At 46.5% G+C, this 233,485-nt stretch overlaps 2 protein-coding genes across 5 annotated transcripts; one reads left to right on the forward strand and one right to left on the reverse strand.

Annotated features, from left to right (window-relative positions):
• Positions 1 to 101,509: 101,509 nt before the first annotated feature.
• On the reverse strand, positions 101,510 to 227,594 carry CTPS2 (CTP synthase 2). Of its 4 annotated transcripts, none has more exons than XM_047764730.1 (19): positions 227,334 to 227,594; positions 220,267 to 220,471; positions 212,644 to 212,814; positions 208,523 to 208,623; positions 199,841 to 199,957; positions 199,612 to 199,695; positions 198,046 to 198,126; positions 193,857 to 194,008; positions 189,931 to 190,063; positions 187,208 to 187,296; positions 186,178 to 186,272; positions 183,957 to 184,019; positions 183,809 to 183,852; positions 148,679 to 148,775; positions 131,076 to 131,131; positions 125,893 to 125,989; positions 120,306 to 120,450; positions 102,671 to 102,781; positions 101,510 to 101,728 (listed from the first exon to the last, which is right to left on the reverse strand). In XM_047764730.1, the coding sequence occupies exons 2-18, from the start codon at positions 220,430 to 220,432 to the stop codon at positions 102,712 to 102,714; spliced, it is 1,761 nt and encodes a 586-aa protein (XP_047620686.1). In that variant the 5' UTR covers positions 220,433 to 220,471; positions 227,334 to 227,594; the 3' UTR covers positions 101,510 to 101,728; positions 102,671 to 102,711. The 4 variants fall into 4 exon arrangements, with proteins under 4 accessions (XP_047620686.1, XP_047620687.1, XP_047620684.1 ...); XM_047764731.1 differs by having other exon boundaries at positions 227,187 to 227,594; XM_047764728.1 differs by having other exon boundaries at positions 227,119 to 227,594.
• S100G (S100 calcium binding protein G) lies at positions 159,305 to 165,916 on the forward strand. The gene is made up of 3 exons (XM_047764733.1): positions 159,305 to 159,383; positions 160,419 to 160,562; positions 165,665 to 165,916. Exons 2-3 carry the CDS (start codon positions 160,428 to 160,430, stop codon positions 165,767 to 165,769), a joined length of 240 nt encoding a protein of 79 aa, XP_047620689.1. The 5' UTR covers positions 159,305 to 159,383; positions 160,419 to 160,427; the 3' UTR covers positions 165,770 to 165,916.
• Positions 227,595 to 233,485: the final 5,891 nt, after the last annotated feature.

Raw genomic sequence — 233,485 nt, forward strand, 5'->3', positions numbered from 1 at the left:
GCAATGAGGCTCCTTCTTCCTCTTCTGGTCAAGCCACTCATCGCATCATGAGGGCCCCACCCCATGATCTAATCTAACCCCAATCACCTCACAAAGACCACATGTCTAAGTATCATCACTTTGGGGCGTAGGGCTTCAACACAGGAATTTTGAGGAGACACATTGAATTCACAAGAGGAGACACTAAGTCAGCAGCGGCTGTTGTTACGACTACATCGCAATTAATAAAGCCGGTCTGCAGACTCAGGAAACAGCCGCAAGGACATGGCCTGGTCTAAGACAGAAGAAGTCTGTCAGGAGCACCCACTCACCGGAACTGATACTGACAGTCTCAGTCTCGCAGTGCTGGAGCACTGCCAACTTATTTGTCCTTGCTCAATCTTTTTTTTTTTTTTTTTTTTTTTGCCATTTCTAGGGCCACATCTGCAGCGTATGGACATTCCCAGGCTAGGGGTTGAATCGGAGCTGTAGCCGCCGTCCCACACCAGAGCCACAGCAACACGGGATCCGAGCCGCGTCTGCAACCCACACCACAGCTCACGGCAACACTGGATCCTTAACCCACTGAGCAAGGGCAGGGACCGAACCCGCAACCTCATGGTTCCTAGTCGGATTTGCTAACCACCGAGCCACGACGGGAACCCCTCCTTGCTGAATCTTAAGGCTTCTGGTAAGCAATGGTCCCTCATCACTGGTGGAGGACCACTGATCTCAACCACAGGGCACTGATCTGGGAAGCCTACAGCTGTGCCTATGAACCACGATCATTTCCACCAGCCTCAGGGCATTCTCTGTGGTCCTCCTGCATCTCAAGTGCTACATTCCTACAGCTCTGCTCTCTCTGTTGTACAACCTGCATTCCTCGTTGTTTTTCCTTATTCTGAGGATCCACAGCACCCAGGGTCAAGATTCTCCCCTCTTGCTGTATCTCCAAAACATACAAACAGCTCATACAATTCAACATCAGAACCACAAATAACTGAATCCAAAAATGCACGGAAGTTCTAAATCAACATCACTCCAGAGAAGACAAACAGACGACCAACCGGCACGTGAAAACATGCTCAGTATCGCTAATGACTGGAGACATGCAAATCAAAACCACAGCGAGGTGTCACCTCACACCCGACAGAATGGCCATCAGCAAAACTCTACAAATAACAAATGCTGGAGAGGGTGTGGAGAAAAGGGAACCCTCCTACACTGTTGGTGCGAGTGTAAACTGGTGCAGCCACTATGGAGAACCGTATGGAGGTTCCTTAAAAAAATAAATTTAGAATTACCATATGATCCAGCAATACCACTCCTGGGCATTTACCCAGAGAAAACAATAATTTAAAAAGACATATGCACCCCAATGGTCATAGAAGCACTATTTACAATAGTGAAGACATGGAAATAACCTAAGTGTCCATCGATCAATCAAGAAGATGTGGTACTTACATACAACGGAGTATTACTCGGCCATAAACAAGAATGAAATATTGCCATTTGCAGCAACATGGATGGACCTAGAGATTATCATAGTAAGTGAAGGAAGTCAAAGACAAATATTATATGATATCACTTTTATGTGGCATCTAAAAAATAATACAAATGAATCTATTTACAAACAGAAACAGATTTATAGGCAGAAAACAAACTTATGGTTACCAAAAGGAAAAGGTGAAATATTAAGTTTCTCCCTCTCCCTTCCCCCCCCCCACCTCTTCATTACACCCTTTACCTCCCCAAATTCAAACAGAATGTTTGATGAAAAGAACATCAAGCGAGGTCTCAAGAGATCGGAGCTCCAGACCAAATCCAGTCTCCATGGGGGTTTCCGCTTCCTCATTTCTAAGGTTTCTTTCATCGGGAGCTTTCTGCATTGCTTTACAAAACAAGATCTTGGAGTCTCTAGTGGTTATAACACTTAAACATGGCATTCTGTTCTACAGCGAGCCCCCTTTCCAAAGGTCCACTGTACTTCAAAGAACAGAGAGAAACTAACCCCTTGGCCCAGCAAACGCTGATAAGAGTGTCAACAGAAATCCTGAGAGGTTCAAATATCTCAAAATTCCTTGAGCACCCTCAACCAAGCTTATGTGAAATACACTCCTTTTTTTTTACAATCCCATCCCTAGGCATCAATCTTCTCCTATTGAATCACAGTGGAAAAGGGATAAAACTTCAACAAAGACTGAAGTTTACTTTTGTTTTGTCTTTTTGTCTTTTCAGGGTCGAACCCACAGCCTATGAAGGCTCCCAGGCTAGGGGTCCAATGAGAGCAGTAGCCGCCAGTCTACACCACAGCAGCTCAGGATCCAAGCTGCGACCTACACCACAGCTCACAGCAACTCCAGTTCCTTAACCCGCTGGGTGAGGCCAGGGATCGAACCCCAATCTTCACGGATGCTAGTCAGGTTCTGTAACCACTGAGCCACAACAAGAACTCCTAAAGTTTATTTTCTTTGAGGCAAATATTGCCCCCTCTTTTATCACCCAAACATAATACTGAATCTTTGGGTTGAAAAGGGAAAATGGGACACAAGTGAAGGCTATGTTTCTGAAATGTGACTGTACATTGTGACACAAGGTAAAGCAGAAGATGGCATCTGGCACGAGTCCTGTAATCCCTCTCCTACCTGAACAAGAACCTGGCAATGAGGTACCACCTCACACAGTCAGAATGGCCATCTTTAAGAAGTCCACAAGTAACAAATGCTGGAGAGGGTGTGGAGAAAAGGGTACCCTCCTACACTGCTGGTAGGAATGTAAATTGGTACAACCTCTATGGAAAACTGTATGGAGGTACCTAGGAAACTAAACAGAGAACTACCATATGACACAGCAATCCCACTCCTGGGCATATATCTGGACAAAACTTTGTTTGAAAAAGATACATGCACCCGTATGTTCATTGCAGCACTACTCACAATAGCCAAGACATGGAAACACCCCAAATGTCCATTGCCAGATGACTGGATTAAGAAGATGTGGTATATATATATACACATGGAATACTCAGCCTTAAAAAAGAACAAAATAACGCCATTTGCAGCAACATGGATGGAACTAGAGACTCTCATCCTAAGTGAAGTAAATCAGAAAGAGAAAGACAAATATCATACGATATCACTTACATCTAGAATCTAATATACAGCACAAATAAACCTTTCCACAGAAAACCATCCCATAGACTTGGAGAACAGACTTGTGGTTGCCAAGGCGGAGGGCTGGGGAGTGGGATGGACGGGGAGTCTGAGGTAAATAGATGCACACTATTGCCTTTGGAGTGGATAAGCAATGAGAGCCTGCTGTCTAGCACTGGGAACTGTATCCAGTCACTTTTGATGGAACAGGATGGAGGATAATGTGAGAAAAAGAATGTGTGACTGGGTCACTTTGCTGTACAGCAGAAAATTGACAAAGCACTGTAAACCAGCTACAATGGGAAAAATGTTTAAATTCAATAAATATGTATGTGTGTGTGTATGTGTATGTGTGTGTGTATATAAGTATTCCCAAACCGGTTGCCCAAATCCAGTCACACATTCCCCACTGCACGGTTTTCCTGTAAGTTTATCCTAACTTTGGGTGAATGTTCAAAGGATTGGGACCCAAATTACAACTGATTCCGGGGATGTTTTCAACCCTAGCTATGCAGCACAACCCCCAGGGCCCCTCCAGGCCAATGAATCCAAGACTTCTGGGAGTGGGTTGGACATTAGTTTTCAGAGTCTCGTGTGTGGCCAGGGTTGGGAGCCTCTGCATTCGAGGGGCTGCTTCTTGCTCTCTCAGCAGAAATGGGGGCACCCTTAGGTCAGGTGGAGGGGTTCAGAGGCCATGTCAGCACAGCGGCTCTGGCAAAGACTGGCAAGGGCAAAGAAGAGTGCCAGCTTCGGAGTACCCAGGCACCACGCTGAGGTGGACTCACACCCAAGAGGACCGGGACACCCGCCCCCACGAGGCGGACACCCTGTCTACACATGCTGCTGCCCTGAGGAAGCAGCCGCCTTTCTACAGTGAACCAGACATGCAGAATCTTTCTGGTCTCAGGAGAAACACGGAGCAGTAAGGAGAATTAGTCCAACTTTCCTGCAACACTCTTGCTTCCAGACAAAAATAATCTATACGATCTGTAATTCAGCTGAGAAAGCCCGTTGTCCTGTGACTTAATTGAAGCCCCTATTGAAGCGCTTTTTCTCAATTGATTTGGAAGACAGAAAAGACATCGCTGATTGGCCATGCTTCCACACTGATTTCAGAACCAACCACTCCTGACTTTGGGGCCAAGCTTCCAGACTGAATTTTCAGGGAGCTGCAGAGTTAAGATCAATGAACAAACACAACCTCGAACGGTAAAATTGAAACGATTTGTCAGGCTTGCTTGAGCTTGATACCAGAGGTGACACAGAAAGCAAGAGACCAGAGACGACACAGCTCTGGTAATTAACAGCAGCTGCAATCTCCCGAAAACATTCTATTTTCATCCTGATCTGGTAACTGCCACTTTTTACATTTCATTTGTACAGCTTCCAGATCGTCCCAAAACTTGAATCCAGTGGTCAACAAAGTAAGACAGAGACCTGGCGTTCTGGAGGGAACGTGAAGCCTCCAAGTTGCCGGTGGCGCGCAGGCCACCATCCCTTCCATAAAATAAAATAAAAGCCGACCGGGTGAGTATGCCTCCTGGGCCCCATGACTAAGAGAGAAAACCCAAACCTTGTGGGCCTCCTTGTCCCTCACATCCGAGGTCCCAAGACCCTCCATCTCTTCTTTCAGTCACATTCCTCAAACTGCAGCCCCAACACCCATCGCGCTAGCCTGTCCCCTCCCGTGAGCCTGGAGTCCAGCCCGGAGCCAAGCCCGCTTTCCATGCCCGCCCCTGGTCTCCGGCCCTCAAATGCAACTCCATTTTCCCCACATGCTGAAACATTCCTGCTCTATCCTTAGGAGGTCAGTCCTGGGCATTTGAAATAGGGGTGCCCCCCCCCCCGTGGGACCACTATGTCACCTCCACCCTCACTCTTGAACGCCAGCTGCAGCACAGATGCTGAGGTATATGTATACATACACATGAATGTGTGCGTGTGTGTATCTCTACCCGCGGGTGTGTCTCTGTGTATCACTGTGACCAGGGAAAGAAAACAGAGATTCCCCTCGCCAGCGTCCCTGTCATCTTGACCCATTGCTAGTGTGCAGCTGTGACAAAGAGCAACAAGGAATAAGCACATGGGCGCAAACAAAACAGGACACCTCGTTGCCTTACCTGGACCAGCCTACAGTTTCAAGAACCAAGACATCTAACGCAAACTCTTCCAACCCGAAACACTAGGTCAACTTCTCACTGCATGGAGTGTGCATGAGAGGAGTCCCAGAAACAGAAAAAGGAGTTCCCGTCGTGGCGCAGTGGTTAACGAATCCGACTAGGAACCATGAGGTTGCGGGTTTGGTCCCTGCCCTTGCTCAGTGGGTTAACGGTCCGGCGTTGCCGTGAGCTGTGGTGTAGGTCACAGACGTGGCTCAGATCCCGAGTTGCCGTGGCTCTGGCATAGGCCGGTGGCTACAGCTCTGATTCGACCCCTAGCCTGGGAACCTCCATATGCTGTGGGAAGCGGCCCTAGAAAAGGCACAAAGACAAAAAAAAAGAAAAGAAAAAAGAAACAGAAAAAGCAGGAGAGCCCCTCCCAGCCTCCACTGGCCTTGTCATGCGTGAGATGCACCCTTCGTCCACAGCTTTGTTCACGCTCTGTGACACTCCTGCTTAGAATCTCAGCCTTTCCAGAGCCGGCTGTAAACTTCTGAGCCCATTACCTTGGAAAGGAATAGTGGGATTAAGAGAGTAATGGGGAAGAGAGGAAGGGGAGTTCCTGTTGTGGCTCAGCAGCTTAAGGACCTGACACTGTCTCTGTGAGATGTGGGTTCGATCCCTGGTCTCACTCACTGGGTTAAGGATCTGACATCGCCACAAGCTGCAACATAGGTCACAGATGCGGCTTGGATCTGGCTTGGCTGTGGCCATGGCTCAGACCGGCAGCTGCGGTGTTGATTCAACTCCTAGCCTGGGAACTTCCAAATGCTGCAGGTGTGGCCATAAAAAATATATCAATAAAAAAGAAAAAAAAATTAATATATGTAAAAGAAGGAGAGAAGGAAGGAAGTTACTATCCTAGATTTGCGAAACTTAGGGCTGAGGCTCTCAGAGATTTGCGGCTCTAACGACCTCAAATACCTGGCTCCTATTTATGATCAATGTCTTCTGAAGAAGCCCATTTTATTTTCTGTCTTAATTATCACACCCATTCAAGTAAGTGTCAAGACTGGAAGCTCTGCAGAGCATGGATCTTAGCCTGTGTTCACTGATAAGTACGCCGCCAGTGATCAAACAGTACCTGGCCCAGGGCCGTCAACTTACAAAGTATTTGTTAAATGAATGAGTGCCTCTCGGTGGCTTCCCATGCTGATTCTATTTCTACCCTGGAAAATTCAAAAGAAGTCTGTTTTTCTTCACTATGATAGCCCATTTGATAGTATAAGACAACTATCGTGTTTACCCCCCACCATGAGTTTTTTCTTTTTTTTTTTTGTCTTTTCTGAGGCCGCACCCACGGCATATGGAGGTTCCCAGGCTGGTGTAGACTGGAGCTACAGCTGCCAGTCTACATCACAGTCACAGCAACGCAGGATCTGAGCCGCTTCTGCGTCCTACACCACAGCCCATGCCAATGCTGGGTCCTTGACCCACTGATCGAGACCAGGGATCGAACCCACAACCTCATAGTTCCTAGTCAGATTCGTTAACCCCTGAGCCACAATAGGAATGCCAAGTTTTTTCTTTTCCAAGTTTAACCACTCTCGTTTGCTGAAACATTTCTTACAGGGCAGATCACCAGTCCCCCAGTAAAGACTGGATGCCTGCTGCACAGTCACCACTAGAGAGAGGGGCGACCCTCAAAGGATTCTGGGTGTTATTGCCTCCATTCATCAGAACCCGGCTCTCCCATCCACCCACGCCGCTCTCATTTGTCCATGAGAACAATAATGAAAGCCTTTGGCCAATAGCAAGCGTAAATCCAGGCGACCTATGGCCGCTATTCTGGGCCCAAGAAGTCTGTTTGGCCACCTCATCCAACAGGAGAAGGAACAGGAAGACAAGGCAGAAGAGGAGGAAGAAAGGCGGTGAGCCCAGCCCTACTTTATGGCTTCACCCGGTGGTGTGCAAACTTGGCATCACTTGGGGCACCTCCATGAGGATGGACTCCTGGGACCCAATCTCAGTGAGCCTGCTTTCATCAGTCTGGGATGGAGCTCGGGCACCAGAATTTTTCAAAGCTCCCCCACGGGATTGTGTAACCAGGGCTGAAGACTGTTTATGCAAACTCCTGGGGATCAACACTTCTCTTTTAAAGTGCTCACCATCTTTTTTTAGAAAACTCATTGTAAGAGTCATTTGGCTCTCCACCCTTTTTTTTTTTTTTTTCTTTTTGCAACAGCATGCAGCAGCTTGATGTGGGATCTCAGGTCCCAGACCAGGGATTGAATCTGGGCCACAACACTAAAACTGCCAAATCCTAACCACTAGACCACCAGGGAACTCCCTCCACCCATTTTTTAAAAATAACGTTTAGTCGGACCACAACCATGCTTCTTCATGCACCCATTGTCTGGGGCTGCTTTTGCCCTTCAACAGTGGAGTAGTTATGATGGAGCCCACGTGGCTGGTAAAACCTAAAATATTTACTCTCTGATGCTTTTGAGAAAAAGGTTGCTGGCCTCCAGCTTAAAATCAGTATCAAAGTCACCAGTCTATAGTATGTGAGATCTATGGCTTTCCTCTTAAAAAAATCAAGGCCATCATTGTTTGTTTGTTTTTAATGTTTAGTCCTTCCCACCGATTACTCTCTTGGACCCTCTACTACTTTCCACAATTACTTGAGAAAAAATGGTCCTATTTTGGCAATATCACCAGCACAATTCTAAAGATTAGTAGTAAGAGATTTTATTCTGTTGTATGAATGTATGTAGCTAATAGAAAACCTTTAAGACCGCCTGTGATTGGAGTTCCCGTCGTGGTGCAGTGGTTAACGCATCTGACTAGGAACCACGAAGTTGCGGGTTCGATCCCTGGCCTTGCTCAGTGGGTTAAGGATCCGGTGTTGCCATGAGCTGTGGTGTAGGTCGCAGACGCGGCTCGGATCCCGCGTTGCTGTGGCTCTGGCGTAGGCTGGCGGCTACAGCTCTGATTCGACCCCTAGCCTGGGAACCTCCATATGCCGCGAGAGCGGCCCTAGAAAGAAAGGCAAAAAAAAAAAAAAAAAAAAGATCACCTATGATTGCACTGAATGACTATTATAAACACGAGGTCATTGACCAGAATGGGTGTGCATTTTCTAAGGGCTTGCAGATTTTCTCTCTGAGCACACTGGGTGCAGCCAAGCTTCCTCCTCCATTCTCTGAACCTGCTATTGAAGCCTAAATTTCTAGGAGTTGCCACTATGGCACAGTGGGTTAAGGATCCTGCACTGTCTCTGCGGTGGCATGAGTTTGATCCCCAGCCTGGCACAGGAGGTTAAGGATCCGGCATCGCCACAGTTGTAGCGGAGGTCACAGCTGCAGCTCAGATTCCATCCCTGGCCTAGGAACTTCCATATGGTCCGGGTACAGCCATTTAGGGGGAAAAAAAAAAAGCCTAAGTTGATTAGATATATAACACATTATATATATTTAGTCAGTGCCAGCGAGTACTTACTAGGCAAGCGATATCTGCGAGGCAGACAGCCCTGCTGAACCCGGTCTCTTGTATGGCTTTGGATCCCACCATGCCAGTGTTTCTAAAGTTTATGCTCCATGATCTATGGGAAATAAGCCCTAAAACGAACGAGTTTCGCTGACTCTTAAGGCATGAAGAATATGCGGCGGGAAGACATTTATAAAAATATTCACCCCACCCAACTTTCCCTATTTCCATCCTGCACAACAATCTGAATTGCTGCTATCACTCAGCATGAGCTGCTGGTGGCGTGTCCCGAGCATCTATACTTAAGAGGAATTATGACACGTGTGCTCCCGCCCCATGTGTATTCGAGTGAGAGAGCTTTTTCTCCCTCGCCTGCACTCTCCGTGGGACAGTGATAAATCCTAGCAATGGGCAGAGCCAGAGAAACTGCATTCAGCCCTGTATCGGCCTCTCTCCCAGACCTAGTCTGGTCCTGAGAGCTTGCAGTGGCAGAGGACACAGTGCTGAGCTGGGCTGCGGCAGCGCTCAGAAGTTAAGCGTGTGATCACGCCTCCTGTGTGACGGTCACTCTCATTTCAGTCAATAAGCCCATGAAGAAAATGGAATCATTAACCAGAATAGGAAAATCTGAGAAAGCGTTTTAACGCATTTACTATAGGAAATGCTTGTGCCACTAGGAAGCCCATCCATGGAAGGGGAGAAAAATGCTGAGAATTTACAAATCCTGTATGATTCTTTTTTTCTTTTTTTTTTTTTTTCGTCTTTTTGTTATTTCTTGGGCCGCTCCCGCGGCATATGGAGGTTCCCAGGCTAGGGGTCCAATCGGAGCTGTAGCCACCAGCCTACGCCAGAGCCACAGCAACGCTGGATCCGAGCCGCGTCTGCAACCTACACCACAGCTCACGGCAATGCCGGATCCTTAACCCACTGAGCAAGGGCAGGGACCGAACCCGCACCCTCATGGTTCCTAGTCGGATTCATTAACCACTGTGCCATGACGGGAACTCCAAAGCCTGTATGATTCTTGAGAGCTGCTCCTAAACATTATGCAAGTTAGAACTGAGTCACATGTAATGAATGGCTATACAGCGTGCACACACATACACAATTTATTAACGTGTATACTGACTAGATATAGGAACCCATGTTGATCCCCTTCAAGTCACAAATATCCAAGCTACCCGATGGCACACGTGCCTGGTCTGGGAGTGGCCGAGAAAACTGTCTCCACATCAGCAGAACTGTCACCGCATTCATCAGCGATGGCTGGTCCTGCTTCCTGGTCCTCCCTCTTGTAACCACCTACATCATTGCAGGTTTCTGAAAATCCACTTCCAAGGCTCGCCAAGAGCTGTTGTTGTACTTTCAGTGTTGAGTGTGTGCTTTTTTGTCAAATAACTCTTTTCTAAAGCAACCTATCCGTGGTGGACCTGTGGTCGATTTTTCTCAGCCAGAATATTGACTGAACCAGAGGGCCCCGTTCTGTTGTTGCAAGGAGCGTAACAGCATCGAGCACAGGAAGTCACAGAAAAATAATCTTTCTGATTCCAGCCCTTGGCAGGGAAGACCATTCTTTCTTCTCTCCCCCATAGAGTGTCCCCCACCTCAGCCAACAATAGTAGAGAAAGGACTTGAGCCCAATCCAACACTTCTGTGTGTTCTTCCTCTCAGAGTGTCCCACGTCCCCGGTGAAAATGCTTCAGATTACGTTTTAAGTGTGCCAAGGCTGCTTACTAATGAAAATGAGGCTGGAATAAATCTTTTCCTAAGTCCATGTGTCACTTGATACTCTCTCTGTAGGTCAAATCCGAAGTTAAACAGTCACTGTATGACCCAGCAATTTCACCCCTAGGTAGACACCCAAGAGAAGTGAAAACCTAAGTTCAGACAAAAACTTGGCCCATGAATGTTCTTTCCAGCATCATTCCTAACAGCCAAACAGTGGAAACAACCCAAATGCCCACCAACAGATGAATGGATAAACAAAATGTTCCATTTCCATACACATGGAATATTATCCAGCCATAAAAAGGAAGGAAATTCTGATACATGCTACAACGTGGATGAACCGCAAAAAGAGTTGGCTAAGTGAGAGAAGCCAGACACCAAAGACCGCATACCTCTATTTATATGAAATTTCCAGAAACGCAAGTCTATAGAGACACAAAGTAGATTAGGATCAGGGCAGGGGGCAGCGACCACTAATCAGTATCAGCTGTCTTTGGGGTGATGAAATTATCTGGATTAGATAGTGATGACAGTATATTCACAGAGTGAAGCAACTAAGAATCACTGAACTAGGGAGTTCCCGTCGTGGCGCAGTGGTTAACGAACCCGACTAGGAACCATGAGGTTGCGGGTTCGGTCCCTGCCCTTGCTCAGTGGGTTAGGGATCCGGCGTTGCCGTGAGCTGTGGTGTAGGTTGCAGACACGGCTCGGATCCCGCGTTGCTGTGGCTCTGGCGTAGGCCGGTGGCTACAGCTCCGATTGGACCCCTAGCCTGGGAACCTCCATATGCCGCGGGAGCGGCCCAAGAAATAGCAAAAAAATAGACCAAAAAAAAAAAAAAAGGATCACTGAACTATAAAACTCGAAAAGGTGAATTTCATGGCATGTGAATTATATATCCAATGAGACGGGGGAGGGAGGGAACCCCAGGACTAAGATTGAACACCAAGTAAGGAACAAACCTGGAATAGGGTTGCAAGAGGGCTCCGCAAGGGAGAGAGCGTGGGTGCAGCCCAATGGGTGGCAGAGAAGTTTGCCTAGTTGCCCTTGGGCCAGAGCTGGTCTGTGAAACAAGCCAAGAGCCACGGGTGGGAGCTGTGGGCCAGGGCTGGTGAGCTGCAAGTGCCGCCACCGGGGGCCAGCGGCGCGAGGTGCTGGGAAGCAAAGTGCTGATGAAATTCACTGGAAGCTGCCTTTGGGGGTGCTGGCGAATTTCTACGAAGCTGGCAAGGGGACCGGCTGGACTTTCCAGAAAGCCACAAAGGTGCCACCTACAGGAAGTGCCGCTCAACTCATGAGGGAGCCAGCCGAGGTACCGAGCCCCCACCGCGGCTGGGGCACCTGCACGATTTGCCCCGCTGCTGCCTGCAGGGGTGCCTCTGAGCGTCGCTGGGCTGAGCTACACCGAGTGTCTCACATGTCTGCCCAGTACCCCAGGAACCAGCAGCCGCAAAGTACACGGAAGCCAGGAAGAGAAGCCCCATCAGCCTCCAGGGGCTCCCTAGCACCTTCTACCAACGAGGCTTAACCTTGTGCCCACTGGCAATGGAGCAACAGCCCAGGGCCACCGTCATCAGGGCAACAGAGCATGGATTTGAACCTGAGAGGCAAGAGACTGATAACAGGATACCAACAGCTGTTTCTTCAAAGAAAAAGGTCACATTCACGTGAATTTGGAAAACACTCTTCTACATACCACCCTCAAAATGCAGAGTATAGTGTTTTAGCAGCAGTGAGACATCCTAAGGGGAAGAACCCTCTAGAACTTTCCCACGGGGCATTTCTGAAACTCATTTGACCACAGAGCCCCGTTTGTCCAGCTAACTAACAGCCTGCAGAATTGTGGCTGGGAAGCTGCTGTGGGCGTGGAGTGGGGAGACAGGCCTGCAATATCCGGATTAGGAGCGAAGCTGCACTACTGGGGAGCCCATCTGTTTCAGGGGCTCCTCTGGAACACAACGCACACACATGGAGTCATCTGGCTGGGCTCCTTCGTGGCATTTCCATTGCTTTATTTACTGCACAGAAACCACAAGCTCTGCCGACACCATGGAAATACACTTTATTTAGGTAACTAAAAATAGCCCCGAGTGGCACTTGGCCATGGCTGCCCTTCCCAATACCTCCTGCTTGCCCAGTGTTGCCTCTAAATTACCCCTCGATGGTACAACGGAGAGGGGACAGGACTTAAAAGCCAGAATGGATGATATTAGGGTCAGAAGCCTTGGAATGCCGTAATCCTGCATGGCCACTCATCCCATTTGACCTTTTGGGCTTTCTGAGGGAATGAGAAACATGCAAAAGAATGAGTATGAATCACAGCAGAGTTTATTACCTAGAAGGGGCAGAAAAAGGCAGCGAGAGAAAAGCTGAGCAGAGTTGGGCCATGTGGGGAGAGAGCCCCTACGACAGTCAATCTTGGAATCAAAACCCAGTCCCATCCCACTTCTCAGCTGTACAGGGGAGGAAAAAATGGATTTTCCCTCTACCCTTTTGGGTCCTCTTCTGGGGCTCTAGTGACCAATGACAGATTAGCAGGAGAAAACACGTGTGTAACTATACCTCCTGGGTACACGGGAGAGACGTGGGGAAAATGGGTAACTCACAGAGCTGGCCTAGAACTCAGGCTTACATACCATCTCCAGCTAAAGACAAAAGAGAGAAGGGTAGGAGGCGAAGCCAGTAGTGGGTAAGTAACAGGTAAAACACAGTGAACAGGAATAAGGGTTGCTCTGCAGACTCAAGCTTGTGTCTCCTTATCAAAGGGGACATAGTGGCATTCCAAGCTACCGGAAAGATTCAGTACAGAATCTTACAAAGAGTGTGCAGGCTTTGAGCCCTCTCGTGGATGACTTGCTCTGGGAAGAGCCAGCTGCCATGCTGTAAGCTAGCCTATGGAAAGGCTGATGTGGTCAGGAACTGAGGGAGGCTTCTGACCAATAGCCATGAGTACCTGAGACCTCCGGACAACGGCCACTTGAGTGCGCCCTCGTGGAAGCAAATCCTCCAGCCTCAGTCAACTCATCAAGGGACTGAGTCTGGCTACAACCTGGTGAGAGGCCCTGAGCCAGAACCAGGAGCCAAACCACTTCCAAAACTAAGTGGGAATACATTTTTGTTGCTTTAAGTTACTAAATTTGGGGGTAATGTGTTACACAGCAGTAGATAACTAAGATCCTCCACATGAGGTTCTAAGTGATTCCGAACTCTGGGAGTCATCTCATTTCTACACACACACCCACACACAGCCTTGGATAAAATTCTCTGGTCATCTTCCAACACTGTGGGTGGGAACGTAAATTACGCAGCCACTACGTAAAACAGTATAGAGGTTCCAAAAAAAAAAAAAAAAAGGACTTGCCATATGATCCAGCAACCCCACTCCTCAGCATATAGCTGGAGAAAACCATAATTCAAAAGGATACATGCACCCCAATGTTGAAAGCAGCACTATTTATAACGGCCAGGACACGGAAGCAAACTAATGTCCATCAACAGAGGAGTGGATAAAGATGTGGTGTGTGTGTGTGTGTGTGTATGCATATACACACATATACATACGCACATATATGTACATATATACACACACATACACACAATGGAATATTACTCAGCTATAAAAAAGAAAGAAATAATGCCATTTGCAGCAACATGGATGGACCTCGAGATTAGTATTATTACACGAAGTGAAATACATAAAAACGCACACTGTATGATGGCTTATATGTGGAATATAAAATATGAAGCAAATGAACCTATCTACAAAACCGAAACAGACCCATGAACAAAGAGACAGGGCATGGAGGAGGGATGGATTGGGAGTCTGGGATTAGCAGATGCAAACTAGTATACATAGGCTATATATACTAGGTCCTACTGTATAGCAAGGGAACTATATTCAATATCCTATGATAAACCATCATGGAAAAGCATATGAAAAAGAAGGCATACATACGTATGTGTAACGGAATTGCTGCTGTACCGCAGAAATCAACACAACATTGTAAGTTAACTATACTTCAGTAAAATAAAAATTTTTTACAAAGTCTCTGGTCATGATACATGGTGAAACCAGGATTAAGAGTTCCAAATTCCATTATATCATGACTACATTCCTAACATGTATTCCCACGTTCATTCATTCAGCAGACATTATCAGGCCCTGACTATGTGCCAGGCAATGTTCTAGATGCTGAGGATAAAATGGTCAGCAAGACCAGCAAAAATCTCTGCCCTCGCGGAACTTACATACTCATGAAGGAGAAATAAACAACAATATATAGAATATTAGGTAGTCATAAGCCCTATGGAGGTAGAACAAAGCAGTGAGTTCAATCAATCAGACTTCACTTCCTGCTCTCAAAACCATCCAGGGCAGTTTCCTGCCACGTGGCAATTCAGAGACGGGCTCCTTTCACCTTCTGGCTCCCCCTTCACGAGGTCTCGGAGTCCTCTGAAGATGCCCAGCCGGTGAGCCCAGGGAGGAGAAAGTAGACTCGTTTCTCAATGGCCTCCAAGCAAACGTGGCCACATCCTTTCCACCCACAAACCAGAGGAGTTCCGTGTCACACGGCCCCACCAAGATGCACAGCCGCCTTGGAAGTGTAGCCCCAACAAAAGCCTATACCACCTAGGGGAGCAGACTCTATGGCAGGAAGCCTATTTTTCTCCACTAGAGTCTCATCGACCTGCTCCAGCTCTGCCTGGTCCACCTACGGAGCCAGACTTAAGCCCAGGCCCCAAGGGGGGAAAATGTCTCCCACCCTGATCTTGAAATTCCCACCACAGAAAATTCAGTTCTTGTGCACAGTCAGTGCCCTATTGTTCAATGCCTTGCCAAAATGCAGTCCCCTGGACCGGGGACACACGGAGTTCTCAGTCCTTAGAGAAGCCTGTCGGAATTCCTTTTTCATTCCTAGAGATAAGCTTAGCTGGGAACTCCATGAGTTGTAAGGAGGGAAGAGAAGGGAGGCAGAGTGGGCACACAGCTGCGCTAGGACTGAGTGCTTGGGTTCACTGCTGCTGCAGACTTGGAAATACTCCTGGCATCATGTTAATGGCTTATCCACAGCTACTCTCCCGAGTCTAAGGAACACTTGACAAATGCATATGAGCTGCATTTAGTGCTTCTCAAAGAGAAAACAAGGGGAGTTCCTGTCGTGGCGCAGTGGTGAACGAATCCGACTAGGAACCATGAGATTGCGGGTTCGGTCCCTACCCTTGCTCAGTGGGTTAACGATCCGGCGTTGCTGTGAGCTGTGGTGTAGGTTGCAGACACAGCTCGGATGCCACGTTGCTGCGGCTCTGGCATAGGCTGGTGGCTACGGCTCTGATTAGACCCCTAGCCTGGGAACCTCCACATGCCGCAGGAGCAGCTCAAGAAGTGGCAAAAAGACAAAACACACACACACACACACACAAATAAAAAAAGAAAAAAAAAAAAGAAAGGCCCAGTTAATTGCACAAGCAGCCAACTGTCGGGAGTCATCCCTGAACAGAAATGGAGAGCAGCTCATCAAAGCAGAGGAGAGAGGAGTCCATTTAAAAGGTAAATGGGGCTCTAAAAGGCAGGCCCTGAAAAGAGCCATTTTCAGGCTGATTTTATTTTAATGCAAAGATCCATTCTTGGCTCTCCTTCCCTGTGATTATTTCATAGAAATTGCATGCCATCAGTCCTTTGGGAAATACAGGTGTAAGCTTTACTTCCCCTTCCTGGGATTGAAAATGACTTTGGAGAGGCTGAATTGGATTTTTTTTTTTTTTAAACATTCTTTAAACCTTCCTGTGTTCTGGATGTAACAGGTGCAGATACAGGGATGCAATGCCTTAGGTGATGGTCTCAACGTCGTCCTTACCTCCAACCCGTCACTCTCGGATGCCAGAGAAATTTGCTCACCCCAAACCACCTACCGACCTCCCCCCCTGGAAAGGCAAATCATCAGCATATTTCTCTAAAAGTCAATGCATTTGTTAACCCACAAGAATTTTTAAAAACTGCACACTGGGTTTTTATTAGCAATCACATCTGTTGTTGCCCTTCTGGCTCAGACAGCGAATGTATAAAACATCACGCCCAGACAGAACACTGCAGTCCTTTGAACCCAGGAGACACTAGAATGTGTGCTGGTCTCAGTGTTTCTGTCTGTGACTTTTTTTTTTTTTTTGGTCTTTTTTGCTATTTCTTGGTCTTGGGCCACTCCCGCGGCATATGGAGATCCCCAGGCTAGGGGTCGAATCGGAGCTGTAGCCACCGGCCTACGCCAGAGCCACAGCAACACGGGATCCGAGCTGCGTCTGCAACCTACACCACAGCTCACGGCAACGCCGGATCGTTAACCCACTGAGCAAGGGCAGGGATCGAACCCACAACCTTATGGTTCCTAGTCGAATTCGTTAACCACTGCACCACGACGGGAACTCCTGTCTGTGACTTTAGAATCAAGACACTCTACTCTGTGAGGACAATACTCTGCATCCCAAAGATGTGTTTTCAAGCCACGGGAGGGCTTTTCCCGGGAAACGAGCTGGCAACTTGGTCAGGACTGTGTTTCCGTGGACAAGGACGCCAAGCGGGCATTTCTCTAAAGAACGAAGCTTGTTTTCTTTCCGTGGCTTCGAAACCGTCTTTGAAGAGCTATGTGGTTTCTAGACCTTCTGCAACCAAGTACCCCAAGCGCGGTGGCTTTGAACAGTGGAAATGTCTCCTCCTCCAGGTCTGGTGGCTAGATATCCAAAGTCAAGATGATAGCGAGGCCAGGCTCCCTCCGCAATCTGCACTGGCTTCTTCCACTTTCCAGCGGCCTCAGACGTTCCCTGGCTTCTGACAGCAGTGACAGCCTCACTGCCGTCTCTGCCTCCGTCTTCGGCTGGCTGTTTTCCCCTTCCTGTGCGGGACACCAGTCCTAATGGGTGAGGGCCTGCCCTCAGGACCTCACCTTAACTTCATTACATCTGCAGAGACTCCATCGCCCCTCATTCCAAACCCTGCTTCCTCACTCTCGCAGGTACCACAGCTGAGGACTTCCAGCTATCTTGTTGGGGGGACACAATGCAACTCATAACACAAGGGACTCCAGAGAAGGGATTCAAAGCCGTACGCAAAGGTCATAAAGCCCTCTCCAAGCTACGCCAAGGACTTGGTGGAATAACGTGTGCAGAGTCTGGAAGCGAGAATACGAATGGAGGCCCCCCTCCCCTGATCCTAAAGAAACAGGACGGACAAACTAGAGCCACAGCCTGGCCCACGTCCCCCCGCGCCCACCCCACAGCCTGGGGGGCCACTGTGGCCTCAGATAGGCTGAGAGAGGCTTTCTTCACCGTCAGCCCTGCTGAGTCTAGACGACAGAATGGTTCTCATGGGGTAGAGCCAGGCCCCTAATGAACCAGGTCAAGCTCCCCGAGGAGCCGGGGGGGGCAGTTCTAGACACTTCCCAAAACATCACCATCTGAGCAGAAAGGAAGCAGCGAATGTTGTTACCAAGAAAACCCTGTGAGCCTAAGGAGCCGCATGGACTGATTGCGAATGGTCACCTCGACATGAATCAGGAGCTCCCACTGTGGCTCAGCAGGTTAAGAACCGGACATAGTTGTCTGTGAGGATGCAGGTTTGATCCCTGGCCTTGTTCAGTGGTTTAAGGATCCGGCCTTGTCGCAAGGTGTGGCATAGGCTGCAGATGCGGCTCACATCTGGCATGGCTGTGGCTGTGGTGTAGGCCGGCAGCTGCAGCTGCGATTTGATCTCTAGCCAGGGGAACCTCCCTATGCCATAAAACAAAAAAGAAAAGAAAGCAGCCACTGTCTCTTCCTCGGGTTTCCTGAGGCAGAGGCGGAGCTTCCCAATAATAAGCCCCACATACTTACAGGCCTACCATTCTGTGGCCCGGGTTTGGGGGTGGGGACCTTTCGGTCGGAAGGGCCTGGGTCAGCCAGTCCATCTCTCTCATAATTCCCAGTAACTTAAAACAGTTTGCCATACTTCCCAAAATGTTAAAACTGTCAAATACATAAAACTTTTTTCTTTTTAGGGCCACGCCCATGGCATATGGAGGTTCCCAGGCTAGGGGTCTCCTCAGAACTGTGGCCGCCGGCCCACACCACAGCCACAGCAACGCGGGATCCGAGCCACGTCTGCAACCTACACCACAGCTCACAGCATCGCTGGATCCTTAACCCACTGAGAGGGGCCAGGGATCGAACATGCATCCTCCTGGATGCTAGTCAGATTCATTAACCGCTGAGCCACGACAGGAACGCCCATAAAAATTTTTAAACTTTCAAATTTTCTGAGTTCAAAATATCCCAAAATTTAGCACCCTTCATTGGGGAGGCAACACTGATACCCAGGTGTTATGCACTTGTTTGAAAGAAGAATCCTCATTCTTTTAGGAGCCCCAGAGGGGGTACAATTGGGGCAAGACCCCCCACTTTGGGGGAAAGGCAGCCCACGTGCATCTCACCACTAGGGGGCGAGGTGGTTACTGAGGCAAGTCTGACCCGCGGGACTCAGCCGCCACCAGCCAACCCAGCCAGGTTCCTCCCCGCATCTAAAAGCAAGACACCTGTTCCCCTTGATTCCCGGGACAGGGAACCCTTGTTCCAACCCAGGGGGAAACACTTTAGATGAGGCAGGACCGTTCAGACTGGGTCAGGTCACGAGGTTGTGAAACCGGAGCTTGATAGGAATTCTCTTTGACGGGAATTTCAGTTTTCCTTTGGTTTTTCTTTCCACCAGCCCTGCCAGACTGCTTTCTCCTCCTCAGCATTTCTCCTCCCCCAGCTCCCACTCATTCCTGGGCCCAGAGGCCTTTTGGGCTTGTCACTTCCCGGCAGGCAAGGACACTGTCCGATACACACATTTGAACCGACATGTTAGTAAATGCAGACATTCTTCTTCTCAAGTGTATTGGCTTTTAAAGAGGAACATGGGAAGAGGGGCAACGCTTAAGCCAAAGGGAAAATGCTGGCAACTGAATGGCAGACATCGGAAGACGTCTTATCTGTAGACTGGGAAGTTTCCCAGCACTTCTCCTTTAGAGCGCATGTATCATTACGTACCCACTGAAGCTAAAGCCTGTCTTTGTTTTCTATTAGGTCAGCATTTATATCAAATATTAACTCATCGATTCTATTATTATCATCGACGCTTGAATGTATTAGGCTCAGAGGGTAAGCCATTCTAAAACTCCAACCCCTTTGATGAAGTTGTATCTCTTTAATGACAGCTACAACATGTGACCCAACAAACACCATAGATGGTGGAAGAGCAGCAACAATATATAGTAAACACAGAGTCAAACGCGCCTTTCTGCTTGACACTTGGCCATCTGATCCTGGGGGCCGACTTGTGTACGCTACCTGGAGAGTGAGTCTGTGAGTCCCATTTTGCAGAAGAGGAAAAGTGAGGCTGAGGGAACTTGAGCGCCTCACCCAAGTCCCTAGAGCTGAGTGAGGGGAAGAGGTGGGGTAGGGCTCAAATCGGTTTTTTCACTTCGAGCCTGGGCGCTACAGACGAGCATCCAGATAAGACGGGAGAAACGAGAAGATACGATGTAGAGGTAACTCCTCAACAGCAGGCGTCACACTGTGAACACGGTCGATCGGATTTTCAGAGGGCTAAGAATACCGCCCAGAGGAATTGAGGGATCCTCTTGAACTTGATGGGAAAGGAAAGGCTTTCCAGTTATGATAAACTTACTAACTAGAAGAGCCCAGAAAGTTCTCCAGCTTCGTCAGTGAAAATAGATCTGTCTTGAAGGAGCACGGGGCCTGTCCTCGTCTCGCAACTCTTAAGCACTCTGGGACGATCCGAAAAAGATGTGCTCTCTGATGACTTTTTTAAAAAAGAGAGAAAATCATAGAGAAATGCGGAGTCCTTTACAGAATAGTTCCTCTTAGAGATGGGAAATAAGAAAGTCACTGTTATTTGACGCACGTGATCTTAGACCGGGCACCAGTGAAACTCTGGCTCCTTCGGAAAGGGGTGTATCACCTGGAGTGCCCTCAGCCACGTGACTTGAGTCAGCGGGAGAGTGATTGCACCAATTCTCCACCTGTCCCTGTCACCACAGCTTCGGGCATGTGACTCAGTAGTTCATCTAACGACACAGCATCTGTCTCCTCACCCTCTTCAGTCTGAGGTCACCCAAGGGCTTTGACCAACAAATGAGGCCTAGGCCACAGGAGGCCTTGCATGTCCCCACCTGCTTGGAAACTGCCAGGAGAACATGCCCAGGAGAGCTGCTGGAGGATGAAAGATCCACGGAACACAGCCACAGTCAACCTGGCTGAGGTCAGCCTCAATCAGCCCACAGCCAGGGGACCCCCCAACAAGAGAGCGAGGCCCCAGAGCTCCGACACGTGAGTGCGCCAAGATCAGCCAAGCCCAGCCTAGAGGAACCTACGCCCCAGGAAGCCCCAGATGTGTGAGTGAGCCCAGCCGAGTGAGGCAGAGCCACCCACTTAACCACCCCAGACGTGCAAGCACAAGATCTTGGTGTTGCTTCAAGACTCATGTTTGGAGGTTGTCACGCAGCATTACTGGAGAAAGAGATGACGGATACAGAGCCCTGGCTTTCTGGCTCCAGTCTTCTCAGAGGAGTGTCAAGAAAGCCAAAGGTAGCTTCATGATGCCCGCGCACTCGACAGTTTCATGGGGCGGCCAACCAATCCACTTCTTACAGCATCCGCCCTTTGTCCCTGAAAGGATGCGCTCATGTGGCCAACTCCGTAGGTAACTTCCCTCGGTATCTTCCATTAGTAGACCGGCCCCGACCACACGAATCACGTAGATACACAAGAATGGGCAAGGTCTATGCCCGTTCGAGACACCTGGTGGTAGGACCACATCGTTTCATTCATGTAAAAAATAATATACACACAGGTGAACAGCAAAGGACCGCACATACTGAGGCTCCTGAAAGGTTTTCTCTTAGGAGGTCAGGTGGGATTACAGGTTAAGACTCTTCTTTTGCTTGTGTGCAGTATTTAATTTTCCTGAAATGAGCATGAATCTGTTTATAATTTTTTTTTTCTTTTGACAGCCGCACCTGAAGCATAGGTAAGTTCTCGGGCCAAGGGTCGAATTGGAGCTGCATCTGAGAGCAATGTCACAGTCACGGCAACGCCAGATCTGAGCCGCATCTGAGACCCGTGCTGCAGCTTGCAGCTTGCAGCGGGATCCTTAACCCACTGAGCGAGGCCATGGATCAAACCCACATCCTCACGGACACTCTGTCAGGTTCTTAACCCACTGAGCCATAAGAGAAACTCCTGTTTATACTTTTAACAAAGAGAAACACAAAACCGTGAAAGAGACAATAAAACTTTAAAAGAAAAAGAACAAATACTTAAACTTATTTTCATCTGTCATCTGGAGTTAAGGTCAATTATGTGGAACTGCCGGATGAAAGTTGATTAGCTGGGTCTTAAAAGCAGAATCACAGGGAAATTCTGAACAACAGACAAAATGACTTGCAGACGTATAAATAGTGCCAGGTGTGCCCAAATTAGCAGTGCTTTAAAAAACAGGAGATGGGTATAAGTCTTTTCCAATTAATTTCTGCTTAGAGCGAAGGTGAGCAAACGTTTTCTGTAAAGGGCCTATGAGTGAGTATTTGAGGCTTTGTGGGTCAGAATGGCTGTTACAACTACTCTGCCACTGCTCCACGAAAGTGGCCACAGATACTCTGTGAAGGAAAGGGCGTGAATGCGTCCCAGTGAAACTTTTATTTATAAAAGCAGGTGGCAGGCCCCACCAGTTTGCCTGCCCTCGGCCTAGACACACTCCTGCCAGGACAGTGCTAGTCAATGATCGTATTGGCAGTAACTTATTATGCCATAGTGAGGAAGCGCTCCCTGCACCCGGCAGGCCCTGTCTACCTCTGCCTGCTGCCAAATCCTTTTCCTTCTCTATGTCTGAGCATCCTCTTCAAGAGGCCTGAGACGGCTTCTCATCAAAGAATGTTCTCATCAGCCATGTGCCTGTCCCGTTCCTCCATCAGACTAAGACAAGATTATGTCTGAATCACGTTGACAGCCCCAGGGCCTTGCGGAGAACCTGGACCGGGAGAAGCTCAGTGACTGAATGTGAAGCGAAGGATTCAGCAAAACAAGAGTCATGGCAAGAGAATGAAAAGACGAGCCGCAGACTGGGAGAAATGGGTTGCAAAAGACATCTCTGATAAAGCCTGCTATCCAAAATATACCAAGAACCCTGAAAAGCCAACAATAAGAAAAAGAACAACCGAATTTAAAAAGTGGGTGAGGAGTTCCCATCGTGGCGCCGTGGTTAAGGAATCCGACTAGGAACCATGAGGTTGCGGGTTCGATCCCTGGCCTCGCTCAATGCGTTAAGGATCCAATGTTGCCGTGAGCTGTGGTGTAGGTTGCAAACACGGCTCGGATCCCGCGTTGCTGTGGCTCTGGTGTAGGCCGGCAGCTACAGCTCCAATTCGACCATATGCTGCGGGAGCAGCCCAAGAAATGGCAAAAGGACAAAAAAAAAAAAAAGTGGGTGAAAGATCTGAACAGACACTTGGCCAAAGAAAATATCCAGATGGCAAATAAGCCTATGAAAAGACACTCCACATCTCCTGTCTTGAGGGAACTGCAAGTTCCAACCACCATGAGCTACCACGACACACCTATTAGAATGGCCAAAATCCAGAACCCACACCAAATGCTGGTGAGGAAGTGAAGAAAAGAGAAACTCCTACTTATTGCTGTGGATGTGCAAAATGGTACAGCCGCTACGGAAAACAGTTGCGCAATTTCTTACAAAACGAAACATATTCTCCAAACAATCCCACGGTATTCCTTGGTATTTACCCACAGTATCTGAAAACGTACACCTACACAGAAACCTGCATGCAGATGTTTCTAGCAGCTTTATTCCTATCTGCCAAAACCCGGAAGCAACCAAGATTTCTTTTGGTAGGTGAACGAATAAACTGTGGACCATCCAAACGATGCAGTATTATTCAGCACTCAAATAAGCTGAGAGTAACAAATACACATTACTGTATGTAAAAATAAATCATCGACAAGGACCTTCCCTATAGCACAGGGAACCCGACTCAATATTCTGGAATAACCTATATGGGAAAAGAGTCTCACAAAGAATGGATATATGTATGTATAACTGAGTCACTGTGCTATGCCCTTGAAACTAGCCCACTGTAAATAAACTGCATTCCAATGTAAAATAAAATTTTTTTAAAAAAGAAATGAGTTATCAAGCCATGAAAAGATATGCAAGAACCTTAAATGCATGTTACCAAGTATACTGTGTGATTCCAACTACAGGATGCGCTGAAAAAGGAGGCAGTGAAAAGACCAAGCGTAGCCGGGGGTGGGGGGAGGGGAAGAGATGAGTAAGTGGAGAACCGAGATTTGCCAGGGCAGTGGAATGACTCTGGGTGATGCTATAATGATGGATACGTGTCATCATACATTTGTCAAAATCCATCGACTATACGACAGCGAGAGTGAACTCTGATGCAAACTATGGACTTTGGGTGATGACGACGTGTCAGTGCAGGTTCACTGATTGTACCAAACGTACCACTCTGGGGGGGCCATGGTGATAGTCGGGGAGGCTGGGCATGTGTGGGGCAAGGGCCGGATGGGAACTCTCTACACTTTCCACCCAATTTTGCTGTGAATGTGAAACTGCTCTAAAAAAAAGTAAAAGCTGCTTTAAAAACACAGTCACATCATTATCGCAAGTGCTTTCTCAGCCTCTTCTATGTCCTTTAGGAGATATTAAAAGCTAATTACCTCTAAGCAATGGTTTCTTAGATCTACCACCAGAAGCACAAATAACAAAAGAACACAATAGGCAAACAGGACTTCAGTAACATTAAAAACTTTTGTGCTGGAGTTCCCGTCGTGGCGCAGTGGTTAACGAATCCGACTAGGAACCATGAGGTTGCGGGTTCGGTCCCTGCCCTTGCTCAGTGGGTTAACGATCCGGCGTTGCCGTGAGCTGTGGTGTAGGTTGCAGACGCGGCTCGGATCCCGCATTGCTGTGGCTCTAGCATAGGCCGGGGGCTACAGCTCCGAATGGACCCCTAGCCTGGGAACCTCCATATGCCGCCGGAGCGGCCCAAGAAATAGCAACAACAACAACAACAAAAAAAGACAAAAAGACAAAAAAAATGCATTTTAAAGGACAGCAAGAAAACACCCAAAAATGGCCCTTGGATAACTAGATTATTATGTGGTAGAGTGATCCTGCCTCTTTGAAGTTTGTTATGTCTTTCATTTTTTTTCAATAATCATGTGATATTTTCACAATTGAAAAAAAAAAAACTGTTTATAATGTGGAAAAAAAGTTGCACTTATGTGATGGCTCCAGAAATTCTAAAATGAGCTTAAACAAACACTCGAGTATGACCACTCGAGTATGACCTCCTGAGGTTTTAAAAGCTCAATCAAGAGCCTAGGGCTTTTCATATCACGTATTTCAGAATGAAGGGCAACTAGACTGAGGCACTGCAGAGCAAGCTTTCCTCTATTTTCCATGAATTTGGTCTTGCAACTGCGACAAGAGTCAAGTTTGGCTCGCGTTCATCAGTGGCCGTCTAGGGCTGCTATTGCTTTTGGAAGAGCAGCTTGCCACAGGTGACCGCCTCATTGGTAAGTAAGGTTCACGGTGAATGGTTGTGACAGGGCTAATTGAATGGCCCGTGGTTGTTCACTTGATCATTCCTCGTCTGCTGGCCACACAACTGATGGGAGTTGTAAACCCGGCCTTCAATCTTTCACCTTTGACTTTATGATTTAGCTCGTAGAGCAAACTACTGTCATATTTTCCATTCAACTTGACCAAGCAGCGCTTGAAGACTCATTGGATCATTTACTTTCACTTTGCCCACCTTCCCTCCAGGAGTCATTAAGTATGGCTTATCCTTATTTGTCTTTGATATTTCTTAATTATTATTAACCAACACCCTTTTCTCTTTCATGCTCTCATTTCTGACTCTACCTACTCAGCCATTTCTTGTCCTTCTTTCATATTCTCTTGCTTCAGCCCAGGAGTTTCAAGTTGACTTCTTGATATACACCTGGCACATTTTCAAAATGTTAGGACACTTAGTAGACTCATAATGAGATGGCTGTTTAAGTGTGATAACTCCTTATCAATCAGTAAAGTTAGCAATTTTCACTGATCAACCACTGTATTTATTGCTTTATGGAGCTATAGCGACTTTTTTTAAAAAAGCAAATGTGGCCCTGAAGAAGTCCTGAATCGCTTGTTTGTACTCATGGAGTCAAGCAGAGCAAAGCAAGAACCATAGAAAAGAGCATTCAAATACACATGAGTTCAGTATAGTGCTCTTTATGCTAAGGAAAACGCTGCAAACAACCTAATTATCCAATAGGGGAAGGGTGGAGGAAATTATAAAATCAAAACAGCAAACTATGCAATTATTTGAATACTGACTATGATACCATTTGAGTAAAGAATTACTAAGAAGAGCCTTTTAACATGACTTTTTTTTTCTTTTTCCTTTTTTTATTTTTTATGTTCTCTTTATGGCCACACCTGCGGCATGTAGAAATTCTCAGGCTAGGGGTCGAGTTGGAGCTGCAGCTGCAGGTCTGCACCACAGCCATGGTGACACAGCATCTGAGCCACTACACGACAGCTCATGACAATGCCAGATCCTTGAACAACTGAGAAAGGCCAGCAATCGAACCCACATCCTCAAGGAACTGTGTCAGGTTCTTAACCTGCTGAGTCACAAGGGGAACTGCAACATGACTTCCTTTTAGATATATGATCCCACTCACTTCCCTGTCTCTGGGTCTTTAATGACCCTCTGTCTCTCCAACGAGAATGCCTTCTCTCTCCCCTCCCTGCCAATCCCCACGTCTCCCAAACCCAGTGCTACGCCTCTGTCAACTACCATGTACTGTGCACCCTGCCAATTGGCACTGCTCTCCTGGGGCTCGTGGTCAAGTAACCACACAAATAAGTGTGTGATTACAAGTGGAATTGAGTGCTGTGAAATAAAGCAGTGGTTGTAAAAGACGACAATCCAGAGCAGTCCTCCCTGGGAAGTGACACTTGAGCTGGGATCTAAAGAACAAGCAAGATGCATAAATCTTGAATCTTGAAGCAGTGGAAGGGAGGAAGAGGGCAACGTGTGCAGCGACCCTGTTTGAGAAAATGCATGGTGTTTTCAGAGCACTGAAAAAAGGCCACTGTGGTTGCAACCCAGGGAATGATAAGTGCTTTGAGATGAAGTGGAAAGGTAGGCAAGGCTGCAAGTAGATATGGCTACGGGGTATTGAACAGAGCAATGGGAAGTTACTGAAGCCCTTCAAGGTTGAGATGTGAAAGGTGGATGTCAGTGAACTTACACTTTGAGAAGATCATACTGGCTTCAGTGCAGAGACTGGACTGGAAAGGGACCTGTGCAGACATGAGGAGACCACTTAGGAGTCTAGCATATTGATCTGGGTGAGAGTTCTAGCATGATCTAGGGAGCTGGCTATGGAGATAGAAAAAAAAGGACAGATCTGAGAGGTATTATTTAGAGGTGACGGTTAGCAGTTCTCAGTAAGAGACGTGAACAGAGAATGAAGGAGAGAAGTGGCCAGGATGACTCTTGTGCAACTGGATGGACAGGGGTGTCACTCATTAGAAGACGAGGTTCAGGATGATGATCAGGAGAGTTGTGTTAAGTTTGGTCCTCTCTTCGTGGGTCTGTAGATAACTACTGAAGCCATGGGCATGGATGAGGCTGTCTAGGAGGAAAGAATAGAGTGAGAAGAGAAGAGGGTCTGAACTGAGCCTTAAGAAACTCCACCAGTGGATGGAAGACGTAACTCCGGGGTGGGGGGGGGGTGGGGGGGCAGAGAAAAGATCATCAGAGGGGGAGCAGCAAAATCACACAAGAGTGGTGTCTCAAAACCAAGAAAGTCTGTGTCCAAAGTCTTCCCTTACCCTCCCAAACAATGGTGAGTTGTCAGTATCCAAGCTTGAGTTAGGCATTTCTCATAGCACCTTTTCCTTTTTCCTTTACTTTCCACGTATTTATTATGACTGTCCGCACATATCTGATTATCCCCACTATTGTGTAGGGTCCTTAAAAGCAGAGATTCTGCCTCATTTAGCTTTGTGTCTACAACAAATAGTGCAGAGTACTAATGATGTGGTGTGCTCAATAATTGTTGAATGAAGGATGAATGAATGAATGATGGGATGGTAACCCATTCAAAATTTAGTCAAAGAACTCTTGCAATGAAATGCAAATCAAAACTACACCGAGGTACCACCTCACACCAGTCAGAATGGCCATCATTAACAAGTCTACAAATAGCAAATGCTGGAGAGGCTGTGGAGAAAGGGAACCCTCCTACACTGTTGGTAGGAATGTAAAACTGGTACAACCACTATGGAAAACAGGATGGAGGTACCTCAGGAAACTAAATACAGAACTACCATATGACCCAGCAATCCCACTCCTAGGCACATATCTGGACAAATCTTTCATTCAGAAAGATACACACACCCTTATGTTCATTGCCAGCACTATTCACAATAGCCAAGCCATGGCAACAACCTAAATGTCCATTGACAGATGAATGGATTAAGAAGATGTGGTACGTGTGCACAATGGAATACTACGTGGCCATAAAAAAGAATAAAAGAAGGTCATTTGCAGTAACATGGATGGAACTAGAGATTCTCATGCTAAGTGAAGTCAGAAAGAAAAAGACAAATACCATATGATATCACTTACATGTACAATCTAAAATATGCCACAAATGAACCGATCTACAAAACAGAAATAGACTCACAGACATGGAGAACAGATTTGTGATTGGCAAGGGGGAAGGAGTGGGATGGACTGGAAGTTTGGGGTTAGTAGATGCAAACTATTGCATATGGAATGGACCAGCAATGACGTCCTGCTGTAACGCACAGGGAACCATATATAAAACACTTATGATGGAACATGATCAAAGATAATATGAGAAAAAGAATGTATATATATATATATGTCTAACTGGGTCACTATGCTGTACAGAAGAAATTGATAGAACATTGTAAATCAACTGTAATTTTCTTTTTTAAATGTTAAAAAGAACTCTTTCAGCATTCAGTGATGCTAACGACCCCCTTAGACGTGAAGTGCTGGAGAGTTCCCTATTGCACCCTATCGAAAGGCTCTAGGATGCCTTTGGATGTGTGATATTTTCAACAATGCTCATCCAAGCCAGAGAAGTGAAAGGAAAGCCCAATCTATAGTCTACCTATACAGTAGTCTGCTAACATTTTTTGAAATGCACTTTTCCAGGGTTGCTGGGACCAACAATAATTTACAAGTTTGCAGTGATAAGACACAGTGAAAACTGGTTGCAGTCACCATGTGGTCAATTTCCCTAACAAGCTCTTCATTAAGAAACTTCAAAACTGGAGTTCCCATCGTGGCGCAGTGGTTAACGAATCCGACTAGGAACCATGAGGTTGCAGGTTCGATCCCTGGCCTTGCTCAGTGGGTTAAGGATCCAGCGTTGCTGAGAGCTGTGGTGTAGGTTGCAGACGCAGCTCAGATCCCACGCTGCTGTGGCTCTGGCGTAGGCTACAGCTCCAATTAGACCCCTAGTCTTGGAATCTCCATATGCCACAGGTGCAGCCCTAGAAAAGACAAAAAAAGAAAAAGAAACTTCAAAACTTTTGGTGGGAGGGGATTGCAGAAGCTGTTGCGGGGGGGGGAAATTGTTCACATTACTGAGAATCTACGTCCAAAGCATTCATGCCCTTAGATGAACTAACCATACAAATTTATCAACAAGTCTTCTTATAAATAATCCATTTTTTCTCTGCATTCACAGCCTTCTCACCCCACTGCTGGCTCCACTTAACTCCCATTCAGAACCAAGGTCCAACCCACGAGCGTGGTGGAACATTTACAGGGGGCGCCATGAAATAAGAAGGACCTGAGCGGGGCCTTGAACAGGAAAACCTTCGGTAGGTGGCATATGAAGAAGACTCGAGCACATATTGCTGAGCAAGGACGCTGAGAAGGAGTGAGTGTGCAGGGGCTGGAGTCCAGGGGACCGTGACCTGGTCCCAGGCCTGAGTGCCGCTGAGAGGCAGTGCCAGGTATAAAGTGGGAGCCACATGAAGAAGGGTCATAAATGCTGGATGCTTGAGTCTATTTCTTTTTTTATTTTTGGCTTCTCTTTTTAGGGCCACAGGTATGCCATGTGGAAGTTCCCAGGCTGGGGGTCGAATTGAAGTCACGGCCACAGCCACAGCCACGGCAGATCCTTAACCCACTGAGCGAGGCCAGGGATCGAACCTGCAGCCTCATGGATACTAGTCGAGTTTGTTTCCACTGAGCCCCAATGGGAACTCGCTGATGCTTGAGTTTACATGGTATTCCGAGCTGGTGGAGTATCCGTGGTGAGAGTAGCTACGCGGTGGGCATGGGGAGAAGGGCATATCATCACCACACATGGCACTCTTTCAAACCACACATGGTCCCCCCCTGCCACAGCTACAAACCACTGCTCTAACAAAACACAGATAAAGTCCTCAGAGCCCAGACAAACTCCTGCTGTGCTGAGAATTAACCCTCTCAGCCCCGAGCCTTGTACTCACCTGTCTGTTCCCTCATTCTGATGGCCACTGTACCTTCCCCCCAGGGTCCCCATCTCCCTCATGCCCTTTCGCTGACAAACAACTCAGAGAAAGCCTTTTTCTTTGTATTTCCGTGGCAGAGTGGAGACAGGTTGACATTTTCCAAAAGGACACTAGGCACCGCCAAGAGAAAGAAAACAAAAAAGTAAGAATAACAAGAGTCCATTTTCCCAAGGCAGGATTTGGGCTCTCAAATCCCCCAAGTAGGTAATGTCACTGCAGCCCTGAGCCTGAAGCGAACACCTGCTAAAGCAGCAGCCCCCCCAAACTGGAACCCCAAGCTCTACATAAGGGAGTTCAAGTCCCCAAGTCTTATTAAAAGCCTCTCTACTCGCCAGTTTTCAGGCCTCCCCAGCTTCTCAGGAGCTTCTCCTATCGAACCTGAGAGGTCGCCCTCATCCATGCTGTCCAGTCCCACCAGCCTGCTCCCTGGACTACTTCCCTTTCCCACAAACTGTCCCGTATGTCACCACCCCCACCCCACCACCCCACCTGCCCCAGTATCACCAAGTCGGTGCTACAGACTCTGGTGCAGGCAGGGTAAGACCAAAGGCTGTGAACGCCCCAAGGAGCCACCCTTCCCAATTCCTCGTCGGACAGACCCTAAGTCCTGTGGTCGCCAAGCTCTCCCTGACGCTGAGCCCCCAGGAAAAATGCCAAAGCTCACAAACGCAACCGTAGTCTTTTTTAATGTTATTTTTATTAGAGTTGAATTGCAGTGTCGCAACAAAGGAATATGGAGGTTCCCAGGCTAGGGGTCGAACTGGAGCTGCAGCTGCCGGCCAACACGACAGCCACAGCCACGCCAGATCCGAGCCACGTCTGCAACCCACACCACAGCTCAAGGCAACGCCGGATCCTTAACCCACTGAGCGAGGCCAGGAATCGAACCCGCAACCTCATGGTTCCTAGTCGGATTCGTTAACCACTGAGCCATGACAGGACCTCCAAGAACTCCTTTCTTATACTGTCTTCCAGCGCGGTCTATCCCAGGAAATTGAATATAGTTTCCTGTGCTGCACAGCAGGACCTCGGTGCTTACCCATCCTAAATGTAATAGTTTGTATCTACCACCCCCCAACTCCCCGTCCATCCCACTCCCTCCCCTGTCCCCTCGGCAACCACAAGTCTCTTCTCCGTGAGTCTGTGTCTGTTTTAACCTCACCCCTTGTCAAAGCCCCCTTATCTGCTGAGACTTGATGCTAAGCTCCGGATTCCTGACAGAGGGACACACTTCCTTGACGCCCCAAGAAGGGCAGTGGTAACCAGCACCCTTGAACACCCTGTAAACGCTACAGATCATGTCCCCAACACTACCTGGTCTGTCACCCATGAAAACAACTCTCTCCATCTCTACTCCCAGCCCCTAAGCCTCCTAGCATGTCCCCAGAAATCACGGATTTTCACGGTATAATAATTTCTTCACTTGCTGAGCAGATGAAGACAGATCCTGAAAGCAAGCTGGTGAACATTAAGAGGAAGGAAAAGGAGAGAGGAATTGAGGGAACAACTAGTGGCCCTCCACCTGTTTAGGAACTTCCCTTTCAGTAGACTTGTTCAGCAAAATACATTCCGAGTACCCGCCCAGTTCCCTCAGGGGTTCTGCCCTGAGGGGTTCTTCCACGTGGAAGTGAGAGCCAAGCAGCGCATCTGGCTCAGAATGTCCTGCAGGAGGAGACTGTGCAACGTGGAGTCAAGGGGGAAAGAGACACCAACTCTCGGAGTGAGCGCATCCTTTCAAAAGATGGCGCCTCTGAGCCCCTCCCATCCCTGTGCACACACAACGCTCCTCCCACAACAAGCCACACCCATTTTTCCCTGGACTGTCTCCTAACTTGCTTTGGGCAAGAGAATGAGGCACAAGTGACATTCTAGCACTCAAATTCACTACAAGAACGTTAAGGCCTTATAAAGAATGGCCGTTCTGGAGTTCCAATCGTGGCACAGTGGTTAACGAATCCAACTAGGAACCATGAGGTTGTGGGTTTGATCCCTGGCCTTGGTCAGTGGGTTAAGGATCTGGCATTGCCATGAGCTGTGGTGTGGGTTCCAGACGCACCTCGGTCCCCACGTTGCTGTGGCTCTGGCGTAGGCCGGTGGCTACAGCTCCAATTCAACCCCTAGCCTGGGAACCTCCATATGCCGCGAGAGCGGCCCAAGAGAAATGGCAAAAAGACAAAAAAAAAAAAAAAAAGGAGAGAGAAAGAATGGTAGTTCTGCTTTGGCCTTTTAGGTAATCAGCTGACAGGTTCCAAAGCTCAGGCTACGCTACTCAAGGAGAAGAAAGAGGCCCAGCTTAGCCCTCAGCCATTCCAGCTCAGGCCAGACCATGTTTGGGATACCGTCTTGCACCTTCCAGCCCCAGCCTGAGCTCCCTGCTGAATACAGCAACACCACGTCTAGCAGAAGAATTAGCCAGCGGAGCCCAGCCAACTCAGAGAATCCCTGAGAAATAATTGTCTGAAGCCACCACATTTGGAAAGCATTTGTAATAGTGCCAGAGAAAGCTGAGGTCTGTTTATCAATCCAACCCATGCCAGCCAAGGATCTCAACAAATCTGGATCTCAGATAACCTCTTGGTTCTCCTAGTTTGGGTCTGAACAGCTCTTTTGTTACTCGGGTGTTCTCACTTGATCTCAACCACGCATTCCAGGCAGTTTCGATTTCAAACATTATGCCCCACTGTTCCCGTAAGAAGAGTCCAAGTTACTAGAGCTTACTTTGAGTTCAGAAACTCTGACCATTTTATCTCTATTATTCCCTTAGTAGAGTTAATGCTTTAACTTCCTCTTTTGATTCTGAAGGTACTTTGGATTTTATTGACCTGAATTTTAAGTGTTACTATCAAAATGCCCTGTGTCTCTATTTGCTGTGATAATTTCCTCTTGAATGGGTTTTGCAAGTGTATTCATGCCTTTCAAATGTAAATTCAACGATGTGAGAGCAATGTGTATTCAGACAATCGCATTCATTAGATGTCACCGCTGAAATGGAAGGCGTCTCCAAGGACTCAACCCTAATCCTCTCTTCCTTACTCTATAGAATGTCAGTGTGGCTTTATCCATGTCAATGAGCACGTGTCAAATTACAAAGCACAAATCTCTACGTGCCACTTGGACTGATCTCCTTAGATTCAGATATGGTTCCAACTGCCCACCAGGTATCTCTACTTGAATGCTCTACAGGCTGCACAAATCCCCCATCCCCAAAACAGAACTCATTGTCCCCCACACTTTTTCCTCCCTTAATCCTTCACAGTCAATGAATGATAGCAGCATTCTTCTAGAAATCTTGTGCCGGGAAGGAAAAAAATGTTCCTCTACGCTTCTAGGTTCTTCTGGCTGGTCTAAGAACGAAATTGGCATGTGCTGGATTAACAGGAGAAAACCAAACAGAAGTTTAACAGCAAGTATGCATGGGAGAGACCCAGGAAAACTGAGCAACTTGCCAAAATGGCACAAATGCTCACCTTACATACCATCTTCAGCTCAAAACAAAAAGAGGATGGTGGGGGCAGTGGTTCGGGACCTCCGAGGGGAGGAAGGACATGAAAATGAACAACAAATGTTTAGTGAACAAATGTTTGTTGGGCCCCACAGGGACTATGGGACAGAGAGAGGCATTTTAACAAACAGACTTTGCTGGGCTCCTCCTTGTCCACAACCTACTTCATACTACAGTTATCTAGGATGATAGCTCCTTTCCTGAAATATTCTTTCTCCAACAACTCCATCTATATTCTTTGGACAGCTGGGGGAAAGTCGAGTTTATTCCTGAGGCTTTGGGCCTTGATTGTTTTCAGCTCAAAATGATCTGCATGCCAAGGAGACATGTGGTGGTGGCAAGCTTTGGTCCTACACTTGGCATGTGGGTTTCCCCATCAGACCAGCAGCCCTAGGTCTCATTCTGCATTCTATCTCCAAATCCTAGCATAAGACCTAGTATATTGTAGCGCCCACTAAGTGTTTTTTCAATTAGTAAGTGAATGAACAATGTTTCACTCTGGCTCCGCTAATGCTAATAAGAAATATCACTCATGTCTAAACCAGCTATGTGTGTGTGCCAATACTTTCACCACCATCTAGTCATATGCCCACGTATGACCTCGAGCAGAACCTTGTCATGACCAGCAGGAATAGTAGGAACCAAACAAAGCCACCAGAGAGGCCACATACGCTTGGGGAAATCTTGGCCTCCATACGTCCATGATGTAGAGCCTCGCTCAGCAGGACTGATAGAATTCATCTGAACAGGTTGCATGATGGACCCATTGCCTCAGTTCCTGAGCCACTGCTGAACCCAAGCTCCATTCCAAGCAAAACGCATCGCTTTCCCAATTACAGGAATGAGGCTTCTTCCCGGTCATTCATACCGCCATGTTGCCACAGTATCCTCCAACCTCACAGCTGGGCGATATCAAATGGCTCTACCTTTTGGCAAACAAGCTTTTGACCTTTTTTACTTATTTCTTTTTTTCTGATTACAAAAGTCCAGCCAGTTCTAAGTGGTTTGTTTTGTTCTGTGTTTTGCTTTTTAGGGCCACCCCCACAGCATATGGAGGGTCCCAGGCTAGGGGTCGAATTGGAGCTGAAGGTAATGGCCTACGCCACAGCCACATCAGATCCAAGCTGTGTCTGCAACCTACACCATAGCTCACAGCAATGCCGGATCCTTAACCCACTGAGCGAGGCCAGGGATCAAACCTGCATCCTCATGGATGCTAGTCAGATTCGTTTCCGCTGAGTCACGATGGGAACTCTAGTTCCAAGTAGTTTCATGTCAAGTCTATGGTTTCCTGAACATACCATGTTGCAGACTTTGAATCCTCCTTACTGGTGGGTCCCGTATACCAGCTCATGTCCTGCCTGGTTCTTTCTGGCCCCCTCCCGTCTCTGTGCAGCCTGCTTCACATCCAAACCAGTCTGGGTCACAGGCATTTTGAGTTTGTCTTTGCAGCCTCAATGCCTTTCGTTCTCATAGTAGAATCATGACTGACAGTTTTGTGAACAATACTTTAAGACTCATGTCCGCAATAATTGCTTTTATATCCCAGATTAATGTACAGCACCTTAAATAATATATTACTTGCTCTGGCACTTTCTTTATGAAATCAAGCACAATCTCAGAAATACGTGAGACATCCTCCGGGTTTATCATTCTAGACTCTTCAAAGTAACTCTGCTTTTTATCATTCAAATACATGTGCTTGCCTGTTTTCTGGGGTGATTTTAATGGGCTCATTCAAAATACTCTTTATTAAAACAGCCCTTCCCAATTTCATAACATCTGAATAAAAAGGCAATTTAATTTCCCTGAAAGTTTTTGGCATTAAAATTCATTATATCCATTTACATAATGATGGGGAGAGCGCAGTGAAAAAATTACCAATCTCTAATATCTTGTGCTGGATGAAACACATTAGAACCTGAGTATACAGTCAAAAGACAGGTTCTTTCATTATCAGAGTGTGTTACGCTACTTCTTTAACAAACCTGATTGCCTTCTACCCACCCTTTGCCTTTCTGTACCTCGTCTATAAAGCTATGCTATTAGAAGTTGAACTAACACACTTGTGAAACACGGATTATAAATGAACCCATGCCAATGTGCCATCAGCGAAGGTGTTAACAGGTCTGCTTTCCTTAATAAAGTAAAATAAACATACTAACAGTTTACAGGAGAATGGCTAACGCTCAAAAATACCAGGAAAAAAAAAAATCAACTTGGCACATCTTTTCCGTTAAGCCTGAAAGTAATCTCTGGCTCTATAAACTCAATACAATCCCTATCAAAATTCCAGCTGCCTTTTTTTTTTTTTTTCTTGCAGAAATTGAGAAATTGATCCTCACAACAATGGGAGGAAAAAGTATGTATACACGTATGTGTAACTTGGTCCCCACGCTGTACAGTGGAAAAAATAAAACAATAAATAATAAATAAAATAAATATTCATTTTGGATAATAAAAAAAAAGTGATCCTCATATTCATATGAAAATGCAAGGGACCCATAACAGCCAAAACAATCTGAAAAAGGATAAAGTTGGAGAATTCACATTTCTCGATTTCAAAACTTAATGCAAAGTTACAGTCATCAGGACAGTGTTGTACTGGCATAAAGGCAGATATATAGGTTAACGGAATAGAATGTAGAGTCTGGAAATATGCCCTGCCTGTCTGGTCAAGTGATTTTGACAAGGACGCCAAGACAATTCAACAGAGGAAAGACAATCTTTTCAACAAATGGTGCTGACACAATATGCCAAAGAATGAAGTTGGACCCCTACCTCACAGGATAGAGAGAAATTAACTTAAAATGGATGGTAGACCTAAATCTAAGAGCTAAAACTATACAAATAAAAAATAAACCACTTAGAGGAAATCATAGGAGTACATCTTTATGACTTTGGGTTAGGAATGATTTCTCAGATCTGACACCAAAACCACCAAAGACAAAAGAAAAAAGTTAATAAACTGGACATTACCAAGATTTAAAATGTTGTGCTTCAAAGGACACCATCAAGAAAATGAAACAAGTCCCTGCTGTGGTGCAACAGGATCTGTGGCATCTTGGGAATGTTCAGATGCTGGTTCCAACCGGCCCGGCACAATGGTTAAAAATCTGGTGTTGCCACAGCTATGGCTTAGGTTGCAACTGCGGCTCAAATCTGATCCCTGGCCTCGAAACTCTGTGTGCCGCGAATCAGCCAAAAAAGAAAAAAATAAATAAAACAAGAAGTTCCCTTGCGGCACAGTAGGTTAAGGATCCAGCGTTGTCACTGCAGTGGCTCAGGTCACTGCTGTGACGCAGTTTCTATCCCTGGCGGGGGAACTTCCACATGCTGCAGGTGTAGCCAAAAAATAAAAAAAAACAAAAACTATTTTTAAAAAAAGAAACTGAAATGATAACCCACAAAATAGGAAAAAAACATTTGCGAGTCACATCTCTGGTATCTAGAATATGTACAAAAATTCGTACTACTCAATAATAAAAAGACTATTAACTCATCTAAATAATCAAAATAGGCTTTGAATAGATCTTTCTCCAAACATGACATGCAAATGACCAAGAAGTACACAACAAGATGTTCAACATCATGAGTCATCAGGAAAATGCCAATCAAAAGTGTCGCTTCCAACCCACTAGGATAGTTCTAATGTGACATTAAGAGCTGTAGAAGATGTAGAAAAATCATACAGTGCTGGTAGCAATACCAAAGGGTACAACAGCTCTGGAAACCAGTTTGGCAGTTCTTCAACAAGTTAACACGGTGTGACCATAGGACTCAGCGATTTCACTCTTGGCTATATACCCAAGGAAAACGAAAACATACATCCCCATAAAAACTTGTACCCAAACGTTCCTAGCAGCCCTCTATCAAAATAACCAAAAAGTGGAAACCACCTACAGGTCCATCAGCTGATGAATGGTTCAAGATTTGGTACATCCACTCTCTTGGCGTTCTTGGACCCAATCCCAGCATGGGTGTTTGGGTGGACTTCCCACGCACAACCCCAAGGAATCCTTGGACCTCAGCAATGGCTTTGAGAATGTGACTCAATTCTGACCCCATCTACACAGAGACAGCCTCAGAATTCACCGTTTGGAGGTTTGGTCCTATAAGAATGTCCCTACCCCCCACTTTAGACACCGTTTGCAAGCCCTGGTTATCTGTGCTTCTGATCCACCGGCTATGAATCAGAGGTCTCTCTGACCTCCACCCCCCCAACCCCTCGGGTTCAATTAATTTGCTAGAGCGGCACACAGAACTCAGAGAAATACTTACCAGATGCCCAGTTTATTATAAAAGGTTCTAACTCAGGAACAGCCAGAGGGAAGAGATGCAGAGGGTGAGGTACGGGGGAGGTCACGGGGCTTCCTCGTCCTCTCCAAGCGCCTCACTCTCCCCAAATCTCCACGTGTTCACCAACCCAGAAGCTCTCTGAACCTCATCCTTTTGGAGTTTTAAGGAAGATCCATTATGTAGGCGTGAAATCATTAACTAAATGACTTCTCTAAATCAGTGGCCATTGACACATGATTCAACGTCCAGCACAGCTTCCTTCCCAAGAGGTCTGAGGCGGGACTCAGTTCCAACCCTTCAAGCACAAGGTTGGCTCCACTGGCACCAGCCCCTTCCTTAAGTGCTTTCCAAAAGTCACCTCACTTACCTAACAGAGACACCTTTGTTGCTCTCATCACTCAGGAAATGTCAAGGTTTTTAGAGCTGTGCCAGAAACCAAAGACAACATGTATAGTTCTTATTATAAATCATGATATCCTACACTGTTGTTAGGAATGTAAACTGGTGCAGCAGTATGGAGCGGCCTTAAAAAACTAACAGTAGAGTCACTGTATGATTCGGTAATTCCACTCTTGGGCATCTATCTAGAGAAAACTAATTGGAAAAGATTACGTGCACCCCCATGTTCCCATCAGCACTCTTCACCATAGCCAAGACACAGAAGCAACCTAAATGTCCATCAGCAGAGAAGTGGATAAAGAAGATGAGATACATAGATACAATAGAATATTACTCAGCCATAAAAAAGAATGAAATAAGGAGTTCCCATCATGGCTCAGCAGTTAACGAACCTGACTAGCATCCGAGAGGATGCGGGTTCAATCCCTGGCCTCGCTCAGTAGGTTGAGGATCTGGTCTTGCCATGAGCTGTGGTGTAGCTCACAGATGTGGCTCGGATCCCACATTGCTGTGGCTGTGGTGTAGGCCTATGGCTATAGCTCTGCTTGGACCCCCAGCCTGGGAACCTCCATATGCCGTGGGTGCGGCCCTAAAAAGACAAAAAGGAAATAATGCCATTATCTGCAACATGGATGGACTTAGTAGCATACTAAGTGAAGCAAATCAGACAAAGACAAATATCATATGGTATCACTTATACAAGAACTCTAAAAAAAGGATACAAGTGAACTTATTTTCAAAACAGAAATAGACTCAACAGACATAGAAAACAAATTTACTGTTAACAATGGGAAAATGAGGGAGAGGGATAAATGAGGAGTTTGGGATTAACATTTATATACACTACTATATACATAAACTAGATACCAACAAGGACCTACTGCACAGCACGGGGAACCATATCCTCAGTATCTTTTAATAATAATGGAAAAGAATCTGGGAAAGAATATACATATAATCTTAATAACTTTGCTGGATATACCAGAAAATAACACATTGTCAATCAACTATACCGCAATAAAAACTTTTTTAAAAAAATCTTGATGTCACATCATGCAATAGAATATTGTTGGCCAAACATGAATGAAGTGCTGATGGGTGAACCTGAGAACATTATGCCAAGCGCTAATGAAAAATCCAGCCCCAAAGCACTACGTGCTACATGGGTCCATTTATACAAAATGTCCAGAATAAGCAAACTTATAGAGATAGAAAGTTAGGGATTCTTAGTGCTGGGAAAGACAGAGCAGGATGGGGAGTAGGAAGTGACTACCAGTATTGGCCCCAGGTTTCTTGGAGGAGAAATAAAACCTGGACGGTGATTTTAACGGCACATCCTGTGAATATAACACACAAAAAATGAATTCTACATTTTAAAACAGGTGCAATGCGGGGTATATGAATTCTATTTCAAAACGGCTGTTTAAAAAAATAAAATTTTCATCCCACTTCATGTCAAAATTCATTGTGAAATCGGAATTATGAAACGTAAATGAAGAAAGTTTTACAAACTTCCTTTTTTACCCACAATAGCTTTGATCTGTAGCTGAACATTTTGTAATTGAAGTGTCTGCGAAATTGACCTGCTTCCTCTTCCCAGTGCCAATTTCATCAAATTTCCCTTCAATTGTTCCTCCACTATTGAGATCCCTACTCTCGTACTTCAAAGACGCAATCCCAAACGACTCTTCATGTATCTCTTGGGTAGCAAGCAGTGTTGCCACAAGAAACCACTTTTCTTTTGGAGTTCCCGTCGTGGCACAGTGGTTAATGAATCCGACTAGGAACCATGAGGTTGCAGGTTCGGTCCCTGGTCTCGCTCAGTGGGTTAAAGGATCCAGTGTTGCTGTGGGCTGTGGTGTAGGTTGCAGACACGGCTCGGATCCAGCGTTGCTGTGGCTCTGGCGTAGGCTGGCAGCTACAGCTCCGATTAGACCCCTAGCCTGGGAACCTCCATATGCCGTGGGAGCAGCCCAAGAAATGGCAAAAAGACCAAAAAGAAAAAAAAAAAAACACTTTTCTTTTGATTCAGACAGTTTGGCCAGTCTGCTTGCTAATAGAAGGCTCAGAGAACATTTCTTTCCTTCTATCAGGAAAACTTGTACAAGACTTAGAAAAGGACCACAAAAAGGGATTTTCTGCACATCCCAACTGGCGCGATTTTCCAGGTGCCCTGATTCCGCAGGAGCTTATTCCTTTCAGTGTCTTCCAGCTATTTCACAACTATGCGACAGGAAGTTACAGAGCCCTTGGACTAACAAGGAGGGACCAAGGTGCCTCTCCCCTTCCTCAAATGCACCCAAGCAGCACGGCCCGCTAGAAATATAATGTGTACCACACATCAAACCACATACGGAATTTAACCTTTCTTGTTACTATGTTTGAAAAACTAAAAAGAAAAACAGAATTACCACATAACCCAGCAATCCCACTCCTGGGTATATAATTGGCCAAGACTATAATTCAAAAAGATACACGCACCCCCATGTTCAAAGCAGCACTATTCACAATAGCCAAGACGGGGAAGCAACCCAAATGTCCATCGACAGATGAACGGATTAAGAAGATGTGGTCCAAAGACACAACTGAATGCTACTCAGCCATAAAAAAGAACGAAATAACGCCATTCATAGCAACGCGGATGTAACGAGAGATTCTCGTACTAAGTGAAGTCGGAAAAAGACAAATACACTGTGACATCACTTATGGGGGGAACCTAAAATACGGCAAAAACGAACCTATCTAGGAAACAGAAACAGACTCACAGACATAAAGAACAAGGGAGGTGGGTTGGGGAAGGATGGACTGGGAGCTTGGAGTTAGTAGATGCAGGTACATATGGAAGGAATAAACAACAGAGAACTATCTGTTCAACATCCTGAGATAAATGATAATGGAAAAGGATATAAAAAAGAAGATGTATAAAAAGATACATATAACTGAATCACTGTGCTGTACAACAGAAAATGGCACACACACTGTAAATCTCCTCTACTTCAACTTTAAAAAATATAAAGAAAAAGTTAAATTAATTTTAGGAGTGCCCGTCGTGGCGCAGTGGTGAACGAATCCAACTAGGAACCATGGGGTTGTGGGTTTGGTCCCTGGCCTTGCTCAGTGGGTTAAGGAGCGGGCGTTGCCGTGAGCTGTGGTGTAGGTCCAGATGTGGCTCGGATCCCGCGTTGCTGTGGCTGTGGTGTAGGCCAGTGGCTACAGCTCCGATTCGACCCCTAGCCTGGGAACCTCCATATGCTGCAGGAGCAGCCCTAGAAAAGGCAAAAAGACCCCCAAAAAAATTTTAATTTTAATAATGTTTCATTTAAATAATGCCTCTGAAATTTTATTTCAACATGTAATTAATAGAAAAATTATTCATGAGTTTTTGGGGTGTGTTTTTGTTTGTTTGTTTTTGTCTTTTTGCTATTTCTTGGGCTGCTCCCCCGGCATATGGAGGTTCCCAGGCCAGGGGTCGAATCGGAGCTGTAGCCACCGGCCTACCCCAGACCCACAGCAACGAGGGATCCGAGCCGCATCTGCGACCTACACCACAGCTCATGGCAACGCCGGACCCTTAACCCACTGAGCAAGGGCAGGGACCGAACCCGCAACCTCATGGTTCCTAGTCGGATTCGTTAACCACTGCGCCACGACGGGAACTTCTGGGGTGTGTTTTTTTTTCCTTTGCTTTTTAGGACCACATCTGCCGCATATGGAAGTTCCCCAGGCTAGGGGTCAAATTGGAGCTGCCGCTGCCGGCCACAGCCACGGCCACCCACGCGAGATCTGAGCCACACCTGTGACCTTCACAGCATATGGCAATGATGGATGCTTAACCCACTGAGTGAGGCCAGGGATCAAACCCGAATCCTCATGGATACCAATCGGGTTCGTAACCCACTGAGCCACAACGGAAACACCCTCTTCTCTCTCTCTTGCAACTAAGTCAGTGACACCCTGTGTGTATTTTGCACTTACAGCACATTTCAACCCAGACTAGCTGCAGGTCAAGTGCTCAAGGGCCATGTGTAGCTCATGGCTACAGAATGGATGGCACTGGCCTCAGGGAAGGGGACCCTGAAAGGTAACAGGCCCTTAGATGATATGCACTCTGCTTCCTGTAGCAGCTCAAGTGGGGCTCTCTGTAGCAATCAGAGACCCAGGCGAGCAGGACTGAGCCATGAACGAAGAACAAGGAATGAGCCGGAAGCCAGCCCGCCTCGGAAAAATAATTGTGGGGGAGGGAGGGAGCCCCACTGTTTGGGCCACATCTGCTGTGTCAAAACCCAATTTGGATTCTTCCTCCTGTGTCAGGTACAACTTGTACTTCCTAATGTCTTTATTTCCCCTATTACTTTTTATAAATTTCTTTTAAAATAAGGGAAAAAAAAAAAAAAAAAAAGCCTGGCTCCTTCTGCTGGCTGTGAGCAAAGAAAGCCCTTGTCTCTGATTTGGGGGTGGGGGTGGGGGGGTCTTAGGCCCCTTCTCAGCATCCGCCAAACTGTGGCAGGCTAACTTGGTAGCTTCCAAAAAGGGTAACATCTCAGACCCTCTCTCCATCTTGGCATTATCATCCCATCCTTCAATGTCTAACCGAGGTTAACATGACTTGACTTACCACTCTGGGCTCTCAATGCTTCTTGTTTCTACTTTAGCATTTGCCATAGAGAAGGCGGCTCTCATTTTGCCTCTGTCTCTAGTTTAACATCTCCAATTGCCCCTCAGACAGTGCTCAACGCACAGTCCTCCTTTAGATGTATGCTTGTTGAGCCCCTGATTCTTGTCCCATCAATGTGAAGCATCAGAGAGCTTTTCTTATTATTAGAGTTGATCTACAATGTTGTGCCAATTTCTGCTGTACAGCAGAGCGACCCAGTCAGACACGTATATACGTTCTTTTTCTTCTATCATCCCCCACCACACTCTGTCCCAAGAGACTGGATGGAATTCTCTGTGCCGTGGACCTCAATCCGCATCCATTTGAAAGGGAATTGTTTGCATGACTAACCCCAGACTCCCCGTCCAACCCACTCCCTCCCCCTCGGCAAACACAAGTCTGTTCTCCATGTCTGAGTCTGTTTCTTTTCTGTCCATGGGTTCATCTGTGCCATCTTTTAGATTCCACATGTAAGTGCTAACATATGGTATTCAGCTTCCTCTTACCATCAGAGCGCTTCTGCACCATGTGAAGGTGCAACGAGGACCTCCTATATAGCACAGGGGACTCTTCTCAATATTCTGCAATAACCTACATGGGAAAAGAATCTGGAAAAGAATGCATAGATCTGGAAAACTGCATCCTTTGCTATACACCTGAAACTAAAACTACATTATAAATCAACTATACTTCAATAAAAATTTTTTAAAATTTTAGAAAGAAGAGATGGGGCTTTTATTCCTCTACAGGGAGGATTAGCAAACCCTGGGCAGATGCCCAAAGATGCCCTTCAGTGGGGAAGCTCTGAAAGAGACAGGGCTTGAGGGTGGGAGACTCACACAACAACAGGACGTTGACATTCACACACTCCAAGGGCTTGGACCGTGACGACGTTGCCCCTACGTCTAACCCAAAGGACCAAGGAAGCCTTTGGTCACAGCACTTGAACTCAATCCCTTCCCTTCTCCTATCAATCCCAACTCTCTACGTTGGGATCCTCTCCTGAACCAGAGGGTAAAGAACTGCTAGCATCCCCATGGGGGTGCTTTGAGTGTTTATTTCACGGAAGACAGGAGACACCCAGAGTGACCAGATGACGACAACCACACTCCACCATCATCTGAGCACCAGCTCACCATCACCATGAGCCATCTCGACCTGCCAACTTAGATGGACCTAAGACTATCTCCCCAACCCCTCCCCTCTCAAGGGGGTAGCTAGACACCCACCCCGAAGAAAAGAAAGGTGCACCAGAATCACTGCCATCGTGCCCAGCCAATCCCCAGCCAGGCGAGAGTGTGTCCGTAGGGGTGAGCATAGGGCTTACGCAGCCTGACCTCACTTGTGGCTGACATTTGCTGTTTTTTGACTGCCGCAGCTTCCAAATACCCTTCCTTCTGTGGGGATCCCTCTGATGGCGGGTCCAAGCCCCCACCATGGAGTCTAGGGAGGTGCTGCTCTGTTCAGCAGCACACTGCGTAGTGAAGCTGACACTTCATCATCAGAAAAGGATCACGTACAGCACTTTGTAGTTCGCATGGTGCGTTACCGTGCATCCTGATAACTCTTACAAACGCCCCATGAGGCGGTCGAGCTTGGACACCCATTCGTCTCCATTGCGCAGATGACGAAGCCAGGCTCATGGTGACCCAAGACCTTTCTTCAAACTGCCAAGGCCAAGACTGCTTCAAATTTCAGTACGTGCACCCGGCCCCACACCTGCCTCTAAAAAGCGTGAAGACCTTCGCATCAACCCCGCCAGGCAGAGCCTTGCTTCTCTGAACCACAGATGGCCTGACGCCACTGCCTGGAGACACGATCCTCTTTTAATCCGAGTCTCCATCTCTGCACCGTTGCTTCCTCCAGAGGATTAGTGCAAAACTTCTTAATAGATCCTTTTTTTCCAGCGCATGTTATGGGCTAGTTATGAAGATTAAATTTTTCAATGTCGGCAAAAGGACTGTGTAATCATGTGCAGCACGAGTCCATCCAGGAAAGCATCATTACAATAATTACCAGTTACTCTGAAGCCAAGGAGAGCAGGTTTCCTTCTTCCTCCCTGCCCTCCCCTCCTTCCCTCCCTTCTCCCTCTCCCTCCCTGCATCCTCAAGAATTCCGACCAAAACACAGGAATTCATCCAATCAACAGCCAACACAGACACGGCAGGACACACCATGTCAAGAATAGCAATGTCTCTGGGAGTTCCCGTCGTGGCGCAGTGGTTAACGAATCCGACTAGGAACCATGAGGTTGCGGGTTCGGTCCCTGCCCTTGCTCAGTGGGTTAACCATCCGGCGTTGCCGTGAGCTGTGGTGTAGGTTGCAGACGCGGCTCGGATCCCGCATTGCTGTGGCTCTGACGTAGGCCGGTGGCTACAGCTCCGATTTGACCCCTAGCCTGGGAACCTCCATATGCCACGGGAGCGGCCCAAGAAATAGCAACAACAACAACAACAAAAAAAAAAAAAAAAAAAAAAAGAATAGCAATGTCTCTGACACTGGCCCAAGTTCAGGGCAGAGCCAGGGCTGTGACGGCACAATCAATGCAGTATGTTGTCCACTGTTCCTCCGAATATCACATTTTAATGCGATCAAATTAACTCAGATAAAATATACAAATAATAGGATACTTTTCCTTGAGAGGACAAGCCCAGCCTTCATGTACACATCTCAGCCTTCGAAGGTCCCAGAAAGAGAAGGTCCCCAAATACTGGCCTTGCCAAGGGGAAAATGACCATGACCATAGAAAAAGAACAAGCTCTTCTTGAGCACAGCTTATAGCGTGTGCTCTTCCGCAGGTTAATTCATTCCTCAGTAACGACAGACCCTGGAGAGAGGGCAGGTTCAGTGCCCAACAACCACAACACACCAAGTCCATGAATCTTTGCTGGTTTCCCAGTGCATATAAAACTTATGTTTATGGCAGGTCCCGTCGTGGCACAGTGGTTAACAAATCCCACTAGAAACCATGAGGTTGCGGGTTCGATCCCCGGCCTTGCTCAGTGGGTTGAGGATCCGGCGTTCCTGTGAGCTGTGGTGTAGGTCGCAGACGAGGCTCGGATCCCGCGTTGCTGTGGCTGTGGCGTAGGCTGGTGGCTACAGCTCCGATTCGACCCCTAGCCTGGGAATCTCCATATGCCGTGGGAGCAGCCCTAGAAAATGGCAAAAAGACCAAAAAAAAAAACAAACCAAAAAAAACACTTATGTTTATAGCATACTTTAGTCTATTAAGTGTGCAGTAAGTAGCATTGTCTTTAAAAAGTAGGCATTCCCATAGTGGCTCAGTATAAACTAATTCAACGAGTAACCATGAGGTTGAGGGTTCAAGCCCTGGCCTGGCAGAGTGGGTTAAGGATCCGGTGTTGCCATGAGCTGTGGTGTAGGTCAAAGACACCGCTTGGGATCTCGTATGGCTGTGGCTGTAGTGTAGACTGGCAGCTACAGCTCCGATTCGACCCCTAGCCTGGGAACCTCCACATGCCGCGGATGCAGCCCTAAAAAGAAAAAAAAATTAAATTAAATTAGTAAAAAATAAAAAAGTACACACCTCCATTAAAAAAATTCTTTATTGCTAGATATGCCAACCATCATCTGAGCCTTCAGCCAATTGTAATCTTTTTGCTGGTGGAGGGTCTTGCCTCAATGTCCATGGCTGCTGACTGCTAAAGGCTGGGGTGGATATGGTAGTTTCATAAAATAAGACAACAGTGAAGTCTGCCACCAAGACTGGCTCATCCTTTCACAAACGATGTCTCTGTTTGCCATCCTATATGGGTACGGATCATGGCACCAAAACAATTCCAATGGTAACACCCAAGATCACTGATCACAGATCACCCTAACAAATGCAATAATAAAGTTTGACTATTGTGAAAATTAACAAAATGTGATGCAGACGCAGGAAGTGAGTAAATGCTATGGAAAAAAACTCAACAGGGGTGCCAGGAAACTTCAATTTGTAAAAAATGCATTATTTGCAAAGCACAATAAAGCAAAGCCCATAAAACAAGGCATGCGCGGACAAGTACTAAAAATCTATTATTCTTACCTTAGACATTAGAAAAAGTGAGGCCCAGAAAGGAAACTAACTTTCCACTCGCCTCTGATGACAAAGCCAAATGGTGATCAACAGAGTGGAAATCAAAGAGAATGAAAGTGAGAAGCAGCAGTAGAAGTTTTCAGGTTTGCCAGCAGAAAAATCCATTACATAACCAAAACAACGTCAAACAGCAGAACAAACAAGCTCAAAGACCTTCCATACCATAGGGGTAGCAGATGCTGTCTGCAACCCACCCAATAGCCCCACACGCACCTTATCTCCAGGCACACCGACCTGGCTTCCAGGGCCAGCACGCACAAGTCTCTTTCCACACTTTCTTTGGCTGCCAGAGAAGCTCCCTCTACTGCAGGTGCTGGGGGAATAGCATGGCCCTGGGAATAACAAGATAAACACCCCAGCTCTCATACCTCTCAGGAGAGCCGACTCCGTGGTGTGTGTTCCCCATCCTTTCCCAGGGTATCCCCAGCAATACACTGGTTACCCACAGTAGGAACTGGCTTGAGGGCCTACCCTTTATGCTACCTTCTTTTCCCCACCTCGATTTCCCACTCCCTACGGGTGTTTCTTGAAATGGATTCACCAATGAACTGTTTGCATAGAATCTTGGCCGCAAGGTCTCCTCTTGGAGGGGACCCATGCTAAGAAAACAGCCTATCCTATGCATGTAGAACAGTGACAAACTCGGAGTCATCAAAGTCCCATAAATTCATGCCACAGAATTCATTCAAGAAGCGTCTGTACGAGCTGAGTTTCTACACCATCCATCTCCCGGGCTGGACTGACCAGCGGGTAACCTGCACAACATAAGCCACATCTCACCCCTCATTTCATCCTTAACCCCAGGCCCCCCTGAACATGCCTGATGTGTGCTGCCCACAAACCAGCCACGTCCCTGCCACTTGAGCTGACTTTGCCCTGTGCCCTCAGGAAGGGGCATCATCCCTTGCCCGGGATTCTTACCACAATTAAGTCACGCTGAGCTCTGTAGGAAGGGGGAAGAAGGTTCTCTTCCCTGCCTTGGTCAGACTTTGTCCCTTGTGCTCCCAAGTCAAACCCTTGAAAAAGCCCCTCTGGCATCTGCTGCCTGCAGCCCTTGCAACCACAATCAGGATCCCACGGGGCTATTTGGGAGAGCGTCTCCAAGCCAGGACCATGCTGCCCTCCCCAGAGTCATTTCCCATAACCATCCCTGAGCTCTTTTTTTTTGGCCAATGTGCATCTTATGGAGTTCCCTAGCCAGGGATCAGATCTAAGCCACAGCCAAGGCAACACCGGATCCTTGAACCCATTGTGCCAGGCTGGGGATCTAACCCACGTCCTGGCACTGCAGAGATACCACCAATCCTATGGTGACACAGTGGGAGCTGCTAGCTCCCTTGTTCTTTTTCCTCCCCTAACTCCTCCACCCCTAGACCCTGGATGCTGCATTAATGATCTGCTCACAGCTTGGGCCTCAGCAGGAATCCACATGTCACTTACTCTCTAAACACACACAACACACACACACACACACACATCAGCCACACTCTATCTTTATTCAGTCGACCTCAAAGATCAAAGCTAAAATGACTGAAGACCTGCAATCAATTGGATACAGTGATAAACTGGTCTGTTAATTCCCATCGTAAAACCAACTCTGTAACATGTGGTCAGGGATTCAGTGACTTGCATTCTGTTCTGTCTGAAACCTTCTAACCTTTTCTAAAGAACATAGTGTACCTTTATGTTGCCCTGGAAATTTTGCAAAGGCTGGTAGTCCAAAGTCATAAAGCTCTGACCTGCTAAGACTCGAGTAGCCGATGGGAGAAATCAGAGGTCCAGAGGTGCTGAAGGATTTCAAGTGGAGTATAATTGAAATGTTAAGAAAAGATCAAGATGTGAAGAGTTGAACACAGGGAGTTCCCCTCGTGGCGCAGCGGAAACAAATCCGACTAGGAACCATGAGGTTGTGGGTTCGATCCCTGGCCTCCCTCAGTGGGTGAAGGATCCGGTGTTGCCGTGAGCTGTGGTATAGATCGCAGACACGGCTCAGATCCAGCGTTGCTGTGGTTGTGCCTCTGGTGTAGGACGGTGACTACAGCTCCAATTAGACCCCTAGCCTGGGAACCTCCATATGCAGCAGGAGCGGCCCTAGAAAAGACCCCCAAAAATTAAAATTAAAAAAAAGTAAAAAAATAAAGAGTCGAACACATGAAACCAGAAAGATTAAGCCCAAATGCCACATCCTCTTTAAATCTCATTCTCTTCTCTGCTTACAACACACACACACACACACAAACACATGCACGCACGCACACACGTGGAATTATTTGCTCACTTGAAGAGGCATACAGCACTTAGCTTAGCACAGGTGGACGCTGAAACTGGACTCTGAGAGACTGCATCAAATTGAATGGGTCCCACGTCTCACAATTTCCAAAATCAGGACTCACAGATGCTGACAGAAAGGTGCCTTTAAGCAGAATGATGCCAAGATCAAATCTCAGATCTGCCACGTACTGTTCCTGTGATGTGGATGAATTACTCGACATCTCTATGCCTCAGTTTCCTCATATGAACATGAAGATAATAATTGTCTCAACTCTTAATGAATTTTTTCTTTTTTCTTTTTTTTTTATTATAGCCACAACTGCAGCATATGGAAGTTCCCGGGCTAGCAATCAAATCAGAGCCACAGCTGAGGCCTATGCCACAGCCCTGGCAACACCACATCTGCGACCTACAACAGATCCTCAACCCACTGAAGGAGGCCAGGGATCGAACCCACATCCTCACAGAGACAACATCAGGTCCTTATCCTGCTGTGCCACAACAGGAAATCGCTAATGAATTATTTTTAATGTGGTTCAAGAGTGACTCAGAGGGAGCTCCTTTGTGGCACAGTGGGTTAAAGATCTGGCATTGTCACTGCAGCAGCCTGGGTTGCTGCTGTGGCGTGGTTTCGAGCCCTGGTCCGGGAACTTCTGAATACCACGGGCACCACCCAAAAAAAGAAAAAGGGACTCAGAGAGTAAGCAGTCTATATAATGGTATTGCCTTTGCTATCTTGTTTCATTTTAGTCATCTGAGCATTCTGTCTTAACCTTTCTACTAAATTTTAGATGCCAAAGGATAGAAATCACATCCTCACACCCACATTTCTCCTGCATTTGCACAATGCTTGATAATAAATGCTACAGAATCAGATATGATATTGAGTCCACGAAAAGTGAAGCCTCTTCCAGCCCCATAGGGAATACTTCTACCATGGCCTGATGCCTCAACGATGAAACTAGTTCAGTGTAACAAAGGGAGACTGAAGAGAGGTTTCAACTATGCAAATGGACAACTAAAATAAGGGATCTACCAATACTAAACATGAGGAATGCTAGGGACCAGGTCTGTTGCTGAAAAGATTCCCAAATATTCCCAAAGCCTGCTGGAGGAGGTCCTGTTGCCTTGTATTTCTCACAAGCCAGAATCTTCAAACTGAATGTTCATTCCTAAACCAAAGAAAAAAAGAACCTAAAAATCCATTAAAGCACAAGAAATGCAGCGTTCTCATTGTGGCTCAGTCGTAACGAACCCAACTGGTATCCTTGAGGATTCAAGTTCGATCCCTGGCCTCCCTCAGTGGATTAACGATCCAGCATTGCTGTAGGTCACAGATGAGGCTTGGATCCCAAGTCGCTGTGGCTGTGGTGTAGGCCGGTAGCTGCTGCTCCAATTCAACCCCTAGCCTGGAAACCTCCATGTGCTACGCGTGCAGCCATTAAAGGGGGAGACTAAAGCACAAGAGATGCATCTATTTGCCACTTACCAGAGAGAATGGGCTCATCCAAATTTATCCAAAGTCCCTCATACAGTGGAATGAATGAAATATGTTCACTGCTTCCTGGTACAAAAATAACAGCTACCATTTATAGTGTACCTATTCCAGGCCAAGCACTTTAAATATGTAATGGCTTTTCTAGGGCCGCTCCCACGGCATATGGAAGTTCCCAGGCTAGGGGTCGAATCGGAGCTGTAGCCACCGGCCTACACCAGAGGCACAGCCACAGCCACAGCCACAGCAGATCCGAGCTGCGTCTGCGACCTACACCACAGCTCACGGCAACACTGGGTCCTTAACCCACTGAGCGAGGCCAGGAATCAAATCCACAACCTCATGGTTCCTAGTCAGACTGGTTAACCACTGAGCCATAATGGGAACTCCAGTACACATTTCATTTTAATCCTTCCCCCAAACCACACTAAACCTATCAAAAAAGGATTTTTTTTTTTTTACATTAGGGGGAAAAGAGAAGAGAAAAAACAATTATTTTATTTTTTTTAGGACCGCACCCACGGCATATGGAGGTTCCCAGGCTAGGGATCTAATCGGAGCTACAGCCACCGGCCTACGCCAGAGCCACAGCAACGCTGGATCTGAGCCTTATCTTCGACCTACACCACAGCTCACGGCAATGCCAGATCTTTAACCCACTGAGCGAGGCCAGGGACCGAACCCGCAACCTCATGGTTCCTAGTCGGATTCATTTCTGCTGAGCCACGACGGGAACTCCTCCATTTCTAGTTTCATGTGCAGTGAAATGATCTATGGCATGGGAAAAAGTTTTCAATGCTTGAACAGAAAAGTAATATTTAATGGCTTATCAGGAAATGTTAATTATGAGTGAAAGTAATTATCAGTCAGCATGAACACATCGTTTCACTATCTTCAGATATCTGTGAATCACAGAGGCAAGGTTCACAGCTTAGGGAACAGTTTGGGAAATGTCCTTCGCCAAGGACCTAACCTACTCTGTCCAGCAAGTTTAAACGATCATGAAGATTAGACTGTAACCCCCAAATGTATTTGCCAAGAAGGAGATTTTTTTTTATCTTCCAGTTTTATTAAGATATAATTGACACGTAACATTGTATGTTTCTATAGCGTGACGTTCTGACATCATGAAGTGATCATTGCCGTCAGTTTAGTTAAGATCCATCAGAAAAAAAAAATCTTGGCCATACCTACAGCATGTGGAAGTTTCTGGGCCAGGGATTGAACCTGAGCTGAGCAGTGACAATGCCAGATCCTTAACCCACTATGCCACAAAGGAACCCTAGAAATACAGTTTTTAAATAGCCTAAGTTTTCTGATCCCCCTATGTTTAAAATCCATACATGGCTATGGCCACCGAAATCTGAGAAACACATTATGTATGAAATTAACTTCACCAGGTTTTCGAGTGGCAGGGAATTTTCTTTCTCTCCCATGGATAAATTTGTAAAAAGCAGTTTATCGTCTAGAAAATCAGGCGATCTGCTTATAAATCTATGTCTGCGTTCTCAGTCGCTAACTCATTCGTCCTGGGTAAGCTGTCTACATCCAAGACTTTGAGAGAGAAGAGGAACAGAAGGTCCCACCCCAAAATATCCCTCTTTAGCCTAAGAATGAAGCCTCGAGGTTATTGTTAAGCAACAGCAGCAGAAGTAGCTCTGAAGACTGAGGAGAAGTTATCACTGTGTAAGAGACATTTGCGGCTGTAAGGGCAAACCTCCAACAAGAGTTCCCTGGTGGCTCGGTGGGTGAAGAGCCCGGCCTTGTCACTGCTGTGGTGCGGGCTCCATCCCTGCCCCCAGAACTTCCACATGCCCTGGGTGCAGGCAAAAAGACAAAGGAACTCTCCATTGGTAAGGATGTCTCCCTCTCTGTACCAGGAAGAGAAGGTGACTGCACATCTCTAGAAACTCTCATCCATGGAGAAGGCTTGGAGTTAAATCTGTGTAACAACCTCATCCTTGCTTGGACGGTGCTTTGCCTGATCACCTCCCATAACCGGCTCCTTCCCCCCAACACCTTTTGTCTTTAGCTGGAGATGGTATCAAAGGTGATGCCTTGGGCCACTAAGTAACTAAGGGAGTCCTTTTGTTCCTCCGGGTCCCTCCCATGTACACAGCAGGTGTCCATGTTATTAACCGTGTGTTTTTTCTGCTGTTAGTCTATCTTTTATTACAGAGGCGTCGAAGGCCAGGACCTAGAAGCACTGAGGGAAAACGACTTTCCCCCCACAAGACAGTATTGATGAAATAGACATGTGTTGTGTCAGTAAGGACATTGCTCATTCCAAGTGATAATACAATAGCTCCAGCTCATGTGTATTAAAAAGGGAAATTATCGGTCTGGGTAACTGAAAAGCAGACAGAAGGAATTCTAGTTTCAGACACAGTTCTATCAAGCGATGCCATCAGGACACCCTGTAAACCAGGCCTTGACTTCCTAACATCTCTAGTCACCTTTCTTTCCATACATCATTTTCCAAATGTATCGTTCCAGAGTTCCCGTCATGGCTCAGCAGAAACATATTTGAGTAGCATCCGTGAGGACACAGGTTCAACCCCTGGCTTCGCTCAGTGGGTTAAGGGTCCGGCATTGCTGCGAGCTGTGGTGTGGGTCGCAGGCACAGCTCGGATCCAGCATTGCTGGGGCCAGCAGGTGCAGCTCCAATTCAACTTCTAGCCTAGGAAACGCCATATGCGTCAAGTGCGGCCCTAAAAAGACAAAAAATAAATAAGAAATTTTTAAAAATGTATCCTTCCAACATTAGGCAACTATTCGATGACCCACCAAAATCACACTCATCCCCTTCCCAAAAGGATATGGCCCAATGTTAAGTCTCATTAAGTTATTACACTCAAGCTATCTGGTGCCATCTCCCAGTCTACATGTAGCTCCTTATTGTCTCTAAGACTATGGATAAAATATTTATCATCCCAACAGACCCAGTATACAAAGGCTGAGGGTGGGGAAAAAAGAGTGGAAAACAAGACCACTGTTAGAAAACTCCCGTTTTTAAAAAAAGGGATAGGGAGTTCCCTGGCGGCCTAGTGGTTACTAGGATCTGGTATTGTCGCTGCTGTGGCTCAGGCCACTGCTGTGGTGTGGATTCGATCTCTGGTCTGGGAACTTCTGCATGTCTCAGGCATGGCCAATAAATAATTTTGTTAACGAAAAAATTTGAGAAAGACAAATACCCTATCAGTTATATCTGGAATCGAATATACAGCACCAATGAACCTTTCCACAGAAAAGAAACTCACGGACTTGGAGAACAGACTTGTGGCTGCCAAGAGGGAGGGGGAGGGAGTGGGATGGACTGGGAATTTGGGGTTACTAGATGCAAACTACTGCCTTTGGAATGGATAAGCAATGGAATCCTGCTGTGTAGCACTGGGAACTAATGACATCTAGTCCTTTGTGATGGAGCATGATGGACGTTAACGTGAGAAAAAGACTGTAAATGTGTGTGTGTGGGTGGGTGGGTGTGTGACTGAGCCACTTTGCTCTACGGTAGAAAATTGACTAAACACTGTAAACCAACTATACTGGAAAAAAAAATCATTTTAAAAATTTTTTCAGAAAGGAGTAGGAGATGGAATTCCCTTCGCAGCTCAGCAGTTAACAAACCCAACTAGGATCCATGAGGACGCAGGTTTGATCCCTGGCCTCACTCAGGGGGTTAACGACGCAGTGTTGCTGTGGCCGTGGTGTAGGCCGGTGGCTACAGCTCCGATTCGACCCCTAGCCGGGGAACCTCCATATGCCACGGGTGCGGCCATAAAAAGGGAGGGGGGGCGGATAGGAGGAAAAAGCACAAGGATCCTGAGCAATATATCCTACTTGAGAGGGAGCTCAACAATTCTCTGCCATAGAAAACCAGCTGCCCTGGGTTTCCATCTCTGGGAAAAGCACCCCCCCCCCCCCGCCTTTTTTTTTTTTTTGTATTTTTGCCATTTCTTGGGCTGCTCTCACGGCATATGGAGGTTCCCAGGCTAGGGGTCGAATCGGAGCCGTAGCCGCCGGCCTACGCCAGAGCCACAGCAACACAGGATCCAAGCCGTGTCTGCAACCTACACCACAGCTCACGGCAACGCCGGATCCTTAACCCACTGAGCAAGGCCAGGGATCGAACCCGCAACCTCATGGTTCCTCATCGGATTTGTTAACCCCTGTGCCACAACGGGACCTCCCAAAAATCCCTTTTATTCACCGTCCCCCATATACGCATCCGACACAGATATCATCAGGAGGCTCCTCTGAGGGGCTGCACCTTTCAGCAGCTTGATCCCCACTGTTGCAGGTCTGGGTTCTGAACCTAGGCTTTCAGGTTACACAGGAGGTCACGGACGCTTGGTTATGGAACAAGGGTTTCTCCGGCAATACAACTTTCTTAAAAGCTTGACTGAAGATTCGCTTACATGCATTGCCTCAATTTTCGGAGCTGAGAACCTAAGCCAGAGACCCTGTCCAGTCTGAGCCCATGAATTTAACCCTAACCCTAAGAATTCCTGTCTGTCGGTAACACATGCCAGGGCTCTGTCCAGCCTCCAGCCTTGGGCTTCACGGCCTCCATCGCGACATCTGATTCAGAAAAACAGGCAAGGGTGGCAGGATTAGGAAGGCACAGGTGCTCTGTACACCCAGGCTGTATGTTCTAAACCACCACCAGGCAGGAAACGCACCGCACAAGATGCCCCAGAGGGGCAGCAATGTGGCGTGTTTCCCAAGCGCCAATGTCATCACCTCCTTGGATTCCTGCCGCTCTCTGCTCTGTTTTTATTTTAGCCTCAACAAGAGAATTTACCTTTTCCAATCCTGCACAGAGCATGATGCAGCGACTCTCAGACAACACGAATTGCTGGCTGCAGGCAGAAAGACCGCCAAGAATTCAGTTCTGAAACAAGCCCCAGGTGAGATGCTTTTCTCTTTCTTGAAAGCAAGCAGAGACCACAGCCAGCGGCACCCGTCAGCCCCGCGACGCGTTCCCCTCCAAACGCTTCCAAAGTTTCAGCCTCGGTCCACAGACGTGTTGAGTCCCAAGATGCCACAAAGCAACAATGTGGCCACCTTCTTTGCTGAATAACCACAACAAAGAAAGGGCCAACTTCCCGGCCAGAGATAGAGAATCCCCATGGCCCACACTCATCCGGATCACCCAGTTCCACGGGGAGGCTGTCACTCAACACTCCCCATTTACTGGGGACTCTGGGTAAGGTGCCCAGCATGGGGAATGGGGCTCCTCAGAAACCTCTTGACATGCTAATTCCCCACAAACTGGTTCTCTTTTCATTCAACCCTCCCCCTGCCCCATTTTCCCATTTCTAAGAAATTTGGAGATGCCCCAAGAGCCCTGTTTGGGAGCAGGTTCATGAAGCTGGGAACTGAAGTTGGGCACTTGCCATCCGCAGTGAGGCCCCTCTGTGCGCTGGGAAAACTGGAAGAACCAGTCTTCAGAGAGTCAGATGTTTTAGCAGAAGATTTGATGAGCCCAAATCTTGCATCTCCTCCTATCTAGAAAAACACTAAAATCCTTGCTGGTGATGTCGGCGCCTTGTGACCTGTAGTAACCTTCAGGAGCCCAGCAACAAACTTGCGTAAAATGTGTGCGTGCTGCAGGCACAAACACACACACACACCCCACACACACACACACCCCTTTATCACATCCTGCTAGTCCCCTTTTTCCTCCTTGGGTGGTATTTCAGCTCAGTCGGAAGTCAAGGATAAAACAAAGAATGGCACGGTCATCTGAATGCAGTCCCCTCCAGGGGGGAGAGCCGGTCAGTCTTGCAGGCTGAGAAAACCCAGGATCCCGGCCCTGAGAGCGGAGGTGCCTGTCAAAGGAAGGACTTCGGGGAGCCCAGGCCTCTTTTGTTCCTGCTCCCAGACTCCTTCGTGGCAAAAACTCCTACACATCCTACCTCCGCCCTCCCCACGTTGGCGTTGGAGCGGTGTCTACCCGAGATGTTGCCTCCCCGGCTTAAATCCTAATTTCGCCCCAAATAAAACAGAACTCCCAACGATCAGGTTGTGCCTTTTTTTAAGTCGACAAAGCTCAACTGACTTTCTCCTTGCAAGGCTCCTCCCGACTCTCTCCTGCTCGTATCCCTCCCACCACTCTGCTGGGGACACGAGGCTCTTTCCTTCTGCAGAAGGGCGACGGGTCCTCAAAAAGCACCTATTTATCCCTAACGCAGGTGACATACCTGTTCCCCTTCCCATGGGTCAGGTCAGGGCGCACATTCTCCCTGGTTGGCTACCTCGAAACACATTGTTACTGGGACAAGAGGGAAACAGGAAGGGGGTCGCAGGGGCGTTTTGGTCGCAACTGGAGCGAAATGGAGTCGCCAAGATTTCCTTTGATAGAAGACATGATGTACCTTCCACCATCCCACCAGAGGTCTTCTGCTTGTTCGGTCCCTCCTTGAGGCCTCTGGGCACCAATCACAGAGCTCCCCTCCCCCTGCACGCCACACACATACACAGTCAAACCACATTTCAGTCCCAGTATGTAATGGCCCATTAATTTGCCTTAATTGGCTTCCTGCTCTCATACATAAATAGATATCTAATGTGATCGGTCCAAAGTCAAAAACCTAGGCAAGTTCTTTTAAATCAATCCAATAAAAAGAGGCTGCTATTTTTTAATTATTAATAGGTAGCTGCCATGTCCCCGGATCTAATCAACTTCTCGGCATCCCTTCTCAGATATGAATAAACAGAGAGATAAACAGAGAAGGGCTAAATATATGCCAGAAGAGCAGTGCTCCTCATAGGTCGTGGAATGAAATTTTGATATTCTTCTTTCTGCTCTTCTCTCTCTTCTCGATTATCTGCAATGATTTTGTATGCTTTTTGCACCAAGAGAAAAAAGGTACGAACATCTGTCAATAGTTCGGTCAGGCCAGGAGATCTTTAGGGCGGGGGTCCGGGGAATGTTGCGCAATTGGGTTGTGGTGATGGGGTACCCAACTCTGTACATTTACTCACAATCAATGACTTGTACACTTAAAATGGATGAGTTTTATGGTCTGTCCATTATACTTCAATCAAGCTGTTGACCAAGAGAGAACTTCCATTTAGCTACATTTCAGGGGCAGTCATCCCATCAGAATGGCCATGTAACAACCTCACACAGGGGCGGGAGAAAAGAACAAGAAAATTTAACAAGAGGGCAGATAAGAAAGTGACAGGGACAAAGGAAGGCAGAAAGGCAGGAAGAAAAGGAGAAGGGGAGGAAGGGAGGGAAGGAGGTGGGAGGGAGAAAACTGCTCAGAAATGAAATAGGAGATACCCCACTCGAGCACAGCTCCAGCATCCGCATCCTATGGGACGTGCAACATCGACCTCTTGGGAAATGAACTTTTCTTCTTCCAACACAGCTGCACAAGGCTGGTACTTGAAAGATGTTGATCTCATTTTGGAAATGCTACCACCAAGGCTGTCAGGTTGTCCCACATATAGCAATGCTGTCATCATGTCTTGGAAGGGTAGATTGTATGCGACCAGGACAATGCTCTCATGGGGTTGGTGTACATTACCTGGACACCTAGGACTCGAAGGGTTTGGTGCGCCTAAATGAAGCAGCACTATCTTCATGTAATTTAATGCCACATGATTTTTTTCTTTTCTTTTTAGGGCCGCATCTGCGACATACCGAAGTTCCCAGGCTAGGGGTTAAATTGGAGTTACAGCTGCTGACCTACACCACAACCTACACAGCAAAGGGGGATCTGAGCCACACATGCGACCTACACCACAGCTCATGGGAACACCAGATCCTTAACCACTGAGCAAGGCCGGGGATCAAACCCACATCCTCATGGATACTAGTCGGGCTCATTACTGCTGAGCCACAAGGGGAACTCCCTAACTCAACATTTGTTGAACATCTGATGGATACGAGGACACCTGCTTCCTATTTTGAGGGACGTAGAGATGGACAAGGAATGGTTCTTGTCCTCTAGGAATTTACAAAGTAGATACATCCTATTTTAGGGGAGCTGCCACACTTTACCAAGGAGGCAAGGCTGGAATTTTGAAGAGAATTTGAAGAGAGAGAGTTCAGAGAGCATCTTCAAGCCTGGGAACATCGTCCTTAAAGGTACCAAGAAGGGGAGATTGGGGCTATGATCAGGAAATGGTCAATCATTTGGTTGAACAGCATGCAGAAGTCATAGCGAGTGGTGGAAAATATCTATTAGGGCCAGATGATGGGGGATCTAGGGAGTCTGATGGAACGTGGAGGTGAAAATATTCAGAACCAAGATGTCTTGAGGAGTCCTCTGACTGTTAAAAGACTTAGCATTGTCGCTTCTGTGGCTCAGGTGTGAGCCCTGGTCCAGGAACTTCCACATGCCCCAAGTACAGCCAAATAAAAAACTTGTTAATTAAATTTTTTTCGAAATGATATGTCTCGAGATTTCAGTTTCTGTAAAGTGGTGTGGTAGTTTAAAGATATATCCACACCCATAAATTCTTTGATAAGAATGTTGTCTCTGGAGTTCCCGTCGTGGCGCAGTGGTGAACGAATCCGACTAGGAACCATGAGGTTGCGGGTTCGGTCCCTGCCCTTGCTCAGTGGGTTAAGGATCCGGCGTTGCCGTGAGCTGTGGTGTAGGTTGCAGACGCGGCTCGGATCCCACGTTGCTGTGGCTCTGGCATAGGCCGGTGGCTACAGCTCCGATTCGACCCCTAGCCTGGGGACCTCCATATGCCGCGGGAGCGGCCCAAGAAATAGCAAAAAGACAAAAAAAAAAAAAAAGAATGTTGTCTCTAACACCACACACAAAAATAAACTGAAAATGGATTAAAGACCTAAACCGAAGACTGGATACTCTAAAACCCTTAGAGGAAAACAGGCAGAACACTCTTTGACATAAATTGCAGCAGTATCTTTTTGGAGCCACCTCCTAGAGTAATGAAAATAAAAACAAACCAACAAAAAATGGGACCTAATTAAACTTGAAAGCTTTTGCACAGCAAAGGAAACCATAAACAAAACAAAAAGACAACCCACAGAATGGGAGAAAATGTTTGCAAATGAAGTGACTGACAAGGGATTAATCCCCAAAATATGCAATTATCTCATATAGCTTTATACCAAAAAACACAGCAAAACAACTAAGAAATGGTCAAAAGATTTCAACAGACATTTCTCCAAGGAAGACAGACAGTCAAAAAGTTTATGAAAAGATGCTCAACATCACTAATTATCAGAGAAATGCAAATCAAAACTACAATGAGGTATCACCTCACACCAATCAGAATGGCCATCATTAATCAGTCCGCAAGTAACAAATGCTGGAGAGGATGTGGAGAAAAGGGAGCCCTCCTACGCTGTTGGTGGGAATGGAAATTGGTACAACCACTATGGAAAACAGGATGGAGTTTCCTTAAAAAACTAAAAATAGAGTTACCGTGTCCATCAGTAATTCCACTCTTGGGCATGTATCTAGAGAAAACTGGTTGGAAAAGATACATGTGCCCCAGTGTTCCCATTGTCACGCTTTACAATAGCCAAGACATAGAAGCAACCTAAAGGTCCATCAAGAGAGGAATGGGTAAAGAAGATGTGGTATAATACACAATGGAACATTCCTCAGCCATCCAAAGAAGGAAATAAGGCTACTTGTAGTGACATGGATGGACCTAGAAATTAATCAGACTAAGTGAGGTAAGTCAGAGAAAGACAGTATCATGAGATCACTAATATTTGGAATCTATTTTTAAAATGATACAAAAGAACATGCAAAATAGAAACAGACTCAAAGATTTTGAAACCAAACTTATGACTACCAAAATGGAAACATGGGGGGGGGGGTATAAACTAGGGGGCTGGGTTGACATAGACACACTACTATACATAAAATAACTAACAAGGACCTCCTGTATAGCACAGGGAAATCTACTCAACACTGTGTAATAACCTTTATGGGAAAAGAATCTGAAAAGGAATGCCTATATGTATATGTATAAAACACATTCACTTTGCTGTACACCTGAAACTAACACAACTCTGTAAGTTAACTATATGCCAACTAAATTTTTATTTTTAAGAAAGGACCTTAGATTAAAAACTGAAGCGTTCACAGGCTATCTGAATAAAGAATGAGGTTTAGGAGTTCCCGTCGTGGCGCAGTGGTTAATGAATCCGACTAGGAACCGTGAGGTGGCAGGTTCGGTCCCCGCCCTTGCTCAGTGGGTTAACGATCCGGCGTTGCCGTGAGCTGTGGTGTAGGTTGCAGACGCGGCTCAGATCCCGCGTTGCTGTGGCTCTGGCGTAGGCCGGTGGCTACAGCTCCGATTCGACCCCTAGCCTGGGAACCTCCATATGCCGCGGGAGCGGCCCAAAGAAATAGCAAAAAAAGACAAAAAAAAAAAGAATCTTGCATGTGGGAGGAAGATAAAGAATTTGTGGCCATAGGACAATTTGTGATGGCTTTAAAGATACATCCACAAATTCTCCAATACTCCTCTCCTCAAGACATGGCACTTAATTCCCTCCCCTGGACAGTGGGCTGTGCTTGGTGACTCTCTTCTGACCAATAACATACAGCAAAAGGGATGGACCTCGCTTTCAATGCTAGGTTATAAAAAGACTGCAGCTCCCATCTGGGGAGAGGGCTCACTCTCCAATCGCTCTCTGCAGAAGAAGCCAGCGCCCATGAGCTCTGTGCCGAGCAGCCCAGTGGAGAGGCCCATGTGGTGAGAAACTGAGGCCCATGAAAAGTCCTGTGAGTGAACTTGAACACAAGATAGATCTTTCCCCAGCCAGGCCTCAGATGACTGCAGCCCTGGAAAGCACCTCCATCTCAGCCTCCTGAGTGCTCTCCTGATCCAGAGACCCCCCAGTGAAGTTGCTTCTGGGCTTCTGACCCATAGCAACTGGGAATTTTAAGCTCAGCTGGGGCTAATGTGTTATACAGCAATAGATGCTACAAATGGCCTACATAAAATAGAGACTGGAGCAGGCAAAGATTCACGTTAGGAGAAATGGCACTGGGGAAAGCAGAGACAATGAAACTGTCCATCAGAACAGTAATGAGGAGTAGACAAGAAGGGATCTGTACCCAGGGCTTGATGCACACGTACCAGAGGATTGAGAGGTTCATCACATCGGAACAGGGCGAGTAGTACTGAGAGAGATGTTATAATGCATGTTCCATGTCTAGGGGAGATGACCAGGAAAATCGTCACATCATTAAAACCAGACCACAGGAGTTCCCGTCGTGGCGCAGCGGTTAACGAATCCGACTAGGAACCGTGAGTTTGCGGGTTCGATCCCTGCCCTTGCTCAGTGGGTTAACGATCCGGCATTGCCGTGAGCTGTGGTGTAGGTTGCAGACGCGGCTCGGATCCCGCGTTGCTGTGGCTCTGGCGTAGGCCGGTGGCTCCAGCTCCAATTGGACCCCTAGCCTGGGAACCTCCATGTGCCACGGGAGCGGCCCAAGAAATGGCAAAAAGACAAAAAAAAAAGAAAGAAAGGTTCGGGGGGTCTGGTGCAGAGAATTGGGAAGGTCAAAGACAGAGTAAAATTCAAGCATAGAAGAGGATCCTTTGCCACTGGGATAGTTAGGGCTAGAACAATCCTTCCTGTGCCTCTATCAACAAGGGTCTTTTCCTAATCTGTTTGTATGTGATATAGGCAATGAAGAAAGTAAGAAAAGGAAAGCTTCAGGAGCTTTAGTCTCACTAACTAAGAAGGAAGTGGTATAAAATAAGTGATGTAACGATAATGTCATCGAGAAGCCAGCCCTCAGAGAGGCAATGGAAATGCATGACTTTCCTATGGCACCTTACAGCCTGAACAGCTTCCTTGCATGAAAATAGGCATCTGTATATTAAATAGGATACATCTAGGCAGGCAATTTATCCACTTACATAAAATAACCACCTGTGATGCTTTAAGCCAATATTTGAAAACCTATCAGAGACTCAAAGTTAATACAGAGGACTTCCAGGCAAGAATTAAAAGCCTCAGGGAAAACCATGCTGCCAAAAACCAGACCCATAATAAGCTGAAATTTCAAATTTTGGTCTTGCCCTTGTTAAAACATTCGGGCAAAAAACATTGCTTACAATGAATGTCTTTGCATGTGTCTAAGAGCCACTTGTCTTTCTCAGCCTCTGCCCATTGCCCAGTGACAAGTCTCTCTGGTTCCCTTCTTAGGTCAAGAAACCCTACAAGTTCACCTTCTTGGTAGAAGGACCTTCGTCTCTCTGCTCGCTGTGCGGCCGGAAGTGCTCCCATGCACCTGGACATCTGGCGCATGAGACCATTTCCGCTTCACCAGCTGAGTCCCTCAGCAGCCGGTGCCAGTTCCAGGGAACTGGGTCATTATGCATATTCTCCACACTAAAAGCTACAGTGGAATGGACATTTTTAAGAGGAAATGGCTGTTGATCTCGGCTACCAAACTTCAACTGTGCAAGAAAGGCCCCATTTCTTTGTCCTGAGGTTAACCTACATTGGACTCTGAGCCCCAGTTCCTCGTGGCTGGCAAGAAATCCAATCTTAATCATTTGAGTCCCCCTCCCTTCCCTTCTCCCTAGGTCGTAAAATGTCCCAACCCCAAATCAGTCATCAATCATTAGTCTGCAGAGGTTATAATGAAAAAAACCCAGGGATCCATGAGTTACAATTATTTCCTGCCTCCTGGGATGCAGGCATTTATCAATGAGTAGTAAGTTCTAGAGAAAACTCCCTTTGCACCTCGAAGCTGCCTCAATGACACCATAATCCCGTTCTCACTATGTTACATCTCAGCCCTTTTGCCAGCCCTGATTTCCATGCTTGCATCTAGGAAAATATCCGGATTCCTATGCCCTTGTTGCCATATCATGAGGAATGTAGACAACCCTTGCCTAGCTGACGCCAGCCAGAGTATCAAGGACAGGAGGCAAGGAACCAGCTAAACCGATACCAGGGCACAGAAGTTTATAGTCAAGCTGTAGGCAGAGTCTTGAGTTAAATGAACCATTCAGGGGTAGGTGCCAGAAGACTGCAAAGAGTCCAGTGGGTTTAGCAGTTAAGAAGGTCATTTGATCACTTTGACAAAAGCCATTTCAGAAGCGTCATAGCAAGGGAAATCTGATGGAAATAGGCTTATGAGTCTCCAAGAAGTAGAAAATGGATACAGCGAGTTTAATCTGTTCTTTTGAAAATGTGAGAGCTAGAAGTGATTCGGGGGGCGGGGGGGGGGGGGTCTACCAAGGCTTGTTATAGTCTTTTTTAAGCCTGTAACAACGTGGGCATCTTTAAAAAGCTATAGAGAAGGAGCTGGGTTGAACATATAAGACAAGCAAAAAATCAGAGGAAGCCCTATTTTTATTCTAGTAGAGATAGGAGGGAAGAGACACAGAAGAACAGAGGAAGGGGTTTATTCGTAAAGGGAGATGAGAAAAGGATGCCCCCTTATGCATTCAGGAAAGGAGGAAAGGTTGGAGGCTGACTTAGGCAAGACTGAGGTCACGAGATGGGGAAGTAGCAGGAGTTCATACCTCAGTGCCCCCTTTCCTCTGTGAAGTCCGAAACGAGGTCACCTCCTGAGGCATGGGGTGGACAGTGGGTTTGAAGCATGAGGCCAAGATTGTAGTTTATTTACATTTGGTTTTTTTTTTTTTTCATATAAATAAACAGGACCTCCTACTGCACAGCACAGGGAACAACATCCAGCCTCTTGGGACAAAACATGATGAAAGATAATTGAAGAAAAGTAATGTACATATAGGTACGACTTGGTCACTTTGCTAAATTGCACCGATAGCAGACACTGGTCTAACATTTTAAGACAGGTGTAATAAAAATTTTTCAAGTAGGAGTTCCCGTCGTGGCGCAGTGGTTAACGAATCCGACTAGGAACCATGAGGTTGCGGGTTCAGTCCCTGCCCCTGCTCAGTGGGTTAACGATCCGGCGTTGCCGTGAGCTGTGGTGTAGGTTGCAGACGCGGCTCGGATCCCGCGTTGCTGTGGCTCTGGCGTAGGCTGGTGGCTACAGCTCCGATTGGACCCCTAGCCTGGGAACCTCCATATGCCGCGGGAGCGGCCCAAGAAAAATGGCAAAAAGACAAAAAAAAAAAAATTTTTTTCAAGTAAAAATATACAGGACCTCACAAAATCTACTTATTAATTTAGCAACTTGAGGATTCTTTTAGATTTTCTAGTTACACAATCATTGAAACTACAAGTAATGAGTTTTGTTTCTTTATCAAAGTTTCACCTCTTATTTCTTTTACTTGCCGTATAGCATTGGCTACAGCTGGACTTTTATTAATTCTTTGGCCAGGGATTTCCATACACGTAAAGACTATAAATTCAGCCTCCACACCTGGTACAATGCAGGTTTGGGGTTTTAGTTTCACACCCAAGATTTATTTTTTCCTCACTCCAAAGCCCAACGGGGGCAAGATTCTTCCTCTCCTAGACCCATGGGCAGAGGTTTCTAGTTACCCTTCCACACAGGGGCACCCTTTCCTGGGACGAGGGGGGTGGGGGAGCAGTTTTAGTCTGGAATTCCCACTCCCCACTTCAACACAGACCCAAGGAAACCTCTCTGTGTGGAAGACAGGCTTCCTGCAGTCCTGGCTTGGGTTGGTGACATTCCTTGGGATGGCAACAAGAATGTAGAAATCTGGGTATTTTTCTAGGTTCTGGATCTTCAACTTTAGCCCCTTTATCCAAGGTTTACATCCAGTCCTTTGGACCATCAGAGCCCCCGCCTCCCTCTGGTCTTTCAGACTCTTGAGTCAACCATTCCCAGTCCTCAGAGTCCCCCCTGCAAATGTGCTTTAAGCCACTGGTTACCAAGTGCGGTCCAGGAGCCTGTGAAAGCAGTGTTGCCTAGAAGTCCAGAATGTGAGCCTGGGAGTCAGACAACCTGAGATCGCATCCTTCCCCGACAGGTGTGCCTGGGACAAGTTTTTCACAACACTTCTGAGCCTTAGATTCCTCATTTCTAAAATGGGGGTGTTAGTGGGTGTCCCAATTGTGGCTCAGTGGTAACGAACCTGACTAGGATCCCTGAGGATGTGGGTTCGGTTCCTGGCCTTGCTCAGTGAGTTAAGGATCTGGAATTGCCATGAGCTGTGGTAGGTCATAGACATGGCTCGGATCTGACATGGCTGTGGCTGTGATTTAGGCCAGCAGCTGCAGATCCGATTTGACCCCTAGCCTGGGAACCTCCATATGCTGTACCTGCGGCCCTAAAAAGACAAACAAGGAAAATAAAATAAAGTGGGGGGATTGGTGATGTCTGCCTCACAGGGTAGCTAGGAGGAGTGTATGAGGCAATAGGCACAAAATGGTTGTTCCTGGAGTTCCCGTCGTGGTTCAGCGGAAACAAATCCGACTAGGAACCGTGAGGTTGAGGGTTCCATCCCTGGCCTCACTCAGTGGTTAAGGATCCGGCGTTGCCCTGAGCTGTGGGGTGTATAGCAGACACAGCTCAGATCCCTCGTTGCTGTGGCTGTGGTGTAGGCCAGCAGCTGTAGCTTCGATTGCAGCCCTAGCCTGGGACCTTCCATATGCTGTGGGTACGGCCCTAAAACGACATAAAGAGCAAAAAACTTAAAAAAAAAAATAAAATAAAATGGTTGTTCCTGAGCCTGACACATACAAAATACTCAGAGGAAGAGTCAACTCCTACTGTTGGAGATGAGGAAAGCACCACGGCAGAAATGCCATCGCTTCTCGGTTCTTAAAGAGTGGCTGCGAAGACTTCATTCTTTCATTTAAATCAAAGGTATTTGGTTGCTGGTGACTTTAATAAGGTCCCTATATCTCCTGTTCATACCCTCACATCTACCCTTTGTCTGAGCTTTGTGGGGATGTGAGATGTCGCCTGTGTCGGCCTGGACCCCACCGCCAGGAACATGGCGAATTCTTCCTACACAGGTGCACATGTTCGAGCCATTCCCCCAGTTCAGAGCAAGGAAAAATGCACGGTGTTGGGTGCCTCATCACCGTTTCTTAAGGTTGGTGAGATTTTCTTTCTGCTACCCTTTTTGCTTTTGAGTTAGAAATTGCTGTTTATTTCTTTTTTTTTTTTAATCCTCATGGATACTTTTTTTAATCCTCATGGATACTTGTCGGGAACATTACCACTGAGCCATGACAGGAACTCCTAAGGGGTATAATTTCTTTCTTTTTTTTTTTTTTAATACTTTTTTTTTTTTTTTTGCTATTTCTTGGGCTGCTCCTGCGGCATATGGAGGTTCCCAGGCTAGGGGTCTAATCAGAGCTGTAGCCACCGGCCTACGCCACAGCCACAGCAATGCGGGATCCGAGCCACATCTGCAACCTACACCACAGCTCACGGCAACGCCGGATCGTTAACCCGCTGAGCAAGGGCAGGGACCAAACCCGCAACCTCATGGTTCCTAGTCGGATTCGTTAACCACTGCGCCACGACGGGAACTCCTAGAAATTGCTGTTTAGATGTGTCAACAACAATTTCTTTGTTGGGCTACCTCTGCAGTGGGAGGTGAAACATTTTGCAGCCACAGCATTAGGGACCCAAAGATGTTCCAATATATGGACACTTAACCGCATAGCCACTGAATTTTCTGATTTCTTACTACTGTCCCCGTATCTCTGCAGATATTGAAAGGAAATGGTCATTTGACAAAACTGGTGTGTTTGAGACACGCTAATCCCCCCCCACCGCATTGATACAGAAGAACTCGTGTGGCCCTTGGCGATTTTATACATCAAATATTTTGCAGACTTTTCAATCTGGCAATCCTGTGCTAAATCAATCACGAAAGCCCAGGCAGCTTAAGAGAACACGTGTACCAGGACTACGAGGTCACTTTGATTCTTATTGAAACACAAAGACTGCAGGTACCCACCATTACCTGGTGGCTGAGCTGGGCCTCGAGGTCAAGGTTGTGGCTTTCAGTCTAGGGCCCTTGGGTGTGGCATGAATCTTGGAACTGTGATGACTTACCAATATAAGTAACTGCTTAACCAGAAGAAACCTCAGACAATTCCACATCCCCCCCCCCAAAAAAAAAAGACTTGCAAAGCTCAGATCCAAATGCTTTCTACCACATCCATTAGCTGAGTTCACAGTGTAAGAGAAAAAGAAAAAGCACTGCTTGGCCCGTCTAGGAACCCTTTCCCAGGAGCACATGTTCTTAGGGGCAAAATACCTTTCTTCTGAGCACTCACAGAATCATGATGTCATTTTCCCAAGTGTTACCTCTAAAAACATCATCAGCGGAAAGACATTCCTCTCTTCCCATCACTTAATTCTGTGGACCATTTTTCATCAACACCTACCTTGAAGGCTAACACTAAATGCCATACGCTGACACTGGCAACTACACTTTGTCTTGGTTAGTGGGTAATTGGGTTTTCTGGGAGGGAATTTTAATCTTCTGTAGGAACAAAGCAACCTGGGAATGAGGAGGTATGTCAAACTGTCCACGCAGAAAAGAAATGAAAAGAACCAAAGAAACCCGTGTGAAATAATTCCAAGGACGTTAAGGACTCGGAGAAGCTCAGGACTAGGTTATCACCTGCTACTACTAACTGCTGAGCTCTAGTCCCGGGATTAACTCTCTGCCTTATCCCCTGGCCTCTAATTCTCTTGCCTTTCTATTTATCAATTTGCTCGCTGATGTAGGGGTTACCCCCAGCAGGAATCTGGAATGCTACCCCCCAACCAGTTTTACCCGGTCGATCTCAAAACCAGGTGGTTCAATTCACAAGTGCTCCCATGCCAACAGGCCAAGAGCTGCTGCCCCAAACTCCTGGTGTCCTCCCTCCCACCCTGACAGGACGGCCCCAGGTCTCGGGAGCCCTAAGTGGATGCCCCTGGCCTTCCAGCTAGCATACCCCAAGTCCCACACACCAGCACCCAGCTTTAGGTGTCTTCCCAGCCAGACAGGGCTCGGTCCTCAGCTGGGAAGACGCCTCCCCCCAGGGCAGCATCAGCCTGAAGGGGACAAATGCCTTGTGCCTCTCTAGTCCCCGAGGCTGTGGCCCATCCTCATTTGGCCCCATCATATTCATCTGGTCCAACTATACCTTCAGGTCTTCTAGTGATTTTTTACTCGGCATATAAAATACGAAAATACTGTAGCTTCTTAACACTCAATGAACTACTTAGCAGAGTTTAGCAATATATTAGTAGTAGCAATGTAACTACTTTTTTTTTTTTTTAAAGCATGCAAAAGTTCCCCCGCCAAGGATCCAAACTGTGCCACAGCAGTGACAGTGCTGGATGCTTAACCTGCTGAACCACCAGGAAACTCCTAGTGTAACTACCTTTGAAAAGATAACACCAACTTTATCGCTGAGCAGTTTTTATATAGTACAACTCCCAGGCTATTGTTTCGCCCAGACAGTAATTTCACAGGGACTTTGATTTTGTTCTTTGCCTGCAATCAATAGGCAGAACCGTGTTTCAGAAATGGAGTTCACGGTTGCAATCACTGCCCAGACATGCAGTAAGTTCCTGGCATTGCACTTGTACGCATGGTAGGCAGACCTAAGAGAGACTGCAGGTTCCTTTCTGGACCACCATAACAAAATGAGTATTGCAAAAAATTAAGTCACACAAATGCCTTGGTTTCCCAGTACACAGACGATACTGCAGTCTCGTAACTGTGCAATAGAATGATGTCTAAACAAACAATGTACATACCCTAATTTTAAAATACTCTATTGCCACAGATGTACCTAGAGGTTATCATACTAAGTGATGTAAGACAAATGTCCTATGATATCATTAGTAGATGGAATCTAAAAAACGACACGAACGAACTTATATACAAAACAGAAATAGACTCACAGATGTAGAAAACCACCTTACAGTTACCAAAGGGGAAAGAGAAGGCAGAGAGGGCTAAATTAAGAGCTTGGGATTAATAGATACGCACTACTGTATACAAACCAGATAAACAAGGACCTACTATAAAACACAGGAAGCTATATTTGATACCTTGTAATAAACTATAATGGAAAAGAAGCTGAAAAAACACATCTATTTGTATGTACAACTGAATCATTTTGCTGTATCCCTCAAACTAACAAAAAATGATCAATCAACACTACATTAAATAAGAAGAAAGTAAAACTGAAGTATAGTGGATTTACAATGTTTCGTCAGGTTCTGTGGTACAACAAAGTGACCCAATCACACACATTTCCCTGGGCTGTGCAGTCGGATGCCATTGCCCATCCTTTTCACATTTAAGAGTCTGCATCTACAAAACCCCCCAAATGCCCATCCATCCCACTCCCTCCCCTTTCCCCCTTAGGAACCCCAAGTCTGCTCTTCTTGGTCATGATCTGTTTCTGGTTTTTGTTATTCATTTTTAGACAGGCTCATCTGTTCCGTATTTTAGATTCCGCAAATAAGTGATATCATGTGGTATTGGTCTTTTTCTTTCTGACTTACCTCACTTAGTATGAGAGCCTCTAGATCCATTCATGTTGCTGCAAAGGCCATTAGTTTGTCTTTCTTTATGGCTGAGTAGTACTCCATTGTGTGTATATACCACATCTTCTTAATCCATTCATCTGTCGATGGACATTTAAGTTGTTTCCATGTCTTGGCTACTGTGAATAGTGCTGGTGTGAACATAGGGCTGCATGTAACTTTTTCAAGGAAAGTTTTGTTTGGACATATGCCCAGCAGTGGGATTGCTGGGTCATATGGAAGTTCTATGTTTAGTTTTCTGAGGAAACTCCATACTGTTCTCCACAGTGGTTGCACCAATTTCCACTCCCACCAACAGTGTAGGAGGGTTCCCTTTTCTCCACACCCTCTCTAGCATTTGTTATTTGTGGACTTTTTTTTTTTTTTTTTTTTTTTTTGCTATTTCTTGGGCCGCTCCCGAGGCATATGGAGGTTCTCAGGCTAGGGGTCGAATCGGAGCTGTAGCCACCAGCCTACGCCAGAGCCACAGCAACGCAGGATCTGAGCCGCATCTGCAACCTACACCACAGCTCACGGCAACATGGGATCCTTAACCCACTGAGCAAGGCCAGGGATCGAACCCACAACCTCATGGTTCCTCATCGGATTTGTTAACCCCTGCGCCACGACAGGAACTCCTATTTGTGGACTTCTTAATGATGGCCATTCTGACTGTGTGAGGTGGTACCTCATTGCAGTTTTGATTTGCATTTCTCTAATAATCAGGGATACTGAACATTTTTTCATATGCCTGTTGCCCATCTGTACGTCTTCTTTTGAGAACTATCTGTTTAGGTCTTCTGCCCATTTTTTAATTGGTTTTTTTTTTTTTTTTTGGTGTTGATTTGCCTGAGTTGTCTGTATATTTTAGAGATCTATACTTCAATTTTAAAAGATAATTTACTGCTAAAAAATGCTAACCATCATCTGAGTCTCCAGTGAGTCATAGTAGTACCATCGAAAATCACTGATCAGGAGTTCCCATCGTGGCTCAGTGATAATGAATCTGACTAGTATCCATGAGGACACGGGTTTGATCCCTCGCCCCGCTCAGTGGGTTAAGGATGTAGCACTGCTGTGAGCTGTGGTCTAGGTTTCAGATGTGGCTCAGATCTGACGTGGCTGTGGCTGTGGGGTAGGCTGGCAGTTGCAGCTCCAATTCAAACCCTGGCCTGGGAACTTCCATATGCCATGGGTGCAGCCATAAAAAGACCAAAAAAAAAAAAGAAAAGAAAAAAATCACTGATCACTCATCATCATAAAAACATAGTAATTTAAAAGTTTGAAGTATTGTGAGAATTAACAAAATATGACACAGAGACACAAACTGAGCAAATGCTGTTGGGAAAATGGCACTGCTGGATCTGCTCGATGCAGAGTTGCCACAAAACTTCAATTTATAGAAAACATCAATCTGTACAGTGTAATAAAGCAACATGCAATAAAGCAAGGCATGCCCCATAGGAAATCAAGAAAGCTAAAGAGCTCTGACCCTGGGAACATAGGTAGTATTAACATAAGCAGAAATAATGATAACCAGGAGTTTCCGTCATGGCTCAGTGGTTAATGAACCCAACTAGAATCCATGAGGATAGGGGTTCGATCCCTGGCCTTGTTCAGTGGGTTAAGGATCTGGTGTTGCCGTGAGCTGTGGTGTACGTCGCAGATGTGGCTCGGATCTGATGTTGCTGTGGCTGTGGCGTAGGCTGGAAGCTGCAGCTCCGATTCAACCCCTAGCCTGGGAACCTCCATGTGCCATAGGTGCAGGCCTAAAAAGACAACAAATTAAAAAAAAGAAATATTGATAACCAAAAAAAAAAAAAAATCCTCTTATACACTGAGCTACAAACTATTTTGCTGAAGTATTATTCCCATCCATATATATATATATAAAGTGGGTGGAATTTGGGGTGAATTTTCACTGCCTTTGCAGAAGATTTGAAGGGTCATGGTTTCCAAGCTCTACACACAGAGACAAGACTGACAGACTCAAATGATGTTCAGACAGTTGGGATTCTTTCTTCTTTCCTCAAAATAGTAACAGTATTTTTTTAATACATCTCTGTTGTTTTATTGTTTTTAATTAATTTAATTATTTGATTGTGCCCATAGCATGCAGAAGTGCCCAGGCCAGGGATTGAACCTGAGCCACAACAGCAAGAATGCCAGATCCGTTTAACCAACAGAACCACCAGGGAACTCCCATCAGCAGTTTCTTTTTTTTTTTTTTTTTTGCGCTTTTTAGGGCTGCACCTGCAGCACGTGGAGGTTCCCAGGAGGGGGGTCAAATCAGAGCTACAGCTGACAGCCTACACCACAGCCACAGCGAGACAGGATCCAAGCCACATCTGCGACCTACGCCACAGCTCACGGCAATGCTGGATCCTTAACCCACCGAGCGAGACCAGGGATCAAACCCGCAACCTCATGGTTCCTGGTCAGATTCATTTCCACGGCATCACAACGGGAACTCCAACAGGACTTCTTAATAAGCACCCTCTCTTAGGCAAAGATGATGTGACAGGTCTAATGCCTCATTAGATGTGTCGCCTCATTTAATTCTCACACAAGCCTGTGCTTACATGTCATTTCCTTCACACAGTGAGGAAAGAAGATCAGAAAGCTTAACTCACTTGTCCAATCACTATCCTGCCTTGGGTTTGTCTGACTCGTAACTATTCTGTCCCTATTCCGACATCTGACACCAAGGCCAAAAGGAACAGAGGCTCTAAACAAGGGTTGAAATTTGACCTTGATGAGGCTACCAGAAAAAAAAAAAAAGACTCAATCTTGTTCTCAAAATGATGATTTCCTTGCAAATGAAAGCTTTCAGGGCCTCCACAAATTTTCACTGAATACCTATTGTGTGCCTGCTGGTCTTCTGGGAGCTGATTATTAAAGTAAAATTGAAATGGATGCTACTCACTAGGTAACTATACTCTACTAAGGATGATGAAAAAGAGGGAGGGAAAGTAATTTAGACTATTCTCCTTAAGTATAGCGAAGAACACAGCTTGAATCTAAATTTTGTTCCCCAGAGCAATCAGCTTATACATAGGAGCTTAGGAGGTAGGGTCCGCGATCCTTGGGCATTTAAGGAAATGTGCCATTTAAGAAAACTCATTCTTAGGGAGGAGAACTGTAAGAACAATTTGGGCACCAGGACAGGGCACAAGATCAAAGAAGATGAACCCCTAGATGCTCTGGATTGATGATGCCGTCCCAGAATCAGGGCCCCAAAGCACAGGAGGGAGCCAAGCCCACAAGAGCTGAACCACCAGGTGCCAACCGTGGCAGCCCCATCAGTGGGCAACAGGACCCACCACCCAGGGCTCTTACAGCAAAAGAAGATTGTGCCCTGTAACCTGACATGGGTGCCCTCGGCATGGGCAGCTTCAGGACCAACATCGGCTCGAGCCTCACCTTTGGAAACCACCCCCAGTGCATGAACCAGCTGCTACCTTGGGCATTAGCCCTGGGAACAGACATGCCCATAGAGGTCTGGCACAGGAGAGGGGAGAAACGTGGGTGCCAATGGAGCCTTCATGAGCTACCTTCCCAAGGAGTTTCTGTGGTGGCTCAGCGAAAATGAACCTGACTAGTATCCATGAAGAGGCGGGTTCCATCTCTGGTCCCATTCAGTGGGTTAAGGCCCTGATGCCTAGCCTGGGAACTTCTGCATGCCACCAGTGTGGCCCTAAAAAGCAAAAAAAAAAAAAAAAAAGGGGGGGGGGTGGGGACACCTTCCAAGACCTCTGGCAAGAATTCAAGGGTCCAGAGTTCCAACAGAGTGCTGGAGTTAGAGGCTGAGCGTGGCAATTTAAGCGTATGCTCCTTTTTCTGCCAATTTGTATTAAGCAGATTTGTAATACTCCAGTGTGAGAAGATAAATGACGTCTGGCTTGATATGTAACATGTGAAGCAACTCATCCATAATTTTTAAAACTCAAGGATCTCCTAATTCCCAAGCTGCATGACCAAGTGAATCGCCTTTTGGGTTTATCCTATTGTCCCCAGGCACAGCCGCTTTTGCTATTCAACTGAAATAATGTTCTTCTTAGAATATGTATGCATCTGAATTACATGGGTTTTGAGTAATCCAGGGGAAGCAGCTTTGTCACTCTGGTGCTGACCTATTCAAGCTCCAGGCTGGTGTGGCTGAGACGCTCGGGTTATAGAAACAGCTGAGACAAAGAGGAGGGTGGATCAGATACAGTCATTCCCATCAAGGAAAAAGTGTCTTTGTCCTTTCATTCCCATAAGTTAATATCCACTTTGCTACAACATGGCATTTGCTCAGACGGCTCCGGAAACTGAATTAAGCAGGAGTTGCATTTTTAACTCAGCTCCCGCAGACGGCTCACCTAAGTCATCATTATACGGACGTGGCTGTTAATACTCGTATTTTTCAATTCCTCGGTGATTACCTCCATCCATTTTTCATCTCTCTGTGGGCTTAATTCTGTCCGCCTACTCAGAAGCCACCCATGGCCATAAGCAGTTCCTGAGCCTCTCTTAAAGACCGCCTCCTGAAATCAAGACGCTACATGGGCAATCATGGATTTCTGGTTTTGCTTTTGTACGGCAAAGATAAATGCAGTCACTGAGATGAGCAGACTCTGAGGGCAAGTTCTGCTTGGTGTTTTTCTAAAAGTCTTTGGAATGATTTTAGTCATCACAGAGCACAGCAAGCAAGACGTGCATTGTCTGCTATGGAAGCCATTCACTACATACGGCCATTGAGTATTTTACCTGGTGGCGAGACTGGGTAGAGATGGGTTTGAAATGTGAAAAAGGGAGTTCCCGTCATGGATCAGTGGTTAACGAATCCGACTAGGAACGATGAGGTTGCAGGTTCGATCCCTGGTCCCACTCAGTGGGCTAAGGATCCGGCATAGCCGTGAGCTGTGGTGTAGGTCGCAGACACGGCTCAGATCCCGAGTTGCTGTGGCTGTGGTGTAGGCCAGCGGCTACAGCTCCGATTCGACCCCTAGCCTGGGAACCTCCACATGCCGCAAGAGTGGTCCTAGAAAAGGCAGAAAGACCAAAAAAAAAAAAAAAGCAAAATAGTCACTGGATGGCAAAGATTTCATATGCAAAAAAATGGAAAATATTCTCTAATAAAATTTTAAGTTCATGAAACATTGAAATGTTTGGATATAGTGGTTAAATAAAATATGGTACTAAAATTGATTTCACCTGATTCTTTTTCCTTTTTAATGCAAATAATAGCAAATTTAAAAATATCGAGCTCACATTCTGTTTCTCTTCGACAGTGCTGAGTTAGATGCTGCCATCCCTTCGCCACCGTCATTTTGTCTCCATCTACATATGGAGGACATGCTGGGACCAGGGAATTCATCATTTGTCCATCGGTGGAGGCCCAGTTGTCTCCAGATTATTCTCAGGACTATCTTTCTGTACTGGCTGTCACTCTCAACTGCCTTCAGGCTTCTGCACCCTCAGAATTGAGCATTTTTTCCCATCTTCCCCCAACCCTAGTTTCAGCCCCCTAAGAACTCGTTTCTTTCTTTTTTTTTTTTTTTTGTCTTTTTAGGGCCACACTGGCAGCCTATGGAGGTTCCCAGGCTAGGAGTCGAATTGGAGCTGTAGCCGCCAGCCTATGCCACAGCCACAGCCATAGCCGCACGGGATCTGAGCCGCATCTGTGACCTACACCACAGCTCACGGCTACGCCGGATCCTTAACCCACTGAGCAAGGCCAGGGATCGAACCTGCAACCTCATGGTTCCTAGTCGAATTCGTTTCCACTGCGCCATGACGGGAACGCCCTAAGGGGACAGACTTCTAAGGGGTGATTGAGTTCCCCATTATCTCAACCATTCTCACCTGACTCAGCTCTAGGCCTTTATTTGCATAACCAAAAAGCCTCTCCAAATGTTTTCCCAAACAAGAGTCGTCTTTCCCCAAGATAAATTCTGCACCTAGGCCCACAGAATGTGAAAAAGCCAACGTAGCCCATGCTCAACCAGATCCCAGCACGCCTCGCTTCTCCCACCACGGAAGCTTGGGAACACCTCACGGAGCAGGGTCCAAAGCCAGTGAGGAGTGTTGTAAGAGCTGTGTGGTTACCAGGGTTGCTTCACTGGGTTCCAGCCTTCTCACTGACTGTTTTCCAAGGTTAATAGGAGGGGTCTACTGGACACAGAAGGTAGCTCCTACCGTCCAAAGTCATAAAAATTGGAAAATTAAGAATAATGGACTCTGGTTCCACTCAAGATGGAGGAAGGACACTCCACACCACCTAAGACAGGAAAACAAGAGTGCAGCCATCTTGGAAAAGGACAAGAGAACAGCCTTGCAAGCTAAAGAACAAAGGCCTTTGGGGGGGCCTAAGTCCCAAAGACAGAAACCAGAAATAAAAGATTAACTTTATCTCTGTTACACTGGTGAGAATACCAAGTTGCCACAAGACAGGAAGCTCAACTGTAAACTTTAACCTTATTTGTTCTCTGTTTTCTTGTGGAAAATTCCCATGCCTTCCTTTCCCCTCGCAGAAGCCATCCCTCTTCTGATAGACACCATGGAGCCATCTGCTGATGATCTGAGACGTTTGACGAGTTCTGGAAATTATCTGTGATCATGAGACAGACCCTCCCTTTGGTTACAAATGAAACTAAACTAAGCCCTTCTACCCCGGCCCCTGCCCCCGCCTTGTATACAAGCTGTCTCTTTTAATACAAAAAGCTCTGCTTGCTTAAGAGTCTTGTGAAAGCCATATTCATTGCTACGGACTGATTTTCTAGAAACTGGAAAGGACCCAGTGACAACTCACCCTCTGACTGTAACAAAAAACCCAGACAAGATCCATAAAACAACGACTAGAATACTGTGAAACCTGGGTGAATTCATTTTCCTTTGCTGCTCTAACAACTTAGCACAAAGGTAGTAGTGAAAACAACGCAAATTGATTACCTTGGGGTCGGAGAGGTCAGAAACCCAAACAGGGTGTGCGGTGCTGTGTTCCTTCCCAAAGCTCTAGAGAAAAATCTATTTCCTCCATAACAAGTTCCAGAAACCGCCCGCAACTCCAGCTTCTTTATCCCATGGCCTCTGGCTGACGTCACCGCTGCCTGCTTAGAAATAAGGACCCCTGTGATTTCATTGGCCCACCCAGATAACCCAGTTAATCTCATTAACTTAATTAGGTCGGCCAAGGCTCCTTTGCCACAGGTTTCAGGAATTTGAACACAGACCTCTTTTGGTTAGGGAGGAGGGGATGGGGGAGGTGTTATTTTGCCAGCCACAGTGGCTAAAAAGCAGAGGCCCTGGGTAAGGGACCCGAGATCTTAAATGAGGACCCAGAAGCGAGTTCCTAGGTTTTTTTCCCCTTCTATATATCGAAGGTCAAGCTCTGGGGTAGCCCACAACTCAGGATGGAGAGAGGGCACAGCGGGAGCTCTCAGAAAAGCCTGCTCTCTCCATCCATGGGGTGGGGGGGGAGATAGCCGGGGAGGGTGACCATCCTGCAGGATGGAACACTTAGACTTTCCCTACTCTATGTTAGGGGAGAACCAGCAATAAAAGCATCAGGAAAACTCCAAATTTCGGAACAGAAAGGAGTTCAGAATCAAACCAAACAAAAACAATACCAACAGATAAGAGAACACAGCTGAATCCCATAGCAAAGGGCTTAGGGCACCAACATAAGTTGATGGGCTATTAGGGTGGAGAAAATTTGAGTTCTAAGAAGGTTCACGAGAAATTAAAAACCAGAAAGCAAAGGAAAGACTCTTGAGGCTGAAAACAAGGATCAATCATGGAAAATGCAGAACAATACAACTCTGGAATTTCAGATACAGGCAGAAAATGAATATTTAACAATTATACCGAAGATAAAATAGCATTAGGCAGTTGCTGGCTGAGATGCTGAAAACAGAAGCCCCTAGTCAGCTAAAATCTTGCCCATTTCCTTAGAATTTTTCAAGAAAATCTTTCAAATAACCAGCAAGTGCACAATTTCAGGCTCCTTTCACCAAGTCATAAATCAAACCCAAGAACATTCCAAAGACCATTTAAACCAATTATCCGTTCCAGGAAGAAGTAACACCTGACTCAACAGGAACGTTGAAAGGCATTTTGGAGGAACTCCTGTCTCCTCCTTGGTTTCCCCTTCTGATGCTCAACCCATCTCAGAGATGCCAGTTGCGGCTCCCTGGCACCTAGGAGGCCAGAGAGACTGCGGCACAGATCCCAACCCATGTCACAGCCTGGCCAGTCCTAGACTGTGCCATGACTCCTGCTTATTCCCAGAGCGGTGCTCCTGAAGTCAGGCAGCTGTTGACAGCTCTGATCTGACCCCGGTCCCCCCAGATACAAAGATGAGTTCCGTCACCACACCCCACAAGGCACCCCCTCACCCTGGGCACTCTGAGATTTAACACAGCGTTTTCAAGGTTGAAGAGCTTCCAGGAAGGGAACCTCCCTGAGGGTGCAAGGGCCTCTCCCATCCCCCACTCCCTCCTTTCTTGCCTTGGCGCCCCCATTGCCTCCCATTCAGCCTAAATGAATGAACCAGCTGCAAATTTGTACTCATTTGTGTAGAAAAGCGTCTCCCAGGAATCACTATCAAAACAGGCAAGACTTCCAAATAACTATAGTCCACCTATTAAGAGGAGTTTGGATGCCTAAAACAATCTCTACTTCAACCCATCGATCTAAGCAGGATCTTTTTTGAATTTGAAGCAAAGGTTCACGACTACTAGTCTCACAACCTTCCGCTGACTCCCTTGAGAGGAGTAAGTTATGCAAAGCACCAGCTGGTTTCTGCAGGCTCGAGTCCAGGTGCTTCCACTGAAATGTTTTGGATCTTCTTCAGTTTTTTCTTTTTCTTCTTCTTCTTTTTTTTTTTTTTTTTTTTTTTTTTTTTTGCTTTTTAGGGCCACACCTAAGGCATATGGAAGTTCCCAGGCTAGGGGTTGAATCGGAGCTGTAGCCACCGGCCTACGCCAGAGCCACAGCAACGCGGGATTCGAGCCTCGTCTGCGACCTACACCACAGCTCACGGCAACGCCGGATCCTTAACCCACGGAGCGAGGCCAGGGATCGAACCCATATCCTCATGGAGACTATGTTGGGTTCTTAACCCACTGAGCCACAACAGGAACTCCCTTCTTCAGTTATCTACTACTTTTCTTGCCTATGCCTCAGTTCGGGGGGGTCCCCCAGAAGGAGGTAGTGAGACCAGGATTTGAGTATAAGTAGCTAATTTGATAGGTGATCCTGATACCGGAATCCGGGTTCTTGTTCACGGCAGAATGAACCCTGTGAACACGCAGGCAGCAAGCAAGCAAAGTCTTTATTAAAGAAAAGCAAATAGCTCCCAGGGCTGCTGTGGGGTCGGGGCGGGGAAGAGCCCCCTTCCCTATTGCCCTATAGGGATTTTTATCTCTTAAAGATGGGGGGGTATCAACGTGGGGTCCAGAAAGATGTGGTTTTTCTCGCATTGGCCTTGCCCAATTGCCTGTATCGATCCTTGTCCAATAGGGGTTTCAGGGTTGGAAATGTCCTGTAAGTTTTATGGTTTCTTTGTCCTTTTCTTTCCTTAGATTAAGCCACCCCTCCTCTCATTCCTTTTCTATCCGTCGAGGAGTGGGCTAGAGATTCGCATTTCCTACAGTAAACAAAGCCGGTGGGAGTGTGGGTTTCCTAGAATAAAACAACGCCTGTGGAGGTGTTACTCCCTGGAGCCCTTAAACCACAAAGGTGAATCAATATCCATATCAAAGGAATGTATCAGAGCCCCTGTTCCTACACTGAGGCACTGTTCTGTCTCAGTCCCAGCGGGTTGTGGTAGAGTAGCAGGAATGTGCGAGAAAAAGGAAGCAAGCCAATATGGAGGGCATCCATGAGCTGGTTATTTCTATGACCAAATGGGGCTTAATCCTGCTGAGGATCTCAGAGACAAGGTGTTTTTTGGGTTTTTGTTGTTGGTTTTTTTTTTTGTCTTTTTGCCTTTTCTAGGGCCGCTCCCACGGCATATGGAGGTTCCCAGGCTAGGGGTCCAATCGGAGCTGTAGCCGCCGGCCAGTTCCGACCTGCGTCTGCCACCTACACCACAGCTCACGGCTATGCCGGATCCTTAACCCACTGAGCAAGGCCAGGGACCGAACCCGCAACCTCATGGTTCCTCGTCGGATTCATTTCCACTGTACCACGACTGGAGCTCCAGGACATGGTGTTGAACAGGCCCCTCAAGAGACAGGGAGGCTGAGGTATTTATCCATCGACCCCATTGGTCACTGGTTGAGGGTAGCTCCCAGGGACCTGTAGTCCCTGCCACTTCCGGCCTGCCCTGCCCAGGGCAGAAGCACAAGCCCGCTCCCCTGTGGCAGCCAAAGAAAACCCGCAGGCAGGCCTCAAGTGCATTTGGTAAGAAGCCATTGGCACAGGTAGCTATGGGAATGGCAAGGGCCTTGGGGTGAAAGGTGGGGAGGGTAGGCGGTGCATTAATTTCATCTGGTCTGATGAATAACCTAGACCTGTTCAGCCTCGACTCTTCTGCACCCACCCCGGCGGGCTCCTAGATAACATCCAACCAGCCGAAGTCAACTTACTTGCACCCTAATCCCCCAGCAAGGTTGACTTGGCTTCTTCTGTTCTCTGGGCACCATTTCAGAAGGAGCCTTATAACCTGGTGAACATAAGCAATGAAATAAAAGAATAAATTTATCAGTGAAATGCACTGTTATCACTACGTGCTGAAATGGTGGCTGACATTTAATTCGAATGATTATTCCCACCAATTTTTTTTGGCCACACTTGTGGCATGTGGAAGTTCCCAGGCCAGAGATCGAACCCACACCACGGCAGTAATCCAAGCCACAGCAGTGACAACACTGGATCCTTCACCTGCTGCACCACCAGGGAACTCATCTTCTCCCCACACCATTTTGACACCTTCCTTAACCTAGACTTTATCACTTATAATCTGGGCTTACTGATTCCTACCGATTAGCAAAAGTAAAGAAAAAATCTATTATGACGAAAAGAAATGTCTATAAAAGTGGTATTGGGTCCAGTTACCTTGGCTTTGGGCAAAGTCAAAGCTATAATCCCAACTGATACACCATCTTGTCTTTTTTTCTTTTAATTTAACCCAACTTCTCCTAGGAGAGAAGGACCGATATATTATGCAGGCATATTCCCAGGTTGAAGAGTTAATTTTATCACAGTTGTCAGTACCCCAGTGTTATCCAGATGGCTTTTTTTGTTGTTGTTGCCATTTCTTGGGCCGCTCCTGAGGCATATGGAGGTTCCCAGGCTAGGGGTCTAATCGGAGCTGTAGCTGCCAGCCTATGCCACAGCCACAGCAACGTGGGATCCGAGCTGCGTCTGCGACCTACACCACAGCTCATGGCAACACCGGATCCTTAACCCACTGAGCAAGGCCAGGGATCGAACCCGCAACCTCATGGTTCCTAGTCGGATTTGTTAACCACTGAGCCATGACGTGAACTCCCAGATGGCTTTTTAACACTCTTCTTTCTTGTTATTTCATTATGATCCTTGATACCTGGGTAATTGGAGCATCAGAGGAAAGTGAAGAGAATATAGCCAACGTAATAACTTGATCATTAAAAAATAAAAATAAAGAGTAATCAGATGTATGGGTTTCATCCTGGCTTTACTTGTAGATGATTAAGCAGGACTTTTTCAAAGTTGGGGAAAATGAGAGCCCTACAAGGTACTGGAAACATCAGCAATGCCCTGTACACTATGAAGGAACAAGTGCATGAGCAATTGAATGAATCCCAGAAGGCTTAATGACCCTCGTATTATAACCTGAAGGCTGAAATATAACTTGAAGAAATTGTAGCTTGAAGGCTGAGATAAGACCCAGAGATATTTTCGGGAAGCCACTAACATGGTCATAAATGTTTTAGGAAGGAAAGAAGACCCCAAATGACTCTTTTTTTGAGATTTTGTTTTATGGGAATCACCAGCTCAGCAATTAGGGAACCCGACTAGCATCCATGAGGATGTGGGTTCGATCCCTGGCCTCACTCCGTGGATTAAGGATGGGGCGTTGCCATGAGCTGTGGTGTAGGTTACAGACGTGGCTCAGACCTGGAGTGGCTGTGGCGTAGGCCAGCGGCTTCAGCTCCTATTTGACCCCTAGCCTGGGAACCTCCATATGCCATGGGCGCAGCCCTAAAAAACAAAACAAAACAAAACAAAAAGTAACAAATCCCAAACCCCATCCCCTAGGTCTTTGCGACATGATGACATCAAAAGCTGGAAAGGGGCATCTGCTGAAATGAGACAATGGTACATAACATATTCAAAGGTTATATAAAATTGATTAATCTAATGTTAATACTTTTCCTTCTTTTCAACCTAATCATGAATCGGAGGTTTTCAGTAGTTCTTAGAGCAAGAAGAATGTCCACACTCAAAATGACATACTTGAAATGTTGGAAAGGTTTCGACCGTCAAGTGATGAAATGAGCACTATTTGCTTGTTAAATGGCATAACGTAAAACGAATATTACTTTCGAACATGCAAATAAAAGATGTAAAATACTGAACATAATTGCAGGCAACTTCTGGTTATCTGTACTCATGGAAGAGGTGACCTGAATAAATGGAAAGTTAGAACACGTTTCTGGATGGGAAGACAGGTGTCGCTTCTTCTAAACATAATACACAAATGCCATTTGAATCAGCATGAACATAGGACTCTTTCAAAGGGGGAAATGACTTTAAAGCTTATATAGAAAAATCAATATAAGAAAATAAAACCAAGGAAAAATCATGAGAGGAGTAATTTCTCTCTCCAGATATTAAACCTTACTGTAAAACCTGCTCTAAAGTGTTCCTGTTGTGGCTCAGTGGGTTGAGAACCTGACTAGCATTCCTGAGGATGCAGGTTCGATCCCTGGCCTCGCTCAGTGGGTTAAGGGTCTGGTGTTGCTGTGGTTGTGGTGTAGGCTGGCAGCTGCAGCTCTGATTCGACCCACGGAGCCTATGAACTTCCATGTGCCACGGGTGCGGGCCTAAAAAGAAAAAAAAAAAAAAAACCTGCTATAAAGTGTCTGTATAGGAAGAGACAAATTGATGGTAGAACAAAGAATGCAGAATTTAGAAACAGGTTCACATAAATATGGACATTTAATTTACAACAAAAGCGGTATTTCAATTTATTTTTAAATGAGTTCGGTTAGGTTAAATGGTTTTCCATCTGAAAAAAAAAAATTCTTGCCTTATTTCATACTACATTTTTTAAAATTCCAGATGAAAACTACATGGGTGTTTTTGGTTTTTTTTTTCCCCCACTTTTTTGTTTAGGGCCACACCTGCAGCATATGGAAGTTCCCAGGCTAGGGGTCAAATAGGAGCTGTAGCCACCAGCCTACACCACAGCCACAGCAACACCGGATCTGAGTCGTGTCTGTGACCTACACCACAGCTCAAGGCAACACCAGATCCTTAAGCCACTGAGTGAGGCCAGGGATCGAACCTGTGTCCTCATGGCTCCTACTGGGATTCATTTCTGCTAAGTCACGACGAGAACTCCTTTTTTTTTTTTTTCTTTTTTCTAAAGACTCCAGTTTTGAGTGTAAAAATAAGGAATAAAAATGTTAGAAGAAAAGATAGTAAATGGATACCCTTAGAAGGTGAGTGTCCTCCCTAAGACTCTAGCCCCAGTAAAAGCTACCATCACACCTTACCTGCATTACAGCCATCAACTTTTACCTACTCTGCTTGCATCTACTCAAGTTCCTCTATAAAATCAATAAGGAAGAAAAATAAATGAATATGGGCCAAAAAAGGCCAAAAAAAAACCCCAAACAAGTAAAAATCCACAAGGTCCTGGTGGCTCAGCAGGTTAAGAATCCCGTGTTGTCACTGATGCAGCTCGGGTTACTCCAGTGGCAGGAGTTTGATCCCTGGCCCGGGAACTTCTGCATGCGGTGGGTGGGGCCAAAAAATGAAAAACAGAAACAAATGAATACGGGCAAAAGAAGAGCAACTGCCACAACATGGTCAATCAAGTATAATTTTAAAAAACAATAGTTACAAATTAAAAGTCAAAAAAAAAAATACGGGCAAGACATGAAAGGAAAAATAAATTGGGTAATAATCATATGAAAAGAGGTTCAACCCCACTAGTAATCAGACCATGCAAATGGGATACCATTTTGTACCTGTCAGATTGGCAAAAATTAAGACGTGTTTGCTGAGGATATGGAACAACAAAACTAATACACTCGCAAATGGGGGTGACCCTGAGAACAACAATTTTGGAACATAATATGGTATTACCTTGTAAAAGTGAAGAGAATCCATGTCACCAAGTCTTCTTCCTCCCAGTATCTACCCTACAGAATCTCCAGCACGTATGCACATAGAAATTGCATAGCATGGAATTCCCGTCGTGGCGCAGTGGTTAACAAATCCGACTAGGAACCATGAGGTTGCGGGTTCGATCCCTGGCCTTGCTCAGTGGGTTAACGATCCGGCGTTGCTGTGAGCTGTGGTGTAGGTTGCAGATGCTGCTCAGATCCCCCGTTGCTGTGGCTCTGGTGTAGGCCGGCGGCTACAGCTCCAATGAGACCCCTAGCCTGGGAACCTCCATATGCCGCGGGAGCGGCCCAAGAAAATGGCAGAAAGACAAAGAAAAAAGAAAGAAAGAAATTGCATAGCAAAGAGTTCCCATTGTGGCGCAACAGAATCTGTGATGCCTCTGCAGCACCAGGACGCAGGTTAGATCCCTGGCCTGACACAGCAGGTTAAAGGATCCAGCGTTGCCAAAGCTGTGGCGTAGGTCACAACTGCAGCTCGGCTTTGATCCCCGGCTCAGGAAATCCATATGCTACAGGGAAGCCAAAAAAAAGAAAAGAAAAGTGGGGGGAGATTAAAAAACTTTTTTTTTAATTTTTAAAAAGGTGCATAACAGTACTATAAAAAGGTAGAAAAGACAAATACCCATTGACAGTAAAATAAACAAATTATAGCATATACACACAATGGAACAATATATAGCAGCAAAAATTTAATATACATCAACTTGGATGAATCACGAAATTATCATGTTAAGTGTGAAAACTGATTCTCAGAAGTGTACATGCGAGCTGCATAAATACATTTGAAACCACATAAATGTCAGAATCATACAAAGTTTGACAATATATTGTTTAGGAATCATATTATTCATAAATATTATAATGAAATTATTACCACAGAAGAATGATAATAAAGTTTAAAATAACAGTTACATCTATTCTATGAAAGACTATTTCACAGTAAAAACTTCTAATATTATGCAGCCATCAAAGTGATGTTTTTGGAACACTTTGAAATATCATGGAAATTACCAAGATCACCATACATGCTTGTGTATGCATAGTGCATTGCTGGAAGGATATATAAGAAAGTGGTAACAGGAGTTCCCATTGTGGCTCAGCGGGTTAAGGATCCAACTAGTATCCATGAGGATGCAGGTTCGATTCAGGGCTCACTCAGTGCATTAAAGGATCCAGCGTTGCCGTGCAGCTGCAGCTCTGATTCAACCCCTAGCCCGGGAACTTCCATATACCGCAGGTGCGGGCCTAAAAAGAAAAGGAAAAAAAAAAAAAAAAGGAGTTCCTGTTTTGGCGCAGTGGAAAGGAATCCGACTAGCATCCATGAGGACACAGCTTCTATCTTTGGCCTCGCTCAGTGGGTCGGGATCCAGCGTTGTCGTGAGCCGTGGTGTAGGTCACAGACGCAGCTTGGATCCCGCATTTCTGTGGCTGTGGCGTAGGCAGCAGCTGCAGCTCTGATTCAACCCCCAGCCTGGGAACTTCCACATGCTGCCGGTGTGGCTCTGAAAAGCAAAACAAAAAAAAACCCAAAAAAACAAAAAAGAAAGTGGTAACAATAGTAATATAAACATTATCTAGAAAGGCTCCATGAGCCCCTCCAGCCCCACATTTTTTTTTTTTTTGGTCTTTTTGCCTTTTCTAGGGCCGCTCCCGCGGCACATGGAGGTTCCCAGTCTAGGGGTCTAATCAGAGCTGTAGCCACCGGCCTATACCACAGCCACAGCAATGCAGGATCCGAGCCACGTCTGCAACCTACACCACAGCTCACAGCAATGCCGGATCCTTAACCCACTGAGCAAGGCCAGGGATCGAACCCGAAACCTCATGGTTCCTAGTTGGATTCATTAACCACTGCGCCATGATGGGAACTCCCCAGCCTCACCTTTCATCTTTCTCCATCCTGCTCTCTATCTCAGACTCTTTAAAACCACCTCAACTGGCTTCCCTGCTCTATAATTTCCAGGTGAGTTCCGCCAATTGGAGGGACCAGGGGGCAAGGTAATATTTAAGTACTGATTCCTTCAGCTCCTTCCATGCCTATTGGCCAGGACCGTGTCTCTGACCCTCTAAAAAGGCCACAGCATCTGTTGCCTTGCCCACAGGCAGTCCTAAAGAGACAACAACAACAAAAAGAAGGACTTTGATGCCCCATCTCTCTCCCTCCCTGGCCTTCGGGTCTGAATTTGCAAGTGAAACCAAGGGCCAGAGGAAATCTCAAATGCTAACACCTCAACAGCACTTAGTGTCCATGGCACCTGACCTGGCATCTTTGAACTCGGTCTGGCCCCGTCATCTCCTCTAGGACACAGCTGGCCACTGACAGGCAGTCTAACACAACGTTTAAAATTCAGAGTGTGAAACGGAGAATAATGAAGCCATCTGGTCCATATTATGTTGGCCAACAATTATAAGTAATGTGAGCTATAAATACAACAAGCAAAAGGAAGCAAACAAGAGACCATTAATCAATACAGACAATTTGCACAAGAGATGATGACTCAAGTGTATTTACACAAACACAGAAAAACTCTTTTTCAGGAGGATCTTTACAAAGGGTGCCCTAAAGCAGGTCTAGATTGAAAAATACGGTCGGCTAATGCTCTTCAGTCCTATAACTTCTCTGAAGTAGGAATTTCACACGCAGAACCTTGATGTGGACGTTTCATAACTCGGAGTTAAATATGAAAGGTAGCAGGACCAGTCTTGGTTCAGAATCCAGAATAACTCCACCAGAGTGACATCAGCAGGACGACTCAGTGGCCAAGACTCTAAAAACCTATAACACTTGTCATCAGCCCCACTCATAAAATCTGTTGGCACTTGAGTGAAAAAATAAACAACCAAAATAGTTTGGCTCTGGATCTGCAGAACCAACCAGCAGCCTCCTCATCGCGCTGACTACCCCATGGTCACCTCGAACTCAGTATACGAACAAACGCTCCTCCCGGCCCAATCTGGACCTTCTCTGACAGTCTAGGCTTCTAACGTGAGCAACTGAACGGATGATGACGTAACGTGCAGAGAGACAAAACACACTTAAATCACACGGTCAATTTCTCTAAAGAAGAGGGCGGCTAGTAGAATGGATTATTTGTCCTCAATTCTTCCCCCTGCCCTTCCCTTACCAGGGTTAACTGGGGGCAGAGAAGAAATCCCCACTGACGTGGCCAATGGCATTCAAGCAGAGGCTTTGAAGTTGTGCTCGCAGGGTGTGAATTGGCCTCTTTGGCACTGGTGCCCTTGGCCATGAGAACAGACCTTGAAGAGCCACAGGGGATGTATGGACCAGACCCGAAACCAACCTGCAGCTGGAAGCCAAGTGCTGCAAAGCCAAAAGCACTTGCAGACCCATAATTAACAAATAAGCGGAGTTCCCATTGTGGTGCAGCAGAAACAAATCCGAGGAGGAACCATGAGGTTGCAGGTTTGATCCCTGGCCTCGCTCAGTGGGTTAAGGATCCGGTGTTGCCATGAGCTGTAGTGTAGGCCAGCAGCTGCAGCTCCCATTTCAACCCCTAGCCTGGGAACTTCCATATGCCCGTCCTAAAAAGCAAAAAAAAAAAAAAAGAAAGAAAGAAGTGCTTGCTTTTGTAAGCCATTGAGACTTGGGGGGGAGGAGGTTAGTTGTTACATAGCATTATCACAGCATAAACCTGACTAGTTTTCTTCCCTGGAAAAACAAAATAACAAGTATATATACCACAGTCTACCCTTGGAAGTTTGTTGTGTACACACACACACACACACACACACACACACACACACCCCTTTATTTTTATGCATACTTATTAACAGCTACCACAGTTATGGCATAGGTTACAACGGTGGCTCAGGTCTGATCTCTGGCCCAGGAACTCCATATGCTGTGGGGTGGCCAAAAAAAAGATAAATAAATAAATAAATAAAATAAAGCAAATTAAAAGAAGGAAAAAATTCCCCTATATTTCCCACCACCCAATGTTTTCTCAAAGAACTAATTTTTTTTTTTTAATTTCAGAGAGATATATTTTGTCTTTTCTTTTTTTTTTTTTAAGAGGGCCACACCACAGCATACGGAGGTTCCCAGGCAAGGAGTCAAATCAGAGCTACAGCTGCCAGCCTTATCCACAGCCACAGCAACGCCAGATCCGAGCCATGTCTGCAACCGAGGCCAGGTATCGAAACTTCATCCTCGAAGATACTAGTCAGGTTCATTACTGCTGAGCCACAACGGGACCTCTCAGATAGATATATTTTGTAATTTTATTGAAGTATAGTTGATTGACAATGTTGTGTAATTTCTGCTGTATAGCATAGTGAGATATACAGACATATCATTCTTTTTCATGTATTTTCCACTATGGTTTATCATAGGATATTGTATATAGTTTGCTGTGCTGTACAAAAGGACCTTGTTGTTTACGCATCATATACATACTATTTTGCCTCTGCTAATCCCAAACTCCCAATCCTTCACTCCCTTATCCTCTTTTCCACTTGGCAACCACAAGTCTGTTCTCTATGAGTCTGTTTCTATTTCATAGATATGTTCATTTTTGTGTCATATTTTAGATTCCACATATAAGTGACAGGGTATTTGTCTTTCTCTCACTTAGTATGATAATCTCTAGGTCCATCCATATTGCTGTAACTGGCATTATTTCACTCTTTTTCATGGTTGAGTAATAGCCCACTGTGTATATAAACCACTTCTTTTTTTTTTTTTTCTTATTCAGCTGCACCCGCAGAAATGGAAGTTCCCAGGCCAGAGATCAAATTTGAGCTGCAGCTGCAACCTACTCCACAGCTGCAGCAACTTCGGATTCTTGCCTTGGGAGCCTGACCCAAGACAACACTGGCATGAGACGTTCCCTCGTGAGGTAGCAAGTTAAGGATCCAGCATTGTCACCACTGTGGCCTGAGTCTCTGCTGTGGTGCAGGTTTGATCCCTGGCCCAGGAACTTCTGTGTGCCCAAAAAACCCCAAAAAAACAAAAAACATTGGTATGATTTATGTCAGAGGATGTTCTACCTATGTTGTCTTCTAGAAGTTTTATGGTGTCATGTCTTATGGCTAAGTCTTTACACCATGTTTAGTTTCTTTTCCCCTCAGAGGGTGAGGGTGTGTTCTGACTTCACGGATTTACATGCAGCTGTCCAGCTTCTCCAACTTAACTTGCTGAAGAGACTGTCTTTTCCCCATTTTCTCTTCTTGCCTCCTTTGTCAAAGAATTATTATCCATAGGTGCGTGGGTTTATTTCTGGGCTCGCTATTCTGTTCCATCAATCCATATGTCTGCTTTTGTGCCGATACCATGCTGTTTTGACCGTAGTAGCTTTGTAGTATTGTCTGACGTCTGGGTGGGTTATGCCTCCTGCTTTGTTCTTTTTCCTCAGAATCACAGAATTTCATTTTTAAAAGCTATTGCATACCGCTATTTCACATATGAGCATATTATACTTTGCCTACTTTTCATGGAGTTCTATTACACTTAAGAGATTGATAATGCTATCAATTTGTCTTTGATTACTATCATAAAACAGGATTTCTTAGGGTTAAGTAAGGTATGGCAAAAGAGCTTTAAAAGTTTTCAGCAGCCAGATTTGCCCCTCTGAATAATAAGCTCACTTCTATGTATGATCCTTAGGGGAAAAAAAGAGATGCCTCGTGAAAAAAAAAAAAAAGACATTTTCAGTTACATGATAAGTATATGCCACCATATCAACCTACTTCACTATTTTCTTTGCACATCAACTGATTTATAATGAAAGAAGGAATTCCCATCGTGGCACAGTGGAAATGAATCCAACTAGGAACCAGGAGGTTTCGGGTTCGATCCCTGGCCTTGCTCACTGGGTTAAGGATCGGGTGTTGCCGTGAGCTGTGGTATGGGTCGCAGATGCGGCTCTGATCCCACGTTGCTGTGGCTGTGGCATAGACTGGTGTTTACAGCTCCGATTTGATTCGACCCCTAGTCTGGGAACCTCCATATGCCGAGGGAGTGGCCCTAGAAAAGGCAAAATGACAAAAAAATAAAAATAAAATAAAATAAATAAGAGAGTTTACTTGACATATATTTCCAGGTGGTATTCTAGGTTACATGTTACTTTCCCATTTATGATCTTTCTGAATCCTTTCTGCCTGGGACCAGAATTGAGCTTAAGCTGGGCTTTTCTATAAGACCAGAAAGACCAGAACGGTATCAAGAGCAAATAACTAACACTTCAAAACTAGCCGATCCATATTATATGGCTCCTGACTAAACAGAGAAAAAAAATGGATGTAGAAAAATCCTGCCGCATCCAGGAGTTCCCTGGTGGCTCAGCAGGTTAAGGATCCAGCGCTGTCTCTGCAGTGGCTTGGGTTGCTGCTGTGGCACAAGTTCTATCCCTAGCCCGGGAACTTCCACATGCCATGAGCATAGCCAAAAAGAAAAAAATGGAAAAAAATAATCCTACCACACCCTGATTAAGAGGTAGTTTTCCAGAGATACCACCTTAGCCAAGCACTGTACCCTCTTCTGTGCGAGAATTCCGTCCCATTCCACTTAAAGAGAAAAGCATCACTTTGCCATGAAGGGGCTTTGGCTCTTTGAGTCACGGCTTTGCATGATACAAACTGGAATTTCAGGTTAGAATTACCCTCCATTTCCTCATAAAGACAGAAGTAACATGATACACTTTTATGAAGGATTATTCTGGACACCAAGCTTCCTATGTCGGTGTGGCCAGCCACAGAGTCTGGCACACCACGGAGGACCACTTCTGAGTACCTGAAATGTGGCTCGTGTGCATTGAGATGTGCTGTTGAAATCCACAGACCCAGACCCATTGAGATGTGCTGTTGAAATCCACAGACCCAGACTAAGCGCTAAATTTAAAATAAAGCCCAATAAACATTAAATCTTACTTCTAAATTAAGAGAGACATCATTTAAGTACCCACCTGAAGGATTTTCTAGTCCACAATCATAGTTTTCCTTTGTTCACTGCCATTTTAAAACAACTTCGATTGGGCCATTATTGTTAGGGGCTCCCCTCTCGCTACCGGCTTCCTAGGTTGCCTTCACTCCGTTTTAGATTAGACAAGAACTAGAGTAATATGCAGTTATTTCTTATCAAGCCAGAAACAGCCAGGAGTCAGGAGAGCCATGGAAAGGGATTTTCGTGCAATGTGTCAATTTAATAAATTCCCAACTGCATAGCATGACTGCATTTCCAACTGTTGGTCATTCAACAGCTGAAAGTCCCATTGTTATTATAAAATTTCTTCATAGAACATGTCACAATTCCATAAATTTACCCAACTCTGTGCTAGGTCGGAGGAGATCATTCTTGTGCATGTTCGCATGTATGTACAGCTTCTCTCAGTAAAGTAGAAAGTCTCACCCACATGTCATCACCTCCCACGTAAGATGCCATGGCATGATTCTATCCCTCTATCAAAGAACTCCTGAAAGGCTCAGATGTTACTTACGTGTGAATCTCATTCTGTCTTACCTAACATCAGACTCAATTATCTGAACACAGGGCTTGAAGCCTACTGTCTAGCACCCAACTGGCAAAGTTGACTCCAAAAAATGTTTGATGAGGAGCTCCCGCTATGGTGCAGTGAGTTAAGAATCCTACTGTAGTGGTTTTGGTCTCTGCAGAGGCGCAGGTTTGATCCCCAGCCCCGTGCAGTGGGTTAAAGGACCTGGCATTGCCACAGCTGCATCTTAGGTTACAGCTGTGGTTCAGATTCAACCCCTGGCCTAGGACATTCCACATGCCTGGCCATCAAAAAAAAAAAAAAAAAAAAAAAAAATTCCCATTGTGGCACAGCAGAAATGAATCCACTATCCTTAAGGATGTGGGTTCCATTCCTGGCCTCACTCAGTGGGTTGAGGATCCAGTGACACCATGTAGGTCGCAGCTGGGATCCCGAGTTGCTGTGGCTGTTGTATAGGCTGGCAGCTGTAGCTCTGATTCGACCCCTAGCCTGGGAACTTCCATATGCCAAGGATGCAGGTTAAAAAGCAAAAAAAAAAAAAAAAAAAAGCTTGTATTGTTTTGGTTTTTGGGGGGTTTTTTTAGTAATGATTTTTATTTTTTCCAATATAGCTGGTTTACAGTGTTCTGTCAATTTTCTACTGTATAGCAAGGTGACCCAGTCACACATACATGTATACATTTTTTTTCACACATTATCATGCTCCATCACAAGTGACCATAGTTCCCAGGGCTATAGAGCAGGATCCCATTGCTTATCCATTACAAAGGCAATAGTTTGCATCTATTAACCCCAAGCTCCCAATCCATCCCACTCCCTCTCCCTCCCCCTTGGCAACCATAAGTCTCTTCTCTAAGTCCATGATTTTCTTTTCTGTGAAAAGGTCCATTTGTGCCTTATATTAGATTCCAGATATGAGTGATACAATATGGTATTTGCCTTTCTCTTTCTGACTTACTTCACTTAGTATGAGAGTCTCTAGTTCCATCCATGTTACTTCAAATGGCATTATTTTATTCTTTTTTAAGGCTGAGTAGTATTCCATTGTGTATATATACCACATCTTAATCCATTCATCCGTCGATGGACATTTGGGTTGTTTCCATGTCTTGGCTATTGCGACTAGTGCTGCAGTGAACATGCAGGTGCATGTGTCTTTTTCAAGGAAAGTTTTGTCTGGATATTAAAAAAAAAAAAGATGGGGAGAGTTCCCATTGGGGTGCAGTGGAAACGAATCGAACTAGGAACCATGAGGTTGGAGGTTTGATCCCCGGCCTTGCTCAGTGGGTTAAGGATCCAGCATTGCCATGAACTGTGGTGTAGGTCACAGACACAGCTGGGATCCTGTGTTGCTGTAGCTGTGGCGTAGTCGGGCAGTTGTAGCTCCGATTCGACGCCTAGCCTGGGAACCTCCATATGCCGCAGGTACGGCCCTAAAAAAAGAGCAAAAAAAAAAAAAAAAGTTTTTGACTTGAATTATCCATGTGTCTCAACCTTTCTTTCTTTCTTAAGAAGTTCTATTTTCTTCTGTCTTAACGATTAGAGGGGCCAAATCTCCTGATCAACATTAGCTTCCATCTGAAGTTCTGACTGGGGATTTGGCTATTTTCTAAACTATACCCAAATCAAGGGCAAAGTGTAGAAGTAAAACACTGGCAATTAGTAGATTTTGCTGTAAATGTTTATTTTCCTTTGAATGCAGAAAATACTCATTACTTGTAAATGTTCTTCAGGGGACTCTCAAAGAATTAGCCAAATAAATTTCCCCTATGATGGTCCTGGTTAGAGAGAGGGAAAAACTAGAAAAGCAATACCAACTAATCTGTGTCTTTCCTCTCTGTAAGAACACTATTGTAAGGAGTTCCCTGGTGACTCAGCAGGTTAAGGATGTGGCATTGTCACTGCCGTCGCATGGGTTTGATCCCTGGCCCAGGAATTTCTGCATGCCATGGGCATGGCCAAAAAAAAAAAAAAAGAATAACAACACTCTTGTATCTGGAGAGCTCTGAGGAAGAGGGAAGAGCAAGCACTTTCTCAAAAAAAAACAGAGGCAGGGGTAGGGTTTGGGTACCTGGGGAGCCACCAGAAGAAACCAGCCAGACAACAGATTGCCAAACCCAATAGCAAGCCTCACACACACACACTATACTGGTTTCTCTCCAAACACAAAAATAGGCATAACCAAATGCAAGATGCTTTATGACTTTAATATGCATACTTATGCTCTCTCATTTATATCCAGGGATTCTAACATGATCAAGCAGTGGATGTGCATGTCTCCTTTATACAGAATGTAGAGCTGTGCTGTCCGCTACCACAGCAACTCCCACATGCACCAACTGAGCACTTGAAACGTGGCTGGCCTGAATTAGATGTGCTCATAGGGGACTTCCAGTAGTGGCTCAGTGGTTAAAGAACCCAACTAGTATCCATGAGGACGTGGGTTCGATCCCTAGCCTCGCTCAGTGGGCTAAGGAACTGGCATTGCCATGAGCTGTGGTGTAGGTTGTAGATGCAGCTCGGCTCCTGCGTTGCTGTGGCGGTGGTGTAGGCGGGCAGCTGTAGCTCTGATTCGACTCCTAGCCTGGGAACCTCCATATGCCACGGGTGGAGCCCTAAAAAGACAAAAAGACCAAAGGAAAAAAAAAAAAAGATGTGCTTGTAGATGTAAATCTGCACCAAATTTCAACCATTTAATATAACAAAAAGAATATAAAATTTTTTCAACTATTTTATACTGATTACACATTGAAATTATTATATTTTACATATACAGTAGTAAAATACATTAATAAAATTAATTTCACCTGGTTCTTTTTACTTTTTAATATGGCTGCCAGACAATTTCAAATACTACATGTGGCTCACATTTTATTTTCTGTACTGCACTGATGAATATTTGCTTTATGTATTTAGGTGCTCCTATGTTGGGTGCACATATATTTACAATTGTTAATATCTTGTTGCTGGATTGATCCTTTCATCATTATGAAATGTCCTTCTTTGCATCCTATTACAGTCTTTGTTTTATTTTTATTATTTTTTTCTTTTTACAGCCACACTATGGCATTCAGACGTTCCCGGGCCAGGAACTATGCTAGGAATATTATAACAAAATAAAGACAATGGGGAATAGAAGAAAAATATCTAATTTATAAAACCGCAGTTGTAATACTCACTCTGAAAAGCAACAGCGTTTCAAAAGCCATGAGTCATTCTCATCCTATCGGAAATCTTCTGGGTAAGAATCAATGGTGGCAACAGAAAAGTCACATCTGGGTTGAAAATGACTTCTGAATCTTCATGCTTCTCAAGCTGGACATTAAAACAATACACACTTGTGCAAATAAAGTCAGAAATTGCTACTCCAGAAATGTAGATAATCTAAATTACTAAATCTTGATTGCTTACCATCAAATTCTCTACGGAAGTAACCATTATCACAAGCAGTCTCATCCTCCTGGTCTGTGGCACTTGATGAGGTTTCTTTAATTCAGAGGATCCCTCCCTCGCTTTTTCTTTTTAGGGCTGCACCTGCGGCATATGAAGTTCCCAGGCTAAGGGTTGAATCAGAGCAGCAGTTGCTGGCCTATGCCACAGCCACGGTAACGCCCAGGGCCGAGTCTCATCTGCAACCTACCCTTCAGCTTACGGCAACCCAGGGTCCTTAACCCACTGAGTGGGGCCAGGGATCAAACCCGCATGCTCACAGACACAATGTTGGGCTCTTAACCCGCTGAGCCACGATGGGAGCACCTCAGAGGAGCCCCTCGATTCAGTGTGGAAACATTTAGTTTACTGGAACACTAGCCCCCAGGTTCTAGGCTTTTACCTTACTCTATCGAATACTCCCAGCATACCTACTGAAAGCATACTCTCCCCAGAAAAAGGAAAAAAAATCAAAGCAATATTCTATTTTAAAAAATTTTCTTGTTTTGGAGTTCCCATCATGGTGCAGTGGTTAATGAATCCGACTAGGAACCATGAGGTTGCAGGTTCGATCCCTGGCCTCGATCAGTGGGTTAAGGATCCAGTGTTGCCGTGAGCTGTGGGGTAGGTCACAGATGCGGCTTGGATCTGGCGTTGCTGTGGCTCTGGTGTAGACTGGTGGCTACAGCTCCAATTCGACCCCTAGCCTGGGAACCTCCATATGCCGTGGGTACGGCCCTAAAAGGACAAAAGACAAAAAAAAAGTCTTGTTTAAAAAAATGATGTGAAGTTTAAAATTTCATAGTAAGGCTAAAAATGAACTATGTAATCAAACAGTGCCAACTGGATTCTCCAGCTTGACGCTGCTATTCTTCTCAGAGGAAGCAAGTAGCACCAAAGAAGCTGCAGGGGTGGAAAGCGGGCCCCACAGAATTTGTCACCATCGTTTAGAGATAATCGTGGAAACAGACCTGCAAGACCGAAAGGTACACAGCAAAGAAGCAGCTCAGTAAGTTCAATTTGTATTTCCATCAGAGCCTGGCATGTCCCACACGGAAAATCCATGGTGAAAGAGGGTAAGATGTCCACTAGACCAGTGAAAAATCTGGATGTTTAGCAAAACCCAAAGAAAAATGGAAATCCAATTGCTTCGTTCAAGGGCAGGGTGGGTCACAATAGAGTGAGCTGCTTTCCAAAATGGCTCACCTACTGATGACTACTGATAATATTAGCAGCGATATGGGCAAAGCGGTCACGCATCAATACACGTGGCTTATTAATCAAACCATATGCAAATGCAAATACAAATCAAATAATGGTATCAATAAGGAAGAATTGAGAGCCTGGTCTCTTCCCCAAAGCTAACTTCCCAGCTAGCACCGACTGTGCCGCCCCGGTTAATGATGCGTATGTAGCCTGCTTCCTTACCACTGACCCTGAGAATACAAGTGCGATGCTACCTTGCAGACGGAAAGAATCCCACATCTCCCCATCCGCAAGCGAAATGGAGGAGGTAGAAGGGCTTGGCAGCTTAGGGAGAGAGCGATCCACATATGTGGCTGCCACGGGATCTGGAACTCTTTCTTGCTCCATTCAGGAAATCCAACCCAGAAGTTCCCTGGTGGCTCAGTGGGTAAAGGACTTGGCGTTGTCACTGCCGTGCCTCAGGAAACTGCTGTGGCGCAGATTCAATCCCTGACCGGGGAACTTCTGCATAACACAGGCACAGCAAAAAAAAGGGGGGGGGGGAATCCAATCAAACTCCAAAGATACCAGCACAGAAAGGAACCCATGGGCAATGTTTCACTAACTCTGGATTTCTGGTGATGTGTCTACGTAACTCCCCTCATCTGTGCAGCATCTTCGGGGGGCAGAAGTTCACCTCTAGAGGAAACTGTGCTAAGTGTCAACGTCTGGCACTGACCTTCACAGAGCAAAGACGTGCATGTCACTGGTACTTTGCATGTCAACAAAACAGCAAGGCCAAGTAAGAAACAACAACAAAAGTGATAATTAGGAACTGAGGCGGAGAGCTTATGGAGAAAACAGAAAAGGAAGGCGCCTCCGCAGCTTCCGCCCACTCCAAATTTCGATCAAGTAAACGTGTGGGCTGATACCAAGCAGGTGATGACATCAGTGAAACAGTGTCACCACCCACCCAAGTGCCCGCTGGTCTGGGAAACCGCACCCCCACTGGGTCTCAGAGCTCTCGGCCATTGTCTTTGCACTGTGACCACAGGCCCAAATCTATGTAAAATACTTACCAGCTTTGCTCAAGAGGCCTTCCTTGGCTCCCCACTTTGTCACAGGATGCCATTTGACACTCTTTGTCCTTATCCTTTGATACTCATAGCCCCCCCCATGAACATAATCACATCATAATTAAATGCTTATTTTCCTGTACATTTGTTTAAAGCCTGCCTCCCTCCAAGAGAAGGTCCAGTGCAAGAGGGCAGGTGGCTCCTGCAGGGGAAGAAAAATCATTTCTCCTCTCCCCTTCTAGGTTCTTAGCTGACGACTTTCTGTAATAACAGATTAACAGGAGAAAAACAAGTTTAATAATACGCACGCCCGCTGTACGCATGAGAGAGACCCAGGAAAATTGAGTGACTCTCCAAAAGAGCCCAAGCACCACCTTCAATACCACCTCCAGCTAAAGACAAAACATGTTTTGGGGGAGCCAGTTATGGGAGACCACCAGGCAAAGCACAGCAAACAAGGGTGAGGCTGTGATGCCGACTTGAGCCTTCTCCATTGATAATAAGAGTTTCCACAGATTGAGAGTCACCCTTTTCTCCCCAGTAAAGAAAAGGAGCCCCCTTACCAATGCAGGTGTCCCTTCTCGTGCTAAATGCCTCTTGCAAAAGGGCAAGGTCTGTTCACTTTTCAGAGCTTTTCATGTGTTTGCTGCTTCTGAAAAATAAGCAGCCTAGAAGAATCCTTAAGCCAAAGAGACGTATCTAGGAGTCGAGTTCTGCTCTCCTGCGTGGCCCCCCCACACACACACACACCTGACACCATGTGTGACTCCTGCAAGGTGGGGGGGTGTTTGCTCAAGGTCCATTGGTTGGTTGGAGGAATGATTGACCGTAACTTTCTAGGTGTTCAAGGCCACTGGTGCTCCACTAAACAGCCATGCTACTACCATCCTGCGCTTCGCTGGATTCCAAGTTCAAGGGGAGTCTCCAAAAGAGAAAAGCTCATGTCGCAACAACAAAGAGGCTGGTTTATGGCTTCTTAAGTGGCCTTCCTTCCGGTTCTATTTACATGCATCATTAATTAGCCCATTGCGAAAGCACTCAGTTATAAGTGACTTTCGAAATCACAATCATTACAATTGAAAACTCCCATTTCAGGCAGACCACCCCTTTGCACTGTTCGAGTGTCCCCTCTGTGCTTCTGTCCCTCTCTCCATGAGGCCTATTTCAGCTTTTAACCTACCTTGTGGGCTTTTCATTTGGAGCCTCTTGTGATCTTCAAGCTGTAATTTTCACAAGTGGAGCCCTAAAGCTCTTTAATATTTTTGTTTACCAGAATTATTCCTTTCATTTCTGCGTGTGTGTGTGGTAGATGAATTTTCTGTAGTATTTCGCAAAATAAGGCTTTCCGGCGTTAAGAGAAACAAAGTAAAAAGGCCGAAGATGACCACCAAAAAATGAACTGAGCAGTTAAAACATTTCAAGTGTTCTCAAAAGGCTCAGATGCAAGCAACAACCAAGTCGACTCAAGCACACTCAACAGGGAAATCAGGAAGCATATGTGACGATACACAAGTTCCTGTACTGAACACACAGCTAGACCAGACACCAAAACTGCAGAGCTTACGGGAGAGACAGATTTATTGCAGGGCCAAGCAAGAACAAGCGGCTCATGCTCAAAAACTCCAAACTTCCCAATGGTTTTCAAGGAGAGGTTTTTATAGGCAAAATTTGGGATGACTTTCTTCTGCCGGGTTGGTGGTGAAGTAACAGGGTGATGCTCAAGGAATCTTGGGCTCGGCCTAAAGTTGCCATCCTCATCCTCCACCTGCGTGGGGACCTTAGTTGCTTCAGAAGAAGCCAAAGATAATGTTATGAGTATCCCTGGAGGAGGAACCAGGACTGCACTCTTGTGTGTCGACCGCTCCTCCTTGGTTTCCGTGCTCCCTTCTCTCCCAGATTAGCAACCGTATGGCTCTGCCCTTTGGAACACAGAGAAGGTCACAGAGGCTGAATGAAGCCTACTTCCTACGAACAAGAACGGGGGACACAGAAAGGATTTGGACTCAGGAGGGCCCTACAGGGTCCTGCGCCCTTGCACATCCTGGAGGAGAATGTCGTACCAAAGGGCCAGGAATGGGGCAGATGAGGGAGGCGCAGGGCTGGGTCTTGTCTTTAGTTTAAAATTTGATAATTGCTTCATTGTGAATTTTTTTGGAATTTTTAAAAATATTACATGAAAATATTAGTGACGCGCCCTCCAAAAGTCGAACGGAATTACCATATTGGTGGACGTTAAGGCCCCTTCAAGAGATAAAACTCAAAAAGCCTGTGGCCGAGTTAAGAATTACCAGACCTTTCCTGCCCCACCCATTTCATTGTAATCCCCCCCCACCCCCACTTTGTGCCACCTGGCCTACTCCTTCCTATCCCCTGCTAGTAATGGTTTATGGCCCACTCCTCACCCCACCCCTACAGGGGCCTTCTATGCCCCCAACCAACCAGTAAGTGTATCATAAGACCCACCTTGCTCCAACCAATCAGCAGGTCAGCAGGTGTATCCTGAGACTTCTCCTCTCCCTGGGCTATACAAACAGACACGACCACCAGCTCAGGGTCACCTCTCCCTGATCATCAGGACGTCGTCCTGCTGCACTAGCAGCGTCTCTTATCTCAATAAACTCTTCTTTCTTTTCACCCCACTGTGAATCTGGAAATTCTTTTTCCGACCCACACCCAGACCACAACACATATGAGCCAGCACCTGCACTCCTAGTTATAACTGTTTACCAAAAGAGTTAAAAACAGATACCCCAACATTGACTTGTGCCTGAATGTTCTCAGCAGCACTACAATACCCAAACAGTAGAAACAACCCAAATATCCATCAAGAGATGAAAGAATAAGTGAACTGTAGTATAAGCCATACCATGAAATTCTGGTCAGCCATAAAAAGGAATGAAGAACTGACACAGGCTATGATATGGATGGACTTTGAAAACATCAAGCTCAGTGAAAGAAGCCTGACACGAAAGGCCACATGTTGTCTGGTTCCACTGATATGAAATCTCCAGAATAGGCAAATCCACAGAAATAGAAAGGAGATTAGTGGTTGTCAAGGGCTGGGAGGAGGGAGGAATGGAGAGTGGGTTGCTGATGGGTATGGGCCTTTACTGTGGAGTGACGGAAAGGCTCTGGAACCAGATAAAAGTGGTAATTGTACAACACTATGAATGTACTTCGAGCTACCACATCGTTCACTTTGAAATGGTTATGTTATGTCAATTTCACCTCAATTTAAAAGGATATATATTATTGATCTTGATTTCTGAATTTTGTTTTGGGGGTTTTTTTTGGTTTTATTTCGGTTTGGGGGTTTTGTTTTGTTGCCGCAGCAAGCAGCGGCTTGATGTGGGATCTCAGTTCCCAGACCAGGGATTGAACCTGGGCCGCAGTGATGAAAATGCCAAGTCTTAACCAGTAGACCACCAGGAAGCTCCTGATTCCTGAGTTTTTTTAATGTCCCTTGAAATTCTGTGCCTAAGGTCAGAGCCTTACTTGCCAGCCCGTAGTCTTGGACCTGTTTCATTTTACTTTTAATTAGAAATAAACAAAGTGAGAAAGTGAAATAATCTTGGGCCACACGCAAATCTGTGGCTGAGTTCTGGGTAACAGAATGACTCATTTTTGATTCAAAACTAGTTCTCACGTGTGCCCTGCCAGCCTTCCCATGTGGCCCAGAGAAGGCTCAGTTACCTTGATCCTTGCTCACCACCTGGATATCACCATAGGCCGGACAAAACACCAACACACTTTCTGCTCAATGAGGTTGTTGGGAGAAGTTTAATCGGCTAAAGCAATTTGTGAGACCCCAAAGTCACCTCTGGAAGAAAAGGAAAACCAGCGTGAAATTCTGGTTCATGGACGTACGTATGATTCGACTCCCCTCGAGGCTGTACATCCCATGTTTGGTGGAGAACGGAGTGATTCTATCAAAGTGGGCGTGATTTCTTCAGAGAGTTCCTTCATCTTGGCTTCTGTTACTTCAGAGGCCATCAAAAAAAAAAAAAAAAAGAATATAAGTATCAGCCACATTGGAAGCTGAATAATGTAAGTCCCGAAAATACCTCCAAATGGTCTCCATGTCTGAGGCAAAGCTAAGCGGACCCAGATGTGCTTGCCCTGGTCACCATGAATGTTTGGCTCCCAAGTGAAATAAGAAAGCACACTGGAGTGATGAGCTCAGGACGAATTTCCCCAAAGCCGCTCCCTGCTAAAGAGCAGGGACACGTCAAGGCCTGCCCTCCCCCGAGGGCTGTCCAGGCAGCACCCGCCTCTGAGTGTGAATGGAATAAAGCCATCCGGACTGCTAGCTTCTCTAATAAAACCGCGAGCAGCCCTGGGGGACATAAGCTGCCCTTGGAAGCCAAGCCAGTCTCTGCTATGTCCCCACCAAGGAAGAAAACACTATTTTATTTTCTACAAATCCGAGGACACCTGCTTCTTCACGAGTGACTTAGCCCAGGGGGCATTACGCTGTGTCTGGAAATGAAGCTTTACACTGGGACTCGGCCCTGCCTGTTTATTGACGTGTTATTGTCTGAACCTGCTCTTCCCTCGCCAAGGGCACCGAGGTCCTTGCAACGGAGGCTGCAGGGCCCACAGAGCCCAAGACAGCGTCTGGCCCTTCACGGAACAAGCTTGCTGCCCCTCACCCAGACGACTACAACTCCAACACCACAGCCTCCGTGTACCCTTCTCTAGGTGCATGCAAATATTTATTCCTGGCCTCGGGTGCACTCCTAAGTGCTGGCTTTCTCGGGCACATTCCACATCCCCCAAAGCATGATGGGCTGTCAAGTCCGTCCCACTAACTACGGCAAACAGGAGCATCCCCAGGGGAGCAGGACCCTGGGACGCACCCTTCCACACGGAGACGACAGCCTGGCTGCAAGACAGACGAGAACCTCAAGGTGCCCTCTTACCCTCGCAGGCAAAGCCGGGGATCCCAAGTCACGCATCGGTTTCAGCTGATGTCCAACTCGGCTATCCTGGGCTCTGAAAAGCTGTCATCACTGGCGTCGCTGTATCGATCACTAGAACAAAAGAGGGACTCGTGGGGCGAGGTGTAAAAAGCTCTGGGCGACTTCTATGTACAATCCCAAACATGTGCCATAATTAACCCCCACTCTGAGAACATACTAAGGAATCGTCTACCTCCATGTCTTTGTCAGTATAGGGAGACGTGAGTCCAAGCACACAGGAGGGTCTCCTTTGGTCAGAGGAACTGATCACTTGCTTTTAGCGTAAATCAGCAGTACCTTATTCAGAACATTTATGAAAGTATTTCCATTTAGAGTGAAATTTATCATCTTCTGAAGACCACTAAGATAGCGCAATAGCATGAAAGCTTCCCATTCCGACAAACATTCTCATAGGTCTAAGGGTTTGAGAAATGATTTGCACAAAGTAGAAACTTTAGGTACATTCCAATGACCTCGAGTTACATGGCATGTTCAAAGTGGAACCAATTATTGACACAGATGTCGCCATGTTGGGCTCCCATAGAAACACACCTTCTCCGTGAGACAGGCCTGCAATTGCACTTTGACTTTGAGCCGTGGGCTCAGTCTGGGGTTCCTCTTGCTTGGTTTCAAATAAATCAGCAGGATGATCAACTCCTCAAGAGTCCCACTGATCTATGAAAACCACATTGCCAGGAAGTAAGTGCTTCATGCCTGACCCATTCCTAGCCTTGGCCAGCTCTTTGCTGACTTGTGGCAATAGAAGTCTGAATTCCATAGGAGATGAAAATCCACCTTTTTTTAAAAGGAGGAGAGGGAACACTGGCGAAACTTTATGCTGATAGGCTAGAAAACAAAGATTTATGCTAAACTACTGAGCAAATATCAATACTTAAGCAAAATCATAACAGACACCACCTCGCTCTCCTCCCTGACTTCTGGACAAAATACTGGGAAGGGGGCAGTTGGGTTAGAGTATGGAGATGAGATACAAAAATATTAAGAATTTACAGGAAAGACAAGGTTTGTTACATAAACAAGGAAATGAACATATCCTTTTTTGTTTTCCTTTTCTAGGGCTGCTTCCCGCGGCATATGGAGGTGCCCAGGCTAGAGGTCTAATCGGAGCTGTAGACCCCGGCCTATGCCAGAGCCACAGCAACTCAGGATCCGAGCTGAGTCTTCGACCTACACCACAGCTCAGGGCAACGCCGGATCCTTAACCCACTGAGCAAGGCCAGGGATCAAACCGCTGTGCCACTACGGGAACTCCAATTTTTTTTCCTTTTTTGAAAAATTTTTAAAATTTGTTCATTTTTATTTTATTTTATTTCATTTTTGAACATATCCTTAAAAGCAATCAAGTAGAAGATATATCCTTGTTAGGTTTTAATTCAGGAAAACTATTTCTACTATTACAAAAGGGTTTCTTTCCAATAAAGAAAACACGGGGGAGTTCCCATTGTGGGTCAGTGGTTGACGAATCCAAGCAGTATCCATGAGGATGCAGATTCAATCCTTGGCCTCGCTCAGTGGGTTAAGGATCTGGCGTTGCTATGAGCTGTGGTGCAGGTCACAGACCAGGCTCAGATCTGGCATTGCTGTGGCTGTGGTGTAGGCCAGCGGCTACAGCTTTGATTTCAACCCCTAGCCTGGGAACTTCCGTGGGTACGGCCCTAAAAAGCAAAAAAAAAAAAAAAAAAAAAAATCCATGGGAATAGGAGTTCCCATTGTGGCTCAGTGGGTTAAGAACCTGACATAGTGTCCATGAGGATGCAGGCTCTATCCCTGGCCTCGCTCAGTGCGTTAAGGATCCGGTGTGGCCGCGAGCTGCAGCATAGGTACAGATACAGCTGGGATCTAGTGTTGCCGTGGCTGCAGTGTAGGCTTCAGCTGCAGCTCTGATTTGGCTCCTAGCCCAGGAACTTCCAAAAAGAAACAGAGGAATAATCAAAGAATTTTTTCTAAAGCAACCCCTTAAAGGTGACATATCTTTATCCATGCACTCTCACTACACAAACCTAGAGTCCTTCCTGTTTTCTGCAACAAAAGGGGATTTGGAAGGTGCATTCAACTCCCCATGTGAGAAGAAATGAAAGTCGGGGATGTTCAAGTGATTCAGCAGGCACACGGCTCATTCGAGGTGGGGCCAGAATCCCCACCGTGCTAACCCAGGCCTCAGGCTCAAGTCGGAGCTGTGCTGCAGTGCAGGGCATGTACCCGAGAGCACGAGTGAGGAGGTGCAAAGGGCCCAGCGGACTCCCTTTTCTCAAGCACGAGATGTTATACCTGCTTCGTTCTGCACCTCTGAGCCTGGGCGGGGGCACCTCTTCCGCCTCACACTCCTGGCTGTGCTGTTTATTAGCCATGCACCTTTGGCCTGGTCATTTGACTCCTGAGATTCTAGGAAAGAGTAGTAACAATACTTCCAAAACGTCATGAGGGCCAAAACAGAAGACAAAAAATGTGCTCTGAAACTGTATGAAACACGAGCTGTTGCTGTTTAGGGGATTATGTGTTTACAACACGATGCCTCTCAAAGAGTCACGGAAATATAAAGTGATGAAAACGGCCAAGTGCATGATTTTCAGAATTGTTTCCTGTACCAAGAATAATTCCGTACCCACTTTAGCAAGTGGACGTGGCTGGGTCTAAACTAGTGGCACCCATTTCTTATCTGACGACTGTCAGCCCCAAACTGCCAACACATTAAAAGGGCACGGGCTGCGTCTAACAAAGGGAGGCTCGGCTTGAATGGACTCGCCTCCGAGGCAAATTGACTGGGTGCGCTACTTTTCTTTCATGTGTGTTCAGGGATGGAGGTAGAACAATTAAATCAGCCACAACATCCAAGCACAGAATCATCAAAACAGGCATCGCTGCTAAACATGTTGATTTTATGGCATTCACGTGCCAGCAAAACATAAGTGCTAGAAACAAAATTCTTTTTTTTTTCTTTTTTTGCTATTTCTTGGGCCGCTCCCGCGGCATATGGAGGTTCCCAGGCTAGGGGTCCAATCAGAGCTGTAGCCACCGGCCTACGCCAGAGCCACAGCAACGCTGGATCCTTAACCCACTGAGCAAGGGCAGGGACCGAACCCGCAACCTCATGGTTCCTAGTTGGATTCGTTAACCACTGCACCACTACGGGAACTCCTAGAAACAAAATTCTATAAGCAGAACAACAGTGGCTTGGATTGCCATGGTGGCTCAGCAGTAACAAACCCGAATGGTACGCATGAGGCCTGAGGTTCGATCCCTGGCCTTGCTCAATGGGTTAAGGATCTGGTGTTGCCACAAGCTGCGGCATAAACTGGCAGCTACAACTCCGATTCAGCCCCTAGCCTGGGAACTTCCATATGCAGCAGGCACAGCCTTAATAAAAAAAAAAAAAAAAGAAGAAGAAGAACAGCAGTGTCTCCTGCACGTATTTGCAGCTCTGTGTGGTGTAAGACCTAAGGATTCATTTTTGTCACACATAGAACAGACTTAAGGCATAAGATATACTTCTCTGGGTGTACTTTCACTCAATTCAAGACATCTCAGCTCAGAGTTCCTGCTGTGGCACAGTGGGTTAAAGATCCAGCATTGCTGTGAAGGTGTGGGTTAAATCCCCAGCCTAGCTCAGTGGGTTAAAGGATCCAGCACTGCCACGCCTGTGGCAGAGGTCGCAGCTGTGGCTTCATTTCAATCCCTGGCCCAGGAGCTTCCATATGCCACAAGTGCAGCAATTAAAAAAAAAAAAAAAAGACATCTCAGCTCTATCTTAAGACTAATCTGTCTTAGGAGTTCCCTTGTGGTGCAGCAGGTTAAGGATTCAGCATTGTCACTGAAGTGCTTGGGTCTGTGCTATGGTTCGGGTTCAATCTCTGGCTCTGGACCTTCTGCATGCTGCAAACGAAGCCAAAAAAAAAAAAAAAAAGACTAACCTGTCTTTTAAATAATCTCTAGACACACACACACAACTTCTCAGTGGGGAAAGTTAGCAGATATTAGGGTCTTATATGTTCGATTTTTTGAAATGTCACAGAATGCAGATCTATTCGTGTGTGTCTCATTACATTTGAGGAGCAGAAAGTTTGAAACCTGCACTGTCCCATATGGTAGCCACAAACCATAGTAAGTTTAAATCAAAGAAAATCAATTAAAATTTGGACTTCCCGCTGGGGCAGAGTAGATTAAGAATCCAACTGCAGCAGCTCGGGTCACTGCAGAGGTACAGGTTCAATCCCTAGCGTGGCACAGTGAGTTGAAGGATCGGGTGTTGCCACAGCTGTGGTGTAGGTCAAAGCTATGGCTTGGATTCAATCCCTGGTCCGGGAACTTCCATATGCTGCGGATGCGGCCATAAAAAAATAAGTAAAATAAAAAAAGAATCAAAATTAACCACTGCGCCACCAAGGGAACTCCTGAATGATTATTTTAAAAAAACAAACCACAATCACCAGGCAATGGTTCTCCTTGGCACTCTGTAAAAAAGTGTTTTTTTGGTTTTTTCTTAAGGTTGGGCTACATACACTCAATTAAAAGTCGGAGTTCCCATCATGGCACAGCGGAAACGAATCCGACTAGGAACCATAAGGTTGCAGGTTCCATCCCTGGCCGTGCTCAGTGGGTTAACGATCCGGCGTTGCCGTGAGCTGTGGTGTAGGTCAAAGAGGTGGCTCAGATCCCAAGTTGCTGTGGCTGTGGTGTAGGCAGGTGGCTACAGCTCTGATTCGCCCCCTAGCATGGGAACCTCCCTATGCCTTGGGTGTGGCCCTAAAAAGACAAAAGACCAAAAAAAAAAAAAAATCACAGCATCTCTCCCTCATGCATGCATTCGCCCCCAAATAACGGAAGCCCTCTTTTTTTTTTTTTTTGTCTTTTTGCTATTTCTTGGGCCGCTCTCGCGGCATATGGAGGTTCCCAGGCTAGGGGTTGAATCGGAGCTGTAGCTGCCGGCCTGCGCCAGAGCCACAGCAACGCGGGATCCGAGCCGCGTCTGCAACCTACACCACAGCTCACGGCAACGCCGGATCGTTAACCCACTGAGCAAGGGCAGGGACCGAACTCGCAACCTCATGGTTCCTAGTCGGATTCGTTAACCACTGCGCCACCACGGGAACTCCAAAGCCCTCTTTTTTTAAAAACCTTTTTCACTGTACTATTTTCTGACAAAACAAAATCACAATCACCAGCAGCAACATATGGGAAACGCTATCCTTAAACACTGGCTTGACTTACAAGACTTGACTGCCATTTATTTCCACATGTGGTTCTTTGCAAACAAAAGGCTTGTCATAGGCAAGTTTGTCAGACTCCCGGTGCCTCATAAATTTCCAATATAAGAAAATACAGGAGTTCCCGTCATGGCGCAATGGTTAACGAATCCGACTAGGAACCATGTGGTTGCGGGTTCGGTCCCTGCCCTTGCTCAGTGAGTTAAGGTTCTGGTGTTGCCATGAGCCGTGGTGTGGGTCACAGACGCAGCTTGGATCTGATGTGGCTGTGGCTCTGGTGTAGGCCTGTGGCTACAGCTCCAATTCGACCCGTAGCCTGGGAACCTCCATATGCCACGGGAGCAGCCCAAGAAATGGCAAAGACAAGAAAGAAAAGAAAGAAAAGAAAGAAAGAAAGAAAAGAAAGAAAGAAAGAAAGAAAGAAAGAAAGAAAGAAAGAAAGAAAGAAAGAAAGAAAGAAAATACACATTCCAAGGCACTGGGGCAAGGGTACAATAATGCCTCACATAGCCCATCTCCCCTGCTACCCTGAGGCAGTCGTTAAACCAGCTCTTTTCCATTAACAGAAAGTGGTGATTGGAATTGCTAAAAATTTTAATGGAATACTTAAGATTCCCAGCATGCATAAATTCCTACAATATTTTATATCAAAATCCATTTCATGCGAAAAAAGCATGTTTTCAAACAGGATGCCACGCACAGTTTCTCCCAAAAGAACTGTTACCGCTCTACCTCCTTCCTTCTCAAAGAGCCCCTGCAAGCCATAAAATATAAGAGCAATGGAATAAAAACTTAGTATGCTTTGAATTCGTTTTCCATGGAATAATAAACGGCAGAACACAAGCCTGGCAGGGCATTAAAAGCACAGTCGTCTATATCACTATTAACTCTGTTCCTGGCCGGCCCCATATCATCAGCAGACAGTGAACCACGTTCAATAAAGAGCACCTTACAAGCAACATTTAATCCTGAGGGAAGGTATACTCGGAAGGGGTTTAGCAGCCTGACTTTACCAGAAAAAGACTCAAGGTACGGTTCTGGAGTCCAACAATAACAGAGGGAGCTGTTCTAGAAGACGTTTAAACGAAGTGTCAAAAAAGAAAGCCCCCAAAAAAACAAAAACACCTTTTTTTTCTAGTTCACTTTTGCTTGAAATGTAACAAAGCGGGGAAGGAGTATTTTTATATCAGTTGAACGTTTACAAAGCACCATCTCAGCTGTTCCTCACAGCAACCCTAAAGGAGGGAGATCCTGAGAATACACCCATAGCACCCACTCAACTCGCCCATATTATGCCCCCAGAAATAAGGTAGTAGCACCTTGTAATGCAAGAAGGGCTCCTGGCAATATCAAACATGCAGCCCAAAGGTTTAAAACAAACAAACAAACAAAAGCAAGGTGATTCCAAGTTAAAAACAATGCTAGGAGTTCCCATCACGGTACAGCGGAAACAAATCTGACTACAGCGGAAACAAATCTGACGAGGAACCATGAGGTTGTGGGTTCAATCCCTGGCCTTACTCAGTGGGTTAAGGATCCGGCGTTGCCGTGAGCTGTGGTGTAGGTCGCAGACGCGGCTCGGATCCCACATTGCTGTGGCTGTGGCTCAGGCTGGCAGCTGCAGCTCTGATTCGACCCCTAGCCTGGGAACCTCCATATGCCGTGGGTACAGCCCTAAAAAGCAAAAGCACAACAACAAACAAACAAAAAACCCCTCCCAAAATTGCTAGAAAATGCACATTAAATTCACGCAAGAGAAAAAGAGCATCTTATTCTCCTAGTCAAAGAGAAAGAGCTCCCCAAAGTGGGATAAGGATGATGAGGGGAAGAAATGCACAGTCTGCAATCCTCGGAGAGGCCACTCCCACCTCCTGTGCTGCTGGCGGTAAGGATTTGGTGAACCAGCATCCTAACGGGCTATAGATCGGCACCCCTCCTCCCGCTAAGCGCTTCGGAATGTAAAGCAGGAGCCAGGGGAGCAGTGAGGGCCGAAGCAAAGGCAGGGAACCCTCTGGAGGAGTTCAGCTGTTCCATATGGACTTGTATGTATTTTATCCTGTGAGTCAAGGGAGTTTTAAGCTCCAAAATACTGCAGGAAGATCATTCTGCCAGCAGAAGGTGCACTGAGCAGAGGAAAGCTGGGGGCAAGAGATGAAGGAGACGGGATAGAATGTGAAATTAATAATAATAATAGCACAATAATAGTAACCCTTTAATTCCCCACCATGGACAGGGAACTGTGCTAAGTGCTTTCCATTTAGACCATGTGAACCGGGGATATTACCATCCTCTTTTTACACAGGCACCGATGAAGAGAAGAGCGAAGGCGCCGCCAGCTGGGAAATGAAAGAGCTGGGTTTGAACTCGGCAGGTCCTGCCTCGGAGCCTCCGAGCCTCCCAGGCACACCCCCCTCAGCCTGGCAGAAGATATGGGGGAGGGCGGATTCCAACCTCAGAAACCTCCAGAACCTGCTGACGAAGGACCGAAGGACCGGGGGGGGGGTGGTGGGGAGGAACCTGAGCTTACAGCTTATTGGTCGGAGTCGAGCCAGGGGCGTGGATGATGTGGAGGGGGGGGGACTCCTGGCAGGAAGATGTTTATCCAGGTGTTGGTCACAATTCTGGGAACCTGGGAGCGCCCCTGGGGTGTGGCCATAGAAGAGAGACAAGCTATAAGGTAGTGTTTCCCACACGGCTGGGGCCGCACACTTGCACACCTGCAAACACCTGGAGGCCATACCTGAGGACCCCTGGAAGAACAAGGATGGATGGGAAGCTTTCAAGAGATGAATACAAGAAAACGACGTTTAAATTGCTGTGTGTGCACTTTTCCAGGAAGTGGGGCCGCAGCTGTCATCACTTTCTTGGAAGTGGGGCCACAGCTTTCATCACTCTCTTGTCAGCCCCCAAAGGTACAGAACCATTATACTACCCGATGAGCCCCACCGCCCCCAGGGTAGGGCATGTGTTCTTACTGGACCAGTGCGTGACTCTCTCATGCCCAGCACCACGGCTGGACAGCGGGAGCTCCAGCCCCCATGGCAGGCTGAGGCGATGCTGAAGGGCACAGCCAGTAAACATAGGAGCATCACGCAAGGTGGAAAAATGCATTTGAGGTGTTCAGTCCAAAACACAGGCTTTTGCAATTAATAAAGACTTTGTGGTGAGGCCTCGAGAACATGTGAATTATCCTATTTTCCAAAACCTTTCCTCCAAAGGTTTCGGCAGCCACTGATGAGCCTTATTGGACCTAGTTATTACATTGGGGGTTGCATCTACATTTTTTTAAGTGGCCTTCTGTTTTTTCTGAGTATAATTACGGATTTCTAAAAATGCAATGTATTATAATCCGTTGCTGTCATTATTATTTTTGACGTTCGAATTGTCTAAAATGAGGCCAGCAGAAACCCTTGCAAGCTGGCGTCTCTGACCTTATAGAAAACCTCCCCCTGGTTTTTGAACTCTTTCTTCAAGTCCAACAGTACGTTCTGGGCTCATCTAGTACTTGCTCTGCCCCAGACCTAGAACCAACCATTTCTTCCAGAAACCTTAGTTCACTCGGTCAGGGATGGTATTTTAGAAATTAATGTGGAGAAAAAAAAAATGTTTCTTTACAAAAGAGACATCCAGTCACTACTTTGACCAGGTGATAAACTCAGCACCACCCACCATGTGACACAAAGGCAATGTCATGCATCTTATGTGTCTCCTGACATGTCCTTATAATGCACAAAACAACTCCAACGGTGCCAGAAGGAGAAGAGAGAGAGAAGGGGACAGAAAAAATATTCCAAGAGATAATAGCCAAAAATTTCCCTAACATGGGAGAGGAACCACTCACTCAAATCCAGGAGGCACAACGAGTACCATATAAAATAAACCCAAGGAGGAACACACTGAGACACATATGAATCAAACTGACCAAAATTAAAGACAAAGAGAAAATCTTGAAAGCAGCTAGGGAAAAGAAACAAGTAACATACAAGGGAACCCCGATAAGGTTATCGGCAGAATTTTCAGCAGAAACTCTGCAGGCCAGAAGGGAGTGGCAGGATATACTTCACGTGATGAAAGGAAAAAACCTCCAACAAGAATACTCTACCCAGCAAGGCTCTCATTCAGATTTGAAGGAGAAATAAAAACCTTCTCAGATAAGCAAAAGCTGAGAGAATTCAGCAACACTAACCCAGCCTTACAACAAATACTAAAGGAACTTCTCTAGGCAGAAAAGACAAGACAGCAACAGGAAACAACAGTTCCACAAATGACAAGGCTCACCAGTAAAGGCATATGTATACAGTAAAGATACGAAATTATCCATGCACAGTTATACCACCAAAATCAGGAATCATGAGAAGAGGTGGGTTACAAATGCAGGACACTGGAGATGAACTTGCAATTAAGAGGACAACAACTTAAAACAATCTCATATACATACAGACTCTTATATCAAAACTTCAGAATAACTGCAAACCAAAAATCTACAATGGATACACAAACAAGGAATCTCTGGAGAAGAAATATATCTCACAGTAAATAAGTGCATAACCCACCATGAAGGGGGTCATTTGACATCATTCTTGGAATGCTGAAGTCTTCTTAGATCTGATTCTGATTTCCTCTCCATCAAAGAACTTATGATAATATAATTAAATAATGCAACTGTACAACTAAATAATACAGTTCTACAAGTGTATTATTAATAACCATTTCTCTCCATGGTACAATATAAGGTCTATAATGTCTTGTTTATCACATCACCTAGAATGGTGTAATGCCTTTATTGAAGAATCAATGAGATGGAACAAATTGTGAGGACATATTTATATAGTTACACTGTTTTTTAACCAACTTATGCATTTTGTATTTTACTTATTTTCAGAGGATGTATTATTTTTGTTATGCTTACCAGTTAAGTTATTCTTTTTACTATGCTATATAAAATATTTAATAGTATATAAGGCTTTCTTCTTTATAAATTTTAGCTGCATAATATAACAATTTAATATAATGCTAATTTTTAAAGAAAAATTGAAATGTAATAGGTAAAACTAAGTAGTAAAGATGAAAGCCATAAAATTGGGATAAAGTATAGAATAAATTTCCTATTTGTCATATTTTCCATTCCACTTCTCCAGTGGGAGTCACTTAATCTGTTTCTTAAGATCCATGTTATAATAATCTGTGTGAATGTAATTGTGTGTAAATGTATGTATTTTATTCTGTAAAAAAATAAAATAAAATAAAAAGACTAGAAGGAGGAGTTCCTGTCGTGGCTCAATGGTTAACGAATCTGATGAGGAACCATGAGGTTGTAGGTTCCATCCCCGGCCTCGCTCCGTGGGTTAAGGATCCGGCGTTGCCGTGAGCTGTGGTGTAGGTTGCAGATGCGGCTCGGATACCGCGCTGCTGTGGCTCTGGTGTAGACCGGCGGCTACAGCTCCGATTAGACCCCTAGCCTGGGAATCTCCATGTGCTGCGGGAGCGGCCCTAGAAAAGGCAAAAAAAAAAAAAAAGATGGGAAGGAAAGCCTCAAAAGTGAGCACAGTGACTGTGTTAAGCTTCTAGGTTTACGGATCCTTTTTTCTACCTTGCAGATTTTCCGTAATGCCTCAGCTAGAAGTAAGCAGAAAACAAAATCCTGCCAGGCTGGAGGCCAGCACGTCCCACAGAAGGAAAAGCCCAGGAGTCACAGAGGAGAGAAGGGAGACAAGGCAATGAGTGCCTTCGCCCCCAGGGCTGCTGCAGCGGAGATTCAAAGAGCAAGGGGGGGTTGGAGGTTGGTTGGGGGGGGGGGGGCTTGGCGCCTCGGGGCACACAGGGCAGCAGGCAACGCAAGGCACTCACTCGGGGTCTGCACTTCCTTTGGGACCCTCTGATTATACCGTAGTTTGGTCTTTCGAGTTTGCTCGGGAAGAGCCGAGCGAATACAGTGCATCCAGGGAGTAACTTCCCTCCTCTTTCCCTAGTGGCCTGGCCCCTCTTTCACCACATGGAACCCAGGATCCTAAAACCTAGAAGGCAATGCTACTCACATGTCTTAAGAGTCCGGCTTTATACTTTCAAGACATGTTCCCCCAAAGAGCTGCACTTCTGCGACCTGCCGGCTGAACTCCATCTAAGTTGCGGCTTTCAGACACAGAACGAGCATGATTCAAGCATGGGACTCTGACCTGACAGAGGGGCACGACAAATGTCAGCATCACACAAACTGCAAGTCATTCCTGACCGCGGTGTGGAGTGACTGTGCCTCCGAGCGTCGCGGGGCAGCCCTGGAGACACGCGGGCTGGAAAACAGCCTATGAAGGTGCCACTCCCGGTCCTCGTCTCTTTCCTGGTGCTTCAACCTGTAATCCTGAAGCGGCAAGGTCCTACTATAGAGCACAGGGAACTATATTCAAAGCATGGGATACACCACAGCAGAAAAGAAGAGAAAAAATATGCATATGCATAACTGAGTCGCTTTGCTGTACACTTGAAACTAACACACCCCTGTAAATCAACTATGCTTCAATTTAAAAAAAAAAAAAATGGACTCTGGACAGAGATCATATGCTTTGTTTCTAGATGCTGAAGAACTCACAATTATAAGAACCTTTGGAGAGTCTATTTAGTGTCAATCTCCTACAATTTTTTACTACAATTACATGAAGCAGTCTCATTCCATTACATCATATGTCAGAAAAACCAGGCACATTTGTGCTTACTGCTTATACATGGGACAGATCATATTTAGACACCAGGGCAGAGATATCAGCAAATAATTACAATGATTTATTTAATGGACCATAATTTCCCATTGAATTTCTTTACTCTAAAAATGACTTATTAGGGAGTCCCCGTTGTAGCTCAGTGGTTAACGAATCCAACTAGGAACCATGAGGTTGTGGGTTTGATCCCTGGCCTCGCTCAGTGGGTTAAGGATCAGGCGTTGCCATGAGCTGTGGTGTGGGTTGCAGAGGCGGCTCAGATCCCGCATTGCAGGTGGCTCTGGCGTAGGCTGGGGGCTACAGCTCCGATTCGAACCCTAGCCTGGGAACCTCCACATGCCGCGGGAGCAGCCCTAGAAATGGCAAAAAAGACAAAAAAAAAAAGAAAAAAGAAAAAAGAAAAAAAACTTATTAGGGAGTTCCCATCTTGGCGCAGAGGAAATGAATCCCACTATGAACCATGAGGATTCAAGTTCGATCCCTGGCCTCACTGAGTGGGTTAAGGATCCCACGTTGCTGTGGCTGTGGTGTGGGCCGGCAGCTATAGCTCCAATTCAAGCCCTAGCCTGGGAACCTCCATATGCCGCAGGTGCGGCCCTAAAAAGACAAAAGACAAATAAAAAATAAAAATGGCCTATTAGACTTGTGCACTAACACAATAGGCCTGAGGCTACTATCTTTAGAAAGGCCTTCTGGGGAGTTCCCATCGTGGCGCAGTGGTTAACGAATCAGACTAGGAACCATGAGGTTGCGGGTTCGGTCCCTGCCCTTGCTTAGTGGGTTAACGATCCGGCGTTGCCGTGAGCTGTGGTGTAGGTTGCAGACGCAGCTCGGATCCCGAGTTGCTGTGGCTCTGGCGTAGGCCGGTGGCTACAGCTCCGATTCGACCCCTAGCCTGGGAACCTCCATGTGAAATAGCAACAACAACAACAAAAAAAAGAAAGGCCTGCTGGCAGGGGCACTTGGCTTTCAGAATGCTTTCGCCATTACCAAATGATGAGGTCATGTGGTTGGGCCTAGGCTGCTGGTTTGTACAATGTGATTTGTGGTGAATACTTGCTTTCCTTCAGGGAGCCGGGAATTTGGGTGGTTGCTAGGCAGAGAATGCCTATGTGACCACCCCCTAGAAAACCCCTAAACTGTGGCTGTCAAATGGGCTTCTCTGGGCATGAACAGCGGACACTGCATTTTCACAGCTGGAGGGAGGGTGAGCTCTGTGCGACCTCTCGGGGAAGGAAGAGAACCTTAGAAACCTGTCGATGGATTTCTCCAGACTATTCATACATCTTTCCATTCTGCCCCAGCTATGCACGCTTACGCCATCACTGAAACAAACTTTAGCCGTGAGTACAACTACATTCTGACTCCTTCCAGTCAATTATCGAATGTGTGGGTGGTCTTAGGGGACCCCCAAAACAAGACTTAGTTGATTCTGCAAATACTTTTTAAAAAAAAGTATTAGCTTATTAAAAAAAAAGAAAAGAAAAAGGACTTCCCTGGTGGCTCAGTGGGTTAAGGATCTGGTGGTGTCACTCCTGTGGCTCGGGTTCGATCCCTGGCCCAGGAAATTCTACATGCTGCAGGTGCAGCCAAAAAAAATCAAAAATAAAATAGAGGAGTTCCCGTCGTGGCGCAGTGGTTAACGAATCCGACTAGGAACCATGAGGTTGCGGGTTTGGTCCCTGCCCTTGCTCAGTGGGTTAACAATCCGGCGTTGCCGTGAGCTGTGGTGTAGGGTGCAGACGCGGCTCGGATCCCGCGTTGCTGTGGCTCTGGCGTAGGCCGGCGGCTACAGCTCCGATTGGACCTCCATATGCCGCGGGAGCGGCCCAAGAAATAGCAACAACAACAACAACAAAAAATAAAATTAAATAAAATAGAAGCCAAAAAAAAAAAAAAAGAATACTATCCTAAAACCACGATGCCTCTTGAACAGATCACCACACATTTAACTCCAGGTGGACCTGGTCTTCCCAGAGTAGCTGGGAATTCAGCTCAGCAGCTCTAGACCCCAAATAGTATTCTTACTGCAACTTCCCAGGCACTCAAAGATACATGTTCTCCACGAGGCAGAAGGCAAAAGCGATCGCCCAGGTGTATGTGCTCAGAGCCCAAGGACTTTTACGTTGTGGGTTTTAAAGACATCGGCTGCACATGCGCCATACATTTAAATACTATCAGCCAATTTCTGGGAAAGGAAGTCATTATTCCAGCGTTCATATTTCTTGTCACATTTGTTTAGGACTAATTACAGATGGTAGTCTTGTTTGACAGAAATAGAATCCCAACTCAGCTCATATCAGAGTGTGGCCATCAAAGCAGTTACTTGCTTTTCGGTGCTCAGTGACACCACAGAGCTGGGCAGGGCGGAGGTGAGGGGCAAAGCTTCTCTGGAATCCTAGTGTCCGCTTCTGGATTGAGCCACGGGCACCAGGCTTAGCTGGAAAATCCCCTGCGAGGTACCAAGATGATGAGACTAGACTATATTCTCCCCTGCCATCTACATTTATTGCTTTATTTTTTTTTATTTATTTATTTTTGTCTTTTTTGCCATTTCTTGGGCCACTCCTGCAGCATATGGAGGTTCCCAGGCTAGGGGTCGAATCGGAGCTCTAGCCGCTGGCCTACGCCAGAGCCACAGCAACACGGGATCCAAGCCGTGTCTGCAACTTACACTACAGCTCAAGGCAACGCCGGATCCCTAACCCACTGAGCAAGGGCAGGGACCGAACCCGCAACCTCATGGTTCCTAGTCGGATTCGTTCACCACTGAGCCACGACGGGAACGCTTATATTTATTACTTTAACGGGTAGTAAACAACCGCTGTATACTAGGGAGCCAGAGAGCCAAAGATAAAGAAGATGCTGCCTGCTCTCAAAGAAGGCACCATTCTGTGGCTGATCCACAGGAGTAGTCGGACTACCGAAGAAGCCTGCTCATCCTCTGTGATTCCAATGCCAGCATCAGGGTCTTGGGAAGAGGCCTCTTCTTTCTCTCTGAGACATACTGTGCCTTGCTCAGGGGTTGCTAGCAAGCAGTCACTTATCTTGGAAATTACCGATGTGCTTTACCCAGAGACCACTAGCCCCCTGGTAGGAACTGACAGGCCATCCAGCACACAGGTGGGCAGGCCACACAAACCAGATGCCATGTGTATATTAGTCAATGCTTGCAAACAACCAGACAGGTATGCGTGCATGCTTACACGTGAGTTATCTCTCCCAGCCACCTATCTTGTTCCCCTGTCACTCTCGTTTCATGTGTGAGCACCTGAAATAACGGAAACGATAAAGTGGCTGGGAAGTGGTCAGAGCATAGAGCCACCACAGGAATACCCAATCTGCTGTGCAAGCGCACAGCCTCACAGCGCAGCTTCACACGCACTCTCACGCAGGTCCGTGCTGCAGGAGGCAGGAAGCACGCAGCTGCTCAGCTGAAGCAAGGAAGAGCCTGGAGGCAGCAGCCTCCACCCCCTACCTCCGTCCAGCCGACTCCTCATCCCAGCCTGGACTCCAGCACCACGAGGCACAGTGTGAAAACCAATGCACTGGTCCGAGAGCACAGGGAGCAGCCATTCATTTGGTAAGATGCCCAACATGCCAAATAGGTAAAGCTGCTCCCATCGGAACACACGGTTAGAGGACTTGCTAGAGAGCAGGGAGCCTCTCCTGGCAGGGACTGTCACAAACAGGCAGGCTTGTGTAACACAGCACACACATACACAGACCATGCAGCGATCCTGGGGTCCTCAAATGCAGTGTCACAAGGGGCACTTGCTAGGATGAGGGTCAGCAATGGTCATCTTCCAAACATCATATACGCCGTTCTCGTGATCACAGCCGCTACCTAAATGGTGACTCTGGCTAGTTCCTCTCGTTTTTAAAGTTATTGTCTACAATACTCTTAGATGATAAGAAGGAAAGATGTAGGAGTTTCCATCGTGGCGCAGTGGTTAACGAATCCAACTAGGAACCATGAGGTTTGCGGATTCGATCCCTGGCCTTGCTCAGTGGGTGAAGGATCTTGCATTGCCTTGAGCTGTGGTGTAGGTCACAGACGAGGCTCGGATCCTGTGTTGCTGTGGCTGTGGTGTAGGCCAGCAGCTACAGCTCCGATTGGACCCCTAGCCTGGGAGCCTCCATATGCCAAGGGAGCCCAGCCCTAGAAAAGGCCAAAAAAAAAAAAAAAAGGAAAGATGTAAATTCTCCCCAAAGTAGTATTTAAACATGAAGATATTTCAATTTTGACTTTAAAAATCATTGTATGGAACCATGAGGCTTCCGGTTCGATCCCTGGCCTCCCTCACTGAGTTGAGGATCTGGTGTTGCCGTGAGCTGTGGTGTAGGTTGCAGATGCGGCTCGGATCCCAAGTTGCTGTGGCTGTGGCGTAGGCTGGTGGCTACACCTCTGATTAGACCCCTAGCCTGGGAACCTCCATATGCCACAGGAGTGGCCCTAGAAAAGACAAAAGACAAAAAATAAATAAGTAAATAAATAAAAATCATTGTATGGTTCCTCTGGAAGAATAGCAAAACACTTTTTTTTTTAATGTTAAATAACCATGGGGTTAAATAAGGGCTTCATTTAAAATAATACGATGATAATGAAAAGAGTGGTAAGGATTCCGAAAAAAAAAAATGGAAACATCAATGGAACAAAACGGAAATTCCTGAAACACATCTGAATTACTCAACTTACTACAAGCTGGCAGGGGGTGGGGAGGGAATGGCAGCGGGAGGCAGATACTACACACACTACACTAAAAGTGAAGTCCACAGCAATTACAAATTGAAACTATAAAACTGAAACCACAGACGTCCTCATGGAAAACAAATGGGTAATTATTTACATAATCTTTTTTTTTTTTTTTTGTCTTTTTAGGGCCGCTCCCACGGCATATGGAGGTTCCCAGGCTAGGGGTCGAATAGGAACTGTAGCTGCTGGCCTACACCACAGCCACAGCAACACAGGATCCGAACCGCATCTGCAAACTACACCACAGCTCAAGGCAACACCAGATCCTCAACCCAGTGAGCGAGGCCAGGGATCGAACCCAAAAACTCATGGTTCCTAGTCAGAGTCGTTTCTGCTGCACCACCACAGGAACTCCACAATAAAGTTATTTTTTTTAAAATCTCTTTAGGGAAAATTAAAACTAAGATAAAACTAATCAAAACTAATGAAAAGCATTAACTCAGAGGAAAAACTAAATCACGTTGAAAAAGCATTTGTAAGCTAACAAAGATCAATGTCCTTGAGATATTTTAAAGAACTTACCAATCATTAGGAAAAAGAATAAGAGCAAATGGAAAAAAAAGGCAAAGGACATGAATTGGCTATTCACAAAACAAGCCAATAAACACATAAAATATTCTCACATATTTATTAAGAGTCAACAAAAGAAAATCCCTTTTTTCACTTACCAAAATGACAAAAATCTCTAAAACCACACTCAGCATCAGCGTGATTCGGAAAGCTGCCACATTACCGTTGTAGATGTGATTAAGTCATTTTAAGACAAAAAAATTATATTGGCTACGAGGGGAAAAATGATTCTCCACTTTTTAAAAGCTCCTACAATGATATTTAATTAAATTTTCTGAGGAACCTAAGGTGTTGATTCCCGCCTGTAAAGTGGGTGCTAAGAACAGTAAGCTGGGTACCTGGAAGACAGTTTGCAGCCCCGCAGCAGGTAGGCATTCAGATTCCCAGTTGCCGCAAGTAAGAGCCCCAGGTATGGAGGGGAAGGCTTCATAGGCCTAGAGGAAAACTCAGGATGGAACTGGACTCCGACAAAATACGGGTGATCTGAAATGAGAAGAATCGGGATGCAACTGAAGCGGACCAGTATGAGAACAGCTTGAAAGGCCTTCTTACCTTTAAAGTAAGAAAACCTATTAAAAAGTAAGAAGATGAGTTAACTTGTTAACCACCATAGTCCGTTCCTTTCATGATCCGACTTGGAAGCAGAATTGCAAATTGCACAACACGCCGCGGAAGGTATGAAAGGGAGCGAAGCCAAGCACACGTTTTGGAATGAGAAGATGATCGCCTTCCCCAAATCTGCCTGCTCTCCAGGCCCTCCCCAGACTTCCCCTTTCCTTGAGGCCTTGAGGCCTCAAGGGCGTATTGACTGTTTTCAAATGAAGTTACTTAAGACTGAGCTGATGCAAGAGGAGCACTTTGCCACCCCCCACACACACCCCCACCCAGTCTCCCTGAAAGCAGGAAACCCACCTCCCATGTGGAAGGTGCCTCCCTTACATGGAGGGAGGAGGACGCCCTCACCGCTAGACATGGGGAAGTGGGGCAGAAAAGCCTGTATAAACCACCTGATTACTTTACAACCCGGAGCCCAAACTCTGCTTAGATTCTTCACGAAGCATCCAAAGCCTAATAAGTTTCTTCGTCTTAACTCCTAACATATTTATCATTGCTTTACCTAAAAAGTATCAAAGCTGCCTGCTTTGGCCATTTCCTAGGTCCCATTTCTGGGAGACTTCCATCGGCACGACTTAAAATTTGTTCTTCTCTTGCTAAGCTGCCTTGTATTAATTTTAGTATTAGTCCAGTCACAAGAAATCAAGAAGGGTGGAGGGGGAAAGGTCCCCTTTCCCAACACCCTGGTATCCTCGTACTTCAGGCTAAACAGAGGTCACTCTTTCTCTTAGATGGCTGCAGGTCCTTTGCTACAAAGGCTCTTTCTAAAGGGATGGGTCCCCTGGAAATGCAGCGGGTAGAACCGCTTTTCTAGTCGCAGCTCGGGGTGGGAGAGAAATCACGGGGAGCACCACGAAGCTGAGCACGCACTCATATTTCAGCCCACGCCAACTTAACGCTTGGGATGAAGCGTCTCCGAGGGGTGACCACCATGTGAGTGGTGGTTATGGCTCCAGGTGGCGACAGGTGAAGATATTTTCATTTCCTGCCTTATTTATACTTCTCTGTATGGTGTGAACCTTTGCAATAACACATATGTCTTACATTATCAGAGGGTGAATGAAGCTCTTCCATGTCAAGGGTGGTAAGAAGCCCCAGGATGAGCAATTCAGGTTCTACATTTAATAGGAACAGACAAGTCACTTTCTCAGGTACCTGAAATCCCCTGTTTGGGAATGGTAAAAATTACTGGGTGACATTTCCAAATGTGGGTAGAAATTTTCAAGGTCTAGAAATTCCCCAATCGGAGCTCTCAGAAAGTATGTTTATTCCCAGATTAGGAAGCAACTCCTAATGAGAGATTGGGCAATTCTTTCATCCCATAATTGCTATAGAACAGAGTGTGATTAGTAGGTATTTCTTTCTTTAAAAATTATTTTAGGAGTTCCCATCATGGCTCAGCGGAAACAAATGGGACTAGTATCCATGAGGACGAAAGTTCGATCCCTGGCCTCGCGCAGTGGGCTAAGGATCAGGCGTTGCTGAGCTGTGGTGTAGGTCACAGATGTGGCTCAGATCTCACATTGCTGTGGCTGTGGTGTAGGTTGTCAGCTACAGCTCGGATTTGACCCCTAGCCTGGGAACCTCCACATGCCTCACGTGCGGCCCTAAAAAGACCAAAAAAAAAAAAAAATCATTTTAATAGCCATATATATCAAACTGAGAATTCTAAAATATAAGCTTTATAGGAGGAAGTAAATATAACTTCAAACCTTTCGATGAGATGGTTTATCAAATGACCTAAAAATCTAGTATGGAATTCAAAATCACAAATCCCTGACTCTTACCAATGGAGACCCAAAACTAATGCTCAGTAGTGAGGAAATAGTGATTGAATGGCAATGTCCACTCTCCCAAGGGTATCTTTTAAAGTTTTGCTCTACAAAATGGTAGCCCCTGGCCACAGGTGACCACTTATATTCATTCAAATTAACCGAGCACATTTCAACAGCTAAATAGCCACAAACAGCTGGTAGCTACCATATTGAACAGGGCAGAATATTCCATTTTTGCAGCAGATTCTATCAGACAGCTCTGAATCCAGAAACATCCAGCATAGAAATCTTCTATCTCACAGGCGTTCCCATTGTGGCTCAGCAGGTTACAAACCTGACTAGTATCCACGAAGACACGGGTTTAATCCCTGGCCTCGCTCAGTAGGTTAAGGGTCTGGCGTGGCTGTGAGCTGTGGTGTAGGTCGAAAACACAGCTCGGATCTGGTGTTGCTGTGGCTGTGGTGTAGGCCAGCAGCCGCAGCTCCGATTCGACCCCCTAGCCCGGGAACTTCCATATGCTGCAGGTGCAGCCAGGGAGAAAGGGAGAAAGGGAGAAAAGAGAGAGAGAGAGAGAAAGAGAGAAAGAGAGGAAAGAAAGGAAAGAAAGGAAAGAAAGGAAGAAAGGAAGGAAGAAAGGAAGAAAGGAAGGAAGAAAGAAAGAAAGAAAGAAAGAAATCTTCTATACCACATTTAGGAAGAAGACTCCTTGAATTAGAGGGACATTTGGGGAGTTCCCATTGTAGCTCAGTGGTTAACGAATCCGACTAGGAACCATGAGGTTGCGTGTTTGATCCCTGGCCTAAATCAGTGGGTTAAGGATCCGGCGTCGCTGTGAGCGGTGGTGTAGGTCATAGACGCGGCTTGGATCCCGCATTGCTGTGGCTCTGGTGTAGGCCTGCCAGCTACAGCTCCAATTCGACCTCCAGCCTGGGAACCTCCATATGCCTCAGGAGCAGCCTGAGAAATGGCAAAAAGACGACAAAAAAAAAAAAAAAGAGGAACATTTGGGTATGAAAACTTGGTGAAGGGAATGCTAGCTTCTCCTAGGAAAGTGCCCCATCAAGAAAAGAAATCGGAGTTCCCGTCGTGGCGCAGTGGTTAACGAATCTGACTAGGAACCATGAGGTTGCGGGTTTGGTCCCTGCCCTTGCTCAGTGGGTTAATGATCCGGCGTTGCCGTGAGCTGTGGTGTAGGTCGCAGACGCGGCTCGTATCCCTCGTTGCTGTGGCTCTGGCGTAGGCCGGTGGCTCCAGCTCCGATTCAACCCCTAGCCTGGGAACCTCCATATGCCGCGGGAGCGGCCCAAAGAAACAGCAAAAAGACTAAATAAATACATAAATAAATAAATAAAAGAAAAGAAATCATCCATCCTTAGTAAAAGAAACTAAGCAACTCAGCTTTACATTCAAGGTGTGACGAAGCTTGCAGCACAGCATCTAGGGATGTCTTTGAGACAAGCAAATAATAATTGTGTTTTTGTACCACTGCAGACAGAAGCCGAGCAGCAGATCATGTTATAACCAGGGACAGAATATCTGAATGAGCAGATCACTGCTCTGAATCAGTTTATCCAAAAAATCCTCTACGCTGATATGAGGAAAGAGACTAAAAAGTTTTTATTTGGATGATGTTCTAGCAGTCAAAGTATCTTTTAAATAATGCTCTTAATTGCTTTTTGAAACAAATTCTGACATTACAATAATCTCAGGCTTTGTTGTTCCTTTTAGAATTCCTTTAGGAATGTCGAGATTCATGGATATGGTAAGGGTAGCTAGGATTGAAATCTTCTGGGAAATTATCCTTAATAAAATGAATTCCCTTGCAGTCAGCTTTTTAAAAATCACCAGGTTTTACGGCGAGTTTCATTTCCTTTCTAATGCACATGAAATTTGAAAGTGTCAATGGGAAACTAAATCCTTGCGATGAAAGAAGCTTCTCTTCAATAAAGAGTCAAGAGAATGAAAGAGAATAAATACTTGGGCAAAGTAAACAAACAGCACTTTGCTTAAGAAGTGTCTCTGCCCTCTCACGCGGCAGATTTAAGAGACTTCACCACAGTGACCCACGCTAAAAAAAATTGTACATGATGGGCATTTCCATCAGAGAGATGACATAGAGGAAATACCGCCTCATGTTCTAATTTAAAATTTCAGGCATGGAGTTCCCGTCGTGGCTCCGTGGTTAGCAAATCCGATTAGGAACCATGAGGGTGCGGGTTCGATCCCTGGCCTTGCTCAGTGGGTTAAGGATCTGGCGTAGCTGTGAGCCGTGGTGTGGGTCGCAGACATGGCTCGGATCCCGAGTCGCTGTGGCTCTGGCGTAGGCCGGCGGCTACAGCTCCGATTCGACCCCTAGCCTGGGAATCTCCATATGCCGCAGGAGCGGCCCAAGAAGTGGCAAAAAGACAAAACAAAATACAATAAAATTTCAGGCATGGATTGATCATCTTAGGTGGCATGTCCAGTGAACGTAAGAGGAACAATAAAATTCCACAGAGGTGGCGGTGAAGGCAGCACCTGGCAGAAGGTTACGACCTGGTTTAGCTCCAGGCCCCCAAGGTGGATGGCCCTGGCAGGGTGCTTCATCTCTCTGCAGCCACTCTCCTCCGTCAAGTGGCACTAACATTGCCTGCCTTGTCAGTTACAGAAGGCACTCGGGGCTCCTAGCCAGGGGTCTGGGAAGGAGCATCTAGAGAAAACACACTTAATGGCCATTGCTTGCCTCCTTTCTGGGTCCCGGGAAAATGCTACTCCCTTCAAAGAAGCCTTTCCCAACTTCAAGTTTCCTCCCTTCTCGGGACTTCTGAACTACTTGTGCAGATTAGAGGTAGAAAGTGAAAAGGGCAGAGAAAAGGAATTTGAGGCAGAAGAGCAGTGACTTGGGCTAAGACGGAAAAAGGAAGAGGAAGGTGAGAAGAAGAAGAAGTAGTCCAGGTTATCTAGAGCCTAAGGCATAGAGATGAGAAAGGTAGGTTCTAGAAAGTTCAGCTAGCATTGTTAGAGTATTCTGCACACACGAAGGATTCAATCAATGAGGGTGGTTTAGCCAACCAATTATTGTCATATGGGCTGTGCGATCAGCAGCAGCGAGGAGGGACCGGGCCAGTCTTCTCTTACAGGAGGAAGAAAGCAGAGCGCTGCCCAACGGAAGGCTGCCTGCCTCTCCCTGAGCGCCGAACCCAGAGGCTAGCAGCAGAGGAGGCCCGGGAAGGGGGCAGGGATGGCACAGAAGCTACTGGCCGAATGGGTAGGCTCTGAACACTCCATCTCGTTATGGTAAATTCACACCAACGGGCCCCCAAATGATGAGGACTATAAGCGGTCTGTTTTTTCATACTTCATACTTAGTACTCTATACTTTATATTTAGTGCATATTATGGATATTTAGTTGCATATTTTATTTCAAAGGAGCAAGGAAAAGAAAAAGAGCAAACAAAAGGGATCTCAAGTTCTATCTGGGTATGCCTACAGTTGACAAAAAGATAACAGCTCACCCCGCTCACAACAATGTTCAAAAATGAGCAGCCCACTTACTTGCTAGTTCAATGATTTCCATCCTCTCCCCATCGACATCCTGACCTACAAAACTTAAGTCATTCTGCTCAAGTTGGTTGATCAGGCTAGGATTCACCTGGAAATAGAAGAAATTAAGTGACTTTGGGCAGCAGAGCAATACAGACCTATCAGCTTATGAAAGTGGCCTCTGTCAATTGGGTGGATTTTCCATTTCGGTGATCCTCTAATTAGTAGCTAATTTCTATATTCAAACCACCACAAAGCCTATTTTTAAACTCATTATGAACCTGAGAAAGAATCTCATCACAGCCCTTAAAGATGGGAGGCATACCTTCTACTGCCCAAAGAGACTTTCGAAAAGTAGGACTGTGGGACTACCTCAAACTAAAAAGTTTCTGCGCAGTGAAGGAAACCACTATCAAAACGAAAAGGCAACCTACTGAATGGGAGAAGATATTTGCAAATCATATATCTGATAAGGGGTTCATAGCCAAAATAGATAAAGACTTCATAGAGTGCAACACTAAAAAAAAAAAACCAGGAGTTGCCGTCGTGGCGCAGTGGTTAACGAATCCGACTAGGAACCATGAGGGTGCGGGTTCGATTCCTGGCCTTGCTCAGTGGGTAAAGGATCCGGCGTTGCAGTGAGCTGTGGTGTAGGTTGCAGACGCGGCTCGGATCCCGAGTTGCTGTGGCTCTGGCGTAGGCCGGTGGCTACAGCTCCGATTCGACCCCTAGCCTGGGAACCTCCATGTGCCTCGGGAGCGGCCCTAGAAAAGGCAAAAAAGAAAAAAAAAACCAACCCAATTTTTAAAATGGGCAGAGCAACTGAAAAGACATTTTTCCAAAGAAGATACACACACAGAGGGCCAACAGGCACAGGAGAAGATGTTCAACAGCACCCATTTTCAGGCAAATGTAAATCAAAACCTCAATTAGATATCACCTCACGCCTGTTAGAAAGGCTATCATCGAAAAGGCAAGCATGGAGTTCCCGTCTTGGCACAGAAGAAATGAATCCGACTGGGAACCATGAGGTTGTGGGTTCGATCCCCAGCCTCGCTCAGTGGGTTAAGGATCCAGCGTTGCCATGAGCTGTGGTGTAGGTCGCAGACGCGGCTCAGACCTGGTGTTGCGGTGGCTCTGGCGTAGGCTGGTGGCTGCAGCTCCGATTGGACCCCTAGTCTGGGAACCTCCATATGCCACGGGAGCGGCCCTAGAAAAGGCAAAAAGAACAAAAAAAAAAAAAAAGGCAAGGAATAACAAATGTGAGGAAGGACGTGGAAAAAAGTCTCACACTGCTGGCAGGACTATAAATTGGTGCAGGCACTGTGGGAAATAGTACGGAGACTCCTCCAAAAATTAAGACTAGAAGTACCATATGACCCAGCTATTCCACTCCTGGGTATTTATCCAAAGAACATGAAAACATTCATTAAAGAAGATATACAGACACTGTGTTGATTGCAACATTATTCACAATAGCCAAGATATGGAAACAACCTAAGCGCCCACTGATGGATAAAGATGTGAGATATATAGATGGAGAAATAGCTATAGATGTATCAGGGAATACTACTCAGTCATTTAAAATTAAATCATGCCCTTTGTAACAATATGGATGGACCCTAAACTATTATGCTAAGGGAAATAAATTAGGGAAAAACAAATATGATTTCCCTCCTATGTTGAAAGTAACCCCCCCAAAAAAAGGAATACACGAAATAAAACCGAAATAACTCACAGATACAAAGAACATATTAGTGGTGACCAGTAGGGAAGGGGGTTGAGAGATGGGCAAAATGGGTGAAGGGGGTCGACTGCATGGTGATGGGTGGTAACTAGGCTTGTGGTGGTGATCACTCTGCAGTGGATACAGATGTTAAACTACAACGCTGTGCACGAGAAACTTACATAATAAAAAAAAGTAGGACTGCGACACAGATATTCTGTCTTGAAACCTGGAGACTAGCTATTTATAGCTCTCCCATATTTGCTTCTTCCCTTGAGTTATGTGTAATTAACTGTCTCTCCCCACATCACACATCTACTTGAGGATTGAAACTATCTTATTTCCCCCGTGACTAAACCAGAAGCCTTCTTTACATATAGTTACGTAAGCGCTCTAAAGAGAAGCCGGGAACAACTTTTCTACTGAAATACTGGTTTTAGAGGACAACTTGGTGACCTGGCTCACAGGCCCTTTCCTCACTCATCTCATCAGCGGCCCTCTCCCAGACTTTTCAGCCTCTCCTTCACAGAAAACACTTCCTCATCCAAAATCAAGCAGGGTCCCACCTGTCCTTCTCAATCTTTTTTTTTTTTTTTTTTTCCCCCCCAGACTACACCAGTAGCATATGGGAGTTCCCAGGCTAGGGGTGGAATCGGAGCTGCAGACGCTGGCCTACGCCACAGCCACAGCAACGCGGGATCCAAGGTGAGTCTGCCACCTACACCATAGCTCACCACAACGCCAGATCCTTGAGCCGCTGAGTGAGGCCAGGGATCGGACCCACATCCTCATGGATGCTAGTCTGATTTGTTTCCGCTGCGCCACAACAGGAACTGCCTCCTTCTCAATCCTAACTCCACATGCTTTTCTTTTAACATGAGGCTACTTCTCAGAATTTCTACTTATTTTCCTTTTTCACCAGCTTTATTGAAATAGAATTCATATGCCATTACAATTTACCCACTAAAAGTATACAACTCGATAGTTTTTAGTACATTCACAGACAATTGCTTTTCTTTTCTTTCTTTTTTTTTTTTTTTTTTTTGCTTTTCAGAGCCAAACACATAGCATATTAAAGTTCGCAGGCTGGGGGTCGAATTGGAGCTGCAGCTGCCGGCCTACACCACAGCCACAGCAACACCAGATCCGAGCTGTGTCTGCAACCTACACCACAGCTCATGGCAACTCCAGATCCTTAACCCACTGGTCAAGGCCAGGGATTGAACCTGCATCCTCATGGATATTAGTTGGGTTCATTACCGCTGAGCCACATCAGGAATTCCCACACAGACAATGTCAACCATCCCATGATCAATCCAAAAATAACACCCTATGCCCACCAACCATCATCCCCAATTCCCTTATCCCTTATCACTGGACACATACACCCTCCAACTCAGCAACCACCAATCTATATTCTTTCTCTTTAGATTTGCCTATTTTGGGTTTTCATGTGAATGAATCACATGGTATGTTTTTTTTGTGACTGGCTTTTTTCACTTAACAGTGTTTTCTAGGTTCATCTATATTATAGCGTGCATCAGTATTTCATTTCTTTTTACTGTCATTTTATTGTCATTGTATGGATATACCACATTTTATTCACCCATTCATTAGCTGATGGACATTTGGGTTGTTGCTACTTTTTTGGCTGTTAGGAATAATGCTGCTCTGACCATTCGTGTACAAGTTGTGCGTGGATATATGTTCTCATTTCTCTGGGATATATACCTAGATGTGGAATTACTGTGTCATATGGTAATTCTGTTCAACCTTTTGAGGAACTACCAGATGACTTCCCAACACGGCTGCACCATTTGCATTCCCACCATCAGTATGGGAGTTCCAGTTCCTCCACATCCTTGCCAACGCTTGTTGTTGTTCATGTTTTTAATACAGTCATTCTAGTGGGTGTGAAATGGCACCTCTTTATGGTTTTGATTTGCATTTTCCTAATGACAAATGATGTTGATTATCTTTTCATTTTCTTACGGGCTGGCCATTTGTCTACCTTTTTTGCAGAAATGTCTATTCAGATCTTCTGCCATTATTTGCTATTAAGTTGGACAAATTCTTTATATATTCCAGACACAAGTACTTTGTCCAATATGTGATTCAATCAGTAAATATTTTGTTATTTTTTGGTCCTCTCCAATTAGAACAGAAGCTCCCCAACAGGAGGGAGACCGTGTATGCCTTTCCCCTTTCCACCTCCAGCACACGTGAGACGAAAAATAAGTATGAAGGAATGAATGGCCACCCCAGCACATGCACAGTGGTTCTTACACCTTCTAGCTACCACTTAGGCAGAGCAGCTCAATAATTTTTGTCCTACCATTTGGGCCAGTTTCCAACAGAAGTGAGACCACGGCATATGGAGGTTCCCAGGCTGGGGTCGAATCAGAGCTGCAGCTGCCGGCCTACACCACAGCCACAGCAACGCCGGATCCTTAACCTGCTGAGCGAGGCCAAGGATCGAGACCCAAACCCCATGGTTCCTAGTCAGATTTGTTTCCCCTACACCATGAGGGGAACTCCCATCTCCTCCATTTTATAAGTTGATCGTAATTGGTCCAAGCCAAACATAATAAACCCATTCCTCTCGGTAGGTGAATGATGCAGAAATCCGGGTTTAAGCCTAGTTCAGCATTGCCCTGGCAAGGGTTACCAGTTCACAAGTAGGCAGGAAACCTAAACTGACTCAATCACATCTAGGAGAGATGCGTGTTGCCTCAGTTGCCACTGGCAGCCATCTGACAACTCTGAGCAAGACCAGCCTAAAGACAAGGCAAACACACAGGAGCCCTGATTATTCCATGCCTGGAGTCTGCCCAGCCTCTGCACTACCTATTACCTGAGGTGAAAAATGTCCTTATTGTTTGGGCTGCTTTCAGTGAATAATGAGAGGGAATTTCGATTCTTTGCAGTCAAAAGCATCGTGATTGGTACACCAATTAGTCCTGGTACAGACAAGCTACATTGGAGGGAACCCATGCTTCTCATGTGTCAATCTCAACAGTAACTCCTCTTGGTCGTGTGACACCAAGCTTCATGGTCAACGTAGCTTCCGAGAGGCTCCCAAACCAAGAATCCATCATGTGATACCTAGAGACACACCCCTATCCCATGAGGTATTTGGTTCAGAAGATGCAAGTACCCTTTTCCCAAGCTTGCTAAAATAAAGGGCAGGAGGTTAAGGATAAAGATGACAACTTTATCTTGATCTAGGAGACAGCAGCTAGGGTAACAGAGAACCCTGAAACATCCCATGTGCAGATACTTTGGAAAGCCAAGACCAGAGTCTCCCCCCGCCCCCACCCATCCCCACCCCCTCTGGGAAATTTGGCACTTCTCCCCCCAGCCCTATGGACACCAGGCTGGACCCCTCTTCCAGAGGCCCGCTTGTAATCACTGGGGCTCCTCGCACCAAGCATCTGTAGTCCACAGTGAGTCAGCGTGAAAGGCATACCTCATAGCGATGTCTGTGTCTTTCTTCTATGAAAGGAACGTCCCCGTAAAGTTTCCCTGTAAAGTATGAAAGTGAAATTAATATTGGAGTAATCAGCTTTGGAACCACATCCAAGGCATATGTGGGGGTGGGATCTATTTGATCTCTATCCATCTACCGCGGGGCTAAAATGACCTAGATTCTAGACGGTGATCTAGATTTCCTTTTCTTACAGGACAGCAATAGCTTCTGTGAAACCCTGAAGCAATTCCCAAGTAAGGCATCAGCACCGCATAAAGGGATGCCCGCTGTTAGGCAAGCCCGCCAGGAACCTCGGCAGACGTGCCCTCCTTTTATACACCCGCCTGCAGGACTGAGAGCCCCGTGACGTGGGCACCATCGCCTCTGCACAGATTCCTAACGGGTCTCATCTTACCCAAGAAGAAAATGAAACGCAAGGAAGGGAAACGAAACCAAAGGACGTGCCCGAAGCCCCGCCCCACTGGTGACACAGTCCTGCGCGGAGCCCAGGCTGCCCCGTGCTTCCTGCACTACGCCAGCCGCCTCTGTGGTCGCACGGCACTGGCCACGCGGGCTTACACTCCACCTTAGACATAATGCCTTCCCTTTGGCTAAAATGTGACCTCTAGGAACTTACGCTAGAAAACAGAAACGAGGACGGCGATTTAACCACGAAGTGATCCCCTGCGTTATTTAGCGGCGGACGGTCGGCAACCAACATCCCGCCAGGGATGGAGGGCTGCCGGAAGGAGGGAGGGCACGTCTGCACCCGCAGCCCTCACCCAGGGGTGGGGGGCGGAAAATCCCGCGTGGGGCTCTTGGACAGGCGCGAGTGGCTGCAGGCCACCCCCCCCGGGGGGGGGGGCAGTGTCCCAGGCATGGTCGGCTTGGCCATGGGCACGGTGGCTGGTGGGATGCCCCGTGGCAGCAGTGTGAGGTGACAGGAGCAGGCTCCGTGGCCAGACACGTCTCCCGAACAGGCGCCCCTGAGCACATGGAGAAGCGGATGGCCAAGTGCCAAGTGGGGAGCAGGCGCAGGGGCCACGACAATTCCCTGGGCGCCAGCCCTCACGCGCAGTCCCCAGGCACGCAGCCAGGGGACGAGAAAGCCCACCGATGGTGCTGGAAGCCTTGGCCAAACTCCAGCAGAAGCAGGAGCTGGGCTCGATTCCACCGGCAGGGGATTTTCAGACTCGCCAAGACGTCCTCAGGCTGCAGAACGGGATGTTTCAACCAAGAGAGACTGAAGGCGTCTCACTGGAGATGTTGACTTGGATAAACAAAACGCAAACCGGCTGTCCTCTCCTACGAGGCTGTGTGATCAGTTATCATGACTGAACTTGTAGTTGCAATCCTGTCCATACAGAGAGAGCTCCCTGGTGGCGATGTTAATATGTTTTAGAAGAAAACTGGGAAGAGTGGGGGCAGGGAGCTCCTCTGAGAAAACTGCAACATGGCACTGACGGGGGGCATTCAAGGCGGAGCCTTTGTACTCAAACATTCAGTTCATAAAAATGAAGGAAAAAAGGGAAAATGATAGCACGATAATGCCCAGTTGGAAAAACAAGATAGAAACATAATATTATGAAGTGACAAGAACAAGCGGTTCGAGTATCTGAACCTAACTTGGAGAGGATTCTGACTCCCCTACGGCTCTCTGACTTTGTCATTGATCTTTTCCTCCAAAATTTCCTCCTCTCTTCCTTCATTAGCACAGATGACTAAGCAAATCCAATAACCGAGCCTGCCATCATTAACAGAGGTGATGAGGAAAACGGGAATATTAGGATATAAGGAATTATACTGAGCAATTATAGTTGAGTCATTGGGACTAGCAGGATCTCAGGCGAACTTTTGAACCTGTGTGCCTTGTGCTTGCTGCCTGGCTTAAGGCAACCTTGGTGTTTGCTAAGAAATCCCAGAGGGGTAACAGAGGAAGGCGGGAGGTGTGGTGACTCTGGAGCCATACGGCCTGGATTTTTTTTTTTTTTTTTTTAGGGCCGCACCCGTAGCATATGGAGGTTCCCAGGCTAGGGGTCGAATCAGAGCTGTAGCTGCCAGCCACAGCCACAGCAGTGCAGGATCTGAGCCGCATCTGTGACCTACACCACAGCTCACGGCAACGCCAGGTCCTAAACCCACTGAGCGAGGCTAGCGATGGAACCCATATCTTCATGGATCCTAGTCAGATTTGTTTCTGCTGTGCCACAGTGGAAACTCCCATACTGCCTGGATTTAAATTTCACTGTACCACTGAATGGATTTGTGGCGTGGACAAATTACTTCAGCTCTCTGCCTCAGCTTCCGCATCTGTAAAATGGGGGTTATGAGAGTATCTGCTTGACGGGACTGTTGTGAGGATTAAATAAATCAAAATATTTGAACTACTTACAACAGTAAGCCACACATTGCTATTGTTATCTCTAGATTATGAAATCCAAACAGAAAGAATGGAAGCTAGAATATAAGTTCTACAAGGTAAGACAAGATCCCCCCAATTCTTGAGACCTGGGTCTAGCATATAAGCAGGTACTCGATACCTATGTATTTATGAATGAAGCACATATAAATATATATTATAGATACTCTGTATGTGTGTATATGTAAATACACACATACAGAGAGAATGTATATGGTGAATGTACATGATGAAATACTTTCAGAGTTTGGGAAATGTTTTATACTCTAAAATCTCTCTTAATCACTGACAAATCTATCAAGATTGAATTTCTGATAGAGAAGCAACCTAAATATCTATCAACAGATGAATGGATAAAGAAGATGTGATAGCTAGATAGATGTAATGGAATATTACTCAGCCATAAAAAAGAATGAAATGCCATTTGCAGCAACACGAATGGACCTAGAGATGATCATACTAAGTGAAGTGAGTCAGAAAGAGAAAGACAAATGACATGTGATATCGCTTACATGTGGAATCTTCTAAAAATGATAAAAATGAACTTACATAAAAAACAGAAATAGGCCCACAGACAGAAAACAAACTATGGTTACCAAAGGGGAAAGGGAGGCATAAATTAGGAGTTTAGGATTAACACATATACACTACTATATATAAAACAGATAACCAACAAGGACCAACTGCATAGCACAGAGAACTATACTCAGTATCTTGTAATATCCTATAAAGGAAATTAATCTGAAAAAGAACATATAACTGAATCACTTTGCTGTACGCCAGAAACTAACGCAACACTGTAAATCAACTATACTTTAATTTTTAAAATTTTTTAAAAGAATTAATTTATGAAATTAATCTATTGCCATATCCATGAAAAAAGAAAAAAACCTGAAATTTCCTTTAAAACTATATGTTGGCGGAGTTCCCTTATGGCTCAGCAGGTTAAGGATGTGGTATTGTCACTGCAGTAGCTCTGGTTGGTGCTGTGGCACAGCCCATGGTCTGGAAACTTTAGCATGTTGTGAGGGCAGCAAAAAAGAAAAAACAAAAAACAAACTTTATGTCAAGAATCAGCTCAGGATGTTATCAGGTGAAAACACTTTCAAGTCTAAATAAAACTAAGAGGGCTCACTCCAGGGCCCTGGCACCAGGGATTCGGAATTGGCTGTGCTCAGGAGAGGGCCCAGGATGCACAGGGAGTCACTGGCAGGAATCATTGAGCCACAATGTCACCGAAAGTGCTGTAGGGGGACAGTCAATGACAAGCGAGATGCTGGATGCTGCTGCCTGCAGACTGCATCCAGATGTGGAGTGAAAAGACAGGGGGAGATACAGCAGGTTGTTAGGAGCGTGGCTCTCGATGGATTTACTGAGCACACATGCCATGCCGCGAGCCTCGGCAAAGAGGGACATCCCCAACAATAACAAAGTGACATGCTCTTCCTTTCTGTCCTAGTCTTTTTAGAGACAAAATAAAATAGAACAGAGATGAACTGCACATAAGCTTAACGCTCCCTTAAGAAGTGCCAGCAAAGCTTTACAGAAAGACGACTGATAAAGCCTTAACCTACAAAACGTAACCAGGCAGGACCCTGTGGGGCTCCTGGGTGTAAGAGCCTTTCTGTGTCCCCCATTTCTTGTTCTTAGGAAATGGGCCTCATTCAGCCTCCATGCCTCCCCTGAGTTCCTAGGGACAGCTTCAGACACTTGCTGACCAGGGAAGGGAGGGGACGCAGGGATGAGGCAGGAGCCGTCAAGCAACAGCGGCACAGCCTTGGGGCAGGATCCTGGTTCCCTCTCAAGGGATACACATAATGACAGAGGATCTTGCACACCTAAGACAAAAGCGGTATTCCTCAGGCTTCTGTTAGAAATGAGTACTCGAAAACTGAGCAGTTTAGAGCCCTTCCTTGTCCTTCTCCCTGACTTAATGGCACCCTAAACGCAGTCACCCCTCAGCTAAAGATCAGGCACCCTGAGCATAATCGCCTGTGGGTTAAGGAGGATGCGCCCATGACGTCGTCCAGGAACCTTCCGCGTTGGTTCTCCTCTCTGATCACTGTGCCCTTCTCGCAAGCCTGTTACTCTAGTCAGTCACCCAGAAGACCACCGTCGTGATCAAGCCGAGGTCTCCCGACTCCAGCTCTGATGACTAAGAGGCCCCCAAAGCGAGAAGAATGCATGTCTCTCCCAATCCCGATTCCTATCTGAAAGCCTGGTCGTCTCCTTTTTACTATGAAACGCCTCACAGTTCTTTGCAAGGGGAGGGGCACAGTCTTTAGGGCATCAGCCTGCTGCGACCCTCCTTCGCCTGGTAAAGCAATAAAGCTCTTTCTTTCTCCTTTACGCAAAACGCTGAGTTTCAATTTGACACCAGCAGACAGAGGCCAAATTCCAGCCAAAAAAATACTGTCAGTGGAGGCAGAAAGACACAAAAAATACCTATGACAGGGTCATCGGTATCAAAAACACCGCCAAATCACCCATCTCCCTCTCTAAAGCGCTACTGGGTAGAGTCTGTCTTGTATATAATTTTATTTAACCCACCTCCTGCCAAGCCCCTCCCTCGGGGAAGTAACCCTAGCATCTGAACTTATCTTCTCTCTCCTTTTCAAAGCCAAAATCCCTCCCCACCGCCGAACAAGCTATACAAGCTAAAAGATGGAAGCGACCCAAAGGTCCAAGGAGAGATGAGTGGATAAACAAAAATAGTATATGCATGCAATGGAATACGGTGCCGCCTTAAAAAGGAAGGGAATCCTGATACACGCTACCATATGGATGAGCCTTGAGGGCCTGATGAAATCAGTCAGTCACAAAAAAGCAAATATTGGGTGACTCCATGTATACGAGGCACCCAGAGTAGACAAATTCAAAGAGAGAGAAAGTAGAACGGCGATCATGGGGGCTGAGGGAAAGAGGAGTTGGGCGTTGTTGTGTAATGGGCAAAAAGTTTTAGTGTTGCAAAGTGAAAAAGTTTTGGAAATCAAATGTACAACAATGTGAATATACTTACTGCTGAATTGTACACAAAGAAATGGGTGAGATCATAAATTGTGTGTTTATGTCTATGTTGTCGCAATTAAATTTTTGTTTTGTTTTTTTTTGTTTGTTTTGTTTTTTTTTGTCTGTTTGTTTTGGGTTTTTTTTTGTCTTTTTGCTATTTCTTGGGCCGCTCCCGCGGCATATGGAGGTTCCCAGGCTAGGGGTCCAATCGGAGCTGGAGCCGCCGGCCTACGCCAGAGCCACAGCAACCCAGGATCCGAGCCGCGTCTGCAACCTACACCACAGCTCACGGCAACGCCGGATCGTTAACCCACTGAGCAAGGGCAGGGACCCAAGCCGCAACCTCATGGTTCCTAGTCGGATTCGTTAACCACTGCACCACGACGGGAACTCCCGCAATTAAATTTTTAATTTAATTTTATTTTTTGGCATTTGAGTAGGCTTTTACTTTTTTTTTGTCTTTTTTTTTTTGTCTCTTCTAGGGCCACACCCGCAGCATATGGAGGTTCCCAGACTAGGGGTCGAATCGGAGCTGTAGCCACCGGCCTACGCCAGAGCCGAAGCAACACAACAACATGGGATCCGAGGTGCATCTTCGACCCACACCACAGCTCAAGGCAACGCCGGATCCTTAACCCACTGAGCAAAGCCGGGAATCGAACCCACAACCTCATGGTTCCTAGTCGTTAACCACTGCGCCACGACGGGAACTCCTACTTTTGTATTTTTTGTAGCTCTTGCCATTATCCCTCCATCTCATCCCTAGTTCTCTTATGAATAACTACAGTAAACATTTGGTGACTACAGCAGTCTGACATGGAGGGCTATTGTGTTTCTAGGTGACAGCAGAGGTGAGTGGGTAGAGAGCAACTTCCAGGAACCATGAAACCTCATGCCTAAAATCACAAATACTGACATGGACTATCAAAAAGCCCAATTCTGATATCATTTACAGAATAAATTAACGGAGGTGAAAAGAGTCTCTTATGACCCACTTGACTATGCCACATTTAATTCCTAACTATGACTTAACCCTTCTTTTTTTCTTGGCTGCACCTACAGCATGTGGAAGTTTCCAGGCCAGGGATCAAACCCACGTGGCAGTTGCAAGCTGTGCCACAGCCGTGGCAATGCCAGATCCTTAACCTGCTACACCAACATGCAACCGTCCAACACATCTTTCTCTCTCTCCTTCTTTCTTTCTTTCTTCCTTCCTTCCTTCCTTCCTCTCTCTCTCTCTTTCTTTCTTTCCTGTCTTTTTGCCTTTTTCTAGGGCCACTTCCGCGGCATATGGAGGTTCCCAGGCTAGGGGTCTAATCAGAGCTGTAGCCACTGGTCTACACCACAGCTGCAGCAACACCAGATCCGAGCGTCGTCTGTGACCTACACCACAGCTCATGACAACACCGGATCCTTAACTCACTGAGCAAGGCCAAGGATCGAACCCCAAACCCCATAGTTCCTAGTTGGATTTGTTAACCACTGAGCCACAACAGGAACTCGCCAACACATCTTTAAAAACAAAACTGTTATGGTATGGAAACAACTGCATATTCTGTAAGATACACATGCATTATTTGTTGAAATTTTATAAATATGAAAATCTCTTCTGTCTTTGTGCCAGTACCATATGGATTTGATGACTGTAGCTCTGTAGTATAATCTGAAGTCAGGGAGCCTGAAAATTTTTAAAACTAAAAGTTAAATAGCCCCATTCTTACCCCCACCACTCCCTCTTCCTCTCACCCACCCTTTACCCAAACCCCTCATCCCCACCCTTTGCAACTGGGCTTTTGTTTGTGTTCGTTCACTGAACTGCTCTCTAAAACCCAGCAGATCTGTCCTCAGTTGGGACCCCCTGAGTAATGCCCCCTTCCCCCATCTGTGACCTCTGCTCTTCTCTGGACCCCTCTTGCCCTGCCAACCTGATCTGCATCCTCAAGTGGGGACACGCGCCCAAGATCACACCTGCCCTTCCTCTCCCACTTTCACTCCCCTGGAGGCCATCAGCCATATGTCCCCATTCTATACCTCCTAACCCTTACTTGGGCTCCACATTTCCTATTTCCAGACGGCTAGAAGAAATCACCCACAGCACGCACAAGTCGTAAATTCACTACCTGATGGCTTCCTTATCTCTTTCTCTTAGTAGAACTGCCTTGCTTTTGCACATTTTTTAACGGCTGCACCAGTGTTAATTTGACTCACCTAGACTCACTCTCCCAGACCCTGCCCTGTGCCAGTTAGGAACTAGAGCTCTTCCTGCACATGCGAGGATTTGCCAACGTTTATCTAATTCAGAGATCCCAAGAGGCTGCCCAGAGCACAGATTTTTGGTGTATTTGGCTTACATAGTGTTGGAAGACACAGCGCTATAAATTTTTAAATAAGATGCCAACATTGAAAAATCAGGAGACTTCTCATAAAACTCTGGATTTCCAGATTCTCTTAAAAATTTAGAAGACCAGCAAGAGTGAATCCACAGTTTGTGCAACTATCAGTGTAGCAGTTACTCCTTTGATGGGTTAAGTGCTTGTCAATTTGCCCCAGTCCCCACAACTCCCTATTGCCTCTCTAACTCTGAGGCCCAGTGTAACTGCCACTGATTGTTGAGCTTAAGCCAAGGTATTTCTCACACTTGGCTCTTTGACCCATTCACGTTCCCAATCTGGTCCTAGTGACCCAGCTGCTCAGTCCAAGGCTGATTCAGTGCTTGAGACCCTTCTCAAGCCAAGCACTAGTGAGTGAGTGAGTGAGTGAGTGAGTTTTGGCTGTGTCCACAGCATGTGGAAGTTCCCAGGGCAGGAATCGAACCTGCCCCACAGCAGTGACCTGAGCCACTGCAATGACAATGCCAGATCCTTAAGCTGCTGCACCACAAGAGAACTCCGCCAAGCACCAGTTTCGACTGGCTTTCAGAAGCCAGAGGTGAGCTCTTCCCTCCCTGCACCCCTGGCTCTTCTCCCACAAGACAGTCCTAAAACCTGCAGAAGCCAGTCCTGGGGCTCTGGGCACAAGGAGGCTCAGCTCTGGGAGGTGTCTGGGTTTTTCCATCCCCTCTTTGCTTAAGGTCCAGCCATTCAGTAGAGGGAGGTGGTCAGGACGTTTAGGCTCTTGGAGTTCCTTTGTGGCTCAGCAGGTTAAGGATCTGGGGTGGTCACTGCTGTGGTTTGAGCCCTGGCCTGGGAACTTTCATATGCCACGGACCATGGGGGGAAAAAAAATTTTCAGTCTCTGAAATTGGCTCGGTGACTTTCTATTTTTAGGCCCGCAGGTGCAGCATATGGAAGTTCTCAGGCTACAGGTTGAATCAGAGATGCAGCCGCCGGCCTACACCACAACCACAGCCACGCGGGATCCGAACTGCGTCTGTGACCTACACCACAGCTCAAGGCAATGCGGGATCCTTAACCCACTGAGCAAGGCCAGGGATTGAACCCACGTGCTCATGGATACTAGCTGGCTTCTTAACCTGCTGAGCCACAAGGAGAACTTCTCTCAGTGACTTTCTAACAGGTGACTTCACCTTGCTGCCATGCGGTTCTCTTGTGTAAAACTCGGCTGGGTCCCAGGGGTGCTGAGACGGATAACTCAAAGATGCACACACCATGTCCTAGTGACCACTGGCTTAGAAAGTGCACAGTCTGGGCCGGCCGCTAGCTTTCTCCTGCTCCATTGTGTACTTTTGGATTTTAACAGATCATTCCTTTATTTTTTATAAAATATCTCAAGTATCAAAACTCCCCCCTTTCCCTATTTTTATTTTTGTAATCGGCTTTTATCTCAATTTTCTATTATGAAAATGCTAATTTTCTAGTCTGAAAATTGCTACTCCTTGCCTTGAACTGCACCATCACATTCTTTTCCATTGCTTGTATCTCCTTTTTTCTCCCCCATTTAGAATTGTGAGAATTAACACGTCTTTTCTATCAAAGGAAGCCTTGTTTACTCCATTTTGTTCCTGCTCCGTCTGAGACACCCTCCTCTGCCCTCCTCTTCCCCTCTCCTCCCAGTAACAGTTTGTTTCAAATCAGCGAACCAAGAAGAAGGTGCACCCTGACCTGGACGATGGGAAGGGGACAGATACACCACCAATAGGGGGGTCTTTCTTCTTCGTGCGCGTGCTTTTTGAGCACCCGCGCCCTTCTGCAGAAGTAAAGAGCCTTGTTGAGATCTCCCCGGGTTCGTGTGTCTCACTTTCCGACACTGATGATCCAAGCCAAGGTCACTCATCCCAAATTTAAAAGCTCTTTTCTTAGATTTTATATATTCTACTGCTGGACCACATTAGCAGGTTGGGGAGCCAGGAAACCAGAACAGAGGGGGCTGGAGAACACCTGTAAGACTGCCTGCCCTCCCCGCCCCGGCCCGTTCCTCTGCTCGCCTCTCCTCTCCTCCCGCCACCCCCGTGGGACCTTACTCTTAACCTGGGTCACTGACACGTTTACGCCGAGTTCCCACACAATCGCAGGTCTATACGGTAAATCCTCCACATTCGGGATCCAAACACCACACTGAACAGTGCTTTTCTGTGCCAGGCGCTGTCCTAGGGACCCACACGCTTAAGGGATTTAGTGCTTGCAAGACCCCCAGGAGGCAGCAGCTATTCGGATGTCCATCGTCCAGATGTGGGACTGGAGGGGGCTCTCCAGGGGCTGGGCTGTTAACCACGCCCGGAGCTGCCCCGGGGCAAGTGCTCAGGTCAGAGCCGGGGCAGTAAGGGGGACATAAATGCCACGGACTGTCCCCGGGGCGGCTGGCCGGCCGGCTCCCTCCTCTGCCAAGGCGCAACACACTCCTTACGCGTTACTGTGGCGCAAGCCTTCCCGCGTCCCTGAATCCCTGCCGACCTTTCAAACTGTTTTGTAAATCACCTCATTAACCCGGCCAAGGCTTTCTGTGTGGCGTGGGGCTTTTTGCCTTAAACCTCCTGACAATCTAATAGCACGGGGAACTAGAAGCTGTTTTTCTCTATCAAGGCTCGGATACGAGATAAGAAAGCAAAAGCAATTTTTCTAGCCTGAAATTTACTCCTCCTTATCCCCATTTCCTTCCGTTTTTTCAAACTTGGGATTGAAGCACGTGGCATTTCCAATGCCCTGCACCTTACCCAGATCATTAATACAGGGGCTCACTCAAGGCCTTCCTAAGGGGCCCCTAGCCTCTGTTCTCTCTCTCTCTCTCTCTTTTTTTTTTTTCGTCTTTTTGCCTTTTCTAGGGCCGCTCCCACCGCATATGGAGGTTCCCAGGCTAGGGGTCTAATTGGAGCTGTAGCCACCGGCCTACACCACAGCCACAGCAACGCCGGATCCGAGCCTCATCTGCGACCTACACCACAGCTCACTGCAACGCCGGATCCTTAACCCACTGAGCAAGGCCAGGGATCAAACCCGCAACCTCATGCTTCCTAGTGGGATTCGGTAACCACTGCACCACAACAGGAACCCCGCCTCTGTTCTCTTAGAACGAAAACCTCTCTCTCTCACAGGAAAGCAGAACCAAGCGTTCAGTCAAGCCCTTCTCTCAATTATGAGGAAACACAGAGGAGGTCCCCAAAAAGAATTAAGCCTTTTCCTAAAGCATTCGATTGCCAGCTGCCGGCGTAGCTTTGCTGGCCTCCTGCAGCCTAGACTCCGCCACGCTCACTGGCTCGCTGCAGGCACCACCCTGAGGAGCTCTCCCCGGCCTCCTCCACCAGCTGACTCACACTGTCCCCGTGTCCTCTGCCCTGAGGAGGAAGGTCACCTCAGAACGTGGACAGGAAATCACCAGGGCCTGGTCTCCAGCTGCATGCACTGCACGGCGGGCGGGAGGGTGGGGACACCGAAGTCAAATTCCTTCCAACACCTCATGCTGCATCTGGCACTGGACCGGACACCCTCGGAGGGCAAGACGGCAGGCACTGGCTTTTAGGGACCCCACACCCAGCCCAGGCTCAGGAGCTGGCCCTCCCCCTCTTCTGCACCCGCCCCTTTCTGCCCAGCGCATTCCTCTAATTCTAAAGGCAAGGGTGCTGGCTTGGAGAGAAAGAGAAAGGCTAAGAAGGAAGTGGGGAGTTCTCGTCGTGGCGCAGTGGTTAACGAATCCGACTAGGAACCATGAGGTTTCGGGTTCGATCCCTGCCCTTGCTCAGTGGGTTAACGATCCGGCGTTGCTATGAGCTGTAGGTCGCAGACGCGGCTCGGATCCCGCGTCGCTGTGGCTCTGGCGTAGGCCGGTGGCTACAGCTCCGATTCGACCCCTAGCCTGGGAACCTCCATTTGCCGTGGGAGCGGCCCAAGAAATGTCAAAAAGACGAAAAAAAAAAAAAAAAAAAGAAGGAAGTGGAAGGGAGTTCCTGTCGTGGCTCAGTGGTTAACGAATCTGACGAGTAACCATGAGGTTGCAGGTTCAATCCCTGGCCTTGCTCCGTGGGTTAAGGATCTGACGTTGCAGTGAGCTGTGGTGTAGGTTGCAGACGCGGCTTGGATCCCGCGTTGCTGTGGCTCTGGAGTAGGCTGAGGCTACAGCTCTGATTCGACCCCTAGCCTGGGAACCTCCATATGCCGCGGGAGCGGCCCTAGAAAAGGCAGAAAGACAAAAATAATAAAAATAAATAAATAAAAACCACACTTAGCACAGACAAAACCTACTGCCTTTCCTGGGTGTCTCAGCAACATGTCCAGGGCCTGACCCAAAAAAGTAAACCCGGAGCCTGGAATGTTTTGGAAACACAAGTTGTCAGCTGCACCCTGAGCAAGCTCGGAGCCTTGTCTGAATTGCTTTGTACTTTATTACGTTCCCAGCTCTCACACTCAGTCGAAAGCCATAAGCAAAGTGATTTCTGAAGTACTAAAACTCTCTCCGGCTCCCCTTTCACCTGAGCCTGACCCCCTCCATCTCTAGCCACACTTCATTCTAGACTTCTCACTCTTCAAAGCACCCCATTTAATACGTCACTGCTCTGTGCTGTATCCCCCTGATCTTCAAACGTCATCTAATCAGTTAATCAACCAGGCAAAGTGCCACTATAAGGAGATAAGACCTAGGAGTTCCCCAGTGGCTCAGCAGGTTAAGGATCTGGCATTGTCACTACGATGGTTTGGGTTCGAGCTCTGGCCCCGAAACTTCTGCATGCCATGGGTGCAGCCAAAAAAAAAAGGGGGACATGTCCTATCCTCTATGTTCCCAGATAAGATGTGTGTGTGTTTTAAATTAAGGTATAATTGCAATAAATATACAGATCTGAAGGGTTTGATGAATTTAACAATCCTGAAGTGTGGGTTTAAAGAGTTACATTTTGAAGAGAGACTGAATGGTGAGCAGTGCAGCAAAAGCTGTGCGTTGCAGCAGAAGACTAGAAACAACGTGAGAAGAGCGGCCGGGCCCGTTCCCCGACCCATGGTGAACTGCTTCACCTCTGGGCCGTCCGCGTGCTCTGCTGAGCAACACAGAGGCCGCATCACATGGCTTCTGAAAGCCCTCTTGGTCTTCTTCTGTCACTAAACAGGATATTTCGGCAGGCAAGTGGACACGCGGGGAGAAGGGCAGCAGCCTTGTGGCCTCTGCCTCGGCCTTCATTCAGCCTGTGCTTCTTGTGTTTAGACGGGGGTACTGTAAGCTGTGGCCACCCTGAGGCAAAACAGGATTCCCCTGGCTGTCTTTGTTCAGCCCTCACACTAAGAATGGTTTTTACATTTTCAAATGGTTGGGAAAAAAACAAAAGAAAAATAGTATTTCATGATGCACGAAACTTACATGAAATTTACATTGCAGTGCCCATAAATAAAGGTTCATTGGAACACAGCCATGCTCATTCATTTACATATTTGCCAATGGCTGCTTTCACCCTCCACACAGCGTTGCATCAAAGACCATATGGCCCCAAAGCTGAAAATATTTACTATCTGGCCCTTTACAAAAAAAGCTTACCAACCATAGCTTTTTTTTTTTTTGGCTACACCTACAGCATGTAAAAGTTCTGCTTCTTCCATTCCAGGGCCAGGGAGGGCCTGAACCTGTGCGATAGCAGTGACAACACTGGATCCTTAACCCACTGAGCCACCAGGGAACGCTACCAACCCTTGCTTTAGACCATCTAGGTAAACTCTGGGCTGGTATATCTCTCTTTTCCCATCTTGAAGTGCTAGTGAAGAGTTCAGGCATGGGCAGCGTACACACAAGGAAAACAACATCTGGAAAGGGAGAATTTCCACTTTGCAGAAATGAAAAGAAATGCAAATTACAGTACAATGATACAAGGCCCTTTTTGTTCTTGTTAAAAGAGCAAGAAGAAAAACAGTAAAATTACTGGCAAAAGGACTAGAGAAAGCAAGAACATGATGGTGCAGTTAACATCTTTATGAACTGGTTCACCTCTTTCAAACAATGCAGCAGAATTATCAAGTCATAAAAGCATTCATACCCTTTGATATAAGAGTCTGACTCCTGAAAATCTATCCTAAGCAAACAATCAAAAGGACAAAAGAACATCGGGGTCAAGGTGTTCACATCAGCATTTTTCTAATAAAATGCCAGAAACAACCTGAAATGTTTATCCATAGGAAATGAATCAGTATATTATGGTTCCTTGACTCAATTAAATATATGTCCAAATAATAGACATGAAGGCTAGATACATGAAAAAGTTTGCTACTATAACATACTATATAAAAACTAAGGACAGGAAAGTATAGAGAAGACCATGAATATGCAATTACTAATTAGAAATGTAGTTTAGAAAAGTGTCTTATTTCTAAAGAGCCCTGAACCAGCTCAGGCAATTCACATGCTGTCCTTAGTCCTTTAATAAGGAAAAACCTCTGAGGACAAAGACGACACACACATACAGAGAATGCAGGACAACTGAGCCTCCAAGGACACATGTCTTATCAACAGAGCATATGGTGATTGGTCATTCGAACTTTTGTCCAAATCGACTTATACATATAATCCTCACTTTAGAAAACTCGAGTTCAACTCATTAAGTTGTATACATGAAATAAGTACAGCTTTTTGTATGTCAATCATACCTCAATAAAATAATTTTTTAAAAGAAAAACCAACAATCAAATTCATAGTTTTCACAGTTCCCTGGTGGCCTAGGAGTTAAGGATCTGGCACTGTCACTGCTGTGGCTTCAGGTCACTGCTGCAGCGTGTGTTCAAGCCCTAGCCCAGGAGCTTCCACATGATGTGAATGGGGCCGAAAAAAAGAAAAAAGAAAAGACCATGAGCATACAGTTAATAATTAGCTGAAGGGCTAGAGAAATGTGGTTTAGAAAAATATCTTTTTTCGAATGGCTCCCCACGTGCTGCCATTAGTCCTTTTATTTAAAAAAAGCCTCTGCGGGAGTTCCTGTCGTGGCACAGTGGTTAACGAATACGACTAGGAACCATGAGGTTGCGGGTTCGGTCCCTGCCCTTGCTCAGTGGGTTAACGATCCGGCGTTGCCGTGAGCTGTGGTGTAGGTTGCAGACGCGGCTCGGATCCCGAGTTGCTGTGGCTCTGGCGTAGGCCGGCGGCTACAGCTCCGATTCAACCCCTAGCTTGGGAACCTCCATATGCCGGGAGCGGCCCAAGAAATAGCAACAACAACAACAACAACAACAAAAAAAGACAAAAAAAAAAGCCTCTGCGGAGTTCCCGTCGTGGCGCAGTGGTTAGCGAATCCGACTAGGAACCATGAGGTTGCGGGTTTGGTCCCTGCCCTTGCTCAGTGGGTTAACGATCCGGTGTTGCCGTGAGCTGTGGTGTAGGTTGCAGACGAGGCTCAGATCCCGTGTTGCTGTGGCTCTGGCGTAGGCCGGTGGCTACAGCTCTGATTGGACCCCTAGCCTGGGAACCTCCATATGCCGCAGGAGCGGCCCAAAGAAATAGCAAAAAGACAAAAAAAATAAAAATAAAAATAAAATAAATAAAGCCTCTGCAAAGACGAGACACACACAGAGCAGGCAGGATGGCAGTGAGGCTCCAGGGACACACTTGTGATAAACAGGGCCAATGAGGATTAGTATATAAACAAATCAATTTATACCTAGAACCTCCACTTCAGAAAACTCAAGTTCAATGCCTTAACTTTTTAACGTATGACTGTATTGATTTGTGAAATACATACAGTTTTTGGTATATCATCTTACCTCCACAAAATTTTTAAAAAAGAATCCAAAACAGTGAATAGTACACTTTTAACACCTCTATGAATTGTATGATGTGTAAGTTATATCTTAATAATAAACTTGTTCAAAAAGTTTTTTCGGAGCAGGCAAAAGATGTTTAAGCAACAAGCTTTGGTGGTGTTGTGTTTAAGATTCATAAAAATTGGAGTTGCCATTGTGGCTCAGTGGAAATGAATCTGACTAGTATCCATGAGGACACAGGTAAACTGCTGGCCTTGCTCAGTGGGTTAAGGATCCAGCATTGCTGTGAGCTGTGGTGTAGGTCGAAGATGAGGCTCAGATCCTGTGTTGCTGTGGCTGTGGTGTAGGCCGGCAGCTGCAGCTCCAATATGACCCATAGCCTGGGAACCTCCATGTGCCGTGGGTGTGGCACTAAAAAAAAAGACCAAAAAAAAAAGATGTATAAAAATCATCAAAGCTACTTTTATGTCTACTGTAAAGAAAAACAAATCCTAAATCAGTCTTATTTCCATCAAGACAGATCAAAAATTTAAATATATTGAACACAATGCTCTTTTTTAAAAGCCTAGTATGATTATAACTGAGCTTCTATAGCACATAGAATTTTAAAAGTTGAAATGTCTCACTAACCATTTTTGCCACTGAGATCACTATTTGAACAAGGTTTCAAAGCTTCTGGAAATATGTGAAAACCAAAGAATCACTGCTAATACCCATGAAGAAAAAAACTTTTATATTCTTAAAAAAAAAAAAAAGTTACTTAGAGAACAATGGCTTCTCATCCAGACAAAGTAAGGAAATGTGTGCACTTTGAAACGTCTCCTTTTTTTTTTTTTTAGGGCATATGGAAGTTCCCAGGCTAGGAGTCAAATTGAGCTACAGATGTCAGCCTACACCACAGCTCATGGCAATGCCAAATCCCTGACCCACTGGGCGAGGCCAGGAATCGAACCTGCATCCTCATGAATACTAGTCAGATTTGTTTCCTCTGTGCCACAGTGGGAACTCCTGAAACTTTTCCTTTTTAAATTTCCTTCTTGCTAGGAAGCTTTCTATTCCTTAGAGACTGTTTATCAGCCTTAAAGAAAAAGCTCACATGTCTAGTCTTAATCCCCTTTGAGCAAAGAAGGCATTTTTCTTTTCTTTTTCTTTTTTTTGTCTTTCTGTCTTCTCTAGGGCCGAATCGGCAGCATATGGAGGTTCTCAGGCTAGGGGTCTAATCGGAGGTGTAGCCGCCAGCCTACGCCAGAGCCACAGCAATGCAGGATCCGAGCCGTGTCTGCGACCCACACCACAGTTCACCGCAATGCCGGATCCTTAACCCACTGAGCACAGCCAGGGATCGAACCCGAGACCTCATGGTTCCTAGTCAGACTCGTTAACCACTGAGCCACGACGGGACCGCCAGAAGGCATTTTTCTAAGGTACTCTTTTAACTTTACAGGAACAATGCTGGCCACCCAGGATCCCTGGGTCCCCTCCTGTGCAGTCAGCCCAAGGGGGCAGGAACCAGGGCTGGCATCTGTCCTGGTCGCCACTGTACTCCAGAATTGAGGACACTGCGTACAAGGCAGCACAGGGCACTCAGATGTATTTATTAAGTTGCAGTAAGGGCTTTGGCATTGTATTAAGTTATTCTCATAGCATATGCTAATCTAGGGGAAAATGTTCCACAGAAATTAGAATCACCTTATTGGGAGTAGAAGATCAGCCAGTCTCAGCTGGTGAAGCACTACCTCCGCCTCCCCTGCTGGAGCTGCTGCGGGGCAGGCAAAGGGACTTCTGAGCCCTCCGCAAGAAGGTCAGAAAAGGGGCACAGGGGCCGGGGCAGTGAGAAGGAGCATTCACGTGTGTTCTACCAGCGCTTCCAGGGAGAGGAGTGGGGCAGCAGGAGGCCCAGCCAGGGAGGGCACAGGGGAGCAAGTGAGAAGGGGCAGAGGCTGGCAGGGCAGGACAGAGGGGGACAGACGGACGGCAGGCAGGCTGTGGCTGGTACGGTCATGCGAATGACACCCGACACGCACTGTGTTATAAAACAAACCATTGGAGACACTTACTTAATATTGAATTTTCAGTTTTGAAAACCGTTCTTCTTATTCCCAGCCTCATCGTTCCTCCCAAATTGCCAGGGTTGTGTTCCGGCATGTCAATCACCTTAGAAAACAAAACAAGACCGGTTTTGCCATCTTTTAAAAAATGTCATTTCCCCAGATTCAAGCGTGACCTTTAGGGGAATGCTCACTGGGTAAGGATGTTCCCTAAACAATAAAATCTGATGGTTCCTTCCCATTTTCCTATTCAAGTACCGTCACGCTTTTCTACACTCCTCACGGTGTGCTGCCTTTTCGTCTCTGCTTCTCATCTTTCATTCAAATCACAGGTTAAAAAAAAAAAATGTATCAGGAGCATCTTTATGACCTTCCTCCTGTCATTACTCAAACTGTCAGTTCCAGGCAATGTTCACACTTCAAGTTCTGGCCTTCTGGGACCTTCTGCTTTGGTCTTTACCCATAATAACAACCCTCTCCTACTGCCCACTTCATTCCCCAAAGATTTTCCACGGGCAAATCTGTCCATTCTGGAAAAGTAAACCAAAAGGACAGCCATCCCCTGGGATCCATGGGGGATGAGTTCCAGGACCCCTGCAGGTACCAAAATCCTCGGATGCTCCAATCCCTTATATAAAACAGCACAGGACAGTCTGCTGGCAGTATTCATGAATGCCGAACCCATGGACTCAGAGGGCCGGCTGTACTTATTTGTAGAAAATCATTTAGAAGGATTCCTTTAAAAAAAAAATCAATCGGAGTTCCCATCTCGGCTCAGTGGTTAACGAAACTGATAAGGAACCATGAGGTTGCCGGTTCGATCCGTGGCCTCGCTCAGTGGGTTGGGGATCCGGCATTGCCCTGAGCTGTGGTGTAGGTCATAGACACGGCTTGGATCCTGTGTAGCTGTAGCTCCCCTTCGACCCCAAGCCTGGGAACCTCCATATGCCGCGGGTGCAGCCCTAAAAAGACAAAAAGACAAAAAAAATCACCCATTCTAGCACATTCGATAGGTCAGAAACCTAAGCACCACCCTGGATCTCTCCCTCTCCCCATCCCTAATATCCAGTGTGTCAAGTCCCATCCATTTATCTGCTCCCGACATCCTGCATCCATCCACAGCCCCTCACCAGGCTGCGGCCAGAGCTTACGGTGCGAGCTGAGCCCCGTGTTCACAGCGCCCCCGCCACCCCGCGTGCTGCAGGCACAGAGGTGGTGATATTTCTCTCCAGCTTGAAATCCTTGACTGCGGGGCTCTGGCCCAGCCTGGCTTTTCAGCCTCACTTGCCATGCCTTTGCCCTCCCACCCTGAGCTCTGGTCACCGAGCCTTCCCTCAGCTTCTCAGGGGCATCTTCTTTTCCGCCCACTATGGGGACTTGGAAAATCTCCCACTCCCCTACTCTCTTTTCTAAATTAAACCCTCCTTCAACTTTTTTTTTTTTTTTGTCTTTTTACGGCCACTCCCTCGGCACATGGAGGTTCCCAGGCTAGGGGTCGAATCAGAGCTGTAGCCGCCGGCCTACACCACAGCCACAGCAATGCGGGATCCGAGCTGCATCCGCGACCTACACCACAGCTCACGGCAACACCGGATCCTTAACCCACTGGGCAAGGCCAGGGACCGAACCCGCAACCTCATGGTTCCTAGTGGGATGCGTTAACCACTGAGCCCCGACGGGAACTCCAAACCCTCCTTAACGTTAAGCTCTTCTCTGGGAGTGGCTATTTCCTGACGCCAGAGCGCAGTCAGGGTCCTCTATCAACACCTTCCCCACCTCGGTGCTGCCCTCAGTTTGTGCGTGTAGAGCGCTTTCTGTGCACGACTGTGAATCCTGAGAGCGCCGGCCCCTTGTGCTCTTCCACACCGCGGCAGTCCCAGCCCTGAGCACCGAGGCACCGGCGTCGGGAATGCACTGAATGAATGCATCGCTGATGGAATGAACCCAGAGCAAATAATTTCCCATTTAAGATTAATCCACGGAAATGCAGAAACGTGTGGTTTTTATGAAAAGCCCGTTCTTGCTGGCCATTGCTCTGCTTTCTCAGTTTGGTTCCCGACGATCTCATGCTTCTGTTTCACCCTTTTTTTTTTTTTTAAGTTGTTAGAACAGAGTACAGTGGGTGAGTTAACCTGTTCTAATGGAATTGCTCAAGTTTCCGCTCATAAAACCTTTCTTTCCTTGTTTTTTCTATACCCTAACTGCCGCATATTGCTCTATAGGAATCCATGACTACTGGAATTTTCCAAGAACTTGTCGGATCTTATCAGTGCCCCCAGAAGAACCTTCTGAGCCATTTGAACCCTGCGGCCCCAGAGTCACTGAGTGGAAGGGCTGGAGAGAAAAAATTTGACTACACCCCTGGGTCGGCTGATTATGGCTAGATTAAGTATTATGGGAGTGAGGTTAGAGAGGGCATCAGCTTCCAACTCAGAAAGCTGAATTGCTTGTAAATGCTCCGCTCCTATGTAGTTTCCAAGAAAGGGCAGATAAGACTATGCTACCTGCCACAGATTCGTGAGAAGTCCTGGGTTTATGCACGGCCTCAGTTTCCCCCTCAGCTGAAGACAACCTCAGCCCTTTCGGAAGACCACCGCAGCCAACTCCCCTGCTCTCTTCTTTAAGTGGGCTGCGATGCTGCAGGCCACCCTTCCCTACTGCACTGGGGGTTTCCACGCAGGAAGAATCTTTTAATGCAGCTTGTTCAGTTGCATGTTTGGAGTTCAAGGAATGTTCTGGTATGAACCACTGAGAATGGAGTCAAATGACCCAACCAAGAACAGGAAACGTGCCTTACTGCTTGCTTGGGATGAACCCGACAAACCCAAGGCCAGAAAATACTTCCAAAAGAAATATCTCCAAAGCTACAGGAAGTGGACACAGGGCTGCCTAAGGATCTTACCTCCTCCTCCAACACAGGGGCCGTCTGGAAATTCCCGAAAGGCCAATATGAGAGTATTATTTAGAAACCTGGAGGGAACTATCAGGAGAAACAGCTCTAAGAGTTGAGGGTGGGAGACAGGAGTGGGGGGATTACTGAATTTTTTCATTAGGGGGCCTTTCGGAACTGCTGGCTTTTTCGACTTTAAACATAATATTACTTTAACGAAAACACAAATTGAAGGCCCAAATAGTGAAATCCATTGTGTAGGCTTTCCCACTAGGGTATGAATTCACATTATCCCTGCTGGTTGCCGAAGCAATAAACACGACCCCCTCCTGAAATGATAGCACAGACCGGAATCCCAAGGTGTAACAGCCATGGTGATGCTCTGACTAAAGCCTGCTGGCACGGAAACCATCGGAGGCAGAGACAGTGTTAGGGCAAGGACGGGGGAGCAGAGGGAAGCTGCTGTCCAACTCCGAATGGTGCCCTGCATGGAGGTGGAAGGAGCAAAGCGGAGCAAGGAGCCCTCAGCCAGAGACGCCCACTGCACACTCAGCGGAAGAACGGCCAGGCCAGGCGCCAGCTGGTGGAACCCAAACACGCTGGGAGCGGGTGGCTGCGGAAGGCGGGGAACACGGGGGCCTTTTCGGCCAAGCCTGGCCCACCCACCTCCCCTGCAGAGCAGTCAGGCGGTCCTGCTACTCTAAGGATGGCAACAGGACTGCCTCTCGGGTTACCAGCAGTCTGATCCAGCAACAAAATGAGGGGAAACGCCTCTGTTCTGGCATTCCTTTCACAAAAGGCCCATGATAGGAGAACAGCACTGTTTCAAAAGCTAACTGTTATCATTGCCGGCGGCGGCGTGGTTAAAGAAAAGAACCTCAGGTGTGCCTTAGCTTCAATCGCCACAGCTCCAAAATACCCTAGCTTTTGCATTGAAGAGGAAAATGCCTCTGCCAAGGCCAAAGAATCACCTCAGCCCGGTCTGCTTTTGCCTAAATACAAGCTGTCATCCAATCCCCACTACAGACTTGTCCTTTCTTGGAACCAAGCCACAGAGCAGAAGAAAAATAAAAAATGATCAATAAGTAACGAATATGGGTGGTGATAACGCTTTAGGAGATGTAAAAGCACCACGTAAGGATAAACACGGCCCTAATTAACCTTTGCCAAAGTTTCTGCGGCCCACAATTACAGTGCAATGGGTTCAAGACGTCAGGCGTCCCCTCAACAGGCGATGGGAGTCGGGTTCTCTTATCAAAGACGAAATTCTCCAATGGCCCCGAGGTGGGGAGCGGGAGCCTCTGCCCTTTCTGCCGGAGGAGCCTCGTCACACCAGCTTCCCTCCTGTCCCTGGACTGGGGGCACTGCATTTGGGGACCCTAGGGAAGCGGAGCCCCCCAGCATACCACGTCCCATCTCTTAGGCGACACGCACACAGAGATTCCCGGAGATGGTCTAGGATATTCCTCAAGTGTTCCTTACACGCATTTCCCCAATGCGGGCCTTTCCTCCCGTCCATTAGGTTTCCCTGTGCTGCTTCTGATGTGGATGCTCTACGAGTCCTAATCAAGTTGAGCACAAAGTATGAACCCAGTTTCTATCGCTATTATGTCACCCAATACTGTGGCACACGGCTGGCCAGCTACGGGGGCCTCCGTCACCGCAGATTAAGTCTAAACCCTCCCGTGCAGCGCTCAGGATCCGCCTCGTTCAGGAACCGTCTATGCTCCCCCTACACACGCTAACCCGTGCTTTCTCCCTCAGCTAGAAGGTTCCACGGCCGAAGGCGCCTCTGCTCCTGTCCCCTCAATCCCACCACACACATAGTGCCTCTCCACTCCTGGCCCTGAGACAGCGCTCGAGACTTAGGGGCACCCCCAGTTCTCCTGACTGCCCCGGACTCAGTGCCACTGCTGTGCTCACCCGACCAAACAAATGACCCACACCACGGAAACTCGTTTTCAATAGGAGGTAAGTTAAATCACGGCCCCCCGAAGATGTCCCCGTCCTGCTCAAATGAAGGCTCTGGCAATGGGAAGATTATCTGGGGCTCATCAGGTTGGACCCAATGCAACCAGAGGAGGTTTTGCTTGTTTGTTTGTTTGTTTTTCGCCATTTCTTGGCTGCTCCCGTGGCACACGGAGGTTCCCAGACTAGGGGTCGAATCGGAGCTGTAGCCAAAGGCAGCTGGATCTGAGCTGCGTCTGCAACCTACACCATAGCTCACGCCAACGCCAGATCCCTAACCCACTGAGCGAGGCCAGGGATCGAACCCACAACCTCATGGTTCCTAGTTGGATTCGTTAACCACTGTGCCACCACGGGAACTCCCAATGCCACCAGAGGGTCTTCAGAAGAGGAAGCAGAGGGTCAGAATCCGAGGTGGAGATGTGACAACGCAGCAGAGGTCAGAGCAAGCAGGAGCGAGAACGGGAGGCTTGGAAGCTGAAGGAAAGGGCGGACAGTCTCTAGAAGCTGCACCAGGCAAAGACACAGATTCCGCTCTAGCACGGCCAGCAGAAATGCAGCCCTGCTGACCCACTTCTGAGCTCCAGGCCTGTAAGAAAATAATCTGTCACTGGGTTGGTGGATCTCTGGTACGGCAGTGGTAGGAGACTAATACAGTCCTTTATCGTGTGCAGCTTTGAAGAGTTCCCGTCGTGGCGCAGTGGTTAACGAATCCGACTAGGAACCATGAGGTTGCGGGTTTGATCCCTGGCCTTGCTCAGTGGGTTAAGGATCCGGCGTTGCCGTGAGCTGTGGTGTAGGTTGCAGACGCGGCTCGGATCCCGAGTTGCTGTGGCTGTGGTGTAGGCCGGTGGCTCCAGCTCCAATTCGACCCCTAGCCTGGGAACCTCCATATGCCACGGGTGCGGCCCAAAAGGCAAAAAGACAAAAATAAGAAAAAATGTCGTGGACAGCTTTAACGTCCATTCTCCCACCTACGCACCTCCTCTCAGAAACTAAACCCGGGGCTCCTCACGCACGACGACTACATCATCTCCAGCTGCACCAGGGTCCGGCACAGTGGCAGGCTGGGAACACGTGTCCGTCGTTGAATCTCCCTGGATTTTAATCAAAACCTAACAGAGGAGCCCGAAGGACTGGTTGCTGGGCCTAAGAGGAGGGGAGGGTCTCTGAAACCAAGGTGCGGGGTTGGGGGGGAAGCGGGGCCCCCCTCAGCTGATGCAGGGCCCTTCGTTCCTGACCTGCAGCACAGGGGCAGCGCAAGGACGGAACCCACAATGGTGAAAGCACTGAGCGGTCCTACAGATACGCATACATTTCCTTGCTTTTGTTTTTTGTTTGTTTGTTTTTGCTTTTTAGGGCCACACCTGTGGCATATGGAGGGTCCCAGGCTAGGAGTCCAATCGGAGCTACAGCTGCCGGCCTACACCACAGCCACAGCCACGCCAGATCCTTAACCCACTGAGCAAGACCAGGGATCGAACCCGCCACCACATGGTTCCTAGTCGGATTCGTTTCTGCTGCACCACAACGGGAACTCCTCCTTGTTTTTTTAAATTTGTTTTTTTTCCACCAGTAAGAGAAGGTTGATGTTATTTCTATCAAGAAAAGAACATTCATACACCTCAGGCATGGCCGGGACACCCATGTCTGTCCTGCCTCTGGGCCTCACACTCCCGTGGACCAGCTCTCCTCACAGAAGCCCTGCCCCCGGGACAAGGCAGGAGGCCTGGTGGCTGAGGGTGCAGGCTGGCCCTGCATTTGGGCCCCGGCTCTGCCACTCCCCAATGATGTAACTGAATGGGTCCCTGACCGTCTCTATAGACGGGAGGTGACAGCAGCATCCACTTCGCAGGGGTGCTGTGAGGGTTTCTGGAGGTGACAGGCTGGGTGCAGCGCACCGCCCACAGGGAGCAGCAGCCTGCAGGAGGCGCGGGTACAGTTAGGAGGCCCTGCAAACTCAGGCGCCCCCGGGGGCAGAGGAAAGTGAATTCGGTGGGGAGGGGGGTCCCTTTTAGGGAGAGCAGCGCTTAAGCAGTCAGGATCTCTCTGGAAGCTCAGTATCAACGACAACATGAAGCCACAGACGGCATCTGACATCCATTTGGCTCCGCAGGGCCTGGCTGCGGACACTGCACCCTCTTCCCCAGGTGCTTTTCGAGGCATGGCTGCTGTGGTTCGAGAAGTGTGACCGGCCAGGGAGGCCTGTGGTACCCTGAGCTTGTCAAATAAATGACTCTTGGCTTTCCTAGGAAAAACCGAAGTCTGTCCAAAGATCAAGCAATTGCCCAGCGAGGTGAAAGAACCTTTGCCTCTCCTTTTTTTCCATTACCAATCTGGTACAGGTCATTTTTTCCCCTTCTCTGGTTTCAAAATGCACTCTTTTGAACACGCCCTGTATTTATCGCCCATTTCCAACTATTTGTAGTTAATGTTTCATGAGAATATCTATTGGCGGATTTTGTGTTTCCCACGGCACGCCCGAGTCTACAGGTAACAAGAAAAATAAGAGACGAGAGATGTGACTGCCAGATGTGAGTAAGTGAAAATCTAAGAAGACAGACAGGGTGTTTTTCCACTTCAGCTAGCATGTACCACAGCCTAACTTCTGACAACAAGCAGCACAGGGCCTGTTTTAATCGGAGGTCAGCCCTCGAACTGGAAACGAGTGGCCTAAAAGACTGTTAACCACTACTGTTTCACATGTGTTTCTTGGCATTAATTTTATATACACACGTGCTCACACAGGTGTATATATACAATATATGTCATGTGTTATATATAACATATGGCATATAACATAGACATTAAAAGCATAGTTATATATTACATTGTTATTAAGATGGTATATACTAATTAAAATCGTTTCTTCAAAACAGGCAAGAAATAAAACAACTGCTGTTGTTGATCTCAGCTCACCAGTGGTTAATTTGAGAGAACAGGTGATTTAAGATGCTATTTCACAATTGGGGAGATTTGAACACGGGCTGTGATAACGGCATAATGGTTGTGTAGGAGAATGTCCTTGTCCTTAGAAGATAAAATGCTGAGCTATTTAGGGGGACGTGTTTGAATGTCTGTAACTGATTCTCAAATGGGGGGTGGAAGTCTGTCCATAGAGAAAGCAAACGTGGAAATGTTAGCGATTAGTGAATCTGGGCAAAAGGTGGGTCAGTATTCATTGACTTTTCCTGCAACTTTCCTGTAGGTTTGAAAAAAAAAATTTTTTTTTTAATGTTTTTTCTAGGGCCGCACGCATGGCACACAGAGCTTCCCAGGCTAGGGGTCAAATCGGAGCTGTAGCCGATGGCCTACGCCAGACCCAGAGCAAGGCCAGATCCCAGCTGCATCTGCGACCTACACCACGGCTCACGGCAATGCCGGATCCTCAACCCACCAAGCGAGGCCAGGGATCAAACCCTCAACCTCATGGTTCCTAGTTGGATTCGTTTCCGCTGCGCCATGATGGGAACCCCTGAAATTTTTTTTAAAAGGTGTTGGAGGGGAGTTCCCATCGTGGCGCAGTAGAAAGGAAACTGACTAGCATCCATGAGAATGCGGGTTCGATCCCTGGCCTTGCCCAGTGGGTTAAGGATCTGGCATTGCTGTGGCTGTGGTGTAGGCTGACGGCAATAGCTTCAATTAGACCCCTAGCCTGGGAACCTCCATATGCCACGGGTGTGGACCTAAAATAGAAAAAAAAAAAAAAGTGTTGGAGGAAAAAGATATTTCTTGTTATGACTATTCAACAAAAGCTTCCTTCCTCAGATTAAACAGAGCATAAATCTAAAAACACAAGAACTTCTCTAAAATCTTGATCAAAAGACATTGCCAAAAACAGAATGCTTTTCTATAAAATTTTACAACTAAAAGCAAAATGCCTATCTTTACTTTAAAAAGTGAGTTCATACCTAGTCAGTACTGATGCATACCAAGTTAAATAATCTGCAATAAAAGTGAGAATAACATAGACAAGACAGCTAAGGTGCAGGCAACTGTCAGGGCTCAGGATCGGTGAGAGCTTTTAAGGAACTCTATGTCTAAGATTTCACATTTGCTCTCCAAAGTAAATAACAACTTGGAATTTTAGAACCGAAAAACATCAGAGAGAAATAGAGTCAATATTTTAGTCCTGAATTTGTATGTAATATAATGAAAGGTTATAGAAAATTAAATAAAAATAGAAAAGGTCCATAAAAATTGTGGATGTGGGAGTTCCCCAGTGGCTCAGCAGGTTAAGGACCCAGTGGTATCACTGCTGTGGCTCAGGTCACTACTGGGGCACAGGTTTGATCCCTGGCCCAGGAACTGCCTCATGCCACTGGCGCAGCCAAAAAACAAAATGGTGTGGACGCGTACGAGTGTTTAAAAGCTACTGATGGAGTTCCCATTGTGACTCAGCTGTAACAAACCCAACTAGTATCCATGAGGACACGGGTTTGATCTCTGACCTTGCTCAGTGGGTTAAGGATCTGGTGTTGCCATGAGCTGTGGTGCAGGTGGATCTGGCGTGGCTGTGGCTGTGGAGATGGACAGCAGCTACAGCTTCCTAGCCTGGGAACCTCCATATGTCACGGGTGAGGCCCTGAAAAAATAAAGACCAAAAATAAAATAAAATAAAAATAAAAGCTGTTGATGAGTGCTTTAAAGTTCACCTGGAACCCCTTCTGGGGAGTTACAGTCAGTATTGGATCAATGTTCCCTGGAAATGTCCTAATTCTTTCATGGAACTCTTTTCAAGAGAAATAAATTTAGTCTCCAATTTTAAATGCTGGCAGTTCCAAAAGTTTGAAGTATTTCCAACGGAATAAAAGTAAGTCAAGTACTTTCACAGGTTTTTAGAATGATTAACAAAATAGATTTGGCAAGAAAAAGCAATAAGGAATAAAAAGCACATATGGGAAGAACAAATAATGAAGAAGTTGAAAAATGACCATGCGACTTGGCCGTCTTGCTTTGCCACATAAAGCCACCAATTACTGTGCATCTTCCCCTCACTTCTTAAACCTGCTTCCCAATGATACTTTATTCATTCATTTAGTTATCCAAATATTTAAGTACCGAAGAGGTACAAAACATCAGAAGGACTTCAAAAGCTATACGGCAATTTTTGGAGTTCCCGTCATGGCTCAGTGGTTAACCAATCTGACTAGGAACCATGAGGTTGTGGGTTTGATCCCTGGCCTCGATTATAGGTTAAGGATCCAGCTTTGCTGTTGAGCTGTGGTGTAGGTCGCAGACGTGGCTCGGATCTGGCATTGCTGTGGCTGTGGTGTAGGCTGGTGGTTACAGCTCCGATTCGACCCCTAGCCTGGGAACCTCCATATGCCATGGGTGTGGCTCTAAAAGGACAAAAAGACGAAAAAAAAATTTTTCTTTAAAAAAGCTATGTGGAAATTTTTAAAGCTGTGTAGTATTTGATCATCTATTTCAGCTTTTTTTTTCTTGATGGGAAAAAAATTTTTTTTTTCAAGCCTAAATATGCAACTAAATTGAAAGACCCAGCCCTCCATATTTGAGCTTTCTGAACCGTCAACAGTGAGCAAATATCCTAATTCCATATTGGAAGGAAAATATAATCTAAGGGGTAAAGAATGCAAACTGACTCTTGAGACTCTGACCCATTAAGCAACTGGGGAGGTGGCCCTTTATTGGATCTTGCCCTTAATTATGAAGTTCATGCAGTCTTAAGCTTAGGTTTCAAAAATCATTAATAATTACCCTTAAATGGCAAACAAAAGGAAAATTTCATAATCAGGGTGGTGTGTCTGCAAAGACTATAAAAGTCGCAGGATCCTGCTCAGCTCCTCACACTCCTATTTGATTCTTCCAGCTGCCGCACAACTGGACAACCAGGTAAGTGGGATTTGAGTGCTACCCGCACCTCCTCCAGCTGCCTTTCAGAACGGTGTGAAAGAACAAAGTGGGTTTGTGCCATCTAAAAACGTCACCGGTAACTTCAGAGGCTAGAAGCTGTGGTCGAGTTTCTTTAAGACCACAGCCTACAGAGAGCAGAGCACGTACATTAAAAGTGAAGAATGTCCAAGTTACTAGTAAAAGCGTTTGGCACCAGAGACTCTCTTCTAACAGATGTACTCGAAGAACAGACACTGAATGTACTAAGATGATTCTTCTATTTTAAATATATGTATATTTTTTTGTCTTTTTACAGCTGTACCTGGGACATATGAAGTTCCCAGGCTAGGGGTCAAATCGGAGCTGCAGCTGCCAGCCTACACCACAGCCACGCTGGATCCGAGCCGAGTCTGCCATCTACACCACAGCTCAAGGCCACGCCGGACCCTTAACCCACTGAGCGAGGCCAGGGATTGAACCCGAATCCTCATGGATACTAGTCAGGTTCTTAACCTGCTGAGCCACAAAAGGAACTCCTAAGTTTTTTTTTTTTTTTTTTTAAAGATGTTAGCAGGAGTTCCCACTGTGGCTCGGTGGTAATCAACCCAACCAGTATCCAGCAAGAGGGGGCTTCATTCCCTGGCCTCACTCAGTAGGTTAAGGATCTGGCGTTGCCTTGAGCCGTGGGGTGTAGATGGCAGACTCGGCTCGGATCCAGCGTGGCTGTGGTGTAGGCCGGCGGCTACAGCTCTGATTCAACCCCTAGCCCGGGAACTTCCATATGCCATGGATGCAGCCTTAAAAAGACTGGGAAAAAAAAAAAGCTGTGAGCAGTCACTGGTGCATTGTCGTTCCCACAGTTCCCCGCCCCATCTCTCCTCCTCCTCTTTATCCTCACCCTCCCCTTTTCTTTATTCTCTCTCACCTGTGCCAGGGAAACAGCCCCCCCCCAACGCACTCACCTCTAGCTGGCAATGATAAGTATAAAACCCCACTTCGGCTTTTTGGTAAGTTCATGTCTTTCTCCATTTACAGGACACCAAAATGAGTGCCCAAAAGTCTCCTGCAGAACTGAAGAGCATTTTTGAAAAATATGCAGCCAAAGAAGGGGATCCAAACCAGCTGTCGAAGGAGGAGCTGAAGCAACTGATTCAGGCTGAATTCCCCAGTTTACTGAAAGTGAGTGCCAAGCACAGAGCCTGCGGGCAGGTGGTGATGGGGGGGGCGGGGGGGAGAGGGGCGGGAGAGGGAAGGATGCCCGGAGACTGAGGTCTGTGATACGGATTGGAGCTCCATCTGGGGCCGAGCACCCAGCAGCCAAGGCGCCAGCAGCCCCTGAGGGAGGGCACTTGAATGTGTGCGTCCACGCTTCAGATGGCAAGCTTCTAGAAAGCACGGGCTAAGCCTTCTATCACCCACAGCCTTGACCCTAGCAAACGGAAGATCCTGCTGTGACCAAGCTAGGCCTGGAAGACCGGCAGGTCGCTAAGCACACATGCCAGGGCCTCCAGCCTGGACTCAGCACCTCTGTGCCAGGCTTTAGGAAAACAAAGAGGCTGCAAAATTACAGGAGTTGAACTTGGACGTGGTTCTCCGTTATAGGTAGGATCTCTCAACTAGACCTGCACTTACGTGGCAGTCTGTTAAGAAAACCAGCTTCAAGCTGATAAATTGCCCTCTGGCAACACCCATTTCTATTTCAAAAGCATTTACGTTTGTGTTCATTTGTGTTAAGTGCCTAAATTTGTGTTAATGAGCAACCATGCATTGCTAAACAACTTTGAGGAAAGGACTACATTTCCTTAGACTTAGCCATAAAGTTTCTCAGCAAAACCATCCCAGAGTTGCCAAGATCAAAATGCATCTAGAGGTAACAAGGACGAGGGAAAGGCTGAGTATCTTTGTTCCAATACACTTCGTTCCGTTGGAACTAAAAATCATCTTCAAAGTGCAAGTGACTGTGCAAGACAAACTGTTACATTTGACTTGGCTGCTATTTAGCTCTTTTTTTTTTTTTGTCTTTTTGTATTTTCTAGGGCCACACCCTCAGCATATGGAGGTTCCTAGGCTAGGGGTCCAATTGGAGCTGTAGCCGCCGGCCTACACTAGAGCCACAGCAACACCAGATCTGAGCCGCGCCTGCAACCTACACCACAGCTCGTGCCAACGCCGGATCCTTAACCCACTGAGTGAGGCCAGGGATCAAACCCGCAACGTCATGGTTCTTAGTCGGATTCGTTAACCACTGAGCCACGAGGGGGAACTCCTATTTAGCTCTAACTTAAGAATTTGGTTCCCAGGTTTTAACCAGAAATGTCCCTTCTGCCAATATGACATGTGAGAAGGTTTCTGGTTTTAGTTGTTGAGGTTTCTGTTTTAGGGTTTCAGAGGTTTGATTTTGTTTTGTTTGCCATGCTCATGGTATATGGAAATTCCTGGGCCAGGGATCCAACTCGAGCCACAGAAGCAAATGAAGCCACAGCAGTACCGACGCCACATCCTTAACCCACTGAGTTATCAGCAACTCCTGAGGTTTGTTTTTATTTTATTTTTTTCTCAATGAATTTTATTACATTTATAGTTGTACAACAATCATCACAACCAAATTTTATAGCATTTCCCTGAGGTTTATTTTTAGTACTAAAAAGAGAAGTAGCTGAATTCCATGATCTAATAATTGATATTTTCTTAGAGGTAAAATATATGATAACTTTTAAAAAGTGAAAGCCACTAGCAGAAAAAAGAGACTTCTTAACTAAAAATAAAAACAAATGTTTCTGGGGCTACCTCATGGCCTAGTAGGTTAAGGATCTGGCATTGTCACTGCTGTGGCTCAGGTCACTGCTGTGACACGGGTTTGATCCCTGGCCTGGGAACTTCCACATGCTGCAGGTACGGCCCCCTAAAAAAATAAAAATTACAAATGTTTCTGAGAAAGATTCAACTCTTAAAAAAAAAAAAAACTCTTAAATTTTTCTGAAAGGAATAAAAATAATAATAGTAGGAATAATACAAAATAATCAAAAGAAGAAAAATAGGAGTTCCTGGAATGGCTCAGCAGTTAATGAATCCGACTAGGAACCATGAGGTTGCGGGTTCGATCCCTGGCCTTGCTCAGTGGGTTAAGGATCCAGCGTTGCCGTGAGCTATGGTGTAGGTCACAGACGCGGCTCGGGTCCCACGTTGCTGTGGCTGTGGTGTAGGCCGGCAACTACAGCTCCAATGAGACCCCTGGCCTGGGAACCTCCATATGCTGCAGGTGCAGCCCTAGAAAAGACAGAAAGACAAAAAAAAGAAGAAGAAGAAAAATAATCTGACATGAAAAATAATCTGATAGGTTGTTTTAAAAGGTAAGATTGGTGAACTTTTCTGTATTTTATGTATTTTCTGTAAAAAGCATATATGACTTATAATTTGGATAAAGGGAGGAAGACTAACGGTAAGTTCTGAAAAGTTTAACAGCTTTCACCAAGTCATGTACTGACTATATTTCCATGCGGATTTCTAAGGTTTCCTGAGCTATATTCTTTGTACATCATCACCTTGTATGGTTTAGAATCTAGCGAATGGGGACCAAAAAATTGCTGCCTTCTCAGTCCTTAAAATTAAAAAAAAAAAAAAAAAAGTGTCCTTCCTTAAACAGCATTGATTTCAGTATAAGACAACTTGGAATCACAATACGACACGTATGACAATATGTGTTCACTATACAGCTGCCTCTGTTGTTGAGAAATGTATTTCAGCCTTGGGCGAGTAAAGAGTAGTTGGCAGTTGATAGTTGTAATATAATTATTGCTGAAGACTATGCTCACTAGAGTCTTAGAGAAATTAAAAGTCACAAAGATACTTCGCATATGATAGGGAGGCATATAATTTCTTTTGTTAGATATGATAAACTAGTTCAAGCCAATATTTCTTAAAACCGCATAATATCTTTAACAAATGAGAATACAAAAAAAAAAAAAAAGAATCTAGCAAATGCTTCAGGAAAACAGTGCTTGGTATTTGCAACACAGATGCTGAATAAATAACTAACTTACAGTCTGGTCTTGTGAACATAGCCAAGTGCCGAGTATCTTTGCAGGAATCTTAGAGGTTAAAAGGTACCTTGATGTAGGAGTTCCCGTTGTGGCACAGCAGAAACGAATCCAACTAGGAACCATGAGGTTGTGGGTTCGATCCCTAGCCTCAAAGGGGAACTACTAAAAAAATATATTTGAAGCTGATTTATAAACTAAACTGTTGTTTCGGTAGGTTTCCTAGGTACTCTTTTGCCACAGTGACTCCTTATCTGAAAGTTAGTTATAACAGTTTTAAGACTTGAATTTTACGGCAGCGAAGAGGCTCAGAACGAGTCTCCCGGAGAAATGCCACTTCAACATGAAGATACTTTGAACTAAAAGCAATCAAAACTCAGAAGATTCAGGGAAAGCTCTTTTCTTTCCACTCAACTGCCTAAATTACCATTGCAAAGGGGAGCCTGTACCAGGAAGAGCTTTTGCTAGATTCCTTTTTTTTTCCTAAGAAATGTGTCTTAACAGGCCGAACTTCTGTTTTCCAAACATGCCTGCCTTCCTGTGAATGGCCTTCCTTCCCCTGTATCCTTAGCTCAGGATGTTACTCAAGTCTCAGTTACCTGGCTGTCCTTTGGGCCTCATATTTGTATGGAGTACCCTGTACGTAATTCAACTTTTCTCCTGTTACTCTGTCTTACGTCAATGTAATTAAAAGACCAGCCACAGAACCTAGAAGGGAAGAAGGACAATTTTCCCGCCCCTACAGCAGAGACAGAAATCAAGTCTGCTTGGGAGTTCCCTTTGTGGCTCAGTGGTAAACGAATCTGATTAGGAATCATGAGGTCGCGGGTTCGATCCCTGGTCTTGCTCAGTGGGTTAAGGATCCGGCGTTGCCGTGAGCTGTGGTGTAGGTTGCAGATGCGGCTTGGATCCCGAATTGCTGTGGCTCTGGCGTAGATTCAATTCGACCCCTAGCCTGGGAACCTCCATATGCCGCGGGGGTGGCCCTAGAAAAGGCAAAAAGACAAAAAAAAAAAATCAAGTCTGTTTAGGTCATTACAGGAACGTCAGTCACGAGGGAGTCAGGCTGAACGGGATCTGATGTAACAAGCAGTGGCTCTCTGAGTGCTCAGTCCCGGACCAGCACCATCAACACCACCCAGGAAGCTGTTGGAAATACAGATTCTCGGGTCTCACTCCAAGCCCGGGGCATCAGAAATCTGGGAGTAGGACCGCCTATCAATGTTGAGTAAGGTCAGCAAGCCCACCTGGTGATTCTGCATGGTGGCGATCAGAGCAAAGTGCTTAAGTGTCCGTGCAGGAATCTTAGGGGTCAAAACACAGGTTGGCAAAGTAATCTTGCATTGCATAGACGCGGGCGGCAACCCAGGGCCTGGGGAAAACCGGGGTGGTTGCTAATTTAGGAGTTGAGCTCTAGAGTCATTGTTTGAAGCCCAAACCCTCTACTTACTGACTGGGGGCCCTGGGGCAAGTCAGCAGCTGTCTCAGTTTCTTCATCAGTAAAGTGGATCTACCCCACGGGGCAGCTGGGGGAATCGCACAGGCTAAGGAAAAGCCTGGGCGTGGGTGCTGGCCAGCGGCAGTATAGGTCACAGGCCGCCCAGACCTGGAGCAAGATGCCAAAGCAGCTCCCAGGGAAACCTTGGGCCAGGGCCCTGGCAGTCAAGTGAAGCCCTGGGCCTTCTCGAAAGAATTCAGATTCAGATTACCTAGGAAATCAATGATTTTAAAATACACATTATCTATTTTATTTCATCTTATTTATTTTTGCTTTTTAGGGCCGCACCCGCAGCATATAGAGGTTCCCAGGCTAGGGGTCCAATCAGAGCTGCTGCTGCCAGCCTACACCACAGCCACAGCAACATGAGATCAAGCCGCATCTGCAATCCACACCACAGCTCACGACAACGCCGGATCCTTAACCACGGAGCGAGGCCAGGGATTGAACCCACAACCTCATGCTTCCTAGTCGGATTCATTTCTGCTGCGCCACGACGGGAACTCCCACATTATCAATTTTAAAATAATAAATATAGGATATAGGCTTTTTTTCTTTTAAGGGGTAGCCAGTTCCATGACCTGGAGCAATACTACAACTAAAGGTGGCTTTTCAACTCTCATGTAACATGTGACTGAAAACTCGTTGCCTTCTTAAAACACAGACCCAGGTCTCATTTCGAAGCATGTGCTGCAGTAACTGATTCATTTTCTCTCCTCTCTTTTATCCTTTTTGTCTAAAACCAGGGTCCGAGAACCCTAGATGACCTCTTTCAGGAACTGGACAAGAATGGAGATGGAGAAGTTAGTTTTGAAGAATTCCAGGTGTTAGTGAAAAAGATATCCCAGTGAAGGAAAAACACGCAACAGTCCCATTTTAAGGACTGGAAGGGATGCGGCCCTGCTCTGTACAAAACCACCCATGTCTCTGCTGAATTCTCGGTGATTCTAATGATCCAGCAGTGAGGTCTAATTAATAAAGAACTCCTTAGACACGTCTCACTTTGTCCAGTACTGACCCCTGTGCCTTACCAGAGAATGTACATTTAATTTGATGCATCGAATTTCTAGATTTATAAAGGAAAAAAAAAAAAAAAAAAGGCCCAGAATAGTTTCACGATCTTGACCGAGACCCTAATGATGGTGGTGGAAACTTGGAAAGAATTCTGATGAGTCAAACCAAGGCCCTCCTTCCACCCATCCACCAGAACAACCCGCTTCCAGACAACCCGCTCCCTGCTCTCCCTCCACAGCCATGCAGGGCTCACGTCAACCCCAGCGTGGACTCGTATTTCACTCTAGGCAATGGCCGGTGAGAAACAGGCTTCATGGGACACTTGGCTTTAAAGTCATCTCTCGGCACCAGCTTTGCCTTTGGGATCAGTGACCCTTTAGGGGAGCAGAAGGAATCTGGGACCAAGGGTCAGTTCTGCTCCATTACTGAGGGGCGGCCTTGGTTCTGGTATGTGCTGTGGGACAGGAGACAGGGCCCTCCAGCTCTGGGGCTGCTCAGAGTCTCAGGATCCGATTAACAGCGTGCCCTCAAGGGCCATTAGTTGGGTCCAGCTGGGGAGGGGGGTGGCGGGGAGGGACAAGAGTGCCTTTCTTCTACCCCTTATCAGATAGTTAAAATGGCAAAGTCGAGTTCGTCCAAGTTGGCCGCACCAGGCCACCAGAGTGGTGCCCTGGAAGCCAGCTCTTGATCCTGACTGCCACTCTCCTCTCCTCAGAAATAGCCACAAATCAGGAGTTCCCGTCGTGGCACAGGGGAAATGAATCCGACTGGAAGCCATGAGATTGCGGGTTCGATCCCTGGCCTCGCTCAGTGGGTCAAGGATCTGCCATTGCCGTGAGCTGTGGTCACAGATGCGGCACGGATCCCACGTTGCTGTGGCTGTGGTGTAGGCCGCAGCTGAAGCTCTGACTCGACCCCTAGCCTGGGAACCTCCATATGCCAAGGGTGCGCCCTAAAAAGACAAAAAAACCAAAACAAAACAAGAAGAAATCGCCACAAATCATCAAGGCTGCGCACATTCCCTTCCCACAGCGTCTCTCAACACTTGCATTCATGAGCCCCTCCTAATGAGCCTGGCTAAACATTTTTTCCCCAATCGCCCCTCCAATGAAATTTTAATTCCACATATATATTGTGTGTACATCTGTTAATGTACTGTGTGCATACTGGTGCTTTTGACATGAAGTAAGATTTTTTTTGGACCCAACACCATCCACTCCAAAGCAGTTTTAACCCCCTGGGTGTAAGCAGACAGAGTAAAAACCAGGCATGGCTTTCTTGACAGAGAAGCCATTCTGGGCCTAAGCCACTTTGTGATCCAAGCCTGGCCGCAATGCTTGTCCTTGAACAGGTCTCAGTAATTAATCATCTTTTTTTTTTTTTTGGTCTTTATAGGGCCGCACCTGCGGCATAGGGAGGTTCCCAGGCCAGGGGTCGAATCAGAGCCGTAGCTACCGGTCTAAACCACAGCCACAGCAATGCCAGATCTGAGCCACATCTGTGGCCTACACCACAGCTATGGCAACACTGGATCCTTAACCCACTAAGCGAGGCCAGGGATCAAACTCCTGTCCTCATCGATGCTAGTCAGATTTGTTTCCACTGAGCCATGAGGGGAACTCTTATAATTAATAATCTTAAAGTAGCAAAAGAATGCAGAATAAATGACTGAATCAGGCATGAGAAGTAAGTGGTAGCAAAGGTAATATATCCCCTGTAAAGACTTCCAGTTCTGGGAGTGCCCATCATGGCTTAGTGGTTAGCGAACCCCACTAGCATCCACAAGGACATGGGTTCGATCCCTGGCCTTGCTCAGTGAGTCAAGGATCTGGCACTGCCATGAGTTGTGGTGTGGGTCACAGATGTGGCTTGGATCTGGCATGGCTGTGGCTGTGGTGTAGGCTGGCGGCAACAGCTCCGATTCGATCCCTAGCCTGGGAACCTGCATATGCCACAGGTGCGGCCCTAAAAAGACAAAAGACACACACACACACACACACACACACAAGACTTCCAGTTCTGTTTCAGTGGTAAAGATTAGCCTGAAGCACTAACCACCAGATCAACTAGAACCTAAGGGATGGTGATGATGACCTTTTCTGACCTTTGTGACTTCAATCAACTAAAGCTTAGACTCTGTCCAACCCCTTCCATGAAAAGCATGTAACCCTTAGCTTAAAACTTCCCCAATTTTGCTGTTCAGGTGACACTGCTTTGGGCAAGATACCCACTGTTCTCCTTACTTGCTGCAAGGAATGATACATCTTTCCTTCTCCTATTCTCTGGCTTGGCTGTGTCTTTTGGCTTGACACCCACCAAGAGGCGAACCCCGTTTTCAGGTAACATGGGGAGCAATATCCCATACCTTTGAGCGATCTTCAAACAACTGAAATCTTTTAAACTCAATGCTCTAAAGCCAAAATTGCCACACTTTACTTTCTGTCGTTGACATCCAAAAGCTCTGGGGTTACTTCCACTTTCAAAAATGTGGGAAATGAGCATATTGCATAGTTTCACATGACGTAAGCCTCCCAAAGATTCTCTATGGCCTCCCCGTCCAGTTGAGAGTCACTGCCTGAAAAGCACTACCTCTGAGTCATATTTTTTTAACCTAACAAATGACAAAGTGTGTGTCAGTCAAGGGGGCTGCTGTCATTTTCCCAGGAGCTTCGACTGTGTGCTTGAAGGCACTCGGAGGTGGGCACGTGGCCCCTCTCCCACCTTGTTCACCGCGTGGGGGAGCAGAATGTGCCACCTTCAAATACGTCTTCGGTATATTAATTCTTTTAAGTTGGTTATTTTCTGAGAAACAGCAGACATGGGAGAAACTCTGAAAACCAAGTCGAAGTCACCCTTTCCTAAGAAACATTTAGGAGTGCCCGTTGTGGCGCAGCAGAAACAAATCCAACTAGGAACCATGAGGTTGCGGGTTTGATCCCTGGCCTCGCTCAGTGGGTTAAGGATCTGGCGTTGCCATGAGCTGTGGTGTAGGTCGCAGATGCAGCTCGGACCTGGTGTGGATGTGGCTGTGGCTGTGGCTGTGGTGTAGGCCAGCGGCTACAGCCTTGATTCGACCCCTAGCCTGGAAACCTCCATATGCCATGAGTGCAGCCTTAAAAGGACAAAAGACAAAAATATATATATATATATCTCTGAAAGGACACACAAGAAACTAGTATCAGAGTTACATGTTAGAAGAAGCCAAGTCCCCCTAAAACTGAACTCCCCTGCGGAGTTTACGGTTAACCCTTCTGTTAACTCCCCCCCGCCTGCTCTCCATTCTTGTCCCCTCTGACCTCAATCCTGTGCTAACTGAACACGAACCAATCAGAGTCAGGTGACTAAAACATTCCCACATGGTTTCTTCGGGGCAAGATGAGCTAACAAATCCCCCCCACCCTCGGGTCATGGGTCATGGACCACCCGGCCAGAGACTCATAAACCTTAAGCATCCTGACCCCTAAATCTATGATTAACAAATGTCACAAGACAATGAATAACTCCCCTCCATCTCTGTTCTTCCCCTTTAAAAACTCCCTAACTCGAAGACTGAGCTGGAGCGCATCTAAGGCTTGTCTCCCACTCTCTTGCTTGGGGCCCAGCAAGAAACACCCACTCTCGGGCTTGGCGTTTTGCGCAGCAAGCACACACAAGCCCTTGCTCGGTTTCAAAGAAAACCCCGAGCAGATGAGGGACAGGGGTGGAAGAACCAGCCCTCACATTACATTCTATTGCACACTGTCCATTTTTCAACCCTGTGGATGTGTGTCCCATCAAAAAGAAACAAAAGAAAAGAAAGTTTTAAACAAAAAGAAAACATCGGTAAAACATCACATTGTTGGTTTTCCTACTAAGCCTCTTGGAATCCTCTTCTTTGGAATAATCAGAACATATGACCATCTAACTTTGGGGAAATGCACTGGACACTATTTCAAACATTCAGAAAATTAACAAGAAAAAAAGAAAAATGAGTTCGAACCCTTCCACCGAGAAACAAAGGAGACTTTTAGACACCGTTGAGGGAATGTTTAAACACGATCTGTATCATTCTAATTCAACATAAGAGCATTCTCATAGCAGCAAAAGCCTTAAATATTTCTAATGACTAATTATATTTCCCTGGAGGGACACCCCTTGTTAGTCTTAACCATTTCCCCATTGTGGGGCGTCTGGAGTGCTGTCATTTCTGATCCCTCTAACTAATGTTATAATGAATACCTGTTCACTTCCCTGTCAACATATCAGATTTCCTTCGGAGAATTTCTAAGAAGTAAATGTCTGAGTCAGAGGGTAGGAATATTTTTAAGGTTTGTGAAACAGACCGCCTAGTTGATTTTCCAAAAGATTGTATTGATTCCCATTTCTACAAACCGGCAGGAAGGCGCCAGCTTCACTCCCCAGACACCATTCATCAGTCTCATTTTAACTGCGTTATTAGTCACAAGAGTGCACATCTTTCATTCATTTCTGGTTTTCATAGGAATCCCCCTACTAGTGACGGTACCCAAATTACGATGGTTCGACTTTCCATTTTTTAAACTTTAAAATGGTATGGGAGTTCCCGTCGTGGTTCAGTGGTTAACGAATCTGACTAGGAGCCATGAGGTTGCGCGTTCCATCCCTGGCCTCGCTCACTGGGTTAAGGATCTGGCACTGCTCGTGAGCTGTGGTGTAGGTCGCAGATGTGGCTCGGATCCTGCGTTGCTGTGGCTGTGGTGTAGGCTGGCAGCTACAGCTCCAAGTCGATCCCTAGCCTGGGAACCTCCATATGCTGCGGGAGTGGCCCAAGAAATGGTAAAAAGACAAAAATAAATAAATAAATAAAATAAAATGGTATGAAAGTTGCCAGTAGAAACTATACTTCGAATTTTGACTTCAGATCTCTTCCTGGGCTTGCAGTATGATCCTCTCCATGATGCTGGGCAGCAGCAGCCACAGCTCCCAATCGGACCTGTGCTCACGAGGGTACATAAGCTGTATGCTTACAACCATTCTGCACCTACATGACCATTCTGTTTTTCCCTCTGTACAGTATCCAATAAACTATGAAACCAAGCAAGACCCTGCGGGGCTCTCCTGGGTACGAGCCCCTCCACGACCTTTGCTTCTGGTTTGTAGACAAGGACTTTGTCTCCAAGGCCTTCCCCAAGTTCCAAAGAGCAGACCCAAACAGTTAATGATTAGAGAAGTGGAAAAGGCAGAAACAAAGGAAAGCAGTCAAGAAAGAAAAGTAACAATAGCTTAAAAATAGAGTCAAGCGGAGTTCCTGTCGTGGCGCAGTGGTTAACAAATCGGACTAGGAACCATGAGGTTGCGGGTTGGGTCCCTGCCCCTGCTCAGTGGGTTAAAGATCCGGCGTTGCCGTGAGCTGTGGTGTAGCTTGCAGACGCGGCTCGGATCCAGCGTTGCTGTGGCTCTGGCGTAGGCCGGTGGCTACAGCTCCGATTCAACCCCTAGCCTGGGAACCTCCATGTGCCACGGGAGTGGCCCAAGAAATAGCAACAACAACAACAACAACAACAACAAAAAGACAAAAGACAAAAAAAAATAGAGTCAAGGGACTCCCCCTTCCTCCTGAGGGTCATACATAATAATCTGATACAAGTCTTTGAGTTGTGCTGCAGAAACTAAGTGGAAGATGGTGACTCCATGCTGACCAAAAGCACATAGACCCCAGACCAGTTGGAACCAAAAGGCTGAGATTCCGGAAACATCACTCTGCTGCCTCACCACCAACCAGTCTGAAAGAATGTCCATAAGCTGATCAGGCCTGCTACCGTCCTCTCCCATAATTGTGGCCTTTAAAAACCCTTCCCTAAAAGCCATCGGGGAGCCTGGGTTTTTTGTGCATTAGCTGCACGTTCTCCTTGCTTGGCACCCTGCAATAAACACTGTACCATCCTTCAGCACAATCCCCTGTCAGTAGGTGGGCTGTGTGTCACGTGAGTGGACCCAAGTTTGGTTCAGTAACAATTTCATGAGTTTTTCAACATTTTTTTTATGGCCATACCCGCAGCAAATGGAAGCTCCTGGGCCAGCAACTGAATCCAAGCCACAATCCAAGGCAGTGCCAGATCCTTTCACCCACTGTGCCAGGCTTGGGATCGAACCCACACCTCCACAGTGACCCAACCCAATGCAGTCAGATTTTTTTTTTTTTGTCTTTTTGCCATTTTCTTGGGCTGCTCTTGCGGCATATGGAGTTCCCAGGCTAGGGGTCCAATCGGAGCTATAGCCACTGGCCTACACCAGAGCCACAGCAACACAGGATCCGAGGGATCCAAGCCGCGTCTGCAACCTACACCACAGCTCACGGCAACGCCGGATCATCAACCCACTGAGCAAGGGCAGGGACCGAACCCGCAACCTCATGGTTCCTAGTCGGATTCGTTAACCACTGCGCCATGACGGGAACTCCTACAGTCAGATTTTTAACCCACTGTGTCACAGCAGAAATTCCTTAACACTTTATTATGAAATAGGCTTTCTGTGAGATGATTTTTTTCCCAGCTGGAGATTAATGTAAGTTTTCTGAGCATGTTTAAGGTAGGCTAGGCTAAGCTATGATGCTCAGCAGATTAGGTGTATTAAATGCATTTTCAACTTCTAACATTCAGGACGTAACCCCATCATGAGTCAAAGAAGATCTTAATTTCCCCACTGAGTTTACAGTTGGGTACTGTTTTGTAAAAGATATTCTTTCTCCTGTTTGAAGTACCCTTCCCTTTCTAGTTTGTCATGAGACTGTGGGCACTGGGGTGTAGACACTGTACACTGCCCACTGAGTGTCTATGGTGATACGGGGGCTCTCTCTTTTGTTTGATCAATATGATGTGTTTAATCAATTTAAGGCCCAGGATAAACACACTGTCCAGTCATGACTGGTTATACTTTAATGCTATTAAGTTAGGCAGTCTAATATTTAAGATTTTTACCTCTTTATTAATAACCAACATATAGCTTGAAGGTTTTTTTATTTTTATTTTTTGCTTTTTAGGGCCACACCTGTGGCATATGGAGGTTCCCAGGCTAGGGGTCGAATCAGGGCTACAGCCGCCGGCCTACACCACAGCCACAGCAATACCAGATCCGAGCTGCGTCTGTGACCTACACCACAGCTCATGGCAACACCAACACCGGATCCTTAACCCATTGAGCGAGGCCAGAGATTGAATCTGCACCCTCATGGTTCCTATTCGAATTCGTTAACCATGGAGCCACAGTGGGAACTCCCCAATATTTCTTAAATTTAACATGGCTGGTGCTAAAGCACTCAATTCTACTGGAAAGCCTTCAGTGATAAGTACGGTACTTGCATAATATGTCGCAGTTGGCAGGTATTAGTGTAGTGTTTTCCTGTTGCCCTCAGGATTAATTTTGAAACTGACACCCATGGACCTCCACAAATTTGCTCCAATCTCTTTTATTTCCTTCTACTTCCCTACAGGAGCTATGTGCTATTTTATGACCCAATCTTGGACACTGCAGCCTAGCATACGCCTCCAATCCCTTCGATTAAGTCTCCAAGCCTTTGACAATCTACCTGTGCTGTGCAGTAGAGGGGCCCCTAGATTAGGTGGCTAATAACATTTAAATCAATTAAAATGAAGGAAAATGCAATGCCTTGGCCACACTAGCTCAATGTCGAGTGCTCTACAGTCCCATGTAGCTAGTGGTTATCCTCCTGGATGGCACAGATCCAGAACATTCTCTCACGACAGAAGTCCCAGCCGTCAGTGCTGGTAGCATTACTAAGGGCGTGCATATTCACACACTGCCCACCCACTTGGTCGTGTTTCAGGATGTCTATGATGTCTCCAACTAACGTGCAAGCAGGGCTGTGGCGGCCGCCCATTTGCAACACTCCGTATTTAGGGTGGTGCTTAAGTGGATGAGCGCCAAATGCACAGTGAGTTGTTCTTAATAATCTCTTTCTGCTAGAATCTAGCTGTTTCTACTGCCCCCCCCCAAAAAAAAAATCTTTTAAAATGCTGGAATACCTAGTCCTAAGGCATTGGCCATCGAGCTAAAGATACAAAAGCTTGAAAATACATTAGCTTTGAAGGACTCATTTAGTCCTTCAGTTATCGTTAAAATTATGGACTACTCGTGTTGATTCACTCATGGGCGCTTCCTCCCTGCTGTGCTGACTCTTTTCAGTAAGTAGACTCCTGGCGGGTTGAGTGGAAAAGACGCCCTAGCCATTAGGCAGAGGCCATCATGCCTGGAAGAACGAACTTTCTCCAGATCCGAAGCGGTTCCTATGGCCAACAGCCGGAGATCATTTCTGAACTCTATGGTCCCCATAGAGACAGGATTAAATGACTATTAGGCTCTCAGACTGGTCCATAAACAGCTCTTCTACCCACAGTATAGCTGTTTTCCTGATAGCTGCTTTTATGGGGAAAAAGTTCTTTAGCCCAAACGCAGCCCCAAATCACTTCTTTCAGATTGTTCCGTTGGTACGGAGATGCTTACTACAATATTCTAAATGCAAAGCAATGAAAGTAATAAAAGTTGCCTGGAAGGTTATTCTAAGTGGTTGTCTGAGTTGCTGTTTTTTTTAACCCTCTTAATTTCCTTTCCATATGAAACTGTACAAAAATAAATGAAAGGAGAAAACCTTTCAAACAGGGCTTAAACTAAAGGTAGGAAAATGTTATGATTAACTATGCTTGAATAACACAATTACCCTTCACCTAAATCCACTTCTAATTATATGTCACTCTATCACAAATCCACTGTGTCAGATGTAAAATTAATTTTGACTGTGAAAATCCTTGGATTAAAACGGGGTAAGGGAGGAATTCTCTTGTGGCAGTGGGTTAAGGATCCACTATATTCACTGCTGTGGCTCAGGTCGCCACTGTGGCACAGGTTCGATCCCTGGCTGAGAAACTTCCGCATGCCATGGGCATGGCCAGAAAAGGGGGGAGGGCTAAAAGAAATCACATCTATGATAAAAGGAAACCCTAAACAAAACAAAAAGACAACCCACAGAAAGGGAGAAAATATTTGCAAATGAAGCGACTGACAAGGGACTCATCTCCAAAATTTATAAACACCTCCTACAGCTCAATACCCAAAAAACAAACAACCCCATCCAAAAATGGGCAGAAGATCTCAACAGACAGTTCTCCAAAGAAGACATCCAGATGGCCAAAAAACACATGAAAAGATGTTCAACGTCACTCATTAGTAGAGAAATGCAAATCAAAACCACTAGGAGGTACCACCTTACACCAGCCAGAATGGCCATCATCCAAAAGTCTACAAACAATAAGTGCTGGAGAGGGTGTGGAGAAAAAGGAACCCTATGACACTGTTGGTGGGACTGTACATTGGTGCAACCCCTGTGGAAAGCAGTATGGAGATGCCTCAGAAAACTAAACATAGAACTACCATTTGATCCAGCAATCCCACTCCTGGGCATCTATCCAGAGAAAATCATGACTCACAAAGACACATGTACTCTGATGTTCATTGTAGCACTATTTGCAATAGCCAAGACACGGAAACAACCTAAATGCCCATTGATGGAGGAGTGGATCAAGAAGCTGTGGTACAGAGACACAATGGAGCATTACTCAGCCATTAAAAGGAACGAAATACCGGCATTTTTAGCAACGTGGATGGACCTAGAAGTTATCATGCTAAGTGAAGTCAGTCAGATATTGAGACACCAACATCAAATGCTATCATTGACATGTGGAATCTAAAAAAAGGATGCAATAAACTTCTTTGCAGAACAGATACTGACTCACAGACTTTGAAAAACATGATTTCCAAATGAGACAGGTTGAGGGGTGGGGGGATGTACTGAGGGTTTGGGATGGAAATCCCGTAAAATTTGGTTGTGATCATTGTTGTACACTTATAAATGTAATAAAATTCATTAAGTAATAAAAAAGGGGGAGGGCTAAAAGAAATCACATCTATGATAAATAATTAAAATTGAAATAATAGCAAACGCTACAATCTCACATCTCCACTTGCATCTGCTTAAAACACTTCAAATTTCTCAGGAATCCCGTTGTGGCTCAGCAAGTTATGAATCCGACTAGTACCCATGAGGATGCGAGTTACATCCCTGGCCTCACTCAGTGGGTTAAGGATCTAGCATTGCTGGGAGCTGTGGTGTAGGTTGCAGATGTGACTCAGATCTGGCATTGCTGTGTCTGTGGGGTAGGCCGGCAGCTGTAGCCCTGATTCAACCCCTAGCCTGGGAAATTCCTACGCAGCATCTGCAGCCCTGAAAAAGAAGAAAAAAAAAAAAAGGTTCAAATTTCTCACTTTTTTTTTAAAGATTAATTGATTCATTGATTCATTCATTTATTTATTTTTTGTCTTTTTGCTATTTCTTGGGCCGCTCCCGCGGCATATGGAGGTTCCCAGGCTAGGGGTCCAATCGGAGCTGTAGCCCCCGGCCTACACCAGAGCCACAGCAACGCGGGATCCGAGCCACGTCTGTGACCTACACCACAGCTCACGGCAACGCCAGATCGTTAACCCATCGAGCAAGGGCAGGGATCGAACCCGCAGCCTCATGGTTCCTAGTCGGATTCGTTAACCACTGCGCCACGATGGGAACTCCTCACTTTTTTTTTGTCTTTTTGGGGCCGCACCTGCAGCATATGGAGGTTCCCAGGCTAGGGGTTGAATCAGAGCTGTAGCCACTGGCCTACACCACAGCCACAGCAATGTCAGATCCAAGCTACATCTGCGACCTACACCACAGCTCACGGCAATGCCAGATCCTTAAGCCACTGAGGGAGGCCAGGAATCAAACCTGTGTCCTCATGGATGCTATCAGATTCTTTTCCACTGAGCCACCATGGGAACTCCCAAACTGCTATTCTGAAGAGCCCAAATAAACTCTTTATTCTTTTTCTTTGTGGCCACACCCATGGGAAGCAGAAGTTCTTGGACCAGGGATCGAACCCTCGCCGCAACAGTAACCAGAGTCACTGCAATGACAATCCTGAGCCACCAGGGAATTCCAATAAACTCTTTTCTTATTTGCAGTCTCCTGTCTTATCTTTTTAGTTGATATATGTCTGTGTTGATGTGTTTGAATGTGGACCATGGATTCTTCTTCTTTTTTTTTTTTTGTCTTTTTGGGGCCGCACCTGCAGCATATGGGGGTTCCCAGGCTAGGGGTCGAATCGGAGCTGGCAGCTGCCGGCCTACACCACAGCCACAGCAATTCAGGATATGAGCTGTGCCTGCACCTACACCACAGCTCACGGCAGTGCCGGATCCTTAACCCACTGAGCAAGGCCAGGGATCGAACCTGCATCCTCATGGATGCTAGTCAGATTCATTTCTGCTGAGCCACAATGGGAACCCCTGGAACATGGATTCTGTCTTCAGATTCTATTTACACATCTAATGTCTATTCAGATTTTTTAAGTTACTATTTAAAAAAAAATTTTTTTTAGAGCCATGCCACGGCATATGAAAGTTTCCAGGCTAGGGGTCTAATCAGAGCTGTAGCTGCCAGCCTACGCCACAGCAACGCCAGGTCCAAGGCGCATCTACGACCTGCATCACAGCTCACAGCAATGCTGGATCCCTAACCCGCTGAGCAAGGCCGGGGATCGAACCCACATCCTCATGGATACTAATTGGATTTATTTCCGCTGTGTCACAATGGGAACTCCATAAAGTCACTATTTTCAATAAACATAAATGCTAAAAATTATGCATATCTGAAACCAGACACAGCCCTGAGGGGGTCCTGGGCGCAAGAGCCTTCCTGTGTCCCCCATTTCTTGTTCTTAGGAAATGGGCCTCATTCAGCCTCCATGGATGATGAGCCCATGACGTCGTCCAGGAACCCTCCGCGTTGGTTCTCCTCTCTGATCACTGTGCCCTTCTCGCAAGTGCTGTTACTCTAGTCAGTCACCCAGAAGACCACCGTCGTGATCAAGCCGAGGTCTCCCGACTCCAGCTCTGATGACTAAGAGGCCCCCAAAGCGAGAAGAATGCATGTCTCTCCCAATCCCGATTCCTATCTGAAAGCCTGGTCGTCTCCTTTTTACTATGAAACGCCTCACAATTCTTTGCAAGGGGAGGGGCACAGTCTTTAGGGCATCAGCCTGCCGTGACCCTCCTTTGCCTGGCAAAGCGATAAGGCTATTTTTTTCTTCGTTACCCCAAACTCTGCGTTTCAACTCGGCACCAGCAGACAGAGGCTGAATTCCGGCAACATATCCACATACCTAAACATCAGATTGAGAACTTTCTTCCTATAGATACATCGCAAAAGCCCCAAAGACTCTAAATATAAATTCTACAGTGCCATGAACTCTACGCCATGTGAACTGGAGAAATCTGAAGCCAAATTCAAGGTCAAGGGTGTCAGCAGCAGCCATGTGATTGATACACAGTCAGAATGCAAGTCAGCTACAGCTGTGTTCCTGGCAAGCCGCTTCAAGAAGGCAGCTAAAACTACTCTGCAGCAGGCCAAAAAAAATCCGACTTGCTACAGAACCTAAATATTCTGCCAAGTTCCAGAGCTTTCTATCTCACCTTGTGGATTAAGCAATGAAATGACCTAATGAAATAAATTTTACTCCCTCTCTCCTCGTACTTCCAGACTCGGAAAGAATCTATCTTCGCTCTAAGAAAAATCTCTCTTTCTCTTCTTATGTGCTTAGGAGACACCTCCTCTTAGATATCTGTCCTGTTTATGCCAGAGTTTCTACTGAGTTCACGAACAACCACGAGACGGAGCATGCGTGCCAAAGGAGGGTCATGATGGCCGGTGAGGGGGGGCAGAATTTGCCATCCCAAAATATGTCTCTTCGGCAAATAGATGATCTTGAGCCGACTATTCTTAAGAAACAGTAGACGGGAGAAGCTCGGAAAACCCGGTAGAAGTAGCCCTTTTGTAAGAGATATTTACATTTGTAAAGGAAAAATCTCCATTTGGAAGGGTGTTCCCCTCTCTGTACCTGGAAGAGCAGGGTGACCCTAAATTTCTAGAAACTCTTATCAATGGGGAGAACAGGAACCTAAATCTGCATCACAATCTCAGCCTTATTTAGCTGCTCCACCTGAAAACCTCCCATCGAGGCCCCCAACCTCCAACCTCTTTTGTCTTCGGCTATTTAAGGTGAAGTATTTAAGGTGGTACCTTGAAACGTGGTACCTTAGGTCCTTTCAGGGACTTTCTGTTTTCCTGGGTCTCTCCCAGGGCTACAGGAGATATTCAGGTGATTAAGCTTCTGTTTGTTTTTCCCCTGTTATTCTGTCTTTTATTATAGGGGGGTCTCAGCCAAGAATCTAAAAGGGCAGAGGGAAAATTATTTTTTCTCCCCCCACATCCATGAAAAAGATTTTAGCAGCAGACAGATGCTAAAGGAGGCTCCCGGTTTCCAAATTATTTACTTTTTTTGGCTAGAAGAGCCACAATGGCCATTACCCACTGTAATAAGCCATTGTTATTTGTTCAAGTTGAAGTGATTCCCCAGGCTTCCTGGTGTTTGCTGCCTGGTGATTCTATTACCTTAGCCTTTTTCTTTAATAAGACTTCTCCCCATCCTCACCAATGCTGGCTCTTAAGGCTATTTTTCTCCAACAAACTGATTGCAGGCCATAAAGATGTTCAGTAGCAATTAGGTTTTATTGTTCTCATCTCACTTAGGAGTACAGAAGCTATCAAAATGTAAAATGCACATTTCCTCTGACTTAGCAATCCCCCTTCTAGGAATTCATCCCATAGACGGGTGCCTGTGTGGGTACAAGGAGGTATGTGCAGATACTAATTTGCAGCATGATTTAAAGCGGCAAATAATGGACACAATCTAACTATTCATCAATACAGGACTGCTTAAATAAAGAATGATGCGTATTGCAAGGCAGGCATGTGGTAGATCCCTGTGCGCTGAAGTGGCGTGCTCGGTACAAAAAGCAAGGCGGAACAAGGTCTCAAGCACGCCAGCAGATGTATTTTTTAAGGGACTATATATCCATATACGTGTGTGGGGGGGCATGCATGTGCGTGCACGCGCGCACACACACACACACACACACACACACACAATCTTTGGAAGAAGAACAAAAGAAATGGATAGTGACCTCTGGTAAGGGAACTAAGGGGCACATGAGGGGCAGTTTTCTATCTTTTCTGTAGGGCTTAACTTACGCTGTGTATCAATGGTATAAAGGCTTTAAACACACACAGAACACACACAGAGAGTAAAGAAGAGTCATCAAAGAATGAACCCTGCCAAAGCTATCTCACAGTGGCACCTACTGGTAAAGTCACTGCCTGTCCCAACGTGTTCTCTACGAGAAGAAAACCCAACGTTTGCTCGGCGCGGCCATTTCAGCCCTTGGTCAGGAAATAGGTTTCTATTAAAGCCTTAGAAGGAACTCGTCACTCGTACCAAGTCTTCCAAGCCTTAATAAGACTTAAAAGTACCATCTGGCTGGGAAGTTATGGTTCATTATCGTCTGAATTGCAAGCTATAAAAATGAGTGAAGCATCTCTCTATATCCTTCCGAGGAATGTTAAGTAAAAAAAGCAAGGCAGAAACAAAAAAAGTGGGCAGCGGATGCGGTCATTGATCTGAGAAGGGGAGGGGATTACACGCAGACCCACGGGTTGACTCGTATTTTAGAACTGGAAAGATAACCCATTAAAACAAAGAAGGAATGGCTGCTATAAAGGAAGGGAGGGGCTGTGCTGGAGAGGAGAGGAATGCATTCCATTTCTCCAAATCCTGGAGATGCTCAGCGGGAGCTGGTCTGCCTGCGTCCCAGGGGGACGTTCCCCAAGGTCTGGAGGTACTTTTAGTGTCACAACTGGGCGTCGGGAGGAGTGCACTGCTGACATCTAGTGGGTAGAGGAGAGCTCAGGGATGCGGCGGAATAGCTTACAGTGAACGGCCTCCCAGCTTCCCATAGCAAAGAACCATCCAGCCCAAAAGGTCCACAGTACAACTGATGTGTCTAAGAAGGAACTTGCATGTAGGATATTTAAAAAAAAAAAAAAAAAAAAAAACAACCTCTTACAACGTAAAACGACAAATAACACAATTTAAAAGTGGGCAATGGAGTTCCCGTCTTGGCTCAGTGGTTCACGGATCTGACTGGGAACCATGAGGTTGCGGGTTCCAGCACCGGACTCACTCAGTGAGTTAAGGCTCTGGCATTACCGGGAGCTGTGGTGTAGGTTGCAGACACGGCTCGGATCTGGCGTGGTTGTGGCTGTGGCTGTGGTGGAGGCCGGCAGCTGTACCTCCGATTTGACCCCTGGCCTGGGAACCTCCATATGCCACGGATGTGGCCCTAAAAAGACAATAAATAAATAAATAAAGGTGGGCCAAGGGAGTTCCTGTCGTGGCTCAGCAGTTACCAAGGATGCAGGTTCGATCCCTGGCCCCCCTCAGTGGGTCAGGGACCCGCACTGCTGTGACCCCGCATTGCTATGGCTGTGGTGTAGGCCAGTAGCTGTCGCTCTGATTTGACCCCTAGCCTGGGAACCTCCACATGCCGCAGGTGTGGCTCTAAGAAGCAAAAAAATAAAATAAAATTTAAAAATTTTAAAAATTAAAGTGGGCAAAGGATTTGAAGAGGCAGTTCTCCAAAGATGACACACAAGCGGCCAATAAACACAGGAAAATATGTTCCACATCCTCAGACAGCAAGGAACGTGAATCAAAGCCACGGTGAGCTACGACTTCACACCCACTAGAATGGCTCTACGGTGAGCCCTTGAACAATGCAGGGGTTGGGGCAATGACCCCCCCCCCGCCCCGCCCCCGGCAATCAAAAATCCAAGTATAACTTTACAGTCAGCACCCTGTATCCAGTTCCGCATCAGCGGATTCAACCAACTCTGGATCATGCAGTAATGTAGGATGTACTTAGTGCAAAAAACATTCACATATAAGTATACCCATGCCCTTCGACTCCACGTTGTTCAGGAGTCAATGGTGATCAAAAGGACCATAACAAGTGCTGAAGATATGGAGAAAGTGGAACCCTCGCACGCTGCTGATGGGAATGAAAAACGCTCTCACCACTTTGGAAAACACTCTGGCAGTTCCTCACAAAATGAAATATACAGTCACCATGTGACCCGCAATTCCACTCCTAGGTATACACCCAAGTGAAATGAAAACCTACGTCCACGCAAAAACTGGTACACAAATGTTCATAGCAGCATGATTCATAGCAGCCGAAAAGTAGAAACAGCAAATGTCTACCAATGGATGAATGGATAAATCAACTGTGATATAACCATACCATGAACTATTATTTTTTAATAAAAAGAAATAAAGTACTGATAGACGCTACAGCATGGAACGACCTTAACAACATTATGCTAAGTGAAAGAAGCCAGTCACAAAAGGCCACATATGGTTATGATTCCATTTAGGGTTGACCCTTGAACGACACAGCTTTGAACACTGCGGGTCCACTCAGATGTGGATTTTTCTCACGAGGTAATACTACGGTACCACGTGATCCATGGTTAGTTGAATCCATAGATGCAGAATCACAGATATGGAAGAACGCGTATTCGGAGGGGTGCCTGGCAGATCTTCGACGACACAGAGGGTCAGAACCCCAACCCCTGAATTATTCAAAGGTCAACTGTATACAAAATAGCCAGAACAGGAAAACCCACAGAGACAGAAGACAGATTAATGGTTGCCTAGAGCTGGGATGACAGGAAGCCTTGGGGTGTCAGCTAAAGGGTGTGGGGTTTCTTTTTGGAGTCTTCAAAATGGTCCAAAATTGATTGCGGTGATGGTTGCCGAGATCTGTGAATGCGCCATACACTTTGAATGGCTAAATTCTATGGTATGTGAATCACATCTCAATCAACCGTTACTAAAAATCCAATTACAACACGGGGGTAAATACTCTGATGGAGGTGAGTGCAAGGCACAGAAGGCAGAGGCCAGGAAAGAAAAGTCCAGAAAGGCTTCCCCCGATGAATAGGAGCCTGTCAGTCACCAGGTTTGGTTTACTTTTTTAATTAAATTCTTTTTTTTTTTTAAGGGCCAAACCCACAGCATATGGAGGTTCCCAGGCTAGGGGTCGAATCGGAGCTACAGCTGCCAGCCTACACCAGAGCCACAGCAACGCCAGATCTGAGCCACATCTGTGACCTACAGCACAGCTCACGGCAACGCCGGATCCTTAACCCAGTGAGCGAGGCCAGGGATCGAACCCGAGACCTCATGGATACTAGAGGAGTTCATTACCACTGAGCCACAATGGGATCCCCTTGCAATTAAATTCTTCATTGGTTTTATTGAGATTCCAGGGGTAGGGAGGTCGCAGGAAGGGGGCCATTTCAGGTATAGGGAATCTCAGGAGACATCTGAAAAACTCATTCAGATTGTCCGACTATAAAATCCCAAGCATGGGAGGGACAAGGACAACATGGTGTGACTTAGCAGAGTGGCAGGTGGTGGAGCACACTGGCCTTCGCTCCCGGCCAAAACCCTGGACTGAATATTTTATGGGCAAATGAATCGGTGTAAGAAGAAGAGCAGAAGCAGAAGAGAAGACGACGGGTCTAGAGACGGGACAGCCTGTGTCTTTATATTAGATGTCCTAAATTGTCACCACAGTCAACTCAACCCTCTCCTTAATGTTAAGCTTGAAAACTGCTACAAAGAGAGACCAGCCCAGGACCATGTCTTTCTTCAAGGCACAGCTGACAAGCTGGACGACTCAGCACTAAGTGGTTTGACGTAAACGAAAAACAGTAAGAGGAGTAAGAATAAGAAAAACCACCTATGATTTAAGTGTCCCGATGTTATGAGAAAAAATAATAGTGGCCCCTTCTGAGTTTAGACAAGAGCCAGAAACACAACGACAACGACGCAACGCAAAGAGCCACTTACCACAGGAACCCGGGCATTTGGCTCAAATTCTGTGGAATCAGCATCTGAAAACGAAGAAACGAGCTCAGTAACTCACCAATACTGCTGAAAAGTAATTGAAGGAACGAGAATGCTTTTCATGAAGGTTATTAGAAAATCGCAGACTTACCTTTCAAGTTAAGACAGTTTCTCGCAAACTCGATCACTGCCAGTTGCATCCCGAGGCACACTCCTAGTTGAAAGAACACACGCATAAAGCAAGTCAGCATATGGTGCAGCGCTTCCTGTTTCCTGCTCATTTGTTGCCGACCTCCTCCATCCAGAACGGAGGCACCAACAGAGTTTGCTGCTGTAGCCTCTGCCCTCAGAACACATGTGCAGGGGCGGGAAGGGGCTGGACGGCCCGAGTTGAGAAGGAAAAAGGGCGGGAAAGGACAAGCTGAGGTCCAAAAGGGAAAGCTGCCTCCACCAGAGCGCCTGATGCCCTCACAGGATGTCTAACGACACCTCCTCATTCAAGAGGGGGTCTCCCAGGGCTGGGACGTCACAGTCCCTCTTCTCGAGGTAGATGCACAGCCTTAAATACAGGCTGTGCTTGCGGGCAGCCCCCGCGGGCCAGCGGGCTGGGATCCAAGGAGCTCCTACAGGCGGGCAGTGGAGCAGGCGGTCTCTGCCCGGCTGCTGGGCCCTGAACAGCCCTGTAATCCTCGCCCCAGGGAAGGAGCAGCGTCTGGGGGTGCTGGCGCCTCTGCTGCGGGCAGCAGCGTGATGGCGCGGCGAAATGGACCCGAACAGAGAGCTCGGTAAGGAGAAAAAAGCACCCGTGTGGGTCCAGGCCTGTTGCTATGGCCCACCTCCACATTCACTGCAGCCCATCAATCCTCTCAAACAAACAAGCACCAAGGAACCTTCCAGATGCTTTTACAGGCACATCCAAGGTACAGAAGGGGCTCAAAGGAGAGAGCAATCAATACACAGGCACGCCAGGACAAGTCGATAAGCATGTAACAGCTGAGTGTTTGGGGGGGAACTTTAGAAAGTTCCAGAAGGCCAGGACATAAAGAGACACTGTGTGCAAGAGAAAGCTAAAGAGCCGCAAACGATTCTATGCAGTGAAAATTATCCGAAGACCGCTCACCACATTTCAACAGAAACAAAACAAGATTACTTCAAAAGAAAACAGTGGTTCAGATGAGCTTGGATGGGCAAAACAAAGCAAAGCTTCTCTGGTGAAAATGGAGCCCAAGCGGACAGCATCTAGGAGGCGAATCAAACAACAGGCAAGCGGGGAAACAAAGAGTCGGCCGAGACTAGGTCAGGCGCACCAAAGCAGGTCCACTCAGTCCAGAAACCCACCAGCTCACGCAAGCACAGCATGGAACACAGCCCCTCGCGGCTCCCTCCACTGCCTCACTCCCCAACCGCAGGGCTGCCTTTTTCCCCGTCGAGCCTGCGTTTCATCCGGTTTCACTGCTTTGCAATTGCACCAGAAGCATTGAAAAGACCAAGCTCTACTAAGTCTTAACAGAGCTGGCCCTGTACCACTGGATGGCCTTCCTGCATTATCTTTTCTAGAAGGAGCATATACATTTCAACTTCAACTTTTTTTTTTTTTTTTTCAGGTGAGAAACAGCATTGTGGCATCTTGTTGGGTTGGTCTCTGCTTGAAGTGGTGCGAGATGGATTCAGCGGGGAATCAGAGAAGGTAAGGGCAGGAAAGAACAGCAGATCCTCCCAGCCTCTTGCTACCCAACCACAACACTGCAAGTTCTCCGAGGTTGCCAATGTTTTTGCTGGAAAGGGCCAGAGAGTAAAGATTTTAAGCTCTGCAGGCTGTAGGGTCTCAAATTCTGCCAATGTACTGCAAACGCAGCCACAGACAATATGTAAACAAATTGGTTGTGTCTGTGTTCCAAGAAAAGATTGTTGACAAAAAGGCTGTGAGGCGTCCCATTGTGGCTCAGCAGTAACGAACCCGTCTAGGAACCATGAGGATGCAGGTTCGATCCCTGGCCTCACTCAGTGGGTTAAGGACCCGGCGTTGCCGTGAGCTGTGGTGTAGGTCGCAGATGCGGCTCGGATCCTGAGTTGCTGTGGCTGTGGAGCAGACCGGGGGCTGTAGCTCTAATTCGACCCCTAACCCGGGAACTTCCACATGCCTGGGATGCAGCCCTAAAAAGCAAATAAGTAAATAAATAAACAAATAAAAGGCTGTGAGCCAGGTATTTATTTAAGACTTGCAGAAGGTAGTTTCCAGACACTGCAGCAAACTACGTGGCACCTGAATATTCACATTCAAGGTTCTACTTTTCACATTAACAAACTCTAGTTGCCCTACTAGCGAAAAATCTAAAGCGCTCATAGCTAGGATTCATAAACATCAGTTTTACCCAGAAAAGGAATCTTCCTTGCCCTTGCCCAAGAAATCGCCTGGAGTTTTCCCAAGGTTCCTCTGATTCCGAAGCCTCCTGGCACAAGAACACCACTGCAATCAACACAAAATGAGGATGAATGTGATATGATTTTTAGTTGTAAAACTGTTTGTTTTCAGCCGTTCATGCTCAGCGATCCCAAATCCAACACGTGGCACAATTGCTAGAGAACAGGCTTGGAATCTATTCTCAGAATTGATGACATGATTTCACATCCTAAACTTTCTTCTTGAAATCCTCCCAATGTTATAAACGAGTTGCAACAATTCCTTACAGCTGACCTTGATAGATACTTTCTGATAGGCGCTTGCAGCACGGGAGCATAGTGACTGAGAAACTCGATTCAATTAAAAATGCCACCGAAAAAATGATCTGAATAAAAATACGTCAAGGTTCTCTTAAAAGCACGACTATAAAAATCTTCAGGCCTCTTATGCAATCAGAAGGAGTTCAACTGGTAACAATCAGCCTTAGATTTCGATGGCTAATTAAGTTGTGGCACAGGAAAATTTCCTGGCTCGGAGACACTTGACAGATTTTCTAGGTAAACACTCTCATTTGAAAAGAGAAAAACTGGAGGGTCGTGCTACCCTCCCAGCACAGCGCCACCCCCAAGAGTTCCATGGATCGCTAATCAACTCATGTGTTAAAAAAAAAAGCAAAACCAAGAGAGGGAGGATTGTCACTGCTGCCTTCAACTTTGTACACGGAAGCGCCATCTCTGCATCTCTCAGTAGCATCAGCTCACTTTCCCTCCAATACGCTGTCTAAATCCTCCCTGGAATAAAGCTGTTTCCTTTGCACGAGCCACAGACATTTTCACGGCACGGTTCAAAGTAAATGCAATGTAAATGCGGCACAACCGCTCAGAATCAGCCCAAACTACCTTTCACAAGGCACAAAAACTGCCAACTGGGGTAAATCGAATCATTACGGGGAAATCACAGTAGCGCTGTCCTAAATGGCGTGGACGGTACTCGGTACTCACTCAGCTTTGCAGAGCTTCTGCCAAGCTTCGTGGAATTTCACAGGGTCCTCAGTTTCGGTGGTCTGCTCCAGATCGATGGAGTCTATGTACTAAAAACATGCAACAGATTAAAGGGACATTTCCGAACAATAAATACTGGAAGGAACATACTAGAGACAACTAACACTGACATGGTTACGCAATCACTACCTATTATGCAGACACAGTAGTGGTCCCTTGGCATTGAAAAGCACCACCTCTGTCCTGCGGCTCTTATAATCTTTGGGGGAGATTCCGAAACCAAACCACTGGGAGATAATGGCTGTGATGGGCAATGAAGAGAAAGCTTCGGAAGGAACCAGGAGCTAGAGCTGATCCAGACGCGGGCTGGAGAAAGGAAGAGAAGGGCTGCCTTCGGGAAGCTCTCCAGGGAGGGGATGTCCGAGAGGCAAAGCCCTCGAGGACGAGGGGACGTAAGCCGGGCACCTGCGCACGTCTGTGCAGTGGGGAGCTAGTGGGAAAGGTGAGCGGGAAATGGGGGGGAACCCCACAAAGGAACCACAGAGGAAAGAGAGCAGTGACCACTCCAGGGACCTCAAAAGAAGCTCCACCCAGCAAGGGAAAAGTTTACACTGGAAGCCACTGAAAGGTCTTAAGGAACAGAATGATTGTGTTGATTTATTTATTTTTGTCTTTTTGACCTACACCACAGCTCACGGCAACGTGGGATCCTCAACCCACGGAGCAAGGCCAGGGATCGAACCCGCAACGTCATGGTTCCTAGTCGGATTCGTTAACCACTGAGCCATGACGGGAACTCCAGAACGGAGTGATTTTAAAAAGATCACTCTGGCTGGCACAGTGAGGGAAATGGACGAAAGACTGAAAACCACTTGGTGGCTTCCCGCACAAGTCAGGCAGGATAAACACAGCGCAAGCCCAAGATTCAAACAGTCCTTAGTGGAAGCCACTGACAATGAATTCTAGTCTAGGAAAAACATGGACAACAATTCCTATGTACATAATGGTCCCTATATATCTATATTATCTTAGTATTTCTGTTTTAAAAAGTACTATCTGAATATATCTTAAGGTACAAAAATTTTAGGAGTCCCCATCATGGCTCAGCAGAAACGAATCTGACCAGTATTCATGAGGACGAAGGTTCGATCCCTGGCCTTGCTCAGTGGGTTGAGGATCTGGTGTTGCTGTGGCTGTGGTGTTGGCCAGCAGCAGCTGCAACTCCGATTCAACCCCTAGCCTGGGAGCTTCCGTATGCTGCAGGTGTGACCCTTAAAAGAAAAAAAAAATTACTTTATAAAATTTGTATTAAAACTGATTTTCTGGAGTTCCCGTTGTGGTGCAGCGGAAACAAATCCGACTAGGAACCATGAGGTGTGGCCCTAAAAAGAGCAAAAAAAAAAACCTGATTTTCTATTGTTTTTTTCTATGAGGACCTGGGGGACTTAGAGGAACAAGGACAGGAAGGAAAGTATTTCTTGGAAAATCAAAAATAAAAACTGATTAGAAAGGAGTTCTCTGATGACCCAGCAGGTTAAGGATACAGCCTTGTTGCTGCCATGGCACAGGTTCAGTCCCTGGCCCGGAAATTTCTGCATGCTGCAGGTGTGACCAAAAATAAAAATAGATTAAAAAGCAATGAGAGGAGTTCCCATTGTGGCTCAGTGGGTTAAAGACCTGATGTTGCCTCTGTGAGGATGCAGGTTTGAACCCCTGCCTTGCTCAGTGGATTAAGGTTGTGGCATTGCCGTGAGCTGTGGTGTCGGTCCCAGATGCGGCTCGGATCTGATGTTGCCGTGGCTGTGGTGTAAGCCAGCAGCTGTGGGCTACTGATTGGACCCCCAGCCCGGGAATCTCCCTATGCTGCTGGTGCCGCCCTAAAAAGCAAAAAAAAATTAGAAAAATAAAAAATAAAAAACAAATAATCACTTTGCCAGATATATGGCATTTTAAAAATCTGGACTCAATTCCAGTGCTAAAGGGGGGGAAAAGTTCCATTATTTTATCAGGCAAACACAAAATACTTAAATGACCATGAAGTACATATGTCCCCAAATGTCCAAAGCCTCATTTCAGAAACTGTGCCTTAAACCTACATGTAGAAGAGCAGTTAACATGGCAGGTCTGACCACTTTCCTTGGAAAGGGCTGCTTGTGCCGGCCCTTGGCTGGCAGCTGGATATGTGGATTTGGGGAGGGTTCTCGCCATTCCCAGAACTGGTAAGAGTGGCTCCCTGTGCCCACAGTATTTGTAGAAACAATATGATGTGTGCAGAACACCTGCGTTCCTCCTGGGAGTCTGGAATTGTGACACTCCGTAGGCAGAGGGCACCCACGTGGTCAGCCCTCCGTCACACCCTGGGCACTGAGTCTCTAACAAGCTTCCCTGGTAGACAGCACTTCACATGTGTTGTCACGGCTCCCTGCTGGGGGACTTAAGCATGTCCTCTGTGACTGCTGCAGGAGGACTCTTGGGAGTTTGCGCCTGGTCTCCCCCAGATTTCATCCCATGTGCCTCTTGCCTTTGCTGAGTTGGCTCTGCATCCTAGCACTGTAATAACTCATAATCGTGAGGACAGGCGTAGGCTAAGTCCTGGGAGTCCTCCTGGTGAATCACCGATCCAGGAGGTGGGCTTGGGGACCCTTCAGGACAACCTGCCTGTCTGCAACACAAGCTGCCACGATGAAGGACTGAAATACGCAGAAGAACAGGTGGGGCCTCACCATCAGATTCAGCTTGTGGTTGATGGCCAAAGCCGAGTGTTCCAGGGCTTTGAACACGGAGGCGTAGCAGTCCCTGAGCTTGGTGTACTTGCCAACCAGGGCTATGGAACACGTTTTCTGTAACCTTTCATACCTGGGAAGGAAAACAAGCTTAAAGGTTATATGCATGTGACATCACATCACAAGCATAAGGACAGCCGCTGTTCTTATCCCAAGGCACTTTTTAAAACCTGACGAGCAGACATGCCTTGAATTTGATGTACTTGACTCAAATCCCCTCCGCACGCCGAAAGAACAAAAATCTGTACTCCAAGAGATTTCAAAATCACAAGAAAGCCCAACATTGACTTACATAAGCAGGCACAGTGATAAATTCGAGAAGAGTATATCAGAGAAAAAGGCAAAAGCATTAACAATTAAAAGAAAAAACTTCTCCCCATCTCATAAACAAGAGCTGTCCTTAAATTCATTTCTAAGGTGACACTGTATAAGAAAACGCATTCTCAGTGTCAAAAGGAGACACGCTAATATTAACTTTGTAAGGTGACACTCCATACGAAAATGCATTCAAAGTGTCTACATTAAAAACTGCTACATTCCCAGCTGGCCCACAAAAGCCAGGTTATTTGTGGCATTCCTGAAGAATGGTGCTGAACTATTTAAAATATTATAAGCCACTTGGATCATTTTTATGAGAAAATTCCATTCTACGTAAGACACTCAATCACATTTTACCATCAGAGACACAATCTTTACTGTTGCTTTTGTCAGGAGATCTGTTCAAAGGACATGAAAAATGTCTGGTCTAGTACTAAGTATGTGGAAATGTTATTTAGGGCTGAAGATTTTTTAGGGCTTCGGGGGCAACCTGTTCCCCAAACACCCAAGAACAAAAATGTTACCAGGATGAGAAATATTCCTCTTTCGTATCAACATCTGCAAAGAGTGAAAGAGAAGCGTGATGGGAAGAGGCTGGAAGAAGAAAAAAGCACAAGGAGCTAAGAACTCAAAACCGACAGCAAAGGTGACTTTCTAGGAAGAGCGTGAGAGAAAGAGGCTAAACCTTTAACTTGCTACTTAATTTTATGTCGCTCTGGAGACTGCCTGCCTGCCACCCAGCTCTAAGGCAAGGACGCAGGGAACAAAGCAAGGTGGGGTCAGGCCAAGATGACGGCAGAGGTCGGTGCGTCCCGTCCCAGAGTATGGCCCGAGGGCGGTGGCCCAGCCCTCGCCCGATCTCACCCCTCCTCTGATGGAGGGACATGGGCTCTGCTCCCGGGAAGGACGCGGGGCTGCGGTCAGCAGCGCCACCCCCGCTTCCACTCACCTTTGTCTGGTCTTCCTAGGGAAGGAGTCACCTGGCAGCTGGAAGGACAGGGGAGGCCGCTGGGTCAGGCCAGTGGAGGAAGGAGGCCAGCTGCCGCCCAGGCCGGGCTCCCGGAGCACTGCCCCGACCAGCCAAGCACCTGCCTCCTGCTCCTGCCTCGTGCTCCCCCTTCGGCCGTCAGCTGGGTGTGAGGCAGGCAGCTGACACGGCTGTGAGCTGCTGAGGGGAGGCAGGCGTGGGGTGGGCTTCGCAGGAAGGTTCCCAGGAGGGCAGGGTTGTCCTCCCTTCCAGCTTCGCCTCTGCGCAGCCCTGGACCTCTGCGATCAGGCCTGCCCCTGTGACCTCTCTGCCTGCCTCCTAGTATCTCTCTGCGGGCTGCGCAGAGGGGACAGGGCCTAGAGGATGGCCACTTCGTCCCACCACGACCAGTGAACCAACAACACGGCCAACGTGACGCAGAGGGACCGATGTTCACTCTCCCCTCTGCCTGAAGCCTCACGTGAGCTGAATGGTGGCCCCCAAAAAGCGTATGTCCCCCAGAACCAATGAATGTGAACCTATCTGGAAAAAAAAAGGTCTTTCCAGGTGCAGTTAAGTTAAGGATCTCCAGATGGGCTCGTCTTGGATTAGAATGGGCCCTAAGATAAGGACAAGCATCCTGAGAAAAGAGGAAGACACAAAGAAGGAGGACATGCGACAACAGAGGCAGAGACTGGAGTGACGTGGCCACAAGCCAGGGAACACCAAGGAAGCCAGGAGAGCTGCATGGTACAGATTCGCCCCCAGAACTCCGGAAGGAACCAACCGTGCTGATGCCTTGACTTTGGACTTCTGACCCCCACAATCTTGACAGAACAGATTTCTGTTGTGTTAAGCCCCCCAGCTTGTGCTAACCTGTTACAGCAGCCGCAGGAAACTAAACACCAAACACTTGCTTGAAATAGCACAGAGGCAGGAGTTCCCCTCATGGCTCAGTGGTTAACGAATCCGGCTAGGAACCGTGAGGTTGCGGGTTCGATCCCTGGCCTTGCTCAGTGGGTTAAGGATCTCACGTTGCCGTGAGCTGTGGTGTGGGTCACAGACGTGGCTTGGATCCTCTGTGGCTCTGGCGTAGGCCGGCAGCTGAAGCTCCAATTCGACCCCTAGCCTGGGAACCTCCATATGCAGTGGGAGCGGCCCAGGAAATGGCAAAAAAAAGCACAGAGGCATAGCATGTAATTTAAAACTATTTCCAATACAAAGAATGAAAATATTAAAGTTTCTAATGCTTAAAGAGGATCAGCCCCAAGCTACTCCGAAAATTCCTACAAACGGACTGAGTTCTTAAGCATTCTGGGGGGCAGAGTACCTAAGTTCAGAAGATGCGATTTGTTCCTGATCCTGCTTGCCCCAGAAAATCTTTTTTTTTTTTTTCTTTTGTTGGCGGCATATGGACATTCCCAGGCCAGGGATCCAATCCAAGCCACAGCTGTAACCTACACCACAGCTGTGGCAATGCCAGATCCTTAACCCACTGTGCCACAGCAAGAACTCCTTGTCCCAGAAATTCTAAAGCACTTTTTAAGTTTTAAAGTGAAGGGGCATATAAACCAACTATAATGGAAAAAATAAAAATCATTTTTAGAAAATTAAAAAAATAAACAGGGCCGTGAGAATCCAAAAAAAAAAATTTTTTTTTAAATTAACCGAAAGGGCAAAAGAGCTTTCAATCTACCAAAGGTAAGTGGGTTTGTCACCAGCAAATCATTTTAATTATTGTTACCGACATAAGTAACCAATAGTGCCTGATATGATGTTAAGGCCTGATGCTTTTTCTCCCATAATTGCCATAGTGTGGTTGCTAGTATCCCCCAGTTATATATGGGTGGGAGAACAAGTCCAGAGAGGTTAAGTCATCTGTCCCAACTCACACAGCTCTGAAAGGAGGTGCTGGGGCCTGAATCCATGGGGCCTGACACCAGAGCTTACATTTTTTTGCATTGACATATAATTGACACACAGCATTACATTAGTTCCAGGTGTACAACATAATGATTCAATATAGTACGAAACGATGACTCTACTAATTCTAGTTAACAGCCATTGCCGCACATAGTTACAATTTTTTTTCTTGTGATGAGAACCCCTTGGCAACACCAGAGCCTTCATGTAACTGCTTCACTGCTGCCGCGACCTCAGCTGCATGAGAAGTCAGCAGCCAGGACTTTTATGGAGTCACGCTTCATTTACAGTTCATAAAAGAAACAGGGGATGGGGATTTAATCTGAAAACCACATCAAATTAGGCAAACCTTGTCTCAAAAACTAAACAATGAACTAGGAAATCAAAATGCTTCCACAATTTTTTTTTTTTTCAGTTCTGGAATCCAGATTCCTCCAATTCACTCTGCTTTAAGTAGAGCAAAATCAAAGGGCCTGGAAATCTTTGAAACGTACAGCAAAATACCCTAACAATATGCTAGAGCCTTGGATATTTCCAGAACCAAACATACCCATGTAGAGAGTGGAATGCTACACAGCTACCTTTTAAGGTACACTTCAGTCCTAACCCCAAAGCCAAGAATTATTCAAGACGACATTAGCGATTCCTTTTACAGTACCTGTCAGCCATATTTCTCCACTTGAAAAGCAAATTACTTGCAGAATCCCCAATGGGCAGATCCAATCTCTCTTTAAAATATTTAACGATGCCTTGTTCCTCCAAAAGCACAGGCACTCGGTAGGTGGAAGAAACATCGTGGATACATATGACCTGATGAATGATGATAAAATACCGTATTTAATGAACGACTCAAATATGCCTCAGGAATGAACTCAAAAATGAGCCAAAACCCAAGAGAGATGGCAGTTTACTTATACTGACACAAGGAAACCAGAACCCAGCAACCTAAACAGGAGTCAGAATGAACACAAGGTTAGTTTCATCTAATTACAAAACACTTCCAGGAGTTCCCGTCGTGGTGCAGTGGTTAACGAATTCGACTAGGAACCATGAAGTTGCGGGTTCGGTCCCTGCCCTTGCTCAGTGGGTTAACGATCCGGCGTTGCCGTGAGCTGTGGTGTAGGTTGCAGACGCGGCTCGGATCCCGCGTTGTGTGGCTCTGGCGTAGGCCGGTGGCTACAGCTCCAATTCAACCCCTAGCCTGGGAACCTCCATATGCCGCGGGAGCGGCCCAAGAAATAGCAACAACAACAACAAAAAGACAAAAGACAAAAAAAACACTTCCAACTCATTTTTCTACATCTGGAACCGTGGAAGCTGTAGTAGAATAAGTATACGTACACATATATGGTCTTTGGTCCTAGTCCCTGGCACAGGGCTTCAAAACCCTTTGAAATTTCCTGAGTTAGAAGAGTAACTTTGTTAGGTTAACGAGGTGACTCAGGGTGACCCCAGATGACTTCAGGATGGCAGGTGGTCACTAGAAAAGCCAAGCAAGTCACTAGAAGGCAAGTCACTAGAAGCCACCTCACCTCCACGGAGGAGATGGGGACCAGAGAGTGAGTTCCAGCACAAGACGAGAGAGTTAATCATGCCTACATAATGAAACCCAAGAAAAACTCAGAACGTGGGGGCTGGGGAGCATCCTGGTTGGTGAACGTACAGATGGCGCAGGAGCGAGGTGCACCCTGACTCCACAGGGACACGAGCTCTTGTGCCTGGGACTCTCCTGCCCTGTGTGTTTCTTCCTCTGGCTCTTCATGTGCACCCTCTAACATCAAACAGTGATTGCAAGTACAGCGCTTTCCTGAGCTCTGTGAGCCATTCTAAGGAATGATCAAACCCGAAGGGGCTATGGGAAACTTCCGAGTTGTAGTCAGCCAGGCAGGAGGGCAGGTGGCTTGGGACAACGGAAACCTGCGGCTGGCGTCGGAAGTGCAGGGCAGTCTTCTAAAGGACTGAGCCCTGAAAGTGGCGGAGTCTGACACCCACGCCAGGTAGTTAGTGTCTGCGTTGAACTGCAGGACCCCCGGCTGATGTCAGATACAAGCAACACGGATGCCGTATGTCAACATCCAAGACGCAACGCCCAAGGCACCATGTTCTAAGCCGAGATTAAAGCAGTCACAGCGAACTCACACACCTTGTCTGCTAAGTGTGGGCGTGCAGTTTGTTTGTGGATTCATTTGTTGGGGCCGCTGCTGTCGTAGCTGCCTTGGTCTGCTGCCTTCATTTGGGTAAATTTACAAGCACACATTGAGCACAGTGAAATTAGTTACACCAAGGAGAGGAGACAGGCGCTTTTACATGTCAGGTGGTGTGGCTGTTTTTCACTTACCCCAACGAGCTCTCACCACCCTCTCAAGTACAAAGGGCTACTGGGGGGCATGTGAGGATCTGCCACACGCTAAATAAATGCCAGGAAGCATTCTGCCAACTCTGTGTGTTCAGTCGTTCCAAACCCATAGCTACCCAGATAAGGGTGCCTTAGCTATTTGGACATCAACAACTTGATAGCTAAGACCATTGTGTCTCGGCGTTCCCGCCGTGAGGCAGTGGGTTAATGATCCGGCTTGTGTCTGTAGAGACCCTGGTTCCATCCTGGGCCCGGCACAGTGGGTTAAGGATGCAGCACTGTTGCAGCTGTGGCCTAGGTAACAGCTCTGGTTTGGATTCTATCCCTGGCTGGGGAGCTTCCATATGCCATGGGGGCAGCCAGGGGGGAAAAGCAAAGACCACTGTGTCTCACTTACGGCTTCTACCATGCAGTTCACAGTGCTAGGATGTCACTGACATGAGGTTCCATCCCAATTACTAATTAAAATTAAACCTCTGGGAGTTCCCTTTGTGGCGCAGTGGTTAACGAATCCGACTAGGAACCATGAGGTTGCGGGCTCGATCCCTGGCCTTGCTCAGTGGGTTGAGGGTCTGGCCTTGCCGTGAGCTGTGGTGTAGGTTGCAGACGCAGCTCGGATCTGGCGTGGCTGTGGCTCTGGCGTAGGCCGGTGGCTACAGCTCCGATTCGACCCCTAGCCTGGGAACCTCCATATGCCGCAAGAGCAGCCTTAGGAAAGACAAAAAGACAAAAAAAGAAAAGAAAAGAAAAAATTTAAATTAAATTAAATTAAATCTCTGGGAGTTCCCGTCGTGGCGCAGTGGTTAACGAATCCAACTAGGAACCATGAGATTGCGGGTTGGGTCCCTGCCCTTGCTCAGTGGGTTAACGATCCGGCGTTGCCGTGAGCTGTGGTGTAGGTTGCAGACGCGGCTCGGATCCCGCGTTGCTGTGGCTCTGGCGTAGGCCGGTGGCTGCAGGTCCGATTCGACCCCTAGCCTGGGAACCTCCATATGCCGCGGGAGCGGCCCAAGAAATAGCAACAACAACAACAACAAAGACAAAAGACCAAAAAAAAAAAAAAATTAAATCTCTGGGCAGCCACAACTCCCACAGTGGAAGGCGTGGCATGTAGGGCTATTTACTCATTTATCCTCCAGGCCAGACATTTTTTCAGGTATCATGGTAACAGAGCGCATCCACAGAGATGCCTGCTGACCCCTCCTTGCCAATCCAGCTAAGAAGAGCTCTAAGTGCAAGTTCGCCAGGAATTAAGACACGAGAGAGGAGCTCTTGTCATGGCTCAACGGAAATGAATCTGACTAGCATTCATGAGGACACAGGTTCGATCCCTGGCCTTGCTCGGTGGGTTAAGGATCCGGCACTGCCGTGAGCTGTGGTGTAGGTCGCAGATGTGGCTCGAATCTGATGTTGCTGTGGCTGTGGTGTTGGCCGGCAGCAATAGCTCCCATTCAACCCCTAGCCAGAAACTTCCATGTGCCGTGGCTGTGGCCCTAAAAAAAAAAAAAAGGAATAAATCTCATATGGTTGAAAGTTTGGACTGTGACTTCTGTTCCCACAGCTCCCAGCAACCCAGCTCTAAAAACTGTATCTTCCTTCAATTTCGGAAACCACGTTAAATGTCTGCACACCCAAAATACTATTTACGAAAAACAATTGAACAAAACCAAAACGACTTGATGACGTACAGATACAAGAGAGCTTTCAACCTACCATCACATTTGTCAAAGTGTTTGAGACTTGGGCACTGACCCTGAAGCATCAGGCAGTGAATACTCAGCCTGCCCCCTGAGACACAGGAATCTGATGAGGTGGTGCTCAGGCTTCAGAGAACCCTGAGCTAATCTGAAGAAAATAAAAGGTTTCTGCAGAACCTCAGCCTCTTCCCAAGCCCCCATCATATCACCTTTTAAGCTCCGATCCCTTGTGCCTGAGCCTGACTGCAAGCGAGAGACAGAGATAAACGCATGAAGGAAAAAAGAAGAGCTGGCTCTCGGATGCCCGGGTGGCAAGTCCTGTGGAGCAGAGGACCTGCGCCCCAATCACAGTAGTTTTTGTAGCAATGAAACGAACTGAGGCCACTGATGTAATTGCAAGTGACAGTGTGAATGTCACCGTCACGTGTGGTTTGGGGTGAGTGAAGCTGTGACGAGTACAAAGAAATCAAAGCAACGGCCGTTAAGTGGCCCGGGAAGACAAGATAAAGACGTGAGGAGCAGGCTTCAAAGGGTTCCTTCTCTAGAGGGCAGGCTGTGAGTTAAAAAGCCCACCTGGTTTCGCGCCTCTGCTCGACATTGAAGGGGGGATTATGCAAGGAAACATGCAGTCTGTCTAAGGAGTCAGGAGTCTCAAGACTGTTCACTAGCTGCGTGCGAGTCCCCTGAAGCTTTTATACATGTTGTGGAAAGTAATCTGCTCATTTAAGAGGTATAAAACGCTGGCATCAGCAGAAGTGCCTGCAAGGCAATCAGATCTAAAGAGCAGCACTGACCTGTTCGGGCTTCACGTGACAAAACATGGAAATCTTTTCCTTCACAGCCATTTCGATGGGCGTTGAGCTTCGGCAGACAATCTGTCAAAGTCGATTATGCGCGGGTTAGCAGGCAGGAATTGGGTGGCTCACACGGCCACTGCTTTTCAGGGGGACGCTACATTAATTGTCTTCTGCTGCAGGAGACTTGATGGCGTGTGCGCATCTCCATCCTGGGAGTTGCACTGGGCTGCTAGAAATTGGTCTGAGCACTAATACAAGCAAGTGAAACCAAACCCAACAGAAATCCACCCGCAAGACATGTCAAGGTATTTCTAGTGCAGGCTCAAGGCTCGTAGATGTTACTTCTTTAAAACTCTAAGAAGAGAAGTTCCCGTCATGGCCCAGTGGTTAACGAATGCAACTAGGAACCATGAGGTTTCGGGTTCGATCCCTGACCTTGCTCAGTGGGTTAAGGATCCCACGTTGCAGGGAGCTGTGGTGTGGCTTGCAGACGTGGCTCGGATCCCGCCTTGCTGTGGCTGTGGTGTAGGCCAGCATCTACAGCTCCGATGAGACCCGTAGCCTGGAAACCTCCATGTGCCGCAAGAACAGCCCTAGAAAAGGCAAAAACACACACAAAAAGACTCTAAGAACAGAGGAGTTGCCAATGCAGGTCAGTGGGTTAAGGACCTGACATAGTCTCCATGAGGATGCAGGTTTGATCCCTTTCTCTCAGTAGGTTAAGGATCCGGCATTGCCGCCAGCCGTGGTGTAGGTAGGATCTGGCGTTGCTGTGGCCACAGAGCTAGGCTTCAGCCGCAGCTCCAATTTGACCCCTGGCCTGGGAAATTCCATATGCTGCAAGTGCAGCTGAAAACAAAATAAAAACCAGACAGAACACTGTAAATCAACTATACTTTAAAAAATAAATAAATAAAAACTATAAAGACAGAGCTAGCCCAAGGGTTGGCAAAGCTGTCTAAAGGGCCGGATGGCAAAAAACCTTGGGTTTTGCAGTCATGCTGTGGCTGCCCTGACTACTCAACGGTACCACCAGGGTGCAAAGGCAGCTCTAGACAAATGTGGGCAAGGAGTGGAGAAGAGGTCACAGTAAAACTTCCCTTACAGGCAGCAGGACGCTGCACTCGATAGAGCCCGTCAAATGAGGGACTGCAGAAGAACAGGGGGCCAATTTAGACATGCGAGGCTGAGGGAAGAAGCCTTCCCCAGCTCCCAGATACAAAAAGCTCAGTCACAGGAACCATCTGAGAGCTAGAAAGGACTCAGACGACATAAGAGATTAAGAAATGATCAGCCTGGGAGTTCCCGTCGTGGGTTAGTGGTTAACGAATCCGACTAGGAACCATGAGGTTGCGGGTTTGATCCCTGGCCTTGCTCAGTGGGTTAAGGATCCGGCGTTGCCGTGAGCTGTGGTGTAGGCCGGCAGCTACAGCTCCAATGAGACCCCTAGCCTGGGAACCTCCATATGCTGCGGATGCGGCCCTAGAAAAGACAAAAAAAAAAGAAAAGAAAAAAGAAATGATCAGCCTATTCCACAAAATTTACCCACTTTCCTTAACTCACCAGGTCGGGAGACAGGCCTAACCCCCTCAGCGCACGGACACTGTTCTGTGTAGGTTTGGTCTTCTGTTCTCCGGTAGCACTGGGCTGGAAGGCAATGGGCCACTGTTAGTACCACGGACATGTAGCTCTCCTGGACAATGCGTGGCTCTCTGGTTTAACAAGTGGAATAAAGAGAATCACAGAAAGGCCCACAGGGCTTACTGACTACACACTTAACTGGAAAGCTCACCTGGGGGACAAGGCTGACATGGATATTACAGAAATTCTCCCTTTTCGCTTTAAACTGGAATTGTCTGAACGCTTCCACAAAGGGCATTCCTTCGATGTCTCCGATGGTGCCACCCAGCTGCGGATGGGGAGAAAAAGACACGAGAGATCAAATTATTTTCCCTGGTACAGAGACTAAGAGAACAATTTTTTTTAGTACTCAATGAATTTATTACATTTATAGTTGTACAATGATAGAACAATTCTTAACACATGAAGCATAAGAACTGAAGTCTGATGACGGCACAGGACAGCAGTCTGTAAATATACTAAAAACCACTGAATCGTCCACTTATATCATAGGTGAAATGTATGCTATGTAAGTTAAACCTCACTAAAGCTGTTAGAAATGAAAAAGAAAAGCACTGTATGTTTAAGAGGGAGATGAAGCCAGGGGAGAGAAAGTGAAGACTAGAAGGTAAAATACACAGAAGGGATGGAATATAATACAGCCAGTGAGACAAGAAAGAGAGGAATCAAAGGGTCGAGAAGGGGAAGGAGGAGTTCCTGTCGTGGCTCAGTGGTTAACGAATCAACCTAGGAACCATGAGGTTGCAAGTTCCATCCCTGGCCTCGATTATGGGTTGAGGAACTGGCATTGCTGGGAGCTGTGGTGTAGGTAGGCTCAGATCTGCCGTGGCTGTGGCATACGCTCCGCCTACAGCTCTGATTAGATCCCTAGCCTGGGAACCTCCATATGCCGTGGGTGCGGCCCTAGAAAAGACAAAAAGACAAAAATAAGGCGGGGGGGGGGGAGGGGGGAAGCAAGGTCAAGGGGAGCTTTTCTTTTATTTTGGCTGCACCCGAAGCATGTGGAAGTTCCTGGGCCAGGGATCAGGCCAGGGACCAAACCTACGCAATGCCAGACCCTTAACTCGCTGTGCCATGATGGAACCACCAAGGAGAGGTTTAAGAATGATCTGGGTTGGAGTTCCCGTCATGGCGCAGTGGTTAACGAATCCGACTAGGAACCATGAGGGTGCGGGTTCGGTCCCTGCCCTTGCTCAGTGGGTTAACGATCCGGCGTTGCCGTGAGCTGTGGTGTAGGTTGCAGACGAGGCTCGGATCCCGCGTTGCTGTGGCTCTGACGTAGGCCGGCGGCTACAGCTCCGATTGGACCCCTAGCCTGGGAACCTCCATATGCCACACGGGAGTGGCCCTAGAAATAGCAAAAAGACAAAAAAAAAAAAAAAAGAATGATCTGGGTTGAGTTCTCACTGTGATACAGTGGGTTAAGAATCTGACTGAAGTGGCTCGGGTCACTGCAGAGGGGCGGATTCAACCCCCAGCCCAGCGCAGTGGGTTAAAGTATCCAGCATTGCTACCGCTGCAGTGTAGGTCACAGCTGTGGCTTGGATTCACTCCCTGTCCCAGGAACTTCCATGTGCAGTGGGGAGTTATTGTGTGACCTGGCAGGTTAAGGATCCAGCATTGTCACTACAGTGGCTTGGGTCACTGCTGGAGCATGGGTTTGATCCCTATCCCCAAAACTACCATGGATGTGGCCAAAAAAAAGAAAAAAAAAAGAAAATAGAATGCCCCCTCCTCCCGGCCCTCTGCCAGAATGCACACACTATAAGGCTGTCAATCCTTCATCTTACCAAGATCAAAATCCAAAAAAAAAAAAAAAGATTTTTTGCCTTTTTTTAGGGCCACACTCAAGACATATGGAGGTTCCCAGGCTAGGGTCAAATCAGAGCTGTAGCTGCCAGCCTACACCACAGCCACAGCAACGCAGGATCCAAGCCTCGTCTGCACCCTACACCACAACTCACGACAATGTCAGATCCATGACCCACTGAGCGAGGCCAGGTATCGAACCAGCATCCTTATGGATACTAGTTGGTTTCGTTTCTGCTGTGCCAGGACAAGAACTCAAAAAAAAAAAAAAATGTTTTTTAAGGAGCACTTTAAGAAAAGAGAAGGGTTAGAGTTTCCTGGTAGCCTAGTATTTAGGGACCTGGTATTGACACTGCAGCAGCTCAGGTCACTGCTATGGCTCAGGTTAGATCCCTGGCCTAAGAACTTCCACCTGCTTCGGATGCGGCCAATAAAAAAGGAAAAAAGGGAAATCCTAAGCAGATAAAAAGTTCTAGAATATAGGCCACAGAGTGAGACCAGTTAGTTTCTACCAGTGGTCCCACTGGAAGGGAGAATTCAAATTCAGTGACAATATGAGAAAGGTGAGATCCACCTGGCTCTGACTGCTGTGAAATGGTGAGCATTCTCTCTCTCCATGAACACACACGCACACATGAACACACACACACAGTTGCATGCAGCTGAACAGTCTCCTAGTAATGGTGGTACTACCAAAATTAAATCATTCCTATTAAAACAAGTAGTACCAAGAGCCCAGAGAATGTTCTTGACAGTGTAATCCTTTGAGAAATGTTAACTTAACTTAAAATGTACTTCCAATAAAGTTACTAAAGCATTTTACTCTACAGGATAAAATTCACCGCAACCCATTCCTCCTCACCATATTTAAATACTTAAAGGCTATCACACAGATTTTTACATTAATTCTTCAGCATCTGAGCTTCTACTGCATGCTCAACACTGTAAATGAGGTGCTGGAAAGAATTTAAGACCACATGCTCCTGAGGAGCTCAGAATGTGTCGAGGAAAAGAAGGCAGAGCTAAAGAAAAATAATCAAGAGTCAAACGGGGAGTTCCCGTGGTGGCACAGCAGAAACGAATCCGACTAGGAACCATGAGGTTGTGGGTTCAATCCCTGGCCTAGCTCAGTGGGTTAAGGATCCAGCATTGCCGTGAGCTGTGGTGTAGGTCACAGATAAGGCTCAGATACCGAGTTGCTGTGGCTGTGGTGTAGGCTGGCAGCTGAAGCTCCGATTAGACCCCTAGCCTGGGAGCCTTCATATGCCTCGGGTGCAGCCCTAAAAAGACAGAAAAAAAAAAAAGTAAACCGCGAGCACTAAGTGGTATGACCTGGCTGTTGAGGAGGAAGAGATCACGGTGGGCCCAGGCCCAGAAGTCACCATCTTCCCTGGCTTCAGCTACTTGACTGGGTGCAAAATCTCCATGTAGCCCTGACTTTTCTTCCCAGCGCCACTGACAAGTTTGAAGGCAACTTGCCCTTGACATCTCAGATGGATCAGTAAGTACTCAAACTTACCAGGTCCCAAAGTGAACTCCTGGTCCCTACAGCCCTGGGCCTGTTTGTCTGGGTGCTTACTTGGCTCAACAAATAGCATCTCCTCCCATTAACTGGCGCAAGTGAGAGGTCTGGAAGACATCCTCCCTCCCACCCCAGTCCAGTGGCTCATACCTCCAAAACGTTCTTCCAGATCTCTCCACTGCCACCTCCACTGCTACCACTCTAGATACCCAAGCCGACAGCATGTTCTGCAGGGCTTCCTGCAACCATCTAGGCCCAGGGTGGCTGCCGCCTGTTTTTATACAGGAAGCCCTACTGGCGTGTGGCCACGCCCACTCATTTACATACGACCTTGGGCTGCTCTGGCGCCACCAGGGCAGAGCAGAGAGTAGCTGTGACAGAGAGGAAACATATCTACTATCTGGCCCTTTACAGAGAGAGCTGGCTGCCCCTCATCTTAACCGGCCTCCCAGCTTCCACCCACTCCTGTCTTACAAAACATCTGTCATACCCCAGCATGGTGACCTCTGAAACTCAGATTATGTCTCTCTGGCGCTGACAGCCCTCAGTGGCTCAATGCTACCCTAAAAATAAAATCTAAACTCCCTGAGCGGCCCTACAGGATGTGGCCCTTGCAGATGTCCCTAATCCTATCTCCTGCTCCCGCTCCCACCCACTACTCCCCAGCCCCCACCTCCGTGCTTTAGCCCCACCAGCCTTCCAGGCCCTCAGAGGGGCCATGCTCTTCCTTCCGGTCCCTTAGGTCCTCCTACCCACCTCCTTAATCCCAAGGAGCTGTGCCCCCCTCCGAGAGCCCGACCCTGACCGCCCACCTAAAGCGCCCTGTCTGTGCCCTTCCTAGTAACACAGCGCAGGTGCCATTCTTTAATTTGTATCCTTGTTTCCTGTCTCTCTACCGCTCTAGGCTGTAAGCCCCATGAGGGCAGGAACTTGCCTGCCGTATCTCCAGCACAAGCCTGGAGGCTTGCCCGCAGCAGTGGGAGTTTAGGTCAATGGTCACAACTGGACAGAAAAGTCAAGAAATTCAACGTAAAGCCTGGGTCACAGCGTTCTAGTACCTGTTACCGTAATTAGAACAGAATCAGAAGTTCCCGGCGTGGCCCAGTGGTTAACGAATCCGACTAGGAACCATGAGGTTGCGGGTTCGATCCCTGGCCTCCCTCAGTGGGTTAAGGATCTGGTGTTGCCATGAGCTGCAGTGTAGGTCACAGATGCGGCTTGGATCTGGCGCTGCAGTGGCTTTGTCGACTGATTTGCTCTGATTCGACCCCTAGCCTGGGAACCTCCATATGCCGCGGGAGCGGCCCAAGAAATGGCAAAAAAAAAGACAGGGGGGAAAAAAAAAAACAGAATCAAACAAAGAAGTCTTAGGACTTCATTGCTATAGAAGAAATTCTTTACTAACTTTAGCTCAGATAACAAAACCTAATTAAAATTCAAGTTTCCTGGCTATGGAACAGAGAGAAATATATGTTCATTCTGTAAGTGAATGACAAATTTAATTACAGAAACCCAAGAAACAAAACATGCAGTCAGGAAACTGGCAGGGGTGAGGGCTCTAAGTGCTCCCTTAACCACATGCATCAGGATCTAAGGGCAAAAAAAATTTTCTAGGAAAAAAGAGGTCTGCACTTAACCTAAACCTTAAGGAGACATTTTCTGTTTCTGATGGGGAGTATTCTGGGAGTTAGCAGGGAATCCAGAAAAAGGAGGCAAAAACTTTAAACACTATCTGCTTCTGCCCCCACATGTGCTACACTGGCACTGCACCCTCTCTGCCAATTTGGAAGGTCCCATACCTCTCCTCTGGTTCCTCCTTATCATCAGTGTCATCAGAAACTTCCACTATTTTTACTACCAGAGTCCTAAGTTAATTCTTTCCCCACACAACAGGGAAAACATCAGCCAAAACAACATTTTAAGGGCTATTCAAAGCCAAATGAGGAGTTCCAGTTGTGGTGCAGCGGAAACAAATCTGACTAGGAACCATGAGGTTGTGGGTTCGATCCCTAGCCTCGCTCAGTGGGTTAAGGATCCGGCGTAGCTGTGAGCTCTGGTGTAGGTCGCAGACACAGCTCAGATCTGATGTTGCTGTGGCTGTGGTGCAGGCTAGCAGCTGTAGCTCTGATTGGACCCATAGCCCAGGAACCTCCATATGCCGCATATACGGCCCTAAAAAGCAAAAAAAAAAAAAAAAAAAAAGCAGCAGCAAGCAAATTAATGAGATGGGCAATGACCATTTTGCCTCTTATTAAAGAAAGGAATCTATATCTGAAAGTTGCTTAAAAGTCTCATCACAAAAAAAAAAAATGTGTAACTATATCAAACGACAGATGCGAACTAAATTTATTTTAGTCATCAATTCACAATATACACATAATTTTAGCATGGATGTGTGTACAGGTATGACTGAATCACTTTGTTGTACAGCAGAAATCATCACAAACTTGTATATCAACTATACTTCAATAAAACTTTAAAAAAAAAAATTTGAGGAGTTCCTGTCGTGGCACGGTGGAAATGAATCCAACTAGGAACCATGACATTTTGGGTTCGATCCCTGGCCTTGCTCAGTGGGTTAAGGATTTGGCGTTGCTGTGGCTGTGGTGTAGGCCAGCAGCAGTAGCTCTGATTTGACCCCTAGCCTTGGAACCTCCATATGCCACAGGTGTAGCCCTAAAAAGCAAAAAAAAAAAAAAAAAAAAAAAAAAATTGCAAACAACAACTAAAACAGTAGCCAGAGAAGCCGAGAAGACCAAAGTGTTAAGAAGGCTCTTGACATTCCCTTGTGGCGCAGTGGGTTAAGGATCTGACATTGTCAGAACTGTGGCCTATGCCAGAGCCACAGCAATTCGGGATCCGAGCCGTGTCTGTAACCTACACACAGCTCACAGCAACGCCGGATCCTTAACCCACTGAGCAAGGACAGGGATCGAACCCACAGCCTCATGGTTCCTAGTCAGATTCGTTAACCACTGCAGCTCACCTTTCTTGACTTAGGCACTTCAGACATCCTCTAAAGGAGGCAGGTTGACATCCTGCCGTGACAGATGAGGACACAGCCCTCTGGTGCCCCCATCCCCAGATTTCAATCTCAACTGTTAATTCTACTGGTTACTGTCCTAACCTAAGATACATTTGCATCTTTCTCAGCCAAGTACTAACAGGATATGGAGACCCTTGCAGTGTGCAATGAGGTTCTGCTCTCCCTCGTTCCCCTCCAGCGCTCGTCCAGCCCCTCCACCTCGCAAACCCTCTTTTCAAAGTTGATGATACATTCCTGTTTGGAAGGTTTCTCTGATGCATATTGGGGATGGATCCTAAAAACTGAAAATCAACAGAGTGACGTGTAAGTCTCCCTCGCTGGAGTGTCAAGCTGTGCCCTGGCTTACATCTTCATTCTCATATCAGATGTTAACATTCCTGGAGCTTTTTTTTTTTTTTTTTGGCCGCGCCTATGGTATGTGGAAGGGATGGAACCTGTGCCACGGCAGCGGCCCAAGCCACAGCAATGACACCAGATCCTTAACCTGCTGAGCCACCAGGGAACTCTCTTCCTGGAGCTCTTACCTGCCTTTCTGTTTTCTCTCACTATTTGTCTTTAGCATTCCCTGGCTATGTCTGCAAATTATTCATGTATTATACAGTAAATATTTTTTAAAGGAAGCAAGCCTAGTTTTGAAGGCACGTTCAGTTTATAAAACTTCATCAGGAGTTCCCGTCGTGGTGCAGCGGAAACAAATCCGACTAGGAACCATGAGGTTGTGGGTTCGATCCCTGGCCTCGCTCAGTGGGTTAAGGATCTGGCGTGGCTGTGAGCTGTGGTGTAGATCGAAGATGAGGCTCGGATATGGCATTGCTGTGGCTGTGGCGCAGGCTGGCGGCTACAGTTCCAACTGTCAACCCCTAGCCTGGGAACCTCCATATGCTGCCGATGTGGCCCTAAAAAGCTAAAAGACAAAAAAAAAAGGCATTAAAAAAAACTTCATCAAGTTTTATAAAGAGATATATGCACTTTTCGTGTTTATGTTATACTCTGATTTTTTAAAATTATAAAGTAAGCTTCTTCTCTTTCCTCATAAATTTTTTTTTTGTCTTTTCTTGGGCCGCTCCCGCGGCATATGGAGGTTCCCAGGCTAGGGGTCAAATTGGAGCTGTAGCCACCAGCCTACGCCAGAGCCACAGCAACGCAGGATCCGAGCCGCGTCTGCAACCTACACCACAGCTCACGGCAACACTGGATCCTTAACCCACTGAGCGAGGCCAGGGATCGAACCCGCAACCTCATGGTTCCTAGTCGGATTCGTTAACCACTGAGCCACGACGGGAACTCCTCCTCATAAACTGTGAAGGAAGAAATACCAAGGGAGAGAAAATTTTGCAAAGCACACTTATATTATGCATTTATATTAAGTTTATCAACCATACTATGATAATAGCACAAAAATATGATAGTACAGTACATTTATGTTAAGATTATCAGCTCCACTATTAACAAAACAGATCTTATGAACAGTTATTTCTTAACATGATGATGATGACAATAACAGCAGCCAGCGTGTTTATCAAGCACTTCCTAAATGCCAGACATGGCCGAGTGCTTTTTATATTATCATATTTCACTCTCATAACAACCCTGTCATGTTATTATTACGGTATTACATTACTACAGTGTTATAGAGACATACATTGACACGCTGAGAAGTATTTTGCCAAAAGTCATCCAAGCATCTTAATAACGGCTCATCATTTTGGAGCACCCACTATAGATGTCACACAATCTAAGTACTAACTGTCTAGGCTCACTTAACCCTCAAAACGTTGTCTCCATTGGGCAGATGAATACACGGAGGCACAGTGAAGTTCAGCAAACTTGTCCAAGGTCACCCAGCTGGTAAGTGACCCAGCTGGGTTGTGATATAAGTAGTCTGGTTCCAGATCCTTAACCACCAAGCCATACACCAGTCAGGGGTCATGGCAGAAATCTGAACTTGGGGAGTTCCCGTGGTGGCGCAGTGGTTAACTGCCTGGCAGTTAGGTCACGTGCCCTTTAAATAAGGAGTACACGGCTGTTACTCTCATTCTGCACATTGAGAGAAAGGGAAGTGGCGGACAAGTGGCAAGTGCAAATACTATGCTCTTTCTTTAAATACCTAACACTGGCCTCCCGCCTCCACATCACCTCTGCCTCTCTCAGTCTCTACTTCCAAGGCACTTTGTAAATGCTTCGCAAATAGCACTCAACAGAACGCATGCTGTGACTGATCCTCACGTGCAGACTGCTGCGTGCCTGCCCCGGGAGTACGCACCCTGTTTAAGCCAATCTGGCCCACCGACTTGTGACCACAAGAGCAGGGACCATCGATGTCATTCCCTGCTGTAATCCCTAGCCCAGTGTCCAGCACACATGAGGCCATCTAGACGTATTTGTTAAGTGAATGAAGAGGAGAGGCTTAAAAACCCAGAAGGATATACGTTTATAAAGAAAAGGTCCATGCTTGCCTCAATAACGCATATCTGGGGCTCTTCCTTATGACCATCCACAGGCACCGTGGCTTGATTCATAACCCACTCCTGGACAGCATCAGTAATGTGAGGGACAACTGTAGAAAGAAGTGATAATTAGCACAAAAGCTTATTTCTTGGTCAAGGTCATGAGAAATGAATGTGGTAGGGTCTTTAGACCTCCCAAATAACCTTCAAGCCTCCTGGCAAATGAGAAAAGCTGACAGTTCTCACGTTATTATCCATCTCACTGCAGTTACTGTTATAGACACAATATAGGTTTGGTCACTTAAACATTATGCCATTTCTCTCGAAATCAACCAACCATAAAAAAGAAGAAACTGGAGTTCCCGTCGTGGCTCTGTGGTTAACGAATCCGACTAGGAACCATGAGGTTGCAGGTTCGGTCCCTGCCCTTGCTCAGTGGGTTAAAGGATCCAGTGTTGCCGTGAGCTGTGGTGTAGGTTGCACACGCGGCTCGGATCCCACGTTGCTGTGGCTCTGGCGTAGGCCGGCGGCTACAGCTCTGATTCAACCCCTAGCCTAGGAACCTCCATATGCCGTGGGTGCAGCCCAAGAAATGGCAAAAAAGACAAAAAAAAACAAAAAAACAAGAAATAGTGCAGAAATGCCATCTTCAATGCAACTAGAAAACACCTATAATGCCAATTAATCTCCTGGCGAGGAGATTCCGTTGTGGCTCAACGGAAACAAACCTGACTAGTATCCATGAAGACACAGGTTTGATCCCTGGCCTCGCTCAATGGGTTAAGGATCTGGCTTGCAGACGCAGCTTGAATCCCGAGTTGCTGTGGCTTTGGTGTAGGCTAGCAGCTACAGCACCAATTCAACCCTTAGCCTGGGAACGTCCATATGCCATACATGCGGCCCTAAAAAGACAAAAAAAAAAAAAAAAACCCTCAACTGGTCAAGGAGGGTTGCCAAGGGTGCCTGCTGAATGCTGGACTCCAAGGGGAAGAAGGGCTCATGGTGGCCCAGCGCTGCAGACACTGGGGACCCCAGCAGCCAGAGGGGAAGTGTCCACTCAGAGAGTGCAGTGCAGGCGAGGCTGCGTGCTGACCAGGGGTCTGTGGCTGCTAATGTCAGCTGAAGAGGCCAAAACATGACACTTCCACAAGCACCACAGGCCGGGGAGCACCTTAGGTGGTGTGCAGGCCTGCGGCTGCTAATCTCAGCTAAAGAGACAAAAAGATGCAGTCAGCTAACCTAACGTGATGCACCAAGCAGGAATGCTGACCTTTGGGAAGCTGACGCGAAGGAGCTTCTGCCACCTGCCTTGTGCCGGGAGGAAGTCGCCTCTGATTGCTGCATTTGGAACGGCCCATTGCGCATGCCCAGCAGACCCCTTTCTAGGAGGGCGGGATAAGCCGGGCTCTGCCTCTGCGTGGGCAGCTCAGGGACCAGGGGTCAGGTCCCGGCCCTCTTCCCAACTTTGGGACGTGAGGCAGCAGCCCTCCCTCCCGCGGGTCTTCCCAAGACCTACACTTGAGGGGAAACTATTAGAAAGCACAATCGTAGCTGAGATCTAAGCCACACCGCGCAGTTTCAGCAATAACAGGACTGATCTTTTGATCTCCACCTGACTTGTTTATCTACTTCTCAGCTGCTTTCCAACATGAAAGTGATTTAAAGGCGATATGGAATTAGCACATAAGAAGCGGGGGGGTTGGCCCGCCGGTCTCTCTTCAAGGACAAAAGAGAATCATACCCCTTAGAGAAAAGTTGATGAAAAAAGAGTCATATCATGCTGCCCCCCACCCCCACCTCCAGCCCTCCCCAACACTGTCTTTCTTCAAAAGGAAGTAATCATCATCCATGAAAAGGCAGAAGAAAACAGTAGAAAAATATGTTAAATAAAGGATAGGCAAAAATAAACCAAAATAAATCTGAGCTCCAATAAAATTTGTGATGAATAAATGATGAACAGATGGTTCCCCATGGATTTTATAAATAAAAGCTAAAGAGAAAAAGAGGACAGATATATGATCTAAAGGAAACAATGAAATTAGTAAAAGAGAAAAAAGGTTGATTAAAATACCGTCAGCAGGAGTTCCCGTCGTGGCGCAGTGGTTAACGAATCCGACTAGGAACCATGAGGTTGCGGGTTCGGTCCCTGCCCTTGCTCAGTGGGTTAACGATCCGGCGTTGCCGTGAGCTGTGGTGTAGGTTGCAGACGCGGCTCGGATCCCGCGTTGCTGTGGCTCTGGCGTAGGCCGGTGGCTACAGCTCCGATTCGACCCCTAGCTTGGGAACCTCCATATGCCGCGGCAGCAGCCCAAAGAAATAGCAAAAAAGACAAAAAAAAAAATACCGTCAGCAACGTGGAGGATGAACTTGAAACATGTGAGGAAAATGAAAAGTAAAATATTTGTGGAGTTCCCCGGGAGACTTGTGGTTAAGGACTCAGTGCTGTCACTGCTCTGGCTCAGGTTCAATCCCTGACCCTGGGAACTCTGCATGTCATGGGCATGGTGAAAAAGAAAAAAGCGGGGTAAAAGGTTTGTCTAATGACATGGTAACTAGACTTATCGTGTAGACTTATCATGGTGATTATTTTGAAATGTATAGAAATATCAAATCACTATGTTTTTTTTTTTTTCTGGCTTTTTAGGGCCCCCTTCAGCATATGTAGTTTCCCAGGCCAGGGGTCCAATCGGAGCTACAGCTGCTGGCCTATGCCACAGCCACAGCTATACAGGATCTGAGCCGCAGCTGCGACCTACACCACAGCTCACGGCAATGCCAGATCCTTAACCCACTGATCTAGGCCAGGGATCGAACCCGCAACCTCATGGTTACTAGTTGGATTCGTTTTCCGCTGCGTCATGATGGGAACTCCTCCAATCACTATGTTGATAATAGGAACCGACATAGTGTTGTAGGTTGTTAACGCTTCAAAAATAAACTAGTAAAAGAGATCAGATCTGTGGTTTCGAGGGGTGGGGAAAGAATTGGATGGAGGCAGTCAAAAGGTACAAACTTCCAGTTATAAGATAAATAAATAAGTACTAGAGGAGTTCCCACCGTGGTGCAATAGGATCAGCGCATCTTGGGAACACTGGGATGCCGATTCAATCCCCAGCCCAGCACAGTGGGTTAAGGATCTGGTGTTGCTACAGCTGCGGCTTGGGTTGCAGCTGTGCCTTGGATCTGACTCCTGACTCGGTAACTCCATATGTCATGGAGCGGCCAAAAAAGTAAGTACTGGGGGTGTAATGCACAGCATGAGAAATACAATTAACGCTGCTGTATGTTATACATGAAGTTGTTAACAGAGCAGATCCGAAGAGTCCTCATCACAAAGGAAAAAAATTTTTTAATGTATTTTTTGTTTTGCTTTTTAAGTGATTTTTATTTTTCCCATGATAGCTGGTTTACAGTGTCCTGTCAATTTTCTACTGTACAGCAAGGTGACCCCGTCACCCACACACACACACATATACATTCTTTTTTCGCACATCATCATGCTCCGTCATAAGGGACTAGATATAGCTCCCGGTGCTACACAGCAGGATCTCATTGCTTATCCATTCCATTTTTTTTTTTTTGTCTTTTTGCCATTTCTTGGGCCGCTCCCGCGGCATATGGAGGTTCCCAGGCTAGGGGTCCAATCGGAGCTGTAGCTGCCAGCCTACGCCAGAGCCACAGCAACGTGGGGTCCGAGCCGCGTCTGCAACCTACACCACAGCTCATGGCAATGCCGGATCCTTAACCCACTGAGCAAGGGCAGGGACCGAACCCGCACCCTCATGGTTCCTAGTCGGATTCGTTAACCACTGCGCCACAACGGGAACTCCCATTCCATTTTTTTATATTTCTTTCATTTTGCATCTATATGAGATGATGGATGTTCACTACACTTACTGGGGTAGTCATCCCATAAGGTATGTAAATCAAATCATTACACTGCACACCTTTAACTTATACAGTCCTGCATGTCAACTGCATGTCAGTAAAACTGGAGGAGAAAGAAAACAAAAAGAGAAAAAGAAGAAGAAAAGAAAGGGAGGAGACAGCGATCTGAAAAGCACTGGAGTTTTCAGAGCACAGGGATCTCCACATCTCCACATCTCCCCCATGTTGGTGGAATATAATACCTTGTACTGTTTTTCCCAGGTAATCGCCACGCCTCTCTTTATTGATCACATGTTGATATATCTTCCCCGTAGTGATGTTGTTGTCTTTATAAAGATTAATATCCAAGAACCTTTCATAATTTCCCAGGTCTAAATCAACTTCTCCACCATCGTTTAAGACAAACACTTCACCTGGGATAAAAAGGCAATGTAACAATTAAAAATTGGCTTCCATTAGATTGTTTTTCAAAGATGAGCACACTATATTAAAGAACTGGTAAAAGACTTGTTTATAAGCCATACTCTATCACCATTTCCTTACTTTGATGGGAAAATTTAACAACGATTCTACCCATGAAAATCCTTTCATGGGGATCGTGAAAGCCTTTATGAGTGATTCGTTTTCTTCTGTGATTCAACCCGGTGCTAAGAGTGTCACAAAAATTTTTGAGCAGTGGCAGGACTGCAGCAACAATTCTCAGATGGCAACTTTGATGGACAATACGTATCTGTATATAAATAATAAATGAATGTGCATGTGTATGAATAAATAAATACATGTATAAGTTGACTAGAAAAAAAATGCACAACCTAAAAGTTGAGAATTATGTTTGAGGACTTAAGCTCAGAAGACAGCCTCTCAGATCTCTCTGGGGGAATGTTCGAAAGAGGTAAGGAAGGAGTCAGGATATACAGGAGTTCTGCAACAAAAACTAGGTACTTGCAACATCAAAAGATTTCTGCTAATTCAAGAAAGCCAGACCTCTCAAAAAGAAGAAAGAAAATTCATCAGAAAAATTATGGTATTCTACTATGGTGGTTTTTAAATGCTTACTGAAATCTGTCTTCAAGATTTAGCTTTTCTAGCATTTCCCTTTGTGGCTCCGCGCAAACAAACAGGACTAGTATCGATGAGGATGCAGGTTCGATCCCTGGCCTCGCTCAGTGGATAAAGGATCTGGTGGTGCGATGAGCTGTGGTGTAGGTCTCAGATGCGGCTCTAATTCGATCCCAGCCTGGGAACTTCCATATGCTGCAGGTATGGTCCTAAAAAGACCAAAAAAAAAAAAAAAAAGATTTAGCTTTTCCAAACTCACCATATACCACATGAAAAAAGGGCCTTAGGGACTTGAAAAAAGGGACTTTGGGACTTTAAATAGGCAATTTTTTTTTAATGCCGCGCCTGCAGTATATAGAAGTTTCCAGGCTAGGGGCTGAATCATAACCGCAGCTGGGACTCTGCCACAGCCGCAGGCAACACCCCAGCAATTCTGGAACCTTAACACACTGAGCCAGACCAGGGATCAAATTCGCATCCTCACAGAGACAATGACAGGTCCTTAACCCACTTAGCCACAATGGGAACTCCAACAGCAATTTTAAAAACAAACAGCAATATGCTTCAAAGCATCAGTATCCTGGACTCTGGAACTGGCATAAGAAAATTTTAATTAAACTGAGAGAAAAGTTCCCATCATGGCTCAGTGGTAACGAACTCAACTAGTATCCACGAAGATGCGGGTTCGATCCCTGGCCTCCCTCAGTGGGCTAATTGATCCGGCGTTGCCGTGAGCTGTGGTGTAGATCACAGACGCAGCTCAGATCTGGTGTTGCTGTGGCTGTGGCATAGGCCAGAGGCTACAGCTCCGATTCAACCCCTAGCCTGGGAACTTCCATATGCCGAGAGTATGGCCTTCCCCTCCCCCTGAAAAAGAAAAGACCAGAAAAAAAAAAAAAAAAACCTGACAGAACATTACAAATCAACTATACTTCAATAAAAAAATTTTTTTTTTCCTTTTGAGGGCCACACCCTCAGCATATGGAATTTCCCAGGCAAAGGGTCCAATCAGAGCTGCAGCTGCCAGCCTGCACCACAGCCACAGCAACATCAGATCCGAGCCACATCTGCAGCCTACACCACAGCTCACAGCAACACCAGATCCTTAATCCACTGAGGGAGGCCAGGGATGAAACCCGCATCCTCATGGTTCCTAGTTAGGTTTTTAACCTGATGAGCCACAATCATCTCCCCCCCGAAAAAAAATTTTTTTTTCATTGATTCCCATCTTGGGTAAAACCAGTAAAAGCCAGGCAAGAAGCCACCTGTACAACAGCACTGTCGAGAAGGATAGAAATGAAAATTTAATCACACGATGAGCACCTGCGATGACTACTGGACATGCCTCTGGGTCTCGAGTGTCACTTGAGGGCATTGATTGGGAGTCCAATGCCCTGAAGCCAGCCTGGAAGAACTGAACTTCTCCCTGATCAAGGAAATTCTATCATTTACTCCTGGTGATAGATGTTCACAGCATAAAAAGGTTGGCTAGCTTCCAAACATAATCAGAAGCCTTTTATGGTCTCATTAATGTGTCTCTCATAAGATACCTACATGGGGTCCGAAAGATCTCTAACTTTAAGGACGAAAGAACGAAATGATGGAACTGCAATATTTTCATATTTCCCATATTCCATTTCCAGTTGAGCTTCTACTTTCTCATATTAATCAGGAATTGCCAGTCTCTGGCAAAGTCTTTGTACTTTGATCATCTTAACTTCTTTTTTTTTGGCTTTTTGCCATTTCTTGGGCCGCTCCTGTGGCATATGGAGGCTCCCAGGCTAGGGGTCTAATCGGAGCTGTAGCCACGAGCCTACGCCAGAGCCACAGCAACGTGGGATCCAAGCCGAGTCTGTGACCTACACCACAGCTCACGGCAACACCGGATCCTTAACCCACTGAGCAAGGCCAGGGATCGAACCCGCAACCTCATGGTTCCTAGTCGGATTTGTTAACCACTGCGCTACGACGGGAACTCCTACCCTGTGTCTTCTTATTCGAGGACCCAGGTCGAAGGAGAAATCCCTGTCTGGGGCAGGCAGCCGTCACAGCAGAGGGCAGAAACACAAGAAGACCGAACCTAATCATGCCCTTGCACTGAAAAGTTCTGCTTCTGGAGTTCCCTCTGCTGTGCAACAGTTACGGCAGCATCTCTGCAGTGCCAGGATGTCGTTTCAGTTCCTGGCCCAGCACAGCGGGTTAAAGGAGCCAGCCTTGCCGTAGCTGCAGCGTAGGTCGCAACTGTGGCTGGGATCTGATCCCTGGCTCGGGAACTCCAGATGCCAAGGGGCGGCCAAAAGAGAAAAGAAAAACGAAAAAAAAGACAAGTTCTGCTTCAACAAGGCCTATGACATATTCGCTAATAACCCACAGAGCCAAAGAAATCAGGTCACCAAACAAGGTGACCAACCAGAGGCTTGCCCAGGAGTAAAAGGGTTCCCCGCGTGTAGGACTTTGAATTTCAAAACCAGGACAGTTCCAAACAAACCAGAAAGAGTTAACCACACTACATGACCAAAGTCCAGAGTAAGTGGGGCAGGAAAATTGACGCCACAGAAGGAAGCTGGGTGAGAGCTTCAAACAAACACGCAATCTACCATGGGCTTGAACAAGCCATTCCACCAACAAAATGAAAAGCAAAGGAATCTAAATTAAAATAATTAGATACCCTTTGGGATTTTTTTTCATGCATGCTCAGGTTAGTACAGTTTAAAAAGAATAATATTCAGCAAAGGTACAACGAAACCTGAAAAATCTCAAAAACATACCTACCCATCAAATCAGAAATTCTGTACATAGGCATTTATGTTTAAAAAATAAATTTTAGGGAGTTCCCGTCATGGCTCAGTGGTTAGTGAACCCACTAGTATCCATGAGGTTGCGGGTTCCATCCTTGGCCTTGCTCAGTGGGTTAAGGATCCGTGAGCGTTGCCATGAGCTATGGTGTAGGTCACAGACGCGGCTCGGATCAGGTGTTGCCGTGGCTGTGGTGTAGGCCAGTGGCTACAGTGCCAATTCGACCCCTAGCCTGGGAACCTCCATATGCTGTGGGTGCGGCCCTAAAAAGACAAAACACACACAAAAAAAAAAAGAAAGAAAGAAAGAAAAGAAAAATTAAAACAAAAAATAAAAAATAAATTTTAAAGTTTTCCATCACATTGTTGTCTATAGTATCCACAAATTGGAAATTATTTCCTATTATTGTACAAATTCTGTGCAGCCTTTATGAGTATAGAATATTAAAATATCCACAGTAGATGGTTTTAAAATTAGATTAAAAATAGTATGATCATGGTATGGATAAACTGGAAATTGAGGATGAAAAGATACACATTACTACATATAAGATAGACAGGGAGTTCCCACTGTTGCTCAGCAGTAACAGTATGGAACCTGACCAGTATCCATGAGGATGCAGGTTCGATCCCGGCCTCCCTCTGTAGGTTAAGGATCTGGCATAGCTGTGAGCTGTGGTGTAGGTTGAAGAATCGGCTCAGATCTCGAACTGCTGTGGTTGTGGCGTAGGCCGGCAGCTGCAACTCCAATTCAACCCATAGCCTGGAATTTCCATATGCCACGGGTACAGCCCTGAAAGCCAAAAAAAAAAAAAAAATTTTTTTTAATTAACAAATAAAATAGGGAGTTCCTGCTGTGGCACAGTGGTTAATGAATCCGACTAGAAACCATGAGGATGCAGGTTCGATCCCTGGCCTCCCTCAGTGGGTTAAGGATCTGGCATTGCTGTGAGCTATGGTGTAGGTTGCAGACATGGCTCGGATCCCGTGCTGCTGTGGCTCTGGCATAGGCTCGTGGCTACAGCTCTGATCAGACCCTAGCCTGGGAACTTCAATGCGCCCCAGAAGCGGCCTTAGAAAAGGCAAAAAATAAAATAAAATAAAATAAAATAGGAGTTCCCGTTGTGACTCAGTGGTTAATGAACCACTAGCATTCACAAGGATGCCAGTTCAATCCCTAACCTTGCTCAGTGGGTTAAGGATCTGGCGTTGCCGTGAGCTGTGGTGTAGGTTGCAGACACGGCTCAGATCCTGTGTTGCTGTGGCTGTGGTGTAGGCCAGTGGCTACAGCTCCAATTCGACCCTTAGCCTGGGAACCTCCATATGCTGCCGGTGAGGCCCTAGAAGACAAAAAAAAATTAAATTTCATTTAATTTAATTAAAAAATAAATAAAAAATAAAAAAGATAAAAAGACCTACTATATAACACAGGGAAGTATATTCACTATCTTAAAATAATATATAATGGAAAAGAATCTAAAAAAGAATATATAGGAGTTCTTATACACAATAGCCAAGACATGGAAACAACCTAAATGCCCATCGACAGGAGTGGATAAAGAAGGTGTACAACACGGACACAATGGAATATTACTCAGCCATCAAAAGGAAAAAATAGGAGTTCCTGTCGTGGCGCAGTGGTTAATGAATCCGACTAGGAATCATGGGGTTGCAGGTTTGATCCCTGGCCTTGCTCAGTGGATTAAGCATCCGGCGTTGCCGTGAGCTGTGGTGTAGGTTGCAGACGCAGCTCAGATCCTGCATTGCTGTGGCTCTGGCGTAGGCTGGTGGCTACAGCTCCGATTCGACCCCTAGCCTGGGAACCTCCATATGCCGCGGGAGCGGCCCAAGAAATAGCAAAAAAGACAGGAAAAAAAAAAAGGAAAAAATAACGGCATTTGCAGCAACATGGATGGACCCAGAAGTTATCATGCTAAGTGAAGTCAGTCAGACAATGATACGCCCACATCAAATGCTGTCACTGACATGTGGAGTCTAAAAAAAGGACACAATGAACTTCTTTGCAGAACAGATACTGACTCACAGACTTTGAAAACTTACGGTTTCCCAAGGAGATCGTTTAGGGGGTGGGGGATGCACTGTGGGTTTGGGATGGAAATGTTATAAAATTTGGTTGTGATGATCACTGTGCAACTATAAATATAATAAAATTCATCGAGAGAAACAAATAAAAAATAAAATTAAATAAAAGAATATACAGGAGTTCTCTGGTGGGTCAGTGGGTTGGAGAATCCAGCACTGACACTGCTGTGGCACGGGTTCGATCCCTGGCCTAGGAACTTCCACGTGCCACAGATGCTGCCAAAACGCAAAAAAACAAAACAAAACAAAAAGCAAATAAAAAAGAATATATATACATATATGTGTATATATATGTATAACTGAATCACTTTCCTAAACGCCTGAAACAATGGAAATCAACTACACTTCGATGAGAAATTCCTCTGTGGCTCAGCAGGTAGAGGCCAAAAGGAAACATAAGATCTATACTTCAATGAAAAAAATTAGTATGACCAAAAAAAATTAGTATGACTGTAAGATTAAGTTCATTTAAAATTCGAAAATAAGCAAAACTAATCTATGATGTTAGAAGATAGGATAGTGGTTACCTTGGTCATTTTAGGTGGAAAGAGACTGGAAGGGTCATAAAGGGACTTTGTTGTTCTTGATCTGGGGCTTTTTAACATGGTATGTTCATTTTATCAGATGGTATACTGTGATTTGTACATTTTCTTGCTGGTATATAAAAAGTTTAAAAAGAAAGTATATAAGGGAGTTTCCATTGTAGCTCAGTGAGTTAAGATAACCCGACTAGCACCCATGAGGATTCGGGTTCGATCCCTGGCCTCACTTAGTGGGTTAAAGATCTGGCATTGCTGCAAGCGGTGGTGTAGGCTGAAGATGCAGATCAAATCTAGTATTGCTGTGGCTGAGGCACAGGCCAGCAGCTGCAGCTCTGATTCAACCCCTAGCCCAGGAACTTCCACATGCCACAGGTATAGCTGTAAAAAATTTTAAAAGAAATAAATAAAATAAAAGAGTAATTTTTTTTTTGGCTTTTTGTCTTTTTTGTTGCTATTTCTTGGGCCGCTCCTGCGGCATATGGAGGTTCCCAGGCTAGGGGTTGAATCGGAGCTGTAGCCACCGGCCTACGCCAGAGCCACAGCAACGCAGGATCCGAGCCGCGTCTGCAACCTACACCACAGCTCACGGCAACGCCGGATCGTTAACCCACTGAGCAAGGGCAGGGACCGAACCCGCAACCTCATGGTTCCTAGTCGGATTCGTTAACCACTGCGCCACGATGGGAACTCCCTGTCTTTGGTCTTTTGAGGCCTGCACCTGCGGCATATGGAGGTTCCCATGCTAGGGGTCGAATCGGAGCTGTAGCCACCGGCCTATGCCAGAGCCACGAGCAACGCCAGATCCGAGCTGCATCTGCGACCTACACCACAGCTCACGGCAATGCCAGATCCTCAACCCACTGAGCGAGGCCAGGGATCGAACCCACACCCTCATGGTTCCTAGTCGGATGCGTTTCCACTGCGCCTTGATGGGAACTCCAAAAAAGTAATTTAAAAAGAAAAAGAAAGTACGTAAGGGCTAGTGCCTTTTAAAAAATAATTAGCATAGGAGTTCCCGTCTATATTGTCAATATAATTGGCAATTCACTCAGTACTGTCTTGAGTTTTTCTCTTAACAATGAAATGTTGAGAAATATATTACCTTTATGAAAAAATAAAACAAAATATAATCCATCCTGCAAAAGGTGCAGTGAAATGGTATCATCACACACCGGGGTGGACTAATTTGGAGTATCTTCAGCCATCTGAAAACTGTATCAAAAACCATGAGAACATTCACGGATCCATAATGTATGATCCAGTCACTCTACTTCTGGAACTCTATCCTAAAGAAATGACCCAACATTCATGGAAGAACCACAATTGAACGCAGTGCTTTACAGGGGGAGAGTGGTTCTTTTCATACCGTGCTCATAAGGCGAAAAAGTGCCTGCATCGATGTTTATATAGGGGTCGATTTTGATGGCAGTAACTCGGAGTCCACATGATTTTAGAATCGTCCCAATGCTGCTGGCGATGATCCCTTTACCGATGCCCGAGATGACCCCACCAGTGACCAAGATGTACTTCATTGGCAGAGGAGTGGCTGGGTGCCAGCACCCAGATATAATCTGAAAGGTAATAAAATTAAAGGTCAGGGAACAGAAACATTTTCTCAAACCAGTAAAGCAGAGAGCATGTTAAGCCAGAATTTAAAAGGCACACAGCACTTTTTCTATCTAAATATTTGCAACGTCTTATCTTCTAGGTTTTTCTTAATATGCGGGAAGATGGGGATACTTCCTGCAACATGTCTGACGCCACCAAGTCTGTCACGTGACAAACTTCATCATAAGAAGCCACCTTTCTCTGCGATTCAGAGGCATGGTAACATTTTTAAGACATCAGGCTCTGGGGAGTTCCCATCATGGCACAGCGTAAACGAATCTGACTAGGAACCATGAGGTTGCAGGTTCGATCCCTAGCCTCGCTCAGTGGGATAAGCATCCGGCATTGCCGTGAGCTGTGGTGTAGGTCGCGGATGTGGCTCAGATCTGGTGTTGCTTGTGGCTGCGATGTAGGCCGGCGGCTACGGCTCTGATTCAACCCCTAGCCTGGGAACCTTCACATGCCGTGGGTGCGGCCCTAAAAAGACAAAAGACAAAAAAAAAAAGAGAGAGAGATCAGGCTCTGAGGTCAGACAGATCTGTACAAGCCGTACCTGAGCAAGTTACGAATCCTTTCTGTACCTGTTTATTCATCTGTGAAACAGAATTAAAAAAATACCATTCCCTTGGAATATTATTCAGCTCTAAAAAGAAATGAGCTATCCATCCATGAAAAGACATGGAAGGGGAGTTCCCGTCGTGGCACAGTGGTTAACGAATCTGACTAGGAATCATGAGGTTGCGGGTTCGGTCCCTGCCCTTGCTCAGTGGGTTAACGATCCGGCGTTGCCGTGAGCTGTGGTGTAGGTTGCGTTGCCGTGAGCTGTGGTGTAGGCTCAGATCCCGCGTTGCTGTGGCTCTGGCATAGGCCGGTGGCTACAGCTCCGAGTCAACCCCTAGCCTGGGAACCTCCATATGCCGCGGGAGCGGCCCAAGAAATAGCAACAACAACAACAACATAAAGAGACAAAAAAGACAAAAAAAGAAAAAAAGAAAAGACATGGAGGAAACAAAGTCATGTCACTCAGTGAAAGAAGTCAATCTGAAAAGGCTACAGACTCTGTGATTCCAACTATATGACATTCTGCAAAAGGCAAAACTATGGAAGCAGTAAAAAGATGAGTTGTTATCAAGGGTTAGAGGGGACGGAGGGATGAATAGGAAAAGCACAGAGGATTTTTAGGGCGGTGAAACGAGTCTATGATACGACAGTGGGAGATACATGTCAGTATACATTTGTCCAAATTCATAAAACGAGTAACACCAGGAGTGAACTCTAACGTACAAACTTGGAATGATAAGCATGTGTCGGTGTCGGTTCAGTGGCTGTAACAGATGTACTTCCCTGGTTCAGGATGGTGATGGCGGGGAAGGCAATGGGAGTGGGCAGAGAACTCAGTATCTTCCGCTCAGGTTTGCTGTGAAGCTGAAATGGCTCTGAAAATAGTCTCTTTTCTGTCATCGATATTCAAATATGCCAACATTAAAAAAAAAAATCTTGGAGTTCCCGTTGTGGCGCAGTGGTTAACGAATCCGACTAGGAACCATGAGGTTGCTGGTTCAGTCCCTGCCCTTGCTCAGTGGGTTAACGATCTGGCGTTGCTGTGAGCTGTGGTGTAGGTTGCAGACGCGGCTTGGATCCCAGGTTGCTGTGGCTCTGGCGTAGGCCGGTGGCTGCAGCTCCGATTAGACCCCTAGCCTGGGAACCTCCATATGCCGCAGGAGCGGCCCAAGAAACAGCAAAAAGACAAAAAAAAAAAATCTTGCAGGGGATTGTGAGGATGAAATGAGCTAAGGTATACAGAACAGAGGTCAGGACACCAGGACCCACAGGTCACATCTGACCCACTGTCTGGTGTTGTCTGGTCTCCAAGCTAAGGCTGTTTGACATCTTCAATGACTGAGAAAAGCTCAAAAGAAGGATATTTCATGACACATTAAAATTATATGAAACTCAAACTTCAGGGTCCATAAATCAAGTCTTATTAGCACACAGCCACACCCATCATTTACAGAATGGCTAAGGCAGCTTTCTTGCTACAAGGGCAGAGCTCAGTGGCTGTGAAAAGAGACCACCACGAGTTCCCGATGTGGTGCAGCAGAAACAAATCCAACTAGTATCCATGAGGATGCGGCTTCGATCCCTGGCCCCAATCAGTGGGTTAAGAATCTGTCGTTGCCATGAGCTGTGGTGTAGGTGGCAGACGAGGCTCGGATTCCGAATTGCTATGGCTGTGGCCAGCAACTATAGCTCTGATAGGATGCCTAGCTTGGGAACTTCCATATGCCTCGAGTGTGGCCCTAAAAAGCAAAAAAAAAAAAAAAAAGGGAGAGAGAGACCTCAGGCCCCACAAAGCCTGAAATATTTACTATACAGAGAATGTTTTCGGACACCTGCCTTAGAGGGGGTCAAAACTGATCCCTGTATCAACACAGCATAAGAACGGAATAAAAGTTAGCTATTAATGTAACTATTAATAATAATAAATGTATCCTCCTCAACTAAGCATGGGGAACACTGAATCCATTTCTTCTTCTTTTTTTTTTGTCTTTTTGCCTTTTCTAGGGCCGCTCCTTCGGCACATGGAGGTTCCCAGGCTAGGGGTCGAATCGGAGCTGTAGCCACCGGCCTACGCCAGAGCCACAGCAATGCAGGATCCGAGCCACATCTGCGACCTACACCACAGCTCACAGCAACGCCGGATCTTTAACCCACTGAGCAAGGCCAGGGATCGAACCCGAGACCTTATGATTCCTAGTCGGATTTGTTAACCACTGCTCCACGACGGGAACTCCAGAATCCATTTCTTTAACCATTCTTTTCATCAGGCAGAAAGAGTCAAGCAGAAAAAAAGAAATTATGTCACAAGGAAATTTTGACTGTTCTGCTGATTCAAACCCTTTCATTTTAGAGGCAGACAGGAAACCCAAGAGCTACTTGGTTTTTCTCCACGCTGAGTACTACTGTTTCTCCCTTGAGCGTGGGCAGGGGCCTCGCCATTTCACCGAGCACAGGACCGTGAGCCTTAACGGCATCACCCGGGTGGTCCCAGAGGCAGGCAAATATTAATACAGAATTGCAACTACCAGAAAAGAGAGTAACTAACAAAAGCCGAGAGCCTTACATCCCACTTTCTATTATAATTCACGCGATTTTTAAATACCTGGAAAGTAGTGCAAATGCAACCAGGTAGGAATGATGTCAGTTACCTGCTTATCTTGTTTGTGCTGCATGAAGAAATGCCCATTCTGATTTGGTAGTTGCCTCTACTTTCAAAACAAACCAGCTTAACTTAAAAGCTGTAGCATTATCTCAGCTTAGAGTTCCATTTGAACTAGCTGACCCCAGACAGGGCGAGTAAACTGTGAAGCCATTCAAAATATACAAGTCCCAAGTGATTTCAGTGGCTTCCAAGTCCCTGGGCCCGCCTTTCTCTACGCCCTACAGTTGATCACGTTCAAGACCACCACTGCTCCTTCCTAGTCACCTGGCCATCCACTCAGCAGAACTAGATTTAGCCTATAATTTTCTTACTCCAAACCCAGAATGCAGACTGCACCTCCTGCGGACCCAAAAAGTAACTGAATATTCATCTCTTGCCACTCCTGCTAGCCCAGGAGGTCTTAGGGTGGTAATTTCCCCATCTTCCCAATGTGGATTTTTTTTTTTTTTCCTATTTCGTTAAGTGCCCCTCCTTTGGAGTCAGACCGTCTGAGGTCAAGTGCTGACTCTGTCACTTACAGCTATGACCCCTGGCAACTTCTTCAACTTTTTTTTTTCTTCTTCTTCTTAGGGCCACACCCTCAGCATATGGAGGTTCCCAGGCTAGGGGTCAAATCAGAGTTGTAGCCGCCGGCCTACACCACAGCCACAGCAACACGGGATGTGAGCCACGTCTTCGACCTACACCACAGCTCACGGCCACGCCAGCTCCTTAACCCACTGAGCGAGGCCAGGGATCGAACTCTCAACCTCATGGTTCCTAGTCGGATTGTTTCCACTGCGCCACAACAGGAATTCCTTCTTCAACTTTTCTAAACCTTGATTTTCTCCACCTGTGTAGTACACAGAACTAACACCACTGCCTGCCTTCTAGAGCTGTGTGGACATTTACAAAGAGAGCACCCAAGTGCAAAATCAGGGTTAGTTGTTATTTTTCAAAGCCATCTACTCACTGATTCAGTCAGCGCACTTTTTTTTTTTTCCTCCTTTCGGCTGCACCTGCAGCATATGGAAATTCCAGAGCCAGGGATTGAACCCTTGAACCCTCAAACCTCGATACGATTGTGGCCTGTGCCACAACGCCAAGGTTGCAGCAACGCCTGATCCTTAACCTGTTATGCCACAAGGGAACTTGCTCACAAATGTTTATTGAGTGTCTGTTCTCTAGGGAAGCAAAATCTGCCACCCCAAAATGTGCCTCTTTAGCATGAGGATTAACTTAGGTCGATTTTTAAGAAATAGAAGACCCAAGAAGTCTTTCTTTTCTACCGGTCCCTTTCCTACCTAAAGTTTTTTTTTGGGGGGGGGGTCTTTTTAGGGCCGTGCCCTCAAAATATGGAGGTTCCCAGGCTAGGGGTCAAATTGGAGCTGCAGCTGCTGGCCTACACCACAGCCACAGTCACTCCAGATCCAAGCCCCATCTGCAACCTACATGAAGCTTGCGGCAACTCCAGATCCTTAACCCACTGAGCAAGGCCAGGGATCGAACCCGCATCTTCACGGAGACTATGTTGGGATGTGGGGGTGAACAAAAAGTCAAGGTCTCTGCCCTCTTGGTCTTCACCTTTCCTGTGGGATAAAAGGCAAATAAGCAGAGCTATAACTACTTTATTCTAGCACTGTCACACTATTAAAATATCTTCCCATTTGTAAAAGTTAGCAAAATGGAAAAACGCCGTAGAAAACTGGAGCACATTCATGAGAAGTCACATTATGCGGTTGCCAAAAAGCCTGAAAATCTTTCACGTAAGACAAGCCTATGTCAGAGTTCCCGCTGTGGAGCAATGGGATTGGCAGCATCTCTGTAGCACCAGGATGCAGGTTCAATCCCCTGCCTGGCACAGGAGGTTAAAGATATGCTTATTTCCCACAAATAGAGCAGGGTATAAATTAAATATAATGTTATCTCAACTTTTTTTAAAAATGAAGACTGGTCAAATTACACCAAAGTGCTGCATTTGAATATCTTCAGGTGGTTAGGCTGCAGGCAATTATTAGTTTTCTCTATTTCCAAAAGCACAAGATACCTTTTTAAGCACATCAGAGATTTTACAAAGTCCTTCCTGAAAAGGGAACTTACTACCAAGAGGCGGCCTAGTTCATTCTACCTCTTAAGCAAACAAGTAAATCTGAAGCAACAATGTTAAAACGACAGAAAGATAAGGTTCTTCAGGCTACTTCTAGAATCGGGATTTTTTTTCCCTCTCCTGTGAAGAACAAGGTTTACATTTACTCTTATCAGCAGTGAGCAGAACCAATTGTCTGCAACATCGGAGTGTGTAGGGCTGCCTGCTGTCCAATAAAAACATTACACTTGCATAAGTTGAAGTTTTCCAGTAGCCATATTAAAAAAGAAACAGATCGAGTTTATTTTGATAATATCTTATTTAACCCAGTGCATCCAAAATACTATCATTCAACATATAACCAGTGTTAAGACTGTTCTGGTGAGATTATTGACATCTTTTTTTTTTTTTGTACTGTCACTGAAATTAGCTGTGTCTACTTACAGCATTTCTCAATTCAGACTCGCCACATTTCCTGTGCTCAAGAGCCACATGTAGTGAGCGGGGGCTACCACACTGGACAGGACAGGCCTAGAGCAACTAAGAACATCAGAAGCACCAAGAGATACCTTCTCAATGACGGCCATTTAATAAGTGGTCAAAAACCAAAGAGTACTTACTGAATGATCCCATTTTATGAAGTTCTAGAACTACTCTAAGCTCTGATGGAAATCAAGGGGTGAGGGGGCTTGTGCAATGACGGGAGAGGAGCAAGAGGCAACCTTCTGGAGTGCTGGAAATGGTCTCTGTCTACACTGGGGTAGTGGTTACGTGCGTGTATAATTTGGCGAGTCCCCGACCTGCACATTTAAAACGGGAGCTTTTTCTTGACTGTCAGGTATCCATCAAATGCGGAGAAACTGTTGCAGAAAGCAAGCTGTGTTGTAGCAGCAGCGGACTTGGGCTCAGCGCGCCCTAACCAGCTCCGATCCGGGGCCACGCTAGGGTCCCGGTTTAACCGGTGCCCCGGGCGGGGGAAGGAACAGAAAAGCCATCTCGGCGCGAGGCTGCACTTCCGTCAACGCCATCTCAGGGCTCCCGGGCCCCGGAGGAGTAACGCCGGGGGCGCGACCGGCCCCGGCGCCCGGTTCCGAGGCCGGGGGCGCGCAGCAGTGCCGCTCGCCGACTCGCCGCTCTGGGCCCCGGGCCGCGGGCCGCCGCAGGGCGGGCTCGCAGGGTCCCGGCTGCGCGCGGGGGTGCGGGGACGCACGCGCGGCGGCCGCCCTCGGCGGGGACAAAGGCGCCCGGCCCCACGTGCGCGCCGGAGCTGGGGGCGCGGGCGCGCGGGCGACCCCGGCGCGGAGGCCCGGGCCCGGGCTTACCTGGGCAGCGGCGCCGAGGGAGGCCGGGGAGGACGGCAGGCTCCGCCCCGAGGCCCTCCCGCGCTCACCTGTCGGGCTGGGGAGGGGGCTGCCGCTAGGGGTGTCCCAAGTCGCCCCTGGGCCCTTCCCGCCGTCGTCCGCGCGGGCCTCGGGGTGCGCGGCGCCCTCCTCGCCCACCTCCCCCTCTTCTGCGGCCGCGGGTCCCGCTGACTCACGCCGGTGAGCTCTCGGAGTTGGCGCTCGGGTTTGTGCAACGCTCCGAAACAAGCGCCCCAAAAATGACTCCTCGGGCACCGGTGGCTTCCCGTCACCCTCCGCCCTGGACGCACTTGGCCCCGGGCCTGGTTCAGCCCGGGGACTGCTCCTCCCCTCCGCGGCTCGCTGAGCACCAGCACCTCGGGGACGCGGGTGAACGCCACGTTCCCGGCGCCCCGGCCCCTCGACACGCCCAGACCCTTCTCGGGTCCTCCCGTCCCGCTCTCGGCGCGGGAAAGCGCTTCCTCGGTCACCGAAAGCTCCCCTCTCGCGCGCCAGTTAAGTGCGGGAGCTCCGAGCAGAGGACGGCGATGACAAGAGGTGCTGGCCTTTGAGGGACTCACGGTCTGGGGGGGGGGGTCTACACGTCTCTTTGAATCAGTAAGGTTCCTAGAACAGTACACACATAACTAAGATTAAAATTAAACAATTAAAAATGCGAGGGGCAGGGGGAGGACAGTCAGGGCTTCGCGGAGTGACTTTTTAAAAATTTTATTGGCATATAGTTGATTTGCAATGTATTAGTTTCAGGTGTCCAACAAGGTGACTCAACAATACGAATACACACATCCATTCCTTTTTTCCGTGTAGGTTATTACAGACTGTTGAGTAGATGTCCCTGTGCTCTACTGTAGGTTCTTGTTAATTATCTTTTTGATATACAACAGTGTGTATAGGAATGACTTTTTTTTCTTTCTTTCTTTTTTTTTTTTTTGTATTTTCTAAGGCGGCACCCGCAGCATATGGGGGGTAGACGTCTGCAACCTACACCACAGCTCACGGCAATGCTGGATTCTTAACCCACTGAGCAAGGCCAGGGATCGAACCTGTAACCTCATGGTTCCTAGTCGGATTCGTTCACCACTGAGCCACGACGGGAACTCCGGGACTGTGACTTTTTTTTAAAAGAGTATTTGGAAGATGCTTGGTACCGGGAAAGGCTACAAGAGGCTGAGAAGGCAAGGGATAAACATACACAAACCAATGAAGGACAGAGGACCTAACTAGGGACTATAGGAGGGTTTGGAGTGAGATGGAAGGGGTAGCAAAGTGGTGAAAATTTTGAATAACCAGGGGAGTCACTTGAGTCATTAGAGTGAGATGAGCCTCAAGGAAGACCTAGCGGAGTTTAGAAACCAGCATTGTGTAAGGAGGTGCGGCTGCAATTGTGCAAGGGCTCTGTAGGCTGGTATATAAATACGGAAATTGTAATAAAACCAGAGTTTGCCGGTTGAGAAAAGGAGAAGGATGGGAGTGAGGAAGTTAAGGACACCGAAAGAATGTGCTGGTGTCATGCAGGCACCAGGGGTGTAGTCCATGGAGGCCAGGAAGGGAGAGGAGCGGGGAGCGGAGAGACTGGGAGAAAGGAAAGAGGTGGAACAAAAGATAAAGGCCTATGGGAATGAAGGGACTGAGGAGTTGTCACCACAGTGAGGTGTCGGTGATGTCCAAGGAGAAGGCATTCCAGGTCTGACCCGAACAGTGTCACATGAGATGGATGTCACTGGAATTGGGTCGAGCGCCCACCAGGCCAGGGTGGGGCACATCAAGGTCCCTGGAGGATGGTGGAACTTGGAGGAGTGCGCTGAGGCCAAGGAATCGTCTTCGGTGCATGCGAAGGAACCAAAGCTAGTAGGTGACAGCAACAGGCTGTGGTAGAGGAATGTATGGCAAAATTCACTGAGTTTCAAAACAAAAGGGAGTGTCTCCCCACCAAGAATGACAGAGCAGGAGGTCTCTTGTGGCACAGCAGGTTGAGGACCCCTCCTTGTCACCGCAGGGGGTGCCCCGGCCTGGGAACTTTCACATGCCTTGGGCCCGGCCAAAAAGAAAAAGAATGTACACATCTATGTATCCCTGGATCACCTTGCTGTACGATAGAAAATTGACAGAACACTGTAAACCAGCTAGCATGGAAAAAATAAAAATCATTATCAAATAAAATAAAGAATGACAGACAGAGAGTTCCTGTTGTACAGCAGAAACGAATCAGACTAGTATCCATGAGAATGTGGGTTTGATCCCTGGCCTCGCTGAGTGAGCTAAGGATCTGGCGTTGCCGTGAGCTGTGGAGTAGGTTGCAGACGAGGCTCAGATCTGGTGTGGCTGTGGCTGTGGCGTAGGCCGGCAGCTGTGCTCCGACTGGACCTCTGGCCTGGGAACTTCCATATGCTGCAGGTGCGGCCTTATAAAGACCGAAAAAAAAAAAAAAAAGAAAAAGAAAGAAACAAGAAATGGCACAGCAGTGTCATGGAAGCAGCAGTAAGGAGCTGGGAATATGGGAATAGTAATGTCAAGCTCTGGGAAAATGAGCAGAGGCTCCACTCAGCAGAAACAGTAGGGGAGATGAAAGTCACCATGGAGGCCAAGTTGTTTGTTTGTTTGTTTGTTTGTTTTTTTAAGACGGAAACATCTTGTAAAAAGGCTGGAAGCGCAAAGGGGTTTGTTGTGAAACAAGTCTCCCAAAGGACCTAGTGGAAAGGCTGCTTGTGAAACAGGCTGACATCGATGGTGATACTTAATAGCTGCCTTGTGTGAAAGGCTTCCTTCCACCTGGCAGTACCTCATTTCCTTTTCACAACCAAGACAGGTACTGTGACCCCCTTTGTATAATTAAGAACCCAAAGCTTAGAGATGTGGAGTGTCCCCAGCAAAATAACGAACTGTCCCCAAAGCCAAGCTCTTCACCACAGGTTGTAAGTCCTCATCCTTCTTCTATTAATCTAGGAAGCCAACGGATGAAGGATAGTGAGTAAATACGAATGGGGTTATTATTATCTAAAATGGGAAAAATTGGGGAGTTCCTGTCGTGGTTCAGTGGGTTACGAACCCAACTCGTATTCATAAGGATGCACGTTCAATCCCTGGCCTCACCCAGTGGGTTAAGGATCCGGCGTTGCTGTGAGCTGTGGTGTAGGTCGCAGACGCGGCTCAGACCCCGCGTTGCTGTGGCTATAGCTCCAATTTGACCCCTAACCTGGGAACGTCCGTATGCCACAGGTGCAACCCTAAAAAGAAAAACAATTAAACTAACTAATAAATTAAATGGGAAAATTTTGAGCAGAAAAACAAATTTGATAGCAGGGTTCAGATGGACTGATTTGTGTGGGATAAGAATGTGTCCTCATTCAACAGGTGTTTTTTCATTGCCTGTAGAGCACCGAGGATTTAAAAAAAAAAAAAAGGATGAAAAAGAAATCTGTCATTAAGTTGTTTATATGTTCTTTTATAATCTTTTATTTTGAAGACTTCTACCCTTCAGGATGATTGTAAAGCCATCTGTCCCCTGGGGAACACGGCCTTCCCCATGGTTTGGAGTGTCCTGGAGATAAAGCACAAGTGAGGCTAAACGGGCTGGGCTTCCATCTGCTCCCCGAAGGGCTAACGCTATAGTCCTTTTTGCAGGCAAAGGAACTTGAAGGGGAAAGAACGAATAACAAGTCAAAGATATTCACTCATTAGTGGCCTCAGAGCCTCTGTCTTAGGTTTCCGACTGAAAATCCAGGCTCATTCCAATCACCCTGGAACCAAATACCCTTTTTCTGGAAAGTGTGGAGCGCTCCAGGTTCTCCCTGACTAAATCCTAGAACGGCATCCGTCCTGAGCTATCTCCTGACTTTCAAAGCTTCATCAATCCCCAGACTAAAAACAGGTTGGAATGTCATTGATGCCACTGAATTATACACTTCAAAATGGTTAAAATGGGGGAATTGACAGAACAATGAAAACCAGCCATAATGGAAAAAATTTTAATTATTTTTTTAAAAAAATGGTTAAAATGGCAAGTTTTATGTTATAGATACATTTACTCAGCTAAAAAAATTAAGGGAGTTCCTGCTGTGGTAGATACATTTACTCAGCTAAAAAAATTAAGGGAGTTCCTGCTGTGGTAGATACATTTACTCAGCTAAAAAAATTAAGGGAGTTCATGCTGTGGTGCAGCAGAAATGAATCTGACTAGTGTCCATGAAAATGTGGGTTTGATCCCTGGCCTTGCTCAGTGGGTTAAAGATCCGGTATTGTCGTGAGCTGTGGTGTAGGTCGCAGACGAGGCTTGGATCCTGTGTTGCTGTGGCTGTGGTGTAGGGCAGGAGCTGCAGCTCTGATTCGACTCCTAGCCTGGAAACTTACATATGCCCCAGGTGTGGACCCAAAAAGCAAAAAAATAGTATTAAAAAATTTTAAATACATAAATTAGGAGTGTAATATATCAAAAACTATTGAATTGTACACTTTCAACAGGTATGTATGGTCTGTGAATTATATCTCGATAAAGCCGTTTGGAAAAAAAAAAAAAAATAGGTGGGGCTTGTCAGGCTAAAGTCCTGAACCAGAATTGTAGCTATACCTCAGGCTGAAAAAGTGGAGATCAAGGAAATCGGAATTGTCATCTGTCCCCGACATACTCACAGGTCACTGAAATTAGGCTGCTCTTCTCAAAATGGTGGGATACGTCATGCTTACAACTGTGTTTGGGAAATACAATGTTGATGAACTCTCTGCTCTGAAGGCAGAGTCGTTAGCTTGGTCAGTTTTTTGTTGTTGTCGTTCATTTGTTTACACGTTATTGTGGGAAAAATTAAATATATGGAAAAGCAGACCTAAAATCCGAGCTTCAACCATTAGCAATCCACAGCCTGCTTTGTTTCATCTGTATCTCTACCCATTTCCCCGCCATCCTGTATTAATGGGAAGCAAATGCCAGACAACCTATTATTTCATTGGTAAATATCTCAGCATGACTCCCAAAAAGATAAGAACTCTTTTAAACACACACACACTCACAACAGCATTACCATAACTTAACAAGTAATGGTTCCTATGTCCATTGCACACGAATGGGTAAACAAAATGTGAAATATACATACAATGGGATATTATTCACTTTTTTTTTTTTTTTTGCCTTCCCGAGGCATGTGGAGTTCCATGGGCCAGGGATCAGCTTCAAGCCACAATTGCCACCTTCACAGTTGCTCTGGCAACGACGGATCCTTGACCCACTGTACTGGGTGGGGGATCGAACCTGCACCCTGGCACTGCAGAGACACTGCGGATCCAGTTGTGCCACAGAAGGAATTCCTTATTCAGCTTTTTTTAAGGTAGCCTTTTTTTTGTTGTTATATTCACTAGTTTTATTTTTTAGATTTCACATATAAGTGATAACAGTATTTCTCCTCTGTCTGATTTATTTCACTAAGTATAATACCCTCCAGGTCCATCCACGTTGTTCAAATGGGAAAATTTCATTCTTTTTTATAGCCAAATAATATTTTGTTGCTATTTTATATATATAAAAATCTTTTTTATCTATTCATTTGTTGATGGACACAGGTTGCTTCCATATCTTGGCAACTATAAACAATGCTGCTATGAATATTGGGGTGCATGTATCTTTTTGAATTAGTGTTTTTGTTTTCTTGGATATACACCCAGGAGAGGAATTGCTGGATCATGTGGTAGGTCTACTTTTAGTTTTTTGGGGAACCTCCATAGTGTTTTCCAAAGTAGCTGCACCAATTTACATTCCCATCAACAGTGCAGCAGAGTTCCCTTTTCTCCATATCCTAGCCGACATTGCCTTTTTTTTTTTTTTGTCTTTTTGCTTTTTGAGGGCCGCACCCACGGCATATGGAGGTTCCCAGGCTTGGGGTCGAATCAGAGCTATAGCCACCGGCCTACACCAGAGGCACAGCCACAGCAACGCTGGATGTGAGCCGAGTCTGCAACCTACACCACAACTCGTGGCAATGCCGGATCCTTAACCCACTGAGCAAGGCCAGGGATCGAACCTGCAACCTCGTAGTTCCTAGTTGGATTTGTTAAACACTGAGTCACGATGGGAACTCCAACATTGTTTTTTGAGGTCGTTTTGATGATAGCCATTCTGACAGGTGTGAGGTAATACCTGACTGTGATTTTGATTTGCATTTCTCTGATGATTATCGATGTGGAGCACCTCTTCATATGCCTGTTGGACATCTGTATACCTTCTTTGGAAAAGTGTCTATTCAGGTCTTCTGCCCATTTTTTAATCAGGTTCTTTTTTTTGAGTTGTATGAGCAGTTAATATATTTTGGATATTAACCCCTTATCACTGATATCATTTGCAAAT

Source organism: Phacochoerus africanus, chromosome X, assembly GCF_016906955.1.
Source record: "Phacochoerus africanus isolate WHEZ1 chromosome X, ROS_Pafr_v1, whole genome shotgun sequence".
Taxonomy (NCBI): Eukaryota; Metazoa; Chordata; class Mammalia; order Artiodactyla; family Suidae; genus Phacochoerus; species Phacochoerus africanus.

What these genes read in the sequence shown, in the direction of transcription:
- CTPS2 (XM_047764730.1), bottom strand. Translation starts at nt 220,432, where the DNA reads ATGAAGTACATCTTGGTCACTGGTGGGGTCATCTCGGGCATCGGTAAA. An exon ending in TAGGCCTGTCTCCCGACCTG is followed by an intron (nt 198,127 to 199,611) that starts GTGAGTTAAGGA and finishes CGACTTTGACAG; the next exon opens with ATTGTCTGCCGAAGCTCAAC. An exon ending in AAACTGTCTTAACTTGAAAG is followed by an intron (nt 183,853 to 183,956) that starts GTAAGTCTGCGA and finishes CTTCGTTTTCAG; the next exon opens with ATGCTGATTCCACAGAATTT.
- S100G (XM_047764733.1), top strand. Translation starts at nt 160,428, where the DNA reads ATGAGTGCCCAAAAGTCTCCTGCAGAACTGAAGAGCATTTTTGAAAAA. An exon ending in AATTCCCCAGTTTACTGAAA is followed by an intron (nt 160,563 to 165,664) that starts GTGAGTGCCAAG and finishes GTCTAAAACCAG; the next exon opens with GGTCCGAGAACCCTAGATGA.